We start from the raw sequence: 288,358 nt of genomic DNA, 5'->3' as shown, positions 1-288,358 counted from the left end.
TTTTCTCTCGGAAGTTTGCTCCTTCTGAACGGAATTATGATGTGGGGAACCGAGAATTATTGGCTATGAAGTGGGCATTTGAAGAGTGGAGGCATTGGTTGGAGGGGGCTTTCGCATCAAGTTGTGGTGCTTACGGACCACAAGAATCTCATCTATCTGGAATCGGCCAAGAGGTTGAATCCTCGGCAGGCCAGGTGGGCTTTGTTTTTTACCCGGTTTAATTTTTCTCTTTTTTGCCGGGCACCAAGAATGTTAAGGCCGATGCCCTTTCCAGGAGTTTCTGCGCTGACTCTTTGGAGGTTGTCGAACCGTCTACTATCCTGAATGATGGTGTAGTTTTCTCGGCTATTTCGCCTGATCTGCGGGTGGCACTGGTGGAATTTCTGGAGGATAAACCTGAGAGATGTCCTACAGGGAAACTGTTTGTCCCAGACCAATGGAGAGACCGAGTTGTCTCTGAGGTTCATTGCTCTGTTTTGGCGGGTCATCCTGGCATTTTTGGTACGCGGGATCTTGTGAGACGCTCTTTTTGGTGGCTTTCCCTATCCCGAGATGTCCGTCGTTTTGTGCAGTCGTGTGGAGTTTGTTCTAGGTCCAAGCCCTGTTGTTCACGTTCTAGTGGGCTATTATTGCCTTTGCCTGTACCTAAGAAACCTTGGACACACATCTCTATGGATTTTATTTCAGAGCTTCCCGTCCCTCAGAAAATGACTGTGATTTGGGTGATCTGTGACAGATTCTCCAAGATGGTCCACTTGGTTCCCCTATCTAAGTTGCCGTCTTCATCAGAGTTGGTGCCTTTGTTTTTCCAACATTTTGTTCGTATGCATGGTATTCCCGAAAACATTGTTTCTGACAGAGGGGTGCAGTGTGTATCCAGGTTTTGGAGGATTTTTTGCTCCAAATTGGGTGTTCAGCTGTCTTTCTCCTCGGCGTTTCATCCTCAGACCAACGGTCAGACTGAAAGGGCTAACCAGACTCTGGAGACCTATTTACGGTCTTTTGTTTCTGCGGATCAGGATGACTGGGTTGCGTTTTTGCCTTTGGCTGAATTTGCCCTTAACAATAGAGCTAGCTCTACCACGTTGGTGTCACCCTTTTTCTGCAATTTTGGGTATCACCCTAGGTTCCTCTCAGGGCAGCTTGAGGCGTCTGACTGTCCGGGGGTGGATTCGGTGGTCAACAGAATGCAGCAGATTTGGGGGCAGGTAGTGGATAAATTGTTTCAGTCCCAAGAAACTGCCCAAAAGTTTGCCAACCGGCGTCGGACTGTTGGTCCCCGGTTTAAAGTAGGGGACATGGTGTGGTTGTCCTCTAAAAATATTCCTATGAGAGTTCCGTCTCCTAAATTTAAGCCCAGATTTATTGGACCTTATAAGATTTCGGAGATTATTAACCCTGTATCTTTCCGTTTGACTCTGCCTGCGTCATTTAAGATTCACAATGTCTTCCATAAGTCCTTGTTGAAGAAACATGTGGAGCCAGCAGTTCCTGCAGCAGCACCTCCTGACCCTGTTTTGGTACAAGGGGATCTGGAGTATGAGGTTGAAAAAATTCTGGATTCCCGTCGCAGTAGGCGTCAGCTTCAGTACCTTGTGAAATGGAAGGGTTATGGGCAGGAGGATAACTCTTGGGTTGTGGATTCTGACATTCATGCGGACAGGTTGGTTCGCGCCTTCCATCATGCTCATCCCGAGCGACCCAGTGGCGTGGGTGAGGGTTCGGTGACCCCTCCTCAAGGGGGGGGTACTGTTGTGAATGTTAGTTATGTTTTGGCTGCTGGGAGGCTCCCTCTGGTGGCCAGGAATGGTTTGGACTTGGACCAGGTGTGTTGTGCAGTGGGTGTTTCCTTTGCTAACTCTCTGCTTATTTAAATCCTGGTCTGATTGCAGGCTGTTGCCGGATGTCAGTTGTTCTTTGTATATCCAGCCTGCTTAATCCTGCTCTACCCCACATCTTCCCCAGATAAGTGCTTGCTCTTTATTTATTGTCTGGTTCTTTTGTTTATCTGGGTTTGTCATTTGCTGTGGTTGGTTTCAGTTTATTTGCTTGCAGGGATTTTCCCCCTCAGTGGATTGTTGAGGAACTCCCTGCAGTTCTGTGTGGAGTATAGCTCCTTTGGGTCCATGTGTTTGTGGCTTGTTGACTTTGTTATGATTCTTGTTTTCTGTTCATTGGTATGACAAGGGCACCTGGTATAGGACGGAGTTCAGATCGTGCGATCTGAGGGCCTTTTTGTACTATCAGGAAGTTGGTATTTTGCAGGGTTTTTCTCTGGCCACCATCAGTCCCTCTCCTGTCCTTTCCTATTTTAGTCAGCGGGGGCCTCACCTTTTGCTAATCCTGTCATCTACCTGTGTATTGTGTTTTTCCTATATCACCGCAGTCTTTGAATGTGGGGGGCTTGCTATTCTTGTCTATTTTCTGAGGCAGAGAGTTAATCATCTTTCCTACCTTTAGGATAGTTAGTTCTCCGGCTGGGTTCGCGGTGCACAGGATGTTAGTTCACCCCTCGGCTACTTCTAGTTGTGATGGTTAGTAAGGGGATGGCGGCCAGATTAGTTGCCAATGCTCTTGTCACCTTTTGCCAATGATTTGTGGTGGTCTTCCATGGTTCCGGATCATAACAGGGGAGCCCACCACCCTAACAATATCAGCCAGCAGCCGCCCGGAATTGCCGCATCCATTAGAAGCGACAGTCCCGGGACTCTACCCGGCTCATCCCAAATTGCCCTGGTGCTTTGGCAATTGGGGTAATAAGGTTAGGTTAATCATGACAGGCGTCTCTCCGAGATACCTTCCATGATTAACCTGTAAGTGAAAGTAAATAAACACATACACCGGAAAAAATCCTTTATTTGGAATAAAAGACAAAAAAACCCCTCATTTACCACTTTATTAATCCCAAACACCCATCCAGGTCCGAAGTAATCCACACGACGCTGTCAGCTCTGCTACATGAAGCTGACAGGGAGCGCCGTAGAACACGACAGCTCTGTGTCAGCTCCACGCAGCAACTGAAGTGAGCCGCGCTGTCACCGGAGACTTCACCCAGGTAGTGCCTGCGTGTGATATCTCTCTCTCTCTGATATCTCTCTCTCTCTTTTTCTCTCTTTCTTTCTCTCTCTCTTTCTCTCTTTTTTTCTCTCTTTCTCTCTCTCTTTTTCTCTTTTTCTCTCTCTTTCTTTCTCTCTTTCTCTATCTTTTTCTCTATTTCTCTCTCTTTCTTTCTCTGTCTCTTTTTCTCTCTTCTCCCTCTCTCTCTCCTGTTTGTAGCTGTTTGTAGCTGAATTATCCACTTCTGGATTCTCTACTGCAATACAGAGGTCAAGATTACCAAACCTTCCTATGCTTTTCATTACAGGCAGTGGCTCAATGGGTAGAGCTGCTGCCTAAGGAGAATTAGTTAATGAGTTCGAGTCCTGGCTGTCCTGGTAAAGAATTTAATTTATTTATAATTTTAAATTAGAATTATTTTTTTTTATAATTATAATTTAATTTAATTTAATTATGCACTGAGGGGAGGAGCCGGACATCAGCTGTGAGCCGCAGGACACACCTCTAAAATCGTAGCAGTTCACGGAATGAGGCTGTATTGCTCTCTCCTCTCTCTCCTCTCTCTCTTCTCTCTCCTCTCTCTCTCTTCTCTCTCCTTTCTCTCTTCTCTCTCTTCTCTCTCTCTTCTCTCTCTCTCTTTTCTCTCTCTTTTCTCTCTCTCAGACCTGGCGATGATCAGGTGATGCGGTCACCTGACAGGATCAGCTGACACTATAAGTTGAGCGGTGAGGCCGGCTTTTTACCGCCCACAGCTGCTGTGTCATGTGATTCAGGCCCTTGAACCTGACATATCATCTGATCGCTTTGCCTTCCAGCAAACCGAACAGATGATATTGGATCCAGATTGGATGGCGCGGGACCCTTGACCCAGGATTACTGCTGAGGGAGGTTCTTTATTTCAATAAAGATGGAGTCACTAATTGTGTTGTGTTTTATTTCTAATAAAAATATTGTTCTCTGTGTTGTGGTTTTTTTTATATGTCTAATATTGGCTTGACACCATGAATTTCGGGCTTAGGGCCAGTTGATAATATACAGCTAGCCCTAACCCCATTATTACCCAGCGAGCAACCCGTCACCAGGGCAGCTGGAAGAGTTGGATACAGCGCCAGAAGATGGGGCGTCTATGAAAGCGCCATTTTCTAGGGCAGCTGCAGACTGCAATTCACAGCAGAAGTGCCCCAAACGCTTGGGCACCCTGCGCTGCGGATTCCAATCCCCAGCTGGATAGTTGTACCTGGCTGGACACAAAAATTGGGTGAAGCCAACGTCATTTTTTTTTGTAATTATTTCATGAAATTCATGAAATAATTAAAAAAAAAAAGGACTTCCCTATATTTTTAGTGCCCAGCTGCTGTCTGCTGTCTGTCTGTATGGAGGAGAGCAGACAGCAGCTGCAGAACTACAAGACTCAGCATCCTCCATCCAGGATTGTATGCTGGAGGGAGAGACAGGGGGAGCAGAACTGCAAGGCTCAGCAAACTTCATCCACTAGTGTATGCAGGAGAGCAGACAGCAGCTGCAGAACTACAAGGCTCAGCATGCTCCCAGGACTGTATGCTGGAGGGAAAGACAGGGGGAGCAGAACTACAAGTCTCAGCATGTTCCATTCACTAGTGTATGCAGGAGAGCAGACAGCAGCAGCAGAACTACAACTCTCAGCATACTCGATCCAGGACTGTATGCAGGAGTTTTTTGCCCACCAAAAAAATGACATGGGCTTCGCCATATTTTTGTATGCTAGCCAGCTACAGCAGGCAGGTATGGCTGCCCCCAACCCCCAGCTGCCTATTTGTACTCGGCTGGGAACTAAAAAAATAGGGAAGCCCTTTTTTTTAATTATTTCATGAATTTCATGAAATAATAATAAAACAAAAAATGACATGGGCTTCTCCCCATTTTTGTGTCCAGTCAGGTACAACTAGGCAGCTGGGGATTGGAATCCGCAGCACAGCTTGGCCTGAGCTTTCTGGACCCCTCTGCTGCGAATTGCAGTCTGCAGCCGCCCCAGAAAATGGCGTTTTCATAGAAGCGCCATCATCTGGCGCTGTATCCAACTCTTCCAGCAGCCCTGATGCTGGGTGGCTTGCTGGGTAATAAAGGGTTAATACTAGGTTTGTTTTACTAGCTAGTATTAAGCCAGAGATTCTTAATGTCAGGCAAGTTTGACCCGGCCATTAAGAATCTCCAATAAAGGGTTAAAAAAAAAACACACAGAGAAAAAATACTTTAATAGAAATAAATACACAGACACACTTAGAGACTCCATGTTTATTACTCCCTCTCACCCCTCCAAGATCCTGGTCCTCTGTCTTCTTTCTCCTTCAACCCATGCAGCTTTGCTACATCAGACAGCACTGCATGGGAGAAAGACACTGCTGCTCCCGTGCATTCTAATCACTCAGTGAGTGAGCAGAGGCTGCGGGTTGTAAGCGGTGATGTCACTACTGCCACCGTTGCTATAGTAATCTGACAGGTGGGTTACTATAGCAACAGTGATCTCCGATCACCTGATTCCCGGTGCGGCTATTCACCGGCTGTGGCATCCAGTCCCTGCATGTGGGCTGACTCTGTAAAGAGCGCCAACATGCAGAAACGGGGAGCCAAGCATGTGCCCAAGCATCTCGCCGGTACACGGAGATGCTCAAACGAGCACCGCGTACCGGAGAGATGCACTGACAGGACCTAGCATGATGTCTAGCCATGTGACTAGTCTGTAGCCAATGAGATAATAGACACATGACTGGTCACATGCTATGACGACGTCACGGAAGGTCCTATCATCAGTGCAGGTTACCGGGAGGGCGCAGCGATGATCAGAAGGAAAAGCGGCGGAAGACAGAGTGCAGGACGCATCGCAGGGACCTGTAAGAATAATGGCAATGTTTATTAACTGTTTGTGTATATGTATAATGTGTTTGTATGTGTTTGTGTTTGCCTGCCATTGTTTTCAATGGGGTTTGAAGGTGTTCATCGAACGTTCGCCGACTAACCCGCCGTTCGACGAACCGAACCGAACTCAAACACTAGGGGGGTGGCTCACGACTACTGCTGACTCCATGATTGACGAGTCCAAACCTCTTCTGACATTAATATCAGTACAAAAACTGTGCCCTTGCCTGGAGCTTGCTTCATGACATGGGTTTTCACAGCCAGGCAGTTGCATGCAAGCTTTACATCATGAAGCACAATGCCAGTGTACCGCCCCGCGGCCTCAGTTGCGACCGCCGAGCCGCTTGGGTCCGGGCTCGCGTGTCAGTGGCTCGAGCGCCTCCAGACCCGTGAGTCACGTCGCTCTGGAAGGGTGTAGTGGCGGTGTACGCAGGGGTTGTGGGGTGGTTGTTTTGTAAAGTTCGTGACACCACCCACGGGTTGTGGTGATGATGGACACCACCGCTGCGGTGAAGGTACGGGGACTCCCGGGAGCGGTGTAGTGGCGCAGCTAGGTGTTGACCCCTCCGTGGGTAGGGGATGTTGGTCCCAGGGCCCGGTTGGGAGGTTGCAGGGCGCAGGGTTACGGTGTGGTGCGTGCCGGATGGCACTGTTGTACTCACGATTAAACCACACAGAGTCACTGGTAAACTAGAAACTTCCGGTGTCCGCAGCCTTCGGTACGGAGGGTGTTTGGATCCCACACACGGTACAGCAGACCCATGATCTTGCCCTGCAGCCAGATGCCTCTTTCTCCTTCCTTGCTCTCCACTCTCTCTCTCTCTCTCTCTCTCCTCAGTCGGGAATGGGGAGCCCACTCCCCCTGCAGTGATCCGGGTCTTCCCTTGGTGCCAGTGGGCCGCTACCCTGCCCCGGTCACCTCAGGCCCCTTCCTCACACTTCCCTTCTCTTCAGCAGCCGGGAGCTATCTCTCCCACGGTCTGCTCTGTTCACCCTCCTCACACACTCTGCACCAGCCCCTCCCCTGCTGCTCAGTTTAGCTCTTAGACTGGGGGGGGGTTGTCTGCCTTGCTGCACCAGTGTGGGATCTGATTACCAAGGAGGATTAACGCTGTGACTCCCTGGTTTTGCCAGGGCGTCACACCAAGCATCAGTTGGAGTGGTGTAGAGCCGCCACCACTGGACCCCGGATCAGAGGAAACATGTTCAGTGTAGTGAAGGATCACAATTCTCTATCTTGCATCCGATGATGAGTCTGGGTTTGGTAAATGCCAGGAGAACATTACCTGCCTGCCTGCATTGTGACAAGTGATGGAGGAGGAGAGATAATGCTGAGGTTGTTTTTCAGCTTATGGCATAGGCCCCTTAGTTCCAGAGAAGTAAAATCTTAATGATTCAGCATAGTAAAACATTTTGGACAATTGTAGCTTCCATCTTTGTGGGAACAGTTTGGGGAAAGCCATTCTCTGTTTCCCATGACTGTTCCTAGTGCACAATGTCAATGAAGACATGGTTAGGTGAGTTTGGTGGGGAGGAGCATGATCGGCGACACAATTAACCAACACATTTGGATGAACAAGAACATACAGTTAGGTCCAGAAATATTTGGACAGTGACACAATTTTCGCGAGTTGGGCTCTGCATGCCACCACATTGGATTTGAAATGAAACCTCTACAACAGAATTCAAGTGCAGATTGTAACGTTTAATTTGAAGGTTTTTAACAAAAATATCTGATAGAAATTGTAGGAATTGTACACATTTCTTTACAAACACTCCACATTTTAGGAGGTCAAAAGTAATTGGACAAATAAACCAAACCCAAACAAAATATTTTTATTTTCAATATTTTGTTGCGAATCCTTTGGAGGCAATCACTGCCTTAAGTCTGGAACCCATGGACATCACCAAACGCTGGGTTTCCTCCTTCTCAATGCTTTGCCAGGCCTTTACAGCCGCAGCCTTCATGTCTTGCTTGTTTGTGGGTCTTTCCGTCTTAAGTCTGGATTTGAGCAAGTGAAATGCATGCTCAATTGGGTTAAGATCTGGTGATTGACTTGGCCATTGCAGAATGTTCCACTTTTTTGCACTCATGAACTCCAGGGTAGCTTTGGCTGTATGTTTGGGGTCATTGTCCACCTGTACTATGAAGCGCCGTCCGATCAACTTTGCGGCATTTGGCTAAATCTGGGCTGAAAGTATATCCCGGTACACTTCAGAATTCATCCGGCTACTCTTGTCTGCTGCTATGTCATCAATAAACACAAGTGACCCAGTGCCATTGAAAGCCATGCATGCCCATGCCATCACGTTGCCTCCACCATGTTTTACAGAGGATGTGGTGTGCCTTGGATCATGTGCCGTTCCCTTGCTTCTCCAAACTTTTTTCTTCCCATCATTCTGGTACAGGTTGATCTTTGTCTCATCTGTCCATAGAATACTTTTCCAGAACTGAGCTGGCTTCATGAGGTGTTTTTCAGCAAATTTAACTCTGGCCTGTCTATTTTTGGAATTGATGAATGGTTTGCATCTAGATGTGAACCCTTTGTATTTACTTTCATGGAGTCTTCTCTTTACAGTTAACTTAGAGACAGATACACCTACTTCACTGAGAGTGTTCTGGACTTCAGTTGATGTTGTGAACAGGTTCTTCTTCACCAAAGAAAGTATGCGGCGATAATCCACCACTGTTGTCATTCGTGGACGCCCAGGCCTTTTTGAGTTCCCAAGCTCACCAGTCAATTCCTTTTTTCTCAAAATGTACCCGACTGTTGATTTTGCTACTCCAAGCATGTCTGCTATCTCTCTGATGGATTTTTTCTTTTTTTTCAGCCTCAGGATGTTCTGCTTCACCTCAATTGAGAGTTCCTTAGACCGCATGTTGTCTGGTCACAGCAACAGCTTCCAAATGCAAAACCACACACCTGTAATCAACCCCAGACCTTTTAACTACATCATTGATTACAGGTTAACGAGGGAGACGCCTTCAGAGTGAATTGCAGCCCTTAGAGTCCCTTGTCCAATTACTTTTGGTCCCTTGAAAAAGAGGAGGCTATGCATTACAGAGCTATGATTCCTAAACCCTTTCTCCGATTTGGATGTGAAAACTTTCATATTGCAGCTGGGAGTGTGCACTTTCAGCCCATATTATATATATATAATTGTATTTCTGAACATGTTTTTGTAAACAGCTAAAATAACAAAACTTGTGTCACTGTCCAAATATTTCTGGCCCTGACTGTAGATTATGAGCATCTTCCTCTCTCTACCTCATCAACTGACTGTACCAGGTATCATTCAACAAGTGAAAAATCAAAGTTCACCACCCGATATAATTAATTTAACACAAGAAGAAGTATGCCTACGTCTGAGTAAATTAAACATTGACAAATCACCAGGGCCAGATGGCATTCATCCACGAATATTGAGGGAATTGAGCTCCGTAATCGACAGACCGCTGTATCTTATCTTTTTAGACTCGCTTGTAACAGGGTTGGTGCCTCAGGATTGGAGGATTGCTGATGTGGTACCGATATTTAAGAAAGGTAAGAGGGTAGATCCAAGCAACTACCGTCCAGTAAGCCTGACATCAGTAGTATGCAAAGTTTTTGAGGGCATTTTAAGGGATGACATGCAAAAATATGTTGCAGAAAATAATATAATAACTGACAGACAGCATGGATTCATGAAAGATAAATCGTGTCTAACCAACCTGTTGGGGTTCTATGAGGGGGTAAGTGCAAACCTGGATATTGGTAATGCAGCTGATGAGATTTATTTGGACTTTGCAAAGGCATTTGATACTGTACCACATAATAGCCTTATACTAAAGCTCCAGAAGCAAGGACTAGGGGAAACTATATGCAACTGGGTAAGGAATTGGCTAAAAGATAGGAAACAAAGAGTAGTCATAAATGGAACATTCTCTAAATGGGCTATAGTCAGCAGTGGGGTGCCGCAGGGATCTGTGCTAGGACCAATTCTTTTTAATCTCTTTATTAATGACCTGGTGGATGGGATTGATAGTAAAGTGTCAGTCTTTGCTGATGACACCAAACTATGTAGGATATTAAAAACTGACCTTGATAGTACAATATTACAAAAAGATCTGGATAAGATGTCAGAATGGGCAGATACTTGGCAAATGAGATTTAATGTTGATAAATGTAAAGTAATGCACCTAGGACGGAGTAATCCTATAACTGCGTATACATTAAATGGAAGTAAACTCGGGACTACAGAACAGGAGAAGGACTTGGGTATTCTCATTACAAATAAGCTGAGCAGCAGCACTCAATGTCAAGCAGCAGCTGCAAAAGCAAACAAGATGCTAGGGTGTATAAAAAGAGAGATTAGATCCCGTGATCCCAACGTATTGTTACCCCTCTATAAATCACTTGTAAGGCCACATCTGGAATATGGGATTCAGTTTTGGGCTCCACATTTTAGTCAAAGGCGCACAACTAGACTACTACAAGGAATGGAGGCCTCCCATATGATGACAGGTTGAAAAAGTTAGATATGTTTAGCTTAGAAAAAAGACGTCTCAGAGGAGATCTCATTTATATGTATAAACATATGTGTGGTCAATATAAAGGACTGGCACATGACTTATTTCTTCCGAAGACAATACTAAGGACCAGGGGGGGCATTCACTGCGAGTGGAAGAAAAGCGATTCCGACAGCTAAATAGGAAAGGGTTCTTTACAGTTAGAGCGGTCAGACTGTGGAATGCCGACCACAAGAGGTAGTAATGGCAGATACTATAACAGCTTTCAAAAAAGGGCTGGATGATTTCCTCAGTGCACACAACATTGTTGGTTATAAATGACTTTGTGACCAAATGTAGAACTGGTGGAGGAAGGTTGAACTAGATGGACCTAGGTCTTTTTTCAACCTTAGTAACTATGTAACTATGTAACTAAGTGTTTGACTTCACAAATGCTCTTCTGGGTAAGTGGGCAAAAATTTCCACAGACACTTCCAAAAACTAACTCACTATTATTGTCTGTTAATTTAGAATGGGAGGTCATAAAAGCTCTTCATTGATGAAAATGTATAGGTAGCCCAGTACGTTTTATCCATCTATTGTATCGTTGATGTTACCTGCTTTCCTTCTGCATGTAAATGAAGTAATGCACAAATTAGGAGCATGTAAATGAATTGCTGTGATGATAATTAATTAAGACCAAGACACTACATAGATTTTCCCCACGCATATGAAAAAAAAATATAATAGATGCCGGTTGTACCTCTAGGACCTAAACATGTCTCCAAAATGAAGGTTCCCCCCCATAGTTCTGTTGTAGATGTGACCTTTAGCATGTGTCTCTTTTTTCACCTCTGTGTGTGTTATGGACATTCGGTAGTTGGAAATTCAGTCTCTGATCAAGCTGTGGTGGCTGGAGACTGAATCACGGGATGAGGTGTTAGATCCCATTCCCACGGTATTGTCATAAGCCTGAATTCCGATATGGTGCTGGATTTGTACCCTCTTGGATCTATTAAAGAAATCATATGACTGCGGTACAACTGCTCTAAACTGACTATGCATCGACCATAATAAAAGGGTATAAAGCCTTAGTGGGGACCTAGCCTATCACAAGAAGGTTTTCACAAACATCGCCGACTGTCATGGTGGCATTAGGATATATGGAGACTACACATTCTGACACTCTAGAAAAAAGGAGGATATCCAGCAACAGCATCCAGATAAATAAAAATCCAAATTTATTCAATCCATTAAAATCCTAAAACAGTGTGTATCATTGGATACGCGTTTCGGACTGTTCGTCCTTAGTTCTAGTTCATTCTGGCACTCTACCTGCTAACTTCTCTGATGTCTGTGATGAGCACAGGCAGACTGGGCATCAACCTACAGACTAGTAGTTCGTAGGCAGGTTAGCAAGAGTTAATCTCTGCTGGCCTTCATGTTAGTCTCCTTTTATCACGTGTTGTGGGTGAACCAGTCACATTCGCTTCCATCCTATATAGGCTGGCTGGACACTTGCTTTAATGCCAGCTATAGCTTCTCTATACTGGTCTAGTGAGGTGTTGTGATCCAGACTAACTGGTGGTTGTAGTGCTTTATTGCTGTGATGTTAACCCTTGTTGTCCTTTTATTACTGTCTTTCTTCTCTTGCTTTTCGCCTTAGTTTCTTATTGTTTGTTCCTGTGAGTTTGCAGTGTGTCTGAGTTTTGCTTTTGCCCTGTCTTAATCTGTGTTTCCATCACATTCCTGCCCCTTCCTTCCCTGGGGGGGGACAGTTTAGTTCTGGTCAGGAGAATAGTAAGGCATGGGACTCCGGCATCTCCACCATCATGGGTAATCCGGATATGAGGGATAGTCCAGGGTTCCCTAGCGTGAGGGACAGTATAGTAGCCCCCTGTCTTTCGCTATGCTGTAGTCACATGGTGACACAGTCCTTCTCTAAAACAGGCCCAAATTTATTAATTTATGTTAAAATATATAAATTGTGACTGTCTTGTATTAATGGGCTTTTAAAGATCTATTTTGGTTTTGAATCAATTTCTTTCCCGGGTGATCTTTCTCCCCTAATTATCCTGTGTATTCAGGTTGATGACGTATAGACTATGAATTTCTGTAAGGAACTAGTGACTTATGTCATTATGAGCCATGTTACCATTATTGAGGGAATGTTGCTAGGAAATCATCTGCATGTTGGCAACTTTCCTTTCTTTTCTTTTGAAAGTGGCATAAATAATATAAAATGATGTTTTCCCCATGTTACAGATCAGGCTTTTTCAGCCCCCCTCCCCCGACGTCTCCATCTCCAAAGATAAAATTAATGCTCCGAAAAATGTTTTCCAGAAACACAATGCAATGTTTGTTGCTGTGCTTCATGAAATTAATGGTGACTTTTAACCGCAGCTTTTTCACAGCTGTATGCATTGTCTTGGGTTACAATACATCAAAAATAATTGCCTCGAAATCCCATCCCTGGCCCACACCCAAAAGAAGAAGCTGGAAAAGGCTTCTTTGTAAAATTAATCTGCTCTGCCAAATCAGGTTTATTTCCCTGACTAGATAAGAGGCAATCGTCAAAAGAGCAGGAGCAGTTAAACCCTGGACATTGGTGCCATAGAAGGTCCAAAGCAAAGTGTGAAGAGGGACCAAAGAAGACTTCAGTGATATAAATGGTACAATTATCGCGCCTCATTTATTGGAAATCTCTTAGAGTAACTAACGGAAAAAATCAGCGCTCGGCGAAAAGTAGTGTCCATGGTTTGATGGGAATTTGGTAACCCAAGGTTGAAGCCTGATGCGACAAAATAAGACAATCCTGAGTTCGGACAGCCGTCCTTCTTACAGACATCCAGGAGAGGATTATGAGAAGCCTGAGAAGATCATTACGAAAATAATCTCAGTTGACAAATGTCAGGAGAACAGAATGTCGTGCGCTGAAATCCCAACACTTAAGGCTGCTTTACACCAGACAATCTATCGTGCGATAGATCGTCGGGGTCACGGTTTTTGTGACGCACATCCAGCATCGCTGGCGATGCCGGCCTGTGTGACACCTCCTAGCGACGCAGTATCGCTCACAAATCGTGAGTCGTGTACTGCTCGCTAGGTTCCATAATATCGTTTAATTTAGTTGTTCATCGTTTCCGGGGTAGCACACGTCGCTCCGTGTGACACCCCGGGAACGATGAACAGCAGCTCACCTGCGTCACGCGGCCGCCGCCGGCTATGTGGAGGAAGGAGGTGGGCGGGATATTTACATCCCGCTGATCTCCGCCCCTCCGCTTCCATTGGCCGGCGGCCGTGTGACGTCGCTGTGACGCCGAACGTCGCTCCCACTCCAGGAAGTGGACGTTCGCCGCCCACAGCGAGGTCGCACGAGAGGTAAGTATGTGTGACGGGGGTTACTGACTTTGTGCGACACAGGCAGCGATTTGCCCGTGACGCAAAAAGGACGGGAGCGGGTACGATCGATTGTGAAATCGCGCAATCGGTCGTACCATGTAAAGCAGCCTTTAGAGACATACTGAGTGTAAGCTGTGCACGAATTAAAAAAGGAAAGAAATGGACGCATGAGGTGTATTGCAATTACCCATTGTATATGTGTAGCACCCGATTCTGGTGCAGCACCCCCCGCACCCAGGCTGCAGCTGGAACACCGCTCTCCTCACCTGTCTGCCAGTTCCAAACATCCTGTTCCTTCTCTGGGGCTTGCCACAGCCTCCTCTTGCCTCCTTTCTTAAAGGGTCGGCGTCCCATTAACCGGAAGTGATACTTGAGGTCAGCTATTACCCTGAAGGTATTTAAACTTAGGGGAAGCACCTGAGCAACATTGCCTATCATTTCCTATCATTAGTGCGTTGCCAGTTTTCAGATCCCTTGCGTGTTAAGGCCGCTTTACATGCAGCGACATCGCTAACGCGATGTCGTTGGGGTCACGGAATTTGTGACATACATCCGGCCTCGTTAGCGACGTCTTTGCATGTGGAACGTACGAGCGACCGCTAACGAGTAAAAATACTCACCTTATCGTTGCTCGTTGACACTGTGCTCTATTCCCGATTATCGTTGCTGTTGCAGGACGCAGGTTGTTCGTCGTTCCTGCGGCAGCACACACCGCTACGTGTGACACCGCAGGAACGAGGAACCTCACCTTACCTGGCTAACTGTGGGAGATTGCTCTCAAGGTTCACGCTAGGGATTTTCTGGACCGTCTGAGTGGAAAGTCCTATCCCCCTCGTTGCACTAATACCCCGATTTTGGAGCGGGTGGAGAGCGGATCTTGAAGGCTCCGTTCTCGTCGGGTAAATTGTCAGGTTGTCTTAAGCTACTCACTGACCTAGGGTCCTCGTACCCCGTTGTGTCCTGGTTCCAGCCCGGTGATGGTACAAGGCCGCTGGCTGTCCTCCTCGACAGTTCCGTGCCCCTTGTCACGATCCCCTGAAACCGGGGGTCCAGCTCCTACTAGGCCCAGGCCACCTAGTTGCTTCCAAGGAGCCCAGCTCCTGACCTCCTCTCCCCTTCACCTCCAAACTACTTTTCTCTACTCCTGACTTCAACTCACTGAAACTCCTGACCTCCCCTTAACCAACGCCCCAAGTGGTCGACCCTATTCCACTCAGGCCGTCCATTGGTGTCTGGTGGGTGTGGTGCAGAGTGTACCTAGGACTTTGATTGACTGTTGTTGGCAACACCATACAGTTGGGGACCCATAACCAAGGAGGAGGTGGATATTGCACAGAAGGGCAGATTGCACAATACCCTGTGACGACCTGATAGTCCAGAGCATCACAAGTCCACTCCGGGATGCTCGCTGCCCCTCGGCGACCATAACAATATGATCTCAGATGTCCATTTGGACCCATTGCAATACATCATGTCTAATGAAGTGTGGGTTCATCCAACACTGGATGTGTTAATTCGCAGAAGAAAAGGGACTGGAACACAGAAAATTCACATGAGCTGCATCAACAAGCACTGCATGATCCTAAAATCAGCATTTGGTGATTGTACAGTATATGGGTACACAGGGGGTACGGATTCGTTTGGTGAAATTGTGAACACAGTCATGTAATTGGATGTCTTTCAGTATCTTTATGCACAGATTATAATACTTGACTTAACCTCGAGGCTCCTTACCTTAGCTAAATGCATCATACAGTTAGGTCCAGAAATATTTGGACAGTGACACAAGTTTTGTTATTTTAGCTGTTTACAAAAACATGTTCAGAAATACAATTATATATATATAATATGGGCTGAAAGTGCACACTCCTAGCTGCAATATGAGAGTTTTCACATCCAAATCGGAGAAAGGGTTTAGGAATCATAGCTCTGTAATGCATAGCCTCCTCTTTTTCAAGGGACCAAAAGTAATTGGACAAGGGACTCTAAGGGCTGCAATTAACTCTGAAGGCGTCTCCCTTGTTAACCTATAATCAATGAAGTAGTTAAAAGGTCTGGGATTGATTACAGGTGTGTGGTTTTGCATTTGGAAGCTGTTGATGTGACCAGACAACATGCGGTCTAAGGAACTCTCAATTGAGGTGAAGCAGAACATCCTGAGGCTGGAAAAAATCCATCAGAGAGATAGCAGACATGCTTGGAGTAGCAAAATCAACAGTCGGGTACATTCTGAGAAAAAAGGAAGTGACTGGTGAGCTTGGGAACTCAAAAAGGCCTGGGCGTCCACGGATGACAACAGTGGTGGATGATCGCCGCATACTTTCTTTGGTGAAGAAGAACCCGTTCACAACATCAACTGAAGTCCAGAACACTCTCAGTGAAGTAGGTGTATCTGTCTCTAAGTCAACAGTAAAGAGAAGACTCCATGAAAGTAAATACAAAGGGTTCACATCTAGATGCAAACCATTCATCAATTCCAAAAATAGACAGGCCAGAGTTAAATTTGCTGAAAAACACCTCATGAAGCCAGCTCAGTTCTGGAAAAGTATTCTATGGACAGATGAGACAAAGATCAACCTGTACCAGAATGATGGGAAGAAAAAAGTTTGGAGAAGAAAGGGAACGGCACATGATCCAAGGCACACCACATCCTCTGTAAAACATGGTGGAGGCAACGTGATGGCATGGGCATGCATGGCTTTCAATGGCATTGGGTCACTTGTGTTTATTGATGACATAACAGCAGACAAGAGTAGCCGGATGAATTCTGAAGTGTACCGGGATATACTTTCAGCCCAAATTCAGCCAAATGCCGCAAAGTTGATCGGACGGCGCTTCATAGTACAGATGGACAATGACCCCAAGCATACAGCCAAAGCTACTCAGGAGTTCATGAGTGCAAAAAAGTGGAACATTCTGCAATGGCCAAGTCAATCACCAGATCTTAACCCAATTGAGCATGCATTTCACTTGCTCAAATCCAGACTTAAGATGGAAAGACCCACAAACAAGCAATATAGAGGAAGCTCTGCTCCACTGATATATAGGTGCTCAGAGGTAAATAATAGATACTAGCAAAAGATAGCCTCGGCACACTAAAACTCCCCAAATTGAGTCAAAAAGTCACAAATGTATGGTGATAAAAAACACTCTTTATTCCATTCCAAGCCCTCACATTTATCCAAACAGAGGTTTTTGGCCACATGTGGGGTATCCCTGTCCTCATACGACATTGGATAACAAGCTGTGGGGTCCACGGTTTGTTGTTGCCTCTTGAAAAAGTAACAAATATGATGCTAAAGCAACATTTTTGTGAAAAAAATGAAAATTTTCAATATGGCAACCTAAGCTTATCAAATTCTGTGAAGTACTCTTGGATTCAAACTGCTCACTATACACCTAGATAAAAGCCTTGAGGTGTCTTGTTTCCAGAATGGAGTCACTTGTGGGGGACCGCCACTGTTTAGGCACCTTAGGGGCTTTCCAAATGCAACATAGCGTCCGCCAATGATTCCAGCCAATTGTGCAGTCAAATGGCGCTCCTTCCCTCCCGAGCCCTGCTGTGCACCCAAACAGTTGATTTTCATCACACATAAGGTATCAGCATACTCAGGAGAAATTGCACAATAAATCTTATGCTAAATTTTTTCCTTTTACACTTGTGAAAAAAAAGCTACCTGCTTGAAGTAACAATTTTGTGGTAAAAATGTATTATTTTATTTTCACAGCTGAACATTATAAACTTCTGTGAAGCACCTGAGGGTTCAGGGTACTCACCAAACATCTAGATAAATTCCTTCAGGGGTCTATTTTCCAAAATGGGGCCACTTGTGGGGGACCTCCACTGTTTAGGTACCTCAGGGGCTCTCCTAATGCAACATAGCGTACGCTATTGATTCCAGACAATTTTGCAGTCAAATGGCACTCCTTCCCTTCCGAGCCCTGTCATGCGCCCAAACAGTTGATTTCCACCACATATAAGGTATCGCCAAACTCAGGTGAAATTGCACAATAAATTTCATGGTGATTTTTTTCCTGTTACCCTTGTGAAAAAAAAGCTACCTGGTTGAAATAACAATTTTGTGGTAAAATTTTATTTTTTTATTTTCATGGCTCAACGTTATAAAATTCTGTGAAGCACCTGGGGGTTCAGGGTACTCACCAAACATCTAGATAAATTCCTTGAGGGGCCTAGTTTCCAAAATGGGGTCACTTGTGCGGAGTTTCTGCTGTTTAGGTACCTTAGGGGACCTCCAAATGTGACATGGTGCCCGCAATCTTTTTCAGCCAAATTTCCTTTCCAAAATTCAAATATTGCTCCTTTCGTTCCAAGCCCTCCCATTTGTCCAAACAAAGGTTTCAGACCACATGTGAGGTATCACCGCGCTCATAAAAAAGTGGTTAACAAACCTTGAGGTCAAATTTTTGGAATTACCTCTTGAAAAAGTGAGAAAATTGATGCTAAAGCAACATTTTTGAGAAAATTTATTAAAATTTTCAATATGACAACGTAACGTTAACAAAATCTGTGAAGTACCTGTGGGTCCAAAATGCTCACTATACCCCTCGATAGAAGCCTTAAGGGGTCTAGTTTCCAAAATGGTGTCACTTGAGAGGGGTTTCTTCTGTTTAGGTACCTTAGCGGACCTGTAAATGCAACATGGTGCCCGCAATCTATTTCAGCCAAATTTGCTTTCCAAAATTCAAATATTGCTCCTTCTGTTCCGAGCCCTCCCATTTGTCCAAACAGAGGTTTCTGACCACATGTGGGGTATCGGCGCGCTCATAAGAAAGTGGGGAACAAGTTTTGGGGTCCATTTTGTTGTGTTATTTCCTCTAAAAGTGAATAAATTTGGGTTAGAGCAACATTTTTAGGTAAAATTTTTAATTTTTGCTTTTTTTCATTCCACATTGCTTTTGTTCATGTGAAGCACCTGAAGGGTTAATAAACTTCTTGAATATGGTTTTGAGTACTTTGGGGGGGTGCAGTTTTTATAATGGTGTCACTTTTGGGTATTTTCTGTCATCTAGGCCTCTCAAAGTCACTTCAAATGTGATGTGGTCCCTAAAAAAATGGTTTTGTAAATCTTGATGTAAAAATGAGAAATCACTGATAAACTTTGAACCCCTCTAACTTCCTAACAAAAAAAAAAATTGTTTCCAAAATTGTGCTGATGTAAAGTAGACATGTGGGAAATGTTATTTATTAACTATTTTGTGTCACAGAAATCTCTGGTTAACGGTATAAAAATTCAAAAGTTGAAAATTGCTAAATTTTCAAAATTTTTGCCAAAATTCAATTTTTTTCATAAATAAACGCAAAAAATATTGTCCTAAATTTGGTACTAACATGAAGTCCAATATGTGACGAAAAAACAATCTCAAAATTACCAGGATCCGTTGAAGCGTTCCAGAGTTATAACCTCATGAAGTGACACTGGTCAGAATTGCAAAATTTGGTCTGGTCATTAAGGTGAAAATTAGCTCCGTCACTAAGGGGTTAAAATTTAATAAAGTATACAAACCTTCAAATTAAACGTTACAATCTGCACTTGAATTCTGTTGTAGAGGTTTCATTTCAAATCCAATGTGGTGGCATGCAGAGCCCAACTCGCGAAAATTGTGTCACTGTCCAAATATTTCTGGACCTAACTGTATATGCCTATAAGGCATATGAAAGTGGCCTATTAAATAGAAAACAAGGTTCTGTTTTTAGTGGCAGCTGTTGGACCCCATTACTGATTTCCTTTAACACCTCTAGAACCTATCGATTTATTGTTTTGCCAATATTTAGAGATTAACTACTTGTGGACCGTCCAATGTCTTGTCTCTGAAAGGATGATTCAGCAAATCATTGCAAGGTAAGCAACTGCATGAAGATATTGCAGCTGCAAGAATGGGAAGTCAGCTGTCAGAGATATCCGGACCCCATAGAGAAGGCAGAGGTGGTTTACTACCATCTCTGTCTGCCTGTTAACTGTCTACACAGCATGGAACGAGTGCTGTTTCCACCGTTCAGGGAGCAGAAACAAATTGTGGTCGTGTGAGCATGTGATGGCTTGGTAGCGGAGTGAACAGGACCCATTAGGTCTTAACAGAACCAGATTACATATTCGGTGTAAGCAAAAGCCTGAATGTAACCAATTTAAATATTCAAATAACCCCAAATGTATTTTATAACTGTATGGGGGAACAGTGTGTGAAATAACAAAAGAAATAAAGAAAAAGCAAGATAATAAATAATAAAAGAAAATAAAAACAGATAGCTTATGCAGTTCCAAAATGTGTCCATTTTTTTATAAAAATAATTCTTATGGAAAGGGAATATACGTAAAATGTATTTTCGTGATCTATTGTGGTCTTAGAACAACAGACACATATTTCCTTTTTTTTTTTTTTGAAGAAAAACCTTTTTATATTAGAACTCCATTCATTGTAAAAAAGAGTGCCATGCCTTAAGGTTGCATTTTGCATATGTGGCAGCGACATGGTAGAAAATAAAAAAGCCTTTGTAAAATATGTCAAAAGATCCATTGAGATGTGTACTGAGCGCATCTTCTGCATCACCACCATGGGAAATATTCATTACACAGAGCTCTGTTTCTCATATCAGTGCATGGAAATTCACAGCGATCTGTGAATTCTTCATTTAAAGCGATTTTCACTGATGAGGTTTGATTATTATGTCACCACCTAGAATATGTTTTTATGAGGATGGAGTTGAACCAAAAATGCTTCGATTGCAGAATCTATGCCGTGAAACACCCTATTTTTTAACTATATGGGGCTTTTTGTTCAAGGCCTTGTGGCATACAGGGGCTGCTCTACATAAAAACTATAAAATTTAAAGGAGTAAATTTTACTAGAATTCACCAAATTCCTGTGTCATGCACTATCCGGATCTGCAGTCGCGGATTACAGCAACAGCCTCGGCCCTGTTCACATTGCAGACGCAGGCAACCTGCTTCTCTTTAATGCTCACCTCTGCTGGGCATCAGCTGAGTTGTGTCCACTTCTCCCAGCCATGTAGGAGTTAATCCTTCTCTGAGAGTCAGATTGTTGATTACCATCCACAGCTCATCTCTCCCTATTTAAGGCTGGTGAGTTTGAAACACCCCATGGGGCCAGGGTTTCTTTACTTCTCACCAGGCCAGTGAGGGAGGGGTCTTTGGGGATGTCTTTCGGCTTCGTGGCCCCGAGGTGTCCACGAAAGGGAGATGCGAAGGAAGAGGAGATGGTGGGGGTAGTTGTCTCATGATGCCACCTGTTGTATGTGGCTATGAGGGAAGCCGCTGCTGTGGGATGTCGTGCTTTTCCGGGGCGGATGGTAACACAGCTCTGGTGTTTCAGGTCTCCACAGGTAGAGCTGGGCTTCGGGGAGGATAATGAGGGTGATAGTAGTGGCCGGTGGCGCCGGAGCGCGGGACATCGGCGCCGGCAATGACAGGGACGACACTGGGGCTGCGGTTCAAAGTTCTCTTTACTCACTTTATCTGTCGTCATTTTTGGAGTGCCGGTCTCCACTATGATGGGCTCCAGCCGATCCTGAATAGTTCAGTGGTCACCACCGGTGTTCCCACTGTATGTTCTTCCTGGTAGGGGGGTCCCTCCCGTGTCTGGTATATGGAATGGGCCGCGGGTGCTTCCTGCATGCTCTGCGGACCCTGGGATTCCCCTGCACTGTGGAGAGCTCGGGCTGAGCTTCCTGCTCCAAGCCTCGGGCCCCGCTGAGCTCCCAGAAGTTAAAAGGTAGTTGCTTTGGACCAAGGTCCCAACTTGTCTCCCTACCCCAAGCTGTGCCCGGGGTTGACCAACTATGTGAGAAGATGCTCCTTCATTTTCCCCCAGTGGTGCCCGCCCCTCAGGTGGTTGTCCTAGTGACCGGAAAGTCCCATGCCTCGTGATGGCCACTCCCTGTCCACCCTAGGCCAAGTCCAGTGGGAAAGCACCTAACTGTATGTTGTAAGTGAATGTGGTAAACACCAGCGGTTAAACACGCACCCCCCCTGCGGTTTTTACAATTTTTAATTGCATAGTCTGTGTTTCTACCTGCCCTTTTTGTACCCCCAGATAAATTTTGTATGAATTGAAAAATAAAAAATATATATATATTGCATTGAATTATCATGGTCTTTAGAATATTTATATCCTTGAGTATGAAGGTCTTTTTAGGAATATAATTCATTTTTGGTGATTCTTCATGAGATTATTATATTGATATGGACTTAGTTATTCATGTTTTTTTGCTTTTTTTACCAGCGGTTAACCCCCTCCTGAGTACTGCACCTAAAGTGAGATGCAATACCCTGTGGCGACTGAAGCCTCAGGGGCGCCTCAAGTTTGTTAGGAGATCGCCGAAGATAGCATCTGCTCATGGTCTTGCGAATATCCAGTAACCTTGGCGATCCTCTTTGGTGACCTGTGATTTGTTAGTAGTGTGGTTTGGAAGTGTCCCTTGGTGTGCGTTGCTTCCTCCCTTATATTTTATTTCCCCCTCATCCTTTGTTATCTTCCCTTTGTGGTTCTTTGCAGAGTGAACGAGTTTCAGTTCTTCCCCCTGTCCATGTCTTTTTGGGATTGGAGTTATCTCAGTGTGTCTTGCCCACCCCAGGGATGGGGGAGGTGCGGAGGGTTAGATCAGGGTATGAATAGGAGACAGGGACATGCTGGGGGCCAAGTCCTCACTACCTTTAACTATACCTCTCGGCTGAGGGTCTGCGAGGGGATCCCAGTCTTAGAGCCAGTTTAGATCTCACAGCTAACCTAGCTCACCCGTGACACCTTGCACTCCTTCAGACAACCAAGAAAATGTAATTATTATCGAATGGGGGAGGGTAATAATGGTCTGGAATTTCTTCAGTTTATATACAATTTGTCTGACTGTGAGTAGGTGGAGTCAAAACGTTTGAGTGATGGTTTATACGTTTTTTTCCAGCCGATGGGTATCATCAACTCTTCTTCTGAGGTCTACAGAAAACTCCACAAACATGTTTTACAGATCAGAGTTGAATAAATCCGTTCTGTAAATAAAACATGTCGCTCACTCAGACCTAATTGTCATCCCATTGACTGCAAATAAATACTAGACTTTGATTTCATATTATCTGCTAATCCTAAAGATTTACATTCTTTCGACACTCACATACAATGTGATATTGGGCATTTTTCTGCAATGAAAAATGACAAAGTCTAATTTATTTTTACTTTTTTATTTGCTTTGGTTCTCTTTTTCTACTTTTAGGACTGGTGTGAAAATCAATTGTAGTTTTAGGTAACATTTTTGCTGAAATATGGAGAATTCTGAAGGTTTTACAAACTTTCAAGCATCACTGTACACATTTCCATATACCATAAATGGCTATCATCCAAACAATACGTTGGCCAATCATTTGGCCAACATCCATCTCAGCCGCCTCTGCCATACACAGGTGCTCACTTGGCAGAGAGCTCCTGTGTTCTCTATAAGAAAGCAACCAGCTAATATGTCAATTGTTGAGCATTGTTTTAGTGGGGTATTCTGTAGGGTTGAAGGCCACTTACCCAAACTGATCCACCTACAAGTCGGTGTCATGCCCGTGGTACCGAACGGGGAGGAAGTGGGTCCCCTGGACCAAGGTACTGTCCTTGAGGAGTGGACCTAGGTGGCAACTGAGTCTTCACTACTACCACCAGAGGTGGCAGCAGGTACACACACTGGTAAGTGTTCACCAGGAGGCAGCCCCAGGGGATCCAGATACCTCAGCAGCTGGTACCACAGGACATAGACCAGGAACAGGGACAGATGAGGCAGAGGCTGGTGCGGCCCAGGACTGGCTGGCACTGATGGTAACAGGCAGGCTGCAGATGCTTGCAGGAACTGGAGGTAACCAGACAGACACAAGCGGGAACACAGGCATTATTGGGCGTAAATAGAGACAGAGTCACAGATATACAGTATATACAGTGCAGAATAGCACAAGGTACCTGACAACTAGCACGGGCAGACTAACTATGAGGACACATTCAACAGGCACCTCCCAAGGAGGGAGGATGCCATATAAGCACTGAGCCTAAAGGTGGGGGCTGAGAGGTGCTTCCGGGTAAGGTTGCGCTGGCCCTTTAAGAAAAGGGAGAACAGCGCGGCTGGGCCCTAAGCGCATTCCTAAGATCCATACTGCACATGCGTGGGCCTCAACAACCAGAGGATGGAGCAGGCAGTGAGGAGCAGGCAGGGACAGGTGGGAAATGGCGGTGCCCCTGACGTACAGGGAGTGGGGGCACCGACAGGACAAGAAAGCCCCGAGGGCCATGGGGTTGGGCAGGGGCAGCAGGAAGTGACTGTTTCTGCGGTTTACAGCTGTATAGGTGTGATCAGCAGATAGATAAGAGCGATCGGATTGCTGATCGCTATAGCCCCCTAGGGGGACTAGTAAAATAAAATTAAAAAAGTAAAAAAAAGTTTTAAAAAATTAAAAAAAAAACAAAAAACTCAAATCACCCATTGAAAATTAAAGGGTTAAAAAATAAATAAATATACACATATTTGGTATTGCCGCGTTCAGAAATCCCCGATCTATCAAAATATAAAATCAATTAATCTGATTGGTAAACGGCGTAGTGGCAAAAAAATGCCAAACGCCAAAATTATGTTTTTTGGTCGTTGCAAGTTTTACGCAAAATGCAATAACAGGCAATCAAAACGTAGCATCTGCGCAAAAATGATACCATTAGAAACGTCAGCTCGAGACACAAAACATAAGCCATCACTGAGCCATAGATACCAAAAAATGAGAACTCTAAGGGTTTCGGAAACTGGCGCAAAACATACGCCACTTTTATTGGACAAGCTTGTGAATTTTTTTTAACCCCTTAGATACAAGTAAACCTATACATATTTGGTGTCTACAAACTCGCACCGACCTCAGGCATCATACCCACATATCAGTTGTACCATATAGCGAACACCGTGAATAAAACATCCCAAAAACTATTGTGCCATCACACTTATTTTGCAGTTTTTCCACACTTGGAATTTTTTTGCTGTTTTCCAGTACACCATATGGTAAAACATATGGTTTCATTTAAAAGTACAACTTGTCCCGCAAAAAACAAGCCCTCATATGGCAAGATTGACGGAAAAATAAAAAAGTTACGGCTCTCGGAAGAAAGGGAGCAAAAAACAAAAACGGAAAGTGCCCCGGGGCTGAAGGGGTTAATGTTTCTCATGTAAAACTATAAAGAGTTATTGTAATTGCTCATGTTGCCCTTTACATGGAACTGCTCAATGGGCACCGCTACAAAACGTGATAGTGTCATAGTAACACGAACAAATACTTAGCTCTTGAGGCATACTATGCATGCTAGCCAGTCAGATAATAGAAATAAAAATAAAAAACAGCTATATTAATGTATAACCTTGTAAAGACAAATACACTTGTTTAGAGTTCTAGAGGATGAAAACTGACTGCAATAAATAGATATAAGTTTGTTGCTTCAAACAATATAAATGTTGCAATGTGTCATTAGAGTGCCTGACTTTTCCATCTCCATAGATAAAAGAATATGAGCTAGGCTTTAAAAAAAAAAAAGTCTGGTTCGGGACCAGACTTGAACCTGAACTTGAGCCTGGACCCTGAACCCCATAGAAGTGTGTGGGAATCCTTTACTTTTGTGCTGTAAACCAGTCTTACTAAGGGCTAGGGGGCTGCAAAAGGAAGCAAAATGGGGATTAACCCCTTCACTCACGGCCACTAAAACACCCTAATGACCAGACCATTTTTTGCAATTCTGAGCAGTGACACTTTGGCAGGTTATAACTCTGCAACGCTTCAACTGATCGCGGTGATTGTGATATTAGTTTTTTGTGACATATTGTACTTCATGATAGTGGCAAATTTATTTTTTGCGTTTATATGTGAAGATTTCAGAAATTTGGCGAAAAGTTTGCAATATCAAACTTTGAAATTTTATGCCCATAAATCTGAGAGATGTCACACAAAATAGTTACTAAATAACATTTCCCACATGTTTACTTTTCAGACATGTGGGAAAATGAAAATGTTACTTTTTTACACAAAAATGTTACTTTAGCCATAACATTTTGCATTTTCCCACAGACATCAGGAAAAAATGCACACTAAAATTTATTGTGCAATTTTTCCTGAGTACACTGATACCTCATATGTTATATGTTGTGGAAATCAATTGTTTGGGCACATGTCAGGGCCGCCAATCTAATTTTTGAAAGCAAAATTAGCTGGAATCATTAGCGGATGCCATGTCGCGTTTGGAGACCCCTTGAGGTGCCTAAAAAATGGAAACCTCCCACAAGTGACCACAATTTGGAACGTAGAGCCCCCCAAGGAACCTATGTAGATGTGTGTTGAGCACTTTGAACCCCAGGTGCTTCAGTGAATTTTATAATGTTGCGCCGTGAAAATGAAAAAATAAATTTTTAACACAATAATGTTCACTTAGTCTCTATTTTTTCATTTTCACAAGGGCAACAGGATAACATGGACTTCAAAATGTATTGGACAATTTCTCCTGAGTATTTTGATACCCCATATGTGGGTGTAAACCACTGTTTAGTAATCGTTAGCGGACACCATGTTGCATTTGAAGAGCCCCTGATGTGCCTAAACAGTGGAAACCCCCCACATATGAAAACCCCAAGGATCCAAACTGTGGGACATTGTGTAGGGTGTGTGGGGCATGTGTAAAAAAACAAAAAAAATAAACTTGTCTGTGTGTGCATGTGTGTGTGTGTGTATGTGTGTATGTTTTTCTGTGAATCTAATTTCTTTTTTGGTAACATAAAAAAGAAACATACTAAACAGATGTCAGTAAAAAAAAAAGTCCTGCCCAAAATGAAGCACGGATGCCGATCTGTGATATGTGTACCGCCCCGGGGCTCAGCCGGCTGCCGAGCCGCTCGGATCCGTGCTTGTCGGTGGGTGGCTCGAGCGCCTCCCGGACCTGGGGGTCACGTCGCTCTGAAGGGAAGCTAGCGCTACGTGTAGGGATTTCGGTGGGGGAAGGTTCACTGCCGAGGCTGTGGAGTTTATAGGTGTAAGTTCGTGACGCCACCCAAGGGTTGTGGTGAATGGATGGACACCACTGCTGCCGTTGACTAGGCTCCCGGGGACGGAATTGAGCAGCTTGGTGTTGACCCCTCCGTGGGTAGGGGGATGATGGTCCTGGGGGCCCGAGGGAGGCGCTGAGGCGGCGGAATGGATGCGTGCTGGTTTGTCGGTACGGTGCGGCGCGCTGCGCGGCCCGAAGGCACTGATGTACTCACTATTACAGACACGCTGGAGTCTCTGGTAAACCAAACAAGATGGTGGACGGTGCCCGCAGCCGGCTGTGCTTTTCCCCTTTTCAGGTTGGTGGTTTCCGCCTTTCTCCTGTACCTCACTTTTGGTAGAAATGATGACTCCTATGCCTGAGCAACGGTAGTCCGCTCCCCAGCCTTGTATGTGCCGGTAGAGCCCGTTTGCCCGCAGACGCTGGCCCGTCGGATCTCGATGCCTGGGCGGTGGCTTTCTATACCTATGGTTGGGCTGTTGTCTTCAGTCGGGTCTTAGGTGGGAAAGGGCCTAAAGTCCAGTCCTCAATCAGTTGATTCGACTCGGTCCAGTCATTTCTGGGCCTCGTAATGGGTCTGAGTACCCCTCCTGGTGCTCCGGTTTCCAATCGGTTCCCCGGTTCGCTACCGGCGGGCCAATACCCGGTCCCGGTCCCTTACGGTTCCACCAGCTGTAATCCCAGCTCTTGCAGGCGGCCACCACCGTCTGCCTCCTTGCCAGAGGTGACTGGGCTCCAACCCAGACACTTGGTGTTAGACTGTGGCAGACCTGGACACAGGTCTGTACTTGAACTCCAATCCAATTCACTGTCAAAACTAATCTACTCAGTTTTTCCTGCCTCAGGGCCTGTGAACTCCTCGGTGGGCGCGGCGAACCACCTAGCTCCGCCCCCTGGTGTGTACATCAAACCCTGAGGGAGGTGACAAGGTTTTTGTGGGTTGGCTGCTGTCACCTTATTAAGGGGAGAGGTGTTTGTGTAAGGGCCTACCTGTGACTACCTGGCTAGTCCAGGGCGTCACATTCCCCCTTGGTTTAATGCAGACCGTCCGCAGGCTGCCCGTCCACCACTGGTTTATTTTTGTTGCTTTTAGGCCCCTTTCACACGTCAGTGATTCTGGTACGTTTGTGCTTTTTTTTAAACGTACCAGAATCACTGACATACGCAGACCCATTATAATGAATGGGTCTGCTCACACGTCAGTGATTTTTCACTGCACGTGTCTCCGTGCGGCGTACCCGCGTGTGCGTGATTGCCGCACGGAGACATGTCCATTTTTTTCTGGCATCACTGATGTCCCACGGACCACGCAGTGGTGTGGTCCGTGAAACACATGCCAGAAAAAAACGTGCATTTAAAATAATAAACATTTTAACTCACCCGGCTTCAGCGACGCACTGTGCAGCCTGTCCTCCCTGCTGCTTCTAAGCCGGCTGATTACTGTCGCGCATCTTAATGATGCACGACACAGCCGACCCGGAAGCAGCTGCTGCAGGGGTCAGTGCCGGCCGGATGCTGCACCGCGGGAGGATTCAGCACCACGGAGAGCGGGAGCGGGCACAGGTGAGTTGATTTCTAAGTGCAATCACGGGCCACGGAGAACGGAGCCCGGATTGCACTTAGACAACCCACGTGTGCCGTGATTCACGGCACACGCAGGGACATGTGCGTGTTTTACACGCCAGTGAAAAACGTCACTGTTTTTCACTGACGTGTGAAACGGGCCTTAAACTGAAAAAGATTAAAACAGGTTACAAGTATAATAACTTTTGTACAAACTTCAAGCAGGCTTTTTCAATCTTCCCTTACGGGAGGCACATTCTTAAACTGTTGCAAACGTAAAACATTTTTATTAATAACGGGAACGGGACCAGGTCCTTCAGTCACCCACCCAAACAAACCTAGCCTTGATGCTGCCCCTAAGAAACGGTTAGCACCCCTTTCCCCAGTCCAGGAACAGGAACGGGTCCAGGTGTTGCCCAAACGGGCCGGGTACAAAGTTCCAGTCCCTCAGAGGCGCCACGTCCAGGGGACCCTCGACCCGGAGGGTCGTCACCGGTTGCAGTGGTGACAGGGCTTCGGCCATCACATTCCCGCAGGCCCTTCCTCCAGTCTGCCTCTCCGGAGGCTGTGGGACCTGAAGGGTGGTCCGGGACATATTTACAAGCCCAAAAGTTATTGGGTGGCCTGCAAGTTCACGGCCTTGTCCTTTATTTTAAAACGGGGCAAAACAAAGGGGACTTTTCAACTTGGTAGCCGGGATCCGCTACCTTTAATTTTCATCTTCATATTCTTCCTCCACCGTGACTCCAGGGCTGTACGGTGGGGAAGAGGACTGGGAGCGCCTCGGGCCTTCTTGGTGTGCCCTCCTCTGGACGCTAAGGGCAAACCAGCCCCTCTCCCCGCAATGGCGGGTGTAAGTGACCAGTTCACCGGGTGTCAGGTCACGGTCCGGGTGACCCATGGGTAGGTGCGGGTACACATCCTGACGGGAAACGAAAACTTCAGCCTCCAGGCCGAGCTCATAGATAAATCCCCATCCACGATCGGGGTCAAACTGCCGGACTTGGCCCTCGTACCTCGGGCCCCGCACCCGGTAGGTGGCGCGCCTTAAGTTTTCTTTCTCCTGGATGGTACGGGCTAAAATCTCTGCTCTCCGCTTCTCCCGGGCCTCGATCTCCCAGCCCAGCTGGTTTGGCGGCTGCTCCCAGTACGGGGCGTCTGCTTGCCCAGGGTCTCTCGGTGCGGGGTTCTGGCCCAGCCGGAGCTCCCCGGTGTCGGCCACGACCGACACTTTCAGCGTTGGGGAACCCCGCTGTGTCACGTCCGGCTCTGCTGCTTGGCAGCGGCAACCCCGCGGGACCTAAGCCGAGGCCTGAGACCCGGGAACGACCAGCCTCACCTGCTGGGCCTTCTTCCGGGTAGCGCCCGCCTCCTTCTTGGCCGGGCAGACTGCCGGGGCCTGGACTTTCTGCAGCACGGTCACTTCCGGGACCGGCGGGACCACATCGGGCGCTGGCATCCTCCGGGAACTGTCCTTCCACGGGAGCGGGGGTGGTGCAGGCCGAGCGTACGGCCATCCGCGTGCTGCCTCCACAGGCGGATCCTCACTGGCGTCAGGGACGGGCTCCGCCACCGGTGACAGGGGTGGAGAACCGGGCGGAGAGGCAGCGGCAACCGCTACGGGCAGTGAGGGAGGCAGTATGGAGGGCAGGAGCAGACCGGGTCCCTCAGCCGCAGAGGCCGATCCCTCCAGGACACAGGGGCTTGGGTCGCATACCCTTTCCTCCAAAACTGCTGCCATCTCACATGCCCGCACGGCGGCGGCTATCCCCTCCATTTCGGCCGCCCATTGCTCCATGAGGAAGCGCAGCTGTGCTTGGAGACGGCAGCACATCAGGGTCGTCTGGGCTTCCACCCACGCCGCTATTCCAGGCACGGGCTCCAGGAATTCTGGCTTCCCTGACAAGGTGGACATGGTGCACTGTCGGGGTCCAGGAACACAACGGGTGGCAGAGTCCTGGAGTCCCTGCTCTTTATGCCTTCGGTCACATGAGACAGGGTCCTCACCCGCCCCCTTGGTCTTTTCGGAGCACTCTGCTTTCTTTCTGCACACTCTGTTTTCAGGAGGCGGGACTTCACTTTCGCGCCCTTTTCCTTGGAGGAGACGGCTTGGGCAGGAAACTTCGTGCCACAGGACAGTGACAACATGGCGGATTCTGCAATTTTTCAACGGGGACATCACTAACGATAACTTCAAGGTGCACTTCCACAGGTAAGTGGATGGGTTCAATCCTGTTCGTGACGCCAGAAGAGTTGATGTGTACCGCCCCGGGGCTCTGCTGGCTGCCGAGCCGCTCGAATCCGTGCTCGTCGGTGGGTGGCTCGAGCTCCTCCCGGACCCGGGGGTCACGTCGCTTTGAAGGGAAGCTGGCGCTACGTGTAGGGATTTCGGTGGGGGAAGGTTCACGGCCGAGGCCGTGGGGTTTATAGGTGTAAGTTCGTGACGCCACCCACGGGTTGTGGTGAATGGATGGACACCACCGCTGCCGTTGACTAGGCTCCCGGGGACAGTGTTGCACAGCTTGGTGTTGACCCCTCCGTGGGTAGGGGGATGATGGTCTCGGGGGCCCGAGGGAGGCGCTGAGGTGGGGGAATGGATGCGTGCTAGCGTGTCGGTACGGTGCGGCGCACTGCGCGGCCCGAAGGCAGTGATGTACTCACTACTACAGACACGCTGGACTCTCTGGTAAACCAAACAAGATGGTGGACGGTGCCCGCAGCCGGCTGCGCTTTTCCCCTTTTCAGGTTGGTGGTTTCCGCCTTTCTCCTGCACCTCACTTTTGGTAGAAATGATGACTCCTATGCCTGAGCAATGGTAGTCCGCTCCCCAGCCTTGTATGTGCCGGTAGAGCCCGTTTGCCCGCAGACGCTGGTCCGTGGGATCTCGATGCCTGGGCGGTTGCTTTCTATCCCTATGGTTGGGCTGTTGTCTTCAGTCGGGTCTTAGGTGGGAATGGGCCTACAGTCCAGTCCTCAATCAGTTGATTCAACTCGGTCCAGTCGTTTCTGGGCCTTGTACTGGGTCTGTGTACCCCTCCTGGTGCTCCGGTTTCCAATCGGTTCCCCGGTTTGGTACCGGCGGGCCAATACCCGGTCCCGATCCCTTACGGTTCCACCGGATGTAATCCCAGCTCCTGAAGCAGCCACCACCGTCTGCCTTCTTGCCAGAGGTGACTGGGCTCCAACCCAGACACCTGGTGTTAGACTGTGGCATACCTGGACACAGGTCTGCACTTGAACTCCACTCCACTTCACTGTCAAAACTAATCTACTCCGTTTTTCCTGCCTCAGGGCCTGTGAACTTCTCGGTGGGCGTGGCCAACCGCCTGGCCCCACCCCCTGGTGTGTACATTAAACCCTGAGGGAGGTGACAAGGTTTTTGTGGGTTGGCTGCTGTCGCCTTATTAAGGGGAGAGGTATTTGTGTAGGGGCCTACCTGTGACTACCTGGCTAGTCCAGGGCGTCACATATGCATCACAGATCAGCGCTCAGTGGCTTGCAGGATGCATGGATGGATGGGGTGCAAAAAGCAACAGGGGTTGACGAACAAAACAAAAAGTCCTAACCAAAATGGAGCACGGATGCCGATCTGTGATGTGCATCAAGGATCGGCCATCGGCGGCTGCAGGACACATGGACGGATGGGGTGGAAAAAGCAACATGGGATGACAGACAAAAAAATGTGCTGCCCAAAATTAAGCACAAATAGCGGCTGAAGGACGCACGGAAGGATGAGCTGCATATAGGGATGGGGGATGACAGATAAAAAAAAAATATTATACTCACAGGTCCAGGAAGATTAATGACCAGAGAAACTCTACTGCAGGCAGCTAGATGACTGGACCCAGAAAGGACCCAGCGATGGAGGCACTCACTAGAAGATGAGTTCAGATGGATGAAGGCCTTGGACGACCCAGCAGGAGGAACCGGACAACGGCGGCAGCAGGCAAGGGGACGTCAGAGGGGGACAGGAGAAGCCGAGGGAGGGAGAGGAGGAGGGGCAGGGACAGGAGAAACCATGGGGAAAGGGGTGGGGCGGACAGAGAGATCGGAGGGCTGGAGAGATCGAAGGGCTGGAGAGATCGGAGGAGGGGCAGTACTTACAGGCATGGAGGCGAACATTGGGCAGCCCAGAGAAGATCGGGCCGCGTTGGCATGGAACTACAAGTCCTAGTAGGAGCATGGCAAAGACTGGCTGGGGGAGGGGTCTCCAGGTCAAACAAGCCTTGGGAGAGATCATAGCTTGATCGCACTATTTTAGGCTTTTATTTTGTGTGAAACAGTGCAATTGCTGTGATTGGCGGTTCAGATTTGAACCGCCAATCACAACGATCGTGGATGGGGGGTGGCAATGCCACCTCCCCTGTGGTCAAGCAAAGGTCCCCTGCTGTAAGAAACAGCAGGGGCATCATTTGAAAGCTGTTGCTATGGTCACGGCAAGCAAATACATTTTAGGCAGTAAAGTTACGTCCCTGGTCGTTAAGTCACGTACAAATAGGACGTAACTTTACTGCCCGCAGTCGTGAAGGGGTAAATAAATAATTTTTAAAAATGGCATGAAGTCCCCCCAATTTTGATACCCAGCCAAAATACAGCAGAGAGCTGGGGGTTGTCTTTCTCACGCTGGGGAGGTCATTGGTTACTAGGCCCTCCCAAACCTTAAAATAGCAGCTCGCAGCCATCGGGATGAGCCGGGTAAGTGCTAGGATTGGCATATCTAATGGATGTGTCAACTCTGGGGCGGCTGCAGGCTGCTTTTTTTAAGGCTGTGGAGAGGGTCCAATAACCATGGGAATCCCCATCCTGAAAATACCAGCCCCCAGCTGTCTGATTTATCTTGGCTGGGTATCAAAATTGGGGGGGACAGCACAACATTTTTAAAATTATTTATTTAAATAATTTAAAAAAAGCTGAGTGGGGTCCCTCATACTTTGATACACAGCCAAGATAATGCACACAGCTCGAAGCTTTAGCCTCTAGCTGTTTTCTTTTTCTGCACTGGGAATTAAAATACGGGGGACCCCTACACCATTTTTTCCAATTTTTTATTTATTTTTACACTTCACTTCAGGGGCTCAGACAGCAAGTGTGATGGCAACCAATCACAGATGCTGGCACGCCGGCAGTCTGATTGCACCCAATCACAGACACTGTCAGAGAAGGTGGGCTGGAGAAGCAGTGAATATTCATAATATTTGGTGGGAAGACCCGAAAAACAGTGTGACAGCCATGCGGAAACTCGGTATTGTCCTGATTTAAATAATTTTAAAAGAGCTATATGGATTCCCTCGTATTTTGATACAAAGCTAAGATAACATACGCAGCTGGGGGCTGCAGCTGTCTGCTTTATTTCTGCTGGGAATGAAAATACGGAGGACCCCATACCATTTTTTACAGTTGTTTATTTATTTTTCCACTGCACTAAGGGGACCCAGACAGCTTTACACATTGCGACATGGGTAACGATATATTGTCGGGGTCACGTCGTTAGTGACGCACATCCAGCGCCGTTACCGACATCGCAGCGTGTAAACCCTAGGAGCGCCAATCAACGATCACAAAAACGTCAAAAATCGCTGATCGGTGACACATCGTTCCTTTTCATAATATCGTTGCTGCTACTGGTACGATGTTGTTTGTCGTTCCTGCAGCACCACACATCGCTGTGTGTGACACCTCAGGAACGACAAACATTGCCTTACCTGCCTCCACCGACAATGCAGAAGGAAGGAGGTGGGCGGGATGTTATGTCACGCTCATCTCCGCCCCTCCGCTTCTATTGGCCGGCCGCTTAGTGAAGTTGCGGTGATGTCGCTGTGACGTCAAACGCATCTCCCCCTTGAAGGAGATATTGTTCGGCGGTCACAGCAACGTCGCCGACCAGGTATGTGCATGTGAAGCTGCCGTAGCGATAATGATTGCTACGGCAGCAATCACCACATATCGCATGTGCGTCGGGGGCGGGTGCTATCGCACTCGACATTGCTAGCAACCGCTAGTGTACCGCCCCGGGCTCGGCTGCAACCGAGCCGCTCGGATCCGGGCTCGCTGGTGGGTGGCTCGAGCGTCTCCGGACCCAGGGGCCCTGTGGTCACTCCGATCTGAAAGGGGCTGGCGTTTTGGGGGACGTAGATTTACGGCCGGAGCTGTGGTTACGTTTGTGACGCCACCCACGGGTTGTGGTGAAGGTGGACACCACCGCTGCGGTTACGGGGCACCCGGGGGAGATGTTGCGCAGCAAGATGTTAACCCCTCCATGGGTAGGCATGGTGGCCCCGGGACCCGTTGCGGAGAGTAGCTGGGTGGTGCAGGGAGGTGCGTGGCCGGAGGGCACTGGTGTACTCATAATTAGAAACACACACAAGTCTCTGGCGAACCAAGATGATGGTGGTCGGTGCCCGGCAGCCGGCTGCAGTCTGGTCCTCCACCCGGTTAGTGGTCTCTGCCTTTCTTCTGCACCTTTTTGAGTGTTGATGGACTATCTGAACTTGCAATACAGGAGTCCGCTACCCGGCTTGTGTATGTCGGAGGAGCCCTTTGCTCGCAGACGCCTGCCCATGGGATCTCTATGCCTGAGCGGTGGCTTTCTATTCCCCTCGTTGGGCTGTTGTCTTCAGTCGGGACTTTGGGTGGGAAAGGACCTATAGTCCTGACCGCAATCAGTTAATTAACTCAGTCCAGTAGCTTCTGGACCTTGTTTCAGGGTCTGAGTACCCCACTCGGTGCTCCGGTTTCCGAGTCGGTTGCCCGGGTCGGTACCGGCGGGCCACTACCCTGTCCCGGTCCACCACGGTTCCACCGTCTCCCACCTCAGACTCTCTGAACTCCTCGGTGGGCGTGGCCCCCTGGTGTGCCCATCAAGCCCTGAGGGGGATGACTAGGATTTTAGTGGTTTGCTGATGACACCCTATTAGGGGACAGGTGTTATGCGGGGCACTAACTGTGATACCTGGCTAGTCCAGGGCGTCACACTAGCGATGTTGCAGAGTGTAAAGCCCGCCTTAGTGTGATGGCAACCAATCACAGACGCTGGCACGCTGGCAATCTGACTGCAACGAAACACAGAAACTGTCAGAGAGGGTGGGCAGGAAAAGCAGTGAAGATTTATAAATTTTTATGAGCGGACCCGGAAGCAGTGTGAGAGCCGCGTGGACACTTGGTAGGTATAATACTCCTGCTTTGATCCTCATTTTTCTCCCTTTTTACTTTTTTTACATTTTTATCCAGGTGGCCAAACCATAACAGTAAACTGGACTTCCTTCAGAAGTCCATCTTCGGGGTCAAATTGAAAGTGACGCACATCCGGCGCCGGTAACGACGTTGCAACGTGTAAAGCCTAGATGCGCCGATAAACGATCGCAAAAGCGTTGTAAATCGGTGATCTGTGTAGTGTCGGACATTTCCATAATGTCGCACCAATAGGAGATACGATGTTATTCCTCGTTCCTGCGGCAGCACACATCGCTGTGTGGGAATCCGCAGGAGCGAGGAACATCTCCTTAGCTGCCTCCATCGTCAATGCGGAAGGAAGGAGGTAGGCGGGATGTTTACGTCCCGCTCATCTCCGCCCCTCCGCTTCTATTGGCCGCCTGCCGTGTGACGTCGCTGTGACGCCGCACGACCCGCCCCCTTAGGAAGGAGGTGGGTCGCCGGCCAGAGCGACGTCGCAGGGCAGGTAAGTGCGTGTGAAGCTGCCGTAGCGATAATGTTCGCTACGGCAGCTATCACAAGATATCGCATGTGCGATGGGGCGGGTACTATCGCGCTTGGCATCGCTATCATCGGCTAGCGATGTCGCAGCGTGCAAAGTACCCCTAAATGTCTGGTACAGACCCCAAACCTTACAGTTCGGGTTTGCCCATCATTAATAAGGACGATTATGTCAACAGCAGTGGTTAAAACAAAATGTGGAGTAGTAGAAGGATGATCTGGATTTGGGTGGTAATGGTTGTTATACTCCTGTCCCAGATCTGGGCTTTTTTTTCCTTCTTCATGGTCTGCTGAACTTTGTTGAATTCCATGTTGGGCTTTGCAGGTGGCCAATGTGCCACCATGTGATTGTGTGCTTGGGCCTATCTGTAAGATTCACCAATTCATATACCTGTATCTTGGTAGTGGGACTTTTAGTTTTTTTTGTTTCTTGTCTGCCTACGGCCGTCAGTGCTTCTGCTATCTGCTTTCCGGTCTCCTGTCTGCCTGTTGCCTCTAGTGTTTCTGCTACCTGTTACCTGGTTTCCTTTCTGCGGCCTGTAGTGGTTCTGCTACCTGTTTCCTGGTCTCTTGTCAGCCTGCAGCCTCCAGTGCTTCTACTACCTGCTTCCTAGTCTCCTATCTTCTTGCGGCCTCCAGTGCTTCTACTACTTGCTTCCTAGTCTTCTATCTGTTTGTGGCCTCCAGTGCTTCTGCTACCAGTTTCCCAGCCTCCTGTATGCCTGTGGCCTCCAGTGCTTCTGCTACCTGTTTCCTGGTCTCTTGTCAGCCTGCACCCTCCAGTGCTTCTACTACCTGCTTCCTAGTCTCCTGTCTGCTTGCGGCATCCAGTGCTTCTACTACCTGTTTCCTAGTCTCCTATCTTCTTGCGGCCTCCAGTGCTTCTACTACTTGCTTCCTAGTCTTCTATCTGTTTGTGGCCTCCTCCAGTGGTTCTGCTACCAGTTTCCCGGCCTCCTGTATACCTGTGGCCTCCAGTGCTTCTGCTACCTGTTACCTGGTTTCCTGTCTGCCTGCGGCCTCTAGTACTAACCATTTCCTGCATGCCTTACCTGCCTGCTACACTGACACCCGTGGCCCATGTGCCTACGTTGGCCTGGGGGTTAGAAGAGCCCCCTCACTAGGTGAGCCAAAACAATGGTGTTGGCCCCATGGCTGGCTGCTTCCTTCATGCTAAGCATGTGTACCGCCCCATGCTCGGCAGCCGAGCCGCTTGGATCCGGACCTTCAGTGGGTGGCTCGAGGGTCTCCGGACCCGGGGGTCCTGCGGTCACTTCAATCAAAAGGGGGTTTGAGGTTTGGGGACGTAGGGGTATGGCCAGAGCCGTGTTAAGTTCGTGACGCCACCCATGGGATGTGGTGAAGGTGGACACCACCGCTGTGGTTTCGGGGCACCCGGGGGAGATGTTGCGCAGCAAGTTATTAACCTCTCAGTGGGCAGGGATGGTGGCCACGGGCCTCTTTGGGGGTGTTTAGCAGTGCAGAGAGATGGGCGGCCGGAGGGCACTGATGTACTCACTATACTGTACTGTACTGTACTGTATACTGTATACTGTACTCGTTAGTAAACACACGAGTCTCTGGTAAACCAAGGTGATGGTGGTCGGTGCCCGCAGACGGCTGCAGTCTGGTCCCCCACCCGGTTGGTGGTCTCTGTATTTCTCCCGCACCTGTTTGTGGTGGTGAACTACCTGCGCTTGCAACGTCAGGAGTCCGCTCCCGGCTTGTGGTTGCCTGAGGAGCCCTTTGCCCGCAGACGCTGGCTCGTGGGATCTCTGAGCCATGGGGGTGGTGTTCTATCCCCCTCGTTGGGCTGTTGTCTTTAGTCGGGACTTTGGGTGGGACAGGACCTCTAGTCCTGGCCGCAATCAGTTAATTAGCTAGCCCCCAGTAGCTTCTGGACCTAGCTTCAGGGTCTGAGTACCCCCTTTGTGCTCCGGTTTCCGAGTCGGTTCCCGGGGTCGGTACCGGCGGGCCACTACCCTGTCCCGGTCCACCACGGTTCCACCGAGCCGTCTTCCCGGCTCCGGCAGACCGCCATCTGCCTCCTAGCCAGCAGTACCAGGGCTCCTACCCTGGCACCGGTTCAGTTTGGGTCCTTCCTCTGCTAGAGCTGCACACACCTCTCCACTTGACCTCTAAACTTGAACTCTAGAACAGAACTAAACTTTCCCACCCCAGGCTGTCTGAGACTCCTCGGTGGGCGTCTTCCAACTGCCTGGTTCCGCCCCCTGGTGTGTCCATCAAGCACTGAAGGGGGTGACTAGGGTTTTATGTGTTTGGCTGCTGTCACCTGTTAGGAAACGGTGTAATGCGGGGCCCAATCTGTGACTACCTGGCTGGCCAGGGCGTCACACTCCCCCCTGGTTAACCACAGACCGTCCGCGGGCTGTCCGACCACCACCGGTTTATTTTTGCTTTAACTGAAAAAGATAAGAACATATGTACAATTATAATAACTTTGATACAATCAAGCATATTTATGGATTTCTTCCCTTACGGGAGGCAGGTTACTTAAACGTTGCATTTAAACATTTTATTAACCGGGAACGGGATGGGACCGGGTCCTTTCAATTTTGCCCACCCAAGCAAACCTAGCCCTGATGCTGCCTCTAAAAACCAGGTCAGCACCCCTTTTCCCCAGTCCAGGACACGGGTTCGGGTCCGGGTGCTGCCCACACGGGCTGGGTAATCAGTTCCTTACCCGGCAGTCTCTCTCAGAGGCCCCACGTCCAGGGGACCCCTGACCCAGAGGCTAGTCCCCGGTCCGCATGGTGACGGGACCTCGACCTACAATATCCCGCAGGCCCTTCCTCCAACCCAACCAGCCTCTCCAGATACTGCAGGACAATGAAAAGGGTGGTCAGGGACTATTTACAAGGCCCAATAGTTTTTGGGTGGCCTGCCAGTTCTCGGCCTTGTCTTTGTTTTAAATGGGGGTATAACAACGGGAAGTCAACATGGTCCCAACGGGGACTGGAAGGATGGTAGCCGGGAACCGCTACCTATTCAACAGTCCTCTTCATCATCAACGGGACTGTATGGCAGGGGAGGGGAATGGGCGTGCCTCCGGGCACTGCGGCTCACCCTCCTTTTGACATCGAGGGCGAACCATCCCCTCTCCCCGCAATGCCGGGTGTAAGTAACTAACTCACCGGGTTCCAGGTCCCAGTCTTGGTGGCCCATTGGAAGGTGGGGGTAGTCGTCCCTCCGGGACACAAAGATCTCCGCATCTGGGTTCGGGTCAAAGATGAACCCCCATCCGTGTCGGGGGTTGAAGTGCCGGACCTGGCCTTCGTGCATCGGGCCCCGCACCCGGAAGGTGGCGTTCCTCAGATTATCTTTTTCTTGGATGGTCCGGACCAGCATCTCCGTTTTCCTCTTCTCGCGGGCTGCTATCTCCCGGCCCAGCTGGCGCTACTGCCGCTCCCAGTACGGAGTGTCTGCCTGCTCCGGCTCACTCTGCGTGGGGGTCGGGCCCAGCCGGAGCTCCCCCGTGTCGGCTACGACCGACACCCTCCTTGGGGAACCCTGCTGTGTCAGGGCCGACTCTGCTGTTTGGCAGCGGCAACCCCGCAGTGACTCTGCCGAGGCCTGGTTTTTGGGAGCGGCCAGCTTTGCCCGCTGGGCCCACTTCCGGTCATCAGCCACCTGGATCAACTGGGGCGCGGTCACTTCTGGGAGCAGCGGGTCCACACCGGGACAGGGCATCCTCCGGAGGCTGATCTTCCTTGGGGCCGGTGTTGGGGCCTGGGTGGCGATGGGCTGACCGCCGGCGGCCTCTGCAGGCGGGTCCTCGCGGGCTGGTAGGACGGACTCCGCTGCCGGTGTTGGTGGCAGCGGACCGAGCGGGGAAGCAGCGGAAGCCGGGGAAGCAGTGGCAACCGGTATGGGCGGCGAGGGAGGCAATATAGAGGGCAGGGGCAGACCGGGTCCCTCAGCCTGATCGTCCGGTCCCTCGGGGACATAGGGGCATGGGTCATTTACCCGTAACTCTAAGGTTGCCTCCACTTCACATGCTCGCACGGCCGCAGCCACCTCCTCCATCTCGGCCATCCATCGCTCCATCAGGAAGCGGGCCTGGGCCTGTATGCGGCGGCACATCTGCGTTGTCCGGGCTTCTACCCATGCCGCTGTTCCGGGCGCGGGCTCCGGTGCTCCGGGCTTGCTGGACGGGTCAGCCATGTCGCTCTCTCGGGGTCCAGGAACCAGAAGGGTGGCATGGTCCTGGAGTCCCTGCCCTTTATCTGCTTGGTCACATGTCGCAGAATCTTCACCCGCTCCCCCTTGGTCTTTTTGTGGCACTCCTTTCTCTTTCTCCGGCCGGTAAGTTTCGTTTTCGGACTTCCGTCCTTGCTTTCCGGCCGTGTTCCCAGGGGGCGGGGCTTCGGCTTTCGCGCTCGCGGGGAAGAAGACTCTGGCAGGAATCTTTGCGCCAAACAATGGCGGCAAGATGGCGGATTTTGAAAATTGTGCAACGGATCACCGCTGACTTCACTTCAAGGCGCACTTGCACAAGGTAAGTTGATGGGTAAGTATCCTGTTCGTGACGCCAGAAATCGAGGTGTACCGCCCCGTGCTCGGCAGCCGAGCTGCTTGGATCCGGACCTTCAGTGGGTGGCTCGACGGTCTCCGGACCCGGGGGTCCTGTGGTCATTTCAATCAAAAGGGGGTTTGAGGTTTGGAGACATAGGGGTACGGCCAGAGCCGTGTTAAGTTCGTGACACCACCCACGGGATGTGGTGAAGGTGGACACCACCGCTGTACTTACGGGGCACCCGGGCGAGATGTTGCGCAGCAAATTGTTAACCCCTCCGTGGGCAGGGATGGTGGCCCCGGGACCCGTTGGGGGTGCTTGGCGGTGCAGGGAGATGGGCGGCCGGAGGGCGCTGATGTACTCACTATTAGTAAACACACGAGTCTCTGGTAAACCAAGGTGATGGTGGTCGGTGCCCGCAGCCAGCTGCAGTCTGGTCCCCCACCTGGTTGGTGGTCTCTGTCTTTCTCACGCACCTGTTTGTGATGGTGGACTACCTGCGCTTGCAACGTCAGGAGTCCGCTCCCGGCTTGTGGTTGCCTGAGGAGCCCTTTGCCCGCAGACGCTGGTCCGTGGGATCTCTGAGCTGTGGCGGTGGTGTCCTATCCCCCTCGTTGGGCTGTTGTCTTCAGTCGGGACTTTAAGTGGGACAGGACCTCTAGTCCTGGCCACAATCAGTTAATTAGCTAGCCCCCAGTAGCTTATGGACCTAGCTTCAGGGTCTGAGTACCCCCCTTTGTGCTTCGGTTTCCGAGTCGGTTCCCCGGGTCCGTACCGGCGGGCCACTACCCTGTCCCGGTCCACCACGGTTCCACCGAGCCGTCTTCCCGGCTCCTGCAGACGGAGATCGCCGTCTGCCTCCTAGCCAGCAGTACCAGAGCTCCTACCCTGGCACCGGTTCAGTTTGGGTCCTTTCTCTGCTGGTGCTGCAGCTCCAGCCCACACACCTCTCCACTTTACCTCTAGACTCTAGAACAGAACTAAACTTTCCCGCCCCAGGCTGTCTGAGACTCCTCGGTGGGCGTCTTTCAACCGCCTGGTTCCGCCACCTGGTCTGTCCATCAAGCCCTGAGGGGGGGTGACTAGGGTTTTATGTGTTTGGTTGCTGTCACCTGTTAGGGAACGGTGTAATGCGGGGCCCTATCTATGACTACCTGGCTGGCCATGGCGTCACACATGAATATAGTCCTTTCAGGCTAATAAATCAGCTTTTTATCCCTTTTTTTACTGTTTCTGGTACTGATCTATGACTTTTTTCCACATGATCATATTTAGGTCCCATATTGGGTGCTGTGTTATACATGTAATGTGTGGTTCAAACCATAATTATACACTTTTGATGCACTTATACAACTATCATTATTGGTCTTGTATGTCAGTTACCCATTTATATAATATCAGTCATGACTCATGAGCACTATGTAATCTTTACAGTTTCCAGCTGTGAAGCTTCATATAGTCTCAATAATAGATTAGGTTGTCCTATTTCTTCAGTGTTTTATTGTCGCGGGCGGGGAGGAGGGTGTCAGCACACCGCGCTCACCCCTTCTGCTCGGGTCCGGCTGCTCAGAGGTGGCTCGAGCCGTAGGCCGGATCCCGGGGGTTTTCCTTGAGCGGCACTCCTCGCCCGTGAGTGAAAGGGGGGTTTTGGGATGTTGGGATAATGTCCGTGACGCCACCCACGGTTGTGGTGATGTGTAGCACCACCGCTGCTCAATGCGGGGATCCCGGGGATGGTGATGGGGAGCAGCCAGGTGTTGTGTTGCCCCTCCGTGGGTAGGGGTTGGTGATCCCGGGGCCCGGTGATGGCTTGGGAGGTGCAGGGCCTGGTGGGCGCAGGGACGCGGGGGCAGCGCTGTGCCTTGCGGCACTGTGGTACTCACTCAGCCTGAGACTTGGACACAGTTTGTACGGTAAACCAAACGGCTGGTAGGACGGTCCCACAGACGGCTGCTTTGCTTTCCCGGTAGGTGACGGTGATGTCCCTCTTCCTTGCACCTGTATGTACGGATGGTTGCGATGGGTCCCCACCGGTAACCCGCTCCCCGGCTTCAAGCTGGGCCGGAGGAGCACTACACTTTGCCCGCAGTCGCTGGCCCTCAGAGACTGGTGCCCTGGCGGTGGCGGTGCCTCTGTTGTACAGGTTGGACTGTTGCCTTCAATCGGGACTTGGTTGTTGGGGGAATCTACGTCCCCTTCACTGACGGATTCGGCAAATTTGGCGACTCCTAGCCTTGCCGGGGTCCGAGAGGCCCCTGCCCTGGTGCTGACTGTCTTTCGGAACACTGCTCCAGACCACCGGGCACACAGCCAACGGGGTCCTTCCAGGAACTTCCAAACGGTCCCCCTCCGGACAGTCACCGCCGTCGCTGACCTTGCTGTTCTGGCCCTGCACAAAGCTGGACCTTCAGGCTTTCCTCTCTCTCTGTCACCACTCTTGCTTTCCTCCTTTACTCCTCTTTCTCTCCTCACTTTCACTTAGGTGTTTACACTTGCCCTCCCTGGGCTAATCTCGATGTTTACTCAAGCCCTGCCTGGGCTAATCTGCCTGGTAACTTCCTGCCTCCAGAGTTGTGAGCTCCTTGGTGGGCGGAGCCAACCGCCTGGCCCACCCCCTGGTGTGCATCATCAGACTCCTGGAGGAAGGCAACAAGGATTTCTGGTTCAGCTTAGGTGTGCCTACCTGGGATGTGGGGTGTGGTGGTGTATGACCTGTGACCCCTGGCTTGCCCAGGGCGACACATTCCCCCTTAGCAAAACGCAGACTGTCCGCGGGCTGCCGTCCTACACCGGTTTTATTTTTCTGTAAAAAGGGGATAACAGGGTTAAACAACATGCATAACATTTTTAAATAACTTCTTCCCAAGACGGGAGGCACATTTTACTTTTAACGTTTCAACGGTGTACGGTCACGGTTTCCGCTCTCTCCCACCCAAGTAACCTGGCCCTGATGCTGCCCCTAAAAACCAGGCAGCACCCCTTGACCCACAGTCCAGCACACGGTACCCGAGCGGGATCTGTCCTTCCCTCCAGAGGGTAGCCACCGGTTCCTTTGGTGGCTGGGCCCTGGCCTGCTCTGCTGAGGGCCCTCCCTCCAACCTGCCTCTCCGGAGGCGGCATTGCGGAAACGGTAACGGTACCCAACATATTTACAAGCCACTGACGTTTGTGGTTGCCCTGCAGAGTTCACGGGCTTGTCCATGGATAGTTCCCATGCATTTTTAAACTTTAAACGGTCCCCACGGGGACAACGGTGCCGGCTCCAGCCGGTTGCTAATCACAGCAGACAATCAGGTGAAAACTCGGATAATCATTTTTCATCATCTTTCAACTTTTGCAAACTTTCAAACTTTTCAAACAAGCAGGTGGTCCCAACGGGGACGGTGCTGCGGGCCTTCATTGCCCTACTCCGGTTCCTCTGCTAAGGCGGACCCACCCTCTGCCACCAGCACATCAAACATGCACTGACATGCCCGCTGTGACAGGGGTACCCGGTACCCATTTCCACCGGTACGCGAGGTATGGTAAACCACGGGGTCCCCCACATAGCGGGAACGCTCACTTGCTCCTTCAGCTGCAACAATGGACTCGGAGCTGGGGCAGGAGTCGTCATCTCTTGTTCCTGCGTCAGGCGGGTTGCCGCCAGCTGCCGCAGCCTCCTGGTCTCCAGCATCCAACACTTCAGCCCCTTCTGCGGTAGCGTGGAGCAGCATAGTAGGCGAGCCTATACTGAGGCGCCCCAGACGTGACGGCAAGGGCGATGCATAGGCCGAGACTAGGCCGGGCCCCTCAGCCGCAGCGGCCGGTCCAGATAGGACATAGGGACGTGGGTCACCAGTCGGTTCTGCTACATCTATTCCCCTCTCGCACCTCGGGGCAGTTGTAATCAGCTCCTCCACCACGTTGGTCCACTGCTCCAGCATCCGGAAGATCTGATCCTGCTGTCGTTGGTGGAATTGTATCACCCGGGCCTTCATCCAGGCCACGGTTCCAGGCTCCGGGTCCGGCACAGTCACTGCTGGGACTTCTGGCACTATGCTGTTAAGGGGCCGCGGTTCCAGCGGTTCCCCCTGGTGTACTTCAGGACCGTCTTGGACGTCTGCAGCCGGCTGGTCCGCCGGAGCGGCTGGGCAGGGTATCGCTACCGGTTGGGCTGGTAGCGGGCCTAATGGCGGGGCGGCAGCAACTATCGCGGGTAGCGGGGAGAGAGGCAGGGTGAGCGGAAGCCGGCCGGGCCCCTCAGCTCCAACGGCCGATCCCTCAGGAATACAGGGGCGTGGGTCGCTTACCCGCTCCTCCAAATCCTCTTCTGCCTCGCGTCTCCACATAGCAGCCACCACGTCCGCCATGTCGGTCTCCCACTCCTCCAGGAGGAGTTGCATATGAGCCTGCAGACGGTTACTCAGCGGGACGGTCCGGTCCCTCAACCACGTCGCCGTGCCGGGCGCGGGGGCTTCCTCGTTGGGAGTTGGGTCGTACATCTTGGCCAGCGTGCCTTCCAGGAACCCAATATTGCTGCAGAGTCCTGGCGTCTCTGCTTGTATTGCCGCAGCTACATGCGGCCGGCCGCCATCGCGTCCCCCTTCACTCTTTCCGGCCCCTCCTCTCTCGGGGCGGGGTTTTGGCCTTCGCGCCTCTACTGCTCGAGAAGACGCTCGAGCGGGAACTTTTCGCGCCAAAGATGGCGGCTTCTGAAATTTTTCTGCCGGATACCTCCGGCGGTAACAAGGCGCACCTCTACCAGACGGCAGAGCGGTAAGATCCTGTTCGTGACGCCAAGTTGTCACGAGCGGGGAGGAGGGTGTCAGCACACCGCGCTCACCCCTTCTGCTCGGGTCCGGCTGCTCAGAGGTGGCTCGAGCCGTAGGCCGGATCCCGGGGGTTTTCCTCGAGCGGCACTCCTCGCCCGTGAGTGAAAGGGGGGTTTTGGGATGTTGGGATAATGTCCGTGACGCCACCCACGGTTGTAGTGATGTGTAGCACCACCGCTGCTCAATGCGGGGATCCCGTGGATGGTGATGCGGAGCAGCCAGGTGTTGTGTTGCCCCTCCGTGGGTAGGGGTTGGTGATCCCGGGGCCCGGTGATGGCTTGGGAGGTGCAGGGCCTGGTGGGCGCAGGGACGCGGGGGCAGCGCTGTGCCTTGCGGCACTGTGGTACTCACTCAGCCTGAGACTTGGACACAGTTTGTACGGTAAACCAAACGGCTGGTAGGACGGTCCCACAGACGGCTGCTTTGCTTTCCCGGTAGGTGACGGTGATGTCCCTCTTCCTTGCACCTGTATGTACGGATGGTTGCGATGGGTCCCCACCGGTAACCCGCTCCCCGGCTTCAAGCTGGGCCGGAGGAGCACTACACTTTGCCCGCAGGCGCTGGCCCTCAGAGACTGGTGCCCTGGCGGTGGCGGTGCCTCTGTTGTACAGGTTGGACTGTTGCCTTCAATCGGGACTTGGTTGTTGGGGGAATCTACGTCCCCTTCACTGACGGATTCGGCAAATTTGGCGACTCCTAGCCTTGCCGGGGTCCGAGAGGCCCCTGCCCTGGTGCTGACTGTCTTTCGGAACACTGCTCCAGACCACCGGGCACACAGCCAACGGGGTCCTTCCAGGAACTTCCAAACGGTCCCCCTCCGGACAGTCACCGCCGTCGCTGACCTTGCTGTTCTGGCCCTGCACAAAGCTGGACCTTCAGGCTTTCCTCTCTCTCTGTCACCACTCTTGCTTTCCTCCTTTACTCCTCTTTCTCTCCTCACTTTCACTTAGGTGTTTACACTTGCCCTCCCTGGGCTAATCTCGATGTTTACTCAAGCCCTGCCTGGGCTAATCTGCCTGGTAACTTCCTGCCTCCAGAGTTGTGAGCTCCTTGGTGGGCGGAGCCAACCGCCTGGCCCACCCCCTGGTGTGCATCATCAGACTCCTGGAGGAAGGCAACAAGGATTTCTGGTTCAGCTTAGGTGTGCCTACCTGGGATGTGGGGTGTGGTGGTGTGTGACCTGTGACCCCTGGCTTGCCCAGGGCGACACATTATGACAAGTTAACACTTATTTGAAATCTCTCTGTTATTCTATGTTTTTTCTTACACCCTTTCTGGTGTCCACTCGCTGTCCTGCCCCCTCCTCTGCAGGGAAACCGACACACTCACCCTCCTGGCCGCTCAGCGGTGGCTGCTCTGTCCCTGGTCTCTGGCGCCGCCTTTTGGGGCCTGTGTACGTTGCACAAGCCTCCTGGAAGTGCATTAGGGCACGCATGCACACCTTTTCTTAAAGGGCCAGTATGCCCTACTCCGGAAGTAGTATTTAAGGCACGCTGCCCTTACAGGAGGTGCCTGGGCAACATATTTCATTCCTAGAGACACTTTGCTAGTTGTGTAGGCCCCTTTCTTATGTGCTGTTGCTGCTGTGTTAATTACAGTTGTCTGTTTCAGAGTTCCGGCTGTTTCTGTCTACCCTACCAGCCAAGCCTGCTGTACCAGACACCGCTGGATCATATCATATCGGCCAAGCCTGCCGCATTAGAGACTGTCAGTGTCCGTACCCCTGGGGTCTGCTGGTGCAGCACAGTCCCTGAGTGGCACCTGGTTTCTACCTGCAGCGCAACACCCCCACCATCAGAGCCTCTGGTGAAATCCTGGTGTGAGCCATAGTAATGGGTCCACTTCCTGCTCGCACACGCGAGCATTATATTTTTTTATAAAGTATTAATAATGGTTAGAATCTATTATTGATATGTCTAAATCACTTTGGATTGCCTATGAAAAAAGAAATTCTTTCTTGCAACCTCTATGAATTCCAAGTTTTTGTAAACCCATTGGATTGTATAGAATCCTACTTGTGCTCTACCTACTAAGTCTGGGGGAAATATTAGGGGAACAGGTGGGTAGAATGATAACATAACTGTTAGGATTGCTGTAAGACAATATATGACATTTAAGGGATTTACTTGTTTTTTTGGGTAGGGTGAGGAGACACCCGCTGCGCTTTTTGATATGTTGATTGGTCTTGAGGGGGGTATTTGCCATTGTACATGCATAAAGTTAAAATTTTGGAGACATTAAAAATAACCAAGATTTCGTATTAGTTTGTTTCTTCTGCTCAGCGCAGACAGGGGAATAAACATATGCAATACACAATTCATTATTAGCCCACATTCACACATTGAGTATTTGGTGTGGTTTTTTTACCTTAGTATTTGGAAGACAAAACCAGGAGTGGGTAATAAATACAGAAGTGGTGCCCATGTTTCTACTATACTTGTTGTCTGATTGTTCCTCTCCTGGTTTTGTCTTACAAAATAAATAAATACTAAACGTGTGAACGTGGCCTTATTAGCAAAACAAAGCCCAGCTCACTCCCCACCTAGTGCATGGAACATGTGTTCAATGTGCACCAACTGAGAAAAGAAGGTGTGTGATTATGAATAAGGCCTTGTGCACACGCAGCACTTTTTTTTCAAAATCTGCATCAAAATCTGCATGCCTCTTCAGCAGTGAAATCACTCAGGTTAGCTGGGGCCACAGCTGGAGGTTTCCATGTTCCTCCACCTTTGACCGCATGTAACCTGACCTCAGGGGACCTCAATGAACTCAGGTGAGGTCACTGAAATCACCTGAGGTCAAGTTACCTGTGGTCACAGGTGGAGGACCGTGGGAACCTCCAGCTGTGGCCACGGCTAACTTGAGTGACGTCACCTCTGATTGCTGCTCAGTTTCTGCCTGAATTTACGGCGTGCGGTCATTTCCATGATTCACACTGTGATTCAGATGTAGCAGAGCTGGAATCGTCATGGGACCTCGTGTGGATTACGTCAGACCTGCAAGGATGTTTTGGGGCTTAATAAAGTGGTGAATGAGGGTTTTTTTTTATTTTATTTCAAATAAAGGATTTTTTCAGTGTTTGTGTTTATTTATTTTCACTTACAGATTAGTGATGGGGCGGTCTCATAGATAACTCTCATTACTATTCTTGTGCTTAGAGGCAGCTGTGAGCTGTTGTTAACTCCTTATTACCCCAATTGCCACTACACTAGGGCAATTTGGAAGCGCCCGGTAAAGTGCTGGAATTGTCGCATCTAATGATGCGGCAATCCTGGGCGGCTGCAGGCTGCTATTTTTAGGCTGGGGGGCTCAATAAGCATGGGTCTCCCCAGCCTGAGAATACCAGCCCCCAGCTGTCGGGCTTTATCATGGCAGGGTTTCAAAATTGGGGATGACTGAATGCTGGTTTCTTAAATTATTTATTTAAATAATTAAAAAAAAAGAAGCAACATGCGGTTCCTCTTATTTTGATACAAACCCAAGATAGGCGCACGGCTGGGAGTTGCAGCCTGTAGCCGTTTGCTTTATCTGTGCTGGATATCATAACATGGGGGGACCCTACATTAATTTATTTATTTTTACTGTACACTATAGACTTTCAGACAGGGTCTGTGATTGGAAGCGTCAGACAGGCTGTCACACAGGCTGGAGGCGTTGTCTGACTGTAACCAATCACAGACGCCAGTGGGCAGGGGAAACAGTGAATATGCATGAGCCTAATGAGTGGCCACGGAAGAAGAATGAGCGGCTGCGAGAGCAATTACAGCTGCGCAGAAGTATTGGTAAGTATAGCACGCTCGCTATATTCTTTTTTTCTTTATTTTTACTTCATTTTTTTGTATATTTCCCGGGATCAATACCTGGAATAACCTGTGACAATAAAACTGCAGCGTGTGCATGTAGCCTTAAATGGCGTAATTCCTGTTGACATATAGCTCAGTTGGCCAGGATATTGCTATGGGAGATTATTGACATAAGTAAAAGGTTATCATGAGCATTGATAACTGGAGATGTCCGCCTGTACATAATTGTTTTTTTTTTTTTATAAAGGAGAAATTAGAGACATCTTAATAAAAAAAAGAGTTAAATCTTAAGGAAAAATCTGTAGAATTTCTTTATACAAATCTGTCCTTATTTCATACATTTATAGAACAAAGGGAAATGATTGTACAATTTTCTGCAAATGTATAGAGGGAGATACAGATCAATAAAAACCAAACACTGCAGAAAATTATGCGAGATGGACTAGTGGAAAATGTCCAGTAAAATGTTTCGCAATTTTAATGCCATATTATGGCTGCTATTTGCAGAATACGTTATGGATTGGTTGGTTTGAGAATCAGTCACAAAATGCCTCCAGAAATTCCAGAATTGTTCCAATAAAAAAAACCCTCATTCTAATCATACTCATATGTTGTAGATGGTTTTACTACAGAATTTGTCGTTAGTGGACTACAGAAATTGTCGTTAGTGGTTGCCCTGGGACATCAGTTACTTAAAAGGGGAGCATTAAACCATACCCATTCTTTCACACAAAACCTGAGTATTCTCATCCACAACAAGTTAGAACCGTTTTTGGTGTACATTAAGGTTTTCTTTCTCCATGAACTGTCTTCGATCTCATGCTCTTCAGCTTGCTTTTCACTGTTAATGACTGGGTGGTTTAGCATTCTGCCAGCACTATAGGTGTTGGAATTCCTTATAGTGCCTATGTTTTGTTTACCCCAACCTGAAAAACCACCTTATGCCTTTATGCAGGAGTAAATACAGGAGACCGCTTCCTATAATGTTTTGCTGCTATAGATGGATTACTCTTGACAACAGGCAGTAGACAGCAAATCATACTGAAGGGAAACACCTAGTAGATGGCACTATGGAAGGATTTTTTAAGTTTTCACAGGTAATACACAATAAAAGCGATTTGCAGATTATCTATTGAGATCATGTTATCTGAACGTATAGTGACCAATTCAAGGCCGGACTGGCCATCTGGTAATTCTGGCATTTGCCAAATGGACCCACCCTTGATGTGAGCCGCTCACTTTGGCGACTCACCTCTGATGTTTTGACTGCAACTATGCACTAGAGCTGAGGGGGTCTGTGGCTCACCAGCCGTTGGTCACTCCACTTGGTCTTATGCAGATTGTGACCTGCTGCATCACTCCAGTGATAGGTGAGCCGGAGGCCAATCCTCATTGTAAGTCTATGAGAGCCAGAACAAGGTTTTCATAGACTTAAGGGTGCTTTACTCGCTGCGACATCGCTAGCGATATCACCCACCCCCGTCGTTCATGCGATATTTGGTGATCGCTGCCGTAGCGAACATTATCGCTACGGCAGCGTCACACGCACATACCTTTTCAGCGACATCGCTGTGACTGCCGAACAATCCCTCCTTCAAGGGGGAGGTGCGTTCGGCATCATAGCGACATCACCGCGGTGTCATTAAGCGGCCACCCAATAGCAGAGGAGGGGCGGAGATGAGCGGCCAGAACATCCCGCCCACCTCCTTCCTTCCGCATTGCCGGTGGACGCAGGTGAGGAGATGTTCGTCGTTCCTGCGGCGTTACACATAGCGATGTGTGACGCCGCAGGAACGACAAACAACGAGCGGCATGCACCACCAACGATATTATGAAAAGGAGCGACATATCAATGATCAACAATTTTTGACGTTTTTGCGATCGTTGATCGTCGCTCCTTGGTGTCACACGCTGCGATGTTGCTAACGACGCCGGATGTGCGACACTAACGACGTGACCCCAACGATATATCGTTAGCAATGTCGCAGCGTGTAAAGTACTCTTTAGGCCTCATTCACATGTCATATTTAAACATGTAAGTGAAAAAATGGTATGAGTGTTTTGGATCAGTGTCTCATCTGTGTTTGGTCCATGTGTCTGTTTTTACCATCAGTGTTTTATAGCTAAGAAATAAATAAATGACAAAGCTTCTCCTATACTCTGCAATGTCACTCGGTCACTGAATCATAACACACAAGGCTATGTGCACACATGGCGTTTTTTTGCATTTTTGCATGCATTTTTCCTTGCTTATTTTAATCATTAAAAGCAAGGCAAAAGCATCACAGCAAAGTCTATGAGAATCCTGACTTGCTGTGCACACGCTGCTTCTTTTTTCCTTGTAGATTTTATTGCTGAAAAAAGAAGCAGCAGGTCAATTGTTTCTGCGTTTTTTTTTTCTGTGTTTCTATAATCTTCTGCATACAGCATGGTATGTGAGGATCTCCGTAGCTCAGGAACCCGGGGTCGTCATGGTGACGACTCAGGGTTAATATGGTAGCGATCGGGTCCCTGTGATGGCATTACAAGGGCCCGATCACCAGGGAGAGGTAAGTTATCCCTCTCCCTGCTTCTGAATGCTGATCGCAGCATTCAGGGGGTTAAACTGCCAGGAGCGGCATGGGGACCGCTCTGGGCAGTGAGAGCCGGGTCCGGGCTGTAACATCAGCCGGAAACGTGGTGGCGATTGCGGGGGTACAGTGCCTGAATCCCCTTGATTGCCATGACTAAAGAAAAAAAGCACAAAGAGAAGCAGGAAAAAACGCAAATGAAAAAATGTGTGTTTTTTCAGCTGTTTTTTCCTACCAAACATGCTATTTTGTGTGTAGAAAAGAAGCACATAAAAAGCAATGTGTGCACATAGCCTAATGGTGAGCTGGACGTCTTTTGTATATGACTCATGCAGCAATCTCTTATATTTCTTTAGACCCCTCCACTACATAGATGATTAGTATGGGATGTATCCGCAGATGGCGGCTGCATAGACGGTCAGTCAGGTGCCAGGATAGTTTCTAAATCAGAGACTGATTTGTTCACACACTTCGGTCAGTTCAAGAATTCTGGTTTAATAGTTTCTGAATTAATAACATTTTCGCTCTTTTACGCAAATAATTTAAACATTTTTATTTAATAAATATTTATCACAATAATGTAAAATATTTAAAAGCAATGAATTTAAATCTGTGTATAAGGAATAAAGTGGACAAAGTGAATATTATACAGGGTCGGATGGGCTCCAGTGCACCCTGGCTCAGAAACAATGAATGGACCCTTAAAGGGGTTGGCCACTACAAGGACAAGCCCTTCTGATTCTACATATTTTCCCCAAGTAAAATAAAATAGCCTATACTCACCTCCCATGGCGGCACTGTTTCTGCGGTGTCAGGGTTCGCGTTCCTGGGGCTCACATGGTGTTGTGACGTCATGTGAGTCCCCCGACCAATCAGCTCTGGCTTCTGTCTCCATCTTCAGACCAATTGAGTTAATCAACAGGAAGTGAGTGTTGTTGTCGCCGCTCACTTCCTGTTGATTGCTTCTGTGTCTGAAGGAGGAGATAGACGCCGCTGCTGATTGGATGCGATACTCACATGATGTCACAACCCCACGTGAGCCCCAGGAACGCAAACCCTGACACCGCTGAAACAGTGCCGCCATGGGAGGTGAGTATAGGCTATTTTATTTTACTTGATGGAAACGTGGAATCAAAAGGAATTGTGTTAGTAGTGGACAACCCCTTTAATACAACAGAGTCCTATAGGCAATAACAAGAAGCTCTTGGACCTGAAAGCAAAAATCTTCAACAGGGTCCACAACTATCATGGGTCGTTCATAGTACTGTTTTTTTCGTATAGCCCAAGGGCATCTTTTGAGACCCCGTAGAATCCAGGGCCCGGGTGTGACTGCAAACCCTGCACCCAGTATAGTTACATACCTATTTAAAGCGAACAATCCTATTTCAAAGAGTATGGTTGCATAAAAGATTTAGATATGTTTGACTGTAAGGAAAATTTCCTTAAGATTTGGAACATGGGACAGAAGGACAACATCTGCAAGGCGTTTGTATGTTTTCCATGTGTTTGCATGGGTTTCCTCCAGGTACATTGATTTTTTTTTCTTACACTCCAAAGACATATTGACTGTGAGCCCCGACGGGGACAGTCATGATGATGATCTTGCTGTGGAAATTATATAATCGAGTAAAATAAATACTGATGTCGTAGAATGGGAAAGGTTCCCGTAAATAAAATGAGAAAAAATAATAGCTAAAACCCCTGCATCCAGTTTACTGTCGGGGATCTGCCTTTAAATGGACAACACCTTTAAATCGGTGTTCCAAAAACAGACATTTATTTTATATCCCTGGGATATGTGGGGTAAAGGCGATTCTTTAACTGTTAGTAACCTTTCTCTTTTTACCCCTTCATGGACTTTTATATTTTAGGGTAAAATTATCTATCTATCTATCTATCTATCTATCTATCTATCTATCCCTCTATCTATCTATCTATCTATTATCTATCATCTATCTATCATCTATCTATCTATCGTCTAATTACATTGATGATATGTACTATAGTCTATTATATATGTAAATTCTGCTTTCTGTCTATGACACAGTAAAAAACAATTTTAGAAACAATTTCCCACGGCATTGTAAACAGTCATTTGCATTATATGACGAGGCATGCAAACAAATTCGATTTTCCTTTCAGTTGAACATGCACCGATAACTTTACTTAAAGCGTAACCGTCGTTTTAATTTTTATTTCATAAACCAATAGTACAGATGAAAATAAGCAACCTTGTAAAATATGTGTCACGCTGGGTACAGGGAAGTGCCAAGTGAATGGGAAGGGAAACCCTTTTTTAGGGAAGGGGGTCATGGTGACCCCTGACCAAACCTACTGTTGGTCCCTGGGGTCCCTCACTGCCCTAGATAGGTTCCGCACCTATGCACGAGCTGGATACCTGACCCAAGGAAGACCCTAATCTACTCTAGGTGGGGTAGTGGATGGGATGAGCACTTAGTCAACCTCACCAAGCTCTAAAAAAGACAAAGGGATAACAAACAAGGGAAGGAAACAACAACTTATCTCAAGATGCCTCAGTCAGAGGAACTGCAAACAACAAATAGGTTACACAATAAGAATTCGAGCCAACTGCTTGCACTGAAGACTTATTAAGGGTAGAGGGCTGACCCTAGGTATCCCTAGTGCTGGACTCTACTAAGGAACAGGTGGGATGAGCTCTTCCTCAACCTATCGAAACACTATAGAAGACACAAGGAGGACACACAGGGGGAAAATGCATGAACTACTTATCCACAGATGACACAAGTAGAAGTTCAGCAAACTTTCAGCAACGATACCACAGATGAGTACAAGCCACCTGCTTGCAACCAGAGCTTGTACGAACTGAATAATATCACCAGCACCAGTCCAAGAAAGATGGGAGTATTTAAGCACAAGGGGAATACTGATAATCAGCAGCTGGGTGTAAGGAGGACTCTGCTGGGTTCTAAAAGGGAAGAGATGAAAACCCAGCAGGAAAGCTACCTAGTACAATGACTACTAATAACAGGAACATTAGAAAGTCAGGGAGCATTTTGCGCAGCCAAACGCTGTGACCTTCTATTGCCAGAAACTATATGACTGTCACTTGTGACAATATCCTTTGTCTTTAGTGATGACAGTCTTTTTCATTACTGAGATAGTAGATGGCAGTTGGTGCTTATAAAATTCTATAAAAAGAGTGGGGGATTTAGTAGCAGACAGACATTCTGCTGCAATTACTATAGAACTTCATGAGCACCAACTGCCATCTCCTATTTCAGTAACGGGAAAGTCTTTATTCACTGAAGACACATTTTACGCGGGAACTGAGAATGAATGATCAGTTTAGGAGGAGAAGAAGCAGATTTCCCCGATAGGATCTTTTATTTTCACATGTACTATTGATTTACTAACCAAATTTACTCTTTAAAGAGGTAAATAAAGCAATTTTTTTTATAAAATAAAAGTAAATTAGTGCGGTGCCAACATTTCCAGTATACAACAAATAAGCTTTTTTTTTACATAAACCGGACCCCGCCATCCTACATAGAATAATCATATTTTATCTCATTTTTTACAATTGAACGCTCTATATTTAATCATTAAATCATGCACCCGGTTATAATGACTATTATATTGTTCTAGCAATATGTTATCTAAACGTCGCTAACTAGAACGCTATAAATGTGAAGAGACAAAAATACCATGGACGTAGTGCACCGTGCTGTATCCTATATACAATATCAACATTGATTCCATATTTCATTCCTCTATTAAGAAGCAATGGGACCAGTAAGTGCTGTTTTGGGCGTAACCAGTAGGTAAGGATACAGAGGCTACAGTATACAGATTGCACAAATACACACGTCTCAAGAGGGTTCACAGTACAAAGCCAAGGTAGAATACTGGGGGAGATGTACTGGGCTCCTTTTTGACAAGTTGACCCAGAGACTGGAGGAGCGCAGTACAGCTACGCCATATTATGTAAGGGACAATATATTTGGTAGTGCTGCTGTTCAGTAGGGTATATCCTGTGAATAAAATGTACTATTGCCCCTGTGCCTCGGCCATGTAGAAAGCTGCTGCGTGAAGATTCGTTTTGATGCTGGACGTTGGGTCTGTCATTAGGCAGAAATGTAAGGTGGAGGTGGTTCTTTAGCCGCTCCAGCCACATTGTCTTCATAGTGAGGTAGAAGGACCTGGAAAAAGAAATAGATTTTTGTTAATGGTGGAAATCTTATCAGAGGATATAAAATTCACCAAATATTGTAATAAACTAGTTTCTGGGGAACTGTTTGATAACCATGTTGTCACGTCCCCACCGGAGTCCACTCCTGCGACTTTTTCTTCGATCACCATGTGGTGCCGTGTTCCCGCTGTGGATAGTGCTGGTGATAGGGGAGGAGTCAGTGCCAGAGACTCTGGTTGGCGCAGGCTCCGATCATCCACTAAGCTGTGTTTTCCTGGGACCTGCAGTACCACTGCCTGACTGTGGTGGCGTGTGTCTTCCAGTTGGTTACCACCTTTCAGCTACAGCCAATGGGAAGATACCCCATCCTTCTAATTCCCCCTCCTTTCTGCTGATCCCTGCCAGATATAGTTTTGTATTCCTGCTTTTTTTCTGGTTCTCGCTCTGTTCTGAATATTGATCCCTGTGTTTTGACCTCTGTATCTGACTACTCTCCTGCCTGCTTTTTGGGTACATCGCTGCCAGATCGTTTTTTGACCTCAGCCTGATTTCCTGACTACACTCTTGTCTGCCGATTTTGTCCCTTTTCAGTATTTCCTGGTTTGACCCTGCCTGAAAACTGCTCTCCTCTGGACTCAGCCTTTCACAGGTAGCAATCTCCGTTGCCCTGTAGTAATTCCAAATCCCTGTGTACGAGTTAAAGGGTTTCGGGGTTCTTGAGTTCCTGCTTAGTGGGTGGCTTTCTTCTAGCCTGTCTGTGACAGCCATTCTGCGACTGGTTCCAGGAAGGCATTACACATATACAGTATAAGTGCCTGTGTTTGTTAGGCAGTGTATCCCTAGTACCTTTCACTACATTTTTCATGTTGAACTAGACACACAATGTAATAGTGGCTGCAGAACGGAATAAAACAATTTTTTAAATAATGTTGCCTTTCTGTTGCTGATATATAATCAATCAAATATTTGACACCACATGAGTTAACTTTAGTTAAGTCCAAGTGGGTGGTACTAGATAGTTTTCATTGGGGGTGTGTACTTCTGCCTCCTGTACGACGTTGACCAATCATAAACAAGCAGCAACGTATTGATGTGCTACCTGTTTTTGAAAAGCTAAAGACTGATACATAAAATGAAATGTTCATAGAACATCATTAGCTAACCAAATGACAGTATGTAATATTATTAGGAGTTAATGGCACATATTTGCTACTTTTAAGACAAATTCTTGCTTAAGGAATGTGTATAAAGAATGTGATTGTTGAAACATTTTGATCCCTCCCAAATGTAATTCCTAAATATGGTGAACTTAGCCCAACTGTAGGCACTTACAACACTTTTTGGCATTACCTTTAATTTTTAGATATGATTAATAATAATAATAATAATAATAATAATAATTATTATTATTATTTGATTTATAGCGCCAACTTTACAATTTAGGACATATACAATAAAGACAATACAATGTAACACATAGTTCAACAGTTACAGGAGTGAGGGTCCTGCTCACTAGCTTACAATCTATAATGTCTAGTGGTTTAGATAAAATAAAAACAATTGTGTTATTTCATTCATTTTTCAGAACTCATTTTCAAACTCATCTTTAGCAACCAATGCCAGGAAGCTGCTGCCAAGCCAAATAAAATCATGGGATGCATCAAAAGAGGATGCTCATGACAAGAACATAGTTTTGTCGTCATACTATTCACTATTTAGGACTGACTTAGAAGACTGGAATACAAGGCGGGCCTAGATACTTTTTTTGGAAAATATAATATTACAGTTTATGGGTACTAGATTTCTGGATGCTGGTCCTGGGAATTAATCTGTGGAATTGGGACATATTGGGAAATTTGCATTTACCTCATTGGGGTTTTTGCCTCCCTTTGGATAAGCTTGGTAGGTTATATTGTGAACTTCATGCACTTTTGTCTTTTTTTAACCTCAAAACTGCAAAACCACCTGATATGTAGTTTGTAACCTGCTCCTATTTTCACATTGTTCTCAGGTGCATGTGTCCCAAAAAACATTGTGCTGACAGACATTGATGATGATGACTTTGTAGCAATTTCCACCCAACCTGAAGAGTCAGCTATGGGTGCTTCCTTTCTCTGCCTTGTGTGTTCTTTCATTCCTATGTGGAGCTTGTTTGATCTGCCCCCCCCACTGAAAATTTCTGTGACTCTTCTCCAAAAAGAAGCTTGAAGTGGTTGTCTATTACTTGGACAACCCCTTCTGAGTCCATGTTTCCCTCAGGTAAAATAATAAAGCCTATACTAACCTCCTGACTGCCCGTAACAGTGCCGTTCCAGTGGTGTCGGGGCTCATGTGGGGTTGTGATGTCACATGTGATTTTTTTTGGTCCAAAAAAACAACTAGACCACCCACTTAGCCTATCAGCGTGGGTTTCTGCCTTCGGACCAAAAGAGTTACTCAACAAGAAGTGAGCGCTGTGGCTGCACTCATTTCCTGTTGATTACTTGTTTGGTCTGAAGGCTGGGAGAAGGAAGCCAATGCTGATTGGATGCTGGGTTCATGTGACATCACAACCCAACGTGAACCCCAACACCACTGGAAGACCACCAATAAAGAAGGTGAGTATGAAGGAAACATGGAATTAGAAGGGGCAGTCCTAGTAATGGGCAACCCCTTAAACCCCTTCACCCTCAGGCAATTTTCCATTTTTCATTTTTGTTTTTTTTCTCCTCTTCTTCCAAGCATTTTATTTTTCTGTCAATATAGCTTATATGTATAGTTTTACTTTTATCTAAGTGGTAAAAAAAAAATTCAAAAGTTTGTCAAAAATAAAAATTGCGCTTTTGGTGTCATTTTCTGAGACCCCTAGCGTTCTCATTTTTTGGGATCTGGGACTGAATGATGGCTACATTTTTTGGGTCTTGATCTGACATTTTTAATTATACCATATTTGCATAGATGGAATGTTTTGATCGCCTATTATTGCATTTTAATGCAATGTTGAGGCAACCAAAAAAAGTAATTCTGTTTTTGTGTTTTTTTTCTCACTATGCCCTTTACCGATGAGATTAATTGATTTTATGTTGTGATAGTTCAGGCATTTCTGAACACGATGTTACCAAGTACTTGTATTTTTTATATTCTTTTATATTCAATAGGGCAAATTTGGGGTGATTTGAACTTTTAGGGATTTTTTTTCATGTTTTTTAATTTTATTTTTTTACATTTTTTCTTAACTTTACTAGTCCCTCTATAGGACTTTATGTCTGCACTGTCTATTCGCTTCTGCTGATCAGAGGGATGCTCCAGCAACGCTCTGTTCAAGAGAAATGCTGATCTCCTGTGGGTGTCAGCGCTCTTCCTGCATTCACAGGAAGTGAGTAATCACAGCAACAGTGGTCATCAGCTGACCCCATGCTGTCATGGCAACCCATTAGGGCCCCGTGATTGCATTCCAAGAGCGCCAATGGCGGTGTGGGGAACTGTGCAATTCCTGCCGGCGTATGTCAGATGTTAGCGATTGACAGTGCGATGTAAGGGGTTAACAGGCATGGGTGGATCGGTGGTCCACCCGCTCCTGTGAGCTGCACATATCTGCTGATCAGATCAGCAGACATGTGCAGAGAATAATGCTCGAGCCTGCATTAAAGGGACAGACACAACGGCCAAGGATGTATATATACGTCCTTGGTTGTGAAGGTGTTAAAGTGAGGTTTTTTTATGATTTTACTATTGATGAGACCTGTTCTTAAAATAGGGTATCAATACGTGATTAAGAGACTTCTACAACACCACTAAAACATGACTTCCTTGTATTGCTTGCCACATCAAAACATTAAATTCCCTTACATTGGCTAAAACCCTCTTCCCCCCACCATCACTGAGTGAATCAATAAAGCTGAACAAATTTTCCACTTGAAAGAAATGTCTAGCTAAGAAACCTACACACACATGCACTTTCTTCAAATAACGTTCCCTTGACAAAATACACTGAACAAAAATAAAAACCAAACACTTTTGTTTTTGTTCCCATTTTTCATGAGCTGAACTCAAAGATCTAAGACTTTTTCTATGTGCACAAAAGGCCTTTTCCTCTCAAATATTCACAAATTTGTCTAAATCTGTGTTAGTGATCACTTCTCATTTGCTGAGATAATCCATCCACCTCACAGGTGTGGCATATCAAGATGCTGATTAGACGGCATGATTATTGCACAGGTGTGCCTTAAGGCCCAGTCACACTAAACAACTTACAAGCGATCCCAACAACGATCCAACCTGATAGGGATCGCTGGTAAGTTGCTAGGAGGTTGCTGGTGAGATGTCACACTGCGACGCTCCAGCGATCCCACCAGCAACCTGACCTGGCAGGGATCGCTGGAGCGTGGCTACACGAGTTGCTGGTGAGCTCACCAGCAACCAGTGACCAGCCCCCAGCCAGCAGCGACGCACTGAAGCGATGCTGCGCTTGGTAACTAAGGTAAATATCGGGTAACCAACCCGATATTTACCTTGGTTACCAGCGCACACCGCTTAGCGCTGGCTCCCTGCTCTCCTAGCTACAGTACACATGGGGTTAATTACCCGATGTGTACTGCAGCTACATGTGCAGAAAGCAGGAGCCGGCAGCACAGGCAGCGTGAGAGCGGCGGAGGCTGGTAACGAAGGTAAATATCGGGTAACCACCTTGGTTACCCGATGTTTACTGTGGTTACCAGCCTCCGCAGAAGGCGGCTCCTGCTGCCTGCACATTTAGTTGTTGCTCTGTCGCTGTCACACACAGCGATGTGTGCTTCACAGCGGGACAGCAACAACTAAAAAATGGCCCAGGACATTCAGCAACAACCAACGACCTCACAGCAGGGGCCGGGTTGTTGCTGGATGTCACACACAGCAACATCACTAGCAACATCGCTGTTACGTCACAATAGTTGTTCGTTAGCAGCGATGTTGCTAGCGATGTTGTTTAGTGTGACTGGGCCTTGAGGCTGGCCACAATAAAAGGCCACTCTAAAATATGAAGTTTTACAGTAAATAGTGAAGGGGTCCGGGGTTGGGTCCAGAAAACCAGTCAGTATCTGGTGTGACCATAATTTACCTCATGAAACACACCTACGCATAGAGTTGATCAGGTTGGTGATTGTGGCCTATGGAGTGTTGGTCGGCTCCTCTTCAATGGCTGTGGGAAGTCGCAGGATATTGACAGGAACTTGAACACGCTGTTTTTGTTGATCCATAGCATCCAGCACATGCTCAATGGGTGACATGTCCGGGGAGTATGCTGGCTGTTCAAGAACTGGGGTGTTTTCAGCTTCCAGGAATTGTGTACAGATCCTTGCACCGTGGGGTCATACATTATCAGCTGCTACATGAGGAGATGGTTGTAGATGTGGCACAACAATGGCCGCAGGATCTTGTCATGGTATCTCTGGGCATTCAAAATGGCATAAGTAAAATCCACCTGTCAGTACATTAAACCCACTGCCACCATGCTCCATTGAATACACTACGTTGACATGAGCAAACTGCTCATCCACACAATGCCATACATCTGCCATCTGCCCTGTACAGTGAAAACTGTGATTCATCCATGAAGAGAACACGTCTCTAACTTGCTAGTCACCATCGAATGTGAGCATTTCCCCACTCAAGTTGTTTACAAGGAGAAAGAGCAGTAAAGTGGAGACCCCAATGACGAGGACGAAGGGCAGCAGAGGAGCTTCCCTGAGATGGTTTCTGACAGTTTGTGCAGAAATTCTTTGGTCATGCCATATGATTGTTGCAGCAGCTGTCCGAGTGGCCGGTCTCAGACGATCTTGGAGGTGAAGATGCTGGATGTGGAGGTCTTGACCTGGTTACACGTGGTCTGCAGTTGTGACGCTGGTTGGCTTTAGTGCGAAATTATCTGAAACAACTTTGGAGACGGCTTATCTAGAGAAATTAAATTAACATTCAATTCAACAGCTCTGGGACATTTTTACAGTCAGCAGTCAATTGCACAGTACCTGAGAACTTATGACATTTGTGGCATTGTGCTGTGTGATAAAACTGCACATTTTAGAGTGGCCTTTTATTGTGGCCAGCCTAAAGGCCCCTTTACACGCTGAGACTTTCTAGCGATCCCACGAGCGATCTCGACCTGGCCGGGATCGCTGGAAAGTCTCTAACAGTCGCTGGTGAGCTGTCAAACAGGCAGATCTGGCCAACGACGCAGCAGCGATACGGACCTGCAGAACAACCTCGCTGGAAAGGGAACGCTAGCACATCTATGGGCTGGATCGATAACGATGTCGTTGTAACGGTGTCAAACACACCGATGCATGCTGCACAGCGGGAAACAAAGGACCAACGAATGGTCCTGATCGACTTGTAGCGATCAGCGACCTCACAGCGGGGGCCAGGTCGCTGATGGGTGTCACACACTGCAATGTCGCTGGGGAGGTCGCTATTACGTCACAAAACCGGTGACGTTACAGCGATATCGCTAGCGATGTTGCAGTGTGTAAAGGGGTCTTAAGGCACACCAGTGCAATAATCATGCTGTCTAATCAGCATCTTGATATGCCACATTTGTGAGGTGGATGGATTATCTCCGCAAAAGAGAAGCGCTCACTGACACAGATTTAGACAATTTTGTGAACAATATTTGAGAGAAAACGGCCTTTTGTTTACATAGAAAAAGTCTTAGATCCGTAAGTTCAGCTCATGAAAAATGGGAGCAAACACCAAAGTGTTGTGTTTATACTTGTGTCCAAAATATATATATATGTGTGTGTGTGTGTGTGTGTGTGTGTGTGTGTGTGTGTGTGTGTGTACAGAATGCAGATACTGTTGAATACATTGGTGGGATAGGATGGGGTTTAGATAGCTAGACCTCAATAAACCTCATCCTCATTCCCCCGGCACAGTACTGTTGTGTGTGCTGTGAGTGTGCAAATTGTCTCTTCAGGGAGGAATGAGATGAACTCTAGTGCCACCTATTGGAGCTAGCAATCCTAAAAGTCAAAAGTTACCCTTTATCGAGCTTTATTATATGACTTAGGATTTATTGCCAGATCAGAACCTCAATTTGCAGACACAGTGTTTTGGGATGGTTGTCCCTTGTCAGTGCAAAGCATGAGATCTGATCTGGCTATTTGAGAGGCTAAGATGGGGTCTAAAAGGGAAGCTAATCTCCTTGGAGACTTAAGCTGGGTTCACACATAGCGAAAGTGACGTCGCTGTTACGTCACCATTTTCTGTGACGCAACAGCGACCTTGTAAGTCGCTGTTATGATCGCTGCTTAGCTGTCAAACACAGCAGACGCAGCAGCGATTATAACGACACGCGTCGCTGTGCTACATGTGCAGAGAGCAGGGAGCCGGGCATACTGCTTAGCGCTGGCTCCTTGCACTCCTAGCTACAGTACACATCGGGTTAATCACCCGATGTGTACTGCAGCTACATGTGCAGAGAGCAGGGAGCCGGCACTGGCAGCGAGAGCGGCGGACGCTGGTAACGAAAGTAAATATCGGGTAACCAGGGAAAGGTCTTCCCTTGCTTACCCGATGTTTACCGTGGTTACAGCTTACTGCAGCTGCCAGACGCTCCTGCTCCCTGCTCGCTTCATTTCGTCGCTTTCTCGCTGTCCCACACAGCGATGTGTGCTTCACAGCGGGAGAGCGACGACCAAAAAATGAAGCAGGACATTCAGCAACGAGCGGCGACCTCACAGCAGGGGCCAGCTCGTTGCTGGATGTCACACACAGCGACAGCGACGGGACAGAAAATGGTGACGTAGCAGCGACGTCGTTGTCGTCGTCGCTGTGTGTGACACCACCTTTACACACCAATTCAGCATGCCAGTGGTGAGGAGACTTTAATCTGCATTGCTCCTCTGAGAAATATGCAAATAGTCTCTTCAGTGAGGACGAAGACGAACCCTAGTGCCACCTATTGGAGGCAGCAATCCTAAAAGTCAAAAGTGAGGACACAGCAGTCTCAATCTGGTGATAGCATCGTGCCTGCTGTTTTGAGTCTCAGGTGTACAGACTAGGCCAACGGCTCCCACTCAACTATATCTGCAATCTGCAGATAACACTGACATCAGAAGGGGATTGGGGTAGAGTTGTGCCGGTCGGCATTGGGTTTCCCCAGCCCGTGTAGCCAATAACTCCCTGCTTCATTAATTTGTATTTGTATCCAGGTAATTATATTGTGTTTTAATGCTTAGTGATGTGTAGAACTCTGTATGCTGCCGATTAAAGTCTGAAAATACATATACTGTATTTTATCATGTGCCCCTCTTTGACCATCTAAATTGTGGCCAGATATACAATTCTTTTCTATTACGTTTATTCCTCTTTGGGGAGCTGTTGGTTGCAGAGGGTGGAATATACTGTTGAACTATAGAAATATCCTTTCTAATGTGGAAAAGGAGGACACAGCTGCAAAACACCCTCACTTGTGCTGACATTTTCCAGAAATGTGTCTATATTAGCAATCTGTGTGGCAGCAGGTTCAGTGGATACGAGCCTGTCATGCATCAGGGACTACAAGTCAGATTTGGGTGGGTCGCCATTTGCATTAAATTATATTAGCTGTTGTCTTTAATCAGAAGGTTAGTTTTTTCCTGGATGACTTTAATGTGTTTGTGGAAGTAGGAAAACCAATGATGATGAGGTTTTCACCAAGGAAAATCCTGGGAGATGCTGATTCATTGAAAGTGAGATCCTGGAGTAAAATTATTCATAACGTCACAAGGACAGACTCTCAGCGGTCATACATTTTTACAATGTCTGGAGCAAGTCATCAGAGATAGTTTCCAGGACTCTATTTCTCTAATACAGTTGAATGGCTTATGATAAATCTCTTGCGTACTAAAGAAAGTTCATAGAGGGTTTTTCTACTTTGCATGTTTTCATTTTGTTATCACAGTCCCACAAAAATAAGCTGATCATCAGGTGTCCTGGGACCTCCAGCGATTATATACCAATCTAGGATACTTAAAGTAGATATTAGCATAACACCTTAGTCTTAACTACTTTTATATTACATAGTTACATAGTTACTTAGGTTGAAAAAAGACCTAGGTCCATCTAGTTCAACCTTCCTCCACCAGTTCTACATTTAGTCACTAAGTCATTTATAACCAACAATGTTGTGTGTAGTGAGGAAATCATCCAGCCCTTTTTTGAAAGCTGTTATAGTATCGGCCATCACTACCTCTTGTGGTAGGGTATTCCACAGTCTGACTGCTCTAACTGTAAAGAACCCTTTCCTATTTAGCTGCCGGAATCGCTTTTCTTCCACTCGCAGTGAGTGCCCCCTGGTCCTTAGTATTGTCTTTGGAAGAAATAAGTCATGTGCCAGTCCTTTATATTGACCACACATGTATTTATACATATAAATGAGATCTCCTCTGAGACGTCTTTTTTCTAAGCTAAACATATCTAACTTTTTCAACCTGTCATCATATGGGAGGCCTTCCATTCCTTGTAGTAGTCTAGTTGCCTGCCTTTGAACTGACTCTAACTTCTGAATGTCCTTTTTAAAATGTGGAGCCCAAAACTGGATCCCATATTCCAGACGTGGCCTTACAAGTGATTTATAGAGGGGTAACAATACGTTGGGATCACGGGATCTAATCTCTCTTTTTATACACCCTAAAATCTTGTTTGCTTTAGCAGCTGCTGCCTGACATTGAGTGCTGCTGCTCAGCTTATTTGTAATGAGAATACCCAAGTCCTTCTCCTGTTCTGTAGTCCCGAGTTTACTTCCATTTAATGTATACGCAGCTATAGGATTACTCCGTCCTAGGTGCATTACTTTACATTTATCAACATTAAATCTCATTTGCCAAGTATCTGCCCATTCTGACATCTTATCCAGATCTTTTTGTAATATTGTACTATCCAGGTCAGTTTTTAATATCCTACATAGTTTGGTGTCATCGGCAAAGACTGACACTGTACTATCAATCCCATCCACAAGGTCATTAATAAAGAGAGTAAAAAGAATCGGTCCAAGCACAGATCCCTGCGGCACCCCACTGCTGACTATAGCCCATTTAGAGAATGTACCATTTATGACTACTCTTTGTTTCCTATCTTTTAGCCAATTCCTTACCCAGTTGCATATTGTGTCCCCTAGTCCTTGCTTCTGGAGCTTTAGTATAAGGCTATTATGTGGTACAGTATCAAATGCCTTTGCAAAGTCCAAATAAATCACATCAGCTGCATTACCAATATCCAGGTTTGAACTTACCCCCTCATAGAACCCCAACAGGTTGGTTAGACACGACTTATCTTTCATGAATCCATGCTGTCTGTCAGTTATTATATTATTTTCTGCAATATATTTTTGCATGTCATCCCTTAAAATGCCCTCAAAAACTTTGCATACTACTGATGTCAGGCTTACTGGACGGTAGTTGCCTGGATCTAGGACGGTATATTATATTGATATCAAAATTACATACATACATAAAAAATTACTTAAAATAAAGGATAGGAAAGAAGAAGGGGAAGGGTACTTGCCCTATCCATTCCCTTCCTAAACCACAAGGGTCGGCGTCTTAGTCGTGATGACGCCCCCGTTCCACGACGACTCAGCTCCTATGTTGTACCCTCCATGGTTCCAAATGAGGTGCACTAACCCCAAAAGGGTGTGAAATCCCAAGGCGGTAACACCACAGTGAGAAAAAGTGCACGGTCCAAGATGACTAATTTGTCTGTATCATCACCTAGACTTATAAGGGATTGGGGCTTATGGGTCGTCAAATAATATTAACTCAGTCTGTGTGCTCAATAGCAGATAATAGATAGATATAGGCAAAAACAAAAAAGAGTTGCTATCCAAAAATCTACCAACGTGTTTCGCCCTTTCTGGTACTAATCCCAGGGCTCATCAGGGGCGTCTCAACTAGATTCTTCAACGGTTCTTTTAGTTCAATCCAAGCAATATTGGTAACATCCGTTTTTCATAATTGACTGCTATAGGGGCTCTTTTATATCCTATGCCTGAGCTGGTCATTCAATTATCATCCCCAGGTATAGTGCCACCTCAATTATTAGCAGCATTCAGGGCATTAATCATCATTGGTATCCAGGAGGTTGCCTTAGTAAGTCTTCATACATGTAGATATGTAAATAAAAAAAACGGTGCTTCAAATCACACACAGTGGTAGGTGATTTCGCTGTCACGGGGGCAGATAATTCGCCATCCGGGACCTTACTGGCACATGAAGGGTTATCAGTCAGTTATCACTCCGGTTTATATGGAGCTCTCCTTCAGAGGTACTATTCAGGCAGACTCCAATGTTTAAAAAACAGAATACATCCCGACGAGAATCCTGGTTGCTGTCCTTCACAATGGAGCGATAGGTAGGACATAAATGGTATCCACAGCAAACCCAGGTATCTTATTTCAGTCCATGTGGCTGGGGACGTGGATCCCAGGACTGGCGTCCAGCGGTCGGACCTCCAGCGATTACCTGTGGTTTGTAAATGGAACTCGGCAGCTAGTACACAATTTTGCTACAGCTCCCAAACAGGAAAGTGTCACGGCCATCTCTCTGCTACTAGAAACATGTGACAGGATCTGGGCCAGAGTTTCTCTTTGCCATTTGAGACTCCTCACATTAAACTTATTCCCTTTCCTTTGGTGCTGAAAGGGTTAATGTCAGTTTTGCTTTCCGGCAGCTTCTGACTGCTGGCCTCAGGTGCTTCCGGTTGGTGACCATTGCCGTCCCGTATATATGGTCACAACTCCCAGTAGAGGGCGCCGGTTATTCTGAATCCATTCTGCAGCTAGGCCTTAGGTGAAAGGGGCTGCTGGAGCCCTTGTTGTGGTGAAGTGGTGTAAACTGCGCTCCTGGTGTCTGACTGCAACCATGAAGATAGGTTTTATTCTTTTGTTGTATGTCGTACCTTCCTTTAATGTTACATTAGTGCAGCGGTGGGACTAGTATTCCTGATAAGCCAACTCACTAGCCAGGGTCTCTCAGGGCTTCAGGTATCCTGCTCGGCAGGCTGAAGGAGGTGTCCTATCATCCTTCTCCCGATCACAAGGACCCACCGTTGTTAAAGTGTCCCCGGTGTACCCATTGTTTGTTGTGGTGAAACCCTTATTTGTTGTGTGTCTTGCCCCATGCCAGACCTTCCCCAAGCCCGTGTGTGACAGAAAGTTATCCCACTGTTTGTGTGATGCTTCGGTGTATCAATGTCATGATTCATGCATGGCTCTGCCGTTCCTGAGCCAGTGCATGTATCCTGCCTCCGGTGGACGCCGCCAGTAATATTTCCTGCTCTGCTGCGTGTACTGTTACTGTGAGAAGTTCTCTGTTTCTTGTCCTGCTACCCGGTCCTGTTTGTCCTTACCTCCGTCCCTCCTGCCCGTCCTGACTTCTGTCCATCCTGCCCATCCTGACCTCCATTCCTCTTGCCTGACCCGTCCTCCGTACCTCCCTGTCCTCCGGACTCCGGTCCTGTTCCGTGTCCTCAACTCCCTCCCCTGTGCTTACTTGCACTCCTGGTATCCGACCCCGGCTCTGTTCTTTGACTTTGGCTTGTTTTCCCCTCGGTACAGACATGACATTCCAGTATTGACCCTGACTGATCACTATACTTGCTCTTGTATTAGCGACCTCTAGTGGGCTTCTGTCTAACTGCACCATTTTTGAGAATATTTTCTTACCATTTTTTCATCATTTACATATCACTAACATGTCTATCCATCCTATGATTTCCATAATTTCATGACTTTTCTTTCTTGGCGTTGCAATTCCAATATGAATGATAATATTTTCAAAGCAAAAAAAAGATATAATTTATAATAAATGAGCCCTTTAGATTGGGATTATAGCATCATAACATTTTGGTGACTGCTGCTTCTGTGTAGTGACCCAAAATAACTTTTGCATCGCAATTTTTGCATTTTGGGGTTTATGACAACATACTTTCCTGTATATAATTTTGCCTCCCGCCATGGAATATTCACAGCGCAGTATAAGCTCCACATGGGAATTTGGTCTTTTAACTGAGGTAATGAGTAATGTTCTCCTTGGCTGCCCTTGGATAGATCGTCTATGAATCTTGCTCTAATATCCGTCAGTGGTTAAACTGAGCACAGTATTCACTAAGAACAATGTGCACATGAGGTTTACATGTTGGTGTGTCTTAATTATCAGGACTACATGAAACTTCACAGGTAGTTTACAGACCCATTACCGCACATCACAATTGCTTGATAATTGGAATCTGAAAAAAACATTAGGGAACAGTTTACTGTTATTGCCCAATTCATCACAAAATATTCTGAGGTTCTCATTCTAATGACCATAATCTGGCGCATTTTAGTATCTATAAACAGCCGGAAAACTTGGCTCCCTACCTTACGGTAAAATACCGTTGAGTTCATGATGGGAGAGTGGGGAGTTAATGCAATAAAGCAAAGTTCTGTGATAATCACAAACATTAAATATATGCATTCTTTAAAGGGCATCTATCAGTAACATACCCAGTGTAGCAGAGGTGCTGCAGGATAGGGAAGTGTAACACCTTTTCCTAGTGTAGAAAGGACGGCGGGGTGCAGGGGCAGCCATGACAGGGACTACCTTCTTCCTGCAGCGCAGCATGAGATCAGCACTCTGCACCGCCACCTCCGTTCCACTGCAGGGGAAGGTGTGCTGGGACTTGTAGTGCGGGTCACACTTTTTCAGGCTATAAGCCAGGACAAGTTCTTCCTTCTGGGCCTTCTCACAGCTGCTGACTGCAGCAAGCCCCAGTGCTCCTAAACACCACACAGTCTGTATCCTGCATAACCATAAACCTCTCCTTACTGAACGGTTTCACCTACAACTTCTGATCACGCCAGCGGTAGGCACATCCTTTAACAGTTACAGGGGACAAAATCGCTATTACACATAACCTTCTCGATGTCCATTCTAACACTTTACTGCGGTCGTTGCCGTTAGTAACCAGAGTTCCATTAAATTTGCTGGCCAGCCACGTCCCTGGTACTCGGGCTTCCGAGCCCCTCATCCTCTTTCTCATCCTCATTCTGTCGGGCAGATTCATATAGTCCTTCGGGTGTCCGTCTCCCACCCACAGGGATTAGCTATCAGCCGTGACTGGGGTCCCTGAGGATGACTCTCTTCTATCCCAGTCTGTCAGGACCTACTCTTACTCCTGAGGAGCCCACTGACCTTCAGCCTGGAGAGGGGGTTCATTGGGTATACACCAGGGGGCAGCCACCATCCAGGCTGTCCAGACTTCACCCTCTTTGGACGTGGTTCGATCAGCCCACCTCTCACCAGGGCCCCACGTGTCTGGTGCCGGGATCTGACCCTGAGAGTCCTAATTACTCCTTCAAAGGGACTTCGCCTAACACCTCCCACAGGTGCAGCACCTTTCTGCTTCTCTGGGGGACTCTCCTGTCATATCTTGTCTTCCTAAGCTTTTTACGAACTAAGCTGCTCCCTGCCATTAGCTCTCCTGAGAGCACCAAGGGAAGTAGCTTACCCCATATGGCCATCTAGTGGCCGCACACAAAATATATCATAAACCAGATCTACAATACACACAGTATATCAACATTAAAGAGTACATTTACAGACAGGGGATTTGCAGGTCTGGGATGGCAGAGCCTTACATACCATTACACAATGATACCTTTTTTGTGCTACCTTGATGTTAATTTATCTTTTATTTCTATGCAAATTAGTTCTGCAAGTGCAGTGTATGGCACTTCTGTGCACTTGCAGCCCTTGACTCCTCTTTGCTTCTCCTCTCTGGTTCCTCCTTCTTCTCACGATTGAGAATGGCTAGCAGAAGCTCTCCTACATAACGTCACCTCTGTTCTCTGCTGTCATAAAGGAAGCAGATGGTGGCGCAAGCAGGGAAGTGTGAACAGGAGATGAGTAGAGATGAGCAAACCTGAAGTTTGGTGTTCGGTACGAACTCAGACTTTTCCATTAAAACAGGGTTCAGAGTTCGGGTGCTTTCCATATGCAGACAACTCACCTGAGCATCACTGTACTCGGTTATGCTTGGTCCTCAGTCCAGTGTGTGCCACTTGCAGTGTTTGATTGGCTCGCACTAGGGGTAAGAACCGCGTGATCGGATGTAGTGTGCACCAAACACACAAAAATCAAAAACCTCACCCAACCTTGCCGGGAAGTGATCTGTTTATGGCTGGCTGCATGTGGGTAGAGACACGAACTGCCCAATTAGTGACTTCCAATGACGTTCAGATCAAGTCCAGGTCCAAAGCTGAACTTTAAAAAAGTTCATCTGGACCAGAAGAACCCGAACTTCCACTGGTCCGATTATACCCAGAGGTGAGGACTGCAAGTGCACAGATCTACCCAATAGTGCACCAGAGAAGCTAATTTTGATACGAATAAAAGTCAAATTTTATAGCAAGCAAACACTAGATAGTGACGAAACTCGGATTCTTGTATAGGTTTTAAATTGCCATAGACTGCAGTACCTCTACTTGCCTATGTCAAATGTTATTGCCTGATTCTTTTAAATTAGCATTACTGATATATTTACTATGTCTATGAATGTGAAGTTCTTAATGCACATTTGTGTGAATCCATCTGCCAATGACTAGGTGACCTCAAACAGGTACGTAAGTCTCCTAAATTAAGCACTCACTTTTTAGCCTAAGCCTACAAAATGAAAGAGGTTGTCCACTACTTTTATCTGATAGCCAATCCTTATGATAGGTCATCAATGTCGACAGACACATTAGGACCGATGTTCTCTTTCGAGTGCTATCAATGCTTTTTATGGATAGCACTTTGACCGAAGATATTTTATGGAGATATGCACATATCCGATTTTTTTTGACTGAAAAAGCTCATACCACACTCGAATGACTCAGATTTTCATGGATTATAAGAATGGAGAAGGTGGGGAGCCATTTTTTTTCTCCATGTCCAAGAAAAACTCTTACCACTCTGATCAAACTCTGATGAGAATAATCGGATTGCTTTTTTCAGATGTGGAGAAAATTATTGTGTGAACCTACCATTAAGGTAAGGCTAGCCCCTTAACGACCGCAGGCCGTAAAATTACGTCCTAGCGGTCATAACGTTACTGCCCGCGGTCTGCCGGCGGCAGCATGCTGCGATCGGCGCTCATCTCAGCTGATTTTCGTTATCTGCTCGTGCGGTTTAACCCCTTAAATAGCGCTGTCAATATGTGACAGCGCCATTATAAGCGCGATCGCGGTAAACTTTTACTTACCGCCCGATACCAGAAGTCACGTGACGCGATCACGTGACTTCCGGTAGTTGTCATGGTAGCACAGGGTCATGTGATGACTCCTGTACTACACATGAATTGCTTTCACTTTCGCTGTGCCCGCGGCACAGTGAAAAAGAAAATGAGCGTATCTGCTGTTTACAGCTGTGTAGCTGTGATCAGCAGATACTGCAGAGCGATCGGATTGCTGATCGCAATAGCCCCCTAGGGGGACTAGTAAAATTAAAAAAAAAAGTTAAAAAAAAGTTTTAAAAAATTAAAAAAAAAAACAAAACCTAAAAGTTCAAATCACCCCCCATTCGCCCCATTGAAAATTAAAGGGTTAAAAAAATAAAAAATATACACACATTTGGTATCGCCGTGTTCAGAAACGGCCCGATCTATCAAAATATAAAATCAATTAATCTGATCAGTATACGGCGTAGCGGCAAAAAAATTCCAAACGCCAAAACGACGTTTTTTTGTTGCCACAACTTTTGCGCAAAATGCAATAAGAAGCGATCAAAACGTAGCATCTGCGCAAAAATGGTACCGTTAAAAACGTCAGCTCGAGACGCAAAAAATAAGCCATTACTGAGCCATAGATCCCGAAAAATGAGAACGCTACGGGTCACGGAATATGGCATAAAACGTGCGCCACTTTTTTCGGACAAACTTCCGATTTTTTTTAACCCCTTATATAAAAGTAAACCTATACATGTTTGGTGTCTACGAACTTGCACTGACCTGAGGCATCACACCCACACATCAGTTTTACCATATAGTGAACACAGTGAATAAAATATCTCAAAAACAATAGTTCTATCGCACTTTTTTTGCAATTTTTCTGCATTTGGAAGTTTTTTGCCGTTTTCCAGTACACTATATGGTAAAACTGATGGTTTCATTTAAAAGTACAGCTCGTTCCGCAAAAAATGAGCCCTCACATGACCATATTGACTGAAAAATAAAAAAGGTACGTCTCTCAGAAAAAGAATGGCGAAAAAAAAAACGGAAAGCGAAAAATCGTCCGGTTGTGAAGGGGCTAGACCATGGCCATGGTGTGGCTGGAAAGTGCAGCATTTCTTTCAGCATTTCAGTTTGTCAGGTAAGGCCAGATGGAGAGACCGGATTGTGGCTGCAGTGGCAACTAACCGATGTTTGGTGATTGTTTTACAATCAATTACTTGATTTAAAGGAGAAAAGCCATTTCTCCTACAAACCTGCATAGACAAATATAATTGGTGCATGGTTCTGTGGGAGAGATCAAGTGATCAAGGGATTGTGAAAAATAAACACCAAACACTAGAGGTTATTGCCTCTGTGGTTTCCAACAGAAACCTATCGGCTCGGTTTGGCCTTAAAGTGAACCTGTCAGGTGCAATATGCACCCAGAACCACGAGCAGTTATGGGTACATATTACTAATCCCTGCCTAACTGTCCCTGAATCTAGTAGCATAGATAAAGAGATCTTTAGAAAAAGTATTTCTAAAGGTCCTTTATGATATGCTAATGAGCGCAGTTTCTGCGCTCATTCCGCCCTCTTACCATAGTAGTGTGACGCCCTGGACCCCAGGGGTCACAGAATAACATCACATACACACACACCCCCTCCTCTGGTCAGGAACATCCGTCAAACAAAACCCTTGTTGCCTCCCTCCAGGGTCTGATGTCCACACCAGGTGGGGCGGAGCCAGGAGGTTGGCCCCACCCACCGAGGAGTTCACAGGCCTGGAGGCGGGAAAAGTAGAGGGTGAAGTTGAGGAGTTGAAGTGGAGAGGTGGTAGAGAGAGAGAGAGAGAAGGAGAGACTGTGTGTCTGGGTCGGAGCCCAGGCACCATCAGCAAGGTCGGCAGATGGTGGTGGCCATCTGCAAGAGTTGGTGGAGGTCTGCGGAACCGTAGGAACGGGGTCGGGCGGTGGCCCACCGGTACCGAACCGGGGAGCAGATTGAAGCCAAGCACCAAGGTAGGGTACTCAGACCCCGACTAGGCTCGGAAGCCGCCGTAACGGTCAAAGTCTCTGATTGTGGTCTGGACCTCAGGGGTTCATTCCCAACCAAGTCCCGTCAGAAGGCAACAGCCCACCCATCCGGATAAGAGCCACCGCCAACGGCCAGAGATCCAAGGGCCAGCGCCTAAGGGCAAAACGGGCTCTCCCGACACGTACAAGCCGGGGAGTGGACCACCCGTGAGAATCCATAGGGGTCAAACACTTACACATAGGTGCAGGGAACGACAGCCACCATCAAGCCGTCCGGGGAGAGTGAAGATACCGCAGCCGACTGCGGGCCCCGTCCATGTAGCCGTTTGGTTTACCAGAGACTCTGTTCTTAACTACCTGAGTGAATACACCAGTGCCATCCGGCACAGCGCTGCACCGTAACGCTGCCCCGCATCCACGCTGCCTCCCCGCATCGGCACCTGCACCTATCCCCTCCTCCCTACTCCCCAACCGGGGCCCCGGGACCAACAGCCCCTACCCACGGAGGGGTCAACACCTTAGCTGCTCTCCATCATCGCCATACTTTATACAGTATAAGAGCCTCAGAACCCAAACAAAGAAATGTTCAGTTAGTATATCACCTGAATGGCCACCAAATAATACTGCAATGTCTGACTGGCTACAACTTTCCTTAGCAAATTCAATGGTATGCCAGGGATGTCGGAAGCCAGACGTGCGGTGAACTTGAACGGTCTCTGGTGGGACAAAATCTCTCATTAATTGTTATTACTTAATTAACGAGACTGAATATAATTCTTATAGAAAGAAATAATAAAGGAGTCTCAGAAAACTGAAGAAGAGGAAAGCGATGGCAGGAATAATATGACACATGAAGACTGAGCCGAGATCTGTTATACAGCATCTACAGACAAAAGGCTAATGATTCCACAGAGGGCTTGTCTCTGAGGAACGCTCTGTCACATTAATGAAATTGAATCCACTTCTGAATAATGCATTTGTGCTTGATGGAAAATACACAGTGTTTAATTTGCAGGCAGAGCATTCAGTTGTGCCGAGCTCTGATTAGATGGAAGCCTTCCACTGAGAAGCTTCTCTATGATGTCATATTCCGCTAAAATTAGATCACTTTCTTGCACTTCACTTGTCATTTACAAGACAAGCAAAGATTGCAAATGCTGCAACAAATGGAATACAAATAGGGAATAGAAAAACATAACCTAGAAAAATCCAACCATGCCTCATGGACAAGGATGAAAAACACATCTTGGTCTCACTGAGGCCTCATGGACAATGGACAATGATGAAAAACACAACCTGGTCTCACTAGGGTCTCATGGACGTGGACGAAAAACACAACCTGGTCTCACAAAGGCCTCATAGACCTAGATGAAAAACACAACCTGTTCTCACTGAGGCCTCATGGACAATGATGAAAAACACAACCTTGTCTCACTAAGGCGGGCTTTGCACACTACGACATCGCAGGTGCGATGTCGGTGGGGTCAAATTCAAAATGACGTACTTCCGGCATCGCATGCGACATCGTAGTGTGTAAAGGTTCGATGATACGATTAACGAGCGCAAAAGCGTCGTAATTGTATCATCGGTGCAGCGTCGGCGTAATCCATAATTACGCTGACGCGACGGTCCGATGTTGTTCCTCGCTACTGCGGCAGCACACATCGCTATGTGTGAAGTCGCAGGAGCGAGGAACATCTCCTACCGGCGTCACCGCGGCTTCCGTAGGATATGCGGAAGGAAGGAGGTGGGCGGGATGTTTACATCCCGCTCATCTCCGCCCCTCCGCTCCTATTGGCCGCCTGCCGTGTGATGTCGCTGTGACGCCGCACGACCCGCCCCCTTAATAAGGAGGCGATTCGCCGGCCAGAGCGACGTCCCAGGACAGGTGAGTCCATGTGAAGCTGCCGTAGCGATAATGTTCGCTACGGCAGCTATCACAAGGATATCGCAGCTGCGACGGGGGCGGGGACTATCGCGCTCGGCATCGCAGTATTGGCTTGCGATGTCGCAGCGTGCAAAGTACCCCTAAGGCCTCATGGACAAGGATGAAAAACAATCTGGTCCCACTAAGGCCTCATGGACAAGGATGAAAAACACAACCTGATCTCACTAAGGCTTCATGGAGAAGAATGAAAAACACAATCTGATCTCACTAAGGCGGGCTTTACACGTTGCGACATCGCTACCGATATATCGTCGGGGTCACGTCGTTAGTGACGCACATCCGGCGCCGGTAGCGACATCGCAATGTGTAAATCCTAGGTGCGACGATGAATGAGCGCAAAAGCGTAAAAAAATTGCTGATCTGTGTCACGTCGTTCATTTCCATAATGTCATTACTGCTGCAGATACGATGTTGTTTGTCGTTCCTGCAGCAACACACATCGCTGTGTGTGAAACCGCAGGAACGACAAACCTCTCCTTACCTACGTCCACCGTAAATGCGGAAGGAAGAAGGTGGGCGAGATGTTATGTCCCGCTCATCTCCGCCCCTCCGCTTCTATTGGCCGGCCGCTTAGTGACGTCGCGGTGACGTCGCTGTGACGCCGAACGCACCTCCCCTAGCGATGTCACAGCGAGTAAAGCCCGCCTTAGACTCACGGACATGGATGAAAAACAAAACCTGATCTTACTGAGGCGTCATGGACATGGATGAAAAACAAAACCTGATCTTACTGAGTACTCATGGACATGGATGAAAAACAACCTGGTCTCACAAAGGACTCATAAACATGGATGGAAAACACAACCTTATCTCATTAAGGCCTCATGGACATAGATGGTTTTGGAGTCCCAACCTGAATGCTTCTCAATGGGGCTATGTGTACAGAGATTTGTAATGTTCAGTCTGAATAAGAAAAAGTTGCAAATTTTATTTAAAGGCTGTTTTTATTTTCAGCCAGGGCAATATATGGCACCCTACTAGATAATATATAGTGCACAATATGGGACACATTACTAAATGTTATGTAGCTTGTTTTACCGACTGGACTCCATGTGGTAATGTCCATGAGGTGTGAAAAGAAATTACAATTATGGCCATTTAACATGTCAATAAGAGTTATCGGAAGAGTAACATTGTAACATGTCTTGATAATGCAACCCCAATAAGGTTCTACTACTGCAATTACGGTAATCATATTTAGGTGTATACATGGCATAAAAAAACTCTTCTGTATGCTATTTTATAAAATCTGAGGCATACATACAAAGCATGAGGTTAGAAGGGTAATCAGTAGTTCCCCATCCCTGTTGTGAATAGGGTATCTGCCATATGCAATTTATAAATCGAACACAGGAGCCATTGGACCCATTGACCCTCTATGGCCCCGGTGTACACACCCTACAGCTACGACCATGACTTCAGGGTTTTCCTAGACATTGGCCCATCTCCCACCCTGTAATTATCACACTTGCATATGGTATTATTTTTGCTTTGTACAGCACCCGATTCTGAGCTATTTATTTTATTAATAAATTAGTGGAAGAAATAAAGGGCAGGTAACTTCATGTTTTCTATATTTCCCCTTTAAATGCTTGCAAAATTAACACTTTTTCCTTATGGTGCCCTGTTCCTGCTGTACAAGTAGTTGTGACGTGACCCCGGCTGTCAGCTTCCAGTGATACATTCACAGTATCACAATGGTGTCACTTAATAGGTAGTCTCAACATGGTGAGAAGCATTTATACCTCCCGCACGTGTCTGTGGAGACAGCATCTCAAGTGACATTACTGTGGGGCCTCCAGCATTGTGAAGATACGGTAGTTATTGAAAGTAGACAGGCGGGATCATGTGATCGCTATCTGCATAGAAGAAATGGTGTTTCATGTTCTTATAGCAGCTGGCACCTATTCACACTTGCTATGTTTTATTTGGAGATGTATTTTTTTGTATTATATATTGAGATGTAGACAGCCTCCTGATCTGACTATTCAGCCACTTTTGGTTTTAATGAGTGCCAAATCCTACCTCCCCATATATTTGTAGACTTTTAGTCCAGGAGAGGCATGACACTAGTGTAGGCTCCCATCAAACAAAGATCATCTTGTCGTAGTTGATGGGCAGGGCACACAAGTATTGGCCAATTTTTTGCGCTAAGAACCTTAATTTTTCTAAGTATATTCTATATAACATTAATGCACTTTAAATGTCATATATTCTATGTTTGCTTACGTCTTGGCGCTTACAGAGTGCTGCTGTGTTCTTTTGTTTGTGTTTCGTGTAGTTAGAGCAGTTTGCACCTGTTCACACTTGCTATGTTTTATTTGGACATGCAGTTTTTTGTTTCTTTTTTTATTAAAGAAGAAGCTGGGCAAAATAAGCAAATAAATGTTTTAGAAAAGTGTTCTTTTAACAAGCGAAGGGAAATGTGAAAAATTAATGGACAATTTCTTTAGATATGTCCAATAAATGCTCTGATCAGTGATTTTTTTTAATTGCTCATAATAGTGTACAAAAATAAAAAAATTGGTAAACTCACCTCTCTAATCCCTGACACTCATGCAGATTCACTGCAAGACTCTACTTTCTGCCACAGTAATGAAGTCTTGATGCAGGAGCATGTGACCACTGAAGCCAATCACTGGCTGCAGTGGTGGTGACTTGCAACAGTCAGTGATTGGCTGCAGTGGTCACATGTCTCTGTATTGGGACATCATCACTGCAGCAGGAAGCACATAGCTGCCTACATTTCTGGGGATGTTTAAAGGGGTAGTACACTACTTTTACATTGATGACCTACCCTTAGGTCATCTGACACCCTGCATCCCCGCCTATAAGCTGTGCTTGGTGCCGGCGGCAGCAGCAGACAGCCGGAAATGCTCAGTTCTGGAGCTGCTCCGTTTTTTGATAGTGGCCATGGCTGGGTACTGCACATCCGCCTCCTATTGATTTGGAATGGGGGAGGTGGATCTGCAGTTCCCGGCTGCGGCCACTATCAGAAGACGGAGCAGCTCCGGAACTGAGCATTTTTGGCTACCTGCTGGCACCGAGAACAGCTGATTGGCAGGGGTGCCAAGTGTCTCATCCCAGCCAATCAGACATTGATGACCTATCGTAAGGAGAGGCCATTAATGTAAAAGTAGTGGACAACTCCTTTAAGTCCCATGCCCAAAACATGCCCTTAGGCCCAAGTGGGGTTTGCATAAATCCTTTTCCCTTTCAGTCCAGGAATCCAGTACAGTTGGCAAAGTATGGAAGTATTGATCAGCAATATACTGTCAGAACAGAAGCAGCAGGGAGTCGGTGATAATTATTTTAGTATCGTAAACCATTTTTTGCATCCTGGCAATGCAGACATTTTGAATCCTAAAATCAGTTCTATATATCCGATTGGGAGTGTTTTGGCAGCTCATGGATTTCGGAGAACTCCATTTTGATCTGTGGCATATTTGCAAAACATTTTGTAACAAATTTGCTAATAGTAAATATTCCCGGAGAGGGCTCAAATAATCCGACCAGTACCATGAGAGGTATTCGAAGCTCAAGGGCCCCTATACAAAATCTGTAATATATACGTATACGTGTATGTGACACTATGAATATATCCAAAATGCCTGGGAACAATGTAGTCCAGCTTCTCAGTATATACTGTATATATTTTTCCTTTCCAAAATAATCGGTCTATGTCTGTCTCTTAAAAAGGTTTTTGGAGACTAGAAAACAGGCTCTGTGTTTTATTTCCCAACTCTTTCCATGGTTTTTTTTCCACTTCTTTACATATTATGTAAAACATTCAGACATGGAAATAAATCTCTATTGTTCAGTCTTTTTTAATTATACTTCAAATTACCCAGACGAGCTCCACTATGAGCCAAGAGCAGCTTTACTCTCAGACAGAATATGTTCTGAATGGGTCATGTACAGGCTGTGTGGGAAATACTCATTTAGGGTGTCAATATACAGTATATCACAAAAGTGAGTACACCCCTCACATTTCTGAAAATATTTTATTATATCTTTTCATGAGACAACACTGAAGATGTGTAAAGCAGTCAGTGTGCAGCTTGTATAACCGTGTAACTCGCGGGCAGGGACCTCTATCCTCCTGTACCTGTCTGTGTCTTGTATTGTTTATGATTATTGTACTTGTCCCTATTATGTACACCCCTTTCACATGTAAAGCGCCATGGAATTGATGGCGCTATAATAATAATAATAATAATAATACATTTGGTGTCCTCTAAATAACCCAACACAGTTATTAATGTCTAAACCACTGGCCTCAAAAGTGAGTGTACCCCTAAGTGAAAATGGCCAAATTGTGCCCAATTAGCCATGTTACCTCCCCAGTGCCATGTGACTCAGTGTTACAAAGTGTTAGGTGTGAATAGGGGCAGGTGTGTTACATTTGGTGTTATCGCTCACACACTCTCTCATACTGTCACTGGGAGTTCAACATGGCTCCTCATGCCAAAGAATTCTCTTTGGATCTGAAAAAAAAAAAGAATTGTTGCTCCACATAAAGATGGTCTAGGAGGTTATAGGAAGATTGACAGCACCCCGAAACTAAGCTGCAGCATGGTGGCCAAGACCATACAGTGGTTTAACAAGACAGGTTCCACTCAGAACAGGCCTCACCATGGTCGACCAAAAATGTTGACTGCATGTGCTCAGTGTCATATCCAGAGGTTGTCTTTTCAAAGTAGACATATGGATGCTGCCAGCATTGCTGTGGAGGTTACATGGGTGAGGGGTCTGCATGTCAGTGCTCAGACTATACGCTGCACTCTGCATCACATTGGTTTGCATGGCTGTCATCCCAGAAGGAAGCTTCTTCTAAAGATGATGCCCAAGAAAACCTGCAAACAGTTTTCTGAAGACAAGCAGTCTAAGGACAATGATTACTGGCACCATGTCCTGTGGTCTGATGAGACCAAAACTTATTTGGTTCAGATGGTCTCAGGTTTGTGTGGCAGCAACCAGGTGAGATGTACAAAGACAAGTGTGTCCTGCCTACAGTCAAGCATGGTGGTGGGAGTGTCATGGTTTGGGGCTGAATGAGTGCTGCTGGCTGTGGGAGTTCATTGAGGAAACCATGAATGCCCACTTGTACTGTGACATACTGAAGCAGAGCATGATCCTCTCCCTTTGTATTCCAACATGATAACGACCCCAAACACACCAACAAGATGACCACTGTCTTGCTAAAGAAACTGGGGGTAAAGTGCTGGACTGGTTAACAATGTCTCCAGACCTAAACCCTATTGAGCATCTATGGGGGCTCCTCATATGGAAGGTGGAGGAGTGCAAGGTCTCTATCATCCACCAGCTCCGTGATGTCGTCATAGAGGATGAAAGAGGATTCCGCAGGCTCCTGTGAAGCTCTAGTGACCTCCAAGGCTGTGTGTTGAGTTATTTAAAGGGCACACCAATTTTATACTGTTATACAAGCTGTACACTGGCTACGATACCTTGTATGAAAGTGTTAAATACAATTTGCCCAAAGACAACTAGAGGTACCCTAACTAAAGATCAATACAAATTAACTTTTATTATTAATCAAAATAAGTGACTAGATTTAAAACTGGTATATAGGGTGAGAAGTTAATCTCTAAAGAAGTGTAACAATCGGCCACAGACTGAAGCTCACTAACAAATGGACTAAAATCCTATTATGTTATATATTAATGATCGATTTCACCCTACACTGGTGAAATCATATAGCCTCAGTCATTATCAATTTCACACTATACTACCTATAAAAAACCATTTAGCTAATAGCCTACCCGACATGTTTCACCATGACTGGCTTCATCAGAGGACTGAGGCTATATGATTTCACCAATGTAGGGTGAAATTGATCACTAATATATAATATAAAAGGATTTTAGTCCATTTGTTAGTGAGCTTTAGTCTGCGGACGATTGTTACACTTCTTGAGAGATTATTTAATTTCTCCCCGTATATACCAGTTTTAAATTTGGTCACTAAATTTGATTAATAATAATAGTTAATTCTTATTGATCTTTAGTTAGGGTACCTCTAGTTACCTTTTGAGAAAATTGTGTTTAGCCTAAATTCCCCCTACGCTGATCGGAGCAATAGATTGAGGTTTTGTGTGTATTATATATCTTCACTGTTGTCCCATGAAAAGATATAATAAAATATTTACAACAATATCTTTAGTATACACCCTTATTTAAATTGTGTTTTCATTATAGAAAACTTTAAACAAATTTATAAAAACACATATACCGCCCATACAAAAAAAATCCCCGCTTGCAGAATGTATTTCTTAGAGTGAGCGGCTACGATACGTACAGTCCGGCATATACAACCCCTGGCACAAATTATGGAATCACCTGGTGTCACGAACCACCGGGGGGGTCACTCAGAAATCCCCCGCGCTGGCTACCAGTACGTCACAATCGGGGGGTAACAAGTGGGGGGGTCACTCCTCCTCTATACCTCCCGACCGACAGACAGAGCACGTGACGCGCTCTCTAGCGCCCCTCTTATAGTCAGGCCAATTATGGAATTGCCCAACAATAAGCAAGGAGGCCGCTATACTACTTATGCCGATTATTGAAGGGTCCCCGGTGAGAGTAGGGTATATATTCCCCCGACCTCCGCGGGCGGAATATATAATATCTTCCCGAATCTCACTGGCCTCCCCACAATAATCCTTGGCACAACTCGCTGCCACCAACCGCTTCACGGTAACTATTAGCCGAACACACAGACGTGGGATTCAAGATCGAGATAACAGAACAGCCCAAGATTAATTATATAATTTAATCGCCTAAAGCACACTAGAAACTACAATATATACAATAGGGAATCTACAGAATATACATATGTCAGAGTACAGTTACAATCAAAGCATGGGTTACAAACAGGTATACACAGTTCCAGCAGTTACCTTGTTGCGTCTGGCCACAGGGGGGCGCTGTAGACCAGGTTTCCAGGAACTCCCACAGATGTTTCCTACACATGCCCCCAGCGAGAAGAACCTTGGAAAATGGTCGACGTAGGGTTATCAACCTGGCCAAATCCAGGTCCCCTCCTACCTTAGTGACCTCACAGGGAGCACTGCTCCACCCCTGGCTTGAGTTATGGACAATATCCCAACATGGAATATGGGCCATAACTTTGCCTGGGAGCGTCGTAGGCGGACGCCAATGCTCTCATTGTGACAGTTATGAATTTAGCTACAGAACGAGGGGACTCATGACCTGTCTACGAGTTCCCATATGGCTGATATCACGCCTGGGGTATTTCCCAAGCTCCCCCTTCCATAAAAAAGGTGTGCCAGCATCGTCCGCCTGCGCAAACACCATTTTTATGGTTGCCATATTTATCGGAGATATGGCTTGCGAGATATGAACCATTTTTTACTGGAGTCGTTCTGTCTGGCTACTTCCAAGCCTTGCTAATGAGATACAACTCTTGTTACAGGGTGACGGCAGGGAGCCATCCTGTGTCCATTGTCCGCACAACATCTCATCTCCATATCAGAGGAGATGGCTGTTGGAGGTGTAAGTGGGATGTGACACCTTCACAGATGCTGGACATTTGGGAACAAGGAGGGAGGGGGGCACTGCCAGGGAGTGATGAGAGCAATTATGACTTCTAGTCATAATTCCTCTTCATATCCCAGGATTTACCTCACACCTCCCCCCTTTTGAGGGCGCTAGGGGGCAGCACACTCCGGTGTTCCCCCGTGCGCCCGCCCGCGACCTCTCCTTGTCGGGACAGCCCGTCTGCGTTACCGTGGTCACGGCCCCTTTTGTGGCGAATGGTGAAGTCGTATTGCTGGAGCGCAAGGCTCCATCGCAACAATCGCCCATTCGTCCCAGAGACGGTGTGCAACCAGCTGAGGGGATTGTGGTCCGTCTCCACGATGAAGTGGCGCCCGTATAGATAGGGTTGCAGACGCTGCAGGGCCCACACTATGGCCAGGCACTCCTTCTCCATTGTAGAATAGGCCACTTCCCTTGGTAACAGCTTCCTGCTCAGGTACAAGACTGGGTGCTCTTGGCTCGCAGAGTCCACCTGGCTGAGCACCGCACCGAGGCCGAAGTCACTGGCGTCGGTCTGTACTACAAACGGCCGCGTGAAGTCGGCTGCCTGTAGCACGGGCGGGCTGGACAGGGCGTCCTTTAGGGCCCGGAAGGCTGTCTCGCAGTCCACTGTCCAATCGACTGCAGAGGGCAGCTTCTTCTTGGTGAGGTCCGTCATGGGCTTTGCCAGGCTACTATAGCATGGAACAAACCTCCTATAGTACCCAGCGGTCCCCAAGAAGGACATCACCTGCTTCTTGGTCCTGGGGGTGGGCCAGGATGCGATGGCCTCCACTTTCTCAGGCTCGGGCTTCAGCGTTCCCCCACCTACCCGGTGACCGAGGTACTGGACCTCGCTCATGGCCAGCTGACACTTTCCCGGCTTGATGGTCAAACCTGCCCGGTGGATCCGCCTGAGCACCTGTGCTAGATGCTCTAGGTGGTCCTCCCAGGTGGGACTGAAGACGGCAATGTCATCCAGGTACGCGGCCGCGTACCCTTCAAGTCCCTTGAGCAGGGTGTTGACCATCCGCTGGAAAGTGGCAGGGGCATTCCTCATCCCGAATGGCATCACCGTGGACTCGTACAGTCCAAATGGGGTAATAAAGGCAGAGCGTTCCCTGGCCTTGCGAGTCAGGGGGATCTGCCAATATCCCCGGCTCAGGTCCATGATGGTCAGGTACTGAGCCCCGGCCAACTGATCGAGCAGGTCATCGATGCGTGGCATTGGGTACGCATCGGCGACCGTGACAGCATTGAGCCCCCTGTAGTCCACGCAGAACCGAGTGGTTCGGTCCTTCTTAGGGACGAGGACTACAGGCGAGGCCCAAGCGCTGTTGGATGCCTGGATCACCCCCAGCTCCAGCATCTCGTCAATCTCCTGGCGCATGTGTTGCTGCACCTCCAGGGAGACCCGATATGCTGAACGCCGGATCGGGGGATGATCCCCAGTGTCCACGTGATGGACAGCCAAGTCAGTCCTTCCGGGCTGGTTGGTAAACAACCCCCGGAAGGGGTGTAGGGTGGCCCACAGCTGGGACCGTTGGTCCTCCAAGAGCTGGTGGCCAACCTCCACATCCTCAATGGATCCGCCTGCCCTAACCTGGGCTAGCATATCCAAGAGGGTTTCCGCTTCTCCCTCCTCGGGCAGGTTGCACACGGGGAGCGCACATGCCTCCCGCTCATGATGTGCCTTCATCATGTTCACATGGAAGGGCTTCCGCCTTCCACGGGCAGGGTCCAGGGTGACCAGGTACGTCACAGGGTTGAGCTGCTGGTACACGAGGTATGGGCCTTCCCAGGCTGCCTGAAGCTTGTCCTGTGGTACGGGGACCAGTACCCACACCTTTTGACCCACTTGGTAGGTCCTCTCACAAGCGTTCTGGTCGTACCAACGCTTCTGATCGGCCTGGGCTTGAGCCATATTGTCGTGTACCAGTTGCGTCAAGGCCTGCATTTTGTCCCGGAAGCGCATGACATACTCGATAACCGACACTCCAGGGGTGGCCAAATCCCCTTCCCAAGCCTCTTTCACCAGAGCCAGGGGGCCCCGCACACGTCGCCCGTACAGGAGCTCAAACGGTGAGAATCCTGTTGAGGCCTGTGGAACCTCCCGGTAAGCAAATAACAGGTGTGGGAGATACCGCTCCCAGTCACGCCCATGGGAGTCGACCAACATCTTAAGCATCTGCTTTAAGGTGCCATTGAACCGCTCGCACAGGCCATTAGTCTGTGGATGGTACGGGCTGGCCACCAGATGTCGCACCTGGACTTGCTTACAGAGGGTCTCCATCAGCTGGGACATGAATTGGGTCCCCCGGTCGGTGAGCATTTCCTGGGGAAAACCCACTCGGGAGAAAATCTCCAGCAATGCGGTGGCCACCTTGTCAGCCCGAATGGACGACAAGGCCACTGCTTCTGGGTACCGGGTGGCATAGTCCACTACCGTCAGTATGAAGCGTTTCCCGGAGCTGCTGGGGATGGCCAGCGGGCCGACCAGATCCACAGCCACCCTCCTGAAAGGCTCATCGATGATGGGCAGAGATACCAGTGGGGCTTTGGGGCGTGGCCCCGCCTTCCCCACTCTCTGACAGGTTTCACACGAACGGCAGTAGGCAGCCACATCGGCCCCCATCTTTGGCCAGTAGAAATGCTGGTTTAACCTGGCCTTGGTCTTAGCGATCCCTAGATGTCCGGCCATCGGAATCTCATGTGCGATCCGCAACAACTCCGTCCGGAACGGATAGGGTACCACCAACTGTCGGTCCCTGGGCCACGCCTCCGGTGAACCCTGCTGGACCGTGGCCCGGTACAGCCGTCCTTGGTCCCAGACCACTCGCTCCGGGTCCGAGTCCGAGGGAGGCTGTGCCGCCTGCTCCTTTAGAGCTTTCAGGCTGTCGTCAGCTTCTAACGCTGCCTGAAACCCCTGACCAGATGTGGCCAGAATCGACGAGACTGTCACATCTTCGGTCAGTACCCCGGGACCTGTGTCCTGGCCTCCACCTGACTCGGCTGCCACTTGGTCAGAAGGGGAAGAGCTATCGGACCTCCGGGAGGCCCCCTGGCTTCCAGCACTCCCACTGCGGGTGACAGCGGCCACAGCCGCTGCGACCGTGGGTCGTGCCTGCTCCTCCTCCGTTCCTGACCAAGTCGCCGGTTCAGGCAGACCTACCTGGCTTCCTGACACCCCGGTTGTGGGGGAACCCTGCACCGAGATCTTACCTGGGAGCACTTCCGCTCCTGGACCGGCCCCAATCTCACCTGCCTGTTCCCCTCCTGCAGCAACAGAACCCCGGTGTGAAATCTCTGGGGACCCCACATTTGCTGTGGTAGCCCCCACCCCACACACTGGTCCTCCCCCTGCAGCACCCTGCTCTCTGCTTATCCCTGCAGAGGGCAACAGATCCCAGCTCACAGGCTGGTTACTTGTAGAGGCATTGTCACACCTTTCTCTGACCCCCTCCCCTGTCACAGCTGCAGCTGTGTGTGTGTCTATGGTGTCTGTGCAAGCAGAAATATCAGAGTTCACTCCCTCCTCCCTTACATCATTCATAGATAACACATTAACATTGTCAGGAGTCATGTCAGCACTAGCTGAAGGTTCAGCCTTTGGGGCGGGGCCAAACTGGGAGGTTATTTGCCCCAAATCTGTCCCAAGTAGCACGTTTGCAGGGATCCGATCAGTTACCCCCACCTCCCTCACCCCTCGCCCTGCGCCCCAGTCCACATAAATGTCAGCAACAGGCAGCGCCGGGTCAATGCCTCCAATCCCGGAGACAGCGAGGGTTTTTCCAGGGATCAAGTCTTGGGGGGACACCATCTCAGGCCGCACCAGAGTCACCTCCGAGGCGCTGTCTCGCAGTCCTATGGTCACAGACTGGCCGACGGTGACAGGTTGGAAGCTGTCCAGGGACCTACCACCACCCCCACCCACACAATACACCTTGGGCGGCCCTTGGGACGGGGACGGAGCCGGGGCCTTGGGACGCTGAGGGCACATGGCCTTGAAGTGTCCAGGTAGGTTGCACTGGTGGCACCGTCTTGGTTCTGCCACGGGCCTGGAGAGGGGAGTTGAGGGGGACACCCCCTGCAGTCTAGGGGCAGGTGGGGCAGTCGCAGAGTTCATCTTACCCCCTCTCCAGGTGCTGCTGGTGGCTGCTCTCCTGGCTTCAGGAGCCCGATTGTTGGTGTAGTCATCTGCCAGGGCAGCTGTAGCCGTGGATCCCTTTGGCTTCTGGTCTCGGATGAACTGGCGGAGATCCTCAGGGCAGTTCCACAAGAGTTGCTCCGTGATGAACAAGTCCAGGATCTCCGGTCCGGTGGAAAGCTGCAGGCCTTGGGTCCAGTGGTCGGCAGCTCGGGCAAGTGCCCGCCGGTGGTCAGCCCAGGAGTCCTTTGGTCCCTTCTGCAGCGTCCGGAACTTCTTGCGGTAGGACTCCGGGGTGAGGTTGTACTGTTGGATCAGGGCCCGCTTGATGGTGTCGTAGCCCTGATCCGCCTCAGCAGGCAAGTCCCCAAGGATATCCAGGGCCTTACCCCTTAAACGGGGGGTCAGGTATTTGGCCCACTGGTCCTTGTTCAGATGATGCTGCAAGCAAGTCCGTTCAAAAGCAGTCAAGAAAGAGTCCAAGTCTCCATCCTTCTCCAGCACTGGGAAGTCCTCAACACGGACCTTTGGAAGTTTGGTGTCTGGAAGGTCACGGGTGGCTGATGAGGGCCGGAGCTGAGCTAGCTGCAGCTGGTAGTTACGCTCTGCCTGGCGCTCTTCACGCGCTGCTTGCCGCTCACGCTCGGCCATGAGTTCCTTGTAGCCCTCCCGGTCTCCAGCCTGGCGTAGGGCCATAGCCATTTGAAGAAGGCTATCCGAGCCTCCCAGGCTCGGTGGAATGGCACGTGGTGATCCGCGGCCCGCTGCGGAGCCTGGTGCTTCACTGTCCATTGCAGAGCGGAGGGCTGGCGTCTGGCTCGTTGAGGACCCTTGGGCGAGCTGCTCCTCATCTGGTCCAGCAGTGCCCGGTTGTGCAATGTCCTCTGCAGAGCTGTTTTCTGGCGTCGAGCTCCTGGAGGACTCGTGGACAACCTCCTCATCGTCTCTGGCCTGAGCATCGGCCATTCCTTTGGCTTTGCTCCTGGTGCTCTCAGCCATTCTTGCAGACTTTTGGTCACTGACACAGAACTGACACCTGATGCCTCCACACACCTTACAGTATCTGCACTCTGACACTCTAGTGTTGAGCTAGTCTGAAGACCCCAGCAGCCACAGCTGCTGCAGGCAGTCTTTAGTGTCTGGGAGTATGGGTCTCACACTCACACACACTATTATCTCGATCCCACCGCTTGCCACCAATATGTCACGAACCACCGGGGGGGTCACTCAGAAATCCCCCGCGCTGGCTACCAGTACGTCACAATCGGGGGGTAACAAGTGGGGGGGTCACTCCTCCTCTATACCTCCCGACCGACAGACAGAGCACGTGACGCGCTCTCTAGCGCCCCTCTTATAGTCAGGCCAATTATGGAATTGCCCAACAATAAGCAAGGAGGCCGCTATACTACTTATGCCGATTATTGAAGGGTCCCCGGTGAGAGTAGGGTATATATTCCCCCGACCTCCGCGGGCGGAATATATAATATCTTCCCGAATCTCACTGGCCTCCCCACAATAATCCTTGGCACAACTCGCTGCCACCAACCGCTTCACGGTAACTATTAGCCGAACACACAGACGTGGGATTCAAGATCGAGATAACAGAACAGCCCAAGATTAATTATATAATTTAATCGCCTAAAGCACACTAGAAACTACAATATATACAATAGGGAATCTACAGAATATACATATGTCAGAGTACAGTTACAATCAAAGCATGGGTTACAAACAGGCATACACAGTTCCAGCAGTTACCTTGTTGCGTCTGGCCACAGGGGGGCGCTGTAGACCAGGTTTCCAGGAACTCCCACAGATGTTTCCTACACATGCCCCCAGCGAGAAGAACCTTGGAAAATGGTCGACGTAGGGTTATCAACCTGGCCAAATCCAGGTCCCCTCCTACCTTAGTGACCTCACAGGGAGCACTGCTCCACCCCTGGCTTGAGTTATGGACAATATCCCAACATGGAATATGGGCCATAACTTTGCCTGGGAGCGTCGTAGGCGGACGCCAATGCTCTCATTGTGACAGTTATGAATTTAGCTACAGAACGAGGGGACTCATGACCTGTCTACGAGTTCCCATATGGCTGATATCACGCCTGGGGTATTTCCCAAGCTCCCCCTTCCATAAAAAAGGTGTGCCAGCATCGTCCGCCTGCGCAAACACCATTTTTATGGTTGCCATATTTATCGGAGATATGGCTTGCGAGATATGAACCATTTTTTACTGGAGTCGTTCTGTCTGGCTACTTCCAAGCCTTGCTAATGAGATACAACTCTTGTTACAGGGTGACGGCAGGGAGCCATCCTGTGTCCATTGTCCGCACAACATCTCATCTCCATATCAGAGGAGATGGCTGTTGGAGGTGTAAGTGGGATGTGACACCTTCACAGATGCTGGACATTTGGGAACAAGGAGGGAGGGGGGCACTGCCAGGGAGTGATGAGAGCAATTATGACTTCTAGTCATAATTCCTCTTCATATCCCAGGATTTACCTCACACCTGGCCCTGAGGATGTTCATTCAGTTGTTTAGTTTTGTGCCATGTCTGTGATCTGCTTTTTTTTAAACAAAAGTAAAGTCATTTCAAATGTCAACTTTCTGGCTTTAAGAAACACTAAAAAAAATCATGAAAACATAATGTGCTAGCCAGTAACGATTACTTTTCAAAACCAAACAGGGGAAAAAAATTATGGAGTCACTCAATTCTGAGGTAAAAATAATGGAATCACCCTGTAAATTTTCATTCCCAAAACTAACACATGCATCAAATAAGATCTGCTCCTTAGTCTGCATCTAAAAAGGAGTGATCACACCTTGGAGAGCTGTTGCACCAAGTGGACTGACATGAATCATGGCTCCAACACGAGAGATGTCAATTGAAACAAAGGAGAGGATTATCAAACTCTTAAAAGAGAGTAAATCATCATGCAATGTTGCAAAAGATGTTGGTTGTTCACAGTCAGCTGCGTCTAAAATCTGGACCAAATACAAACAACATGGGAAGGTTGTTAAAGGCAAAAATACTGACCAAGGAAGACATCAAAGCGTCAAGACAGGAAACTTAAAGCAATATGTCTCCAAAACAGGAAATGCACAACAAAACAAATGAGGAACAAATGGAAGGAAACTGGAGTCAATGTCTGTGACAGAACTGTAAGAAACCGCCTAAAGGAAATGGGATTTACATACAGATAAGCTAAAAAAAAAGCCATCATTCACACCTAAACAGAATAAAACAATATTACAATGGGCTAAGGAAAAGCAATCGTGGAGTGTGGATGACTGGATGAAAGTCATATTCAGTGATGAATCGCAAACCTGAATTGGGCAATGTGATTGTTTGGAGTCGTTCCAATGAGATTTATAAAGATGACTGCCTTAAGAGAACATGTAAAATTTCCAGTCATTGATGATATGGGGCTGCATGTCAGGGAACTGGGGAGATGGCTGTCATTACATCTTCAATAAATGCCCACGTTTACTTTTCTTTTCAATATTCTTTTTATTATAGTGAAAAACAGCATATGAAACACAATGCACACCTTCCAAGTATTTTTCGGAGCAAAAAATTGATATATCGTAACATAAAACAATGAATAAATGTGAGAAAATATAAAGGCATTTGAATCCTGGAGGGAAGGATTTAGATCCAAAGTTCGGTCCACAGTTCTGGATAATTTTTCTTCCCTTGTCGGAAGTACCACAGTTAGGTGTGTTTACCATTGCAGTCCATGTGAAATCAACAATAAACTTTTGTGAATAATTAACATTAGTGAAATGAACATATGTAAAACATGTCAATAGTAGGATGGGGGGGTGTAAAGAAAGGTAAGGATGGTTTCAAGAAGATAGTGAGAGACAGGAGGTGTGAGTGGGGATTAATCTAGATGAGAAATATATCATGACTGGCTCAGGGGAGAATGGTGGGAGCAGGTCAAGACGCCACCAATTCAAAGTACTCAGAGGATTCTCGGAACTTCAACCAGGGGGCCCAGATGAGTCTAAATTTATCTTGAGAGTGATAAGCTAAAGCTGTCAGCTCTTCAATATGATATAACTGGTCGATTTTGAGCATCCAAGTTTGGATAGTAGGTATACTTGTCGAGCTCCAAAGGGGGGGATGAGCAGTTTGGCCGCCGCTAGTAGAAATAGGAGGAGAGTTTTGTTCGGAGTGTTTTGTGGGTTGCTGACCAAGTTCAGGAAGATTAGGCTGGGTTGGGAGTTAAAGGACAGTTTACAGATCCGCTTGGTGAAGGTAATCACATTTTCCCAGAAGGGCTGCAACTCGTCGCACTGCCACCAAATGTGGAAGTATGTACCTCGTTCTCTATTGCACCTCCAACATGACTCTGAAGAGGAAGGGAACCATGTGCTAGTTTGAGAAGGTGATACATACCATCTGGTAACTAATTTGTATGGGTTTTCCTGTACCTTCACGCAATGTGATGGGCCAAAGGATCTCTTATAAATTTGGATCAAATCTCCTTCTGTAAAATTCCTGCCTAGATCTTTTTCCCATAATGATATGAATGCCCGTTTCTGCGGTAGCTTATTTAAGACCAGTATTTGATATAATTTAGACATGACTTTCTGAGGGCATTTTGTTTGCGTAATCATAGATTCAAAAGTGAAAAGGTCCCTTCGGGGCAGCCCATTTGGTAAGTGATCCCGTACCGCTAACTTTAGTATTTCAAATTGAAGGAAGTTGAGTGAGTTTGGGGCTATGATCTTATTAAGCTGAGTCAGGGGTATTAATGTTCCATCTTCTAATACTAGTTCCACTGGCGTAGTGAGTGTATGAAGCTGATCAGGAGTGCGTGATTGTGTGCTATCTGAGTACAGCCCCGGCAAATCCATTATTCGGATTATTGGGGAAGGTGGGGGAATAAGATAATCTGCATGTTTTGTCCAAGTTTGAAGCGCGTTCTTAAAGATTAAAATTACCCGTCGTCGGGCCTCGAAGAAAATGTTTTGCCGAGTGAAGGATGGGTCTGAAGTTCATCGGACTGATGGAGTCTCCGATCAAGGTCCAAAGTTTGTTTGGAGATTTGTGAGTCCAATCTATTATCATTGATAGTATTGCTGCTGTGTGATATTTTTGTGGGTCTGGTGCCCCCATTCCTCCTTTGGACCTAGGTAGTACTAGAGTATTATAATTCAACATCGGGCGCCTACCCTTCCAAATATAGTTGATAAAGAGGGTTCTAGCTTTATGGAAAAAGGTCTGTGGTACCTGAATTTGTAACATCTGTGATACATAACTAAATTTTGGTAACACAAAGCTTTTTAATAGGTTTTTACTTCTCATCCATGAGACAAATGGGGCTGACCATGAGGCTATTACTTTTAATGAAGATTTTAATAACGGGAAAAAGTTTAAAGAGACTAAAGAAGGCCAATGTGAGCATATCTTTATTCCCAGGTAGGTAATAAACTTGGGGAACTTAAAGGGGTATTTATTTTTTAGGGTATCCATTGTTGCTTGAGGGAGCTGTATACCCAAAGCCTCCGATTTGTCAAAATTAATTTTGAAATTTGACAGTGAGCCAAAATGTTTGAAGATATCCAAGATACCCGGAAATTCTTTGAGGGGTTCCATCAACAGGAGAAGAAGCTCGTCGGCGAAGGCTGCCGCTTTATGTGTAGTTCCAGCTATGGAAGCCCCTTTTATGTCCGGATGCTGTCGGATTCGTTGAATGAGGGTCTCCATCACTAAGATGAACAGAGATGGAGAAAGCGGGCAGCCCTGCCGAGTTCCATTATTAATGTTGAATGGGCTAGAAAGATCCCCATTTATCCTAATACACGCTGTCGGGTGTGTATACATCTGAAAAATTGCCTCTATGAATGGGGTAGGAAAGGCGAAGTGCCGTAGTGTTTCTCTCATGAATATCCAATCGATCCTGTCAAAAGCCTTTTCCGCATCAAATGCCCAAGTTTACATTGAAATTTTGGACACTTTTCTTATCCCATCAATTGAAAGGATGTTTGGGGGTGATGAAATCATTTATCAAGATGATAATGCATCCTGCCATAGAGCAAAATCTGTGAAAACATTCCTTGAAAGAAAACATATAAGGTCAATGACATGGCCTGTAAATAGTCCCGGATCTCAATCCAATTGAAAATATTTGGTGGAAGTAGAAGAAAATGGTCCATAACAAGGCTCCAACCTGCAAAGCTGATCTGGCAACAGCAATCCAAGAAAGTTGGAGCCAGATTGATGAAGAGTCCTGTTTGTCACTCATTAAGTCCATGCCTCAGAGACTGAAAGCTGTTATAAAAGCCAGAGGTGGTGCAACAAAATGCTAGTGATGTATTGGAGTGTTTTTTTGGTTTGTTTTTCAAGATTCCATATTTTTTACCTCAAAATTGAGTGATTCCATTATTTTACCCCTCTTTCGTAACCCCTTCACAACCGCGGGTAGTAAAATTACGTCCTATTTTAACGTGACTTAACGACCAGAACGTAATTTTACGGCCTAAACTTCATTTGATTGCCGTGGCCATAGCAACGGCTTTCAAATGATGTCCCCTGCTGTTTCTTACAGCAGGGGACCTTTGCTTGACCCCAGGGGGGGTGGCATCGCCAACCCCCATCGACGATCGATGTGATTGGCTGTTCAAATCTGAACCGCCAACCACATCTTTCGCACTGATTTCGGCAAAAATAATGCCCAAATAAGTGCGATACTGTGAGATCCGGCTATGATGTACTGTAGCAGCTGCAGCATATCATAGGTGGACCTCAAACATGTCGCCCCCAGCCCCTGCAGCACTGATTGGAGTGATCGTGCTATGACGCGCAATCGCTCCAATCAGTGTGCAGTGGGGCGGTCTGATCTGGAGGTGGCCGCCCTCCCCAGGCCTGTGCTGGTCTGCGAGCCCTCCCCCAACATGTCTGCAGCGTGGACTGGCTGGTACTTGTGGTACCACGCCACCGCTGCTGCTGCCGCCGCTGATGTTACCGCTTCTGCTCCAATGGTAAGTATTCCGCTCCCCTTGCAGCCCGTTTGCGCTCCCCTTGTAGCCCGTGCGCGCTCCCGTGATGGCCCCTGCCCGTGCCCTCCCCGATCTGCCCCACAACGCCCTGATCTGCCCCCCGACATCCCAATCTGCTCCCCACGCGATCTGCCTGCCTCCTCTGTGATCTCTATTCTGCTTCCTTCCTTCTGCCTCTGCTCTCACCCCCCCTCTAGTCCCCCCCCCTCTACTGCCCCCCCTCTGCTTTCCCCCCTCCCCCCTGTGCTCCTCCACCCCCGACGTCCCCTACCTGCCTTCATCGGGTCATCCGAGGTTTTCACTGCCCGATCACATCTGCCTCCATCGCTGGGTCCTTCTGCTGATCTGTCCAACGCCCTGCCTGCTGCTCGTGTAAACCTGTCCATCTGGCTGCCTTCTGTTCCTCCTGTCCTCCTGCAGTTCCTCTGGTCAGTAATCCTCCTGCTAATCCTCCTGGGTACTGTGAGTATAACTTTTTTTTTTTTTCTCTTGTATCCCCTGTCCATTTTTACACCTCACCTGTCCATGCGTCCCGCCGAGCGCTGATCAGGGATGCAGATAACGGATCTGCATCCGTGGTCAGTTTTCGGCGGGACTTTTTTTTTCCCATATCCCCGACGCTTCTTGTATCGCATTTGTCCGTGCGTCCCGCCTAGCGCTGATCAGGGATGCACATAACGTATCTGCATCCATGCTCAATTTTTGGCGTGACTTTTTTTCGTATTCGCAATGCTTTTTGTATCGCATGCGTCCCGCCAAGCGCTGATCAGGGATGCACATAACGGATCGGCATCCCTGCTCAATTTTTGGTGTGACTTTTTTCCGTATCCCCAACATTTTTTGTATCTCATCCGACCGTGCGTCCTGCAGTGGCCGATCAGTGCACTGCGTCTGTGCGTTTGAAGAGTCAAATGGCGTTTCTTTTCTTCTGAGCCCCGCCATGCGCCTAAACAATTTATTTCCACCACATATGAGGTATCTGCGTACTCATGAAAAATTGCACAATATGTTTTATGGTGCAGTTTTTCCTGATACTATTGTAAAAAAAAAAGCTACCTGGTTGATGCAAAAATTTTGTGGTTAAAAAAAAATAATAATTTTCACGGTTCAACGTTATCAACTTCTGGGGAGCCCCTGGGGGTACAAGGGGCTCACCAAACATCTAGATAAATTCCTTGAGGGGTCTAGTTCCAAAATGGGGTAATTTGTGAAGGAGCTCCACTGTTTAGGCACCATAGGGGGTCTCCAAACGTGACATGGCGTCCGCTAATGATTCCAACCAATTTTGCTGTCAAATGGTGCTCCTTCTATTCTGAGCCCCGCCGTGCGCCCAAACAATTACTTTCCACCACATATGAGGTATCTCCGTACTCAGGAGAAATTGCACAATACGTTTTATGGTGAATTTTTTTCTTATACCCTTGTGAAAAAAAAAGCTACCTGGTTCAATTAACAGTTTTGTAGTAAAAAAAAAAAAAATTGTATTCATGGCTCAACATTATCAACTTCTGTGGAGCCCTTGGGGCTCGCTAAACATCTAGATAAATTCCTTGAGGGGGTCTAGTTTCCAAAATGGGGTCATTTGTGGGGGAGCTCCATTGTTTATGCACCTCAGGGGGTCTCCAAATGCAACATTACGTCAGCTAATGATGCCAACCAATTTTGCTGTCAAATGGCGCTCCTTGTCTTCTGAGCCCCGCCATGTGCCCAAACAATTACTTTCCACCACATATGAGGTATTGTCTTACTCAGGAAAAAATGCACTATAAATTTCATGGTGAATTTTTTCCTGATACCCTTGTGAAAAAAAAAGCTACCTAGTTGAAGCAACAGTTTTGTGGTAAAAAACAATTTTTTTTCTTTTCACGGCTCAACGTTATAAACTTCTGTGAAGCCCCCAGGTGTTCAAAGTGCTCACCAAACATCTAGAAAAATTATTTGAGGGCTCTAGTTTCCAAAATGGGGTCACTTGTGGGGGAGCTCCATTGTTTAGGCACCTCAGGGGGTCTTCAAACCCGACATGGCGTCCGCTAATGAGTGCAGCTAATTTTGCACTCAAAAATTCAAATGGCGCTCCTTGCCTTCCGAGCCCTGCCGTGTGTCCAAACATTTGATTTCCACCACATATGAGGTATCTGCGTACTCAGGAGAAAATTCACAAAACATTTTAAGTGCATTTTTTCCTGATACCCTTGTGAAAAAAAAAGCTACCTAGTTGAAGCAACAGTTTTGTGGTAAAATAAAAAAAAATTATTTTCACGGCTCAACGTTATAAACTTCTGTAAAGCCTCCAGAGGTTCAAAGTGCTCACTAAACATCTAGAAAAATTATTCGAGGGCTCTAGTTTCCAAAATGGGGTCACTTGTGGGGGAGCTCCATTGTTTAGGCACCTCAGGGGGTTTTCAAACCTGACATGGCGTCCGCTAATGAGTGCAGCTAATTTTGCACTCAAAAATTCAAATGGCGCTCCTTGCCTTCCGAGCCCTGCTGTGTGTCCAAACATTTGATTTCCACCACATATGAGGTATCTGCGTGCTCAGGAGATAATGCACAATACATTTTATGGTGCATTTTTTCCTGATACCCTTGTGAAAAAAGGTACCTAGTTGAAGCAACAGTTTTGTGGTAAAAAAAAAAAAATTTCTTTTCACGGCTCAACGTTATAAACTTCTGTAAAGCCTCCAGGGGTTCAAAGTGCTCACCAAACATCTAGAAAAATTATTTGAGGACTCTAGTTTCCAAAATGGGGTCACTTGTGGTGGAGCTCCATTGTTTAGGCACCTCAGGGGGTCTTCAAACCCGACATGGCGTCCACTAATGAGTGCAGCTAATTTTGCGTTCAAAAATTCAAATGGCGCTCTTTCCCTTTCGACCTCTGCCGTGCGCCCAAACAATTGATTTTTACCCCACATGGGGTATCAGCGTACTCAGGAGAAAATGCACAATAAATTGTATTCTGCACTTTCCCTTTTCTCCCTTGTGAAAATAAAAATTTTATGGCTAAACTAACATTTTTGTGTTAAAAAGTAAAATTTTCATTTTTTCCTTCCACATTGCTTTGGTTCCTGTGAAGCACCTAAAGGGTTAATAAACTTCTTGGATGTGGTTTTGAGCAGTGTGAGGGGTGCAGTTTTTAGAATGGGGTCACTTTTGGGTATTGCCTGTCATCTAGGCCTCTCAAAGTCACCTCAATTGTGATGTGGTCCCTAAAAAAATTATTTTGTAAATTTTGTTGGAAAAATGAGAAATCGCTGATGAACTTTGACCCCTTCTAATTTCCTAACGAAAAAAAAATTTGTTTCGAAAATTGCGCTGATGTAAAGTAGACAAGTGGGAAATTTTATGTAGTAACTATTTTGTGTGACATATCTCTCAGATTTATGGGCATAAATTTTCAAAATTTGAAAATTGCGAAATTTTCAAAATTTTCGCAAAATTTCCTAAATTTTCACAAATAACGCAAAAAATATCGTCCTAAATTTACCACTGACATGAAGTACAATATGTCACGAAAAAACAATCTCAGAGTCGCCAAGATCCGTTGAAGAGTTCCAGAGTTATAACCTGTCAAAGTGACACTGGTCAGAATTGCAAAAAATGGCCTGGTCATTAGGGTGTTTTAGTGGCCGGGGGTGAAGGGGTTAAAGCCATAAAGTTGCCATTTGAAATGACGTTAGTTTTGTGCCATGTCTGTGATCTGCTATTTTAAAAAAAAAAGTAAACAACTGAATGAACATCCTCAGAGCCAGGTAAGTCCATAATTTTTGCCAGGGGTTGTAGCAGAAAAACAAAGGCTATGTAATACATACAGGATAAAGAGCAATAATAAAGAGCAATAATACAAATGATAAATCTGTACTCAATCTCACACCATTCCCTTCTTTATATTCCAGAATACTTTAAATATTTAAAAAACAAGAATGACAGCGAGGACAGGAATCCTGCCTCAAAAATTCCTCTCCCAACAGTGGAAAGTCAACATGGACTATTAACATACCCCCTATCCTTGTTCATCAGCTACAACAAACAAGGAATCTAATTAACTTCTGGAAGCAATTCTGGATGTATCGATCCATAACGTCCTAGCACAAAATTTTTTAATGAAACTGAGATAGGAGTATAAGATTGATAAGGTCTCTAGGGTGGAAAACTGGTGATCACTAGGGCTATATAGAAGTGAATGAGGTAGCCACTTTTCCACTCACAATTTGTGGGACCTGTATCTATCAGACATTTATAGAATATTATGCGATATGCCATCAGTGTCAAACATGGGAATATCTGTTTAAATCAATAATAATGAATTTTGGGGTCTGGTAAGTATGATTCTCTTGTGGGGTGTTTCTGCCTTTTTAGGGGGGTAAACTTACCCCCAACGTATGTTTCCCCGGAAATAAGCCCTACCCCAAAAATAAGCCCTACCCCGAAAATAAGCCCTTGCACATTTTTCGGTCCAAAAAATAATGTAAGACGTCTTATTTTCGGGGAAACACTGTAAGCCCTTCCTGATAGTCGCTGCAGGCAGATAGAATGTTATCATTTACCTCTGTCTTAAATGTGTGCATGTAGAATAATATATGACAGTAGACTAAGGAAGAAAACCTATTTTATGCAGGTTCTATCCAGTGTCTGCAAATTCCCTATTAAGCTGCACCACAGGATAAATTAAACATTACACTGTATGCAATTAAATCAATGGACAGTCCATTTAATGCATGAATGTTTCAGGTCCCCATAGGCTTTTGCAAATCAAAGAAGGTTCTAAATTTTGGACCCCATCAATTAATTTGGAACTCCCTATTAAGTTATTTAAAAGTAGATTTGTTTTTAAACTTAGACACCCTCTCTAAGACGCATGACGACCTCTACACCATCTTGCAAAAAAAGTAAGTGAAAATGAAACCATGGACTCACTGTAGTATCGTTGGTGGTTACATAGACGAGGACATCTGACGAGTTCCGGTTGTTGATGTACCGATAGCAGTTCCAGACGCAGCTAATCAGGTAAGCCTAGGAAGAAACACAAGTCTCATATCAGTTGGGTGATGCAATTAATAGCAACAAGTGACATCATTATAATACTGGTCATGAATTGTATAAATCCTCTGTTTTCTGTATATATGTATAAACTGGCATCCTGATGTCATATAGCATCTGCACCAGGCATCAGCTGTCATTAATCCCTTACCTCTAACCGTATTAGTTCTATGAAGCAACGTAGATACAAAGTTATGGAGAACACTGTAACAATTAGTAGAAACAGCACAAACAGAGGATCTGTGACTATTAATATAGTGTCCATTTTTTATATGTCATGACATTTTCCTTATCTATTCTTACTTTGTTTAATTATTTCATAGGCACAGACGTATCCCAAGGACAATATCATCAAATGCCAATGACTTTGTGTTTTGAGCATTTGTGAGTATGAATAAACTGGAATTTATGGAGAAAGATACTTAAATAAAGATTCTTTCTGACCCAGACTTATTTAATTTAATTCAGATCTAATGTAACATATACACTTTTTTTGCATTTCTTGTATAATATTGTACTGCAGAATAGGTTTGCCTTATGGCAAGTGCAACGAATGGGAGTTAATTGACAATGATTTCAACAGACAAATATAGTGTCCAGGAAGTAATGGAGTACAGTTAATTTCTTTAGAGATCAGGCAAGAAGTCTTCAAACCCTCATCATGACCCTTGTATAGGTATCGAGCAGTACAAAAGAGCAGTCATTAGCTCACTCAAAGTTATATAAGATGTTTCTGATCAATCTGTCCCATTCTACACAGCAAAGCTGACAAGTGAGCTGCAGAAAACAAAGGATATTTGAACTTGAATGTTCCTTCTTTTTATGTGGAAAGTTATATAAGAATATAAACTACAAAAAAACAGGTAAATATCTTTTTTCAATATTGTTTTATTTGTAGATTATACATTTTGACCCAAATGAACTTCTTCCTGTCTCGATCTATACTGCAAAGCTAACAAGTGAGCTGTAGAAAACAAAAAATATCAGAACAGAATGTGCCTTCTTTTTTTTAATAAGAGCTGCGTAAAAAAAAATGAATTAATTAAGAAAATTAAAACTATAGATTCAAGTCATCAAAATCAGTGATTTTCTCATAAGTCTTGGTGAGGGGGCATGTTGGAGTCAGACACTCCTGATCCCCTTAATGAATCATGAATATCTGACAAGTAGCGTACAATTCTGTGTGCCGTGCCACAAATCTAACTTCAGACTCATCTGGAGTAAGATCTCTTCTACAAGGAGTGCCACAGTTCATCATGAATTAGATGAACTGTGGCATCAAGTGCACAGCACACCATGTCCCGCGTCAGCTCAACCCATTTTAGCGGAGCTAGAAGAAATTAGTGTAGGTGCGCAAATTTTGATACTTTTCAAAGCAAATTAAAGGGAAGCTCTCACCAGATTTTTTATGTATGAGCTAACACTACCACCCTGAAGCAGCGCCTGTGCTACATTCCATAAAGGTGCATATTATCCCCTGACTCCCCTGGTATACCTCCTAAATACCTTTTGAAAATCTCCCGTGTGGTATGTAAATCTTTTGGTCCGGTCTGATGAGTGTCCTTGGTGCGGTTTAAGTCCCTCCTCTCCTCACTGATCGCTGTCCTCTTATGATTGACGTAGATGATGCCTCTTGCGTCATCCACATGCCTGGGCAAAATCTTGCGTCTACGTAGAGTCATCGCCGGCTCCCACAGGAGCACTTTTCTCTGCTCTACTGCAGGCAGAGCCTTATACATAAGTGCACATGCGCAAAACGGTGAGGTCTCTGCGCAGGTGCAAGATTTTCCAGTTTTGCTCTTGCATACTTATGTATTAGGCTCTGTCTGCAGTAGAACAGAGCAAAGCACGCCTGCTTGAGCCAGCAATGGCTCTGCACAGGGGCAAAATTTCACCCAGCTATGTGGATGACGCAGGAGGCGTCATCCATGTCAACCATAACAAGAGGAAGGCAATCAGTGCAGAGAGGAGGGACAGGAGCACTCTGGACTGGACCAAAAGATTTACATACCGCGGGGGAGATTTTCCAAAGGCATTTGGGGGATATAGAGGGGAGAGTAATGCGGGCGTCACTATTGTGCGATGCATCGTCGGGGTCACGGTTTTCGTGACGCATATCCGGCATCGCTTGCGACGTCGTCTCGTGTGACACCTCCGAGCGACGCTGACTTGTTCACAAATCGTAAGTCGTGTACTCGTCGTTTAATTTAAAAAAATCTTTTATTTTTAATGGCGCCGGTTGTTCATCATACCCAGGGCAGCACACATCGCTCCGTGTGACACCCCAGGAACAATGAACACAGCTTACCTGCGTCCCGCGGCACCCGCCGGCAATGCGGAAGGAAGGAGGTGGGCGGGATGTTTACGTCCCGCTCATCTCCGCCCCTCCGCTTCTATTGGCCGGCCGCTGTGTGATGTTGCTGTGACGCCGAACGTCCCTTTCCCTTCAGGAAGTGGATGTTCGCCGCCCACAGCGAGGTCGCTCAGCAGGTAAGTACGTGTGACGGCAGTTTAACGACTTTGTGCGACACGGGCAGCGATTTGCCCGTGACGCACAAATGACGGGGGCGGGTACGATCGATCGTGCGATTGCACGATAGATCGTACCGTGTGACGCCCGCATAAGGGGATAATATACACATTTATTGAATGCAGCACAGGCGCTGCTTAAGGAGGTAGTTTTAGTTTATACATGAAAAATCTGGTGACAGGTTCCCTTTAAGCTAGAATTCTAACAAAATTGCTTTGATGAATTGAGACCTATGTTGTTTGATTAATATTTTGTTTTTAAATTATACAATCTGACTCAAATTAATTTTTTTCTGTCTCAGTCTATACAGCAAAACTAATTAGTAAGCTGTAGAAAACAAAAAATATTAGAATGTTTTCTTTTTATGTGCAAAGTTGCAAAAATAAAAATAAATATAAATATATATACAGTACAGACCAAAAGTTTGGACACACCTTCTCATTCAAAGAGTTTTCTTTATTTTCATGACTCTAAAAATTGTAGATTCACATTGAAGACATCAAAATTTGAATGAAAACATGTGGAATGAAATACTTAAAAAAGTGTGAAACAACTGAAAATATGTCTTATATTCTAGGTTCTTCAAAGTAGCCACCTTTTGCTTTCATTACTGCTTTGCACACTCTTGGCATTCTCTTGATGAGCTTCAAGAGGTATTCACCGGAAATGGTTTTCCAACAGTCTTGAAGGAGTTCCCAGAAATGCTTAGCACTTGTTCGCCCTTTTGCCTTCACTCTGCGGTCCAGCTCACCCCAAACCATCACAATTGGGTTCAGGTCTGGTGACTGTGGAGGCCAGCTAATCTGGCGTAGCACCCCATCACTCTTCTTCTTGGTCAAATAGCCCTTACACAGCCTGGAGGTGTGTTTGGGGTCATTGTCCTGTTGAAAAATAAATGATGGTCCAACTAAACGCAAACCGGATGGAATAACATGCCGCTGCAAGATGCTGTGTTAGGCATGCTGGTTCTGTATGCCTTCAATTCTGAATAAATCCCCAACAGTGTCACCAGAAAAGCACCCCCACACCATCACACCTCCTCCTCCATGCTTCATGGTGGGAACCAGCCATGTACAGTCCATCCGTTCACCTTTTCTACAAAGACACGGTGGTTGGATCCAAAGATCTAAAATTTGGACTCATCAGACCAAAGCACAGATTTCCACTGGTCTAATGTCCATTCCTTGTATTCTTTAGTCCAAACAGGTCTCTTCTGCTTGTTGCCTGTCCTTAGCAGTGGTTTCCTAGCAGCTATTTTACCATGAAGGCCTGCTGCACAAAGTCTCCTCTTAACAGTTATTCTAGAGATGAGGTGTGTCCAAACATTTGGTCTGTACTATATACAGTGCCTACAAGTAGTATTCAACCCCCTGCAGATTTAGCAGGTTTGATAAGATGCAAATAAGTTAGAGCCTGCAAACTTCAAACAAGAGCAGGATTTATTAACAGATGCATAAATCTTACAAACCAACAAGTTATGTTGCTCAGTTAAATTTTAATAAATTTTCAACATAAAAGTGTGGGTTAATTATTATTCAACCCCTAGGTTTAATATTTTGTGGAATAACCCTTGTTTGCAATTACAGCTAATAATCGTCTTTTATAAGACCTGATCAGGCCGGCACAGGTCTCTGGAGTTATCTTGGCCCAATCCTCCATGCAGATCTTCTCCAAGTTATCTAGGTTCTTTGGGTGTCTCATGTGGACTTTAATCTTGAGCTCCTTCCACAAGTTTTCAATTGGGTTAAGGTCAGGAGACTGACTAGGCCACTGCAACACCTTGATTTTTTCCCTCTTGAACCAGGCCTTGGTTTTCTTGGCTGTGTGCTTTGGGTCGTTGTCTTGTTGGAAGATTAAATGACGACCCATCTTAAGATCCTTGATGGAGGAGCGGAGGTTCTTGGCCAAAATCTCCAGGTAGGCCGTGCTATCCATCTTCCCATGGATGCGGACCAGATGGCCAGGCCCCTTGGCTGAGAAACAGCCCCACAGCATGATGCTGCCACCACCATGCTTGACTGTAGAGATGGTATTCTTGGGGTCGTATGCAGTGCCATCCAGTCTCCAAACGTCACGTGTGTGGTTGGCACCAAAGATCTTGATCTTGGTCTCATCCGACCAGAGAACCTTGAGCCAGTCTGTCTCAGAGTCCTCCAAGTGATCATGAGCAAACTGTAGACGAGCCTTGACATGACGCTTTGAAAGTAAAGGTACCTTACGGGTAGAGTTGAGCGCGGTTCGCGGTTCGTGGTTCTCCAGTTCGAGGCTCGAGTGATTTTTGGGGGTGTTCTAGATCGAACTAGAACTCGAGCTTTTTTGCAAAAGCTCGATAGTTCTAGAAACGTTCGAGAACGGTTCTAGCAGCAAAAAGCAGGGCTTTTTACAGCTACAGTGTGCAGGAGCCATCGCTGGCAGCCTGCCACAAGCTGGTAACCAAGATAAACATCGGGTATCCAAGCAAAGCGCTTTGGTTAGTAACCCGATGTTTATCCTAGTTACGTGCAGGAAGCCCACACTTCCCCGCTCAGCTCACTCCTCCCCCTCCTGCCCGCGGCATGTATTGTACACATACATACATACACACACACACACACACACACACTCTGCACACATGGTCCCGCTCGGCTTACCTGCGGTGATGAAGTCCCGCCATCCCGACCTCAGCGCTGTCACTGTCCTCCATGGCCGCCGCTTGTCACACCACCTCTCGCTTCCGACCCGAGACTGACTAGCGGTGACGTCACGGGCCTCTCGCGATACTTGGTGTGAAGGCGCCGGTCATTGAACTCAGTGACAGGGGCTCTCAGTGTGCTGGAGATCAGTGCAGGTAATGTACCTCGCTGACAGCAGCACTTGTCATCCCCCTGCAGTGACCTGGGCTGACCCATTGATGTTAGCTCAGGTCACTGCACTGCTCTCCCAGCCAATGGGGAACATCCTGCTCTTCATTGACTGGGACAGTGTGGATCGTCATGGCAACCCCTTGGATTACACCAGACCTGGATTTGTTTTTTTTTCTAATAAATTGGTTAAAGAGGGAATGTTTTGGGGAGTGTTTTTTCAAATAAAAATGTGTTTGTCGTCTATTTTTTTTTATTACTGACTGGGTTGGTGATGTCGGGTATCTGATAGACGCCTGACCTCACCAACACCAGGGCTTGATGCCAGGTGACTTACACATCTGGTATTAACCCCATATATTACCCCGTTTGCCACCGCACCAGGGCGCGGGATGAGCTGGGGCGAAGCACCAGGATTGGCGCATCTAATGGATGCGCCACTTCTGGGGCGGCTGCGGCCTGCTATTTTTAGGCTGGGGAGAGTCCAATAACCATGGACCTCCCTAGTCTGAGAATATCAGGCCCCAGCTGTCTGCTTTACCTTGGCTGGTGATCCAATTTTGGGGGGACCCCTACGTGTTTTTTTTTTAAATTATTTATTTAATTTAAAATAACAGCGTGGGGTGCCCTCAGTTTTGGATTACCAGCCAAGGTGAGGTTGCCAGCTGTGGTCTGCAGGCTGCAGCCGTCTGCTTTACCCTAGCTGGCTACAAAACTAGGGGGAATCCTACGTCATTTTTTTTTTCATTTTTTTTTGGCTAAATACAAAGCTAAGCACCCCTTAGTGTCACATGAAAGGCACCAAAGGATGCTCCACTTTTTCTCCATTTTTTTCTCCACTTTTTCTCCACTTATTCTCCACTTATTCTCCACTTTTTCTCCATTTTTTTCTCCATTTTTTCTCCACTTATTCTCCACTTATTCTCCACTTTTTCTCCACTTTTTCTCCACTTTTTCTCCACTTATTCTCCAATTATTCTCCAATTATTCTCCACTTATTCTCCACTTATTCTCCACTTATTCTCCACTTTTTCTCCATTTTTTTCTCCATTTTTTCTCCACTTATTCTCCACTTATTCTCCACTTATTCTCCACTTATTCTCCACTTTTTCTCCATTTATTTCTCCATTTTTTCTCCACTTATTCTCCACTTATTCTCCACTTATTCTCCACTTTTTCTCCATTTTTTTCTCCATTTTTTCTCCACTTATTCTCCACTTTTTCTCCATTTTTTTCTCCATTTTTTCTCCACTTATTCTCCACTTATTCTCCACTTATTCTCCACTTATTCTCCACTTATTCTCCACTTTTTCTCCATTTTTTTCTCCATGTTTTCTCCACTTATTCTCCACTTTTTCTCCACTTTTTCTCCACTTTTTCTCCACTTTTTCTCCACTTTTTCTCCACTTTTTCTCCACTTTTTCTACATTTTTACTCCACTTTTTCTCCACTTTTTCTCCACTTTTTCTCCACTTTTTCTCCATTTTTTTCTCCATTTTTTCTCCATTTTTTCTCCACTTCTTCTCCACTTTTTCTCCACTTTTTCTCCACTTTTTTCTCCATTTTTTCTCCACTTATTCTCCACTTTTTCTCCACTTTTTCTCCACTTTTTCTCCACTTTTTCTCCATTTTTTTCTCCATTTTTTCTCCACTTATGCTCCACTTTTTCTCCACTTTTTCTCCACTTATTCTCCACTTTTTCTCCACTTATTCTCCACTTTTTCTCCACTTATTCTCCACTTTTTCCTCCACTTTTTCTCCACTTTTTCTCCATTTTTTTCTCCATTTTTTCTCCACTTATTCTCCACTTTTTCTCCACTTTTTCTCCATTTTTTTCTCCATTTTTTCTCCACTTCTTCTCCACTTTTTCTCCACTTTTTCTCCACTTTTTCTCCACTTTTTCTCCACTTTTTCTCCATTTTTTTCTCCATTTTTTCTCCACTTATGCTCCACTTTTTCTCCACTTTTTCTCCACTTATTCTCCACTTTTTCTCCACTTATTCTCCACTTTTTCTCCACTTATTCTCCACTTTTTCCTCCACTTTTTCTCCACTTTTTCTCCATTTTTTTCTCCATTTTTTCTCCACTTATTCTCCACTTTTTCTCCACTTTTTCTCCACTTTTTCTCCACTTATTCTCCACTTTTTCTCCACTTATTCTCCACTTTTTCCTCCACTTTTTCTCCACTTTTTCTCCACTTTTTCTCCATTTTTTTCTCCATTTTTTCTCCACTTATTCTCCACTTTTTCCTCCACTTTTTCTCCACTTTTTCTCCACTTTTTCTCCATTTTTTTCTCCATTTTTTCTCCACTTATTCTCCACTTTTTCTCCACTTTTTCTCCACTTATTCTCCACTTTTTCTCCACTTATTCTCCACTTTTTCCTCCACTTTTTCTCCACTTTTTCTCCATTTTTTTCTCCATTTTTTCTCCACTTATTCTCCACTTTTTCTCCACTTTTTCTCCACTTATTCTCCACTTTTTCCTCCACTTTTTCTCCACTTTTTCTCCACTTTTTCTCCATTTTTTTCTCCATTTTTTTCTCCACTTATTCTCCACTTTTTCTCCACTTTTTCTCCACTTTTTCTCCACTTATTCTCCACTTATTCTCCACTTTTTCCTCCACTTTTTCTCCACTTTTTCTCCATTTTTTTCTCCATTTTTTCTCCACTTTTTCTCCATTTTTTTCTCCATTTTTTCTCCACTTTTTCTCCACTTTTTCTACATTTTTACTCCACTTTTTCTCCACTTTTTCTCCACTTTTTCTCCACTTTTTCTACATTTTTTCTCCACTTTTTCTACATTTTTACTCCACTTTTTCTCCACTTTTTCTCCACTTTTTCTCCACTTTTTCTCCACTTTTTCTCCATTTTTTTCTCCATTTTTTCTCCACTTCTTCTCCACTTTTTCTCCACTTTTTCTCCATTTTTTTCTCCACTTATTCTCCACTTATTCTCCACTTTTTCTCCACTTATTCTCCACTTATTCTCCACTTTTTCTCCACTTATTCTCCATTTTTTCTCCACTTTTTCTCCACTTTTTCTACATTTTTACTCCACTTTTTCTCCACTTTTTCTCCACTTTTTCTCCACTTTTTCTACATTTTTTCTCCACTTTTTCTACATTTTTACTCCACTTTTTCTCCACTTTTTCTCCACTTTTTCTCCACTTTTTCTCCACTTTTTCTCCATTTTTTTCTCCATTTTTTCTCCACTTCTTCTCCACTTTTTCTCCACTTTTTCTCCACTTTTTCTCCATTTTTTCTCCACTTATTCTCCACTTTTTCTCCACTTATTCTCCACTTATTCTCCACTTATTCTCCACTTTTTCTCCACTTATTCTCCACTTTTTCTCCACTTATTCTCCACTTTTTCTCCACTTATTCTCCACTTATTCTCCACTTTTTCTCCACTTTTTCTCCACTTTTTCTCCACTTATTCTCCACTTATTCTCCATTTTTTCTCCACTTTTTCTCCACTTTTTCTCCATTTTTTTCTCCATTTTTTCTCCACTTTTTCTCCACTTTTTCTCCACTTTTTCTCCACTTTTTTCTCCATTTTTTCTCCACTTTTTCTCCACTTTTTCTCCACTTTTTCTCCATTTTTTTCTCCACTTTTTCTCCACTTTTTCTCCACTTTTTCTCCACTTATTCTCCACTTTTTCCTCCACTTTTTCTCCACTTTTTCTCCATTTTTTTCTCCATTTTTTCTCCACTTTTTCTCCACTTTTTCTCCATTTTTTCTCCATTTTTTTCTCCACTTTTTCTCCACTTTTTCTACATTTTTACTCCACTTTTTCTCCACTTTTTCTCCACTTTTTCTCCACTTTTTCTCCATTTTTTTCTCCATTTTTTCTCCACTTCTTCTCCACTTCTTCTCCACTTCTTCTCCACTTTTTCTCCACTTTTTCTCCATTTTTTTCTCCATTTTTTCTCCACTTATTCTCCACTTTTTCTCCACTTTTTCTCCACTTATTCTCCACTTTTTCTCCACTTTTTCTCCACTTATTCTCCACTTTTTCTCCACTTATTCTCCACTTTTTCCTCCACTTTTTCTCCACTTTTTCTCCATTTTTTTCTCCATTTTTTCTCCACTTATTCTCCACTTTTTCTCCACTTTTTCTCCACTTTTTCTCCACTTTTTCTCCACTTTTTCTCCACTTTTTCTCCACTTTTTCTCCACTTTTTCTCCATTTATTCTCCACTTTTTCTCCACTTTTTCCCCATTTATTCTCCACTTTTTCTCCACTTTTTCTCCATTTTTTTCTCCACTTTTTCTCCACTTTTTCTCCACTTTTTCTCCACTTTTTCTCCACTTTTTCTCCACTTTTTCTCCACTTATTCTCCACTTTTTCTCCACTTTTTCTCCACTTTTTCTCCACTTTTTCTCCATTTATTCTCCACTTTTTCTCCATTTATTCTCCACTTTTTCTCCACTTTTTCTCCATTTTTTTCTCCACTTTTTCTCCACTTTTTCTCCACTTTTTCTCCACTTTTTCTCCACTTATTCTCCACTTTTTCTCCACTTTTTCTCCATTTTTTTCTCCACTTTTTCTCCACTTTTTCTACATTTTTTTCTCCACTTTTTCTCCACTTTTTCTCCATTTTTTTCTCCATTTTTTCTCCACTTCTTCTCCACTTTTTCTCCACTTTTTCTCCACTTTTTCTCCATTTTTTTCTCCATTTTTTCTCCACTTTTTCTCCACTTTTTCTCCACTTTTTCTCCACTTTTTCTCCACTTATTCTCCACTTTTTCTCCACTTATTCTCCACTTTTTCTCCACTTATTCTCCACTTTTTCCTCCACTTTTTCTCCACTTTTTCTCCATTTTTTTCTCCATTTTTTCTCCACTTATTCTCCACTTTTTCTCCACTTTTTCTCCACTTATTCTCCACTTATTCTCCACTTTTTCTCCACTTATTCTCCACTTTTTCTCCACTTTTTCCTCCACTTTTTCTCCATTTTTTTCTCCATTTTTTCTCCACTTATTCTCCACTTTTTCTCCACTTTTTCTCCACTTTTTCTCCACTTTTTCTACATTTTTTCTCCACTTTTTCTCCACTTTTTCTACATTTTTTCTCCACTTTTTCTCCACTTTTTCTACATTTTTTCTCCACTTTTTCTCCACTTTTTCTCCATTTTTTTCTCCATTTTTTTCTCCACTTATTCTCCACTTTTTCCTCCACTTTTTCTCCACTTTTTCTCCATTTTTTTCTCCATTTTTTCTCCACTTATTCTCCACTTTTTCTCCACTTATTCTCCACTTTTTCTCCACTTATTCTCCACTTTTTCCTCCACTTTTTCTCCACTTTTTCTCCATTTTTTTCTCCATTTTTTCTCCACTTATTCTCCACTTTTTCTCCACTTTTTCTCCACTTTTTCTACATTTTTTCTCCACTTTTTCTCCACTTTTTCTACATTTTTTCTCCACTTTTTCTACATTTTTTCTCCACTTTTTCTCCACTTTTTCTACATTTTTTCTCCAGTTTTTCTCCACTTTTTCTCCACTTTTTCTACATTTTTTCTCCACTTTTTCTCTACTTTTTCTATGGTCGGTCTACCCATTAGCTCTGCCATGCATACTGTAGCTCTACACCTACTGCACATGTTACTTTATGATTGACATCTCTTTCGTACCAGAGCTGTCTAAGCCTACTCTGACCCCATATTTGTCATTACTATATTTTCCTTGTACTGTATTATGACATTTGTATCATGTGTTTCATTCCTTGCTGTGTTGCAATTTTTTTGCTGCATCCCAATTGTACCTCTACATTGTTCGAGTTTATGTTATTGTTCTCTCACTCTTATGTGATACTGATTATTGTCATTTTTCATGATTACATGCAGATAAGTCCAATCTGACGAAGGCTCAGGCCGAAACGTCATTTGTAACTTGTTTTGGACAAAAACATATATGCTTATGAAAATTTTTTTTTCTTAATACCGACCAATAAAGAGTGATTTTGCATTACTATCCGTTGTGACTTACTGACTTAGTCTGGGAGATTTAGAGTGCCGAGGTTAATCACTAATTTTATCTATTATTTCCTCTGAGCACCTATATACCAGTGAGCAGAGCTTCCTCTACAGTAGTTCTCCTGATTAGGCATGCCCTTACCTCATGAGCAGGGCATTGCAGCTTTGGTAGCAACCATTACGACATGGACTCTGCTGCTGTGGACCCGAGAAGAGTGAGTGCAGATTCATTGCACCCACACTCCTCACATGAAGGGTCCGCACTCCTAGAAAATGGGGGATACGTTCCCTGAGTGTCTCCCCCCCATATTCTAGACGGTCCAGAGTCGTCGTGGGACCCCTTTATTTTTTTTCTTACAATAAATTGGTCAAAGAGGAAATGTTTTGGGGACTGTTTTTTCAAATAAATTTCTTTTGTCGATTTTTTTTTTTTTTTGTTAGTACTGACAGTTTATGATGTTGGGTATCTAATAGACGCCATGACATCACAAACTGCTGGGCTTGATCTCAGGTGACTTTACAGCTAGTATCAACCCGATTTATTACCCCGTTTGCCACTGCACCAGGGCACGGGATGAGCTGGGGTGAAGCGCCAGGATTGGCGCATCTAGTGGATGCGCCACGTCTGGGGTGCCTGCGGCCTGCTATTTTTAGGCTGTGAAGGCCCAATAACTATGGACCTTCCCACCCTGAGAATACCAGACCACAGCTGTCCGCTTTACCTTGGCTGGTGATCCAATTTGGGGGGGACCCTACTTTTATTGTGTAATTATTAATATTTATAAAATAATTATAAAAAAGAGCCTGAGGGGACCTCCACATTGGATCCCCAACCACGGTAAAGCTGCCAGCTGTGGTTTTCAGGCTACAGCCGTCTGCTTTACCCTAGCTGGCTATCAAAAATGGGGGGACCCAACGTCATTTTTTTTTTAACTATTTTTTAAATAGAAAAAATTAATGGGCTTCCCTGTATTTTGATTGCCAACCAAGGTAACGGCAGGCAGATGGGGGTGGCAACCCATAGCTGTCTGCTTTATCTGCGCTGAGAATCAAAAATACCGCGGAGCGCTACGTCATTTTTTTAAAGATTTATTTTTACAGCACTGTGATGTCCAGCAATCAAAATACAGGGAAGCCCATTTTGTTTTTAGTTATTTAAATAAATAATTAAAAAAAATATATATGGGCTACTGCTGCATTTTTTGTATTGCTAGCTAAGGGTAATCCAAGCAGCTACTGGCTGCTAACCCCCACTGCTTGATGTTACCTTCAATGGCAATGGAAAATCCAGGGAAGCATTTTTTATTTTTTTTGCCAAAAAACTACAAAAAAAGGATGTGAGCTTCGCCATATTTTTGTATGCTAGCCAGGTATAGCAGGCAGGTGCTGGAAGAGTTGGATACAGTGCCAGAAGATGGCGCTTCTATGAAAATGCCATTTTCTGAGGCGGCTGCAGACTGCAATTCGCAGCAGTGGGGCCCAGAAAGCTCAGGCCAACCTGTGCTGCGGATTCCAATCCCCAGCTGCCTAGTTGTGAAATTCATGAAATAATAAAAAAAGGGCTTCCCTTTATTTTTGGTTCTCAGCCGGGTACAAATAGGCAACTGGGGGTTGGGGGCAGCCGTACCTGCCTGCTGTACCTGGCTAGCATACAAAAATATGGCGAAGCCCACATAATTTTTTCAGGGGGCAAAAAACTTCTGCATACAGTCCTGGATGGAGTACGCTGAGCCTTGTAGTTCTGCAGCTGCTGTCTGTCTGGAGAAGAGCAGACAGCAGCTGCAGAACGACAAGGCTCAGCATACTCCATCCAGGACTGTATGCAGAATTTTTTTGCCCACCAAAAAAATGACGTGGGCTTCGCCATATTTTTGTATGCTAGCCAGGTACAGCAGGCAGCCACGGGCTGCCTCCAACCCCCAGTTGCCTATTTGTACCCGGCTGGGAACCAAAAATATAGGGAAACCCGTTTTTTTTTTTAATTATTTCACTTATTTCATGAAATAATTAAAAAACAAATGACGTGGGCTTCGCCCCATTTTTGTGTCCAGCCGGGTACAACTAGGCAGCTGGGGATTGGAATCCGCAGCACAGGCTAACCCGAGGTTTCTGGGCGCCTCTGCTGCGGATTTCAGTCCGCAGCCGTCCCAGAAAATGGCGCTCTCATAGAAGCGCCATCATCTGGCGCTGTATCCAACTCTTCCAACAGCCCTGGAGCCGGGTGGCTTGTTGGGTAATCATGAGTTAATACTGGCTTTGTTTTACTAGCTAGTATTAAGCCAGAGTTTCTTAATGTCAGGCACGTTTGACCCGGCCATTAAGAATCTCCAATAAAGGGTTAAAAAAAAACACCACACAGAGAAAAAATACTTTAATAGAAATAAATACACAGACACACTTAGAGACGCCATCTTTATTACCCCCTGTCAGCCCTCCACGATCCTGCTCTTCTGTCTTCTTTCTAGTGTAGTAGTAGTGACGATTGTAGTGAGGAAGGATGAGGTTCACCAGCTCATCACTTGGGGCTGGGGAACCTCCATCCTCACTACAATCCTCACTACAATCCTCACTAGTGTAGTAGTAGTGACGATTGTAGTGAGGAAGGATGAGGTTCACCAGCTCATCACTTGGGGCTGGGGAACCTCATCCTCACTACAATGCTCACTACAATCGTGCAGCCTTCACTCCGTGAGTGAACAGTGCTGGCTGTCAGCGGTAACAGCGGTAACGCTGACAGACGCGTTACCATAGCAATGGTGCTCTCGGAGCCGCGGTTAGCGGTGACGTCACCGCTAACTGCGTTGCTATGGCAACGGTGATCTCCGTTAATGACCGGCTGTGTCAGCCGGTCCCTAACGGAACGGGGAGTCGACCGTGTGGTAGAGCATGTCGCCGGTACACGGCGATACACATATGTGCACCGTGTACCGGAGAGATGCACTCGCAGGTCCTACATGACGTGTCATAGTCATGTGACCAGTCTGTAGCCAATGAGATAATAGCCACGTGACTGGTCACATGGCTATTTTGACGTCACGATAGGTCCTGCATCTCTGCTGGCAGTGCCGGTCGCCGGGAGGATTCAGCGATCATCGGATGGAATAGCGGCAGGAGACAGAGTGCAGAAGGGATCGCGGGGACCGGTAAGTGTTATGGCAATGTTTATTAACTGTTTGTGTACATTTATCATGCATTTTTATGTGTTTGTTATTGCCTCCCATTATAGCCTATACGTTCGAGTTCGGTTCGTCGAACGTTCGACGAACTGAACTCGAACGGGACCTCCGTTCGGCGAACCGCCTCGAGACGAACCGGGACCAGTTCGCTCATCTCTACTTACGGGCTCATCTTAAACGGAGACCATTGCGGTGGAGTACGTTACTTATGGTATTGACTGAAACCAATGTCCCCACTGCCATGAGATCTTCCCGGAGCTCCTTCCTTGTTGTCCTTGGGTTAGCCTTGACTCTTCGGACAAGCCTGGCCTCGGCACGGGTGGAAACTTTCAAAGGCTGTCCATGCCGTGGAAGGCTAACAGTAGTTCCATAAGCTTTCCACTTCCGGATGATGCTCCCAACAGTGGAGACAGGTAGGCCCAACTCCTTGGAAAGGGTTTTGTACCCCTTGCCAGCCTTGTGACCCTCCACGATCTTGTCTCTGATGGCCTTGGAATGCTCCTTTGTCTTTCCCATGTTGACCAAGTATGAGTGCTGTTCACAAGTTTGGGGAGGGTCTTAATTAGTCAGAAAAAGCTGGAAAAAGAGATAATTAATCCAAACATGTGAAGCTCATTGTTCTTTGTGCCTGAAATACTTCTTAATACTTTAGGGGAACCAAACAGAATTCTGGTGGATTGAGGGGTTGAATAATAAATGACACTCTGAATAAACGTTTCACAATTTTAAAAAAAAAAAAAAGAAATCACATTCTTTTTTGCTGCAGTGCATTTCACACTTCCAGGCTGATCTACAGTCCAAATGTCACAATGCCAAGTTAATTCCGAATGTGTATGACACTTAGATCACTGATATGCAACCAAAAGAAATGTCTCCCAAGAAAAGAGTCAAAAAAAGCGATTCATGCTAAAATTAAGTATACTTTACTAGAAATTGTTTAAAACTATTTAAATACATACGAAAAATTAAACATTTTTAAACAAATTTAAAAACATAAAAAACAATTAAAAAAATGTATATATTTTTTTCCCGTTTAGTCTGATTTAATTAATGTCATTTGTTTATTTTACATTTTGACCCAAAATGCTTCTTTTTGCAATGTAGATAGATATAGACGAGCTGTGCATACTCATTCCTAGGATTCCAGCCCACACTGACCCAACATTTTTGGTACATCACAAGGGATAGGGTTAAAAATGGACCATTGAGAACTAATATACAAAGCCTCACTTGGTCATAAATTGCATTCACAAGTACAAATACATTACTTCTTTAGTCTTATAGAGAGAGGCCAGGCCCAGATTTATCATGGGAATTATATTCTGAATGCATGCGATAGAAAATGTAATAGAGCCATAACGCATAGAGATTGGTGTGAGTTCCTCATAGAGCAGGGGTCTCAAACACGCGGCCCGCGGGCCGCATGCGGCCCCTGAGGCTGTTTGTTGCGGCCCGCAGACCCCGTGACAAATCGCGGCTCTATGCTGAGGGAACTTTACTGCATTTGAATCCATCTGCAGTGCCGCGCAAGGAGCTGTCAGTTCTATCCCAGTTGCTGCTGCTGTCTGCCAATCAGATGCAAGGAGGTGACGTCATACAGCGACGTCACTTCCTTGCATCTGATTGGCAGGCAGCAGCCATTGGTCCAGGCACAGCTCCTCTGCGCTGCACCGCAAATGGATTCAAATGCAGTGAAGTTCCTGCCGGCGCCGACCCTCAGCACAGAGCCGCGATCATCACGGGCCGCGACAAGCAGGTAAGGTACGTGCTCAAGTTCAGGACCCGCTGCGTGCTGGACACAGCGCGTCCTGATCGGCGGGGCCGCAAGTCTACTCCTTAGGAGACCGCAGCTGCCCGTGCCTGCGATCAGGGGTTCGGGCCGCTGCGGTCTCCTCGCTGTGCTCTGCCTAGGGAGGACGCTTCAGACGCCGCAGCATAAATTCACATGCTGCGGCCTCTGGAAGCCACACCGCAGTTCCGTTTTCACTGCGGGCCGTACATGCACAGTGGGCATGGGATTTTTAGAAATCCCATGCCCACTGTGCTTTTACCATACATAGCAGGGTTTTGGACGCAGCTGAAGCATGCTGCATCCAAAACTCTGCAAGTACTGATCGTGGGCACACAGGGAACGGAGGAAAGGTGAGGAGATTTTTTTTGTTTGCGTATTACTAAAGGATGGGCAGAATACTACAGGGATGGCCACAATACTACAAGGGTGGGCAGAATACTACAGGGATGGCCACAATACTACAGGGATGGGCAGAATACTACAAGGGTGGGCAGAATACTACAGGGATGGCCACAATACTACAGGGATTGGCAGAATACTACAGGGATGGGCAGAATACTACAGGGATGGGCAGAATACTACAGGGATGGCCACAATACTACAGGGATGGCCACAATACTACAGGGATGGCCACAATACTACAGGGATGGCCACAATACTACAAGGATGGGCAGAATATTACAGGGATGGCCACAATACTACAAGGGTGGGCAGAATACTACAGGGATGGCCACAATAGGACAGGGATGGGCTGAATACTACAGGGATGGGCTGAATACTACAGGGGTGGCCACAATACTACGGGAATTGGCAGAATACTACAGAGCACAATACTACAAGGATGAGCACAATACTACAAGGATTGGAACAATATTACTGGGCACAATACTACAGGGCACAAGGATGGGCACTATACTACTGGGCACAATACCACAAGGATGAGCACCTTACTACAGGGCACACGGATGGGCACATTACTACAAGATTTTGGCTAAGATTACTATATGATGCTGCTAATTGTAAAACAATTACAAGAAGGTGATAAAATGTAAAAAAATCCTAAAGCATGACTTTTTTTATTTACATTAAAAATGCTTTTCTGTATATAAACTTAACAAAAAAAGTGCACGTTTGTTATAATAAACAAGCGAAAAATGTTTACAAAAGTGATCCAAGATGTATAGAAAAAAAAACATGGATTCATTAAAAATGTTCACTTTGTCCTGCAAATAATGCGGCCCCCCTCATTTTTTTTTTCTATATGCGGCCCATACACCCAGCTGAGTTTGAGACCCCTGTCATAGAGAGAGCGCAAGGCAAAAATTGTGCCATAAGAGTGTTTATACAAGTGTTGCCTGCACAGATGTATAACCCCAGGACGGCATCCAAACTTCCATGGAATTAATGAAATAATAGTTCTAATAGGAGCCAATAAAAGGGATTGAGAGGGAAATTAGTGTTTTGTTAAGACTATTTGTGCAAAATAAAAGGAACATTATCACAATGTACTTAAAGAGGTTTTCCAGTTTTATATAAATAAAATTTAATCTTTGAACAAATTTAATGTTCTACAAGTTCCTAATAATATTTAGGTTTCACTTCCTTATTATTTTCAAGATCTTTGCCAGTGAATGAGAACATTTACAGTCACAGGCCTCAAACGTGTACAGGGTCATACAGGAAGGGGAGGTTCTGAAGCCAAACCTTTTCCTTTACATGTGATAGTGATGGCCACTTAAAGTGTTCTTTTATTTTCAGGTCATTTTTCAAAATGAGCTTTCAAGTATGTTTACATGAAGATAAATACTATTTCTGGCCATTTTATGACATGTATTCTCCTTTTTTTCCACCAGTTTTCCCATCTGCAGGCTCCATTTCTAATTTTTAGCTGTTTCTGAACTAGTGGGAAAAGGTTAGATGCTAAATGTCTTCCTTACACCATACACAGAGGCATGAAGGGTTCCTGTTCTTTTGTGTTTATGTAAAAGATGTCCACAAGCAGCAGCACAGAGGACCACTGAGTGCTATAAACTTTAAAAGAATCATGGAATGGTAGAGTTGGAAGGGACCTAAAGGGCCATCGGGTCCAACCCCCTGCGAGTGCAGGTTTTTTTTAAATCATCCCAGCTATATGTTTATCTAGTTTTCGCTTGAAGATTTCCATTAGGTACGATGATAATAGGTACGAGTGCTATCCGTGAAAAACACAGATTGCACTCTTACCAGGAAAACTCAAGTGTGAATGAGGCCAAACTCTCCATTATCCATAGACGGGGGTTCCCACTCACAGGACCCTCACTATCAACAATGTTGAAAAAAACATAAACAACTTCTTTAAAGGGGTTTTAAAATATCCCAAATTTCAAGTCGTCAATGCATCTTAACATAAGTTAATATACAATATACTAACATTCTTTTGCCGTTGTTAACTTGAGTCTGTCATGCCTCAGTTTCGGGACTCAATCCAGTGACCTTGGGGTGTGTGGTGAGTTTCCTTTGACAGAGCACTCTGTGAACAGCCAGTTTCTTTAGCAATGACCTTTTGTGGCTAAGGCTGCTTTCACACATCCGATTTTTGCTGTGCGGCACAATCCGGCTCTTTGCAGAAAAAGCGCAACCGTTTTTTTTGGCGCCGGTTGCATTTTTTCCGCATAGACTTTCATTAGCGCCGGATTGTGCCACATGGCCTTGCATTCGGTCCGGTTTTTGCCGGATGCGGCATATTTAGCCTATGCGGCGGCCGGATGGAACGTTGCCTGGCACGTTTTTTTGTCCGGCGAAAAAAAACACATCGCACCGCATCCAGCCGATGCGGCGCTTTTTCCAATGCATGCCTATAGACGCCGGATGCGGCGCGATGCGGAAAAAAATGCATCCGGCCGCCGCATGCGGTTTTTTGCACTGCGCATGCTCAGTAGCGTGCCGCAACAGGCAAAAAACGGACGGGCCGCATGTAAAAACTTATGCAAAGGATGCGTTTTTTTTGCCGCATCCGTTGCATAGGTTTTAGAGCCGGATTTAGCCGCACTGCTACAACCGGATGTGTGAAAGCAGCCTTACCCTCCTTGTGGAGTGTGTCATTGACTACCTTCTGGACATCTGTCAAGTCAGCAGTTTTCCCCATGATTGTGTACCTACTGAACCAGACTAATGGACCATTTTAAATGCTTAGGAAGCCTTTGCAGGTGTTTTGTGGCAATTATTCTAATTTTCTGAGATAATGACTTTTGGGTTTTCATTGGCTGTAAGGAAAAATCATCAATATTACCATAAATAAACACTTGAAATACTGTAGATCCCTCTGTGTATAATGACTCTATAATATATGTTTCCCTTTTTGTATTGTAACGCCCCTGTAGAATGGTCGTTACAGGGTATTGAATAATATCCTTTCCCGGGCAGGAGTAGGTAAGTTTACACACACACACACATCACATCACCAGGAAAGGGTTAATAGATTTTCAGCAGGTAGCCCAGGTTTGCATGACTCATCCTGTCTCCTAAATGAGCAGGAAGCAGGTGGCTTCACACAGACAGGTCACCATGACGACGTCCTGGTAAGGTGGGGGCCTGATCTAGGAGTGAGCTGCAGAGAAGGCAGGAAGTCTAACCAGTAGTGATGGGCAGTCCGGCTCTTTTTGGTGATCCGGTTCCCATGGCTCCGCTCACCAAAAAGAGCCGGATCTGTCAGCTCGTTCTCGGCTCCTTTTTAAATATGTGTTCACCCCAGGTGAACAGATATTTGAGATTATAGTAATGCCGCCAAATCCCCGCCCACCCGCAGGTAAACCCTGCCCACTTACAAGCGACCAATTAGATTGCTGAGTAGGCGAAGTTTAGCTGCGGGTGGGCGGGTTTTTGACTGCAAAAAGAGCCGTTTTGAGATTTTATTGGCTCACACTAGTGATCCGGCTCCTGTCGTTCACAGCAGGGAGCCGGATCTTTGTGTCGGATCGTTTGCGACTGACACATCACTACTAACCAGAACCGTCTGGAATGTGAATGAAGACAGACCTCTGCAGGGGTAGCTCCCGCAGGGGGAACCAGCCAGACCAGGGGGCTAGGAACACCTGGAGGAAGGGAATGGGGATAGGTACTGGGGATCGTGGAGAATGTCCTGGTGGTGTCCTAGAGAAAGGGGGCGCTACCAGAGTAGGGAGAAAGAGAGACAGAGGCGGCGAGTCCCCAAGAAGCGTCACACCACGGGGACGGCAACCAAATGCACATGACAGAGAGACCCTCAGATAACCTTACCGGACCCTGCCTCCGACCTGCCCGGGATCGACTGGAGGCTACAACGGCAAGGACAGGCATCCGGGTGCAATTTTGGAACAAGCCAGCGAATAAAAAGGAACTGGAACCCGCACTCAGAGACTTTTGGGAGTAAATGCCGCCGCCCTGTGCCCCGATGCTCCTGAGGACTGCCGCCCCCGGTTCTCACCAACCTTCCGGGGCTTCCCCGCTCCACTCATGGGGAGCGATTCCATCTTAGCTGCCCGTAACACCTGCCCCAGAGAGAGACACTGCAGCGGCAGCTAAACACTTGGCCGCATACCACGGGTGGCGTTGCTTGAAACCCCCGTTCCCGACCCATACCATTCCTAGGGGAGAGAAGAGTTGCAGGGAGAGGGGGTCCACAGCGGAGGAGACCAAGGCCCGAGTCACTGCTGCAACTGGTAATGTGCTCCCAGGAACCCCGTTACCCTCTTCCTGTTACCCCTCTCTTGTGGACTGTCGAACTCTTTAATGAAAGCCGCTGGGGTCACGGAAGCCAGGTCGGGCCACTCACAGCTTGACCCCGAACACCACCAGCTCGGTGACCGTGCGAGCCCTGCAAGCGCCGGCGTGGGCGTTTCAACTTGGCGCTGTGAGCAGGGTCCAGACTAGACCCAGTACCACCAGGTGATGCATGCCTTGTGAATAACATTAGTAAAACTGGACTGGGATTGTACCAATGGCGTCCATTGAGAATGGGATGGGCGCCACGTGTACCAACATGGACTGGACTTTCCCGCATTTTGTGGGAGGAGCTGCAGTGGGGCGCAAAAACCCATGCCCACCTCTAAAATGACATTATCTGCTAGGAGCCAGGAGCCCCGCCTCCCCAGAAAGCAGAAAGAACCGGATGATGTGATGGCCCGGAACCCTGGATGTCTGGAGGGCCCTGGAGCGTCATAGGAGGCTTATTCCAGAACTGTTTTGCTTTCATTGTTCAACCAGACAGATTTCTGCGCCACTGGTGGTGCGTGGCCAGGACTGCCGTTCGGAGTAGCAGGAGCCGGTGTGGATGGACTGTCGGACGCTACCGGTTGAAAGTGTTTATTGCAATGCAAATGTTTCTTTTTCCTCTCTTTTCTTTTTCAACTTCATCTTCTTTTTCTCCCTTTTTCTTCCTTTCCCTTTTTGAAAATTGAGTCTCTATAAAAGTGGAAATGTTACCTTGTTTATATATATGAAAATTTTTGTGGTGTACTTTGTTGTTACAGCTCCGGAGTGCTGCGTTTCGCTCTGGGGGAGGGTAACGCCCCTGTAGCATGGTCGTTACAGGTTATTGTGTAATATCCTTTCCCGGGCAGGAGGAGGTAAGTTTACACACACATCACATCACCAGGAAAGGGTTAATAGATTTTCAGTACGTAGCTCAGGTTTGCATGACTCATTCTGTCTCCTAAATGAGCAGGAAGCAAGTGGCTTCACACAAACAGGTCACCATGACGATGTCCTGGTAAGGTGGGGGCCTGAGCTAGGAGTGAGCTGCAGAGAAGGCAGGAAGTCTAACCAGAACCGTCTGCAATGCAAACAGACCTCTGCAGGGGGAACCAGCCAGACCAGGGGCTTGTAACACCTGGAGGAAGGGAATGGGGATAGGTACTGGGGATCGTGGAGAATGTCCTGGTGGTGTCCTAAAGAATGGGGGCGCTACCAGAGTAGGGAGAAAGAGAGACAGAGAGGAGGCGAGTCCCCCCAAGAAGCTTCACAACACGGGGACGGCAACCAAATGCACATGACAGAAAGACCCTCAGATAACCTCACCGGACCCTGCTTCCGACCTGCCCGGGACCGACCAGAGGCTACAACGGCGAGGACAAGCATCCAGGTGCAATGTTGGAACAAACCAGCGAATAAAAGGAACTGGAACCAGTACTCAAAGACTTTTGGGAGTAAATGCCGCTGCCCTGTGCCCCGGTGCTCCTGATGACTGCCACCCCCGGTCCCGGGGCTTCCCCGCTCCACTCATGGGGAGCAATTCCATCTTAGCTGCCTGTAACACCTGCCCTGGAGAGAGACTGTGCAGCGGCGTCTAAACACCTGGCCGCATACCACGGGTGGCGCTGCTTGCAACTCCCGTTCCTGTCCCATACCGTTCCTGGGGGAGAGAAGAGTTGAAGGGAGAGTGGGTCTACGGTGGAGGAGACCGAGGCCCAGTCACTGCTGCAACTGGTGATGTGCTCCCAGGAACCTCGTTACCCTCTTTCCGTTACCCCCCTTTTGTGAACTGTCGAAGTCTTTAATGAAAACTGCCGGAGTCACGGAAGCCGGGTCGGGCCACTCACAGTTCAAGCCCGAACACCACTGGCCCAGTGACCGTGCGAGCCCTGCAAGCCCCGGCGTGGGCGTTTCAGTATTGAATTACAGAAATAAATTAACTTTTTCAGGATATTCTAATTTATTGAGATGCACCTGAATAACAGCATGGGGGGCATATATACCAGGATGGGGGACATATTTACCAGGAAGGAGCCTAGGATGGGGTACAGTAGAACAGGATAAGGAACATTACTACATAATGGGTGGGGGTCAACTCATATGTCTTTTTAGGATTTAGAACGCTACAAGGGCTCATACATCTAACCAACATATGGGGGGATGCCCAAGTCCAAATTTTGCAATGGGCCCCATCGAACTCTAGTTACGCCAATCGCTGTACTATTGACTTGTGCAAATATTTGTTAAAAGTACGGTACATTTCCTACTCAGATTCTAAGCATAACATGAAGAGTATGTAAGAAAAGTTAATAGTATTTATTTTTAATAATACAAATACCGGCACAGGCCTCTTTATTACAGCACTTACCTTAAAAGCCAGGATGACACTAATAAAGAAGAGAATGATCACAACGAGGCATGTGGGATTCACCGAAAGGATCTCCTCTTTGTATGGAAAATTGGATGGCTGGAAGATAAACAGAAAATACACGGTAATAAATTGCGTGTGTCAAGCATCCTTGCCTAGAAAAGTGTTCCCAGCTGTGATCCTTCACAATGTGAGACATTAATGCTGTAAAGGTCTGTTAGAGGCCGGAATTACATAAGGAAAAGCAGAGGCATGGGACATGTTCAGTCCTATTACATTTATGTGAAGTAAAAGCTTTCAGGCCTCATGAATTGTGCTCTATAGAGACATTCCGGGCTCACGTCTTATAGCGGACCTGACAGAATTAGGCAACAACGATGCTGGTATAGAAATACAACAGGGGGCATAATAAGGCCGCTTTCACACATCCGGTTTTTACCGTCAGGCACAATCCGGCGACATACAGATAAAATGGATCTGGCGCTTGATCCGTTTTATTCCCCATTGACTTGTATTAGCTTGGATTTTGTTGGATGGCCTTGCGTTCCATGCGGCGTCCACTGGATCCGGGGAAATTTCTTCATCCGGCTGCCGGAAAGGATGCAGCATGCAACGTTTTTTGTCTCCGGCAAAAATACGGACCACGTCGGATCCGGCGCCGTCCAGCATGTTGTAGAATGGAAGCCTATGGGTGCCGGATCCGTCGTCATCCGGCATATGTCGGAATCCAACGACGGATCCGGTTTTTTGAACTGACAATGCTCAGTATCACAACGGATCCGTCCAAAAATGGAAGAAACGCATGGACAAAACTGCTGCGATGGATCCGTTTTTTCACTGGATCCGTCGCATTAGTTTCTTTGCCGGATCGTGCCTGATGACAAAAACGGAATGTGTGAAAGCAGCCTTAGGCTATGTTCACACTAGAAAAATGATTTTTCTTAAGAAATTTCTTAAGAAATTTCTTAAGAGTGCACCTGTGTTAAAAAACGCACCAAAAACGCACCTGCGTTTTTCCTGCGTTTTCGGTGCGTTTTTGGTGCGTTTTCGGTCCGTTTTTGGTGCGTTTTTACCGCTGGTTGCTCCCTGCGTTATTGTGCCAATTATCTATGGCAAAAAACGCAGTTAGCTGCAGAAAAGAAGTGACATGCTCATTCTTTTTCTTAAGAAAATCTACTGAAAGAATTTTCTTAAGAAAAAAACGCAGTGTGTGCACAGCTAATTTTTTTTGCCATAGGTTTTGCTGGGGAATGTCTGCAGAAAGGTTACAAGAATTTCTCAAGAAATTTCTGCAGCAAAAACGGACCCAAAACGGACCCAAAACGCAGGTAAAAAACGCAGTGTGTGAACATAGCCTTAGGGGTACTTTGCACACTATGACATCGCAGGTGCGATGTCGGTGGGGACAAATCGAAAGTGATGCACATCCAGCCTCGCTGTCGACATCGGAGTGTGTAAATCGTTTTTGATACGATTAACGAGCGCAAAAGCGTCAAAATCGTATCATTGGTGTAGCGTCGGTCATTTACATAATTTCGGAAGGACCGATGTTACGATGTTGTTCCTCGTTCCTGCGGCAGCACACATCGCTGTGTATGAAGCCGCAGGAGCGAGGAACATCACCTTACCTGCGTCCCGGCTGCAATGAGGAAGCAAGGAGGTGGGCAGGATGTTTACGGTTTATCTCCGCCCCTCTGCTTCTATTGGCCGCCTGCCGTGTGACGTCGCTGTGACGCCGCACGACCCGCCCCCTTAGGAAGGAGGCGGGTCGCCGGCCAGAGCGACGTCGCAGGGCAGGTATGTCCATGTGAAGCTGCCGTAGTGATAATTTTCGCTACGGCAGCTATCACAAGATATCGCAGCTGCGACGGGGGCGGGGACTATCGCGCTCGGCATCGCAGCAATCAGCTTGCAATGTCGTAGTGTGCAAAGGGCCCCTTAGTAAATGGCAATCAAGGTTGGTGCCCCCTTATGCTTGATGTTAGAAGGGGCACCAGTAACCACTATGCCATGGACATTAGCAAATAACAACTAACCCATTCATAGATATTGTTAGCTTATTCATTTAAATGGCTGCATGTGACTATAATTCTTCTGCAGGTGCAGAATACTCTTTTCATCATGGAAAGAAAAACGGTCTTCATGGCCCCAAAATGTGCCACCGCCACTTCTCAAGCAGCAGGTGGATGTAAATTGTGCCTCCTAGCAAGCACTCATTTAAAGGATTATTTCCATTTTCATAAACAGGTACTAATGGACAGTGCTTGTAATAACAATCACTTTTGCAATTTACTGCTTATTAAAATTTGCAGCCATTTTTGAGTTATTAACACTTTTCTTTTGTTTACAGCTCATTGCCTAGGAGACCGACCACTGCTGCTGTATAGCTTGTAAACGCTCTGCTGAATCTGGCCAGGATTAATAGATAACACCACACTAAAACTATTCTGGCCAGCTTTAAAACAGTGTTTACAAGTTGTAAAGAAAAGGGCTTGTAAATAAAGTGCATGTTCTGCTATTTAGCAGTGGTGGTCGGTCTCCAAGGCAACAAGCTGTAAATAAAAGTGTTAATACCACCTGAAAATTTTAACAAGAAGTAAATTGCTAAATTGCTTGTATTTGCAAGCACTATCTGAAAACAATATTATATATGAAGATGGGACTAACCCTTTGACTGTTTAGTGCTGTTTACAGTGCACTAATATCAATATAGGTATAATTTCAACAATTAAGAACACACTTTTGTATCATTTGTCCTATGCAAGTAATTACAATTTAGTTAAAGTACCCAAAGGAAATGATGTCAGGTTTTTGGCCTGTACACAAGAGAGACTCAGCCAAGTAGACAATGAATGAGTGATTATAAAATACATTGGTTATTATATATGCGGAGCCTTGTTCTATGATATCATCTGACATTTAGCTGATGGACAAAAACCTTGAACTTGGGAAATGACATAAAGAAGAAGGAAACAAACAGTATAAAAAAATGACAAAGAATCCATGAGAAAATAATAATAATAATAATAATAAAAAAAATAAAAAATAATCTAATATATGAAGGTGTATGTGTGTGTGTGTATGTCCGCTAAAGGAATCCGCACCGTCGCATTTACAATCACAAAGTTTTGCACAGCCGCCTCATGTGACTCAGGGAACATCATAGACTATGTTTTGAGGGGAAAATTTAACCCCGCGGTTTACAGTTATTTGCCAAAAAAACCTGCTTACATTAAAGTCAATGGAGTTGGGAGCTACAGGTCATTAATAGGAGCTGTGATTGGTTGCAATAGGCAACCAAGGACATTCTAAAGGGGGCTTTACACGCTACGACATCGCTAATGTGAACTCGTTGGGGTCACGGAATTTGTGACGCACATCCGGCCGCATTAGCAATGCCGTTGCGTGTGACACCGATGAGCGATTTTGCATCGTCCATTCTCAAAAATCGTTACTGCTGCAGTAACGAGGTTGTTCCTCGTTCCTGCGGCAGCACACATCGCTCCGTGTGACACTGCAGGAACGAGGAACCTCTCCTTACCTGCCTCCCGGCCGCTATGCGGAAGGAAGGAGGTGGGCGGGATGTTACGTCCCGCTCAGCTCCGCCCCTCCGCTGCTATTGGGCGGCCGCTCAGTGACGTCGCTGTGACGCCGCACGGACCGCCCCCTTAGAAAGGAGGCGGTTCGCCGGTCACAGCGACGTCGCCGGGCAGATAAGTATGTGTGACGGGTCCGGGCGATGTTGTGCGGCACGGGCAGCGATTTGCCCATGTCGCGCAACAGATGGGGGTGGGTACCCACACTAGCGATATCGGGACCGATATCGCAGGGTGTAAAGCCCGCTTTAGTATAAGAAGCTTATGAGTGAGGTAATAAGATGTCGGTGGAGAGAGACAGACAGAGAGATAGACAGAAAAAAAGAAAAAACAAGGATAAAAAGAGGAAAAACATCCGCGCTGCTGTGCCAATAAAGAGTTAATTCCAAATGAGAGCAATTCAGGGTGGTTTATTCTACGCTTTTTGGAGATACCCCTCTCCTTCATCAGGAAATCCACCAAGAATTATTTGATTCTTGGTGTTTTCCTGATGAAGGAGAGGGGCTATCTCTGGTCATCATCACAATACAGGACTGTCCAATATGTGTTAACTTATAAGTGTGAATGAAACCTGATGAAAATCTGGGGATACTTCTGAAGCTAGACCAAATGAAGAAAGTCTGGAGATTACTGAGGAGGATTTGTGAGTGAACGATACTCACAAAATACAAGCTAGCCTAAAATATTTTTTGACTTTGGAGTAGTACGAGTCAGACCGAAAGAGGTAAAAAGCCACAATATGATTCACTTTTATTGGGTCTGTGGAGTTTCCTGTAAAACTCTGCAAGCAAAGCAGTAATATTCCGTTACTGCTGCACAGATCCGTGCCAGCATACTACAGAGGAATTGGAAGAACAGCCAAGAGGATCACATTACTTTACGGCACAGGACTATCTACTGCAATTATGAGCGGTTACTGGCCAGCACAATTCGCAGATGCTCTTTCGAAGACTTGAGAGAACAATTCATTAGCAAAACAGGAACATCATCAAAAAGGAACAGCTGGCGAGGAAAACACTTTCACAGTCTCTGCTTTTTTTCTCCCCCTCATCCTTTCTAAGGACGTCTACTGTAATACCTTAGAGGTTTTTTGGTCAATTAAACCAAAATATAGGTCTGGATCTGCTATTTTATTCGGCCAAAGTACAGTATGTCTCAGCCACACCCTGAGGCTCGTAGAGTGGTCGATGATGATGTCATCTCAACCCAATGATGTCATCCAAACAAAAACTGTTGCGCTAAGACAATGTTAGTGTTGGATAAAGCACAATATTTTAGGCGAGGTTTGGCTGAGAAAATGTACATTTTAGCAAGTTTAACAACTGCCTGCCACATTCAAATTTAATTTTTCTATTGCGTTCTACCATATCTACTAAATAACACAGCTGGAGCCCAGTATGTATGGAGTGGGCACAGTTCATTCATTGGGTCAGAACTAAAGGAATGTATTTTGGCTCTTCTCTAATTAATGCATTGAAGACTACATTTTTTTAAAAAAGGGGGTTGCCCTAAAGTTCTGTAGATTTGTGTTTTTGATGTATGTGAAGCGCTGCGGAATATGTTAGCTCTATATAAAAAATAAAGATTTGTAAAAACTGACATCACTTGAGGCGAGGAATCTTCAGTGCTGGTGGTGGGACCAAACATCATTTGCTTACATATCGCGCCGTCACATTTTGTCCTGTCCTCATTGAGGTTCACAATTTAAAGAGAACCAACCATCAGGATTTTCCTATATAAACTAAAGCCAGTGCTATACTGGTGCCATCATGCTGATTCTAAACATACCTTTAGTTGTGAGATCGGATGTATAGTTTCTGAAATACGGGCAAGTAAAGTTTGTGAAATACACTATTACTTGATTGATAGGTGCTGCAGAATATCTAATAGGTGGGTTAGGTGTTGCTAGTTATTCTCGCCCCTGTCTGCCTGCCTGTCCTTCCTCCCCCCTGTCCTTACTCCCTCCTTCCTCCCCTTGTAATAATAGAGACAGGGGTGGGAATAACTAGCAAAATGCGACCCACCTATTGGATATTTTATAGCTGCTATCAATCAAATAACAGTGCATTTCACAAACTTTACTTGCCTGTATTTCAGAAACTATACATCCAATCTCACAACTGAATCAGCATGATAGTGCCAGTATAGCACTCGCTTTAGTTTATATAGGGAAATCCTGGTGGTTGGTCCTCTTTAAACTCCATATTAGTATGTCTTTCGAGTGTGGGGGGAAACTGGAGAACCCGGAGGAAACCCACAAAAACACGTGAAGAAGATATAAAGTCCTTGCAGATGTTGGTGAGATTTTAACCGAGAACCCCAACACTGCAAAGCAACCATTATAACCCAGCAAGGCTGCGCATGTCTAGTCTGAATGTGGCTGGAAATATGCACATTGTATACTTGCAGTTACATGACCGCTCGGTCTCACCACCAGCACTGGAGAATCCTCACGGCAAATTCATGAAAAAACTTTACAACCCCTTTAAAATCTGTAATTCACTGCTTGTTGTTATAGTCTGGACCATCTGTGTGCTCCTACCAGTGGCCAATACCAGGGAATTATTGAGTCTCTTTAACATTGATGGCCTGATGTTACTTCGACATCTGCACTCACTAACTGCACCCCTGGATCAAGACTTTAGTTATACTTACTAAATCTCCTACAATATTTGGGATGCCCCTCTCAGATTCCCTTAAAAGTTAGCAAGCCTCTAACAAACTTGGAGGCCTCAGCAGAATACAGACACATTTAGCGTACATAGCAGATATACAAATGGTGCATGGTCTGCAAAGGAAGAATGCTTATAAGAAAAATTATTTTTCAGGAATGTCACTATGAAAAGTTGGCCTTTATTTTTAGCTGTGATTCCTGAGAAAAAGGACCTCTGTAGTACCGGAGTCCCTGTAAGGACACCAACTTACTTAATGCCCCATCCTGGTCGTCTCCTCCCCCACAGTCCTCTGGCCATCCACGTATGCTGCTGCCTTCCTCTCCCCCTGGGGCCTGTGCACGCCGCATAGGCTCCCCAAGAAGACACTTAAGGTGTGCATGCACACAACGACCCTCCTCTTAAAGGGCCGGTGTGCCATTTCTCAGAAATGCCTCTTAGATTATAGCTGAGAGGCACTATATATTTTAGGCACCCTCCCATTAGGGGAGGTGCCTGCACAATGCATTTAGTTAGACCTCCTGTCCTGTTATCCCTGTGCCCGTCACCCTGTACCTGACTTCCCATACCTATCTGGCCCTGCCTACCCTCCATGTCTGTCTGTACCTGCCTGCCTGTCTGTCTGTCTAAGTCATCCCACCTGTAACTGCCTGCAGCTGTGTCTATACCTGAATCCATCCCCTGTCCTGGGGGTCACTGCCCTGGGAGTAGTGATAACTGGTGTCCGCCTCGGGGTAGGCGCTTAGTTAAGCCCCTCCCACTAAAAGGTAAGCCCGGGTCACACCTGTGGTCCAGAGGGTCCACTAACCCCGCTCGCTGCCCCTACACCGGTTGTGAGCATTACAATCACTCTTGTTTGAGGGTTTTTTCAAGTAAAATGGCTTTGTGCTACAATACTAGACATGGCCGATGGAAATGAAGCAAGTACAGGACCTTTCTTCTACTCTCATATACCTCCTTGAAGTAATCAGTATTTACCCATTTCTTTAAGCGCATATATATATATATATTGTGAGGTAGCACGGTCGGCTGCGCAGCAGAAGACACGGGATCCAGGCATTAAGTTTCACAGCACACGGTTTAATGTCCAAAACAAAAGTCCACACCAATATACATGTGCCTCTCCAGCAGAGAACTCAGGGAGTTGTGTTCACTCCCTCACACCCGGCACACCTGCCCTTGTTCCTGATTCTATTTAACCCTTCCTTCAGCCTGTAGGGAAACAGCATTAACCCTAGGGTGGATTTACTTTCTATCATGGAGTGAGCACAACCGGGGCGAGACATACCGGCCGTCATAGATAACCCCGGTCACAGTCTCACATACCCCCCCCCTCAGTTCAAGCGAGCGGGGTTGAACTCCCGCCATCAAACACGGGCCGCGGGACAAGGCATCGGCGTTGCCCTGCAACCTACCGGCCCTATGTTCAACCGTAAACCGGAAGTTCTGCAGAGAAAGGAACCACCGGGTAACCCGGGCATTCCGTTCCTTGGCGGACCTCATCCAGACCAGTGGAGAGTGATCCGTCACCAAGCGAAACTGCCGTCCCAGCAGGTAATAGCGTAGGGACTCCAAGGCCCACTTGATCGCCAGGCACTCCTTCTCCACTACGCTATAATTCCGCTCGGGAGGGGTGAGCTTCCTACTTAAGAAGGTGACGGGGTGTTCCTCCCCCTGAACCACCTGAGACAGCACTGCCCCCAGGCCGACCTCTGAGGCGTCAGTCTGTACTATGAACTCCTTCCGGAAATCAGGGTGTACAAGAACGGGCTGTCCGCACAGGACCCCCTTCAGGGCCCGGAAGGAGTCCTCGGCTTGGGGAGTCCAGCGCACCATGACGGACTTCTTGCCTTTGAGAAGGTCCGTCAAGGGGGCTGATAGTCCCGCAAAATCCTTTACAAGCCTCCTGTAGTACCCCACGATACCCAGGAAGGCCCTAACCTGCTTCGTGGTCAGGGGTCTAGGCCACTTCTGGATCGCCTCAAACTTGTTAATTTGGGGCTTAATCACTCCTTGGCCTATCACGTAGCCCAAGTAGCGGGCTTCCGTGAGTCCCAACGCACATTTCTTGGGATTGGCTGTCAATCCGGCTGTCCGAAGCGCGTCCACCACCGCTTGTACCTGTTCCAAGTGGGTCTGCAAATCGGAGCTGTAAATAATGATGTCATCCAGGTACGCTGATGCATACGCCTGGTGGGGTTCCAGCACTAAGTCCATCAACCTCTGGAACGTGGCTGGAGCGCCATGTAACCCAAAAGGCAAGACAACATAGTGGAAGAGACCCTCTGGCGTAACAAAAGCGGTTTTCTCCTTGGCGGACTCCGTTAGTGGCACCTGCCAGTACCCCTTGGTCAGGTCGAGCGTGGTAAAATATCGCGCCTGTCCCAGCCTATCAATCAGCTCATCCACCCGGGGCATGGGGTAGAGATCGAACTTGGATATTTCGTTCAATCTCCTAAAGTCATTGCAGAACCTTAAGGAGCCATCGGGTTTTGGTATTAGGACAATCGGACTAGCCCATTCACTCTGGGATTTTTCGATGACCCCCAGGCGTAACATTGTCTTTACTTCCTCCGATATGGCTTGTCGTCGAGCCTCCGGTACCCGGTATGACTTCAGGCGTACCTTCAGGTGGGGCTCGGTGACAATATCATGTCGTATCAGACTGGTCCTACCGGGCAGCTCGGAGAAGACATCGGGGTTCTGCTGAACCAACCGTCTGGCCTCTCGCCTCTGAGTCTTGGTGAGGGCTTCTCCAATCCTTACTTCCGGTTCGTCCTCTCCGGAGGTCGCTGGAGCCGGAGGTGAACGACCCGAAGAGGAGGGAGATGGGGAAAAAACAGCCATCAGGCTTTCCCGTTCCTGCCAAGGTTTTAATAGGTTGACATGGTATATTTGTTCAGGTTTCCGCCTACCGGGCTGCAATACTTTATAGTTGACCACCCCGACTCTTTCCTTTATCTCGTAGGGGCCTTGCCACTGAGCCAGGAATTTACTCTCCGCCGTGGGGATTAATACCAACACCCGATCCCCGGGTTTAAAGGTCCGCACGGTGGCTTGTCTATTGTAGCGGCCGCTTTGCGCGGCCTGAGCCTCCTGTAAATGCTCCTTCACAATTGGCATGACCGCGCTTATGTGGTTCTGCATACCCAAAATGTGTTCAATCACACTTTTATGGGGGGTGGGCTCTTGCTCCCATGTTTCCTTTGCCAGGTCCAACAATCCCCGGGGATGTCGCCCGTATAACAATTCAAAAGGCGAAAACCCCGTGGATGCCTGTGGCACCTCACGGATGGCAAACATCAAATAGGGAAGCATCATATCCCAGTCTTTCCCGTCTTTTGAAATTACCCTTTTGAGCATGGTTTTCAGGGTTTTATTGAAACGCTCGACTAAACCGTCCGTTTGAGGATGATACACAGACGTACGCAACTGCTTGATCTGGAGTAGCCGGCATAGCTCTTTGGTCACTTTAGACATGAATGGGGTCCCCTGATCCGTAAGGATCTCCTTGGGCAACCCCACCCGGCAGAACACAGCAAACAACTCCCGAGCTATAAGCTTTGCTGCAGTATGTCTGAGAGGTATCGCCTCGGGATACCGGGTGGCATAGTCAACGATCACTAGGATGTGTTGGTGCCCTCGAGCGGACTTTACGAGGGGCCCCACCAGATCCATCCCTATCCGTTCAAAAGGGACTTCTATAATGGGTAACGGTACCAACAGACTGCGAAAATGGGTCAGGGGTGCGGTAAGCTGACACTCCGGGCAGGTTTCGCAGAACCGTTTTACCTCCCCAAAGACTTCGGGCCAATAGAACCTTTGCAATATTCGCTCCTGCGTTTTCTTGACCCCTAGGTGGCCACTCATCAGGTGTTTATGAGCCAAGTATAGGACCCGCCGACGATGCGGCTGGGGCACCACCAACTGCTCTACCCCCACGCCCCGTATTTCATCTACCCGGTAGAGTAAATCCTGCTTAAGAGCGAAATGGGGGTACCTTACCTGGGCACCGGGCAGCTGTGCCACCCCGTCAATTACTGTCACCCGACTCCGGGCATGTATTAATGTAGGGTCCTGGAGTTGGGCAGTCCCAAACGTATCCGGGGACGCCTCCAACTCCGGGATGGGTTCGACCGTCTCAGCCTCTCCTGCCAATACCTCTAGGGGCGACCTATCGGGTTCACATTCTGTCCCTATCATGGGGACCCCTGCAGCAGGTGTCCCGGATTCAGGATTGTAGGGCTCAGGTCCCGGACTGACCAATATCTGAGGAGACTTAGGGGGTCCCTTCCATAAAGTCCAAAAATAGGGCAGATCCCTTCCTAGGATCACGTCATAGGGAAGAGTGTTAAGAAGTCCCACCTCATGTTGCACCTGACCGCAAGGTGCTGTGATGGTGACAATCCCTGTGGGATAGTCTCGGCGGTCCCCATGTATGCAAACCACCCCCACGGTACGTCCTGTGGCCTTTACTTTAGCCCTCAAGGTGGATCGCACAAGGGTCACTAAGCTTCCGGAATCCAACAATCCTGTAACCGGACATCCATTCACCTGTATTTGGCACAAGTGGGGCTCCGTCTCTGGGGAGACCAGGTCAGCGGTACACACCACCTGAGCATACATTGAACCCCGCCGGGTAACCCCACAATCCATGGGCTCCGTGGTGAGTGGACACTGGGCTTCCATATGTCCCACCCGCTGGCACCGCCAACATCTAATGGGGACGGAAACCCCCTTAACGGGTTGTCGTTTAGGGTACAGAACCTTCCGGACCTCAGGATTGGCGGCCGCGGCCTCAGACGGGACGGTAGGGGACTCCTGCACCGTTGTCAGCGGTGGGTCCTTGGCCCTAGGCTTGGAGGGGCCGGACCGACGGGCGGTACGCAAAGTCTCAGTGTCCCGTATCAAGTCCTGCGTAGCCACATACCGCTCTACCAGGGACACTAATTGGTCCAGGGTACTCGGGTCACCCTGTCCTACCCACCGTTGAACGGTGACGGGTAAAGTGCGCACAAAACGATCCACTACTACCCTTTCCACCATCTGCGCCGGGCTCAGAGTGTCAGGCTGCAACCACTTTTTTACAAGATGCAATAAGTCATAGGCCTGGGAGCGTACGGGTTTAGCTTCCTCATAGAACCACTGATTTACCCGCTGAGCCCGTACATAGCTATTCACCCCCAACCGTGCCAGTATTTCGGCTTTTAGGGTCACATAGTCAATGGCGTCCTCGGTACAGAGGTCCAGGTACGCTTTTTGGGGTTCCCCCGTCAGATAGGGCGACAATACCTCAGCCCACTGGGGGGTCGGCAGCTTTTCTCGCTCGGCCACCCGCTCAAACACCGCCAGGAACGCTTCCACATCATCCCCCGGGTCATCTTTTGCAACGCTTGTCTCACCGCTTTCCGGACGCTGCCGTCATCACCCGGTCCCGGGGTTGTTGCTGCCGGTCTGGCACGGATCGACTTGGCCAGGAGAACCATCTGTTCTTGATGTCTTTGTTCCTGCAATTGTAAGGCTTGCTGCTGACGTGCATTGGCCTGAACCAGCTGTTCTTGGTGTCTTTGGTCCTGCGATTTCAAGGATTGGAGCAGGTGTGCATTGGTCTGTTGCTGCTGTGCATTAGCCTGAGCCAAATGCTTTAGTATGTCCTCCATGGCGTCGCTGGGTTTGGGCCGTAGTATAGCCGCTTGAATCCAGGACATGTGCTACCGGGTCACCAGAAAAGGAAGCTACACCTCACCGGCTGGGATGCCCGCCGATTCTCCACCATATGTGAGGTAGCACGGTCGGCTGCACAGCAGAAGACACGGGATCCAGGCATTAAGTTTCACAGCACACGGTTTAATGTCCAAAACAAAAGTCCACACCAATATACATGTGCCTCTCCAGCAGAGAACTCAGGGAGTTGTGTTCACTCCCTCACACCCGGCACACCTGCCCTTGTTCCTGATTCTATTTAACCCTTCCTTCAGCCTGTAGGGAAACAGCATTAACCCTAGGGTGGATTTACTTTCTATCATGGAGTGAGCACAACCGGGGCGAGACATACCGGCCGTCATAGATAACCCCGGTCACAGTCTCACATAATATATATATATATATATATATATATATATATATATATATAATAATGGCGGGAGAATACCTGGTGACACGTGGGACTACTCCAGTGACATAATAGTCATTATTTGTTACCATCTCTACATAAAGTGCAAAGAAACTGGGTGATTTCAAGGAGATATTAAAATCCCTGCTTGGCAAGACATCTAAACTTCATCCAACACAATTTATGTCACCCAGACACTGCAGAAGAAAATGTTGGCCGAGATCCATGTTTAAATGAATTAAACAAAAACTCATTACAAAAATAGCAATAAAATCAGATTCTTGCAGCTTTGTAAAACCGCAATGCTTTCACATTTGTCATGGTCATTGAGACAGAGAACCGCTTTTAACCTGCGAGTCATGTCATGGAGACATGTTTCAAGGTTAAGTGACTGTCTAGTGATCTGTAAATCTGACCACACTTGGTCAAAAAGGTCACCGACGCTAAAAGAATTCACTGTGTCACATTTATAGAGAAGGATTTGAGCTACAAACAAAATTAACCGCTACAATGAAGTGTCCAGCTAAAATATATTGCTATATGCGCTTAACTTAGAAATCTAGTCCCAGGAGGACCCAGCAGATCCTCTTCCACTTTGTGTCCAACACATTGCCATATTGCCAAACCTTGTAAAATTACAGGGCGGATTCCTCAACTGAGTAGCATAACTGCTTGTTCAAATATTCAATAGCATTAACATGAGTAGAAAAACTGTGTGTGGGAGCTACATAGCATCGGTTTCTAAAACTAAGGGCGGCTTTGCACGTTGCAACATCGCACATGCGATGTCGGTGGGGTCAAATCGAAAGTGCGCACATCCGGCGTCACTTTCGAGATCGTAGTGTGTAAAGCCTAGATGATACGATTAACAAGCGCAAAAGCGTCGTTATCGTATCATCGGTACAGGCTCCGACTTTTTCATAATTACGCTGCCGCGACAGGTACGATGTTGTTCCTCGTTCCTGCGGCAGCACACATCGCTGTGTGTGAAGCCGCAGGAGCAAGGAACATCACCTTACCTGCCTCCCGGCTGCAATGAGAAGGAAGAAGGTGGACGGGATGTTTACATCCTGCTCATCTCCGCCCCTCCGCTCCTATTGGCTGCCTGCCGTGTGACGTCGCTATGACGCCACATGACCCGCCCCCTTAGGAAGGAGGCGGGTCGCCGGCCAGAGCGACGGTCGCAGGGCAGGTGAGTGCATGTGAAGCTGGCGTAGCGATAATTTTCGCTACACCAGCTATCACACGATATCGTACCTGTGACGGGGGCGGGGACTATCGCGTGCGACATCGCAGCATCGGGTTGCGATGTCGCAAGGTGCAAAGCCCGCCTTACATCACCAAGCACAATGTCAAGTGTTGGATGGAGTGGTGTAAAGCAGCGGTCACTAGACTCTGGAGCAGTGGAAAAGGGTTCTGTGAATTGATGGTTCATGCTTCTTGTCATGAACAGCACTTTATTGCCCCCAATTGTCAGGACAACTACGCAATTGACTAATGATTAATAGATGACGCTACGGGTGTTTCCACTACTAGGTCGATATTGGGGAGCTGACAGTGAGGGTATAGTATTCATACGATCGATTCCAACTAAAGGTATATAGATATATATATATATTTTTTTATATATATATATATATATATATATATATATATATATATTTATTAGCGAGGAAAATAATTATTTGATTCACTGTCAATTTTGCAAGTTTTCCCACCTATAAAGAATAGAGAGGTCTGTGATTTTTATCGTAGGTACACTTCAACTGTGACAGACAGCATAAATGAAAAATCCAGAAAATTACATTGTATGCAAAATAGTCAGTGTATCAAATACTTATTGTCTACACTCAGCACAAAGGAAAAACTCCAGCAACCATGTCTTTGTAAAAATAAAACTTCGCCTTTATTTTAATGAAATTTAAAATTCCATAAAAAAGTCCATTAATGAACAAGAAAGACACGTTTCGAACGCTGGAGCGTTCTTAATCATCTCATATCAGATGATTAAGAACGCTCCAGCATTCGAAACGCGTTTTTCTTGTTCATTGATGGACTTTTTTATGGAATTTTAAATTTTATTAAAATAAAGGCGAAGTTTTATTTTTACAAAGACATGGATGCTAGAGTTTTTCCTTTGTGCTGAATTTGGACTTGCCTATCCTCCCTGCACCGTCACTTCAATATCTCCATGTGGTGACAGGAATTCTCTTTTTTCCTTATTGTATACACTGTATACCTTAGTACCTTCACTGCGAACCCCCACAATAACCCATTAAAAAAACTAGATGCCACCACCAATCGTTTAAACAGGCCGATTGGACATCCATTAAAGGTAGCGTAAGGCTTCAGGGATACGATTTATAGAGCAAGAGGAACAATGCTATTAATTTTTAGATATTTAATCCAGAAAATAGGCAATGTTTATAAAGATATACAAAAGTTGTAACAAAGGGGAACAAAACAATATACTATATACAGATATATATCTGTATATAGATTCATATTGTAATACAGATTCAATTGATTCAGAGCTTAGAAGAGGGAGGTACTCCTTAGAAAAAAATGGACAGAACGCACAGCAAAATGTAATTTCCAAGGACTGGCAAAGGACCAAACCCAATTTCTGCTTTTTATTGGTTCAAAGTTATGCCCACATACCTCCCTTTGATGAGCTCATGTATGGCCTGTTTGTTGGATGTGCTCAGCCCTTCAAACTTTTAGAAGATCTCCAAGTTACAGGATATGTAGGGGATCCCAGGGCGGATCCCAGGAGGAAGATATCATGGTCACGTTTCGATTTTATCTTTCTACAGAGTTGAAACAGCATGTATTGCATCATCCATGTGAGCGATATTAATTTGGAACTAATAGGCAGGCCTCATAATTAAAAAAAAGTATGCCTATTCTTCATCTCGGGATTGTGATGCTGAAAATTTACCTGCCATTTTAGATTATTGGGTCATACCTTTTTATCTCTTGTCATATATTTTTGACCTGGTTACTGACTTAGGAGTATTGCAAACCATGCAGCAATAAAGGGTAAGGTGATCTTTCTACTTCTGTTTTGTCTTTTGCTTTGCAACAATTTTTTTTATCTCTTTAATGAATCTAAAATTTAAAAATGATGTCTTTCTGCTAATGATTCTGTTTAAAAAAAAATTCTACTGTTTTGTGATCACAGCTCCCATATGACTACAAGCAAATCCTGTGTGCAGCCTTAACCTTGCAGTCCTGAAATATTGGAATGGGTGTATGGAAGATGAGGAAATCATGCTTCAGCCTAAAGCTTAAAATATTCACGTACTATGATGATATGTATGCATTAGGGTGAGTGCACATGATCAGTGTTTGCAGCGTTTTGGATGTGGTGTGTTTTTGTTACTCCCAAATTGCTACGTTGTACAGTATAAGCACAGTGGACGGGATTTATAGAAATCTCACGCTCACTATGATTCTTTAAGACACTCTGTAAACTGACATGTGGTGCGGGTTTCCAAGGCTCAGCATGTCAGTTTATTCTTGCGGAAACACGTGCGTTTTGAGTGGGAAAACACAGCAAAAATACGCTGTATTAGTAATCCTGATCGTGGGCACAGACCACGCATTCTCCCGCATAGGACACCAGCATCTCTACAAAGGAAAACGTGTTGTATCCAAAACGCTGGCACTCCAGATCGTGCGCACATATCCTTAAGGGTGCTTTACACGCTGCGTCATCGCTAGCGATGTCGAACGCGATAGCACCCGCCCCCGTCGTTAGTGCGACATTTGGTGCTCGCTGCCGTAGCGAATATTATCGCCACGGCAGCGTCACACGCACATACCTTGTCAGCGATGTCGCTGTGACCGCCGAACAATCCCTCCTTCGAGGGGGAGGTGCGTTCGGCGTCATAGCGACGTCACTGTGGCGTCACTAAGTGGCCAGCCAATAGCAGAGGAGAGGCGGAGATGAGCGGCCGGAACATGCCGCCCACCTCCTTCCTTCCGCATTGCCGGTGGACGCAGGTAAGGAGATGTTCGTTGTTCCTGCGGTGTCACACATAGCGATGTGTGATGCTGCAGGAACAACGAACAACATCGTACCTGTGGCAGCAGCGATATTAATGAAAGAAGCAACGTGTCAACGATCACCGTTTTGGAACGATTTTGTGATCGTTGATCGTCGCTCATTGGTGTCACACGCTGAGATGTCGCTACCGGCGCCGGATGTGCGTTACTAACGACGTGACCCCAACGATATATCATTAGTGATGTCGCAGCGTGTAAAGCGCCCTTTAGAGTTTACCAAAATAATTTGCAGAAGCCTGGTCCAGCAACCACGATGGAAGTCTGTGGCTACAATTCCAAAGCCCTGCAAACCTCGTTTTGCATGATGGTATTTTGGCACCTACTGATCAGGCCCAACGCAACGTCATATGTGTGTAGCAACAAAATGATGAGGATGCGTTGGTCCTACTAATCAGAAAAGACACAGGGATAGCAGCTAGGAGGAAGTTCAAAACACCAACATGGCTGAAGCACCAGGGTCCTGTAAATCATTTTACTCAATCTGATATACATCCAATTGTAATGCTATAACTTTCCGATTAGAGCCCAGTGGTTTTATGTGTACACTACAGCTGTACAAAATATAAATCTAATATCATTACCAGTTGTCGCAGGTAGTCTTGAATTGTGTTCGGGTAGACGAGCACGCTGACAGCAACCAGAGAATTGAGAGCAAAGTCAAAGATTTGGTAGCAGAAGAATGGAATAATCCAAGCTGCATGTTGCTAGAAGGCAATAAAAGAACAAGCAATTACAACTTCACAGGCGCAAAAATGTGCTGATACTACTTGTGAAAAAAAGGCCTAAAGGTCAAAACTTGGCCTAGGAGTGGATTCACATACGTTGCTGAAATTTCTGCGACAATATCCATTAGACTGGAGTCACACTTGCAAGTACCTTGCGCGTATCTCGCACGAGTCTCACATCACATCACCCGGCACGGCCGCACACTCTCCTGACAGGAGCGGGTCGGCTGCATGTATTTCTATGCAGCTGAGACGCTCGTGTACAGAGAGTGTGCAGCCGTGCCGGGTGATGTGATGTATGTGAGACTCACGTGAGTCACTCACAAGTATGACTCTGGCCTTAAAGTGACTTTATCAGTAGGATTTCATACACCAAACTACTTATATGCACATGTAGCTCTTTCAAAGATAAGTCCAGCAATACCTTTACATGGCTAGTCTGATCCTCCATTACTGAAAAATCAGCGTTTGGATTTCTATGCAAATGATAATGGTAGATCTGAAGCCTCTGTCACTCCAGCTCTATTCCCCATCCAATGCCTCCTCCTGCTTTACTGACACACTCTGTACTATGTGAGTTCAAGCAAATGAGTTGTCCGTCAAGCAGAAGGAGGCACTGGGTAGGGAATATAGTTAATTTTATAGTTCCCTTTAATCAATAGCTCTTGGAATACACAAACAAACAAAGGATGTGTTTTAAAAAAAATTGATCCTGGACTGAGATAATGTTATATATGTGCCCCTGCTGTGTACTTTGTAATGGCCATGTCTGACCGTACAGGGACATGGTCTGATCATATCACATCTCCTGGGCTGGGAAGAAAACAAAAGAGAGAATACAGACAGGATAGCATGGGATCACAGATTTTTGTTCTTGTGAGGTAAAACATTTCCATGCCTGCTTTTAAAATATTTTACCTCAAAGAAATAATTATTTGCAATGCTCTGCTGTAAAGTCTGTATACTTTTTGTTTCCTCCCTGGCCTTGGAGCTGTGGTATGATCAGACCATGTCCCTGCACGGTCAGAAACGACCATGACTTAGGAAAGTCTGACTGACGACCCTATCTTGCCGTACTGACCCAAACCAGTAATCCACCTATTACCGCTTCTCAACCCAAAATAAGACACAGACTGCGTGACATTGGATGTAAAAAGCCACAGCAGCCTTGTTTATTATCACCAAAATAATCAATAACATTTTATTCATAAATATAGTAATAACTCCATAAAACATAACCACCAGCAAAGGAGGGGGGGGTAATTGAAGAGTCCCGTTGTACATGATTGCAACACCAGCTCCACCATGTGCCCTCAGCCGCACCACACCGGCTCGAAGATACCCAGCACATTAACATGCCCTGCTGTGACCGAGCACAGCAGGGGCCCACCAACCATACCACTGCACCACCAAGGGTAACCCTTTCCTCCACTGGGTTCGCAACCGCTCTTTGTGCAATCCACCGACTTCAAATACCCACCTCCTTTACGCCGACTGCTGCGACAAGGTCAATCCTCTTCGTCTCTCCATGTCGATCTCCAGAAATCTTGAAAAGGACGGGTGGGCGGGACAATTCCGGACGTCTTCCAGGTAGTGAATGAACCTCCCACCTCATAATTCGGCCCTATATATACTATCCTACAACTGACAACTCCACCTCCCATTTTTCCCGCACAAAATGCCCTACACCTTAACCCCTTGCTAACCCTCAGGCCTAGCATCCCTCCTCAGTCATGTTGCCCTCCCTTGAGCCCCTTCAGGGCAGGCGTCCGGGCTTTTCTCTACACAGTACACAGCAGAGACACATAGGAACATTTTTTTTTTTAAACACATCCAATTGTGGAAACTATTATTATTAGGATATCAATAGATTAAAATGAACTTTGTGGGACTGCAAATGTCCACAGAAAGGTCTGGTAGATGCTAATAGCCCCTATCTATACAGAGAATGATATCCAGGCAGAACTGCAGTAAAATGCATGACTAATGCACATGTATCTCAGATGCGGATTTTTCTATGGATGATTTGAAGATTTTTCTGCTCAATTTATGTGCCCTGAGGATGCCTAAGGTAATGGTCAAAAGTAGGAGACTTGGGGTAGGTTCATACAGAGGGGTTTTTAAGAGGACTTTGAAGCACATTCACTTTAAAATCCACATTAAAAAACTGTGTCAATCCTCTTTGATGTGGATTTTGAAGTGAATATGCTACAAAATCTATGTCAAAAAGCTCAGTGTGAATATATACTTTGTGGTGGTAAATAGGTAAATGAAGACTAAACCTTAAATTTACCTTGTAGGCACCATATGTGGCCATTGCACAGATAAGAATCATCAGGAGGGAAATTGAAGTAGCAATGCACATATCTAGAAGAAAAAGCAGAACAGGTAAAGTCACCACAAATCTACATGTTATATAATATAAGAAAAAACTATTTAACAGGAAATACCTTAATATATATATATATAGATATATACTGTATATACAGTACAGACCAAAAGTTTGGACACACCTTCTCATCTCTAGAACAACTGTTAAGAGGAGACTTTGAGCAGCAGGCCTTCATGGTAGAATTGCTGCTAGGAAACCACTGCTAAGGACAGGCAACAAGCAGAAGAGACTTGTTTGGGCTAAAGAACACAAGGAATGGACATTAGACCAGTGGAAATCTGTGCTTTGGTCTGATGAGTCCAAATTTAAGATCTTTGGATCCAACCATTGTGTCTTTGTAGAAAAGGTGAACGGATGGACTCTACATGCCTGGTTCCCACCGTGAAGCATGGAGGAGGAGGTGTGATGGTGTGGGGGTGCTTTGCTGGTGACACTGTTGGGGATTTATTCAAAATTGAAGGCATACTGAACCAGCATGGCTACCGCAGCCTCTTGCAGCGGCGTGCTATTCCATCCGGTTTACGTTTAGTTGGACCATGATTTATTTTTCAACAGGACAATGACCCCAAACACACCTCCAGGCTGTGTAAGGGCTATTTGACTAAGAAGGAGAGTGATGGGATGCTACGCCTGATGACCTGGTCTCAACAGTCACCAGACCTGAACCCAATTGAGATGGTTTGGGGTGAGCTGGACCTCAGAGTGAAGGCAAAAGTTTTTCAAAAGTTTTTAATAATCGCTAATAAAGAATCAAGTTGTGTTAGCTTCTTAAATTTTTGAATATACATAGGTTTATGAAAACAGAGCAATAGAAACAATTATATTATTAAACACTTTATGAAGAGATGGGTGTGGGAAAAATCAGGGAGGATTAATATTGGGTCAGGATATAATTTTATTGAGGATAAAAAGGGAACAAAAGTTGTAAAATGGTGAGGGAAGGAAGGATGGGGATAGGGGAAGACATTGAGTGAAGGCAAAAAGGCCAACAAGTGCTAAGCATCTCTGGGAAATCCTTCAAGACTGTTGCAAAACCATTTCCAGTGACTACCTCTTGAAGCTCATCAAGAGAATGCCAAGAGTGTGCAAAGCAGTAATCAAAGCAAAAGGTGGCTACTTTGAAGAACCTAGAATATAAGACATATATTCAGTTGTTTCACACTTTAAGTATTTCATTCTATATGTTTTAATTCATAGTTTTGATGCCTTCAATGTGAATCTACTGTACAATTTTCAGAGTCCTGAAAATAAAGAAAACTTTTGAATGAGAAGATGTGTGGAAACGTTTGGTCTGTACTGTATATATATAACAGTAACTGAGCAAATGATAAACTAATACAAATCCCCATAAAAAAGGCAACAAACAGAATGTCAAAATGAATCATCAATTACATTTAGCCAATCAAAACAATTATTAGCAATGTGAAGTGGGCTGAAGAGATGCAAAACAATAAATAAAGATGGAATTAGTAAGTAATGGTGCCATTACACTCCCTGATGAAGCTTAAGCGAAACGCACATAAAGTAGTGGGAGAATAGATGCAACCAGGTCTAATTTTTGTTTATATTTTATTTAGTCATTACTTTTATCTCTTTTTTCTCAAATAACTTTTATGTATATATAAATACGTGCAAAAGAAGCCCAATAAAACATTAATAAAATGATAAAATGTGCACATATCTATCATCTATATCTCACTTTATACAGTATATACTAATCTATATTACTAATAATGCTCATTACATAAAACTGAACTTTTTCAAATTTATAATCATAGCTTAGGCTATGTTCACAAGTCCAGTAATCATCCATAAGAACGGATTTGTTGTCAAAAAAGTTCTGAACACACAACTTTTTTGCCCTTTTTGAAAAAAAATATTTTTGCAGAATCGTTTTTTTTTAACATTGCAGTCTATGGAAAACGGATTTGTTAAGTGCTATTTATCTTCCATTTGAAACTTATCAAGGAAGAAAAAAATGGATCCTAATATCCTTTACTAATGAAAGAAAAAGGATGAATAAATAGCAATCCGTGAACAGATCCAAAGACTCACATGTTAAAAAATAAACAAAACCTACAAAACTACATTTTTTTCAAACACACAAAAAAGGTTTTGTTTGCACTACTTTTTGCCAACAGATTGCTGCTGAATGGATGATTATTGGACATGTAAATATAGTCTTAAGGGTACTTTACATACTAAGACATCGCTAGCGATCTCATTAGCGATGCGTAAAATAACCTATGTGCGATCTCAAAAGATCGCACTTGCGATCTAGAATTTCACATTGCTAATGAGATCGCTAGCAATGTCGCAGCATGTAAAGTAGCCTTTAGGCTATGTGCGCACGTTGCGTCCTGTACCTTGTAGAAATGAATGCATCCTCTGGCAGAATTTGACAATGTCAAAATTCTGTGTGTCAAAAAAACCTGCTGAAAATACGCATGCGTTTTGAGTGCATTTTGAGTGCGCTTTAAGCGCTTTTTCCATGCATTCTCCATGGTTAAATTTTGATGCGTTTATAAAACTTTGTCAATGGAAAGTAAAGTTTCTACAATCAATCAACTTGAAAAAAAAAACTACTGATGTTATTTCCTGCTTCTACTCATTCACTATAATGTGAATATTCAGAAAAAGTATATTAAATAATATTTATTGATTTAAATTAATATTAAATATAGTACGACTCTAATTTTATTTAGGGATGGCTGTGAGGTCAACAGTAAACCTCTTGACCTCACTTACAGGCCAAAACGCATGCTTTTTTTATGTAAAAAAAGCATGCGGATTGCAACATAAATGCAGGGAAAATGCAATATTTTTTTTTTGATGCATTTTCTAAAATCTCATTGATTTCAATGATAACAAAACGCTACCAAAACGGACAAAAGAATTGACATGCTGCTTTTTTTAAACGCAGAGATTTTGTCAAATTTTTTACACTAAAAATGCTGTGTTTAAAAAAAAAAGCATTGTGCGCACGACTTTTGTCAAAATCCCATAGATTTGGCTTGAAAACCAAAACAAATGCATTTTGACAATGAGACGCTGCTGCTTAAAACGCTGCGGAAACGCAACGTGCGCATGAGCCCTTAAGGCTGCTTTACAAGTATCGACATCGCTAGCGATGTCACTCGTGAAAGCACCCGCCCCTGTCGTTTGTGCGTCACGGGCAAATCGCTGCCCAATATCGCTAGGACGCGTCACACATACTTACCTTCCTAGCGACGTCGCTGTGGGCGGGGAACAACCTCTTTTTTAAGGGGGAGGTTCGTGCGCCGTCACAACGACGTCACACAGCGGGCCACCAATAGAAGCAGAGGGGCGGAGACCAGCCGCATTAACGACATGCCCACCTCGTTGCCGGAGGACACAGGAACGCTGTTGTTCGTCGTTCCCAGGGTGTCACACGTAGCAATGTGTGCTGCCTCAGGAACGACGAACAACCTGCGTCCAACACCAGCAGCGATATTTGGGAAATGAACGACGTGTCAACGATCAACGATTAGGTGAGTATTTTTGATCATTAGTGGTCGTTCGTAGGTGTCACACGCAACGACATCGCTAACGAGGCCGGATGTGCATCACGAATTCCGTGACCCCAGCGATATCTCGTTAGCGATGTCGTTGTGTGTAAAGCGGCCTTTAGTCTGTTCCCCTGCACTTCATATTTTAACTCGTCTTGTATGATTCGTGTTCCTTAATTATGCTTTGTTTTTTTTATAAAGTAATTGTTTTAATGACTACTTTAGTCATTCTGTTTGTTGCCGCTTTTATACTATTTTTTGTGATATGTTATAAAATATTATTCTGTATCTTATGTAAAAAAAAAAGAAATAAGATTAACATCCCAAGGTTTGGAAAACAAATATGAACAAGTAACATAGCAATCTATATCATAGATCCGTCCTTTGTACAGACTTTTAGGCCTCATTCACACATCTGTATTTTTGATCAGTATTTGCCAAGACTGGGAGTGTCTCCAAAACAGAGAACAGGCATCAATCTTTCAATTTCAGTTTTTCTCTATAAGTTTTGGTTCCGGTTTTGGCATACAAATTGGATGCAAAATACTGACATGTGAATAAGCATCCAGTTCCGATTAATATTAAAAGTTATATTTTATTCAAAAAACATTAAAGAATTCCATAGTTCCTTATTTATAAAAAACGCATCATAGCAGTGTCTGTTTGAAGACGCGTTTCGGACGAATAGGTCCTTAGTCTGAAGCAACACCATACAAAATAACATACCACTATAAAGAGAGGAACAGGAAGTGATGAAACAATCAAAATTCGTAACATTCACATGTTTCAGGTAGGGTGGGATAATTAAAGGACGTTTGCAATCTCGTTTCTAACATTCATGCCTGTTGGCATTCTAGTCTTAAGTAAAAACATCCATTTAGCCTCTCGGCGAAGTAACATTTCCCCCATGTCACCTCCCCGTTTTGGTAAAACAATTTTTTCGGCTGCATTAACCTTCAAAAATTCAAGATTGCCTCCATGTTGGTTCTGAAAATGTTTGGACACGGCTGATAAACTGCGTGTAGTAGTGTGACTGACATCATAAACGTGTTCGGATATACGGCGTCTCAGTGTGCGCGATGTACTACCCACATATTGAATTTGACATTCAGTGCAGGTTACAACATAAATCACACCACTGGATCCGCAATTTATTAATGTTTGAATTTTAAATTCTTGTTTAGACACACATGAAACAGTCTTGCTTGTGGCTGCTTTACACCTTACAATTTCTTGTGTGATTGCATTTGCGATCGCACCCGCCCCCATCGTTTGTGCGGCACGGGCGATTTCTTGCCCGTGTCACACAATGTTGTAACCCCCCCTGTCACACGTACTTACCTTCCATACGACCTCGCTGTGGGCGGTGAACATCCACTTCCTGAAGGGAATCAGCGACATCACACAGCGGCCGGCCAATAGAAGCGGAGGGGCGGAGATGGGCCCACCTCCTTCCTAAACATCCCGCCCACCTCCTTCCTTCAGCATTGCCGGCAGCCGCAGGTAAGCTGCAGTTCATCATTCCCGGGGTGTCACACGGAGCGATGTGTGCTGCCCCGGGCACGATGAACAACAGGACGTGCGATTTTTAGAAAATGAGTGACGTGTCAGCGATGAACGAGAAGGTGAATATTTCTGCTCGTTCATAGCTGTCACACCCTACGATATCACTAACGAGGCCGGATGTGCGTCACTTACGACGTGACCCCGCCGACATCTCGTTAGATATATCGTAGCGTGTAAAGCCCGCTTTAATCATAAATTTACAGAGTCCACAGTTTTTTTGTCCACATTTGAAGGAACCAACAGAAGGCAACCAATTTTGTGGGTTTTTTTTATTACTTCTGTTTTTAATGCTTTTGTTTTGGTGGTCGCTAGGGGCAACCATATTAGCAATATTTTTATTTCATTTGGAAACGAACTTGACCCCATCTTTTAGAATATTCCTAAGTGTGTCATCTACATACAGAATTGGGAGATATTTTTCAATGACATTAACGATTTTATAGTAATCACTACTAAAATCAGTTGAAAAAATCATGGGTGAACGAATTTTTAGTCCAGTTTGAATATTTTTTTTTCTTTTGTAAATATTGTTCTCTGGTTTTCTCATCTGTTTTTTCTTTTGCTTCAGCAATAATTTTTGGCAAATAGCCCTTTCTTTTAAAACGTCCATCTATGGTTTTACATTGATTTTCATATGCGTTTTGCAATGTACATGTTCTTTTAGCTCTAATAAATTCTCCCGTCGGGATATTATTTATGACGTGACGTGGATGGCAGCTTGTCGCATAAAATAAAGCATTCCCTGCTGTAGATTTTCTATAGATGTCACAATCCACTACTCCATTTGTTAAATCAGCGTTCAGATTGACATTCAAGAAAGGAATGGTTAATGCGTTATATTGATACGTGAATTGTATGTTGCAAGGATTGTTATTTAAATATGCAACAAAATTTTTTATATTCTCAGCTTTTCCATCCCAGATTACTATCATGTCATCAATATATCTAAGGCCCCTTTCACACGTCAGTGATTCTGGTACGTTTGTGCTTTTTTTTAAACGTACCAGAATCACTGACATACGCAGACCCATTATAATGAATGGGTCTGCTCACACGTCAGTGATTTTTCACTGCACGTGTCTCCGTGCGGCGTACCTGCGTGTGCGTGATTGCCGCACGGAGACATGTCCATTTTTTTCTGGCATCACTGATGTTCCACGGACCACGCAGTGGTGTGGTCCGTGAAACACGTGCCAGAAAAAAACGTGCTTTTAAAATAAAAAAACATTTTAACTCACCCGGCGTCCAGCGATGTCCTCTGCAGCCCGTGCAGCTTGCTGCTTCTGAGCCGGCTCATTATTGTCGCGCATATTCATGATACACGACACAGCCGACCCGGAAGCAGCTGCTGGAGGGGTCAGCGCCGGCCGGATGCTGCACCGCGGGAGCAATCAGCACCATGGAGAGCGGGAGCGGGCGCAGGTGAGTTGATTACTAAGTGCAATCACGGGCCACGGAGAACGGAGCCCGCATTGCACTTAGACAACCCACGTGTGCCGTGATTCACGGCACACGCAGGGACATGTGCGTGTTTTACACGCCAGTGAAAAACGTCACTGTTTTTCACTTACGTGTGAAACGGGCCTAAGGAAAAGAAAAATACTAGACATAAAAGGGTTCTTTTCAGAAAAAATATACTCCTCCTCCCACCAAGACATAAAAATGTTGGTGAGAGAAGGAGAAAACTTTGAGCTTATCGAACAACCCTGCAATTGTAGGAAAAAATCGTCCAAAAAAGAAAAAAGTTATTTTTTAGAAGAAAAAATGTCACATCCACAATATAAGTTTGAAACTCGATGGAATAAGTACTATATTTTTGGAGGTAAATTTTCAAATGCCTTTTAATATATTGAATACATGTTTCGTATCGTGTACATAGCTAGGTGATAATTTAGCTAAGGGGCTTATGCGGGCGTCACACGGGACGATATATCGTGCGATCGCTGAAGCGATCGCACCCGCCCCGGTCGTTTGTGCGTCACAGGCAATTAGTTGCCTGTGGCGCACAAAGTCGTTAACTCCCCGTCACACGTACTTACCTCCCGGGCGACGTCTCTGTGGGCGGCGAATATCCTCTTCCTGAAGGGGGAGGGACGATCGGCGTCACAGCGACGTCACACGGCAGCCGGCCAATAGAAGTGGATTGGCGGAGATGAGCGGAACGTAAACATCCCGAACACCTCCTTACTTCTGCATTGGCGGCGGGACGCAGGTAAGCTATGTTCGTCGCTCCCGGAGTGTCACACGGAGCGATGTGTGCTGCCACGGGAGCGACGAACAACCGGGGAACAGAAGGAGGGTCGATATTATGAAAATGAACGACGTGTCAACGATGAACGAGAAGGTGAGTATTTCTGCTCATTCATAGGTGTCACACGGTACGATATCTCTGATGATGCCGGATGTGCGTCACTCACGACGTGACCCCGACGACATGTCGCCAGATATATCGTACCGTGTGACGCCTGGATTAGTCTGGTGTCCAGCCATTCCGATAGATTTTCAGTTACAGACCCAATGCCCGAAATAATGTGTCTAAAGGGGGGAGGGAACACCTGTTTGTGAACTTTAGGTAAAGCATGTAATAAAGGGATTCTCGGATATTGGGGATTAAGAAATTCATATTGTTTTTGATTTTTAATTCCCACATCTAAACCTTGTTTTAATATTTCTCCCAATTCTGTTCTTATATTATTTGTAGGATCCTGATTAATTTTCATATAGATGTTGCTGTCTTTTAACATATTTTTTAATTCCCTCTCATATAAGCCAACACCAAGAATTGTAACCGAACCCCTCTTATCCGAATTTTGTATTACAATACGATCATTTTCTGCTAATGTCCGTAATGCTTGTTTTTCAGAGACAGTGATATTGGAACGTTTTTTTTTGGTTATGTCATCATTTATTTTCATAAGATCTTCCTCTACCAGGTACTGAAAATCATCCATTATTTGTAATTTAGATTGTTCTGGGTAGAATCTTGGGTTGGGTACTCTTGTTGAAAAATTTTTATCCATCAAATACGGAATTCTGGAGGCAGTGTCAGATAAATCCCTTAAGAATTTTAACAAAACTTGTTTCATGTGTGTCTAAACAATAATTTAAAATTCAAACATTAATAAATTGCGGATCCAGTGGTGTGATTTATGTTGTAACCTGCACTGAATGTCAAATTCAATATGTGGGTAGTACATCGCGAGACGCCGTATATCCGAACACGTTTATGATGTCAGTCACACTACTACACGCAGTTTATCAGCCGTGTCCAAACATTTTCAGAACCAACATGGAGGCAATCTTGAATTTTTGAAGGTTAATGCAGCTGAAAAAATTGTTTTACCAAAACGGGGTGGTGACATGGGGGAAATGTTACTTCGCTGAGAGGCTAAATGGATGTTTTTACTTAAGACTAGAATGCCGACAGGCATATAACTTTTAATATTAATCGGAACTGGATGCTGGATACCTTCCTTTTTCCTAAAACTTCTGTAGTGAGGTCTAACTACAAAAAATTCCGTGCCCTGTTCTGGCTAAAGGAATCTCCAAAAGGATGAGCTGGTTTATTTTTCTTTTTCCATTATTGACGTGTGAATAAGGCCTTAGGCAATATCCGCACACTGCAGTTTTGTTTCTTCAGCAAAAACCGCACCCTCTGGCAGAAAAACGCATAGAAAAAACACATGCATTTTTTACCCATTTTTGATGCGTTTTGGCGTGTTTCGGTGCATTTTTGCCCATGCGTTTTTTCACTATATTCAATGCAAAAACGTAGAAAAAAACGGAAAAATAATTGACATGCTGCTTCTTTTTTTTGCACCCAGAACTGCAGGCAAAAAAGAAGCAACGTGCGCACAGCTTTTCTGAATTCTCATAGACTTTGCTGAGGAAGGAAATGCATGCAGTTTAGGGCAAGAAACTGCACGCGAAACTGCATAAAAAAACGCAACAAAAATTGCACTGTGCGCACAGGGCCTTATATGGTGGCTTTGGATAAGACTGGTTTCATACATTAATGTATCATGGTCCAAGTACGGACCATAATGTACGCACTGGCCGCAGGACTCCTGACTCTACCTCAACAGCCTTGTAGGAATATATGAAGTTTGGGTTCGGAGACCTTGTGCCCGTCCAGTATCACAATGCACACTTGGATCATAATATAATACATAATTATATTAAACCTAAGGCTATGTCCGCACTTTGCGTTGTCCTAGTTGCAGTTCAAAACACATGTTTTGGCACAAATTGCTTTTGCCAAAGTTGCTTTTTACCATCAAAACACGATAAATACGCGTGCGTATTTACCGTGTTTTAGCCGCGTTTTAGCGCTTTTTACATGTTTTTCCATTGCTCAAACATAGATGCGTTTTGATTACAAAGACACTACTAAAATAAATTTATATTTTTCTTAAATTTAATTGTCAGACTATGTGTGTGTGTAAAGGGACATATTCTATAATTTTGATGTCAGAAAAGCATGCGTTTTGGTATTCCAAAACACATCGTTTCTGCAGCAAAAAAGCATGTAAAACCCTGGAATTTTGAAGTTTGTTGCTTTTTGCAACTTCTCATTGACTTAGGCTGGAAACACATCTATGCGAGTAAAATCGGTCCGACTGGGCTGAAAAAAACTCGGCTGATTTTAGTTCACGTTAGGTCCGAGTGCAACGCAAGTGCGATGCTTTTTCTGAATAAATTAATGATTTTACTAGCGTGTGTAATGCGTGTGTAATGCGTATTTTTTACTATGTCATCTGCCATTCAGCTCTGCTACATGGCCGCTGACAGCAGGCACAGACAGACATGTAGCAGAGCTGAATGGCAGATGACAGCAGACACAGACAAAACCGCACAATCAGAATGAACTCGGGTTAACTTCACCCCACTTCATTGTCATGCTGCGGCTCTGTCTGTGGCACATCCTGATTAGCGGTCACCTGTGAAGGGCTCACCGGTGACCGCTAATCCCCTGAGTGACTGAAGTTAGCAGCCCTCTCTCATACTCACCGTTCCCCGATCCCCGGCGCGGCGCTGCACGACGTTCATACTGCTGCGGCGGCTTTTACTATTTTGAAAAAGCCGGCCGCTCATTAAACAATCTCGTGTTCCCTGCTTTACCCGCCCACAGGCGCCTATGATTGGTTGCAGTGAGACACGCCCCCACGCTGAGTGACAGGTGTCTCACTGCACCCAATCACAGCAGCCGGTGGGTGGGTCTATACTGTGCAGTGAAATAAATAATTAAATAATTAAAAAAAAACGCCGTGCGGTCCCCCCAATTTTAATACCAGCCAGATAAAGCCATACGGCTGAAGGCTGGTATTCTCAGGATGGGGAGCTCCACGTTATGGGGAGCCCCCCAGCCTAACAATATCAGTCAGCAGCCGCCCAGAATTGCCGCATATGACTCGCCCACCCCAGGGCTATGGGACACCCGGTGCCGGGCCGGACTAGTCCGGGGGTCGTCAGTGGTGGCGGGGCCCGACTCCGTGGCCCTGGTGGGTGTCAATTAAATATGGCTGGTGAATAAAGTTTATGGATGTCGTGACGCCACCTGTGGTTTGCGGCTATTAAGCCGCCGCTGCTGTAGGAGGCCTCCGGGGCTGATGGAATGGCAGCTTGGATGGTCCTGCTCCCCACAGGTGGAGCGGTACCCTGGGGCAACAGTTGGTGCTCGTGAGAGTCTATGGTGTGATGTTATGTGAATAATACGGTGCAGGGCCGACAGGCAGTGAAACAGGCACAAACAGTAGTCTCTTTACCTTCTCCTCTTTTACTTGGCAACAGTGTAGTCCAGGGACACCGTCACAGGTGGTAAAGGTGATCCGGCCGGCCTGGAAGTGCCTGGGGGTGATCTCCTTGGCCAGTTGAGTATGAGGCCTACTCCCTGTTCTTTCATTTCTTCTACAGGACCCTGCACTCTGAATTTAGCAATGGCCCTCTTGCTGCTGGGACCGGTGGTTCGTCCCTTTTTCTGTGTGGTAGGCTGCGCAGGCCCTCTCTGGTGCTTCTCTGCTGGAGTCCACACCGGGCCCTTGGACTGCAGCTGTACCTCCAGATTGCTGATGGGCCAGGGGGCTTGCAGCTCTCCTGCCCTCTGGATTCGGCCACCAGGGAAGGATTTTATACCCTGGCAACCACAGACTCCGATGTCTGAGTCTTTTCTGTGCCTCTCTGCAAATCTTGTTTCACTGGGCCAAGCTACTCCAGCTCCAGGCCCCAGTTCCACAAGACAGCACACTCTGCGTCTGCACTCTCTGCTCTCTCTCTCTACAGACTGACTCTAACTCCTCCCTCAGGTCAGACTTAAGGAATGCTCCCTGGAACTCCAGGTTCAGAGCTCCCCCTGCTGGCCTGAGGGAGAAACTACGTTGGATGTTGAACTTACTGGCCAAAGATTCCCCCAATTACCTCCAGGCTCAGCATTACCCCTTTGGAGGGGCAATGCTGTTGTGGCGACCAGGTCCTGGGGCGCCACACATACATTAGATGCGACAGTTCTGGGACTGTACCCGGCTCTTCCCAATTTGCCCTGGTGCGTTGGCAAATCGGGGTAATAAGGAGTTAATGGCAGCCCATAGCTGCCACTAAATCCTAGATTAATCATGTCAGGCATCTCCACGAGATACCTTCCATGATTAATCTTTAAGTTACAGTAAATAAACACACACACCCGAAAAAATCCTTTATTAGAAATAAAAAACACTAACAAATTCCCTGGTTCACCAATTTAATAAGCCCCAAAAAGCCCTCCATGTCCGGCGTAATCCAGGATGGTCCAGCGTCGCTTCCAGCTCTGCTCTGCTCTGCTCAGCTCTGCTCTGCATGAAGGTGACCAGAGCTGCAGAAAACACCGCCGCTCCTGTCAGCTCCATGCAGCAACTGAGGTGAGTAGCGCGATCAGCTGAGCTGTCACTGAGGTTACCCGCTGTCACTGTTGGAGGATCCAGCGGTGGCCGCGGGTAACCTCAGTGACAGCTCAGCTGATCGCGCTACTCACCTCAGTTGCTGCATGGAGCTGACAGGAGCGGCGGTGTCTTCTGCAGCTCCGGTCACCTTCATGCAGCAGAGCTGGAAGCGACCCTGAACCATCCTGGATTACGCCGGACATGGAGGGCATTTTGGGGCTTATTAAATTGGTGAACCAGGGAATTTGTTAGTGTTTTTTATTTCTAATAAAGGATTTTTTCGGGTGTGTGTGTTTATTTACTGTAACTTAAAGATTAATCATGGAAGGTATCTCGTGGAGACGCCTGACATGATTAATCTAGGATTTAGTGGCAGCTATGGGCTGCCATTAACTCCTTATTACCCCGATTTGCCAACGCACCAGGGCAAATCGGGAAGAGCCGGGTACAGTCCCAGAACTGTCGCATCTAATGTATGTGTCAATTCTGAGCGGCTGCTGACTGATATTGTTAGGCTGGGGGGCTCCCCATAACGTGGAGCTTCCCATCCTGAGAATACCAGCCTTCAGCCGTATGGCTTTATCTGGCTGGTATTAAAATTGGGGGGGACTGCACGCCGTTTTTTTTAATTATTTGATTATTTATTACACTGCACAGTATAGACCCGCCCACCGGCTGCTGTGATTGGGTGCAGTGAGACAGCTGTCACTCAGCGTGGGGGCGTGTCTCACTGCAACCAATCATAGGCGCCTGTGGGTGGGTAAAGCAGGGAATACGAGATTGTTTAATGAGCGGCCGGCTTTTTCAACATAGTAAAAGCCGCCGCAGCAGTGTGAACGCCGTGCAGCGCCACGCTGGGGATCGGGGAACGGTGAGTATGAGAGAGGAGGGGAAAATGACCGACAGACTGTGAGAGAGGGACAGAGATAGTGACGGACCGACAGAGAGAGAATAGAGACCGAGAGGGAGAGACCGACTGACAGAGAATAGTGATTGACAGACATTGTGAGACATCACTCGTTTCCAGTGTTTTAGGAAATATGCGAGAAATGTATTTAGAAAATCGGATGTCACTAGGATGGTGTGAGTGCCGTCCCGTGACATCCGATTTTTTACACGCTCCCATAGACTTGCATTGTAGAGACTTGCAGTAGAAACTCGCAAAAAAGCAGCATGCTGCGATTTGTTTCTCAGTCCGATTTGGACTGAGAAAAAAATCGCAAATGCGAGCTGAATCATTCACTAACATGTGTCCGATTCCAATGCGAGATTTTCTCACATTGCTCTACTGCGAGAAACTCGCAAGTGAGAAGCAGCCCTTAAGTGTTAGCAAAACGCTGCAGAAATGGCAAAAACAATTGACTTGCTGCTTCTCTGAACGCAGAGTTTTTGCCCAAAATTATGCAAATTAAATGTTGCGTTTGGAAACGCAAAGTGCGGAGAAGAAATCCCCATTTTCCATAGACTTTGCTGGAAAATCAAAACGCATGCATTTTGGCATGAAAATGCTGCAGTTCAAAACGGACCTAAAAAGCAGCTGAAACGCAGGTGGAAACGGAAAGTGCGGACACAGCCTAAGGCCTGTGCCACACTCACGTAAAAATCACGCACGTGCGTCGAGACACGTATTTTCCTTGCGTGTTGCGTGAGGTAAGTACATGTCTCCGGTACGTGCGGTCCATGTGTGTTCTCCGTGTGCTATCCGCGATAACACACAGAGAACCGGTAATTAAATACTCACGTGGTCGTTGCTGCTGTCCAGGGTACTGATCTTCGACTCCAGCCCCGCCCACTCCCAGCTGATGCTGCTACCGGCCGAGCGGAGGGGCGGAGATCAGCGCCTGTGACAGCACGCCCACCTCCTTAACACGCTCATAACGAGCGGCAGCCGGCAGCAACTGTTTGGAGCGGAAGAATCTGCAGGGCTGGTGGAGGTGAGTATGTGTTTTTTAAATTTTAAAATAATGACACGTGTTTCTCCGGCGCGTGTCACACGGGACCGCATCCACTCTACATCCGTGTGGTACGGGTGCGGGCCGTGTGACACCCGTGCTGCCGGAGAATACGTGGACATGTCAGCGTGCGAAACACACAGACGCACGTAAGTACGGAACGGACACACGTTCCGCTCCAAAATACTTACGTGTGTCCAAACAGTTATGAAATCATATGTCCATGTGTGTACGTGCCTCCGGTACGTGAAAAAAATGCCAAACACGTACCGGAGGCAAGTGAGTGTGGCACAGGCGTAAGTCAGATTTTAGAGAATAGTGTAAGGGCGCATGGCTGATTAGTCTATATGGTAGTGCACAGAAGCAGATGGACTCCCTAGTATAGAGTGGCACAGCCTCCACGAGCTGTCAGACAGGCATTATTTGGTGATGTACATACAAGGATAATCTCCACTAGAAGCTGTGCTTCCTTATACCAGTCCAATAGAGCATGCCAAGGTTTCAAATAGAAAAAAGTGTGGCACCTATAAAGGGAATCTGTCAGCAGGTTTTCGCTATGTAAGCAGAGGACAGCATGCTGTAAGAGTTAAAAAACAAAAAGCAACTGTGCTTCTGTTATCAGTGTGTGAGCTATTACTTATGTAAACTACAAGGCTTATTACCCTGTAATTACCATTGCAGGACTAGAAACTCACATGCACACCAGTCCGACACGCCTCCTGCTGTGATTGACACCTCACAGTAAACGCACAATCTCTATTGGGAGTCTGGTGTGGGTGGGACAGCAATGTCAGCCTTGCTGTGTTCCTGAATCTAAATTCTTAGATTACTGGCTGAAGCTGTCCTGAAACAATCAGTGTGATACACAGTTGGATTCAGAATCTCCTTGCCTAGATGATGTTGCAGTAAGATGAGGTAACAAAAACCTGCTGACAGATTCTCTTTAATTAAATGGCATAATATGTTGCCATAAACCAGCAGAATTTCTGTTCCAGCTTATAGATGTTTACATACATCAAAATAAATGAGTACAAAGTCATCCCACTGAGTTTGGATCATGGTTTAGTCAGGTGTACAGAAAATCTTCAGGAGATCCTTTGGGAGAATGAGAATTAATTAATCTGCTTGCCTTAAAGGGAATCTGGCAGCAGGTTTTTGCTATGTAATCTAAGGACATCATGTAGTAGGGGTTAAAAAAAATCAACTATGCCTCTCTTATCAGGCTGTGTGCTCTTGTTTACTTAAACTAAAGGCTTTATCACCTAGTGATTGCTGGACTACAAAGTCATGTGCATGGCATTCCATCACACCCTCTCCTGTGATTGACACCTCACTGTCAATGTACAATCTCTATAAAGAGCCTGTTGTCCCTGGGGAATAAATCTAAAAATATTGATGTTGTCAGAACGGCTACAGCAAGTAATCTAAGAGATACATCATTGGATTCAGGATCTCTTCACCTACAACATGCTGCTCTCAGATGAGGTAGCAAAAACCTGCTGACAGATACCCTTTAATTCTCATTGTCCTTCTTCAAAATTCAACCCCAAATTCTGTTACATTTAGGGATATCACCACTGAGGGCCCGTTCCCATGATTCGTAGACTCTGCGTTCTAGACACAGTGTCTTTCCTACTGCGGAGACACGAGCAGGAGACCTCAGCTGCCTGTGCCCACAATCAGGGTTGGGCCGCTGCCGACTTTTGCTGTGTTCTGCCGCTGAGAACACTTGCATCTCCGCAATCGTAAATTGACATACTGCGGCTTGGAAAGCCGTGAGGCATTTCACTTTAAGCTGTGGAAAAAAGAAGCACAGTGGGCAGGAGATTTCTATAAATCCCTTCCACTGTGCTTGTACTGCACAATGCAGAGTTTTGGATGCAGAGAAGACACTGCAAACCTGATCATGGGAATGTGCCCTTACAAATACTCACCTAGCAGACATCATACATGGATTTTTTGCCCAGCCTTGGTGATATATGGGGAAGATGTTGGTATGTAGGAAAGGGGTGCGGTCTAGAGGGCATGCTCTGTGTCATGTGCAGAGGGCACTTTGCTGGGAGGGATGGAGCAGTTTAGCTACTCTGCTCAACTAATGTCAATGGTGTACTCTTTTGTTCCTAGAGGTGTTACCTGCCGCTGTAATTCCACCGAGGATAATAAGATGACTATAGATCTTGAGAAGAAGCTGAGATGTAAGACCTGTCAATGTAATGCTGATGGGAAGACATTTACAAGCAGATAGCACAAAAAGAACCCTTGACTGAGCATTAAAAGCTGAAACGGTCCTTAGCAGCCAACAGATTATGGTCATTTACTTACTGGCATCATCCATGAAGTCAAAGTCATTCCTCAGTTCGTTGTTTGGAAGGTGGTACAGGTCTGGATTAGCAAGTGCACTCAACAATATAAGAAGGACCACAGAATTTATTATCTGTAAAGGAAAAAACAAGAATTATAATTTACAGCCATGATGTATAATCAGATTTCCTATCATTTAGATCTATTAAAGGAACTCTGTCTCAGGTTTCTGCAATATAACCTGAAGACAGCATGCTGCAAGAGTTAAGACAGAGATTTTAGCCCTGCAACTGTTATCTCACAGTCTTCTTTTGTTTACCTATATTGTTAGCTTAAACCTGTTATCTTTATTATTAGTGGTTCTCAGCAGTGCATGGGCTGTAGTCTAACTCCGCCCCCTTTTATGATTAGCAGTTTCTGTCTATGGAAATGTGCACTAAAAGCCTGGTGTGGTCGCTGACAGCTCTCCTACCATTGGTACATACAAAATCTAAATCTTTCACTGGGTCAGAACAGCTACACACATAAATATAAGTGATACATCGTTGGATTCAGGATCTCTTTGCCTACATCTTGCTACTCTCAAATGAAATAGCAAAAACCTGCTGACAGATTCCCTTTAAAGGAGTTTTCCACTTGACGAAAATTGTTACCCAAATGTAATGCATATAAAACAACAAACACAGATAGTTCTCACCTTCTCTGGGAGCAAGGCCAGCTCTCCACCGCTGCTGTGGTCTGCTATGGCTGCAGCAACACCGAAAGTCCATATTAGCGCTGCAGCCAATCACTGAGGTTGGCTGTTTTTGCCATCTAAATCATCATAGCTGTTGAACTCATTGATTGGCTTCAGCAGTAAGTGAGCTGTAGTTGTGACACCATCACTGCAGCCAATAGACCAGCACAGCGGAGAGCCAGCATTGGACCAGGGGAGGGTGAGTACAATCTATGTTTGTTGTTCTACAAGTATGCAGTCATTTGGCATTATTTTTGCGATAGTGGGAATCCCCTTTAGGTTTCTGTGTTCTCAGCCAATTACATAGAGTCAGATGCTTGTGTCAAATAAAAAAGAAAGAAAAGGAAATGGTCAGGAGCACAGGAGAAATATATGTGACGCCCTGGCCTATCAGGTCGTCACAGGGTATTATGCAATTTGCTCTTCTGCATGATATCCACCTCCTCCTTGGTTACGGGTCCCTGACCTTTGGTGTTGCTAAGAACGAGCTAATCAAAACCCTAGGAACACTCTGCACCACACCCACCAGACACACCAGTGGACAGCCTGAAGGGAATAGGGTTGGCCACTTGGTGGGTTGGTTTAGGGGAGGTCAGGAGTGTCAGGAGACAGGAGAGTAGTGTTGGAGGTGAAAGAGAGAGGAGGTCAGGAGCTGGGCTCATTGGTGTACTAGGTGGCAGACGTTGGTCTGGGCCTGGTAGGAGCTGGACCCCGGTCGCAGGGGATCATGACAAGGGGCACGGACTGTCGAGGAGCACAGCCGGTGGCCTTGTGCCAGGGGCCAGGGCAAGATGGAGTACGAGGACCCTAGGCTGGGAAGTAGCTTCAGACGTCCTGGTAATTTACCCGACGAGGATGGAGACTTCAAGATCCGTTCTCGACCCGCTCCAAAATCGGGGTACTAGCGCAACGAGGGGGATAGGACTTTCCCACTGCATAGTCCAGAAAATCCCAAGTGTGAACCCTGAGAGCAAGCTCACTCCGTTAGCCATACTGGTGAGCGGGACCCATTTAGTTTTAAGCTAAAAGGGACCAACTACAGAAAAGAGGTGCCAAGGTCAAGGTCACAGGCTAACAAGCAACACCAACAGGCACTTGGTACTTCACCCTTACCACACATCACGGGTGGCGTCACAAACTTTCCACACCATCCCATGTACATAGCCCCGCTTTATTTGAGTGGCCACCCGACCCCCGGGTCCGGATGCCCCTCGAGCCACCGCGGATCCGGATCCGAGCAGCTCGGCTGCTGACGCGGGGGAGGCACATATATATGAACGTTGTGATCACCATTTAATTTCTACAATATTGCAGAAATGCATTTTTGTAATGTTTTCACATCACAATCTGTGTTAACAAAACAAAACAATAGAATTCCTACAATTTCCACACTAGCCACTTTTAGACTCATACTTCCTGTACTTTACAGAAGAATTTTCAGAAATCTCATTATCATCAAAGGCAGGATTACAATGACAGGTAACATTTCTATATGCAGCTGATGATCCAGGATCCAGCAGTCATGATGGACGATGTCACAGTTCACCTTGCTACCCCTCCCTTCACAATGACATTTGCACACACTCATTAGACACTTTACAATAAAACATAGAGTCTCTGTCTATTGCTGCTAATGTTCATGTAGATTTCTTGAAAGAACAAAAAGTATCAGTGACCAATGTGAAAATTGCAAGATTTCAACATTTTTATTTGTAATTCAGATTATGAGATGATTGTGGTAAAATAAAATTATTTATATCTATATTTCACATAAAAGCCTGATTTAAACAACAGGTAATTTTCTGATTACACATTCCCTTTAAATGTGCATCAGCAAATTGAAGCTTACCACAAAACTGAGAATTGTCCAAGAGGTCCCTCCTTTTTCTGGGAGAGTTGTTAATGGTGTTGTCCCAAGAGCAAAGTTAACTTTTAAGTTGATTTTAATCAATAGATCTTGGAATAATAATAATTTCCACAATTGGATGTGTTTAAAAAAAATGTTCCTGTTCTAAGATAATCTCATAAACATGCCCCTGCTGTGTACTGTGTAATGGCTGTGTCTGACCATACACAGACATGGTCTGATCATACTACAGCTCCTGGGCAGGGGAGGAAGTAAAAAATTATACAGACCTTACAGCATGGGAACGCAAATTATTCTTTCTTTGAGGTAAAACATTTTTTAAAAACAGGTAGATACATGTTTTATCACAAAAATAATCATCTGTGATCCCATGCTGTCCTATCTGTATACTTTTTTGCACCCTCCCGTACGATCAGACCATGTCCCTGTACGGTCAGACACGGCCATTACACAGCACATAGCAGAGACACACATACCAGTATATAAGATTATCTCAGTACAGGAACATTTTTTTTTAAAACCCATCCAATTATGGAACTTATTATTATTATAAGATTTAATGATAAAAATCAACTTTAAAATTAACTTTGTTCATGGGGAAAACCATTTAAGTATGTTTAAAAGGATTGTCCAGTTAAAGCAATTGATCATCTAGCCAAAGTGATACATTTTTGATTAGTAGGGTTCTTTCTACTGGGACCTGCACCGGTCAGCAGAATGGGTAACCCTTTTCCCTGTAAAAATGGACTGGCAGTGCACACGTGTAACCTGCTCCCATTCATCTCTGTGGGGCTGCTGTCACACGGAGTTTTGCACAAACTTCTCCGACTGTCATTGCGGCGTCAGGCTCTGTTTACATGGCAGATTCTGACACTCCACCCAATGGTTTCTCTGGTGTCTGGGATCAACACAGGCAGTCTCAGACATTAACCTGCTGTGTGCTGATTCATAGGCAGGCTGTCAAGAGTTAATCTCTGCTGGTCTGCTTGCTCCTTTGGTTACATGTTGTAAGGAGGCATATCGCATATGCTCCCCTCCTATTTATACTGGTTGAATCCTTCCACCTATGCCAGCTATAGTTTGTTCTATGTTGGTCTGTGAGGTATGGTGTCCCATACTGTCTAATGAAAGTGCTTATGGCTTGGTGCGGTTGTGGAGTTTACCCCTGTTTATTTGTAGATTCCTTCCTGCTCTTGTTTTCCTCCTGAGTCTCTTATTGTCTTATCCTGTTTGTGCGTGCAGTGTGACAGAGTTTTAGTTTCCCCTTGTCTGTCTTTATCTATAGGTTTCATCACACTCCTGTCCTGTCCATCCCTGGGAGGAAAGGGGAAACCAGATCAGGACTGGTCATAAGCAGGGCTAGGAAGGAGACTCGGGCATCTCCACCATCAGGAGTATCCCTGAGATTAGGGATAGCATAGAGCCCCCCTAGGGACAGATTAGTAACCTTGGTTCCTCGCTATCCCATAGTCATCGTGACAGCTGCTGAGGGCTGCTCTCAACTTTTTCTAGAACCTTGAGGGATTGAATGAAGCTATGTTTGGTTGTCCGACCTTCCACGCCATCTTGATAAGGAAATAAAAGTTCCCACTCCTTGTAAAAGTGCACTGATCTGCCAATTGTTGAGAGCCCCAACAGTCTGATACCCACCGATCAGCAAGTTCTCACCTACCGTTTGAATAGTGGATAACTTGTTTTACTGGACAACCCCCTAGAATCTAACAGGCCTCATAGGATGCTTTGAGGGAGAAACAGTGCAACGGGTTTTATCTGAGAAAAAAGGAAAGAGGATAATCATATATGGTTCCCTCTGTGGATGAAATGGGGCATGTAAATGGCTGGTGCTGCAAATCCACAGGCTCAAAAAGCCAATGAGTAGGAAAGCATGGTTAGTGGTTGTTCTGCGCTGCCGGTCAAAGTTGATGCTGTGTTATTTCCAAAAAATGTAGTCTACGTTAATGCGTTTCGAAGCTGCTTCAGGAAAAAAGAACCCCACAATACAACAATACACTACCAACATGCTGATAAAGGTTTGATTTTTGCATTTGAGCGACAAAAGGGCACATGACGTGTCAAAGCTCAAAGAGGAACATGTTACTCAGCCAAAAGAAAAAAACATATTGTTGTATAGAAAAATGGGTTAAAAAAAGAATGAAAAAAGGCTGAAAAATAAAAAGTAAAACATAGAAAGAAGAAAGTAATAAAAACTATTTTTTGGTGCTCAAACTCAAACGTCAAACCTTTATCAGCATGTTGGTATTGTATTGTTGTATTGTGGTGTTCTGCTCTCCTGAAGAAGGGAGGCAGCTTCAAAACGTGTTGCGTTGAAATAAACCAATATTTGGGAGGAATGATGCACAGCATCACCTTTGACCAACGGCGCAGAACAACCGCTAGCCGTCTGTGATGCTAGTCACTACTTACGGGTAGAGTAGTCAGGAAAGTTGGGGTCTGGTAACAGGAGGACACTTATGGACACAGGGAGTACACACAAGTGTAGTCAGTCACGATTCGAGGGTCAGAATTCTGGGAAGGCTAGTAATGGATTCAGGGGGAAAACTGAGACGTGGTCAGGTAACGGTCTGAGGTCAGAAGCCAGGAGGTCACAATTGGAACAGGGAGTGGGCAGAGAAAAGTCAAACAAAAGTCTGAGGTCAGGAACAAAGATCAGAGCACAGGCAGGAACACAGGCGAACAGCACAACAACAGAACCAGAATGCATGACTGGCAAGGTTCTGGGAGAGCATGGTCAGTAAAGAAGCAGAAGATGGAACACCTGAGCAATCAACACCTGCCAGAACCAGCATGGAAGCCTGCACTGTCAATCTGTAGCCAAGGAAAACACAGCAGAGCATCTCCTAATGTGCAAGATGCTCTGCACACAGGAATCGTGACAGGAAAGAGGATAATCATATATGGTTCCCTCTGTGGATGAAATGGGGCATGTAAATGGCTGGTGCTGCAAATCCACAGGCTCAAAAAGCCAATGAGTAGGAAAGCATGGTTAGTGGTTGTTCTGCGCTGCCGGTCAAAGTTGATGCTGTGTTATTTCCAAAAAATGTAGTCTACGTTAATGCGTTTCGAAGCTGCTTCAGGAAAAAAGAACCCCACAATACAACAATACACTACCAACATGCTGATAAAGGTTTGATTTTTGCATTTGAGCGACAAAAGGGCACATGACGTGTCAAAGCTCAAAGAGGAACATGTTACTCAGCCAAAAGAAAAAAACATATTGTTGTATAGAAAAATGGGTTAAAAAAAGAATGAAAAAAGGCTGAAAAATAAAAAGTAAAACATAGAAAGAAGAAAGTAATAAAAACTATTTTTTGGTGCTCAAACTCAAACGTCAAACCTTTATCAGCATGTTGGTATTGTATTGTTGTATTGTGGTGTTCTGCTCTCCTGAAGAAGGGAGGCAGCTTCAAAACGTGTTGCGTTGAAATAAACCAATATTTGGGAGGAATGATGCACAGCATCACCTTTGACCAACGGCGCAGAACAACCGCTAGCCGTCTGTGATGCTAGTCACTACTTACGGGTAGAGTAGTCAGGAAAGTTGGGGTCTGGTAACAGGAGGACACTTATGGACACAGGGAGTACACACAAGTGTAGTCAGTCACGATTCGAGGGTCAGAATTCTGGGAAGGCTAGTAATGGATTCAGGGGGAAAACTGAGACGTGGTCAGGTAACGGTCTGAGGTCAGAAGCCAGGAGGTCACAATTGGAACAGGGAGTGGGCAGAGAAGAGTCAAACAAAAGTCTGAGGTCAGGAACAAAGATCAGAGCACAGGCAGGAACACAGGCGAACAGCACAACAACAGAACCAGAATGCATGACTGGCAAGGTTCTGGGAGAGCATGGTCAGTAAAGAAGCAGAAGATGGAACACCTGAGCAATCAACACCTGCCAGAACCAGCATGGAAGCCTGCACTGTCAATCTGTAGCCAAGGAAAACACAGCAGAGCATCTCCTAATGTGCAAGATGCTCTGCACACAGGAATCGTGACACTGTCGTTTTTTCCATAGTCTTTATAGGAGGCAGAGGGATCCTGTGGACCTCATTAGGACTTGAGTGCAGCTCCTTAATACACCTTTCTGCAGAGACTGAGCTGAAGGGACTACATGAGACACAAAATGCTTCAAAGAGTGAGAGCGGTATCTGTTTACAATATAGTTGTATTAGAGCCTGTGCATTAGATCTAAGTGTCAGTCTTCACTGTTTTTCTAGCATTATATGCATGAATCAGGAGGCTCAGTGCTATAATGTCTACTCAAGTGTCAGGCATCATAAAGGGGTATAGGAAAATACCTAAAAAAAATTCCAGTGATTTGCAAATGCCATATATTCATGTTCAATAGACCCGAATGTAATAAAGCACTCCATTATATCCCTACTGTATAAAGTGTACCATACCGATTAATGATAAACCTGGCCCTCTTCCAGAGCAATACATGTACCCAGCCCCACAGAGGTCACCTTCCCAATCCAGGTTATTAATCCTCTTTCAGATTATAAAACAAGATAAACATCTTCACGGTTGGGACATTTCAGAGAATTAAGCTCTAAATAATTTCGGAGGTTGGAAATCCAGCAGGATGATGTAGATTTAGTGGGGCAGTAATATAGTTGACTCAACTCATTTTTTAGCACCTTCGAAGCAAGTGTATAAAATATTTCATTGTTCTTGTTATTTTTAATTTCAGCGAGTCAGCAGCTCGTCCAAGGAGAAAAGACGCCGACGCTGGAACAAAAGTATTCACTTCTCGAATGCAGAGAAGTTTCCCAAAAAGTTATTCATCTTTAGAACATACCCAAGTACAAGGGGGATTAAACTGAAATCATTAAAAAACAGGTAAAATGTCAATTAAAAGTAAATAATTTTGGCTCCAAACGTAGCGGCATTCCCGTCCACAGTTTGAAAGCGGTAATACAGCTCAACCCATTCACTTAAGGCCTCTTTCACATGTCCGTGAAAATCATGCACGTTTTTCACGGACATGTCAATGGTGTGTTTTGCCCTCCGTGAGCCATGTTTATGGCCTACATGTGTTCTCCGTGTGTTATCCGTTAGAACACATGAACAACGGGAACTTTCTACTCTCCTGTCCCTGGCGTTGCTGTCCGTGGTGCTGATCTTCGGTCTCCGGTCCTGCCGACTCCCCGCTGCTGCTGCTTCCGGCCGCAGTGAAGTGAATATTCAATGAGCATAATGAGTGGCGGTCGGAAGCAAGTGACAGCAGCGGCAGAGACTGCAGGGCTGGAGAAGGTGAGTAAAGGTTTTTTTTATGTACTCAAACACGTGTGTTTTCTCCGGCGCGTGTCACACGGAACACCTCTGTGTGGTCCGTTTGCGTTCTGTGTGACACCCGTGATGCTGGAGACAAAATGGACATGTCTACGTGTGGAGCAGACGGGCACACGTATGCTCCACATGTACACACGGTCCATGGCAGAACACGCATGTGAGCGCAGACTCATTGATTTTAATGGGTCTACGTGTGCCCGTGTCTCCGGTATGTGAGGAAAAGGACCAAACACGTACCGGAGACAAGGACATGTGAAAGAGGCCTAAAGGGAATCTTTCAGCAGGTTTTTGTTACCTTATCTGAGAGTAAAAACAAAAACAGATTCCAGGGATGTGTCACTTCCTGCGCTGCTGTAGTTTTGATAAAATCACTATTTTATCAGCAGAAGATTATCACTAGAGGACTAGTAAACTTTCTGCTTTCTGTAGTCCTCCATATGCATAAGTTTTGTATAACCCCGCCCCCACCACTGAATGACAGTTTTCTGCCTATGCACAGTGTACACAGAAAGCATTTAGGTTTCTGATAGGTGATAGGTGAATTCATAGGTGGAACTGAATGTCTAATAGATGGGTTTTGCTAGTTATTTCCATCCCTGTCTACCTGCCTGTCCTTCCTCCCCCCTATCCTCTCTCCCTCCTTGCTCCCCCTGTAATAATAGAGACAAGTGATAAAGGACAGGCAGACAGGGGCGGAAATAACTAAAAAACAACCCGACCCACCTATTAGATATTCTGTTGCACCTATCATCAAGTACTGTAACAGGGAATTTCACAACCTTTACTTGCCTTTATTTCAGAAAGTATACATCCGATCTCACAATTAAAGGTATGTATAGAATCAGCATGATAGCGCCAGTATAGCACGGGCTTTAGTTTATATAGGAAAATCCTGGTGGTTAGTCCTCTTTAAACCCCAAGGAGTTGATTTATCAATAGGGATGATCGAATACCTCAAATATTCGGCTTCACGAATATTTGCCGAATAGGTCGCCGCTATTCGACTATTCGCAAATATTCCATGCGCAATGTAAGTCTATGGGAAACCCGAATAACAACTATTCAGAACTATTCGGGCTTCCCATTGACTTACATTGTGCATTGAATTTTCGCATAGAGACGACCTATTCGTCGGATATTCGTGAAGCCGAATATTTGAGGTATTCGATCATCCCTATTTATCAAACAATTTTACCAGAAATCTGAAGTAAAGCCATATAATGTAAAATGGCACAAAATGTTTGCGAGTTTTGGTGTTTTTATACCAGCTCTGCCCACTTTTTGAAAAGGGGGCAAAGCTTAGTAAAATGCTGTTGCCAAGCTACACTCATCAATGTGCATGCCACTAAATAAGCTCTGACACACATTATATAGCTTTTAAAAGGGTTATCCACTACTTGGATAACCCTTTTTCATTTTCCCATGTTTGGCCCCATTAAAATAAGAAAAGCTTATACTCACCTCCCGTGCCAGCACAGTTCCAGCGATTCCAGGGCCTCATGTGAAGTTGTGACGTCACTCAAGCCCTATACTGGCTTCGCTCTCCCTGCCTTTGGACATATAAGTAATCAACAGGAAGTGACAGTTGCGGTTACCACTCACATCCTGTTACTTACTCATACGTCTGAAGGCGGAGAGAGAGAAGTCGGCAGTGATTGGCTGTGGGGCTCATCTGACTTAACCTCCCATGAGTCCGGGGTACTACAGGAACCACGCCAGCATGGGAGATGAGTATAGGCTTTTTTATTTTAATGGGACCGAACATGGGAAATGATAAGGGGTTGTCCTAGTAGAGGACATCCTCTTTAAAGAAGCCCTTGAAGCATTAAACAAAGTGGCACATGATTTTTGGAGGTGTGGATTTATGAGTATTGCAATCTTCTTTGTATAGCTATGTAGACTTTAAAGAGGATGTCCACTACTTGGACAACCCTTACTCGTTCCCCTTGTTTGCCCTGGTAAAAATAAATAAGCCTATACTCACCTCTGGTACGGCTGCAGTTCCAGCGATGTCTGAAGTCATGCTCTTGGGGCCCATGTGACATTTTATAACACACAAGTCCCGTGACCAATCAGTGCCGCCTTCCATGATCCTGCCTTTCTACGTTTAAGAAGGATGTGAACGGTGCACTGACTTCCTGCTCAAATATCCAAAGGGAGGGAGAAGGAATCCGGTACTGATTGGTCACTTAGCTCATGAGTCATACTAATACATTGCTGGAACTGCAGTTGCACCGGAGGTGAGTACAGGCTTAAATATTTTTATGGCGGTGAATGAGTATGGGTTGTCCAAATAGTGAACAACCCCTTTAAGAAAGAGTGATTCTATTTAAGAGGAAGGAGCACAGTATGTCTGTGGCTGGTGTCTTACTGTGAGGAGTTCTTTACAGTTAGAGCAGTCAGACTGTGGAATGCCCTACCACAAGAGGTAGTAATGGCAGATACTATAACAGCTTTCAAAAAAGGGCTGGATGATTTCCTCAGTGCACACAACATTGTTGGTTATAAATGATTCAATGACAAAATATATGATTGGAGGAGGAAGGTTGAACTAGATGGACCTTGGTCTTTTTTGCAACCTATGCAACTATGTAAATTTTGTTTAAGTAGCTTAAAGATGGAGTGAGGGTCTATCCCATATCCAAAAGGCATGAGTTTGACACATCTTACTCTGGCAGACTCCGGCGTATTAAACACCAGTCTTCGTAAATCGCCCCCTATCTTTATTCATGCAAAAATTGGAGTGTTGCCTCCCTTTGGAATTTGTATGTTGTGGTTCGGTGTGTCGGGGTCCTGAAGGCGTGCACTTGCATGGTTTTCTACTTGGATCAATGCTGTTTTCACTTTCTTTATTCTTTTTTTATATATAGACAGATGTGAAATAACCATCTATTGTTATAAAGATACATTTATAAACATAAAGCCTCAATGAGGGCCTCATAGATGTGTGCACATGCCATCTCCACAGTATATTGTCTTGTTTCTGTCAGCATCAGGAAGAAAAATCACGCCATTAGCTGTATTTAATTAAGCCCAAAATGTGTTTACAAGCAGGTGAGACAAGACCATCTAGAGAGGCTAAGAAAAGCTGAACTGTCACCTTCTGCATGAGTCAGTCGCATTAATCTCACTCACCGAGCTCGTAAACAAATTGCTCATCCCATAGATGACTATAACGGTAAGATTCCTGCCTGGTTAAGGACAAATATAATGCAACACTCAGGCATGGTGCTGAAATCTATTGTATAGGCTTATGGTACACATACGTGTGGTTGCACTGCCATCCAAAATATAGGAATCCCCAAGGGATCTGATACGTTTCCTCTGATTATGCAGTTCAAAGGCTTAAAGGGAACCAGCCAGAAGGATTTTCATATATAAAGTAAAGCCAGTGCTATACTGGTGCTAGGATGCTGAATGTAAGCATAGCTTTTGTTCTAAGATTGGATGTTTTATTTCAGAAATATGTGGAAGTAAAGTTCCAGCAATGCACTGCTATTTGATTGACTGGTGCAACAGGAAGGGAATATGTGGGTCGGGTCTTGCTATCTATTCCCGCGCCCTGTCTGCTGCCTGACCTTCCTCCCCCTGTCACCATCATAGACGTTAATTCCGGTGCAAGCAAGCAGACAGGGGCGGGAATAGATAGCAAGACCCAACACACATATTCCCTACCTGTTACACCTGTCAATCAAATAGCAGTGCATTGCTAGAACTTTACTTGCACATATTCCTGAAATAAAACATCCAATCTCAGAAAAAAAGCTATGCTTACATTCAGCATCCTAGCACCAGTATAGCACTGGCTTTGCTTTATATATAAAAATCCTCCTGGTGTTCCCTTAAAAGAACAAATTCTACATATTGACAATAAAAATGAGGCCATTTTAAGAAGCTGATTGACACCATCACAGGAACTAGGTCTCCTGTTTCCACATTTAGCAGCTACATGAGCTGCCTTTATTATATATGAGCCTTAGATAAGGGGCTCACAAACGAGTGATTATTGGTATCGTAAGCAGTTCCACTGATTTCCCATTAGTAAATGTCAGAGACCATTATTTGCAGCAGCCTTTATTCCAGGGCTGAGCAGCGAACCATCACCATAATGAGTAGCTGACAACCACGAACCTCAATATTGGATTTCTCCATCAGCAGTGTAGCTACAGAGGGAGTAGAGGCAACATTCGTTCAAAGGACCCTTGGGAAGCTAAGTGGGAATCTAGATTATGAATTTCCACCATAAGATCCCCACACTAACCCTGTCCATGGCTATCTTGGCCTTGCCTCTGTGTCATCCAGGGAAGGGGGTACTCGGTCCTGGGCGGTTGCAAACAGGAATGTCACTCTGGTGGCCATTGCGCAGTCCCGTGCCCTGGGGACGCTTAATAAAATTGGGTATTTACAGGGGATAATAGAGTTAATGTTCCTGACGCCACCTGCGGGTTGCGGTTAGGAATTGAGAACCGCCGCTGCTCAGCGTGGGTACTCCAAGGGATGGTGATAGTGGCAGCTATGGTGGTAGGCCCTCTGCAGGTAGGGCTGTGCCTGGGAGATGTATGGTGTATAATGATGGAGACACATCGGGTTACTAAGCAAAGCGCTTTGCTTAGTTACCCGATATTTACCCTGGTTACCAGCGTAGGCTGCTTACACAGAGTCGGCGCTCGTTGGTCTCCCGCCGTCAAACACGCCGATGTGTGCTGCACAGCGGGAGATCAAAGAGCAAAAAATGAACCAGAACAGTGTGTAACGATCAGCGATTTAACAGCAGGGGTCAGGTCGCTGCTTAGTGTCACACACAGCAACATCACTGATGAGGTCACTGGTACATCACAAAACCTGTGACTCAGCAGCAATCTCGCTAGCGATCTCGCTATGTAAGAAGTACCCCTTACCCTAAGCAACCCTGAGCTCCCTGAAGTCCCTAGACAGGTTCTTTCACCTCATGCAGTGATAACCTTCCTATCCCTGTCTTTCCCTGAATACAACCCTGTCTAGTGCGCAGAGCTGAGGGCACACTATTCCTGCTCTAGGTTAAAGAAACAGAGACAGGGGTAAAAGAAACAGCAATTGCACAAAGCACACCAAACTACAGGAAAGAGTAGAGGGAACGGATAAGTCAGGCAAACTGAGAAGGCATAAAAGGAAGGGAAAACACCACACAAACTTCCACACAGCAATCTCTGGCTACAGCTTAAAAACGACTTTTTAGAACACAGCTCACAAGTCGACTCCAAGGGCTAGGTATTGCTGGGCTTTCACTGGCAACTCACTGAGCAGAGGTGAGTGGGAAAATCAGAACAGCTGAGCTAAGCCTTTTCATCCTGAGTTAGGAGACCAAACAAAGTGATTAACCCTTGCAGCACTGGAGCAAGAAGACTGCACAACAAGCAGATTTAACCCATGCAAGTGTGCGTCTAGCCCTGCGCTGCAAATTCCTGACACCTGAAATAGAGGGGACCACTCTTCGTTGTGGCACCTTTGTGACACATATGCTGTTTGGGGGGTTGATCTTGCTGACAGATTCCCTTTAAATCATGTTTTAATTTCAAGTTTATTTTTTAAACAATTTTATATTTTTATTTTTTATATCATGATCTGTATTAAAAAAATTAGAAATCACAATTTACACATTGGTTATTGGGGTTATCTTAGACTCATGCTCCCTATTATTTCAGGCAATTTACATAGACATTATTGGCAATAGATGGAGTCAGACCTGAGCATGTGCAAAAGTCATTTTGAGGGGAGGGGGAAGAGATGAGCTGTGACATCATTTATTGTAATTAGTGGATCCTATGTATCATTTGTATATAGAAATGTTACATGTAGTTGTAATCCTGCCACTGAGGATAATGAGACTGGATAAGTCTAAAATAGCCAGAGTAGCCAGTGTGAAAATTGCAAGATTTCAATTTATTTTTTTTTAACAGATTGTGATATAAAATATAAAACATTGCCAAACTTAATAAAAAAAAGTTTAACACAAAAAACTTATTTAAATAGGTTATTTACTGATAATACGATCCCTTTAGTAACCCAAAGCGCCAGAATTAAGGTGTAAAACATCTTAAAAAGTTGGAAAAATGTTGTGCATATATTTGCAAATTTTGGAGTTTTCATGACAGTCCCTGTGAGCGGAGAATGGATGGGACAAGGTGTGACTATGCTCGTCTGTCTAATACATGAAATCACGAAATGTATTCCAGTCCCACACTGGAGTGTATATCTGGAGGAGGCACACAGCACTATTGGGCCTCGTTCACACTGTGGTATAATACGGAGGAGTGCAATGTGAGAAAACAACACATTACGCTCTGACCAATGTTTTCAATGGGGCAGAGCACATGGTGTGATTGGCAGCGTATCTCAGATGGCGCGTACCCATTCAAGTCAATGGGTGAGTACAAAATATCAGACTGCACTGATGTCATCCGAGTCCGATATACACAGAGACAGGCAATGGAGAAGATGGAGAAATTATGTTCTCCCTCTTCTCCTCACCTGTGATCTGATTCTCACATGTGGCTCTAATGAGTGTGCAGTTAATGCACGTGTGTGACAGTCCGTGGGCAGGTCAGTATGTTTGTCCATGTGCGTGTTCTCCATGTGCTATCCGTGTGACATCCGGATAGCGCACTGACAGCATGAAGTTTTATACTTACCTGTTTCCAGCGCTGCTGTTAATTCATGGTCCACGGTGAGTGCAGTGAATATTCATCACAGCATAGGCTAGTTTCACACTTGCGTTGAGCGGCATCCGTTGCATTGTGTTGTGTGACGGATGCAACGGATGCGTTGCATATAGTGGCACAACGGATGCAACGAATCGTACAAAACAACGGAAACTGCTTTTTTTTTTTCCTTTACAGTTTTATCGGCGGAAGACTATTGTGAACGATCAGCTGATCGCTCACAGCAGCCGGGTGATCAGCTGATCGTTCGGCCACTGAGAATGTGTGCGGGAGGTGGAGTGCGGGGTGGGTGGAGCCGAGCGGGGCCATGGCGCCGAGGGCGTCAGTGCCGGGGACTGCATGGGTGGGGACAGGTGAGTGTGTGTGCGCGTGTGTGCGTGTGTGTGCGCGTGTGTGCGTGTGTGTGCGCGTGTGGGCACGAGTGTGCATGTGTACATGCAGAGTGGAGTGCGGGAGGGGACAGAGCTTAGCGGGGAAGTGTCGGGCTCCCTGCACACGTAGCCAGGGTAAATATCGGGTAACTAAGCAAAGCACTTTGCTTGGTTACCCGATATTTACCTTTTACCTTGGTTACCAGCGTACGCTACTTAGCACTGGCTCCTTGCACACGTAGCCAGGGTAAATATCGGGTAACCAAGCAAAGCGCTTTGCTTAGTAACCCGATATGTACCCTGGTTACGTGTGCAGCTAGAGAGAGCATGCGCAGCGAAATCCTACGGACTCCGCTGCTCAAAAAAACGTTACATGCTGCGTTCCTGCTGCCTGACGCAGGGTCAAAATAATGACGCTGCGTCGTCCAGCGGATGCAACGCTGACACTTGCGTTACAGTGCGTGTCCATACAAGTCTATGGAGTGTGTTAATGGACTGCGCTATTCTCCATAGTGACGGACTGCGCTGAACACAAGTGTGAAAGTAGCCATAATGAGCGAGCCAGGAAGCAACAGCAGAGGCAGAGACAGGTAAGTATAATAATTATTTTTTTAACGGACAGTTGTTTTCTCTGGTACATGTCACACTGATATCACACGGATCACATCAGTGTGTGGTCCGTGTGACAACCCTGCTGCTGACAGAAAAAGGACATATCGCCACGTGGAGCACACGGTCACACGAATGCTCTTCGTGGACACAAGGTCCGTGTGAAGACACGGATGTATGACCAAGCCCATTGATTTTAATGGGTCTACATGAGTCCGTGTCTCTGGTACATATAAAAATAGACAACAAACGTACCGGAGACACGGATGTGTGAAGGAGGCCTACAGATAGTCGAGAGGCCTCCATACACATTGGACTGCTGTCCAGGTCCCCTGAAATCAGCAGGTTCAGCCGAGTTTAATGTAATGTGTATAGAGGCCTTAAGCCACACACTAATATAATCCAATGACCCATCGCCAATAAAGAACATATTGACTTTATTAGATGTATAGTGTCTCTATTCAATAAAAAGAGAGCTTGAAGCTTTTTATAGCGTGGATCCTATTCTTATTCACGCTCGCAGAAATTTATCACCTTCATCCTTCCTTCTAGATGCAGGTTTCAGGAACTTGCAGTAAATAAGATTTACGATTTCCCAGCTTTGTTAATGAGGAGTGTGCATTAAATTGTGTTCAGCAGCACTAATGGAACCGCACCGGCGGCCAATAGGTACTTAATGCTAATGAATAACTGTCTAGAACATGTGAATAGAACAAGGACAGCACAAAATGATATTTACCAGTGATATATCACTCCATCCCCAAGGGATTTACCTGCAAAGTGATAGGAATTTTACAATCTGTGTAATACAGAGCATTAGCATGAAGGAATAGCTAGATTTGAGGCATGGATACTGCAACTGCATTCACCTAAAGCTCTGTTCACACTGGCGTTATGGCTTCTTTTTGTATCAGAATCCATAATGATGTTCTGGATATATTGTATCAGATCTGAATAATGATTGACAAGCCACACTGACTAATGCAAGGGTATGTTGGATACCCAAATTAAGGTATAAAGACTTGGGGCATCCAGTTTTGTATCAGTATTGTACATATCATAAACAGCCCCTATTACAACCATAGACTGTATAAAATATAGGAAATCCAGTCTGATCACTGGCACTCCTGTCCCATAGTGTGACCTGATAACTAATATCTATGCAGATCTGTTACCTCCATCAGCCCTCCATTATTGGCTGAATTAAATATGTCCCCTGATGAACCCTAATGGGCGAAACACATCAGAATAAGGATACTATTTAACACTCTATAGAACAAGAGCATCATTATTCAATCATGGACTAAAAAAAAGCATGATTCTCCAAGGAAAATCAAACGGAAGCCACTTTTAGGATAGGCTCATTTGCTTATTTAGGAAGGGACTGTTCTCAAGAAAGAGAAATGTGACCAATTATACATAACCAGCACTGACACATATGATATAGTATACAGTTTTAATAGGAGCTTGATATGATATCTGCAGTAAAAGAGGAGCTGTTGGAGCACCATAAAATGATTTGTCACTTGGATGTCAAGAACTTTGCTGCTTTTCCTCTTCAGAACAAGTCTAACAATCTGTTCATCCTCACTGTTCTGGTTCATGAATAGAATGACAGTTATAGATAAGTTGAGCAGGTATGATTGTGTAGCAAAGTGTCATTGAAGGCCTGTAAAAAATGTAATGTTTCCACATATGGACAAAAATATTGGGACATCTACACATTACATCTACAGGAACGTTTATGACCTCCCATTTTATGTCCATACACATTAATATGGAGTTGGTTCACCATTTGCAGCTTTAACAGCTTTGACTCTTCTGATAAAGCTAAAGCTTTCTACAAGATTTTGGGTTGTGTTTATAGGAATTTTCATCCATTCATCCAGATGAGCATTTGTGAGGTCTGTTACACTGAGTTTGTCACATGGAGTTTGGTTCAAAACTCACTGAGTGTCATGGTGGCATCAGACGCTGTTCACACTACAGATTCTGACACTCCACACAATGGGTTCTCTGGTGCTTCTGAGTTGCACAGGCAGGGTCGGACGTTGACCAGCTATGTGCCAATTAATGATCTGGCTATTCATGGAAGTGGACATTATTGATTTTTGTCCTGAACAAGGAGTTATACAGCTCCGAAACACGTAGAACAATAAAATTAGATGTTTTAATCTCCATCAATCTTCAGTGATCTTATGGCAGAGTGGATTAACCCTTTTCTTCCATCTACTTCATCAATAATGGTCGGGCTAGCAAGGGTTAATCTCTACTAGCCTGATGGTTACCTCTAAGATGACATGTTGTAGGAAATCTATCATAGATACCCCTGCCTTTTTAAGATGGTGAAATCTGTCTTCCCATGCTGACTACAGCTTTTGTTAAACCGGTCTTTTTGCTGTTGTTTGTAGTGATTATATTGCACTAGAAGGTGGCCCGATTCTACGCATCGGGTATTCTAGAATTTACGTATTGTGTAGTTCATGTATGATTTTTGTTATATATATATATATATATATATATATAGATGTTGTTTTGTGTAGTTACCAAGTGTTTGTGTAGGGGCTGTACATGTTCTGGGTGTTGTCTGGGTGTGACGGGGGGTGAGAGCGGTGTTGTATGTGTGCTGCGTGTGTTGCGTTGTTTGTGGAGCGCTGTGTGTCTGTAGCGTTGTGTGTGTGTGTTGCGCGGGTTGTGTTTGTGTGTGGTGTGTTTTGGGGGAGGTATGTTTTGTGCAATGTGTGTGTTGTGCGGTATGTGCGTATATTTGTGTGTGCCGCGGTGTTTGTGTGTTGGGTGTTGTGTGTGTGCAGCGTTGTCTGTGTGTGTGGGTGTCTGTGTAGGGCAGTTGTTTGTGGTTCCCAGTGTGTGTGTGTGTGGTGTGTGGTGTGTTGTGCAGTGCGCGCGCGTGTGTGTGTGTGTGTGTGTGTTGGGGGGAGGTGCGCACTCCCAAATGTGCTCCATCCCCCATGCAGCGCACTCCCCATCGTGCTCCATCCCCCATGCAGCGCACTCCCCATCGTGCTCCATCCCCTATGCTGCGCACCCCCCATCGTGCTCCATCTCCCATGCTGCGCACTCCCAAACGTGCTCCATCCGCCATGCTGCGCACTCCCAAACGTGCTCCATCCGCCATGCTGCGCACTCCCAAACGTGCTCCATCCGCCATACTCCGCACTCCCCATCGTGTTCCATCCCCGATGCTGCGCACCCCCCCCATCATGCTCCATCCCCGATGCTGCGCACCCCCCCATCATGCTCCATCCCCGATGCTGCGCACCCCCCCATCGTGCTCCATCCCCCATGCTGCACCAGCATCAGCCTCTCTTCCCCCAGCATCAGCTTCTCTGCCCCCAGCATCAGCCTCTCTCCTCCCAGCATCAGCCTCTCTCCTCCCAGCATCAGCCTCTCTCATCCTAGCATCAGCCTCTCTCCTCCCAGCATCAGCCTCTCCTCTCTGTCCCCAGCATCAGCCTCTCTCCTCCCAGCCTTCCCCAGCATCAGCCTCTCTCCTCCCAGCCTCCCTCCTCCCACCCTCCCCCAGCATCAGCCTCCCTCTCCCAGCCTCCCCCAGCATCAGCCTCCCCCAGCATCAGCCTCTCTTCTCTCAGCCTACCTCTCCCAGCCTCCCTCCTCCCAGCCTCCCTCAGCATCAGCCTCCCTCTCCCAGCCTCCCCAAGCATCAGCCTCCACCAGCATCAGCCTCTCTCCTTCCAGCCTCCCCCAGCATCAGCCTCCGCCAGCATCAGCCTCTCTCCTTCCAGCCTCCTCCAGCATCAGCCTCCCTCTCCCAGCCTTCCCCAGGATCAGCCTCTCTCCTCCCAGCCTCCGTCCTCCCAGCCTTCCCCAGCATCAGCTTTCCCCTCCCAGCCTCCCTCAGCATCAGCCTTCCCCAGCATCAGCCTCTCTCCTCCCAGCCTCAGCCTCTCTCCTTCCAGCCTTCCCCAGGATCAGCCTCTCTCCTCCCAGCCTCCTTCCTCCCAGCCTCCCCCTCCCAGCCTCCCTCAGCATCAGCCTTCCGCTCCCAGTCTCCCCCAGCATCAGCCTCCCCAAGCATCAGCCTCCACCAGCATCAGCCTCTCTCCTTCCAGCCTCCCCCAGCATCAGCCTCTCTCCTTCCAGCCTCCCTCAGCATCAGCCTCCCGTTCCCAGCCTTCCCCAGGATCAGCCTCTCTGATCCCAGCCTCCTTCCTCCCAGCCTCTCCCTCCCAGCCTCCCTCAGCATCAGCCTTCCCCTCCCAGTCTCCCCCAGCATCAGCCTCCCCAAGCATCAGCCTCCACCAGCATCAGCCTCTCTCCTTCCAGCCTCCCCCAGCATCAGCCTCCCCAAGCATCAGCCTCCACCAGCATCAGCCTCCCTCGTCCCAGCCTCCCCCAGCATCAGCCTCCCCCTCCCAGCCTCCCCCAGCATCAGCCTCTCTCCTCCCAGCATCAGCCTCTCTCATCCCAGCATCAGCCTCTCTCCTCCCAGCATCAGCCTCTCCTCTCTGTCCCCAGCATCAGCCTCTCTCCTCCCAGCCTTCCCCAGCATCAGCCTCTCTCCTCCCAGCCTCCCCCAGCATCAGCCTCCCCCAGCATCAGCCTCTCTTCTTCCAGCCTCCCCCAGCATCAGCCTCTCTCCTTCCAGCCTCCCCCAGCATCAGCCTCCCTCTCCCAGCCTTCCCCAGGATCAGCCTCTCTCCTCCCAGCCTCCGTCATTCCAGCCTTCCCCAGCATCAGCTTTCCCCTCCCAGCCTCCCTCAGCATCAGCCTTCCCCAGCATCAGCCTCTCTCCTCCCAGCCTCAGCCTCTCTCCTTTCAGCCTCCCCCAGGATCAGCCTCTCTCCTCCCAGCCTCCTTCCTCCCAGCCTCCCCCTCCCAGCCTCCTTCAGCATCAGCCTTCCCCTCCCAGTCTCCCCCAGCATCAGCCTCCCTCTCCCAGCCTTCCCCAGGATCAGCCTCTCTCCTCCCAGCCTCCGTCATCCCAGCCTTCCCCAGCATCAGCTTTCCCCTCCCAGCCTCCCTCAGCATCAGCCTTCCCCAGCATCAGCCTCTCTCCTCCCAGCCTCAGCCTCTCTCCTTTCAGCCTCCCCCAGCATCAGCCTCTCTCCTTCCAGCCTCCCTCAGCATCAGCCTCCCCTTCCCAGCCTTCCCCAGGATCAGCCTCTCTCCTCCCAGCCTCCTTCCTCCCAGCCTCCCCCTCCCAGCCTCCTTCAGCATCAGCCTTCCCCTCCCAGTCTCCCCCAGCATCAGCCTCCCCCTCCCAGCCTTCCCCATGATCAGCCTCTCTGCTCCCAGCCTCCTCCAGCACGCCGTGCTCCTCTGCCGACACTCACACACCCGGTCGCATCCACTCACACACACCCGATCGCATCCACTCACACACAACCGATCGCATCCACTCACACACACCCGATCGCATCCACTCACACACACCCGATCGCATCCACTCACACACACCCGATCGCATCCACTCACAAACACCCGATCGCATCCACTCACACACACCCGATCGCATACACTCACACACACAGACACTGACGATATCGCACATACGCGCTCACAGTCACAACATCCGGAGATACCACATGCTTCAGGCCATGTGATCCTCCGTCAGGTCCTGGAAGGTCACATCGAGGCCGAGAAGCAAGCGATATCGCCGGATGCTGTGAGTGTGTGGATGCGATGTGAGGTGTGTGTGAGGTGTGTGTGAGGTGTGTGTGAGGTGTGTGTGAGGTGTGTGTGAGAGTGAGTGTGATCTGATGTGTGTGTATGTTTGTGTGTGTGCTGTTATGTGCGCAGGACCTTGATGCGCTTGTAACCATGCGAGCATGTTTACCAACGTATCCACACCACTCCCGTGCGAGCGGGGGCCGGTGGGGGGGGGGTAGGGGAGTACAGTACTCACCTCCGTGACAGCCGTGTCAGTTCGGGGAATGCGCGGGGGGGGGGGAGAGTACAGTACTCACCTCCGTGACAGCCATGTCAGTTCGGGGAATGCGCGGGGGGGAGGGAGGGGGCGGGGCCAGAGCTAGCGTGCATTGCGTGAGGGGGGCGGGGCGTGGCGTGGCCGAATTGCCAATGCCTGCAGGGTGCCGGGGCGAGAGGCCAATCTGTGGGGGGGGCGGAGCCTGGGCGAGCGGCTGGCCAATCCGTGTGGGGGCGCAGCCTGGGCGAGCAGCCAATCCGTGTGGGGGGGCGGGGCCATGGCGAGCCCAGCGGCCAATCAGCTTTGTGTCACCGTAAGGACACAATTTTGGAGCATGACAGACAGACAGATAGACAGACAGATAGACAGACAGACAGACAGACAGACAGACAGACAGACAGAATAAGGCAATTATATATATAGATACTGCTTGGTGTGTTGTGGAATTCTCTCTTCGTCTTGTTGTTTCCTCCCTGCTTTTAATTTCTTCCTTATCACTTGTTGTGTAATACCTCTGTGTGAGAATGCTGTGTGATAAAGTTTTGGTTTCCCCTGTTTATCTATTTCTGTGGGTTTAACCTCTACTGTCCCAGCCCTCTCCTGGGGAGGGGGAGAGGGTGTATTATCAGGGATGGCCAGTAGCTGGGCCAGGAAGGCAGCCCAGATGTCCTCACCTTCAGAGGTATCTCTGGGAACATGGATAGTTAGGGCCCCCCTTGCCTGAGGGCCGGTCTAGGAGCCCATACCACCCATTACAGAGTATAGATGAAGGGATGGGCTCACAATCTCTGTTTCTTGTTCATCCCAAAGGATTTGGATGTGTATTGAGGTAAGGGCTCTGTATAGTCAGTCAAGTTCTTCCACATCAACCTCACCCAAGCATGTCTTTATGGACTTTGCTTTTTGCACTGTTTCATCGGAAACAAAAATGGCCCTCACCACATTGTTCCCACCAAGTTGGAAGGAAACAGGTGTCCCAAATGTCTTGGTATGCTGAATAAGATATGCATTTACAGGACCTAAGGAGGCCAAAGACAACTCCTGAAAAACAACCTCATAGCATTTTCTCTCCTCCACCAAACTTTACAGGCAGGTAATGTTCTCCTGACAATGACCAAACCCAGACTCGGCCATCAGACGCCCTATAGAGAAGAGTGATCCGAGACTCCACAGAACACGTTTCTACTGCTCCAGGGTCCAGGGGAGTACTTTACAACAAGTCACTTTACACTAAATAATCTCACAAACAAGTTAGCAAAATGTGAGTAGTCATTTGTCCGGTTTATCAATGTCAAAAAAAGTCAGATGACAAGGAGAGACAATATTGGCAACTCTAAGCAAAATAGTCTGACGATATGGTGCTGCGAGAGTTTAGGAGGCAGAGGGTAATGCTAAGAATATCCAAATACTAAGGAACTCGACAATAAATGGGGTCAGAATTTCAATATGAAATGTTCTGTGGTCAGGAACATAGACAGGTAGCTGTAACAAACCATCAGCTCAAAATGGACTTCCATGGTCAGGCTTTGCACAGGCCACTCTTTAGCAGGTTTTATGAGCTCCGTGGTTTTCATCCTTTAAACCCTCTACAGGAATCTGGTCTTTGTTGATACCCATTGAAAAGAAATTGCTGATGAGTGGCGGGAACTGAGGGGACTTCAAATTAGAGAATAAATATTAATAGCAGAATTGAAACCAAAAATGGTGTCAAGATCTCAGTCCAGGAGGGTAAGTCACAATAAGCGGACAATAGTCAGGCAGTTCAACGCCAAACCACAATGGTAATTCAGTAGTTAATTAAGAGGAATGGGGAGAAATCTATTCCCCTGTTGCAGTAGGTCAACCTTCCTGACATTTGAAACATTTTGATTTTTGTCAGAAGTGGCCCCTGTCGGCTTAGCTGGGCAGCCAGGTGCGTTGTGCATGCACCGCTCAGCATCTTTGTTGACAGACTAAAGCAGCAGTGCCCGGAAGATGATTGGTGCTTGATGTACGTTTTATGACAATTGCTAGCTAGTTACATGATGATGGCACAGCACTATCTGAAAGTCTTCTTTAAATTAGAGCGTAAAAAATACCCCTTGGCAGAGTGATCAGGGGCACAGGCATTTACTCCATACTAAAGGGGTGGTCTGGAGGCTAAAATAATTTTCAACTAAATCCCTATCAATTTAATGTCATAGGCTAAACTAATTTCTAATATGATTGCATTAAAAATTCTCTGTCCTTCACTAACTACATTATCTAACTGCTATTCAATTTTTTTCCTTCCTTCCTGTGTGATGATGCTTTGTTTGAGTATCCCATTACATCCTGGGATTCCCTTGAGATGCTGGGAGACAACAGCCTGATAACACTTCACTTGAGAATTCAAACAAAACATCATCAGGGCAGAGGCTGTGGTCACTGCCTCAGCCTCTGCCCCCTCCCTGAATCTAAGGGTCATCAGTGACTGTTGTTTCAGGGCCTGGGCTAGTCCCTGCGAGCTCTGCACTGTGCACAATACCAGTGCACTCTCTGTTGTCAGATCAGATGAGTAGTAACGAGCGGGCAACAAAGCGCACTGTCACTGTACATTGGCAGAATACCCATCGTGCAGAGATCAGCACTGCCCCTGCAAGTGACATCACTGGTCTCTGTAAAACAGATATTCTGACACCTCTGTATTGCCGGCTCATTGCTGCTAATCTGAGTCATCAACACAGAGCGTACTGACATTGTGCACAATGCCTAATTTGTGAAACACTGTCATTGTGAAATGCTGGGTTCACTATCACAGCCTCTACCCCCTTCCTAAAATGAAGCATTTCACAATGACAGATTTTCATAAATGAAGCGATGTGCACAATAACATTGTACTCTCTGTTGTCAGTTAAGCAACGAGCCAGCAATAGAGCAGAGTCAGAATACCTGGCATGTAGAGACCAGCAACTTTACTTCCGTGGGCGGCGCTGGTGTCTACACGCCTGGTATTCTGCCACTGAGCACTGACAGTGAACTCTGCTCTGTTTCTGGCTTTTTACTACTGATCTAAGTTAACAACAGAGGGTGTGCAGTCATCTCAACAGAGAACATGCTGAGAGTGTACACAGCATACAATGACTTGCCCAGCTTCTAAAATGAGCATCTCACTGATGATGGTTCATTTCAAGGAATGGATAGAGGATGCACCAATGACTGCAGCTTCTGCCCTCTGATGATGCTTCATTTGCGTATCCCAGCATGCACTGGGATTCTCTAACGAAGCGTCATCAGTGAGGAAGTAGTGAATAACAATAAAATTGCAATTATATAGTTTAGTTAGGGAAGAATAAAGAATATTTTATGCGATCAGATTAGAAATTAGTTTAGATTGTGGCCCTAAATAGATAGGGATTTAGAGGAAAACTACTTTGGCCGTTGGACCACCCATTTAAGATAACATGAAAGTATGAACATACTATTGTTCTTTACGTGCTCCTTTTTTTCTTATGTTCTGTCTCTGTTCTATTTTAATATTTCCTAATTCTGAGATTTGCGACTCATGATCCTCAATCATATCTGCAAATGTCACTGAGATAAGCAGAATAAGATCAGCAATAAGTTTTCAGGGAGCAGTTTTGGGCATCAAATAAATCATAAGGCTTCATTTCATACATAATCAACAAGGTAGCCCTAACTTAAACTGGCTTTTAGAGGAACAGAGGAATCCCCTGGGGGACCCCTGTGCAGGAGTAAGCACCCCACATGAGTAGTGCATGACACGATATACAAAGAATGATGGCATTTAATTAACAAAGAATTTTATGGAAGCATAGGCTGAAATTACATAGAACAACAGCTACAATCCACTTAGTATCCTCCATCCCTGGTCAATAATATTTACATGTAACTGAAGAGTGATCCCCCAGACTCAATGTTACTTGGGGGCCCTTGGTACCCCAATCTGACAGTACCGTAAGTACATTTATCGAATGATGTATTTTGATTGGAGCATTTTTAATGGTTGCCGACTCTTAATTAATTGGTGTTAACTGGAAAATTTGTTGTGTTTTTGTCAAAGCTCAGAACTGGTATGTTTTTTTGATCCCAACAAAACCAATCACAAAAGAAACGCAGCAAATATATCCAGATAATATCATCACCCCAACCAAAGACATGGAAGAGATCGTTTTATTAAACATACAAACAATAAACTGTAAGCAGACATTTTCCCTGTGGGAATGTATAGTAAAAACATGAGTTTGCACTTTTATCGAATGTCACATTGATAGTGAATCCATGGTGAGATGTTCTTCCACTGTGCCACACTTAATGATATAGTTAGAACAGGGGAATAAAAAAACAAAAAAGACAAGGGCTCTCTCGGGGGAGTTTGCTTTTTTTTATAGGTTATTTCTTTGATGTAAGGAAATAATGTAATAATGTAAATGAAAAGGTACAAGAGACATCTAGAGGACAAACCAAGCCCTGGAGCTGACGACGCAGCACTACATTAGGCAGTGTATGAATAGTAATATAGAAGGTGAATCAGAAGCAATTAAATGCAGAATACATAAAGCTAACAGTTCTCTTAGCAAAATGCTTTATGTGATACAATGGTTTGTGGTGTTTTGTTGGGGGCACTAAGGAGCAGAGCGCAAGGTGTAAAGTCACCACTATTGGGAGCCAGAACTCTGCTGTGTGTAATAGGACTATAAATCCACAAGGTGTCACGAAAGGAAATAACCAATAGATTCAACAGAGAAGTAGAACAAGCAGGGTCAGAGCCAGGAAGTCCCCGAATACAAGGGAGTAGGTGGAGTCAGTGTCAGGGGCGAGCCGGAGGTCGGGAACCGGGAGAGCAAACAGTAGGATGGGGTGCAGGGACTGAACAACAAACAGGGAGCAGGAGAGGAAGACCGGAAGGTAAGACAAGATGGAGGTGACAGGAGTCAGGGAGACCGGACGAAACGGGAAGGACGGGAATCAGGGGGGGGTTGCACGAGGTAGCGGGCAGAATCAAGAGAACTTGCAAGAACCAGGCGCGCATGCTGCAAAGCAGGGCTATAACTTTTACCGAACTGATGAAGGAGACATCCTAATAAAGCGGCATGATCCTGGCAACGAGGCACAGAAGGATAGGCACAAACCTCTTTACACAGAAGATCTGGGGTTAGTTCTCTAAGATGTTTGGGACAACCTCCCTGCCAAGTTCCTTCAAAAACTGCATGCAAGGGTATCTAGAAGAAATTACGCTGTTTTTAAGGCAAAGGGCAGTCACGCTTTACTTTGCTTTTTGTTCATGGACAAAAATAAACTTTTAACAATTCTGTTTTGAAAGAATTATTACTTTGAAGGATTATTTCCACATCTGCTTAAAATTTTTGCACAGCGCTGCATACAAATCTATACAGTGACTTGAAAAACTATTCATACCCCACAAACGTTTCCACATTTTTTTAACGGTACACCTACAAATTTAAATTTATTTTATTGAGATTTTATGTGATATACCAACACAAAGTAAAAAGTATTTGTAAAGTGTAAAATAAATGATACATGGTTTTCCAAATATTTTAAGAATATAAATTTGAAAATTGTGATGCGCATTTCTGTATAGCCCCCTGTAGTTGGATATCCATAAAAAGCTTCTGTGTGACTAATTGCCTCCAGAAATCACCTAATTAGTAAATTGAGTCCACCTGTGTGTAATTTATTCTCAGTAGAACTGCAGCTGTTCCGTGAAGGCCTCAGAGGTTTGCTTAAGAATATTAGGGATCAAAGACCATTATGCAAAGCAAGGAACACACCAGACAGGTCAGGGATAAAGTTGTGAAGAAGAGTAAAGCAGGGTTAGGTTATAAAAAAAAAATAGCCCAAGCTCTGAACATCTTACGGAGCACTGTTCAATCCATCATCCAAAAATAGAAGGAGTATGGCACAACTGCAAATCTATCATGACATGGCCCAGAACTGACAGTCCAACAAAGAAGAGTACTAATTAGAGAAGCAGCCAAGTGGCCCATGGTAATTCTGGAGGAGCTGCAGAGATCCACAGCTCAGGGTGGAGAATCTACTCACAGGACAACTATCAGTCGAATACACTACAAATCTGGCATTTATGTAAGAGTGGAAACAAGAAAGACATTTTTGAAAGCAAGTCATAAGAAGTGCTGTTTGCAGATTGCAAAAAGTAATGTAGGAGAAACATCAAACATATGAGAGTCTGAGCTCTGGTTACATAAGACCAAATTAGAACTTTGGGCTAAATTCAAAATGCTATGTGTGGTACAAAACTAACACGCACATCACCCTGAAAACATCCCCACCGTCAACCATGCTGGTGGCAATATCATGCTGTGGGGTGGCTTTTCTTGAAAATTGCTGTTCACAGACATATATCCATGCAATCTCACTGAGCTGGGACTATTTTTCAAAGAATGGGCATAAATTTTAGTCACTGGATATGTGACGCTGGTAGAGACATACCCCAAAAGACTTGTAGCAGTAATTGCAGAAAAAGGTGGTCCTATAAGTTATTGAATCACGTCATAATTTTTAGATTCATATTTTCAAAATAATTAGAAAACAATGGAAAAGGCCAATTCTTTGCATCTAACATTGCCTGGAGTGCTGCTTACACTTTGTGATACATATACAATGGAGAGCAAAATTAGAAAACAATGTATGATCACTTGCTTTTTTCAGAAACAATGTAATATACATTCATTAACATTTGAAGGTTTTTTTGTAAGGCATACACCATGCCACTAGAACAGTATTTTACAAAAGATCCAAAGTTTATCAACATTAAACTTTTATTTTGCTCAAAATGTGATGATCATAATTAGAGAACAGCAATGAAAGTAGCACAGAGAAATGCGGGTGGCACATGATACGATCTATCGTGCGATCGCATGAGCGATCGTACCCGCCCCCGTCGTTTGTGCGTCATGGGCAATTAGTTGCCCGTGGCGCACAAAGTCGTTAAACCCCCGTCACACGTACTTACCTGCTGAGCGATGTCGCTGTGGGCGGCGAACATCCACTTCCTGAAGGGGGAGGGACGTTCGGCGTCACACAGCGGCCGGCCAATAGAAGCGGAGGGGCGGAGATGAGCGGGACGTAACATCCCGCCCACCTCCTTCCTTCAGCATTGCCGGCAGGACTCAGGTAAGCTGTGTTCATCGTTCCCGGGGTGTCACACGGAGCGACATGTGCTGCCCCAGGAACGATGAACAACAGGATGTGCGATTTTTACAAAAATGAGCGACGTGTCAGTGATGAACGAGAAGGTGAGTATTTCTGCTCGTTCATAGCTGTCACACGCTACGATATATCAAGCGATGCCGGATGTGCGTCACTTACGACGTGACCCCGCCGACATATCGCACGATATATCGTCTCGTGTGACGCCCGCAAAAGATTATAAGTACATTTTCTGAAGGTAACAGCAGTCACCAATCAGTAGGAAGTGTAGCGGCCTTTGCTGGGAATGACTTCAGTACATATGCGGCCACAGAACAGCACTAGTCTCTCACACTGCTCTGGTGTGATTTTGGTCCACTCTTCTTCCAGTCTCTTCCACAGTTCAGTGACTGTTGTGGGTTTCTTGGCCATAACTTTGTCACCAAGTATTTTCCAGAGGTTTTCTATTGGGTTTAGATCAGGACTCTGGGCTGGCCATTTCATTGTTTCAATGTTTTCTGTTTCAAGGAACTGCTTTCCCCATTTTGCTGTGTGACAGGGGGCATTGTCCTACATCAAAAAAGTCTCCAAAAGGAGCCAAGACAGATGATGTATGCACACAAAAAATGTGGTGAGCCTTCCTCATAAAGATGGCTGCAGCACAGGAGCAAGATGCTGATGAACAGCCACTCAAACCTCCACACTAGAGGGGAGGGGCGGCTGCTTAGCATAAGACATGTACACTCATAAGGCTTGCACTGGGAGCCCATCATATAATGAGTAAAATGCACAGTGTCTGAACTGTAACCTATAAATGACGCCAAAAAACCTAGGTCAGGCGGGCCCATCAGCACTATATATAAGTGCATCTCACACGGATACGCAAGATGCACAGTGTCTGAATTTCTGGCCTATAAATGACACACAACACTAAGTTAAGCAAGTCAGTTAGCACTATATGAGTGCATAACACATGACGGACTCACCATTTTACCACCTGAATTCAAAAGGTCCACACACATCCTGCAAAAATCGATAAAATGTGCCATACCTCATGAGTGTGCATGTCTTATGCTAAGCAGCCGCCCCTCCCCTTTAGTGTGGAGGTTTGTGTGGCTGTGACATCAGCATCATGCACCTCGGCTGCAGCCATCTTTATGAGGAAGGCTCACCACATTCTGAGTGTGTGCATACATCATCTGTCTTGGCTCCTTTTAGTGGGCATTGTCCTACATGAAAATTGCTGGCTGATTGAGTGATGAACGCAAGTAAGGAACCACGTGTTGTTGGAGAAGGTGCTGATACACACTTGTATTCACTCTGCCATGTAGCTGTATGAGAGGTCCAACTCCTTCTGCAGAAAACATTCCCCAAACCATGACACTTCTTCCACCACATCTCACAGACTTCTTAACACACTTTGGGTTCAGTCTTTCCCAAGTTTGTCGACAAACAAAATATTTCCCATCAGACCCAAATAAATTAAACTTGCTTTCATCACTAAAATGAACTGTGGACCACTTCTCCTCTGTCCACACAACATGTTCCTCACCAAAGATGAGTCTAGCCTTTTGATTCTTTCTGCTAGTGAGAGGTTTGGTCACTGCAGAGTGGGCTTTCAGTCCAAATGCTCTTAAACGTCGTGACACTATATGACGAGACAGATCCTTACCCTGTTCAGTGCTGAACTGGCGAGCAATTCAAGCTGCAGTGCTGAAACGATTACCCATGGAGATTCTCCACATTATCCTGTCCTCTCTTGCATTTGTCTTTTGAAGGTGACCAGTCTTCTTGGGGGACTTAAAGAGTATATGATGTTGTAAAGATGCAATATTCTCAAAATCACAGACTTGGAATGACCAATTCTTTAAGGTGTACTTTGCACGTTGCGACATCGCAGGTGCGATGTCGGTGGGGTCAAATCGAAAGTGACGCACATCCGGCGTCGCTGTCGACATCGCAGTATGTGAATTCTTTTACATACGATTAACGAGCGCAAAAGTGTCGTTATCGTATGATCGGTGTAGGGTCCGACATTTCCATAATTTTGCAGCAGCGACGGTACGATGTTGTTCCTTGTTCCAGCAGGCAGCACACATCGCTGTGTGAGAAGCCGCAGGAGCGAGGAAGATCTCCTTATCTGCGTCCCGGCTGCAATGAGGAAGGAAGGAGGTGGGTGGGATGTTTACGTCCCGCTACATCTCCGCCCCTCTGCTTCTATTGGCCGCCTGCCGTGTCACGTCGCTGTGACGCCGCACGACCCGCACCATTAGGAAGGAGGCGGGTCGCCGGCCAGAGCGACGTCGCAGGACAGGTGAGTGCGTGTGAAGCTGCCATAGCGATAATGTTCGCTACGGCAGCTATCACAAGATATCGCAGCTGCGACGAGGGCGGGGACTATCGCGCTCGACATCGCAGCATCGGCTTGCGATGTCGTAGTGTGCAAAGTACCCCTTACTTTGGCTGATAGGGTCACCTCTTTATGCGGGCTTCACACGGTACGATCTATCGTGCGAATGCACGAGCGATCGTACCCGCCCCCGTCGTTTGTGCGTCACAGGCAAAATGTTCAACCCCCATCACACGTACTTACCTGCTGAGCGACCTCGCTGTGGGCGGCGAACATCCACTTCCTGAAGGGGGAGGGACGTTCGGGGTCACAGCGACGTCACACAGCGGCCGGCCAATAGAAGCGGAGGGGCGGAGATGAGTGGGACGTAAACATCCCACCCACCTCTTTCCTTCCGCATTGCCGGCGGGTGCCGCAGGACGCAGGTAAGCTGTGTTCGTCGTCCCAGGGGTGTCACACGGAGCAATGTGTGCTGCCCCGGGTACGATGAACAACCGGCGCCATTAAAAATAAACAATTTTTAAAAAATAAGCGACGAGTACACGACTCACGATTTGTGAGCGATTCTGCGTCGCTCGGAGGGGTCACACGAAACGACGTCGCAAGCGATGCTGGATGTGCGTCACGAAAACCGTGACCCCGACGATGCCTCGCGTAATAGCTCGTCTCGTCTGACGCCCGCATTAGCCTTCATCTGGACAACCTGCTGCCAGAGGGTTTCAGTCACTTTAAAACAGCACACCATTTTTGCAAAGTCACTGCAAATTGGAAAGTTAGGAAACCAGTTACATACGGTTTGTCAGATAATTAAGAAAATTAGCACCAGGTGCCAGATTAACACCAATAACTTGCAGGTATCTGAAAGTGTTCTGTAATTTTGATCAGAGTTCTTTTACATTTATCTCATTTATATTTTTATTATGTGCTTTACAATAAAGCGGGCTTTACACGCAACGACATTGCTAACAAGATGTCGTTGGGGTCACGGAATTCATGACGCACATCCAGCCTCGATAGCGACGTCGTTACGTGTAACACCGCAAGAATGACCATTAACGATCAAAAATACTCACCATATCGTTGATCGTTGTCCAGTTGTTCCATTCCCGATTATCGTTCCTATTGCAGGACGCAGGTTGTTAGTCGTTCCTGCGGCAGCACACATCGCTACATGTGACACCGCAGGAACATGGAACAACATCGTACCTGCGGCCGCACGCAATGAGGAAGGAAGGAGGTGGGCGGGATGTTCGTCCCGCTCATCTCCGCCCCTCCGCTTCTATTAGAAAGGAGGCAGTTCTCGGGCCACAGCGACGTCGCTAGGCAGGTAATTATAGTGTGACGGGTGTTAGCGATGTTGTGCGGCACGGGCAGCGATTTGCCTGTGACGCACAGCCGACGGGGCGGGTACGCTCGCTAGTGATACCGCTTGCGATATCGCTGTGTGTAAAACCCGCTTAAATTAAATTTATGACATAAGCTTAAAATACTGCGAGTTTCCTCATGTTAGGATATAATCACATAGGACGACACAATGACCGCAACATTTAGGAAATTGTGTGCTGTTCTCTAATTTTGATCTCGAGTATACAGTATGTACGGTATATATACACGTACAGTACATGTCCTTAGATCTCCATTGTATCTAATGTTTCTCTCTTTATCATGTTGCCATGGACTGATGGCCTAATATACACAGACCTCTACAGTTAGCACAGTAATCTCCTTAGGGGATTTATCACCTCACTCACTACTCACACAAGAACAAGCCAAAAGGTCATTTCATGGCGTTTAGAAGAATTACATCACATTTTATGGTCAGCTCTTTGCTCATTAATTATGTTGCTTTTTATGTTAGTGATTAATTTCCCTCTACAATAATTGATCTAATAAAAAAAAAATATATCCACACTTATTTGTAGGCAGTTCATTCACATTCCACATTAATACAATAGTTTTAATTATGTATTTTGGTGAAAAACAATACCATGTTTTTATTGTTTATTTAGGGATCTAGTTGTGAGTGTTTTTTATCTTTTTATAGTTAAAGTTATAAAGAAATTAAAGATCACCTGTCTGCTGACGTGTCTGTTTTGGCAAATTCTTCTATTCCTCATAAAATCGATTGGAGGAATTCTGCATTGTGCCGTTCTTCTGTTATTCCTCATCAACTTACATAATCACCAGTTTTGTCTGTTCTCCTATTCAGTCATGCACCGCAGCATTGTCCGTTACGCAGTCGCAGTTCGAACTGCACCTGTGCAAGTTACACACATTACCCGCAGCTCCAGACGCGGCTCCGCCCCCCGCACATTACACACGCGGCTCCCCTCCCCGCACATTATACCCACGGCTTCGCCCCCCGCACATTACACATGCGGCTTTCCTCCCCCACATTACACACGCGGTTCTGACCCCCCACACAATATACCCGCGGTTCCGCCCCCTGCATATGTGACGCCCCAGGGGTGCTGATCCTTTTCGGGGACGTCACAGGGCTTATTCAAGATGGCAAACAGGTAATGTTAGTTTTTATATCTGTCGTGACGCCACTCACGGCTTGCGGTCAGGGATGTGGATGACTGCCGCTGCAGGTTTTACGAGCGTCTGGAGCTGATGGAGTCTGCAGCCAGATGATGTAGCCTCCCGTGAGTGAAGCAGGCCCTAGGGCTCGGTTGAGTAGGATAGCGGGTCCCGGAATAACAAGATTGAGTCCAAAAGTCTTTCAACTGGTTTTATCTCACTTCAGATGTTGTTGTGAGCTGACCCGGGCGTGGCTGTGATTAACCAGGTAAGACCAGGGTTCCTTCGGGCCAGTCTGAGGGTAACCTGTTAGCTCGCCTTCCTAGCACTCTGTGTTTGGATAACCCCCTGACGTGGAGTACCATAAGGGTCTATCCAGGGAGTTGCTACTGCCTTTTCTCTCCTGTGTTCGGCCCGTTTTTTGGCAGTGTGGACCAAGTGAGATGGCTCCAGGCTCTGTCCCCTTATGGGTCCCTGCGCTGCTGCTGAGGCTCGGACTCTGTGGGGTTGGTGAGGTACTTGTAGTTCCCGTCACCGGCAGGTTTAGCCGGTAGTTAAACTGGAGTCTGCTCAGGGGACCTGTACCTCGTACGTGCTTAGTCACCAGGAACACCCTTCTATCTTTCCCAGGTGACTGTTCTCCCCCGCTAACCGTTACTACCCCGTGCAGGGTTTGACTAGTGGCCGCGCGCGTATCTACCTCGCGACCGCCACTCAGCACCACCAGACTGGCTCTCCTCTCTTCCTGACAACCTCTGCACTTTAGCTCCCAGCCCATCCGCTTCACCCCTTGACTAGATTTGAAAGCCAGCCCCCACCGGAGACTGCCCAAGGGTCCTATCTACTGGTGTGGGAGTACTGGTTGCTATGTGTCTGTGCGTACACACCTCGTTCTGGCCCTTAGGATTACCTGGAAGTACTGTCCCAGCATGGTTGTAGTACTCAGTGGCGCCTGACTGGGTCAGGGGCGCCACACACATTATACCCGCGGCTCCGTCCCCCCTTCATTATACCCGCGGCTCCGCCCCCCGCATATTACAACCTCAGCTCCGCACCCCGGACAATATACCCGCGGCTCCGCCCCCCCACAATATACCCGCGGTTCCACCCCCCGCACATTATACCCGCGGCTCCGCCCCCCCGCACATTATACCCGCGGACCCGCTTCATACTCCCACATAGCACAGTCCGGCAGACACAGAGGACACAGAGAAGAATCCCCTGGATCAGCAGCTTCTGATCATGTGACTGATCACATGACGGTGACATCACACAGGTTGCATCAAGATTGGAGTGGATTTTTGATGATCTCCCTGCAGCCTCCATTTTACACAGTTCAGTGCTGGAGTGAGGACCACAAAAAAACTCCAATCTAGACAGCTCTTCATACATACACATATATATATATATATATACACACACACAGATATCTACATACATAATCTCCAGTTTTGTCCGTTGTCCTATTCCGGCATGCACCGCGGCATTGTAAGTTGCGCAGGTGCAGTTCGGACAATGCTCCAGCTTCCATGCCCTCACTGCACGCACGCACACACATGAGCACATATACACACATAGCAGACACACGTTACATCGAGCACATACACACACATACTGTATGTCTTCACTCACTCACACACACACACACACTGCTGTAATCTCACCTGTCCGGGGCCGCCGCTTCCACTGTCAGCGCTTTAATGCAGTTGAATGCTTTGTGGTGCCGTAAAGCATTCAAATGCAGTAAATCAATGACAACATCCTGCAGCGGCCGCTCCGTACACCGGACGCTATTAGGGAGCGGTCTGTGTGACTGCGGACTGCTAAAGCAGCTGGAGGCACCGCGGGAATGGAGGAGAGGTGAGAATAGCTTTTATTGTGTATAAACAATGGCATAATAGGGGACAGAAGGGAACCAGCAGGAGCACATTATTAAACAATGGGCTCATTACACCAGGGCATTACTGCAGGGCACCCTACTATACAATGGGGACATTACAGCAGGGGACATCAGCCCCCCCCCCACCAGATCTGTATGCCCCCGGCCCCGCCACCAAGATCTGTATGCCCCCCAGCAGATCTGTATGCCCCCAGCACCCCCCACCAGATCTGTATGCCCCCAGCCCCCCCACCAGATCTGTATGTCACAATAACTGTATGCCTCCAGCCCCCCCTCACCATATCTGTATGCCTCCAGCACCCCCTCACCAAAGCTGTATGCCTCTAGCCCCCCCATCACCAGATCTGTATGCCTCCAGCCCCCCCCTCACCAGATCTGTAAGCCCCCTGCCCCCCTCGCCAGAACTGTATGCCAACAGCCCCCCTCACCATATCTGTATACCTACAGCCCCCACCAAATCTGTATGCCCCCATGGGAGTAGCAGCCACGCCTCGCGGTGGTACTGATGATCACAGATGTGCGATGTCACGGAAAAGTATGGAAGCGTGGCCGGGTATGTCTGCAATTGCCTGTCGCAGCAACATCGCTGAAGGCATGGCGATGTCAGGGAAGCATGGACATATCCAGCCACACCTCCTTACTGCTCCATGTGCGATATCACGGGAGAGAGAGAGATGTGTGTGTGTTAGAGCTGAGTGTATACCAGAGCTGTGTATGTGTGTTATCTGAGTGTATAGCAGAGCTGTGTGTGTTGGAGCTGAGTGTACAGCAGAGCTGTGTGTGTTAGCTGAGGGTATAGCAGAGCTGTGTGTGTGTTATAGCTGAGTGTATAGCACAGTTGTGTGTGTATAGCTGAGTGCATAGCAGAGCTGTGTGTGTGATAGAGCTGAGTGTATAGCAGAGCTGTGTGTGTGTTAGAGCTGGGTGTATAGCAGAGCTGTGTGTGAGCTCCGTGTATAGCAGAGCTGTGTGTGTGTGTGTGTGTGTGTGTGTGTGTTAGAGCTGAGTGTATAGAAGAGCTATGTGTGTGTGTGTTAGAGCTCAGTGTATAACAGAGCTGTGTGTGTGATAGAGCTGAGTGTATAGCAGAGCTGTGTGCGTAATAGAGCTGAGTGTATAGCAGAGCTGTGTGCGTAATAGAGCTGAGTGTATAGCAGAGCTGTGTGTGTGTGTGTGTTAGAGCTGAGTGTATAGAAGATCTGTGTGTGTGTGTGTGTATATATTAGAGCTGAGTGTATAGCAGAGCTGTGTGTGTTAGAACTGACTTTATAGCAGAGCTGTGTGTATGTGTGTCTTACAGCTGAGTGTATAGCAGAGCTGTATGTGTGTTAGAGAGAGAGAGAGAGAGAGAGAAAAAAAAAATATATATATATATACACACACACACTCACACATTGTTTATTTAAAATAAAAATACACACAGTCTTTAACACATTTAATTAGCCCCAAAAAAATTTCCATGGATAATCAGCTTACAAGAGACCACATAGTGTAAACACACACACACAACACATAGGGGAGACACCACATAGTGAACACAGCTCAAGAAACACAACACCATATACCAATATACAGAACAACAAGAAGAAAAAGACAGTGAACAGGGCTGAAAGAGGTCAAATGATGCAACACACAATACACAAATCGAAGTGATGACATACAACAGATATGTTGGAAAGCGGAAACAGTGTGACATATGTCCACTGCTCCTGTCAGCACCACTAAGCATAGAGAGAAATTAATTTCACCGCACTCCTGATGCGATAGCATCGGGCCTATTTCTAGTAGAAATATATAAACAGCGGCGCATAATTTTCAGCGGCTTTCTCAGGACAGATGCATGATGGAGTATCTTTAGACTTTTTTTGTATTTGTGCATTTCTATACATTTAACTTAAAGGGGTTATTCAGGACTTTTTGTTTCTTTGGGGCAAATAACTTGTTAGGAAGGTGTTAAGGAGAGCTATTGGATCAAATATTTAATTAACCTTGAGACCTAGGGGATTGTGGGAAATCACCGATGAAACGTATTATTTCACCTTAGTTTCTTCAGATACATATACGCGACACAGATCTAGTGGTTGTTCCTTCCTGGTGAAAGACCTGGCTAGTTTTCTGCAAGCGTTGAGAAACATGTGATGGTGTCTCCGCAGGCCTTCTTGTTTTGAATATTTCCCAGGGGGCATTGCTATAGAATCACTGTGTTGAGAAACACGTGATTGTGTCTCCGCGGTGTTGGATGTTGATCTCCCTAAGGTCAACCATCCTTGCTTATGTAGTCTTCTAGTAGGCATTGCTCCCACTAGCCAGTTTCCTACTCCACACTGATGAGGGGCAAATACCCCGAAACAGCTGTCTGTGGATGGATACCATGTTTGGCATAGGTGGTCTCCTTGACTGGAGACTGCCCTTCCCGTGGTTGTTCCTTCCTGGTGAAAGACCTGGCTAGTTTTCTGCAAGCATTGAGAAACATGTGATGGTGTCTCCGCAGGCTTTCTTGTTTTGAATATTTCCCAGGGGGCATTGCTCTAGAATCACTGTGTTAATAAACACGTGATGGTGTCTTCGCGGTGTTGGATGTTGATCATCCTAAGGTCAACCATCCTTGCTTATGTAGTCTTCTACTAGGCAATGCTCCCACTAGCTAGTTTCCTACTCCACACTGATGAGGGGCAAATACTGTGGATGGATACCATGTTTTGCATAGGTGGTCTCCTTGACTGGAGACTGCCCTTCCCGTGGTTGTTCCTTCCCGGTGAAAGATCTGGCTAGTTTTCTGCCAGCGTTGAGAAACATGTAATGGTGTCTCCGCAGACTTTCTTGTTTTGAATATTTTCCAGGGGGCATTGCTCTAGAATCACTGCATTGAGAAACACGTGATGGTGTCTCCGCGGTGTTGGATGTTATCTCCCTAAGGTCAACCATCCTTGCTTATACAGATCTAAAGATGGCTGCCATTTCCTGTTCTTCACACCCTGCCCTAGTATGCAAGGAATGCAGGGAATATCCAGATGTAAGAAGATCACCATATAAGGAGAAGACCCACTAGCCAACCCAAAGGACCAACCCACTGATGACCTCATGGACCCACCAACTGATGACCTCATATACCCACCCACTGATGACCTCATGGACCCACCCACTGATGACCTCATGGACCCACCCACTGATGACCTCATGGACCAACCCATTGATGGCCTTATTGACTAATCTACTGACCACCAATGGACACATTTGAGCATGCCCACTGTAGAGCCAACTACGCCCCTTTTTCTTGTTTATATAAATCAATGCTTTGTTAAAATAAAATCTCTTTGAGCTGTGCCATACTCTCATCAAGGAGAGATTCACATCCGATTATTTGTCTGGTGACAATTATTTCACGCATACACTTGATCCATATCCATTAGGCCAGAAGCAGGCAACTAGTGAACATTTCAAAGTGTTAACCTTAACAAAGGTAGTTGCCACCTGCTTGTTCTGCCACTGAGTTAGTGCATTTATGAAGCACAGCATAGGCGCTGGAAATTTAAGTCACGTGCAGAGTTCTGTGCAATGCTCTTGTGCTAGTTCATGAAATATAAATCACACTAATTCAACGTTCCTGAGCTGCAGTTTTCAATTATCAGGATAACCCATCGACAGAGCAGAAGAGAAGGAGCTGCTTTGTCAACATGATATCACAGGAACTGGAAGAATCATAGCCAGGAGTGGTTCTGTGACCACTCTGAGCCAGGAGAGCTCTTGCATGGCAGAATGTAGGTGGAAAAAAGTTCTGGATAACGCCTTTATATTTTCATAAAACAGAGTTGTCCTTTCTTCTCCATATTGTTTTCTTCATTATGATTTCTGAAGCCACTGAGAGAACTCCTCTTGCTGTACTGCCCATAAATAGTGCTCCTTCTTGTGGTCACGTGCCTCTTCACATTATGGCCTGGTTGGGTAAGGGGGTCAGATGTTATATCAACTGATCCACACCTCCATAGCTCTATCCATGCTTTACTCTTTTCTGGTCTGTGTGCATGCCTTGAATACACCATCAGGAACATGTGTGCTAGAAACTGTCACAGTCCATTGCATCCCAGTCTTTTGCTTGAATTGTGCAGGAGGTTGTTCCAAACATCTTGGAGAAGTAACCACCATGATAGTCTTCGAGAGCAGTGTTGTGAGGTCATTGGAACAACTGCAGCTGGACATCTGGCCCATAGCTCAATATCGTCCAAATAGTTAGTGTAGACACTGTTTGATGTCTAAAAGCTTGGTGTGTAATGTCCAATTTCACTTGTACTGAATAGATCAATCGTAGAACCAAGGATTCGGCCATTCTTATGGAATGTGCCAGGAGGCATAAGCCTATTTGACAAAAGCAGGCCGCGTTTTGCTTGTGCTACTGTAAGCAGCCTGTTTACCTTAAAGTGTTATCATGGTCTTCAACATTTCCGGAATTGTCTCCAGCAAACACACCTGGGACATCACTGGTTGGCAAATTCAAAAGTAGCTGCCAGCAGTGGACCTTGATGATTTGTATTCCCAAGTGCATTCAGTGTGGCAGAAAAGTCCTCAGAAATCAATTGAAAGCCTCATTGATAGCAGCCAAAGCGTACAGGGATTTATAGCGTGTCATGCTCATAGTCAATACTCAATAAACCAAGATATTTTAAAAAATTAGTAGCATTTTTTCATTATTTGCATATCAGTAATAAGTCATCTTGTTCCTGTTATTTCCATAGGTCCAAGACTTTTCCTTTATAGTATTGCATTTTCAATGTTGATGAGTGTATATCACAAAGGATTAATAAATCTGCCCTGATGTTTGTACAATGACTTATTACATTGTGCAAGTTCTTCGAAATCACTTCCAGTAACTTCCAGAAAGGTTTGAGCTGCCAAAAAAAAATTTCAATTCCAGTATCTACAAAGATAATTACCTTAATTGAGTTCAGGATGACTTCATATTACTCCGCTGAACATGTCATTCCGTCAAATACAGAGGCAACGAATTCCTAGAAATCAGCAGGTTTGTAGTGGGATGGAACACAAGTCGTAGCAAAATGGCGTGATAATATAGACTAATAATCAATTATATTGCACGAGTAGTGTGACACCGGTGGAGCTCAGGCACAGAACAAATCTGTACAATGGAATCTAAATCGTAAGAAAAGTCATAAAACTCGAGTAGATGATCTCATAACTAAAATGGGGCTTAATTTAATATGGAATAGCAAAAAAAGAGGAAAAAATTCTGCTCCAACAGTTTTACATTTTCATAGTTCATGAGATCCACTTCTCCCATGATAGGGCTTTCCTATTTTGGGGGAAGTACTTCCAGTCTTGCCTCCTTTGCCAGCATTTTAGAATATTATCATCCTTTTCTTCTAAAGGATTCTTCATGTTTTTGTAAATGTGTATCTGGATAGTCTTTGTACCATTTTGTTACCAAAAATTATAAAATGCTGTCAAAGACTTGTCTTGAATAGTAGAACAGTGCACTGAGTTGCAGTACCATAACCAGCCAGGGACAAGAGGGGCAGTATTTTTGGTATGAAAATAAACAGCTGTAACATGAATGTAAAAGGATCTGTAATGACAACTAACCAGAGTTTAATCTTATTCAACTTTCTAAATGTTCTGACTGAATATTTGTTGAAGGAAATTGACAACACCATGGCTCTATATCAAAGCTTACCAAAACCAATAGTAAGCAGCAGTCCCACTGTATATATGTCACAGGGGATCGTTATAGGGGTGTGACACTAAAAAGGTCTTATACCTGAATTTATAAGCAAGGATGGTTGACCTTAGGGAGGTCAACCATCCTTGCTTATGTGGTCTTCTACTAGGCATTGCTCCCACTAGCCAGTTTCCTACTCCACACTGATGAGGGGCAAATACCCCGAAACAGCTGTCTGTGGATGGATACTATGTTTGGCATAGGTGGTCTCCTTGACTGGAGACTGCCCTTCCTGTGGTTGTTCCTTCCCGGTGAAAGACCTGGCTTGTTTCCTGCCAGCGTTGAGAAACATGTGATAGTGTCTCCGCAGGCTTTCTTGTTTTTTATACCTGAATTTAGACTCCCATAGCCTTACTATGCAAATATCATTCTGTAGGACTCTGTAGCTAAAAGAAAAAAAGTTTTGGTACCGTGTTAGCCAGTTGAAAAATGATTGATTGCTCTCAGTGAGAGAAACAAAATTAAAATCTTGTAGTTGTTATACTTTTTAATGGCTAACATAAAATAAGATGATGTTATAAAGCAAGCTTTCGAGACATCTCAGCACTCTTCACTGTGTTTCTTCAGATATTTTATTAAACCATGCCTGATGGAGACATGAGAAGTCTTGAAAGCTTGCTTTGTAACATCATCTTATTTTATGTTAGTTAGCCATTAAAAAGTATCACAACTACAAGATTTTAATTTTGTTTCTCTCACTGAGAGCAATCGCACTGCGCTTGGATGACACCAGAGTGCACTGCAATAATCACATCAGGTGATAATGGAGGAGATAGGGAGATTAACCAATCCCTCTCCTCCGCAGCTGTGATCCGATCGCATGATTAACTTGTGAAGGCTTGTGCCGCTGGGGCAGAGGAGCTCTAATCCGTTCCCTATCCCGGCGTCTAGCAGCTTGTTAAGTGATGTAGCAGCATGATGAGGTCATGTCATCATGCTACTGGAGTTGTGCTGCTTGGGCCTGAAGAAGCACAAAAGTAGTTGGTGAGCTGCAAAGGTGAGTGTTCCTTTTTGGATAGCTCCATTTTCATTCCTATTTGGTTCTCTTTGTGCAGACGGGGCAGAATGGAAAGGGCTTAATTGGCAGGGACATTGTGGAGAGGGGACAGTGTTGGGGAGGATGACAGTTTGAAGGTTGATCAGCGTTGAGGGTAACACTGAGGAGGTGGGACTGCATGGAATTGGGGTCGTCTGGAGAGGCATTGGATGGACAGAGTGGAGAGGCGTTAGCAAAGGTAGGAACAATCAGAAGTGCGTATTCTGTGCAGGCTAAACTTAAAAGGGGAACATCATAGAGACCATATTTAAAAGGGGGTAATGTGTAGAGGTCATAGTTCATAAGAGAGGACAGTATTGAGGTTGTAGTTTATAAGGTAGTGAAGTATGGAAGCAATATTTTACAAGTGAGGACAGTAAATATGGCATGTATCATAAGAGGGCCAGTAGGAAAGTCATATTTTGTACATGAAACACAGTAAAGGGCAAATATTTATTTAGTGATACAACATGAGTTTATATTTTTATTCAAAGGGTACCATAATGACTTTTATTTTTAATAGCACAGTAATGATCTTTTGCATGCTGTATTTGTGTACTAATGGTTATTCCGGTCCTGTATTCATGTACTAATGATGGTTTTGGTGCTGTATCCATGAACTAATGGGCTTTCAGGTGTTGTGGTATGTACTGATGATAGTTCTCATGCTGTTTTTGTGTACTGATGGTTCTGGTGGATTGTACTGATGGAGTTTCTAGTGCTATGTTTCTGTTCTGATGCATCTGGTGCTGTAGTCATGTTTTGATGATAATTCTGGTGTTATATTAATGTACCGATGGTTGTTTTGTCATTGTATTCATATACATTTGGTGGCCCACATGTTGCACTCATGTACTGATTATGGTTCTGGTGCTGTATTCATATACTAATAATGGTTCTGGTGATGTATTTAAGTATAGATGGTAGTTTCCATGCTGTAATCATGTATTGATGATGGTTCTGGTGCTGTATTCCAGTATTGATGGTGGTTCATTTAGTACATTTGGTAACCTTTATTTTTAGGTTATTGGTGAGTGAGTGACACATAACTGCATGTGGACGCATAGTTTGAAAATGTGGTTGCCATCAGGAAAAAAGGGAATTTGTTGTTAAATTATTATTAAACACTAGAAGGTGGCCCGATTCTACGCATCGGGTATTCTAGAATTTACGTATTGTGTAGTTCATGTATGATTTTTGTTATATATATATATATATATATATATAGATGTTGTTGTGTGTAGTTACCAAGTGTTTGTGTAGGGCGCTGTACATGTTCTGGGTGGTGTCTGGGTGTGATGGGGGGTGAGAGCGGTGTTGTATGTGTGTTGCGTGTGTTGCGTTGTTTGTGGAGCGCTGTGTGTCTGTAGCGTTGTGTGTGTGTGTGTTGCGCGGTTTGTGTGGGTGTGGTGTGTTTTGGGGGGAGGTATGTTTTGTGCAATGTGTGTGTTGTGCGGTATGTGCGTATATTTATGTATGCCGCGGTGTTTGTGTGTTGGGTGTTGTGTGTGTGCGGCGTTGTCTGTGTGTGTGGGTGTCTGTGTAGGGCGGTGTTTGTGGTTCCCAGTGTGTGTGTGGTGTGTTGTGTGTGTGTGTTGGGGGGAGGTGTGCACCTCCCATCTTGCTCCATCCCCCATGCTGCGCACCCCCCATCGTGCCCCATCCCCCATGCTGCGCACCCCCATCGTGCTCCATCCCCCATGCTGCCCACCCCCATCATCCTCCATCCCCTATGCTGCGCATTCCCCATCGTGCTCCATCCCTGATGCTGCGCACCCCCCATCGTGCTCCATCCCCCATGCTGCGCACTCCCCATCGTGCTCCATCCTCCATGCTGCGCACTCCCCATCATGCTCCATCCCCCATGCTGCGCACCCCCCATCGTGCTCCATCCCCCATGCTGCGCACCCCCATCGTGCTCCATCCTCCATGCTGCGCACCCCCCATCGTGCTCCATCCCCCATGCTGCACACTCCCCATCGTGCTCCATCCCCCATGCTGCGCACTCCCCATCGTGCTACATCCCCCATGCTGCGCACCCCCATCATGCTCCATCCCCCATGCTGCGCACCCCCATCGTGCTCCATCCCCCATGCTGCACACTCCCCATCGTGCTCCATCCCCATGCTGTGCACTCCCCATTGTGCTCCATCCTCCATGCTGCGCACTCCCCATCGTGCTCCATTCCCCATGCTGTGCACTCCCCATTGTGCTCCATCCCCCATGCTGCGCACTCCCCATCGTGCTCCATCCCCCATGCTGCGCACTCCCCATCGTGCTACATCCCCCATGCTGCGCACCCCCCATCGTGCTACATCCCCAGTGCTGCGCACCCCATCGTGCTCCATCCCCCATGCTATAATAGTTCTCCTATTATACTCAGAGAGGAGTATAATAGGAGGACTATAATAGGAGGAGTAGTCCTGGGGGGAGAGGAGTATAATGCCGGCTCCCTGCACATGTGTACCGGGAGCCAGTGTACACTGGTAACTATGATACACATCGGGTAACTAAGGGACCTTAGTTACCCGATGTGTATAATGGTTACCAGCGTTCACCGGCTCCGTCAAGATCCCAGCATCGCAAGGTTATGTCTGGCGCTGCTGGGATCGTGACGGAGCCGGTGTACACTGGTAACTATGATACACATCGGGTAACTAAGGGACCTTAGTTACCCGATGTGTATAATGGTTACCAGCGTTTACCGGCTCCGTCAAGATCCCAGCATCGCAAGGTTATGTCTGGCACTGCTGGGATCGTCACGGAGCCGGTGTACACTGGTAACTATGATACACATCGGGTAACTAAGGGACCTTAGTTACCCGATGTGTATAATGGTTACCAGCGTACACCAGCTCCGTCACGATCCCAGCAGCGTAAGGTTATGTCTGGCGATGCGTGCGGAGGGCCGGGGCGAGCGGCCAATCCATGCGGAGGGCGGGGCCAGGCCGAGGCGAGCGGCCAATCCGTGGGGGGGCGGAGGCGAGGCGAGCGGCCAATCCGTGCAGGGGGCCGGGGCCATGGCGAGCCCAGCGGCCAATCAGCTTTGTGTCACCGTAAGGACACAATTTTGGAGCAAGACAGACAGACAGACAGACAGACAGACAGACAGAATAAGGCAATTATATATATAGATTTAAATCCCACCCCTGCTTGTAAGCTCCAGCAAATCATGTCCCAACACATTTATTAAGATAAAGAAAAAAATTGACAACCCCTTTAAGACCCTGGCAACTAAAAATAGGATCTAAAATTAATGATCAACATGTAAAATGTTCTCGTCAGGCCTATAAAAGGGCTGATTCTCATTATTTTCCTTCTACAAGTGAATACTTTCTGTGCGCAATAACCTTGTGACAAATCTATATAAAACTGAAAATGTGACAAGGTCAAGTGTAATGTCATACCCTGCAGCCAATGACAATGAATAAACAATGGTTGTAATTCAAGAAGCTCCGTACAAAACCCGATCCACTAATGATAGCAAGAGGTCAAAACAATAGAGTAATACTTGCCGAGTGCCAACTAACTTGACCCCTATTTTGGAGCCGCAGGTGTTCTTAGCTTGACCAAACATATTGCTAATTGGCAAAACTATGTAGTTATATGGCAAATTTATGGCAGATCAATTATTGGCCCCTTAGGCAATGCTCACACACAGTGTTTTTAGGCTTCTGGAGTAGATCCACTCCTAAATCCTCCCCAAAAATGGCTTCAAAAACTCTGAGAAAACTCTTTCTATTAATTTCTAAGGGAAATCCACTTTGCTGTTTATTTGAAAAGCTTTATGAGCATTTTTTTCTGCTGAAAATGTGACGCCCCTGACTATCAGGGTGTCACAGGGAACTGCACCCCTGTCTCTTATGGTGCAGAACCCACCCTCCATGGTTATGGGTTCCTACACACTGGTATTGCTTCCATCAGCACTCAAATCCTAACCACACCTCACACCACATCCTGTCAGGCACACCAGTGGGTGGTCTAGCTGGAAAAGGTCCACCTTCCTAGGGGTCAGGCAGACTGGTGTGAGGGACTGAGTCAGAACAGTGAGAGCTCCTAAAGAGTGAGGAGCTGGGAGTAGCAGCTCCCTGAAGTTCAGTAGTAGCCCTCAGAGAGTGAGGAGCAGAGGGAGTTGTAGCTCCCTGTGTGACCTTGGTTGGGTCGCAGACGGTGGTCTGGGACCAGAGGAGTCGGAGACCTGGTCGTAGGGTATTGAAAAAGGGTGTACTGACTTAGTTTTGCAGAACGGTCAGCACCAGAAGTCCAATAGCCAGATCAGTACCGAGTACGGCGGGGTACAGGACCCTAGATCAGGGAGTAGGTTCACGCAACCTGATAATTCACCTGTGGAGGATAGTCTCTTTATGAACTTTCCCCAAGAGCTCAGAGATCGAAGACATCAACACAACGAGGGGGATAGGGCTTTCCACTGAAATCGCAAGTGTCAGCCATCGAGAGTACAGCTCCACTATTTCAACATAGGGAGCAGGACTCTGACAGCTTCAGGCCGACGGGTAACTTAGGAACTTTTACAGTTCTGCAAGGAGGCAGGCTCCGGACTAAGCAATACCAGTGGGGATGTACACCCGGACGGGCTCCCCCAAGTGGCAGCGGTACCCAGAGATTTAATTTACTCCTGTGTCAGAGTCTGCTTAACGATTGCACCAACATCTTCACAACCTGCGTGAGTACACTGCCCTCCCTGCGTCCTGCCTGCCCACATAGGTGGCGGATAGTGTTGTGCAGGCTATCTCTGGAGTCCCGGGGTCTCCCCTACCCATGGAGGGATCACCATCTGGCTGCCTCACTCCATCTCCCCAAGTACTCCCATTGGCAGCGGCAGTACTCCCCTTACCACGAACCAAGGGTGACGTCACGAACTCTCCCTTGTAAATATTTCCTCTTTTCATTGAGTGGCCGCTGAGCCCCGGGTCCGGGGACCCTCGAGCCACAGCAAACCCCGGATCAGAGCAGTTCGCCTCATCCAGGGGGCGGCACAAATACATTTTGAAAAACTCTGGGTGAACCTCCCCCTCTTATATGAAGCAAAACTCCCAAACTAGGCACTGTTCAATATAAAGACTGCAAAAATGATTCAGAAAAAAACCTCTTCCAAAATTCTTCAAAACCTATTCAGGAGGAGAAAAGTTTCTCCAAAAACATCTCAAAAACACTCTGTGAATGCTGTGTAAGGCAGTATGATGGATGTTAAACCACACCCCCACCACTGATTGGCTGCTTTCTGCCTACCCACTGTGTACACAGAAAGTGACCAATAAGAGGTGTGGGCAGGGTTATTCAGAGCTCAGCATTCAGAGAACTGGTAGATCAGTAGCACACAGTTTTAATCAAAACTGCATCATCCAGTAAAGTAAGTGATGTATCACTGAAATCAGGATCTCTGCCCCTACATCATGCTGCTCTCAGATGGGGTAGCAAAAATCTAGTGACAGATTCCCTTAAGGGATATGTAAGAGTAATATCTATAGCAGTTTACAATACCAAAATTTTCTGCATATGAATGTTGGTTTGTAAAATGTCTGCTTTACCTTGCTCAATTGTATTATGAAGTGGAAGGGGTACTTTGCACGTTGCGACGTTGCTAGCATCGGCTAGCGATGCCGAGCACGATAGTACCCGCCCCGTCGCACATGCGATATCTTGTGATATCTGCCGTAGCGAACATTATTTTTTCGGCAGCTTCACACGCACTTACCTGCCCTGCGACGTCGCTCTGGCCGGCGACCCACCTCCTTCCTAAGGGGGCGGGTCGTGCGGCGTCACAGCGATGTCACATGGCATCCGTCCAATAGCAGAGGAGGGGCGGAGATGAGCGGGACGTAAACATCCCGCCCACCTCCTTCCTTCCGCATAGCTGGTGGAGGCAGGTAAGGAGATGTTCCTCGCTCCTGCGGCTTCATACACAGCGATGTGTGCTGCCGCAGGAACGAGGAACAACATCGTATCTCCTATTGGTGCGACATTATGAAAATGACCGACACTACACAGATCACCGATTTTCGGCTTTTGCGATCGTTTATCGGCGCATCTAGGCTTTACACGTTGCGACGTCGTTACCGGCGCCGGATGTGCGTCACTTTTGACTTTTTTGACCCCGACAATATCGCAGTAGCGATGTCGCAACATGCAAAGTACCCCGAAGAGTCTAAAACTGACAGCATATACCTAGTTATTTGATAAAATTTACATTTTATTGATATGTATTAAAAGCTCAACTCAAAACACACACAAAAATTTGTTCCACAAAGTGAGGGTTGAAACTCGTACAAATTTTATGGAGTCACCAACAAGGTGAGGGAGAAGAGGGTTTATCCGTCAAGTATTTTAAACAAATACTACAATAAAAGGGGGATTTCTTTAATCTTTTTCACCCTATTGGGATCTATTCCTATCAGTGGAGTACATCCTTATTTTATCGATGCCCCCATTTCTCGGCGGCTTTCCCTTTTCCTCGCCCTCTCTTTCCTTCCTCAATTTTATTAATATTGTAAGCCTAATAGAATTTTTTTTATAATCTTATAAACAACCCATCACCAATTGTCTCAATGGACACTAATAGGTATTTTTTTTATATAAACATACAGATATGGGATGTATACACAAGGATAATTCACACCTAAATTAATAGGAGCTGTACGTCTTTAAATGAGGTTTACCATCTACTAAACTGTCCCTCAATTCACTTGCCCTTACCTATGGTAGATAGTATAAACTCACACCGTGGGGCCCAGCAAATTGCACCAACTATTTTATGCTGCGATTGTCATTTTTAAATTAGCCATAATTGTATTTTTTGCATAAATTAATGCATTCTGCATATTTACCAGAATATCCTGTGGCAGCATTTGTGCCTTAAAGGGTCATTCCCATCTCAAAGATCCTATCCCAAGATGTAGTAGGTGTAGTGATAATATTATATTATTATTATTTGCAAATAACTCCAATTAGAAACGTAGTATAGTTCACCTGATATGGCCATGTCTCTTTCCTCATGTCCAGGGCATTGCAGGACCTTAGGTATCCATAGCAAGTAATTAATTAACTGTGACTATATGTGTTGTTGTAACTATGGATACCTAAGGTCCTGCAAATCCCTGAACATCGTGAATCAGAAGAATTATTATTATGGAGGGGACAATTGAATATGAATAATATGATATCAATTGTCGCTTCAAGTCCGCCGGGCAGGTATTAAAGCCACTAAGGACAGGAGGCCAAAATACAGTAACTCAGAAGACCACAAAGGAAATAAAGGAGATGTTGTAAGGGCACACTCCTACGTGTAGAGTGTCCCTGTTAACCTCACAGGTGCACAAGTAATGGTCTCGTGTGTAGGGACACGTAAAAACCAAAGGAAACGCAACAGATAATGGTCGCGTGTGTAGGGACACGACAAACCGAAAGGTAACCCAGTTAGCGTCACTGAGAAACCTGGAACGTAACCAGTGAGCCGGTCACGTGTGTACAGGGGCACATCAGACCGTGAAGGCCACCCAGTTAGCGGCACTGGGTACCCAGGGCTGGCACACACACACAAGTCTGTCACTGACACTGCAGACTGGTCACGTGCGTAGGGGGCACGTCTGTCCAGAAGGACCCTAATCCCTCACCATACCGAGACACAGCTTGTACCCAGATACGAATATCTGGTACCGGCGCTTGCCCTAAATTCACACTGGCACATATTTACAAGTCTACCACAGGCACTGCAGACTAAAATGGCTCTGGAACCCACTCACTCTTGACAGCCGGAAAAGCAACCTTTGCTGTCAGCATGCACAATGACGCTCGCGCCCCCCTGATGGGCAGAGCTACAGACCTTTTATAGCCGCCACTCTGGCCCAGGCCACATGTCATGTGGTAATGGCGTCGGCTGCAGCCATACAGGGGCTGCCACGTCATTGCTGAAGTCATGATGACCAATCAGCGGCTGCCACTTCATCGCTGATGTAACTGATGACCAATCAGTGGCCACCTTGTCATCAATGACATCACGCACATGCTCAGTGTGGCTGCATGAGCACTTAGGCTCAGGATAGTACAAAACTCTAGCCACCTGATGCCTCAAGCAATGGCCAGGTGGCGCTACAGAGTTAACCAACCCCAATGTGGGAATCAATGACGGTACTAGAGCAGTTTGCGGCACAAGAGAACCCTGCACCGTATCAATTATATTACATTTATAATTGGAGGTATTTGCTAATATTATTATTATTATTATTACACCTACAACATATTGGGATATGGTCTTGGAGATGAGTGTAACCCTTTAACCTTGGCTAATTAATAAACTGCCACAAACTCATGACTAGTGTATTGTAAAGTGTCCCAAGCACAATAACCACACAACGCTGAGTGGCGATGGAAGTATATGGCCACTGCAGCCTCTATTAATTACAATTAAGAGCATACACAAACTGATAACCATCATGTCATGACTCATGACCATAACCTTTACTCTGAGGAGATCCTGGATGGCCCGAACCACTGAAAACCAACCCCAGTTGCACCGCTCTGACTCGGGGCTGACAAATGTCTCAGTGCTGTCCCTTCTCAAAATTTTAACCTGTTCCCCGGGAACCATCCCAGCCGGAACGTAACCATAACCAAGTATCAAGGGTCAGCATACCTCCAATGTCACCCCTTACGGCCGCTTTACACACTGCGATATCGGTACCGATATCGCCAGTGTGCGTACCTGCCCCCATCGGTTGTGTGACACGGGCCAATCGCTGCCCGTGTTGCACAACATCGCCCGGACCCGTCACATGGACTTACCTTCCCTGCAACGTCGCTGTGACCGGCGAACTGCCTCCTTTCTAAGGGGGCGGTTCGCTCAGCGTCAGAGCGGCGTCACAGCAGCGTCACTGAACCGCCGCCCAATAGAAGCGGAGGGGTGGAGATGAGCAGGACGAATGTGGCGCCCTGGACTAGCCAGGTCGTCACAGGTACTAAGAGCAAGGTTGGCAGACGGTGGTGGCCGTCTGCAGGAGAGGCAGATAAACGCGGAACCGTAGGACCGGGGACGGGCGGTGGCTTGGAGTCGTTGGAGGGTTTCCTAACAGCCAAGACCCGATAGAAGGCAACCGTCCGACCAGTAGAAGGAAATACAGCTACCGCCACAGCTAGAGTTCCAAGGGCCAGAGCCTGCGGGCAAAAGGGCTCCTCCAGCACATATACACGCTGGGGACCGGGTTACCATTGGGAAGCCATCGGGACCGAACATACACAAAGGTGCAGGGAAAGGCAGCCACCGCCAACTGTCCGGGAGAAGCCACAGCAGCCGGCTGCGGGCCCCGTCCATCCAGCCGTTTGGTTTACCAGAGACTTTGCGTGCATCTGTTGCTGAGTGAGTACACCAGTGCCATCCGGCACCGCGCTGCGCTGTCCCCGCGACCCTGCACCTCACCAACCCTGCCTCCCCATCACCTCACCGGGCCCCGGGACCACCAACCCCTACCCACGGAGGGGGAAAACAACATCCCAGCTGCTCCCTGCCATCGCTCCCGGGATCCCCGTCACCAGCAGCGGTGGTGCTCAACCTCACCACAACCCGTGGGTGGCATCACGGACTAAATCCCCAAACCAAACCACCCCTTTCACTCATTGGTGAGGAGCGCCGCTCGAGTCCCCGGATCCGGCCCACCGCTCGAGCCACCGAGCAGCAGCAGCGCCGGACCCGAGCGTTAGCGAGCGCAGCGCCCCGCCACCCGCGACACGAACATCCCGCCCTCCTCCTTCCTTCCGCATTGTGGCTGGGACGCAGGTAAGGTGAGGTTCCTCGTTCCTGCAGTGTCACACGGAGCGATGTGTGCTGCCGCAGGAACGAGGAACAACTTCGTTACTGCTGCAGTAACAATATTTGAAAATGGACCCCCATGTCACCGATGAGCGTTTTTTTGACGATGCAAAATCGCTCATAGGTGTCACACGCAACGGCATCGCTAAAGCGACCAGATGTGCGTCACAAATTCTGTGACCCCAATGAGATCACTTGAGCGATGTCGTAGCGTGTAAAGCCCGCTTTACTCCATTAACTAAGGCCATCCCTGACCTTCTCACCTCAGCTGCCGTGACATTACTGCAACATATCAATAAAAAAAAACACCACCACCTTACAGCCATATTATTTTTAGGTATAATTTTACAATTTTTTATTAATATTTCTTTAACAACATTAAATAAGGACGGGTGAGTGGATCGTTCACTGGTCCTGGATCCACGAGACAGGATGACCCAACGGCTGTTATAAAGGTAATCCTTCTTCCTTTCCACACCCCTTCCTACAAACTTCCCACCAATCCTATAGCAGTCCCCAAACCATGTGACCCACTCAAATCCTTATAACTCCCCCCATACCCCGCCAAAATCATTGTTAACCCTTTCCTGTTCAAACTCCCTATTAACCCCATATGTCCCTGTTCTTACAAACCCCTGTCATGTCCGGTTTTCCACTATGGCTGCGCCGCGCTCCAGCCCTTCTCTTTCCAGTAATTCATATGTGACGCCCCTGGACTACTCAGGTCATCACAGGGTACTGCACAAACTGCCCTCCCTGTGCAGTATTCCAAATCCCTCATGGTTCTGGGTCCCTATCTTGCAGTACTGCCTCCAACAACAAATCAAATCCTAGCTACACCCTGCACCACACGTCCACCAAGCACACCAGTGGACGGCTTAAGCGGAATAGGGTCGCCCACCTAGGGGTCAGGATGGGAGGTGGAAGGTGTTAGAGCAGTCGAGTAGAGAGTGTGAAGTGGACCTCGAGCTGAGAGGAGGTCACAGGAAGCTGGGAGTAGTGGCTCCCAGGGGAAGCAGACTGGGTTGCAGACGGTGGTCTGGGCCTAGAGGAGTCAGACCCCCGGTCGCAGGGAATTGAGGCTAGATGCCTGGGACCTGTCAGAGAAGACGGTCGGCAGCCTGGCACTATCACCGGTCTGGGACCAAAGGCACGACGGGGTACACGGACCCTAGGTCAGGGAGAAGCTTCAGGCAACCCGGCAATTAACTTGCAGAGAATAGAGCCTTTGTGGACTGTTCCCACCAGCTCCAGAATCGGGGCACAAGCACAACGAGGGGGATAGGGCTTTCCGAAAGCGGCCCACTGAAAGCCCGAGCGTGAGCCCTGAAAGCAGGCTCTCTCACTTAGCCACAGTTGGGAGCGGGACCCGGCCAGTTTCAAACTACTGGGCCACAACGAAGAATCTACACTTTGTGCCAGGAGGAAGGTCATGGATCACCAGTCACTACTGCAGGGGACGGGACCCGGACGAGCTCCCCTCAAGCGGCAGCGATACCCAGAGACTTGGTTTACCCGGTTGTCAGCGTCTGCTTATTGACTGAGTGAGTACCCGAGTGACCCCCTGCATCTCACGGCAACCCACAGAGTCCCGGGGGATTCCCCTACCCGTGGAGAGCAACGACACCTTGCTGCCCAACTCCATCAACCCGGGTTCTCCCAATGGCAGCGGCGGTATCCCCTAATTACCATACACCACGGGTGTCATCACGAACTACAACTCCCCTGTAAATATCCCCTTTTTACTTTAGAGTGTGGCCCCTAAGCCCCCGGGTCCGGAGACCCTCGAGCCACGAACGAACACTGCCCACGGATCCGAGCGGTTCGATCCGCTGCTGGGGCAGCACACATATACTTCCATAGTCAGACACTGAATCTTAATTGGATTTCTTTCCATCTTTATGTTTTGCAATTTTTTTTATTAATTATCAATCTGATAGCAACCAACAAACCAGCGATAAACCACCAGTGTTTATGAATGTCATTATCCGGACAGCATTGCACAAATGGATTAAGGAAATGAAATCAGCGGGAGGTCAAATGTGCAGAAACGGCATGAAAGCAAATGTCCCGGATTTGTTTTACTTTTGTCTGACCGGTGCAATTAATACGAGCTATGTATTGTAATCCGCTCTCTGTGGATTCCTAACAGAAAAGGCAAAGGAAGCCTGGTCTCTTTATTAATATATTCATATTCTATGACATAGACGTTTTGTGATTTTTCCATTATCTGCTCGCGAAGTGCAGTGAATAGGTGTCATACCAGACAGGAGCACATGGAGAACCTAAAGGATTACCACTGGGAGTCCATGCATCCCTTAACAGGCTCCATCAGGGTACAATGAAGATCTATAGCTATAGAACCTACAGTAGGCAATATTCCCTGGGAAAATATGTATGCAAATGATCTCTCCTCCAGGAGGAACACAGGTTCTTTACTTCCACCTACAGTCTTGCTACATGACTAAAGCCTGCTTTGCACGGTACAATTACGCATACGATATCGTATGCGATCGTACCCGCCCCCATCGTATGTGCGGCACGTTCAATTTGTTGACCGTGTCGCACAAACAATTATTTCCCATCACACGTACTTAGCTACCATACGACCTCGCTGTGGACGGCGAACATCCACTTCCTGGAGCGGGAGGGACGTTCGGCATCACAGCGACGTCATGCGGCAGCCGGCCAATAGAAGCTGAGGGGCGGAGATGAGCGGGACATAAACATCCCGCCCACCTCCTTCCTTCCGCATTGCCGGCGGGACGCAGGTAAGATCTGTTCATTGTTCCCAGGGTGTCACACACTGCGATGTGTGCTACCTCGGGAACATTGAACAACCCGACGTGCAATTTTTAGCTTTTGAACGACGTGCGTGCGATGAACGGTTTTTCGTTCAATCGCAATCGCACGTAGCTGTCACGCGCTACAATATTACTTACAATGCCGGATATGCGTCACTTACGACGTGACCCTGCCGACACATCGTAAGATTTATTGTAGCGTGTAAAGCCCGCTAAGGATATTTAGCGAAACCAAACTTTTCTCTATAAAGAAAAGACACTATCCACAGACAGCTGTTCCAGGTTTCTTGCCTCTTCAAAGGGAACCTGTCACCAGATATGGCCCCTATGAGCTGCGGCCACCACCAGTGAGCTTTTATATACAGCATTCTAGAATACCGTATGTAAGAGCACAGGCTGCTGTGTATAACGAAAAAACACTATTATAATACTCACCTAGGGGGGTGGTCCGGTCCAATGGGTGTTGCTGCTCTCCGGTCTGGGGCCTCCTCTCTGCTGCGTTCTCTGTCATCCATCTACCCAGCCCAATGTGGATGATGTGTGACGCCCTGGGCAAGCCAGGGGTCACAGGTCACAACAACACACACACACACCCCACATTCCCTGCAGGTACACCAGCTAACCTACAAATCCTTGTTGCCTTCCTCCAGAGGCTGATGATTCACACCAGGGGGTGGGCCAGGCGGTTGGCTCCGCCCACCAAGGAGATCACAGCTCTGGAGGCGGGAAGTCCAGAGAGTCCAGGGAGGGACAGGGAGCAGGTAGCTCAGGAGGGAGCTGGAGTGAAGTGAAACAGTAGTGAAGTGACAGAAAGCCTGAAGTTGGTCTGTGGCTGTGTGCCCAGACGGAGTCAGCAAGGTCAGCAGACGGCGGTGAAGGTCTGCAGTGGGACTGTCTGGAGGTTACTGGAAGGACCCCGTTGGCTGTGTGCCCGGTGGTCTGGAGCGGATACAAAGGGCAGTCAGCACCAGAGCAGGGGCTTTTCGGATCCCAGCAAGGCTTGGAGTCGCTGTAAATTGCTAAATCCGTTAGTGAAGGGGACGTAGATCTCCCAACAAGCAAGTCCTGATTGACGGCAAAGGTCCAACCACAACGGGGAAACACCGCCACCGCCAAGGCACCAGTTTCCCAGGGCCGGCGCCTGCGGGCAAAGTGTGGAGCTCCTCCGGCCCAGATTGCAGTCGGGGAGCGGGTAACCGGTGGGAATCCATCGCTACCAAACAAACATTTCAAAGGTGCAGGGAAGAGACCGTCACCGCTAACTGCAGGGAACCGCAGCACCGTGAACCGTCCGAGGGACCCGTCCAACCAGCCGTTTGTTTACCGAGAACTGTGTCGTGTTTACTGGCTGAGTGAGTACCTTCGTGCCGCAAGGCACAGCGCTGCCCCTGCGCCCCTGCACCCCACTGGGCCCCGGGATCACCAACCCCTACCCACGGAGGGACAACACAACAACTGGCTGCTCCGCCTCACCATCCCCGGGACCTCCACATAGAGCAGCGGTGGTGTACACTCAATCACCACAACCGTGGGTGGCGTCACGGACATTATCCCAACACCCCAAACCCCCCTTTCACTCACGGGCGAGGAGCGCCGCTAGAGAAACCCCCGGGATCTGGCCAACGGCTCGAGCCACCACTGAGCAGCCGCCGGACCCGAGCAGAAGGGGTGAGCGCGGTGTGCTGACACCCTCCTCCCCGCCCGCGACAACTTGGCGTCACGAACAGGATCCTACCGCTCTGCCATTTGGTAGAGATGCGCCTTGTTACCGCCGGAGGTATCCGGCAGAAAAATTGCAGAAGCCGCCATCTTTGGCGCGAAAAGTTCCCGCTCGAGCGTCTTCTCGAGCAGTAGAGGCGCGAAGGCCAAGACCCCGCCCCGAAAGAGGAGGGGCCGGAAAGAGCTAAGGGGGACGCGATGGCGGCTGGCCGCATGTAGCTGCGGCTATAAAAGCAGGGATGCCAGGACTCTGCAAACATACCGTTCCTGGAAGCAAAAAGAGAAGCCATCATGTGGATGCCGTCCCGCGACACCGTAGCCCCCGCGCCTGGAACCGCGGCGTGGGTGGAAATCCGAACCGCGCAGCTCTACCAAAGGCTGCAGGTCAGGATGCAGCTCCTCCTGGAGGAGTGGGAGGCCGACATGGCGGACGTTGTAGCCACCGTGCGGAGACGCGAGGAGGAAGCGGAGAAAGGGAGGGTGAGTGACCCACGTCCCGATGCCCTTGAGGGGCCGGTCATCGCGGCTGTGGGGCCCGGTCCAAGCCCTCTCCCCCCGTTACCTCCCTCGCCACCCGTCCCGGAGGCCGTGACCCCGCCACTAGGCCTTCTACCACGGCAACCGGTAGCAGTACCCAGCGTCCCCGCCCAAGCGGGCCGACCTGTAGCCGGAGCCCGCGGCACACCGGAGGTGTTACCGTGGAAGACGCCGAAAGTGGAACCGGAGGCATCCCATGAAACATCCCCCGAGCCGGAGCAGATGACCCGTTCTGAGCGGAAGGCCCGGCAGCGGAAAGCCCCTATGCCCATCCCCCACACCTCGGCTGAGGCAGCGCCGGGTTGTTGCTGCAAGGCAGCGCCTAAGGCCATGACACCGCGGGATACGCCGCCCACCTTCCTGACGGTGGGTAACGTTCTGGATGTCCCGCGGGGCCCGACCCGTGCGCCGGCGCCGGCAGCAGCGCCGTATTGGGATAGGGCGCCGGTACCGCTGGGCCTGGAGATCGCCGAAAAGGAGCGGAAGAAGGCCGAACTGGTGGCCAGAGCGATCCAGGAGAAAGAACACCTCCGACAGGCAACTTCCCGTGCCCGAGGACCGTTGTACGTGGGGCAGGTGAGGCGGTTTGATGTCCGCCGGGGCTACGGATTCATATACGAACCGGGCCTGGAGGCCGAAGTTTTTGTAGCCCGGCGGGATGTGAATGCCCACCTGCCTGAGGAGCATCCTGGCCGTAATCTGATGCCGGGAGATATTGTCCAGTACACGCGGTTCTTTGGGGAGCGGGGGTGGTTTGCGCTGGACGCTACATTGAAGGGCAGCCCGAGGACGGTCTGCGTTTTGCTATTTGCTAAGGGGGAATGTGACACCCTGGGCAAGCCAGGGGTCACAGGTCACAACAACACACACACACACCCCACATTCCCTGCAGGTACACCAGCTAACCTACAAATCCTTGTTGCCTTCCTCCAGAGGCTGATGATTCACACCAGGGGGTGGGCCAGGCAGTTGGCTCCGCCCACCAAGGAGATCACAGATCTGGAGGCGGGAAGTCCAGAGAGTCCAGGGAGGGACAGGGAGCAGGTAGCTCAGGAGGGAGCTGGAGTGAAGTGAAACAGTAGTGAAGTGACAGAAAGCCTGAAGTTGGTCTGTGGCTGTGTGCCCAGACGGAGTCAGCAAGGTCAGCAGACGGCGGTGAAGGTCTGTAGTGGGACTGTCTGGAGGTTACTGGAAGGACCCCGTTGGCTGTGTGCTCGGTGGTCTGGAGCGGATACAAAGGGCAGTCAGCACCAGAGCAGGGGCTTTTCGGATCCCAGCAAGGCTTGGAGTCGCTGTAAATTGCTAAATCCGTTAGTGAAGGGGACGTAGATCTCCCAACAAGCAAGTCCTGATTGACGGCAAAGGTCCAACCACAACGGGGAAACACCGCCACCGCCAAGGCACCAGTTTCCCAGGGCCGGCGCCTGCGGGCAAAGTGTGGAGCTCCTCCGGCCCAGATTGCAGTCGGGGAGCGGGTAACCGGTGGGAATCCATCGCTACCAAACAAACATTTCAAAGGTGCAGGGAAGAGACCGTCACCGCTAACTGCAGGGAACCGCAGCACCGTGAACCGTCCGAGGGACCCGTCCAACCAGCCGTTTGTTTACCGAGAACTGTGTCGTGTTTACTGGCTGAGTGAGTACCTTCGTACCGCAAGGCACAGCGCTGCCCCTGCGCCCCTGCACCCCACTGGGCCCCGGGATCACCAACCCCTACCCACGGAGGGACAACACAACAACTGGCTGCTCCGCCTCACCATCCCCGGGACCTCCACATAGAGCAGCGGTGGTGTACACTCAATCACCACAACCGTGGGTGGCGTCACGGACATTATCCCAACACCCCAAACCCCCCTTTCACTCACGGGCGAGGAGCGCCGCTAGAGAAACCCCCGGGATCCGGCCCACGGCTCGAGCCACCACTGAGCAGCCGCCGGACCCGAGCAGAAGGGGTGAGCGCGGTGTGCTGACACCCTCCTCCCCGCCCGCGACAGATGCATCTACGTCATCCACACAGGCTGACAATTCAGTCCTGCTGAGGGCAGATCAAAGTACTGTAATGCGCAAGAGCAAGGAAAGGTCACAGACCGCCAGCGCATGCGTACTACAATACTTTGATCTGCTCTGAGCAGAACGTCAATGCCGGCCTGTGTTGATGAAGTAGGATGCATCATGCACATGGGCCCCAGAAGAAGGAGGACGGAGATCGCCTCAGAGAGGAGGTGCTGGATCGGATAATAATAATAATAATTTTATTCATTTATATAGCGCTGTTAATTCCACAGCGCTTTACATACATTGGTATGGATGCAGCGACACCCATCAGACTGGACTGCCCCCTAGGTGAGTATTGTAAAAGTGATTTTTATATTCGCCAGAGTGACCTGGGCTCTTATATACAGTATTCTAGAATGAGGTATATAAGGCTATGTGCGCACTTACCGGGTTTTGCCGCAAATTTTTTGCGGTTTTGCTGCATGTTTCGCTGTATAAAATGTTCATAACATCTCTGCAGTGAATCGCCAGCAAAACCTATGGGCAAAAAAAAGTCCTGTGCGCACTAGGCGGAATTTGACAGCTGCATGTTTTGCTGCGGGATTCCCGCAGCAAAAACAATTGCATGTCAATTCTTTCCGCACGTCGCTGCGGGATTTCACTACATTGACTCCAATATTAATCGTGAAATCCCGCAGGGAATAACGCAGGAAGCAAATTCTGTGCGGTTCACTGAGTTTTCCTGCGTTATTCCCTGCGGTATTTCGCGGTTTACCTCCGGTAATGTACATCGCTTGTCTGCGGTTTGCAGGGAACTGATGTCATTACAGGAAGAGGAAGCAGAGCAGAGAGTAAACACACACACATCACAGACACACACAGACATCACAGACATAGAACACAGACACAGACACATAGAACACACATAGAAAGAAAACGGAAATATAGAAAAAAAAGAACGTGGGCTCCGCTGCATATTTACCGTCCAGCCGAGGTAAGCACACAGCGGCGGCCCGGTATTCTCAGGCTGGGGAGGGAGAGGGGCAGGGGTAATGTCCCCCGCCTCACTCCCCCTCCCGCAGCCGAGAATATCAGCCGCAGCTGCCCCGGGACTGTCGCATGCATTATGCGGCAGCACCGGAGTGTCCTCGGCTCTTCTTGCTGCCGTGTAGCAGTGGCAGCAAGGTAATACAAGGGGTTAATGGTGGTGGATCACCGCCATTAACTCCAGGCTTGATCATGGCAGCGTCTATGAGACAGCTGACATGATCAACCCGTAAGTAAAGTGAATAAAACACACCGAAAAATCCTTTATTTTAAATAAAACAAACAAGCCTCGTTCACCATTTTATTAACCCCTCCCGCACCAAAGCACCGCCGTAATCCACAGCTCCGACGTCCTGCGCTGCTTACATCCAGCCGCGACTGTCACAGACACAGCGCTGAATGAATGCAGCAGACAGCAGAGGTAATTACCGGTCATTTCCCACGGTCGGCAGTGAGTTCACATTACCGGCCGTGGGAAATGACCGGTAATTACCTCTGCTGAAATGCAGCGATCTGTCCTCTATCTATCTATCCCTCTATCTATCTGTCTATCTATCTATCCCTCTATCTATCTGTCTATCCCTCTATCTATTCTTCTGTCTATCTATCTACTATCTCAGAATTAAATGACTTTTTTTTTTTTTTCAATGTGCTTTATTGCATTGAATGCAATAAAGCACATCCCAACCCGCACGCGGCAAAACCGCGGCAATACCGCGAACAATACCGCGGTGAAACCGCAGCAAACCGCCGCAAACCGCATGCGGTTTTCAGGTGCGGTTTGCCGCGTTTTTTTACCGCGGGTGCGGTAATCTTTGAGAGCATGCGGAATTTTCTCAAGAAAATTCCATTTCCCAGTGCGCACATAGCCTAAGAGCTCAGTGGTGGTGGCCACAGCTTATAGTCGCTAAATCTGGTGACAGGTTCCCTTTATGTGCAGAGCTGGACACTGGTTGATTGAATTTAAGAACTTTGATGGTGTAATAACCTGCAGGTAACGGGATACGCAAGGACTGCACGGAACCACGGGGGTTAATCAATGCAAATTTAATAATGTATTGCACAACACAGGTGGAGGGATAGTGCGGGAAAGGAGGGAGAGAAAAGCGGGAATGTGCCCAGCAGTAGATATAATGTAATATACATACAACCACTTTGAATAGCTTGTCAAGGGTGGGAAGCCTCAGATTGTACTCCCAAAAGCAAAACACAAAAATCCTTATTAAGCAAAAAAACCGCAGGGTCCTTGTTACCTTACTTGCATAACACAGTGCAGAGTCTTTTCCTATCTGTCCCTAACTAAAAGTAGTGTGCACATTTAACTGCAGGTTTCAGCGTGGGGTACCTCGTCACCGTTGGGGCCCGTATTCCGCCGACAGACACCTCTAAAGTTCAGTCTTTGTCCCGTCTCTGTAATTTGCCCGTGCTGTCTGGCTCCTCGCTCCACATCCAGCCTTTCTTGGATCTGTGTCTTTGGGAGATGTCATGCAACACTCAGGTACTTGGACCTTGTTCAGCAGGGCAGAATGCGGCCTTGCCTTCTTCAGCACGTCCGAACACACACACCTCAGCATAAACAGCTACCAAACAAAAACTAGCTCCTCTTCACATCCTGTTCAGGACTGTACCAAGTAAATCAAGCAGCAGGGGTTTGTGCCCGCTGTTCTTTGTTTTGACAGCAGGTGGCAGCATAACAAGGAAAAGTCCACAGTCTTCTAACCTATATATGTAAATGTTAACAGGTCTTACATTTCCCCCCCTCTTTAACCTCGGCCGCCCCGGCCGATACTCTCCTGAGGCGCTCTGCACGGGGGCACACGGTGGCAACTCCTGCCCTGCTTCACAACCTGTTGCTTGGGAGCCAATGTCTTAAAACAGGATCCAGTGACAGAACACACAAATTCATCTGCCAAGTACCGATCAGGGGGAATACCAGCATTAGCCCGCTCAGTCCGGCGTGGTACTACGGCTAAGTCACCAGACGTCGGCGCCGTATCAGGGAGTACAGTATTCTCGTCCCCATCTCTGGCGATTGGTGACTCCTGCTCTGCAGGGGTGGCACCTGTGTCTTGAACGGATGGGGGCGTGGATCTCTCCCAGTCTGCTGGGTTGGTCGGGGCCTGCCACCATTCTTCATCGTCAGAGCCCTCTTCGAGGGTAACAGGAACGGGCACGGGCACCGTCTCCGAGGTACTTTGTCTGGTCCTGTCTTCTGAATAGCAGGGCCTCAGCATATTGCGATGCAGGATGAGGGTGCTGCCTCTTTGCTCGCCTCTCACTTCGTATACTGATCCGTGGGGCGAGATTCTTCTGATCACAATGTAAGGCTCTGTTTTCCAGCGCTCGCTCAACTTGTATCTCGGGTGCTTCTCTGCAACTAGTACTCGGTCCCCTGGCAAGAACGGGGTTTCACACACAGGTTTCCGCTGTGGATGTGTCTTTTCTTGCAGCCGCTTGGTGTCAATTCTATGGATAGTCTCCAGCCGTCGACGGTGACAGTCAACCCAGGAACCCACACTCTGACCTTCACTGATCTCGGGGGGAGCCAGGTTTAGCTCTTCAATGCCTCTTCCAGCTCTTCCAAACAGTAGCACGTACGGGGTGTACCCAGTGGTGGAGTGGACACGATTATTGTACGCCCACACGAGTTCTGCGAGATAGCCGGGCCAGTGATTCTTACGATCATCCTCTAACGTGCGTAGCATTTGTAGGAGGGTCCGGTTAAATCTCTCGCAGGCTTCGTTGCCCTGTGGATGATAAGGTGTAGTCCTTGACTTCTGCATTCCGTAAATCCTTTGCAGCTCTCTCATGACACCGCCCTGAAAGCAAGCCCCTTGATCGGAATGTAATCTTTTGGGGCAGCCGTACACCCGGATAAAGTCATCACTGATGGCTTGAGCAGCTGATTCAGCCGTCTGATCTCTGGTGGGCGTCACCACCGCAAATTTGGAGAAGTGATCTGTCATCACAAGGCAGAACTGATAGCCCCGGTGGGAGTGACCAATCTTCAGATAATCGATCATGAGTACTTCCAATGGCTCTTTGGTTGCAATAGTCTGTACTGGTGCTCGCTGTGGGGGAGCTTTACTTAACTCACAGGAACGGCACAGTTTACAGGCCTTCTCTACTGCCTGAAGCATCTGAGGACAGTATACTATTCTTTGCAACCACTGGTAAGTCTTGTCCGGTCCGAAATGGGCTCCCTTCTCATGCGCCTCTCGGGCCAATGGTACTGCCATCTTCTGGGGTATCACTACTTGCCACCGCACTTCCAACTCTGTAGCTAGGTGCACCTTCCGATACAGCATCCCTTCCTGCACCGATAGCTTATCCCACTGGCTGAGAATCTGGAGGGCCACGTGCGACAGCGTGGCCCGTATTTCCTTTCTAGGCTTGCACTGCTGGATCACCCACTCTTTCACTTGAAGCAGTTCTGGGTCAGATGACTGAATTTTCACCCATTCCTCTCTGGTTTGGCCAAGCAGGCGTGATGTCGTGCCCGATGTAATTTCCAGCATACGAGCCTCTACCACTTGAGCGGTGAATTTACTGAAGTCCGGAATTTCGTCTTCCTCCAACTGTTCATCTCTCTCCCCCACTGGGATTTCGGTGGTAACACGAGAAAGGGCATCCGCATTCTGATTTTCATGCTTGGAGCGGTACTGCACATGATAATTGTATCTGGAGAGTCGTGCCAGCCACCTCTGTTCCATTGCTCCCAGTTTGGCGGTGGAGATGTGAGCCAGGGGATTATTATCCGTATAGACTTCAATTTGGGCTCCCGTGAGATATTCCGAGAACCTTTCGGTTATTGCCCATACTAGTGCCAGTAACTGCAGCCGAAATGAACTGTAATTCTCGGGGTTGCGCTCGGCTTCCCGTAATGTCCGACTTCCATATGCAATCACCCGTTCAGTACCATTCTGTACCTGGGCCAGTACTGCACCCAGGCCGTAGAGGCTTGCGTCTGTATACAACCGAAAAGGAAGGTTATTGTCTGCATAGGCAAGCACAGGGGCGCTAACCAAGGCCTCTTTCAATCGGTGTAAGGCTTCTGCTTGTCTTGGTCCCCAGCAAATTTTCTGTGCTTTTGGTCCTTTCGCAGTCCCTCGGAGCAATTCGTGCAAAGGTTCTGCCTCCTTCGCGAAATCTTTGATAAAGCGACGGTAATATCCGGCTAGCCCCAGGAAAGCTCGAACCTCCCGCACTGTGCTGGGTGTGGGCCATTGTAGCACTGCTCTCACTTTCCCATCGGAGGGCTGTACGCCGGCTTCCGACACCTTGTGTCCGAGATATTCAATCTCTTCCTGAAAGATCCGGCATTTTTTTGGTTTCAGTTTAAGCCCATGGGCCCGTAACCGCTGAAACACTTGACCCAGGTTTTCTAGATGTTTTTCGAAGGTTGCAGAATACACTACTATGTCATCCAGGTAAATCAACGTGGCCTCGAAGTTCTTGTCTCCAAGGCAACTTTCCATGAGGCGCTGAAAAGTTCCTGGGGCATTATTTAGTCCAAACGGCATGCGATTGGACTCGAAGAGTCCCATGGGTACAATAAATGCGGTCTTGGCCTTGTCTTTCTCTGCCACAGGGACCTGCCAATATCCGCTGGCCAGATCAAGGGAGGAGAAGTAACGTGCCTTTCCCAGCGCCGACAGGGACTCCTCTATCCGGGGCAGAGGGTAGGAATCACGAACCGTGCATCCATTAAGCTTGCAGTAGTCAACACAGAAGCGGGTAGACCCATCCTTTTTCTTGACCAGCACGATTGGGGCAGCCCATGGACTCTGACTTTCTCTTACCACCCCGCTCTTCAGCATCTGCGCCAAGAGCTCTTTCACCTCTTGGTAGTACTTTGGGGGTATTTGTCTGTACCTTTCCCTGATCGGTGGGGCATCTCCAGTGGGTATTTCGTGCTGAATCTTGTCAGTACAGCCAAAATCTTCTGCGTGATGGGAGAACGTGGCTTGATTCTCCCAAATAAAGTCTTCTATGGCTTGGGCTTGCTCCAAAGCGAAGGGGCTCAGGTCCACTCCCATCTGCCCTAAGATGACGCGACTGTTCCACTGATCAGTGGGTTTCTCTTTTCTTTCCATAGAAACAGCCCAAGTCCAGGCTTCCCCTGCCATGGGCTGCAATTCAATCGATTCTGCGGTCGCCACCTCTTCAGGCGCCAAGTAGACATGGGCCAGAACAACTCCCGAGGTCAAGGTGTAGGCCTGTTCACCGGTGTTCATGCAACGGAAAGGGACTCTTCCATTTCTTACTGTTGCTAAAGTGCGAGCCACCAACGGTTCATCTCCGTTCTCTTCACCGCGGTAAGGCTCCACCAACACCTCCATCCCCTCGAGTGTACGGTGGGCTCCAACTGGCAAGGTGAGGACTGTCTCACGATTTGGAGGTAGAGTAATTGTTGTCTGTCTTGGGACTCGAACCCTCCCCACCGGGTAGCGGCTCCCACCATTCCTCCACAGTCCTCGGGCACGGATAAGGTGTTGGAAGACCTTTTGGGCGGGCCTGTTAGCAACTGTCGTCTTCCAGTAATCACAGCCCCCCTTGTTGAAGAGCAACTGGTCTAATTCTTTCAGGACGTTCATACCCACGATAGCCGGCACCTCTCTGTCGTACCGGCCCTCCGTTAACACAATCCCTTTTTTGCCTAAGTTCTGGCCACATGCACGTATGTTCATCCACACGACCCCTACAACCGGAATGGGAAGATTGTTTGCAGCCCTCAGTTTGATATGTGCCCCTTTGTCAATGGATACAGTTTGTCCAAAATGTTGGTAGAAGAACTGTTCTGGCATGGTGGTCACTTGGGACCCACTATCCATCAAGCATCTTACTTCTTTCCCTTCAAATTCGGCCATGATCGTCGGCGTGCTGGCTGCTATATCTTCAGGGCGTTGGTTTTCTCTAAGCTCAGTTGGTCTCCCCGCCAAGTGCCCATCCATGGAGGGAGGCACTAGTTTAACGGCGGTCTTTCTTGAGACGTCTTCCTCTCCGGACAGTGTCGGAATAAATGGTTCTGATTTCCACAGTTCCAACACTGGTACTCTCCAGCGGGTCTCGATCGTCTCTGCTCGATCTGTCCCCTCTCTTCTTGATAGGTATGCGTGCGGGTATTTGGCCGCGGTGCTGTCGTTCTTACTTCTGACGCCGGGGCTTGCATATTCTTCAGCAACTCTTGTAGAGCAGTAACCGTCTCTTGTAACTGATCGACTTTAGCCTCAAGTTGGCTCGGTTCTCGGTTTTTCTCACCCGGGACTATCTTATGCATACAAACTTCTCCCCAGGCGTTCTGCGGGTCGCAATTTTCAGTTTGTGTGCGGGAGACTGCTTCTTCCAATATCTCCTGGAAAGTTAGTTTTTTTCTACCCTGAGCCGTTCACGGAGGGCACCTTTGATCTTGGGGTTATGTAATCCGCGGAGGAATTGATCTCGCAGGGTACGGTCAGCGTAACCAGGGGTTTGTGCTAGCTCTGGCTCTGCTGTAAGCATTTGTCTCATTATTCTCTGGAGTGCATTTGCATACTGTGGCAGACCTTCTTCTTCACCCTGCAGCCTGTAGAACAGTTGTGCCTGTAAATCTCCTGCTTCTGGTTTCCCGCCATACACTCTCTCAAGAATCTTCACCACCTGCTCTAACGTCTTTCGTTCACTCTCAGGGCGCAATAAAATAGTCTCTTGAGCATGGCCTTCAAGGGCAATCAGCAATATCTCCCCTTGATTTTCTGCAGTCACTCCTGCTACTCTCAACATGCCCCTCACTCTCTGCGCCCAGTCATGGAGAGGTACATTGTTGCCAGTAAATTTTGGTATATGGGTCAGCATAGCCCCCAGGGACAGCTGTCCTGCTGGTATTCCCCCATCAGGTTGTATTAGAACACCTCCATCAGCGACACCCCCCTGTCCGTCCATTGTTCCGTACCAGCCTGCATATCCTGCCGACTACGCCAAATGTAATAACCTGCAGGTAACGGGATACGCAAGGACTGCACGGAACCACGGGGGTTAATCAATGCAAATTTAATAATGTATTGCACAACACAGGTGGAGGGATAGTGCGGGAAAGGAGGGAGAGAAAAGCGGGAATGTGCCCAGCAGTAGATATAATGTAATATACATACAACCACTTTGAATAGCTTGTCAAGGGTGGGAAGCCTCAGATTGTACTCCCAAAAGCAAAACACAAAAATCCTTATTAAGCAAAAAAACCGCAGGGTCCTTGTTACCTTACTTGCATAACACAGTGCAGAGTCTTTTCCTATCTGTCCCTAACTAAAAGTAGTGTGCACACTTAACTGCAGGTTTCAGCGTGGGGTACCTCGTCACCGTTGGGGCCCGTATTCCGCTGACGGACACCTCTAAAGTTCAGTCTTTGTCCCGTCTCTGTAATTTGCCCGTGCTGTCTGGCTCCTCGCTCCACATCCAGCCTTTCTTGGATCTGTGTCTTGGGGAGATGTCATGCAACACTCAGGTACTTGGACCTTGTTCAGCAGGGCAGAATGCGGCCTTGCCTTCTTCAGCACGTCTGAACACACACACCTCAGCATAAACAGCTACCAAACAAAAACTAGCTCCTCTTCACATCCTGTTCAGGACTGTACCAAGTAAATCAAGCAGCAGGGGTTTGTGCCCGCTGTTCTTTGTTTTGACAGCAGGTGGCAGCATAACAAGGAAAAGTCCACAGTCTTCTAACCTATATATGTAAATGTTAACAGGTCTTACAATGGTCTTGTATGAAAAGCGATATTTCATGGACAAAGGGTATGCAAATGAGCTCTCTTCTAGGAGAAAAAATGCTGTCTCTCATGTGTCACCTGTAGGAGCCCCCCATGCACCATAAATTGTGGTCTTAGTGAAATCATTAGATCGAGTGACTTTAAAGGGACACCTATTCTGAGAGCAGCACATTGTAGGGGCAGAGACCCTGATTCCAACGGTGTGTCAGTTACTGGGCTGCTTAGTGTAGTTTTAAAAAAATCACTGATTAATCAGCAGTAGATTATTATTACAGGACTACTTGTCCTACTGTCAAGAAGTCCAGCATATTCATGAGCTCTGTTTAACTGCTATATCTGCAGCAGAGAAAGCATTGATTTTATCAAAATGACAACAAACAGCTCAGTAAGTGACACACCACTGGAATCAGGGTCTCTGTCTCTACATTATTCTGCTCTCAGATGAGGGAGCAAAAATCTGGTGACAGCTTCCCTTTAAAAGGAATCTGTCAGCAAGATTTCATCTCCCAGACTATTTATATGTGCATGTAGCTCTTTCAAAGACAAGTCCAGCAATACCTTTACATGGTTCCTCCCATACTGAGAAATCAGTGTTGGTATTGATATGCAAATGATTCTGAAGAACTATGGTAGATCTGAAGCTTTCGCCACTCCAGCTCTATTCCCCGTCCAGTACCGCCTCCTCCTGCTTGACTGATAGCTTCTATGCATTGTGTACTTCAAGCAAAGGAGCAGTCTGTCAAGCAGGAAGGCAGCAGCACCAGGTGGTGGATAGAGCTGGAGTGACAGAGGCTTCCGATCTGCAGCCTCATTTGCAAATCAGTTCAGATTCCCTTTAATCCAATGTGTATGGGTAAGGGGTACTAGGAAGCTGCCCACTCTGCCACTACAACAGGGGCTGCCCCTACGATGTCAATGTACAGTTTCAGAAGAAAACTCTTAACAGGATGCCAACAAATTCTGCAAAATCCAAAAATGTCCTAAATATAGAACATTTGATATTGAATGTGACAAATATTTGCTTTGTGAACATCAATTTTAGTTTTCATTTCTTATCCATTGGTAAATGTTCCTAACTTATCAGCAGACGTTTTAGCTTTTCCTCCATGGAAACACCGCACAGCGTATTGAGGACCAAGAAGAAGATTTCTACATTTTATAGGGGACGAAGCTTAAACAGCCGGTCGCAGGTACAGATTACAGCCGGCAAAAAGCAACGCCTGTGATGTAAACCTATAGAAATACAGAAGTATAAATGGAGGATGTGTTAATCATGTCCACTGCAATTTTTGCACTTCAGACTTTAAATCTTCCTTTTTTAGATTGCCCAGTGAGTCTGAGAGTCCGAGAGGTGAGTATATATTTTTTTATTTTATATGCCATACTTAATGGCAATCTTTCAGTAGGTTTTTGCTATGGAAGCTGAATCCAGCATGTTGCAAGGCCTAATACAGAAAATTCAGGGATGCCTGTCTTGTCACAGTCCAAACTGTTGTTTATTTGCTGTTTCTTTAAGCAGCAGGATCCTTATCATTGCTCGGACTACAATGTCACATGCACAGCAGTGTGGCACACTCCCTCATCTGATTGACACCATCTCTATAGAAAGCCTTGTGTGGGGGGAATTAGTTTTCTCAGCGCTGCTACATGGCTAAATCTAAAAGTTCTGATTGTCTCAGAACGGCTGCTCCCACTAATGTGATACATCATTGGATTCAGAATTCAGAATTGCCTACTGCATGCTGCTCTCAGATGAGATAGCAAAAACCTGCTGACAGATAAGAGACAGCGCAGGGTCCCCATGACAAGACTTTGTATATAGAGAGCCTGGTGTGGGTGGAGGCAGCTTTCTCAGCTCTGCTGTATGCTAAATCTAAAAACTCTGATTGTGCAGAACAGCTGCACCCAGTAATCTAAGTGATACACTGTTGAAGTCATGATCTCTTTGCCTACATCATGCTGCTCGCAGATAAGGAAGCAAAAAACAAACCCGCAGTGCTGACAGATTCCCTTTAAGCAATTCAGAAGTGGTGGACAACCCTGTTAACCTATAGGTATCATTTACTGTAAATACACCACAAATGTAGGGAAAAAGGATCTGGTGCCCATCCTTCACAGGACAAAGTCACTGCTGGGTACCTGGGAACCGGCCCCTTGTGTGTGCAGTGGTGTGCCATGGGTGATTACGCACTTAATAAAGTAGGTAACCATCCAACAAGCCTTTCCATCAAACTTGATGGTTGCTCACTCTCCCCAGTCTCACAAGCTCGTTGCCTTGGAGTAACCCTTGACTCTGCTCTATCCTTCAAGCCACACATCCAAGCCCTCTTCACCTCATGCCGACCACAACTCAAAAATATCTCCCGAATCCGTGCTTTACTTAACCAAGAATCAGCAAAAACATTAGTGCATGCCCTCATCATCTACCACCTTGACTACTGCAACCTCCTGCTCTCTTGCTCTCCTGCTCTACTGCCTCCCTTCCAACACTCTTTCACCCCTCCAATCCAATCCTAAACTCTGCGGCCCGATTAATCCACCTCTCCCCTCACTATTCCCCAGCGTCGCCACTCTGCAAATCCCTTCACTGGCTTCCCATCGCCCAACGACTCCAGTTCAAAACATTAACCATGACATACAAAGCCATCCACAACCTATCTCCTTACATCTGTGACCTAGTCTCCCAGTACCTACCTGCACGCAACCTCAGATCCTCACAAGATCTCCTTCTCTGCTCCTCTCTTATCTCCTCTTCCCACAATCGCGTACAAGATTTCTCTCGTGCCTCCCCCATACTCCGGAACGTTCTACCTCAGCATATCAGACTCTCCCCTACCATGGAAAGTTTCAAGAGGAACCTACAGACCCATCTCTTCCAACAAGCCTACAACCTACAATAATCCTCAGTCCAGTACACCACTGCGCAACCAGCTCTGTCCTCACCTATTGTACCATCACCCATTCCCTGTAGACTGTGAGCCCTCGCGGGCAGGGTCCTCTCTCCTCCTATACCAGTCTGTTTTGTACTGTTAATTATTGTTGTACGTATTCCCTCTTTCACTTGTAAAGCGTCATGGAATAAATGGCGCTATAATAATAAATAATAATAATACTAACCATGTAAAGAGGCCAACATGACCCAGCAGGCAGTGAGCTCATACACTTTGATCAAAATATTAACTAAGCACCTCATGTTTTATATATATACAGTGCCTACAAGTAGTATTCAACCCCGTGCAGATTTAGCAGGTTTACACATTCGGAATTAACTTGGCATTGTGACATTTGGACTGTAGATCAGCCTGGAAGTGTGAAATGCACTGCAGCAAAAAGAATGTTATTTCTTTTTTTATTTATTTTTTTTTAAATTGTGAAAAGTTTATTCAGAGGGTCATTTATTATTCAACCCCTCAAACCACAAGAATTCTGTTTGGTTCCCCTAAAGTATTAAGAAGTATTTCAGGCACAAAGAACAATGAGCTTCACATGTTTGGATTAATTATCTCTTTTTCCAGCCTTTTCTGACTAATTAAGACCCTCCCCAAACTTGTGAACATCACTCATACTTGGTCAACATGGGAAAGACAAAGGAGCATTCCAAGGCCATCAGAGACAAGATCGTGGAGGGTCACAAGGCTGGCAAGGGGTACAAAACCCTTTCCAAGGAGTTGGGCCTACCTGTCTCCACTGTTGTGAGCATCATCCGGAAGAGGAAGGCTTATGGAACTACTGTTAGCCTTCCACGGCCTAGACAGCCTTTGAAAGTTTCCACCCGTGCCGAGCCCAGACTTGTCCGAAGAGTCAACGCTAACCCAAGGACAACAAGGAAGGAGCTCCGGGAAGATCTCATGGCAGTGGGGACATTGGTTTCAGTCAATACCATAAGTAACATACTCCACCGCAATGGTCTCCGTTCCAGACGAGCCCGTAAGGTACCTTTACTTTCAAAGCATCATGTCAAGGCTCGTCTACAGTTTGCTCATGATCACTTGGAGGACTCTGAGACAGACTGGTTCAAGGTTCTCTGGTCTGATGAGACCAAGATCGAGATCGTTGGTGCCAACCACACATGTGACGTTTGGAGACTGGATGGCACTGCATACGACCCCAAGAATACCATCCCTACAGTCAAGCATGGTGGTGGCAGCATCATGCTGTGGGGCTGTTTCTCAGCCAAGGGGCCTGGCCATCTGGTCCGCATCCATGGGAAGATGGATAGCACGACCTACCTGGAGATTTTGGCCAAGAACCTCCGCTCCTCCATCAAGGATCTTAAGATGGGTCGTCATTTCATCTTCCAAAAAGACAACGACCCAAAGCACACAGCCAAGAAAACCAAGGCCTGGTTCAAGATGGAAAAAATCAAGGTGTTGCAGTGGCCTAGTCAGTCTCCTGACCTTCACCCAATTGAAAACTTGTGGAAGGAGCTCAAGATTAAAGTCCACATGAGACACCCAAAGAACCTAGATAACTTGGAGAAGATCTGCATGGAGAAGTGGGCCAAGATAACTCCAGATACCTGTGCCGGCCTGATCAGGTCTTATAAAAGACGATTATTAGCTGTAATTGCAAACAAGGGTTATTCCACAAAATATTATACCTAGGGGTTGAATAATAATTGACCCACACTTTTATGTTGAAAATTTATTAAAATTTAACTGAGCAACATAACTTGTTGGTTTGTAAGATTTATGCATCTGTTAATAAATCCTGCTCTTGTTTGAAGTTTGCAGGCTCTAACTTATTTGCATCTTATCAAAGCTGCTAAATCTGCAGGGGGTTGAATACTACTTGTAGGCACTGTATATATATATATATATATATATATATATATATATATAGCTTTTCTGCAGTAGATAAATATATATTATTTGGATATCCACTCCAGGCCCTTTTTTTCTACATTGTGGATTATAATTTGCTGTATATTTACAAGAAAGGCACCGCGGAGTGTATGTTGCGGGATCAAGATCTGAGCTTGCACATACCCAGGGGGGGTCACCTGCTCCACTCTGCTGCGATGGCCTAATCTTTCATCTTATGGTCCACTTATTCTACTAAGCCTAAGGGGTACTTTGCACGCTGCGACATCGCTACTGCGATATCGTCGGGGTCAAATCGAAAGTGACGCAACGTGTAAAGCCTAGATGCGAAGATAAACGATCACAAAAGCGTCGAAAATCGGTGATCTGTGTAGCATCGGTCATTTTCATAATGTTGCACCAATAGGAGATACGATGTTGTTCGTCGGTCCTGCGGCAGCACACATCGCTGTGTGACACCGCAGGAGCGAGGAACATCTCCTTACCTGCCTCCACCGGTTATGCGGAAGGAAAGAGGTGGGCGGGATGTTTACGTCCCACCCATCTCCGCCCCTCCGCTTCTATTGGCCGCCTGCCGTGTGACGTCGCTGTGACGCCGCATGACCCACCCCCTTAGGAAGGAGGCGGGTCGCCGGCCAGAGCGATGTCGCAGAGCAGGTAAGTGCGTGTGAATCTGCCGTAGCGATAATGTTCGCTACGGCAGTTATCACAAGATATCGCATGTGTGACGGGGGCGGGTTACTATCGCGCTCGGCATCGGTAGCCGATGCTAGCGATGTTGCAGCGTGCAAAGTACCCCTAATAGTAGTACTAAGATAACAGACTTGGCGATCTTCAGTAGGCCCCCGGGTTACAACACAATCAAGAGATGTCCATGGGTTACCATGACACCCAGGGGCCTAAAGAAGGTCAACAAGTCTGCTATCTCAGTACTACTATTAGGCTCAGAGGAATAAGGTCAGTAATATACCGGTAATTGCTGGACTACAAGTCACTTACGCAGGATAAACCTGCTCCACAGAAATCTATCCTTTGTAAGGATCAACTGAGGTTGCACTGGGAATGGGTTTAGTTCGGGGCTGACGTAGGACAGGCCAAGTGTCAAAAGATAGAAAGAGGAAAGTCAAAGGCGACTTGACCGGATGACCTCTAAATAAAACAGAAAGAGGGCCTTATTGGCACTGCCTGTGTAACCAGCTGCACCAATGATCCCTGGTACAAGTGAAATGTGTATAAAATGAAGCTGTATATACTGTAATATGTACTGGTATATAGAATAATGGATTATTACTCCTTGTAAATCAGGTATTAACTGAGCGTCCTTCTATATCAGGACGAAAGCCGATTTACTAGTTCACTTTAAAGGACGTCACCTGAGGTTACAGTTAGTGAGTCCTTGAGTCGGTTTCTTCTGTACGTGTTATTTCAGCATTTTTACAAAGGGTGGCTTTTGTGGCTGCAGCTGCTCCTTATGGGGCCCAACAGACCAATTCAGCAATGCTAAATTCGGAGAGAGCTTTCTGTATCACCCAATGTATCATCGATCATATGGGGTGTCACGAAAACAGATCACAGGAGCAGGTGAATTGACTGTTTAAACTTTTTCGATTGCAATGACAATTTAAGAATTTATATATCCTATTGTTTTGATTTTTATGATTATTGTCTGTAGCTGGTTCACAACTTTTATAATAGAGTTGTCTTCTTATGTGGCAGAAGAGCTATTGGGGCCCATGTAAAATGGCTACCTTAGCACCATCTATAGCAATGGCCCTAAGCTGTAGAAGTTACAAATGGTGCATCTGAAAATTGAAGCCCAAGAAGTGTTATTTACAGCCATTCTGAACCTATTAAGATGGTGTGAGGACTAGAGATGAGTGAACCCGAGGTTCGGTTTTTGAACCAAACACCAACTTAAAAAAACAGTGTTTGGGTTCGGAGTTCGGATGCTTTACGTGCGAACTTAACTCGCACGAGCAACGCTGTGCTCAGGTACACTCGGTACTGTGCGAACCGCTTGCAATGTTTGAACGCTCACACTCAGAGTAACAACCTCATAATCATATGTGGTGTGTAACAAAAAAAATAAATTGAAAAAACCTGCCACCCTCCCCCGGAAGTATTCTGCTTATGGCTGGCTGTATGTGGGTGGAGACTGAAACTGCCAATCAGTGTTTCCGAACCTCCGCGGGCCAAGTTCGGACACGTGGTGGTTTGTTTGCTGTCAGCAAACCAAACTCCCAAAGGTTTGCACTTCTTTAGAGAGGACCACAGAGTTTGTGTCTGGACCAATAAAATGGTTTCAGAATGAAGGAATGGGGTCTGGGACCAAGACAATGATATTAGGGTCACTGTGATGTTGTCAGGCCTCGAAAAAGTCTCAAATTACTATGCAGTTGTACCACTACCATGGTGTCAGGACTATGGTGTTCGTTTCAGGACGATGGTTTTGGTGTCCGGATTAATAAAATGGAGTCAGGTTGTTCTCAGTTGGAAATTGGCACCAATCTCACACATCAAAACCACTAACATGTGTCACGCTCCCGGTGTCCCAGCAGCGCTCCTTACCTACTGAGCCGGTTTCACCATCCAGGCACCGCTCCATACCCACTGATCCGGTCGCACCTGCATTGCACTGCTCCGTGCTCACTGATCCAGTCTCACCATCACACCACCGCTCCTTGCTCACTGGTCCAGTCTATGCGTCCACTGGTCACGCCTGCCGCTCCCGCTCTTGCTCCCCTGAGTCCTGTTCCAGGTCTCAGGAGTCTGACTTTGACTGATGCCTCTGTATAGGACCGGGCCTCGCCCCCTCACCTGGTCTTATGGGCCCAGCACTGCTGCAACAGGAAATGACCTGGGGCTGTGCTGGGTATATAAGACTGGCCTTTCCATGTAGGCGGGGCCTGATCATCGCTTGTGTTTCTTTGCTTTGTCTTGTGAGCTAGGTGCTCAGGTCCTTTTGTTCCTGTTTCCTGTATTACTGCCTTAAAGTACGCTGTGACCCTAGTGACCTGGTCCTGTCTTTGCTTCCTGATACCTGCACCTGTTCCTGTACTGTCCTATGGGACTCCATGACCCTGGTGACCTGGTTCTTCACGTTCCTGCCACACTAGTGCTCCAGCTACTGTGTACCCTGCCCTCCAGGTGGGGTGCTCGGTCCAGTGGATCCACCTCCTGGGCCTACCAGTCCTCCCTGGCCCTCACAACATGGAGTCAGGACCACTGTGTTGGTGTCAGTATAAAAAATTTGGTGTAGTATCAGGCCTTAAACATGTAGCAAACAGGTTCTTGGTTGGAAACAGTCCATATACTGACTTGGTTAATCATAAACTAATAATTTGGTGTAGGGTCAGGTCTTAACATGTAGCGGACAGGTTTTTGGTTGGAAACAGTTCATAATCTGACTTGGTTAATCATATACTAATAATATGGTGTAGGGTCAGGTCTTAACGTGTAGTGACCTGGTACTCGGTTGGAAACAGTCCATAATCTGACATGGAAAATCATATAATAATAATTTGGTGTAGTGTCAGGTCTTAACGTGTAACGGACAAGTTCTCGGTTTTAAACAGTCCATAATTTGACATGGTCAATCATATAATAAGAATTTGCTGTAGTGTCAGGCATTAACATATAGCGGGCAGGATCTTGATTGGAAACAGTCCATATGACTTGGTTAATCATATAATAATAATTTGGTGTAGGGTCATGTCTTAACATGTAGCAGACAGGTTCTCGGATGGAAATGTGACGCCCAGGCCTATCAGGTCGTCATAGGGTATTGTGCAATCTGCCCTTCTGCCGGTATTCATATCCTCCTTGGCTACGGGTCCCTGACCTTTGGTGTTGCTAAGCACAAGCTAATCAAAATCCTAGAAACACTCTGCACCACACCCACCAGACACATCAGTGGACGGCCTGAAGGGAATAGGGCTGGCCACTAGGGGGTTGGTTGGGGAGAGTCAGGAGTGTTAGGAGCAGTCAGTTGTGTGGTGACTCTTGTGAGGAGAGGTCACAAGGTCGTGGAGGGGTGACTCTCAAAGTAAGGTGTCACAAGTTTGGGAGCAGGGCTCCTGGAAGCTACTAGGTGGCAGACGTTGGTCTGGGCCTGGAAGAAGCTGGAACCCCGGTCGCAGGGGATCGTGTCAAGGGGCACGGAACTGCCGATGAGGGCAGCCGGTGGCCTTGAGCCATCTCCGGGCAGGGGCCTGGGCACGATGGGATACGTGGACCCTAGGCCAGGAAGTAGCTTCACGCGTCCTGGTAATTCACCTGACGAGGACGGAGTCTTCAAGATCCATTCTCCACCCACTCCAAAATCGGGGTACTAGCGCAACGAGGGGGATAGGACTTTCCCAATACACAGTCCAGAAAATCCCAAGCGTGAACCCTGAGAGCAAGCTCACTCCGTTAGCCATACGGGTGAGCAGGACCCAACTAGTCCTACACTATAGGGTCCAACCAGTAAAGAAGGTGCCAAGGGAAAGGTCACAGGCTAACAAGCAACACCATCGGGCATGGATCCAAGTGTGCTCCCTCCCTGCTGCAGCAGTGCTCAGAACTTTGGTTTACAAGTTGTCGGTGTCAGCGTTATTGGACTGAGTGAGTATGCAGTGACCCTTTCCTCCCCAACGACATCCTCTTATTGCGGTCACCGAGACCCGGGGCATTCCCCTACCCATGGAGGCGTTAAACACCTAGCTGCCATCCTATCGCCACCGGGCGCTCTCAACAGCAGCGGTGGTACTCTACCTTACCACACACCGTGGGTGGCGTCACGAACTTTCAACGCACAGTCCCCTGTAAATACCCCCCTTTTTGTTTTTGGGTGGCCGCACGACCCCCGGGTACGGAGGTCCCCTCAAGCCACCGCGGATCCGGACACGAGCAGCGCCCGGCTGCTGACACAGGGGCGGCACAGAAACAGTCCATAATCTCACATGGTCAATCATATAATAATAATTTTATGTAGTGTCAGGTCTTAACGTGTAAAGGACAGGTTTTCGATTGGAAACAATCATAATCTGACTTGGTTAATCATGTGATAATAATTTGGTGTAGTGTTAGGTCTTAAAGGGAACCTGTCATCAGGAATTTGGCTTTCAACCTAAACGTTTCCCCCTCTGCAGCTCCTGGGCTGCATTCTAGGAAGGTTTTTGTACTTTTTGTGCCCCTTTTTAAACTAAAATAAACACTTTATAAACTTGTACCTTTCTGTTTGAAAATCTTGTTAATTTTCCATGGGGGCGGGCCGTGTGGCGTCCGTTGCTGTAGCTTACGCCGTCCCCCATGCTCCAAATCATGCCTCATAACGCCGCCCACTGCGCCGAGGTCCCGTGCACGCCGGGACACCTAGTGACGTGATCGCACGCACGAGAGTATGGGCGGCGCTGTGATTGCATCGCAAGTGCGCGCCCATACTCTCGTGTGCGCGCTCTCCCCTCTGTACGTCGCTCAGATCCTCTGCTTCTCCTGTGCTCCGCTCCTCCCATCTATTTCCTGCTGCAGGGTACGATGGGAAGGAGGTGACGTCGGGCCGGCGCAGAACGCTGGAGGCAGTGGGGGAAAGGGCGGGCACGAGAGTATGGGAGGGCACTTGCGATGCAATCACAGCGCCGCCCATACTCTCGTGCCTGCGACCACGTCACTAGGTGTCCCGGCGTGCACGGGACCTCGGCGCAGTGGGCGGCGTTATGAGGCATGATTTGGAGCATGGGGGACGGCGTAAGCTACAGCAACGGACGCCACACGGCCCGCCCCCATGGAAAATTAACAAGATTTTCAAACAGAAAGGTACAAGTTTATAAAGTGTTTATTTTGGTTTAAAAAGGGGCACAAAAAGTACAGAAACCTTGCTAGAATGCAGCCCACGAGCTGCAGAGGGGGAAACGTTTAGGTTGAAAGCCAAATTCCTGATGACAGGTTCCCTTTAACATGTAACGGACAGGATCTCAGTTGGAAACAGTCCATAATCTGACAAGGTTAATCACATAATAATAATTTGGTGTAGTCTCAGGTCTTAACGTGTTGTGGACAGGTTCTCGGTTGAAACAGTCCGTAATCTGACATGGTCAATGACATAATAATAAATTGGTGTAGTGTCAGATCCTAACACATAGCGGACAGGTTCTCGGTTGGAAATAGTCCATAATCTGACATGGTCAATGACATAATAATAAATTGGTGTAGTGTCATATCCTAACACATAGCGGACAGGTTCTCAGTTGGAAATAGTCCATAATCTGACTTGGTTAATCATAAACTAATAATTTGGTGTAGTGTCAGGTCTTAACGTGTAGCGGACAGGTTCTTGTTTGGAAACAGTCCGTAATCTCATATGCTTAATTATACAATAATTGTATGACTTTCCTGATTTAGAAGCCTTTACAGCAATTATGCTCAACTTTTGTTTTTACCATACTAGACCCCAAAACAATACAGCCTTCCTGGGGGTACCCTAACAACGACCCTATATCTAAAATGACAGCAACTATAGAACATTGTGTAACCACTTTGCAAGGCCTTCAATAAGACAATAGAACAGGAAACCAATATACGAGGCAGCTTTTCAACGAGCCATCCTAAGCTTTCATATGACAGAAGTGACTAATAATAACCTAAAATAAGGTGCGACATGCATGTGCACATCTAATAACAAATCTACATTGATCCCAGCTTGGATCAACCAAGCTGGGACCACTATTAAGTTCTCAGGCATGCCTAATATTAAATTAAAGTACAATCCACCATAGACATGGACAGACATCGGAATGGATATCGATCAAATATAAAATACAAGAGATGCCAAAAGTCAAAATAAGCAACATAGACCTGTAGAGAAGTCGTGTGAAATATTAAGGGTGCAACAAGCTGAGTAATACTAGACCGGATGAAGAAATTTTGTCTCGTCACCTTACAGGTATTTCCAAAATCTGCCTCTAGTACATGACGTGGACCAAGATCTAGAAAAATGAGATGCGGCTTACCAGGTTCCACACGCCAAGGATTATTGTTCCGGTGCGGACATGGCAACACAAGCAACAGCTGTTCGAGTAAAATCGAGCCCATGGTGAATGCATCTTCATGTCTTGAGATTTTATCATATGAACTCAATGCCAGGAATCAGTGTCTTCAGTATCGCAGAGGAAAGTCTAGAGCTATGTCTTCCTGAGTAGCAGAGATCCAGGCAGCTTCAGTGCATGGGAATGATCAGCAAAGCTTCAGCACCACAGACAAGGATAACACAGGCAGCATCACTAGTCAGAACTGCAGGCTTTTCCCATCCAGACTGCCAACACAGTCTATAAAAAGAGATTAGCAGATCAGAGGGCTTCCCTGAAAGCGGTGTCCCAGTACCCCCTAGTGGAGAGGAGGCTATATGATTGCGGAGGCGGACAGATAGGTCCAGAGGAGCAGGATGTACGTACAGACATCAGAGCTGCTGTACCTTAGGGCTGGAAACTGGAACCGGATACAAAAAGAACCTTTAATTTAGGCCATGCGCACACGATTCTGAGTGCATTTTGGATGCATTTTTGTGGTTTTTTTCCTAGTCACTTGAATGGGTTAAAAATACTGCAAAATCCCTGAATTTCCCCCACTGCAAAACTGAGGATTCAAATCTACAAGAAAAATAAATAAATATATAAGCAGCGCATGCATGATATTTCAGAAATGTCATCATAATCCAGACAAAAACTGTGGAGAAAAGAAGCGCATGTAGGGTCTTACCCGGTAGGGAGATCGATAATTTCCAAGTAGTTTCAGGGTTGTGAAAGTCACCCCTTGATGCACTTGTAATGGTGGTGATCAGCTGCAGCCCCAAGATGTGCACATAAGTATCCAAGGAAGAAGTCGGGTTAAATGCCGCGCTACACCACAGGATCCAATTATTGATGAAATCCCTTTCTTATTTATACAGGTGTACACGTTTCAGAGATATATCCATCTCCTTCATCAGGACATTCAAAAGGAATCGCATCTTCCTTTTGAATGTCCTGATGAAGTAGATGGATATATCTCTGAAACGCGTACACCTGTATAAATAATAAAGGGATTTCATCAATATTTGGATCCTGTGGTGTAGCGCGGCATTTAACCCAACTTCTTCCTTGAATAGAAATGTCATCATGGAAGAGGATCCAGTAGCTCCTGTGGAGATCTGGTGACCTCCATGCCCAAGAGAGTTAAGGGAGCAGTTGAAAATAATGGTGGCTGCACAAAATATTGACACTTCGAGTACAATTTGACTTTTTTCATTTAGGGGTGTACTCACTTTTGTTGCCATCGATTTAGACACTAATGACTGTGTGTTGAGTTATTTAGAGGATACCAAATTTACACTGTTATACAAGCTGTACACTGACTACTGTACATTGTATCTGTCATATCTTCAGTGCTGTCCCATGAAAAGATATAATAAAATATTTACAAAAATGTGAGGGGTGTACTCAGTTTTACAATATAAGGTATGAACAAACCTTTATACTTTTTATCTGCTTAAAGAAGCACTCCCATCAAAATCGTTATCCTCTTAATATATTGCAGTCTTTTTATATAGCACTGTGTACTTATAATCGCTCATTTTGCCGTTCTATCCAGTTAAAAGAAATCCATCCATCAGCAGGATTTTGCTATGTAATCTGAACACAACATGCTGCAAGGCTTAACACACAGATTGCAGAGATGCGTCTCTTATCACATTGTGTGCTGTGTTCACCTGCAACGTTTGTTTCAACTTCAGAAGATTATCATTACTGAACTAGGTCAGCAAGAAGTCACCTAGTCCAGCACACACCCTGCTGTGACTAGCAGATCACTGTCTACAGACTTGTCATGCGATGTTCGGTTCCAAACTCATTAGGTGCCAGCATTAGGCTCTGATCACACTGCAGAGTCTGACAGGCAACCTGATGTCTCCTAGTTGTTCAGCCAGAGCTGGGCATCGGCTGTTTCACGTCCTCTATTCCTCAGTCTTGCAGGAGTTAATTCCTACTGACCTGGGGAACTCTGCTAGAAGCTCAGGTTCCTAATTATCAATCACAGCCGTCTCCTTCCTATATAAGGTACTGGATCCTGGTGCTCAGTGCCGATAATAGCACCAACTTGTGCAGTGATTCTGGTCTTATTGTGGTGATCTAATCTGTTGGTGATCTGTGGTCTGCTTACTGTGCAGTGTGGACGTTTTCCGGTTGTCTGTTTACTGCCTCTCTTTTATGTTATTTTTCCCTGTCTGCATATTGTCGCTCCTTTGGGTTTGATTGCAGTGTGTACGAGTTTTGGTTTTTCCTCTGTCTGTGTTTAGTTGTGGGGTTTTTGACTACTGTCTCGTCTCACCCTTTGAGTGGGGGAGGGGGAGAGGAGTAACATCAGAGCTTGGACGGAAGTTAGGGTCAAGCTCAGACCTCGCTACTATCAAGCGTACCTCTGAGATAAGGGACAGCGTAGGGTCCCCAGTCTGAGGGCCAGCCTAGTGTCCCTGTCTATTCATCTCATCCCTGTGACAAGACTTTGTATATAGAGAGCCTGGTGTGGGTGGAGGCAGCTTTCTCAGCTCTGCTGCATGCTAAATCTAAAAGCTCTGATTGTGTCAGTGTAGTGGGTGAGCATACCCCCTACAAAGGGAGCATAGTTTACCGGAAATGCCATTAATAAAAATGTTTTACTTTTTTTTTATGTGTATTGTGTTAGGGCACCCCTAGTGGCCGGGTGGGACGGCTGTCACCACAGTGGAAGGAGGAGCCGGCAGAAACCAAGGGGAATGAGTGTGTGTGTGAGAGGCAGTTGGATCCGGGACGTGAGAGAGTGAAGATCAAGGGGCAGAGTGTGGGGGCTGACTTAAGAGGGGACGCCGGAGAGAACGGGAGTGGACGGAACCTCGGAGAGTGAAGCAACCGCTGTGGGTCTGGTGTGTGTGTAACCGCCAGTGGGAGCCCGGTGAAGCGGATTAACCAGGGCACATCCCCACGCGAGGGTACGTTAGGGCAGGTTGTCCCCCAGCCCCAGGAAGTGTTTTTTTCTGCAACAGCCGGATTGTGACTTCGTGTGTAAATAAAGATGTCTTTTGTTTTCACCACATCCTGCCTGAAGACTGTTTGTACAACGACCGACAACATCACCACACTCTGCCCCACCAAGTTAGTCCCCGACCTTGAGGTAGTGATGGAGTCAGGGGAGAGCCTTGAATCTACAAAGGCCACGACTACAAGGCCGGAGGCCCCCCTGCCACCTCATTACATCAGAAACGCTGCACCCAGTAAACAAAGGGATACACTCTTGGATTCATGATCTCTTTGTCTACATCATGCTGCTTTCAGATGAGATAGGAAAAACCTACTGAAATATTCACTTTACTTCTTCCCTTTTCCATTTGGTTTATGAAATCATGTGATTAAAAACAAACTAGCTCAATCCTTGTAAGCTCTATGAATAAAAATGAAGTCTATTTTCCCTGCATGAGTCCCTATCATGGGAAGGAGCGCAGCAGCTGGTTCAGGAGTTGAAGGAAGGGAATGACTCATGCACGCAGAAGAGACTTCCTGTTTCAACACAGAGCATAGAAAGGAGAAAAATTAACTGGGCAGAAGGGCAAAATGAGCAAAAGTGCACAGTACTATATAATATGATGATTGCAATATATTAAAAGGATACAAACTTTGATGGGAGTGCTTCTTTAACATTTTCTGGTTGAAGCAAAAAAAAAAAAAAAAAAAAAAAAAAAAGGGGCAAAAAACGGTGGCTCCATGGTTAGCACTACAGACTTGCAGTGCTGGGGTCCTGGGTTCAAATCCCACCAAGGACACAATTTACAAGAAGTGTGTATGTTCTCCCCGTGTTTGTGTGGGTTTCCTCTGGGTTCTCTGGTTTCCTCCCACACTCCAGAGACATACGGATAGGGGATTTAGTTTATGAGCCCCAGTGGGGACAGTGATGATGATGTATGTAAAGCACTGCAGAATAAGTTGGCGCTATATAACAATAAAAATTATTATAACTGCTTTGTGTATCATATGATGGTAGAAAGAGGCGTATCAGGAAATTCCGCAATAGTACTCGCCACTTACAGTGTGCTATTTATATAACTGGGGTCTTCGTATGCAGTAGAGCAGCCTTTGAGGTAGCTAAACCTGAGTATGACTGCTGTTCCTGCACCTGTTAGGCTACTTTCACATATCAGTTTTTTGGCATCAGGCACAATCCGGCGCAGAATATGTAAAAACGGATGCACCTGACCCTTTTCTTTGACGGACCTGGTATACCTGATCCGTCAAAAAACGGATCGGGGCATCCGTTTTTGCATCCTCTTCGTCCTTTTTTTGCTGGATCCATTTTTTTTTCAATAAATTGGAGCATGCTCAGTTTACAAAAACGGATCCGGCGGCCGCATCTGTTTTTTGCCACATTACGCCGGATCCGGCGTCCATAGGCTTCCATTGTAAATCACGCCGTATCAGAGACAAAAAACGTTAAAAGAGACATTCCATCCAGCCAATTACGACGGATCCAGCAAAAGCCGGATGCAACGCAAGGCCATCCAGCACAATCCGGCGCTAATACAAATCAATGGGGATAAACCGGATCCGGAGCCGGATCTGTTTTTTTCCGGATTGTGCCTGATGGGAAAAAACTAATATGTGAAAGTAGCCTTAGACTAGGGCAACAAAATAACAAAGGCCATCCAACCGAGGATCGCTGTATGCCACTATGCAGAGCACAACAAGGAAAATGACTTTGTCATCAGCTAATGGGCTCTGCATAGGCAATGTTGGAAATGTTTAGCATAAAGAAGTGAGTTTTGTCATCTCAATTGCTGCATATGCAGAGCACAACAGCCGATGACAAAGCTATCTTGACTGCTGTGCTTTGCATAAGCAGCAAACCAAGATGACAGAAGATCAGCAGCTCGTTAATTCAGAGCACATGATTCAATACAGTCTTCATTCATTACCAAGAGTAACTTTTATAATTTTACACATTTTCTAATCTTAACTATGGTAAAGGCATAGGGATTGGTTTAGGATTTTGTTCAGGGTTAGACCTAAGCTTAGATTTAGAGCTAGGATTAATTATGGTTAGGTTTAGGGTTAGAGTAATAAAATTGTTACATAAAAAAGTAAATAATACATTGGGCGAGAAGGTGTTCAATACTTGACTGGTAGGAATGTTAATGGTTTACAAGCGTGAAGGCGCAAAATACTTGCCTTTCCCCGGCCACTGGACACCAACACTGTGCCAGGGCAATGGCACCCCATTCACTTTGCATTATCTTGCAATGTAGCCATGCAATGTGTTTGCTGCCTCCTTAATCTTCAGTTAGTCACGCGGAGTCACTGTGGCACAGTGTTGTCTCATGAAGCCCTGAGGATGGGCTATCCCCCGTGCTAGGAATCAACCGATACAGAATGTTACCTACCTGTCATACTTGCGGAAATATGACGAAAACAAACTTGCTTGGTGTCCAATGGATACCATGCGACTAATTAAAGATTAAAGCGAACATGTCACCGGGTTTTCCCCCTTATAAGCTGCAGCCACCACCAGTGAGCTCTTATATAAGCCATTCTAGAATAGAGTATATAAGAGCCCAGACCACTCTGTAGAACATAAAAAACACCTTTATTATACTCACCTAGGGGACGGTCGGGTCTGATGGGTGTCGCTGCTCTCGTATCAGGCCACTCCTCCACCTTGTGCAGTTGTCTTCCTCCTGCCCAGACCCATGTGGATGATGCGTCATACGTCATTCACACAAAGGCTCCTGCGCATGTCAAGGGCAGATCAAAGTATTGTAGTGCGCATGTGCGGGTGGTCTTTGACCTTCCTTCACGCCTGCGCATTACAGTACTTTGATCTACCTTCAGCAGGGCAGAGAAAAGTGCACATGCGCAGGAGTGCAATGACGGCCTCTGTGTTGATGACGTAGGATGTATCATCCACGTGAAGCAGGGAATGAGGACTGCTCAAGATAAAGGAGGCGCCGGACCAAGAGCAGCTTCACTTATCGGACCGGATCGCCCCTTATGTGAGTATAATAAAGGTCTTCTTTTAAATTATACAGAGCGGCCTGGGCTCTTATAGTATTCTAGAATGCTGTATATAAGGGCTCACTGGTGGTGGTCGCAGCTCAGAAGGGAAAATCTGGTGACCGGCTCCCTTGAAGGGATCACAATATACAGCCTGGTATTGAAGGTTAGGACTCAACAAATCAAGGTCACCTTGTCAACTAGAAAAGTCAGCTTTGGCTACCAAGATTTCTTATGTGACCGTCAAGTATTTGTCAGCAGTGTTTCTACTTGGTACTAAATGCATTGAGTGTGGCTGATATTGATTCTAGCAATACTCACTTTCTGCCAGCAGAGGGTGCAATATATGGGCCGATTGGAAGAGAGGTAGGCTTTCTGTTACTGTGGCAGGAGGGAGTAGGTGACCCTGCTGTGCACCTTTATTGACCTCTCTGACAAGTAAGGGGAGATTGTAGAACACGTAGAAAACAATTTTCACTACTAAAGAGATGCTGTGTATTGCAATCAATATGAGCTGTAGAGACTCCCGTCCTCTATGTGTAAGGGCGGCGTCACACGAGACGCATGAGCACCCGACCCCGTCGTTTGTGCGTCACGGGCAATTAGTTGCCCGTGGCGCACAGTCATTAACCCCCTGTCACACGCACTTACCTCCCAGACGACGTCGCTGTGGGCGGCGAACATCCTCTTCCTGAAGGGGGAGGGACGTTCCGATCCGGAATCCGTGGCCATAGAGAGAGAGAGAGAGAATGGAGAGAGAGAGAGAAAAAAGAAAAAAAAACGGATACGGATCGTGCACCCCGAATCCCGGGTACTGGTCGGACTCGGATCGGGCGCTGAAACTGTGCGGATCCGGATTTTGCGGATCCGGGTCCGCTCAACTCTAATTTTCGTACATTTTCTTCTGTATTTCTTTAACTCAATTAATTTCCCACTTCCCAAACAGGACTGAACAAGAAATGCAAAAACTCGGTACAATTGCATGCAACACACACTCTTTGTCTGATAGACTTTTAAGAAATATTGTGTTAGCTTGCTGCTTTCTTGTGCAGGATGAAAATAAGATATGTATTTAAAAAGCAGCAGGATGTCTGCCAGATGCACTGTATTACTGGCACTGCTGCTGGTGTGAATCGATTGGCAGGACCTAGTCCATTGACCAGGTCAGTAGTCTGTGGTCGCTGGACAGGAGCTTTGTGAATCACCTGTCACTTGACGGCATCCCCGGCTCCTCTATTGATTAGCAATGTCATCATTGTAACACAACACACATATGACACCACAGCAAGCTGACTAATAAAAAGAATAGCCGTGGATGCCAGTAGGTAAGAAGAGGTTTTCAGGATTCCTGCGGAACAGTTATAGCTTACAAGTGGTGTAACTAGAGTTTGATAGGCCTCCGATGCAAAATTTGGACCTGGGCCCCCACGGTACACCAACACATGGGATACGGGATAATTACACCAATATTCAGAGTACAGGATAATAACGCTGACACTCGGCTCTTTTCCTCAGCACCTAGCTTTCCCATGCTCTGAAATCCCTCTTTCTCTCGGCATCCAGATTTCCTATGTTCTGATATCCATCTTGTCGGCACTGTGCTTTCCCATGCTTTGCTCTACATCTTTCCCTTAGCACCCAGCTTCCCCATGCTCCCCTGTACATCTTTCCTTCAGCACGCAGTTTTTCCATGCTCTGCTATACACCTTTACATCAGCATTTAGCTTTCCTTTGGTATCAGAGGATGGAAAAGCTGGGTGCTGAGGGAAATATGTTTAGCAGAGCAGGGAAAAGCTGGATGCTGACACACATTCAGCTGAAGCAGGAGAAGCTGAAGCAGATTCATGGGCTCACTGAACCCCCAGGCCCACTTGCGGTCGCGACCTCTGTGACCATGATCGTTCCACCCCTCTAGATTACTTAAAGCCTGCTGGACTGAATCCTACAAATAAACCAACTCTAGCTGGCACCTCTCCTATCTCTCATCTTCTTCACTTCTCTATTTGTACAACACATTGTCTGTATTATTTGTCCAGCGTTTTATGGTGCTTTCTCACTCTGTCTATTGCTGACCTATGATATAATCTCAATATCCAGAATTACCCTAATATGGGCACTGCATTCCCTGCCTCGGCTTCCGTACAGGCTATGATAGTCCCTACTGATTTGCTTGTACTATATTATGTGATGTAATAAATAAAAGGCTTTACAGGAAAGTCCAAGAGGTCATGCTTGAAGTTCTGCTCAGGCTGATGCAATTTTTTGCTTTGCATATAATGCTGGTGGGAATTTTTTTGACAATTCGCGGGAGTTGAATCACAAATTGGTCAAATTCGCGGGACCTAGCCCTTACCAAAATTGTAGAAAAAAAAATTACATCACTATAACTTAAAGTTTATCTCCTGAACCTAGTGTAGCATTAAAATAATCACAAAAGTAGTGAATGACATTCCAACCCGAGGTCACGGAAGTCTGAGCATGCCATATGTAGCTGCCTGGGATTTCTGTACCGGCTTTTGCCAGGGGAGATTGCATTTGATGCATTCAGCACAAAGTGGAAACGCTTCGCTAGCAAATACATGAAGGGCAGAGAGAAAAGCCTGATGGCCAAGGCTGACTTTTCTAGTCTTCATGGTGACCCGATTTTGTCCAACCCTGACCTACAATGCCAGGCTGTATATTGTGATCTTGTCTATAAACAACACAGTAATCCAATAATATACCATGACCGATTCTAAACTGTCTGGAGATTAAAGGACTAATCTGCTTTAGTGTTGTCCTGGTTTCCTGGTAGTCAATTGCAAATTCTTATTGTGTGTCTCTGTATATATCTATTATACAGTGCCCTGAAAAGTATTCATACCCTGTGAACATTTCCAAATTTTTACATGATACACCCACAAACTCAAATAAATAAATATATATATATTTTTTTTTAATTGGTATTTAATGGGATATACTAACAATGAAGGGAATTTTGTTTACTTACCGTAAATTCCTTTTCTTCTAGCTCCAATTGGGAGACCCAGACAATTGGGTGTATAGCTACTGCCTCCGGAGGCCGCACAAAGTACTACACTTAAAAGTGTAAGGCCCCTCCCCTTCTGGCTATACACCCCCCGTGGGAGCACGGGTCCCTCAGTTTTAGTGCAAAAGCAAGAAGGAGGAAAGCCAATAACTGTTTCAAAAACAAATTCAATCCGATAAACAATATCGGAGAACGTAACTTATCAACATGAACAACATGTGCACCCGAAAAACAAATACCCTAAGAAAAAACAGGGCGGGTGCTGGGTCTCCCAATTGGAGCTAGAAGAAAAGGAATTTACGGTAAGTAAACAAAATTCCCTTCTTCTTTTTCGCTCCTAATTGGGAGACCCAGACAATTGGGACGTCCAAAAGCAGTCCCTGGGTGGGTAAAAGAATACCTCGTGATCGGGCTGTCAGGCAGCCCTTTCTTACAGGTGGGCCACCGCCGCCTGCAGGACTTGTCTACCTAGGCTGGCATCCGCCGAAGCGTAGGTATGCACCTGATAATGCTTGGTAAAAGTGTGCAGACTCGACCAGGTAGCCGCCTGGCACACCTGCTGAGCCGTAGCCTGATGCCGTAATGCCCAGGACGCACCCACGGCTCTGGTAGAATGGGCCTTCAGTCCAGAAGGAGTCGGAAGCCCAGCAGAACGGTAGGCGTGAAGAATTGGTTCCTTGATCCACCGCGCAAGGGTGGATTTGGAAGCTTGCGACCCTTTATGCTGACCAGCGACCAGGATAAAGAGTGCATCTGAACGGCGCAGAGGCGCCGTGCGGGAAATGTAGATCCTGAGAGCTCTCACCAGGTCCAACAGATGCAAACCCTTTTCAAATTGGTGAACTGGATGCGGACACAAAGATGGTAAAGTGATATCCTGATTGAGATGAAAGGAAGATACCACCTTGGGAAGAAACTCTGGAATTGGACGCAGTACTACCTTGTCTTGGTGAAACACCAGGAAGGGAGATTTGCAAGATAACGCCGCCAGCTCTGACACTCTCCGAAGAGACGTGACCGCCACCAGAAAAACCACTTTCTGTGAAAGCCGAGAAAAGGAAATCTCCTTCATAGGCTCGAAAGGTGGCTTCTGGAGAGCAATTAGAACCTTGTTCAGATCCCAGGCTTCCAATGGCCGCTTGTAAGGGGGAATGATATGACAAACCCCTTGCAGGAACGTGCGTACCTTAGGAAGTCGCGCCAGGCGCTTCTGAAAGAATACGGATAGCGCAGAGACTTGTCCTTTAAGGGAGCTAAGCGACAAACCTTTTTCCAACCCAGACTGCAGGAAGGAAAGAAAAATAGGCAATGCAAATGGCCAGGGAGAAACTCCCTGAGCAGAGCACCAAGATAAGAATATCTTCCACGTTCTGTGGTAGATCTTGGCGGAGGATGGTTTCCTAGCCTGTCTCATGGTGGCAACAACATCATGAGATAAACCTGAGGTCCCTAGGATCCAGGACTCAATGGCCACACAGTCAGGTTCAGGGCCGCAGAATTCAGATGGAAAAACGGCCCTTGAGACAGCAAGTCTGGACGGCCTGGCAGCGCCCACGGTTGTCCTACCGTGAGATGCCACAGATCCGGGTACCACGACCTCCTTGGCCAGTCTGGAGCGACGAGAATGGCGCAACGGCAGTCGGACCTGATTTTGCGGAGCACTCTGGGCAACAATGCCAGAGGTGGGAACACATAAGGTAGTCGGAACTGCGACCAATCCTGAACTAAGGCGTCTGCCGCCAGAGCTCGGTGATCGTGAGACCGTGCCATGAAAACCGGGACCTTGTTGTTGTGCCGTGACGCCATCAGGTCGACGTCCGGCATCCCCCAGCGGCGACAGATCTCCTCAAACACGTCCGGGTGAAGGGACCATTCCCCTGCGTCCATGCCCTGGCGACTGAGATAATCTGCTTCCCAGTTTTCCACGCCTGGGATGTGAACTGCGGATATGGTGGATGCTGCTCTGATTTCCAGAACATTGATCTGAAGGGTGGACTCTCTCTGAGTCCACGTACCCTGAGCCCTGTGGTGAAGAAACACTGCTCCCCACCCTGATAGGCTCGCATCTTTCGTGACCACCGCCCAGGATGGGGGTAGGAACGACTTTCCTTTTGACAATGAGGTGGGAAGAAGCCACCATCGGAGAGAGTCCTTGGCTGCCTGAGAGAGGGAGACATCCCTGTCGAGGGACGTCGACTTCCCGTCCCATTGGCGGAGAATGTCCCATTGTAGAGGGCGCAGATGAAACTGCGCGAAAGGGACTGCTTCCATTGCTGCCACCATCTTCCCTAGGAAATGCATGAGGCGCCTCAAGGAGTGGGACTGGTTCTGCAGGAGAGATTGCACCCCTGTCTGCAGCGAGCACTGCTTGTCCAGTGGAAGTTTCACTATCGCTGAAAGAGTATGAAACTCCATGCCAAGATATGTTAGTGATTGGGTCGGGGTTAGATTTGACTTTGAAAAGTTGATAATCCACCCGAAACTCTGGAGAGTCTTCAGTGCCACGTCCAGACTGTGTTGGCATGCCTCTTGAGAGGGTGCCTTTATAAGTAGATCGTCCAAATACGGGATCACGGAGTGACCCTGCGAGTGCAGGACAGCTACTACTGCTGCCATGACCTTGGTGAAGACCCGAGGGGCTGTTGCCAGCCCGAAAGGTAACGCTACGAACTGCAGGTGTTCGCTTTCTATAACGAAGCGTAGAAAACGCTGATGCTCTGGCGCAATCGGCATGTGAAGATAAGCATCTTTGATGTCTATTGATGCTAAGAAATCTCCTTGAGACATTGAGGCTATGACGGAGCGTAGGGATTCCATCCGGAACCTCCTGGTTTTTACGTGTTTGTTGAGCAACTTTAGATCCAGGACGGGCCGAAAGGACCCGTCCTTCTTTGGCACCACAAACAGATTGGAGTAAAAACCGTGACCTTGTTCCTGAAGAGGAACGGAAGTCACCACTCCTTCCGCTTTTAGAGCGGCCACCGCCTGCAGCAGAGCATCGGCTCGGTCGGGCGGTGGGGAAGTTCTGAAGAAACGAGTTGGAGGACGAGAGCTGAACTCTATCCTGTACCCGTGAGACAGAATGTCCCTCACCCAACGGTCTTTGACCTGTGACAGCCAAATGTCGCCAAAGCGGGAGAGCCTGCCACCGACCGAGGATGCGGAGAGAGGAGGCTGAAAGTCATGAGGAAGCCGTCTTGGTAACGGTTCTTCCTGCTGTCTTTTTTGGGCGTGACTGAGTCCGCCAAGAATCTGAGCCTCTCTGATCCTTTTGAGTCCTTTTGGACGAGGAGAATTGGGACCTGCCTGAGCCTCGAAAGGACCGAAATCCAGACTGACCCCTCCTTTGTTGGGGCTTGTTTTGTCTGTGTTGAGGTAAGGATGAGTCCTTACCCTTGGAGTGTTTAATGATTTCATCCAAACGCTCCCCAAACAATCGGTCACGAGAAATAGGCAAACTGGTTAAGCACTTCTTGGAAGCAGAATCTGCCTTCCATTCTCTCAACCACAGGGCTCTGCGCAAAACCACGGAGTTGGCTGACGCCACCGCCGTACGGCTCGTAGAGTCCAGGACAGCATTAATCGCGTAAGACGCGAATGCAGACATTTGAGAGGTCAATGGTGCCACCTGCGGGGCAGATGTACGTGTGACCGAGTCGACTTGTATAAGCCCAGCTGAAATGGCTTGGAGTGCCCATACGGCTGCAAAAGCTGGCGCCAACGACGCTCCAATAGCTTCATAGATGGATTTCAGCCAGAGCTCCATCTGCCTGTCAGTGGCATCTTTAAGTGCCGCTCCATCTTCCACTGCAACTAAGGATCTAGCTGCAAGCCTGGAGATTGGAGGGTCCACCTTGGGACACTGGGTCCAACCCTTGACCACGTCAGGGGGAAAAGGATAGCGTGTATCTTTAAGCCGTTTAGAAAACCGCTTCTCAGGATAAGCGTGGTGTTTCTGGATTGCATCTCTAAAGTCAGAGTGGTCCAGAAAAGTGCTTAATTTACGCTTGGGATATCTGAAATGGAATTTCTCCTGCTGTGAAGCTGCCTCCTCCGCAGGAGGAGCTGGCGGGGAAATATCTAACATCCTATTGATGGACGCTATAAGATCATTCACTATGGCGTCACCATCCGGTGTATCCAGATTGAGAGCGGTCCCAGGATCAGAATCTTGATCAGTTACATCCGCCTCATCACCCATAGATTCGTCCCGCTGGGATCCTGACCAGTGAGACGAAGTTGAGGGCCCCTCATAACGAGCCCGCTTAGGTTGTCTGGGACTGTTGTCTGAGTCAGAATCGTCACCCTGGGGTGCATGTGACACCCCCGGAGCTTGGAAGTGTTCCAGCTGAGGGGGACCAGGGAGCAATGATGCCACAGTGTCCATGGTCTGAGTTACTGGTCTAGACTGCAATGTTTCAAGAATCTTTGACATGGTCATAGACAATCTGTCAGCAAAAGCTGCAAACTCCGTTCCTGTCACCTGGACAGCATTCACAGGTGGTACACTCTGGGTCACGTCCAGCAGAGGCCCCGGCTGTGCAAGTTGCACAGGGGCCGAGCACTGCACACAATGGGGGTCAGTGGAACCTGCCGGTAGAGCAGCCCCACATGCGGAACAGGCAGCATATAATGTCTGTGCCTTGGCACCCTTGCGTTTTGCGGACGACATGCTGTTGCCTCCTTGTAATCTAGGAGGGTATATAGCCGAGAATCACCAGCGACCGTACAGTACAAAGTATTTGCAAACACAAAATACTCAGTATACAAACGGCACAAGTGGGGGTGAGCCCTTGAGGGCTGCTTACCGCCCGCTGAACAGTGGGTATGAGGCCGTAGAATCCCGTGTCTGGGTCTCCCCGTCTCCCCTCTGCAGCTCAGCGTGCAGGCAGGAATGGCTGCCGGCGTTCTGTGAAGAGGGGCGGACCGTGGGCGTGCCACAAACAAAGTGCGGGAAACTGCGTCCTACTGTGCCTGGTGTGAGGGCTGGAGTATGTAAAAAAGACTCCAGCCCTCAGCGCTGATGCTCTGTACAGCGTCCCGCCCTCCTCCTGACTGGCAGGTGCGGAGGCGGGAACGAACGAACTAGGCCGCAAAAGCCGGGGACTGTAGAAATAAGCGCGGCCGTGATATATGCACGGTCAGCGCGGAAGTCCCCGGCGCACCACAAGTCCCAGCCGCGTCGCAGTCCCAGCGGCCGGCGCGACCGTTCTCCCTGAGTCTACCCACTCAGCTAAGCTGAAGTGAGGAAATGGCACAAGCGCAGCAGCGCTGCTGTCCCCGGCGCACTAACACACCCAGCAATGCTGCGGTGTGCGCGCGTATGCACGGGGACACAGAGTACCTTGACGGAGCAGGGCCATGTCCCTGACGATACTCAGCTCCATATCCAGCGGCTTCTCCAGGGGCTGCGGATGGAGCACGGTCTCAGTGCCTGGAGACCGGTAAAATCCCACTTCGCCCAGAACCCTAATGGGGATGGGGAAGGAATCAGCATGTGGGCTCCAGCCTCCGTACCCGCTGCTGCTGACTAAATAGTGGAGCTATGTGTGCGTGTCTGACCTCCTTCGCACAAAGCAAAAACTGAGGGACCCGTGCTCCCACGGGGGGGTGTATAGCCAGAAGGGGAGGGGCCTTACACTTTTAAGTGTAGTACTTTGTGCGGCCTCCGGAAGCAGTAGCTATACACCCAATTGTCTGGGTCTCCCAATTAGGAGCGAAAAAGAAAAGTAGCAAGTATCTGTGAAGTGTAAAGGAAATAATTCATAGTTTTCTAAATATTTAAATCTGAAAATTGTGATGTGCATTTGTATTCATCCCCCTGAATTTTCACGGACATGTGAAAGAGGCCTTATATAGACTAAGTATACCCTTTTATGATTATGGTATTCCCGAATAGCAGTGGTCCCTTTAAACCAGATACTGTCCACAGCCCCACTGTAGAACCTGTTCAGTAGATGAACAACCTATGAAGAACAAGGTGTTGAATTGGCCTTCAAATCAGAGTCAACATCAGTATGTTATCTGGATAAAATTCTTTAAGCAAAAGCCCTGTCATTTCAGGTTAGATTCCAGAATAAGCTGCTCAGTATGTGTTCAGGACAGGGGGAGAACACTATATTGGGCCATCATATGACGTGCACGCTGCATTGTCCACCTTTACAGTATGCAGACTAATTTTCAGTTGATACTTAAATAGGTTGTGCACTATGCACTACATTTACATTGATGGCTAATCGTTAGAATATGTCATCAATGTCTGATCGGCAGAGGTCCAACACCCGCAACCCCCCGCCGATCAGCTGTTGTTGGTGGCGGCAGCAGGTGGGCGGATATGCTGAGTTCTGGAGCTGCTCCGTCTTCTGATAGTGGCCACAGCCAGGTACTGCACATGCACCTCATTAAAATCACTAGGAGGTGGATGTGCAGTACGCAGCCATGGCTGGTATCAGAAGACGGAGTAGCTCTACCTGCCTCTTGCTGCTGTCACCAAGTACAACTGATCAAAGGAGGGGGAAGGGGGGGGGGGGGGGAAGGACATGGGGGTGCCTGGTGTCAGACCGCAGCCAATCAGACATTGATGACCTATCATAAGATAAGCCATCAATGTAAAAGTAGTGGACAACCTCTTTAAATATAAACTGTACTATCAACAAACTTTATAAAATCAATAGTACAGGTGAATATAGTACATTGTGTAACATGCATTTATCAGTGAAATTTGCTACTTTCCCCTTCTCCCACCAGGCCTCAAACTTGTCATCTACTCTAATTCTCCCCCTCAAATCTATCAAGATGGATAGGAGGGGTGAAAAGCAGGGAGAGAAAACAGGCAGAGGGAGACAGACCGATCGTGCTGAGCTTTCTAACAAGTCTTTTATCCCATTCCAGACCCATTCATATATACAATGATCAATACTGTTGTATAGTTTCCTTCATTCCTTACTGAGGAATTAAAGGGAACCTGTCATATCCCCATATGCTATTAACCTGCAGATATTAAGTTAATCTGCAGGTCTATAGCATTCCAAATCTGTCCAACCACTGTACAGGAAGTCAGATTACTGACAGTAAATGGAACTTTATTCTTCCTGGAAGCCTTCGGCTTTCAGTGTTGGATTCACAGTCCGTATGGCTTCAGTCTCCAGTCAGTACAGTGCGCGGCAGCTGTAAGTGCGCCCTGACATGGACTGACAGCTGTCTCTCCACTGATGCAATGCTGGTCTGGCTGTCAGTGCTGGCACATGGTTACAGCTGTTATTCACTATATACTGAGTGGTGATTGAAGTGGCTCTGGCTACCCCTCTATGAATGACAGCTGGAGGCCAGGTTTTTGGTATGGCGGCTGGGCAGCTTTGAAGCACTAAACCTTGTGATCACCCCCATATCTGCAGGTCAATAGTGTTTGGTGACATGACCTGTTCCCTTGAAGAGCAGAAATCACTGTGTGCTGTGCTACAATTGTGCTCATATAGTAACTAGCCTTCCACCACCGGGTCAGAGTGGATTGCAAATTGCAGATGGATCCTGCAGAGGTGAAAAATGGTGAAAATACAGGATACAAGTCATATATGGGCGGCACAGTGGCTCAGTGGTTAGCACTGCAGTCTTGCGGCGCTGGGGTCATGTGTTCAAATGCCACCAAGGATAACATCTGCAAGGAGTTTGTATGCTCTCCCCATGTTTGTTTGGGTTTCCTCCGGGTACTCCAAAAACATACCAATAGGGAACCTAGATTATGAGCCCCAATGGGGACAGTGTTGCCAATGTATGTAAAGCGCTGTGGAATTAACAGCGCTATATAAATGATTATATTATGGCCACAAATATTGTAATGCCATTTCTCATGTACTCTCACAGGGAAGTTCACTTTGAAATGTTAGTTGCCTAAAGTATGGTTACCCTTTAACTAATGGGTAGACACTAGCCGTTATATCTTCAGTGCAGAGAACCAGAACTAATGGAAGTCCGGCTCACCTGTGTTGTGTAGCCATTCTTAGCAATAGCATGGAGATCATCATACAGCAGTATTGTAAATCACACTCCGGGGAACAGGAAAAGGATTACAAGACCGCAGCATCTCTGCATCTCCCGCTATTCTCTCCATAGTCTTATTTGGGCAGCATGTAAACTAATCCCTCGGGATACATTTTGAGCTTACAAGTTCTCAAAATTAATTTCCACAATGAATTTAGCGGCTGGAAGGTGAAGTGTTTCATATGTGGAGAAAGGAGTATATTCTCTATTAAAGGGAACCTGTCAGGTGCAATATGCACCAGAAGCACGAGCAGCTCTGGGTGTTTATTGCTAATCCCTGCCTATCCGTCCCTGTATCTAGTGGCATATATAAAGAGATCTTTAGAAACAGTAATTCTAAAAATCTTATATGCTAATTAGGCCAGGGACTAGTCACAAGGGCAATCATTCCACCCTCTTAGCACGCAAACAGAGGCATACTAACATGCTAATGAATGCACAGCGTAAGGAGGAATGGTCCATCTCACCGCTCTCTGCTACCACTGCCCCCAACGCTGGATTTCCACTCAGTGCACATGATCAGAAGTCCCAGACTTCCAGTCATGCGCACTATGAAGCAGTGTGTACGCGTCCCGGGTTCACACTGGTGTAGTGCGCATGACCGGAAGTTACAGGGACGTTCTGATTGTGTGCACTGAGCCGAAAACCAGTGGTGGCAGCAGAGGTGAGAGCGACCAGGCCTCTGAGGCTATGTGTCCACGTTGCTTTTTACCTGCTTTTTTGCTGCTTTTTCAACTGCAGCGTTTAATGCCAAAATAGATGTGTTCTGCTTTTCAAGCAAAGTCTATGGGAATTTGGGTTTCTTGTGCACACTATGCAGTTCAAACTGCAGCCTTTTTGTGGCAGAACTTTGGACAAAAGAAGGGAATTTTGTTACTTACCGTAAATTCCTTTTCTTCTAGCTCCTATTGGGAGACCCAGACGATTGGTGTATAGCTACTGCCTCCGGAGGCCACACAAAGCATTACACTAAAAAGTGTAAGGCCCCTCCCCTTCTGGCTATACACCCCCAGTGGGATCACTGGCTCACCAGTTTTAGTGCAAAAGCAAGAAGGAGGAAAGCCAATAACTGGTTTAAACAAATTCACTCCGAAGTAACATCGGAGAACTGAAAACCATTCAACATGAACAACATGTGGACCCGAAAAACCAACCCAAAAATCCCGAAGGACAACAGGGCGGGTGCTGGGTCTCCCAATAGGAGCTAGAAGAAAAGGAATTTACGGTAAGTAACAAAATTCCCTTCTTCGGCGCTCCATTGGGAGACCCAGACGATTGGGACGTCCAAAAGCTGTCCCTGGGTGGGTAAAGAAATACCTCATGTTAGAGCTGCAAAAACATCCCTCCCCTACGGGGAGGCAACTGCCGCCTGCAGGACTCTTCTACCTAGGCTGGCGTCCGCCGAAGCATAGGTATGCACCTGATAATGTTTGGTGAAAGTGTGCAGACTCGACCAGGTAACTGCCTGGCACACCTGTTGAGCCGTAGCCTGGTGTCGTAATGCCCAGGACGCACCCACGGCTCTGGTAGAATGGGCCTTCAGCCCTGATGGAACCGGAAGCCCAGCAGAACGGCAGGCTTCAAGAATTGGTTCCTTGATCCATCGAGCCAGGGTGGCTTTGGAAGCCTGCGACCCTTTGCGCTGACCAGCGACAAGTATAAAGAGTGCATCCGAGCGGCGCAGGGGCGCCGTGCGGGAAAAGTAGATTCTGAGCGCTCTCATCAGATTCAACAAATGCCAAGTCCAATTCATATCGATGAACTGGATGAGGACAAAAGGAAGGTAAGGAGATATCCTGACTGAGATGAAAGGGGGATACCACCTTAGGGAGAAACCCCGGAATCAGGCGCAGCACCACCTTGTCTTGGTGAAACACCAGGAAAGGAACTTTGGATGACCGCGCTGCTAGCTCGGACGCTCTCTGAAGAGACGTGACCGTTACCCAAAAGGCCACTTTCTGTGATCGAGAAAGTGAAAAAACATCCCTCAGAGGCCCCAAGAGCGGCTCCTGGAGAGCAATTAGTACCCTGTGCAGATCCCATGGGTCTAACGGCCTCTTGTACGGAGGGACAATGCGACCAACCCCCTGCAGGAACGTGCGTACCTGAGGAAGTCGTACTATGCGATTCTGAAAGAATATAGACAGCGCTGGGACTCTTCCGTTAAGGGAGCCGAGCGACAAACCTTTTCCCAAACCAGATTGCAGGAAGGAAGGAAAAGTAGGCAATGCAAATGTCCAGGGAGATACTCCCTGAGCAGAGCGCTAAGAGAAGAATATCTTCCACGGCTTGTGGTAGATCTTGGCAGACGTCAGCTTCCTAGCCCGTCTCATGGTGGCAATGACGACTTGAGATAATCCTGAAGACGCTAGGATCTCGGACTCGATGGCCACACAGTCAGGATCAGGGCCGTAGAATTCAGTGGAAAAAACGGCCCTTGGGACAGTAAGTCTGGCCGGTCTGAGGGTGCCCACGGTTGGCCGTCCGTGAGATGCCACAGATCTGGGAACCACGACCTCCTCGGCCAGTCTGGGACGACGAGGATGGCGCGGCGGCAAGCGGAGCTAAGCTTGCGTCGCACTCTGGGCAACAGTGCCAGAGGTAGAACACTGTGAACTGCGGATATGGTGGATGCTCTGTCCCCCACCCACATCAGAATCCGCCGGATTGCCTGGTAGGCTTGGCGATGCGTGTTCCGCCTTGGTGGGCGATGTCTGCCACCGCTGTGGGATTGTCCGACTGAATTCGGATCTGTTTTCCTTCCAGCCGCTGCTGGAAGGCTTGCAGGGCAAGATACACTGCCCAGATTTCCAGAACATTGATCTGAAGGATGGACTCCTTGACCGTCTGAGAGGGGAAACGTTCCTGTCTAGGGACGTCGACTCCCCAACCCATTGTCAAAGCATGTCCCATTGAAGTGTACGCAGGTGAAACTGCGCGAAAGTGACTGCCTCTGCATGAGACGTCTTAAGGGGTGTGACTGGCCTTGAAGGAGAGACTGCACCCCCGTCTGTAGTGAACGCTGCTTGTCCAGCGGAAGCTTCACTATCGCTGAGAGAGTGTGAAACTCCATGCCCAGATATGTCGGCGATTGGGTCGGTGCCCGATGTAACCCTGAAAAGTTGATGATTCACCCGAAACTCTGGAGAGTCTCCAGCGCCACGTTCAGGCTGCGTTGGCATGCCTCTTGAGAGGGTGCCTTGACAAGTGGATCGTCCCAGTAAGGATCACAGAGTGACCCTGAGAGTGCAGGACTGCTCCCACTGCTGCCCTGAACTTGGTGAAAACCCGTAGGGCTGTTGCCAGACCGAAGGGCAGGGCTACTCACTGAAGATGCTCGTCTTCAATAACGAAAAACGTAGCAAACGCTGGTGCTCTGGAGCAATCGGCACGTGGAGATAAGCATCCTGATGACTATTGATGCTAGGAAATCTCCTTGCGACATTGAGGCAATGACGGAGCGGAGGGTTACATCCGGAACCGCCTGGCCTTCACGTGCCTGGTGAGCAGTGTTAGGTCCAGAACGGAACGGAAAGAGCCACCCCTTTTTTGGCACCCCAATCAGGTTGGAGGAAAAAACCGTGTCTTGATCCTGAAGAGGAACAGGGATTACCACTTCTTCTGCCTGCAGAAGAGCATCGGCTCGGTGGGGGGAGGGGGGGAAAGTGCTGAAGAATCGCGTCGGAGGACGAGAACAGAGCTCTATCCTGTACACGTGAGACAAAATGTCTGTCACCCACCGGTCTGTGACCTGTGGCAGTAAATGTCCCCAAGCGAGAGATTCTGCCACCAACCGCGGATGCGGAGAGAGAGAGCTGACAGTCATGAGGAGACCGCCTTGGTAGCGGTTCCTCCTGCTGCCTTCCTTGGGCGTGATTGAGCCCGGCCGGAATCTGAGCCCCTCTGAGCCTTTTGACAATTGGGACCTGCCCGAGCCTGGGAAGGACCAACCTCGACTGTCCCTCCAGGACAGCATTACTAGGGTAAGTCGCCCATGCAGACATTGCGAGGTTAAGGACACCACCTGCGGCACAGTGTACATGTGCTCAGGACCAGCTGCGCAAGCCCAGCTGAAATAGGTTAGAGTGCCCATACGGCTGCGAATGCCGGAGCAACCGACACGCTGATAGCTTCACAGACAGATTTCAACCAGAGGTCCATCTGTCTGTCAATGGCATCTTTAAGTGAAGTCCCATCTTCACTGCAACTATGGATCTAGCCGCAAGCCTGACGATTAGGGGATCCACCTTTGGACCCTGGGTCTAGCGCTTTACCACGTCAGGTGAAAGATAACGTGTATCCTTAAAACGTTTGGAGAAAACGCTTATCTGGTAAGCGTGGTATTTCTGAACTGCTTCTCTGAAGTCAGCGCCAGAAAAAAACGCAATATACGCATGAGTACTGAAAAAGGATCTCTCCTGCTGTGAAGCTGACTCCTCCAATGGGGGAGCTGAGGGAGAAATATCCAACATTCCATTGATGGACGCTATAAGATCATTCACTATGGCGTCACCATCCGGTGTATCCGGATTGAGAGCGGTGTCAGGACCAAAGCCCTGATCAGCTACGTCTGCCTTATCATACAGAGAGTCCTCCTGCTGGGACCTTGACCAGTGATGAAGCCGAGCGCCGCACCCAGCGAGCTAGCTTAGGCTGTCTGGGACTGCCGTCCGTGTCAGAGCCTTCACCCTGGAATGCCTGGGACCCCCCCGGAGCACTGATTACGTTCCAAATGAGGGTGGCCAGGGAGCATTAATCAAGATTGCCCATGGCCTGTCTGGACTGCAAAGTCTCTATCCCATGACAATCCATCAGCCGAAACTGCAACTCCGTCCCTGTCCCTGGACAGGGTTCACGGATGGTTCCTTTGGCCACCTCTAGTAGAGACCCCGGCTGACCAAGTGCTACAGGGGAGCTTGCACACAATGGGGGTCAGTGGAACCTGCCGGTGGAACAGTATCACATGCAGGAAAAACAGCATAGGAAGCCTTGTTGCTTTTTTGCTGCTGTATTCAATCCATCTATGCAATGTATAGCATACAAGCATAAACACTTCAGCACATGCAATACAAGCAGCATAGAAAGCCTGTGCCTTGGCACTCTTGCTTTTTTGCTGCTGCTGTCCAGCCATCTAGGAGAATATAGCCCAGAGTAGCGACCGTACAGTGCAATGTATAGCATACAAGCATAAGTACAAATGAACACTTCAGCACATGCAATACAAGCAGCATAGAAAGCCTGTGCCTTGGCACCCTTGCTTTTTTGCTGCTGTTGTCCAGCCATCTAGGAGAATATTGCCAAGAGTAGCGACCGTACAGTGCAATGTATAACATACAAGCATAAGTACAAATGAACACTGCAGCACATGCAATACAAGCAGCCTAGAAAACCTGTGCCTTAGCACCCTTGCTTTTTTGCTGCTGTTATCTCGCCATCTAGGAGGGCATATAGCCAAGAATAGCGACAGTACAGTGCAATGTATAACATACAAGCATAAGTACAAATGAACACTTCAGCACATGCAATACAAGCAGCCTAGAAAGAAGGGAATTTTGTTACTTACCGTAAATTCCTTTTCTTCTAGCTCTTATTGGGAGACCCAGACGATTGGGGTATAGCTACTGCCCTCTGGAGGCCACACAAAGCACTACATCAAAAGTGCAAGGCCCCTCCTCCTCTGGCTATACCCCCCCCGTGGTATCACGGGTTCTCCAGTTTTAGTGCCAAAGCAAGAAGGAGGAAGCCAATAACTGGTTTAAACAAATTAACTCCGAATAACATCGGAGAACTGAAAAACCGTTCAACATGAACAACATGTGTACCCGCAATCAACAAAAAAACATCCCGAAGGACAACAGGGCGGGTGCTGGGTCTCCCAATAAGAGCTAGAAGAAAAGGAATTTACGGTAAGTAACAAAATTCCCTTCTTCTTCAGCGCTCTATTGGGAGACCCAGACGATTGGGACGTCCAAAAGCTGTCCCTGGGTGGGTAAAGAAATACCTCATGTTAGAGCTGCAAAAACAGCCCTCCCCTACGGGGGTGTCACTGCCTCCTGCAGGACTCTTCCACCTAAGCTGGCATCCGCCAAAGCATAGGTATGCACCTGATAATGCTTGGTGCAAGTGTGCAGGCTGGACCAGGTGGCTGCCTGGCACACTTGTTGAGCCGAAGCCTGGTGTCGCAATGCCCAGGACGCACCCACGGCTCTGGTAGGATGGGCCTTCAGCCTTGATGGAACCGGAAGCTCAGCAGAACGGTAGGCTTCAAGAATTGGTTCTTTGATCCATCGAGCCAGGGTGACCTTAGAAGCCTGCGACCCTTTGGGCTTACCAGCGACAAGGACAAAGAGTGCATCCGAACGGCGCAAGGGCGCCGTGCGGGAAATGTAGATTCTGAGTGCTCTCACCAGATCTAACAAAAGTAAATCCTTCTCATACCGATGAACTGCATGAGGACAAAACGAAGGCAAAGAGATATCCTGATTAAGATGAAAAAAAGGATACCACCTTCGGGAGAAACTCCTGAATGGGGCGCAGCACTACCTTGTCCTGGTGGAAGACCAGGAAGGGAGCCTTGGATGACAGCGCTGCCAGCTCAGACACTCTCCGAAGAGATGTGATCGCTACCAGAAAAGCCACTTTCTGTGATAGTCTAGAAAGTGAAACCTCCCTCAGAAGCTCGAAGGGCGGCTTCTGGAGGACAACTAGTACCCTGTTCAGATCCCATGGATCTAACGGCCGCTTGTACGGGGGTACGATATGGCAAACCCCCTGTAGGAACGTGCGCACCTTAGGAAGGCGCGCCAAACGCCTCTGAAAAAAGACGGATAGCACCGAGACCTGACCTTTAAGGGGGCCGAGCGACAAACCTTTTTTTTTTTCTAACCCAGATTGCAGGAAAGATAGAAAGGTAGGCAATGCAAATGGCCAGGGAGACACTCCCTGAGCAGAGCACCAGGATAAGAATATCCTCCACGTTCTGTGGTAGATCTTAGCAGACGTGGGCTTCCTAGCCTGTCTCATGGTGGCAACGACCCCTTGGGATAATCCTGAAGACGCTAGGATCCAGGACTCAATGGCCACACAGTCAGGTTCAGGGCCGCAGAATTCCGATGGAAAAACGGCCCTTGGAACAGTAAGTCTGGTCGGTCTGGTAGTGCCCACGGTTGGCCGACCGTGAGATGCCACAGATCCGGATACCACGCCCTCCTCGGCCAGTCTGGGGCGACGAGTATGACGCGGCTGCAATCGGATCTGATCTTGCGTAGCACTCTGGGCAAGAGTGCCAGAGGTGGAAACACATAAGGGAGCCGGAACTGCGACCAATCTTGCACTAAGGCGTCTGCCGCCAGAGCTCTTTGATCGCGAGACCGTGCCATGAAGGTTGGGACCTTGTTGTTGTGCCGGGACGCCATTAGGTCGACGTCCGGCCTTCTCCATCGGCGACAGATTTCCTGAAACACGTCCGGGTGAAGGGACCATTCCCCTGCGTCCATGCCCTGGCCACTGAGGAAGTCTGCTTCCCAATTTTCTACGCCGGGGATGTGAACTGCGGATATGGTGGAGGCCGTGGCGTCCACCCACATCAGAATCCGCCGGACTTCCTGGAAGGCTTGCCGACTGCGTGTCCCCCCTTGGTGGTTGACGTATGCCACCGCTGTGGAGTTGTCCGACTGAATTCGGATCTGCCTTCCTTCCAGCCACTGCTGGAAGGCTATAAGGGCAAGATACACTGCTCTGATTTCCAGAACATTGATCTGAAGGGTGGACTCCTGCTGAGTCCACGTACCCTGAGCCCTGTGGTGGAGAAAAAACTGCTCCCCACCCTAACAGACTCGCATCTGTCGTGACCACCGCCCAAGACGGTGGTAGGAAGGATCTTCCCTGTGATAATGAGGTGGGAAGAAGCCACCATTACAGAGAGTCCTTGGCCGTCTGTGAAAGGGATACTTTCCTGTTCAGGGATGTTGACTTCCCGTCCCATTGGCGGAGAATGTCCCATTGAAGTGGACGCAGATGAAACTGCGTAAACGGAACCGCCTCCATTGCTCATCTTCCCGAGGAAGTGCATGAGGCGTCTTAAGGAGTGCGACTGACCTTGAAGGAGAGTCTGCACCCCAGTCTGTAGTGACCGCTGCTTGTCCAGCGGAAGCTTCACTAGCGCTGAGAGGGTATGAAAATCCTGCCAAGATACGTTAGTGATTGGGTCGGTGACAGGTTTGGCTTTGAGAAGTTGATGAGCCACCCAAACGTCTGGAGAGTCTCCAGCGCAACATTCAGGCTGAGTTGGCATGCCTCTTGAGAGGGTGCCTTGCCAAGTAGATCATCCAAGTAAGGGATCACAGAGTGTCCCTGTGAGTGCAAGACTGCTACCCCTGCCGCCATGACCTTGGTGAACACCCGTGGGGCTGTCGCCAGACCGAATGGCAGAGCTACGCACTGAAGATGGTCGTCACCTATCACGAAACGTAGAAAAACATTGGTGCTCTGTAGCAATCGGCACGTGGAGATAAGCATCTTTGATGTCTATTGATGCTAGGAAATTTCCTTGAGACATTGAGGCAATGGCGGAGCGGAGGGTTTCATCCGGAACCGCCTGGCCTCCACGTGCTTGTTGAGCAGTTTTAGGTCCAGAACGGAACGGAAAGAGCCATCCTTTTTTGGCACCACAACCAGATTGGAGAAAAACCGTGTCTTGTTCCTGAAGAGGAACAGGGATTACCACTCCTTCTGCCTGCAGAAGAGCATCGGCTCGGTGGGGAGGTGGGGACGGTCTGAAGAATCGAGTCGGAGGACGAGAACCGAACTCTGTCCTGTGCACGTGGGCACAATGTCCCTCACCCACCGGTCTGTGACCTGTGGCAGCTAAATGTCGCCAAAGGCGAGCGAGTCTGCCATCAACCGTGGATGCGGAGAGATGAGAGAGCTGAGAGTCATGAGGAGACCGCCTTGGTAGCGGTTCCTCCGCTGCCTTCCTTGGGCGTGATTGAGCCCGGCCGGAAGCTGAGCCCCTCTGAGGCTTTTCAGCCCTTTTGGACGAGGACAAGTGGGACCTGCCCGAGCTTGGGAAGGACCGAAACCTCGACTGTCCTTCCAGGACAGCATCAATAGGGTAAGTCGCAATGCAGACATTGCGAGGTTACGGACGCCCCTGCGGCATAGATGTACATATGCTCAAGACCAGCTGCGTCAAGAACAGCTGAAAGCTTAGGGTGCCCCTACGGCTGTGAATGCCGGAGCAACCGACACGCCGATAGCCTCATAGACAGATTTCAATCAGAGTCCATCTGTCAGTCAATGGCATCTTTAAGTGAAGTCCCATCTCCACTGCAACTATGGCTTTAGCCGCAAGCCTGGAGATTGGAGAATCCACCTTTGGACCCTGGGTCCAGCGCTTGACCACGTCAGGGGGAAGGGGATAACGTGTATCCTTAATACGTTTGGAGAAAACGCTTATCTGGTAAGCGTGGTGTTCCTGGACTGCTTCTCTGAATTCAGCGTGGCCAGAAAAATACTCAATATACGTTTGAGCTACTGGAATGGGACTTCTCCTGCTGTGAAGCTGACTCCTCCGCTGGGGGAGCTGAGGGAGAAAGATCCAACATTCCATTGATGGACGCTATAGGATCATTCCTTATGGCGTCACCATCCGGTGTATCCGGATTGAGAGCGGTGTCAGGATCAAAGTCCTGATGAGCTACGTCTGCCTCACCATACAGAGAGTCCTCCTGGGACCCCCCCGGAGCACCGATTTTATTCCAAATGAGGGTGGCCAGGGAGCAATGAACCAGATTGCGCATGGCCTGTCTGATGACAATATATCAGCCAAAACTGCAACTCTGTCCCTGTCCTTGGACAGGGTTGACAGGTGGTTCCTTTGGCCACGTCTAGGAGAGACCCCGGCTGACCAAGTGCTACAGGAGAGCATTGCAGACAATGGGGGTCAGTGCCGTGGAACAGTATCACATGCAGTAAAAACAGCATTGAAAGCCTGTGTTGCTTATATGCTGCTGCCGACTAGCCATCTAGGATTATAGCGCCAAGAATGGCGACCGTACAGTGCAATGTATAGCATACCAGCACAAGTACAAATGACCACTGCAGCACATGCAATACAAGCAGCGTAGCAGCCTGTGCCGTGGCACCCCAGCTCTACTGCTGCTGTAGACTAGTCATCTAGGGGAATATGGCCCAGAAGAGTGACCATACAGTGCAATGTATAGCATACAAGCACCAGTACAAATGCACACTGCAGCCCATGCAATACAAGCAGCATAGAAAAAAAAAAAAAAACCTGTGCCCCAGCACCCTTGGTTTTCTGCTGCTGTAGTCTAGCCCTTCCAGGAGAATATAGCTAAGACTAGCGACTGTACAGTGGAATGTACAACACAAAAACACAAATGAGCATCTCAGTCTGCGATACAAGTAGCCTAGAAAGCCTGTGCCTTAGCACACCTGCTTTCCTGCTGCTAATGTGTCGCTCCCCAAGCGGGCATATAGCGACCTGTGCAGTTAAAAACAACACATGTACACACTGCATTTATCTGTGTTCAGCACTATGTGTGCCGCTTACCGCCCGCCTATCAGCGGGTGTATGATCGCCACCGTCCTGCCTGGTTGCTGAAAATCCGAGCTCGGACTTCAGTAATGGCTGCCGGCTTCTTCCCCAGCTCATGTGAGGAGGGGCGGGCCGTGGGCGTGCCCCCAAGGCAGAGCGGGAATCCGGCGCCCGACAGTGTGCAGTGAGAGGGCTGGAGCATGTAAAAAGGCTCCAGCCCTCGGCGCTGCTGATTGCTCAGCGCCTGTCCCCTTCCCTGAGTGACAGGGAGGGGGCGGGAACGAAGCGGCCCTAGGCCGCAGAAGCCGGGGACTGTATTTATAAGCGCCGCCGCCGTAAAAGCGCGGTCGGCGCCCAGTCCCCGGCGAACTACAAGTCCCAGCCGCGCCGCCGCTCCCGGAGCGTCCGGCGCGGTAGTTCCCAAAACACAAAGTCACTCAGCAAAGCTGCAGTGACTGTAACCCATTACTGTCCCCGGCGCACTAGCACACCCAGCAAGCCTGGAGTGTGCTGTGCCTGTGTGTACGGGGACACAGAGTACCTGTAATGGTGCAGGGCCATGTCCCTGAACGGTACTCCAGCTCCGAATCCAGCAGGTTCAAATGGGTCTGTGGATGGAGCCCGGCGTCAGAGCTTTGAGGCCGGCAGGATCCCACTTCCACAGAGCCCCTCAGGGGGATGTGGAAGGAAAGCAGCATGTCAGGCTCCAGCCCTGTACCAGCAATAGGTACCTCAACCTTACAACACCATCCAGGGGTGAGAAGGGAGCATGCTGGGGACACTATATGTGTCCTCTTTTCTTCCATCCGACATAGTCAGCAGCTACTGCTGACTAAAATCTGTGGAGCTATGCGTGGATGTCTGACCTCCTTCGCACACAAAGCTAAAACTGGAGAACCCGTGATACCACGGGGGGGGTATAGCCAGAGGAGGAGGGGCCTTGCACTTTTGATGTAGTGCTTTGTGTGGCCTCCAGAGGGCAGTAGCTATACCCCAATCGTCTGGGTCTCCCAATAGAGCGCTGAAGAAACCTGTGCCTTAGCACCCTTGCTTTTCTGCTGCTGTTATCTCGCCATCTAGGAGGGCATATAGCCACAGATAGCGACCTACAGTGCAGAGTATAGTATACAAGCATCAAATACAAATGGACACTGCGGTATTTAGTGGGGTCAGCACTTCAGGTGCTGCTTACCGCCCGCCTATAACGCGGGTATGTGGTCGCCAGAGCCCTGTGTTGTTGCCCAGAGCATGTCTCCGTTCCCCAGCTCGGACTGCGTGCAGGAATGGCTGCCGGCGTCCTTCTCCAGCTCGTGTGACGAGGGGCGGGCCGTGGGCGTGCCCCAGACAAGAGCGGGAAACTGGCGTCCCACTGTGTCCAGTGAAGGGGGGCTGGAGAATGCAAAGCAGACTCCAGCCCTCTGTGCTGACTGTCTGTACAGCGTCCCGCCTCTCCCCTGACTGGCAAGGCTGGAGGCGGGAACGAAACGAAAACTAGGCCGCAAAGCCGGGGACTCGAGTAATAAGCGCGGCCGTCCATGTGCACGGCCAGCGCGGAAGTCCCCGGCGCACCACAAGTCCCAGCCGCGCCACAATGTAAAAAACACCCAGCAGCGGCCGGCGCGGCAGTTCCCAATACATAAATCCACTCAGCTAAGCTGCAGTGAATATAGCACGAGCGCACCGCGCTGTTACCCCCGGCGCACTAACACTCCCAGCAATGCTGGTGTGTGTGTGCGCGCTTGCCCGGGGACACAGAGTACCTTAATGTAGCAGGGCCCTGTCCCTGACGATACTCAGCTCCATATCCAGCAGGTTCTCTGGGTCTGTGGATGGAGCCCGGTCTCAGTGCTTGGAGACCTGTAAGATCCCACTTCACCAGAGCCCTCAGGGGGATGGGGAAGGAAAGCAGCATGTGGGCTCCAGCCTCCGTACCCGCAATGGGTACCTCAACCTTACAAACCACAAGTGGGGTGAGAAGGGAGCATGCTGGGGGCCCCATATGGGCCCACTTTTCTTCCAACCGACATAGTCAGCAGCTGCTGCTGACTAAAAACAGTGGAGCTATGCGTGGATGTCTGACCTCCTTCGCACAAAGCAGAAAACTGGTGAGCCAGTGATCCCACTGAAGGTGTATAGCCAGAAGGGGAGGGGCCTTACACTTTTTAGTGTAATGCTTTGTGTGGCCTCCGGAGGCAGTAGCTATACACCAATCGTCTGGGTCTCCCAATGGAGCGCCGAAGAAACTCAGCTTTGCAGGGCAAAACCCAAATGGCAAAAACAATTGACATGTCAATTGTTTTTGCCATTTGCGTTTTGAACTGCAAAGCATAGTTTTTGACCAAATTTCTGCCAGAAAAAGGCTGCAGTTTGAACTGCATAGTGCGCACAAGAAACCCAAATTCCCATAGACTTTGCTTGAAAAGCAGAACACATCTATTTTGGCATTAAACGCTGCAGTTGAAAAAGCAGCAAAAAAGCAGGTAAAAAGTAGGTAAAAAGCAACGTGGACACATAGCCTCACGCTGCACATCATTAGCATGTTAGCACACCGACAGGGGCATACTAACGTGCTAAGAGGGCGGAATGAGCGCATGACGTAACGCCCTTGTGACTAGTCCCTGCTCTCATTACCATATCATAAAGGATCTTTAGAAACACTTTCTAAAGGTCTCTATCTATGCTACTAGATACAGGGACAGTTAGGTAGGGATTAGTAATATGTACCCACAACTGCTTGCGATTCTGGGTGCATATTGCACCTGACAGGTTCCCTTTAATTATACTTTTTTCCCCTCAAGTAAAATCCACACACACAGTATAATGTACAGTACTTGAATGATGAAAGCCACGGAGAACAATGGTGCAGTTTTTATGAGAATTTTTTTACTAATCTTCTACTGCCCAATTTTAAAGTGAACCTGTCAGGTGCAATATGCACCGAGGACCACGAGCAGTTCTGGGTGTATATTGCTAATCCCTGCCTAACTGTCCCTGTATCTAGTAGCATAGACAAAGGATGTTTAGAAAGTGTTTCTAAAGATCTTTTATCATATGCTAATGAGCGCAGGGACTAGTCCCCTGGGCATTAGTGTCACTGGCTAGTCGGCCCCTTAGCATGTTAGTACTCCCCTGTGGGTGTGCTACATGCTAATGAATGTGCAGCGTCACAGGATGATCTTGTTGGGGAAGACCTCTAGCACGAGCAGACCACGAGCAGTTCTGGGTGTATATTGCTACTCCCTGGCTAACTGTCCCTGTATATAGTAGCATAGACAAAGGATCTTTAGAAAAAGTATTTCTAAATATCCTTTATGATATGCTAATGAGTGCAGGGACTAGTAACAAGGGTGTTGTCACCCCCTTAGACACTGAGCAGTGCGCATGATCAGAAGTCCCAACACTTCCGGTCATGTGCACTATGAAGCCGGGTATATGCGTTATGACCGGATGTGCCGGGACTTCTGATCACGCGCACTGCCCGGTGTCTGAGTGGGTGACCATGGACAAAGGTACACGTGTCACCACCCATGACACTGTGCAACGGGCATTGGGTGGAATGAGTGCAGGAAGTAACGCCCCCTTGCGACCAGTCACTGGCCTCATTAGCATATCAAAGCGTCTGTAGAAATACTTTTTCTATAGAACTCCTTATCTATGCTATTATAGCCTGGGACAGTTAGGCAGGGATTATCAATATGCACCCAGAACTGCTCGTGGACCATTGCAGGTTCCCTTTATGCCTCTCTCATTATCAATGTAAAATGCATATTTATATATAATAAAAAAAAAGTTAGACCCACCACCACAGATGAGACACGCTGGATTTGCAAGATTTATTTAAACAAAATCAACTTAGAAATATCACTGAATTAAACAAAACGTTCTGAACATGTAAACGTCTGACATGTTCCTGCAACTGGAATTTTATCTATATTTAATACATTTGTGTAAAAATTTAGGAATAGTTTTCCGGGGATTAACCCCCTCCCCCCTCCTCCCTCCACACCCAAAAAAAAAAAAAAAAAAAAAAAAAAAAAGATATTAAAGTTGAATCGTTGCCAATGATCAGTAAAGGCATTCATACCGCCTGTCCATTTACTGGGTACTAGTGGCATCAATGTGGCACTAAGCACGTCTGGCCTCAGGCCAGAGAAAAGGCAGACGACAAGCTCAAATTTTTACTAGAGGGGTCGTTCAGGATCAGGGGAAAGAAAAAAAAAAAATAGACTAATTCTGTTCCAGGAGTCATCACAGATTGTTTATGGTATTAAAGGGAGTTTGTCAGTACAAAGTGACTGTTCAAACCAAGCGCAGGAACTTGGCGCGGACTTTGTGTGGCAGTGTAGTTCAGTGCACATTCCCACCTACTTGTTTTACGTCTACATCCACCCTCCTCTGCCTTGATTGACATTGCTGGCTTTACTGGAAGCAGAGAAAAGCGACGATCGACAGAAAACAAGGCGGTGGAAAGGTGCACTGAACTGCTCAGACATGGCATAGGTGCAGAGTGCCTGTGCTTGGTTTGCATGGTCATTTTGTGCAGACAAGATTCCCTTGCTGTGGTGCATTCAAGTCATTGTCTCTGGTATTGGAAGCTCCGACCCAATCTATGAATAAAAATGGCGCCTCTAAAAATCGGATCCTTTAATGTAATCCTGTCCTCCTCCACCATTTCTAGTTTCACATTTTCTCACCTTTGTGCAAAACCTGTACTGAAACTACTCAGAATCAGAAAGGCCCATAGATGAGAGATCTTAAAGGGAGCCCGTCGGAACAGAATGACTGTTCAAACCAAGCATAGGTGCTTGGTGTCGCCAAACATTTAAGTACACCTTCCCATCTGCTTGTTTTTCTATGTCTGCTCTTCTCTAGTTCTATAGACCAAAGTTGACAAGAAAGGAGTGGGAAGAGTGGAAATAGATGGGGGAAAAAAAATATTGGTGGTAAGGTTTAGTTAAATCTTTGGCCACACTAAAGGGTGCTTTACACGCTACGACATTGCTAGCGATCTCATTAGCGATGTAACACGCCAGATCGTACATATGATTTGCCGAGATCGCACATGTGACTGGCGCTAAAAAAATGACCTATGTGCGATCTCGGCAAATCTTATCTGCGATCTGGCGTGTCACATCGCTAATGAGATCGCTAGCGATGTCGCAGCGTGTAAAGCACCCTTAAGGGTGCACCGGGCGCCTGTGCTTGGTTTGAACAGTCACTCGGTGCTGCCAGAGTCCATTTAAAGAAGCCATGGAGGCTTATGCTGACCAGTGAAGACAGGATTAGGATTGATCAGTAGCATTGGTTTCCACTGTATGATCAGGCGTTATAAATATTACATGGCTCTTGTCTTGTAGTCTCGGGTTCGGCATTTGGTAAGGCTATTTACAACGTCCGTCTTACCATGCGCAATGTAAAGATACAAGATAGCGGTAAGTTGTAAGAAATGGTGATGAAACCTACAGACGTCAATACGATTTGACAGGTTGTAAGCGGAGGGTGGGGCGGGGGGCGCTACTCTCAGAAATAGGCAGGTGTCTTTTATTTTCTATAATTATTATCGGATTATAAAAACACTAATTCTGTTCATGAATCCTAAACGCTAGGGGTTAAGGCAGTAAAAAACATTCCTGATTATTGGAGGTCTGACAACGTCAATTAAAGCTGTCTGAAGCCACTATGCCCACACACAGAATCCAGGATAGCTCACGATACTTATTGGACATAAATGGCTGCCTCGTCAATTACCAATGGTAGCCCTCGAAAGGATACTGCGTTGTTATCAACAGTGGCGTCCTTGAAAACACGATTAGCCACGCTATGGCTAGAGTGCAAGTATTATGTTGTATGGGACATGACAGTATGATGAGAGAAAAAAAAAAAGGGACACGCAAAAAGAAAAAACAAACTAAACCTAATAGAAAAAGGACGAATCTAGTAAAGCTAAGAGGAAAGAAAAATAAAGGAATAGGAACTGGTCATACATTCACTAGATCACAAATCAGTCTCCTATTCACTGACGGCTCACACCCCGTGATACTCTTGAACGATTCATAACACTACAGGCTGGCACAAGGCTACCATAAAACAATAGCCACCGATATAAAAAAAAAAAAAGGACGATGGGGGAAGAGTGACGACAATGAGGATATTTCACAGAATGGCCCTGCATACGTTCCGCTCTCAGACTCGACAGGGCGCAGTATGAGTGTAAACAGGTCACCATTTAGGAAATTCAGGAATACAAGTCCCTTCAGTATCAAATTAAAAAGTTCTCAGTTGGCAAATGCATGATCTTCCGCACGCTTCCATCGCTGCTGTGTGGTTTTGATCTCTCATCCATGAATATTGAGTTCCTTTCTTGTTTTTTTTTTCCCGCCCCCTGCTGCCTGTAGGGAGGTCACGTTGTCAGCAGTTACTTTTAAAAATGTGGATTTTAAAAAATTCTGTACATGTTCACAAATTATTGCATAAACAGCATAATCTCCAAGAGTGTCTGAACATGTTTTCCAGTGATGAAAGAAAATCACGTCTCTCTTCTGGCCTTTTTCTTCTTCTTCACTTGTTTCGGGGATTCCCAACTTTCTTCGGACTTAGCTGCAAAGATAAAATTCATATCAATTAGTATCAGGTTCGATTAATTCAACGAAATGAGCAGATCCACAAAGTAATCTTAGAAGTAGTAAGTGTATGTGCACACGATCAGGAGCTGCTGTGTCACGGACGCAGCGGGGCAGTGAGTCTCCTCCGCAGGAGACCTGCTAGTGCCCAAGGGTTTGGGGTACTGCGGCCTCTCTGTTCTCGCTGCGGAGAACGCTTGAGGCTCCACAGCAAAGAATTGACATGCTGTGGCTCAGGAAGCCGCGCCGCAGGTCAGTTTACGTTGCTAGCAGTACACGCACAGTGGGCATGGGATTTCTATAAGTCCTGTCCACTGTGCAATGCAGCGTTTTGGAAGCAGCAGAAACATACTGCATCCAAAACCCTGTGAACCCTGATCGTGTGCGCAGAGCCTTAGACTTTACAGTGTGTACTCAACGTGAATTTTGTGCAATTAAATTCTGCAGCATTTTACAGTCCCAGCAAAGTGGATAATTTTAAGTATCAAATCAATGTGATGTGTATTTTATTTTTAACCCCTTGAGGACTTATGACATATATGTACATCATATCTTGAGTCCCTGCCTTTGATGCGGTGCTGCATGCCGAACCCACATCTAATCCTCTGTGTCAACTGATTTAATCAGATCGGAGATCCAACCGAGACTGTTAACCAGTTAAAATCCCACTGTCAATCTGACGGTGGGATTTAATGCATCGGCAGATGGTGCGTCATTCCGCATTCCCATCAGAGGCCCTGTGGGGTCATCACAGGGCAACAATGGGTTGTAATGACAGACAGGGGTCATCAGATGATCTCTAGCTGTCATGAAGACCATCCTAGGAATGCAGGCTGCGAGCAACATTCATAGGAAATTGTGATTTCGGTTGTACAGGGTAGAGCGGATCGCAGCTTCAACGTTCCCTATGGGGGGACCAATAAACAATAAAAAAAAGTGTGGGGGGTGGGGGGGGGGAGGGGGAGTTCAACTCACTCCCTATTTGCCCCATTGAAAATAAAAATAATAAAAATCATGCATTTGGTATAGCTGCGTTCACAAATGACTGATCAAAACCTAAAATAAATGAATTTGATCAGTAAACAGCGTGACGGGGAAAAAATAAAAAAGCCAGAATTTCATTTTTTGGTTGCCGCAACATTGCAATAAAATACAATAAATAAGAGATCAAAACATTGTATCTACCCATAAATGATATGATAGCAGTGAAAGTGTCGGCACAGTGTGCAAAAAAAAAAAAAAGACATTACAAAGAACCAGAGCCCAAAAAAACGGATTTTTGTGTACTCACCGTAAAATCGTTTTCTCTTAGCCATCATTGGGGGACACAGGACCATGGGTGTTATGCTGCCTATCCATAGGAGGACACTAAGTAGATGCAAAAGCATAGCCCCTCCTCTGCAGTATACACCCCCTGGCCGGGCCAGGCAACCTCAGTTTTAGTACACAAGCAGTAGGAGAAAAAAAAAAAATAGTAAAAACTTCTCAGAGGAACATGAGAAAAAAAAAGTCATAACCAAATAAGGTACTGCGAGAACCAAGGCCCAACAGGGCAACAGGGTGGGTGCTGTGTCCCCCAATGATGGCTAAGAGAAAACGATTTTACGGTGGGTACACAAAAATCCGTTTTTCTCTGACGCCTCATTGGGGGACACAGGACCATGGGACGTCCTAAAGCAGTCCATGGGTGGGAAAAATAAAAACAAGACAACGCAACCCAGAAACTAGGAACCAGTCCCAGACAGCCTGGAGCGCCTACTGAGAGAGGTGCTCTACTGCCGTTTGCAGAATTGTCCTACCCAGATTTGCCTCAGCTGAAAACCTGGGTATGGACTCTGTAATGCTTTGAAAACGTATGTAGGCTAGACCTGGTCGCAGCCTTACACACCTGTTCCACTGAAGCCTGATGCCGAATGGCCCAGGAAGCGCCAACTGCTCGCGTGGAATGAGCCCGCAGCCCACTAGGAATGGGCTTGAGTTGCAAGCGGTAGACTTCCTGGATCACAGAGCGAATCCAGCGAGCCAGAGTCGCCTTTGAAGCTGCCTGTCCCTTCTTAGGCCCCTCAGGAATGACGAACAAAGAGTCCGTTTTCCTAAAGGGGGCTGTCCTGGATATGTAATATCTGAAAGCTCTGACGAGGTCTAACGAATACAGAGACCTTTCCACCCTATGAACTGGGTGTGCACAAAAGGAAGGCAGAACAATGTCCTCGTTCAAATGAAACAAGGTAGGAACATTTGGAAGAAAATCCGGAAGGGGGCGCAGAACCACCTTGTCCTGGTGAAAAGTCAGAAAAAAACTCGCGGCAAGAGAGTGCTGCTAGCTCCGAAATCCGTCTGATGGACGTAATTGCCACCAGGAACGTTACCTTCCAGGACAGAAAAGTAAGGGAGGATTCCTTGAGAGGTTCAAAGGGGGACCTCTGGAGACCGTCCAGAACGAGATTGAGGTCCCATGGGTCCAGCGGCCGTTTGTACGGGGGAACTAGATGGGAAAACGCCCTGGAGCAAGGTCTTGACCTGCGGTTTTTGAGCCAGGCGGCATTGGTAGAAGATTGAGAGCGCTGAGACCTGCCCTTTAAGGGAACTGAGAGCCGACCATCAGAAAATCGAGAATTCTGGGGATGGCCAGAGGCAGAGGCTGGACGTTAGTTTCCCTGCACCATGAAAGGAAGATTTTCCACGTACGGTGGTAAATGCGGGATGAAGCAGGTTTTCGGGCACTGATCATGGTGGAGATAACCGCGAGGGAGAATCCTGCTCTTGTTAATACCCAGGTCTCCATGGCCATGCCGTCAGCTTCAGGGCTCTGGAGTTCTGATGGGAAATGGGCCCTTAAGTCAGCAAGTCTGGGATGTCTGGAAGGCGACATGGTACGTCTACGAGCATTTGTACTAATTCGGCGTACCAGGCGCGCCTGGGCCAGTCCGGTGCTATCAGTATCACCGGGACTCCCTCTGCCTTGATTTTCCTGATTACCCGCAGCAGCAGAGGTAGAGGTGGAAATATGTAAGGCAGGCGGAAGTGGTGCCAGGAGCAGACTAGAGCATCCGCGGCGATGGACTGCGGATCGCGTGATTTGGCTATGAACGCGGGTACCTTTGCATTCAACCTTGAGGCCATTAGATCCACGTCTGGTGTACCCCAGCGAGTGCAGATGTGTAGGAAAACTGGGTGGAGAGACCACTATCCGGCGGCCAGGCTTTGGCGACTTAGAAAGTCTGCTGCCCAGTTCTCTACTCCCGGTAGGTGTACCGCTGATATCACTGACCCTGTCGATTCGGCCCAGCTGAGGATCCTGTGGGCCTCGAGATAAGCTGCCTTGCTGCAGGTGTCCCCCTGCCGATTGATGTAGGCTACAGCTGTCGCATTGTCCGATTGGACTCGAATCTGAAGACCCACTAGCAGAGGGCAGAACGCCCTGAGCGTGAGGAAGATCGCGCAGATTTCCAGGATGTTTATGGGTAGGGAAGACTCCTGGGGCGTCCAACATCCTTGAGCAGTGTGGTGTCGGTACACTGCTCCCCAGCCTAGGAGGCTGGCGTCCGTGGTCAGGACCAGCCAGTTCACTGGGAGAAAAGATCTCCCCTTCGATAGGGATGAGGACCGAAGCCACCAGCGGAGTGCGTACCTGACTGAAGGCGTCAGGTGAAGATGTCTGTCTGGGGAGAAGGGGCTCTTGTCCCAGGCCGCTAGAAGGGCTAGCTGCAGTGGGCGGAGGTGCAGTTGAGCAAAGGGTACTGCTTCCATAGCCGCCACCATCCTGCCGAGCACCTTCATGCTGAATCGAATGGAGCGAGACGGAGGACGTAGAAGGCAGCGTACCGCTCGTTGAAGAACGATCGCCTTGTCCAGGGGGAGATAGATCAAGCCCCGACGGGTGTCCAGGGACATGCCCAGGAAGGTGATGGATCGTGATGGGATCAGGGATGATTTGTCTAGATTCACTAGCCACCCTAAGCGGGATAGGGTGTCCACAGTAATCTGTACGCTGGTTGAGCAGTCGCGGAAGGAGGGGGCCTTGATGAGGAGGTCGTCCAAGTAAGGGAGAACGACTACTCCCCTGGCGTGAAGGACGCTCATGGCGGCCGCCATGACTTTGGTGAAGACCCTTGGTGCGGTGGCAAGGCCGAAGGGTAGAGCTACGAATTGAAAGTGGGAGTCCTGAACTGCGAAGCGGAGGAACTTTTGGTGATGTGGGGCGATGGGTATGTGCAGGTACGCATCCTTGATGTCTAAGGCGAGGAATTCCCCTTCAACCATGGATGCAATAATGGACCTTAGGGACTCCCTTCTGAAACTCTGTACGTGCACATGTTTGTTTAGGTGTTTGAGGCCCAGGATGGGTCGAACTGACCCATCCTTTTTGGGGTCCACAAAGAGGTTGGAATAAAAACCCCTGAACTTCTCGTCGTCCGGGACAGGTATTATCACTCCTGCTGTTTGGAGCGAGTGGATTGCTGAGAAAAAAGCTTTGCGTCGTTTTCGAGTCTTTGGGGGGTTTGAGAGAAAGAACCGACTCGGGGGTCGGGTCCTGGTAGCTGGAAGACACAAGGTCTCGCACCCATTTGTCGTCTGTGGCGGCAGCCCAGATGTGTTGAAGGAGCCGCAGTCGACCTCCTACAATGAGTGTGTCTTCTGGGGCGCCAAAGGAGTCATGAGGGGGGAAAAAACGTCGTGGATGAGTCTCCCTAGTCCTGGACTGTTTCGGTCTAGGCTGCCATGACGAAGTGTGTTTCTGGGAGAGCTGAGAAGGTCAGTCCCTGCGTAGTCCGCGGCTGGTGGCGGGGACAGCACGGGATGTCGACCAACCAATGAGTTCCGAAGGAGCGGAACGAGGACTGTGGACGTCTGGTGAAGATCGACCTGGACTTCAGCTGGGGGAGGGAGTTACTCTTTCCTACCGTGGCGTCAGAAATGAGCTTGTCCAGACGTTCGCCAAACCATCGGTCTGGAAAAAAGGGAAGGCCCGTGAGAGACTTCTTGGAGGCAGAGTCCGCTCGCCATTGTCGGAGCCAGAGAGCTCTGCGGATGGCTATGGTATTTGAGGCGGCAAACGCTGCGCAGGTAGCAGCGTCCATGGAGGCCTGCATGAGGTACTCCGCCGCAGCGGCAATTTGAGCTGTTACCTCTGTGAAGGTATGAGTGAACTGGGATTCCTCAAGCGAAATGTTAAGGGATTCTGCCCAGACAGAGATCGCCTTTGCGACCCACACAGAGGCAAAGGAGGGCGAGAGGGAGGAACCCGCAGCCTCAAAAACAGAGCGGGCGAGGTGCTCCACCTGTCTGTCTGTCGGGTCCTTGATGGAGGAACCATCGGGTAAAGACAGGAGGGTCTTTGTAGTAAGGCGGGAGACCGGGGGGGGGGGGGTCGACCGAGGGCGGATCGGCCCAGACCTTAGAGGCAGGTGAGGCAAAAGGGTACCGGGACTCCATGAGTTTTCGGTTACCGAAGCGCCTGTCAGGCTTCTCCCTTTGCTTTGTGAGGATAACCTGAAACTCTGGGTTATCAGCGAGAACCTTTGAGGGTTTCCTTGCCCATTTAAAGGAGACTGCATGGTCAGTGGTAGTGGATGGGGGATCCTCCACATGCAGAGTTTGGTTGACTGCTGCTATAAGGGAGTCTATTGCAGTTTGATCATCTGGAGAGGATGAAACCAAGGAATGCTCCTGGTACAAACCGCATTCTCCCTCCTCCAGCTCTTCAGAAGCCGTGGAGCGTGTGGGAGAGCCTGTCCTGTGTGCTCCCGAGGGAGAGTCATGGGGGCCATGAGAGAGTGCTGGAGACACCCGGCCGTGTGCTCTTTTCCTGATCCCTGCAACCGGTGAAGAATGTGCCCGGATTACCTCAGAAGGATCCTCCATAGGGGTATCCTCAGGCTGCGTTCCGTCCAGGGGCCCAGAAGGGTGTGGAGGACGACATTGTATAGCCAGAACCAGGTTCTGTGACAGTTTTTCCATGGATTGGGACAGAAACTGTGCCCATTCCGGTGGGCTGGGAGCCCTAGGCTCTGGGCTGACGGTTGCGGCGGCGGTGGTGGCGGGGGGGGGGGGTCTTGGGGGGCTATAGGGGCACAGGACTCACAGAGAGAAGAGGTGTGTTTACGTGGTAGCTCAGCATGGCAGGCAGTGCAGGCTGAATAATCTCTAAGTACCCTTAGAATTCTGCATGTTCCTAATAGGAGTATGCCAGGAGGGGGAGCAATGCTCAGCAGAGCTACAAGTGAAGCAAGTACCTCACCAGAATCAGCCGATGGCCCTGCGTCCTCAGGAAGGAGTAAGCTCTGTGGAGAACTTCGCACGCTTTCCTGGGGGGGTGGGGCTTAGTGCTGAAAGAGCGCCAAGAAGAAGTCAGTGTGCCCCCCTGCTGTCGGTAGCAAAAAGAAGGGAATTTTGTTTACTTACCGTAAATTCCTTTTCTTCTAGCTCCTATTGGGAGACCCAGACAATTGGGTGTATAGCTTCTGCCTCCGGAGGCCACACAAAGTATTACACTTTAAAAAGTGTAACCCCTCCCCTCTGCTATACACCCTCCCGTGCATCACGGGCCCATCAGTTTTGGTGCCAAAGCAGGAAGGAGGAAACTTATAAATTGGTCTAAGGTAAATTCAATCCGAAGGATGTTCGGAGAACTGAACCATGAACCAAAGAACAATGAACATGAACAACATGTGTACACAAAAGAACAACAGCCCGAAGGGAACAGGGGCGGGTGCTGGGTCTCCCAATAGGAGCTAGAAGAAAAGGAATTTACGGTAAGTAAACAAAATTCCCTTCTTCTTTGTCGCTCCATTGGGAGACCCAGACAATTGGGATGTCCAAAAGCAATCCCTGGGTGGGTAAAAGAATACCTCGATAAAAAGAGCCGAAAAAACGGCCTCTTCTTACAGGTGTGCAACTGCCGCCTGAGGGACTCGCCTACCTAGGGCGGCATCTGCCGAAGCATATGCATGCACCTGATAGTGTTTTGTAAAAGTGTGCAGACTCGACCAGGTAGCCGCCTGACACACCTGCTGAGCCGTAGCCTGGTGCCGCAATGCCCAGGACGCACCTACGGCTCTGGTAGAATGGGCTTTCAGCCCTGAAGGAATCGGAAGCCCAGAGGAACGGTAGGCTTCAAGAATCGGTTCCTTGATCCATCTAGCCAAGGTTGACTTGGAAGCCTGCGACCCCTTACGCTGGCCAGAGACAAGGACAAAGAGTGCATCAGAACGGCGCAGGGGCGCCGTGCGTGAAATGTAGAGCCTGAGTGCTCTCACGAGATCTAACAAGTGCAAATCCTTTTCACATTGGTGAACTGGATGAGGGCAAAAAGAAGGTAAGGAGATATCCTGATTAAGATGAAAAGGGGATACCACCTTAGGGAGAAATTCCGGAACCGGACGCAGAACCACCTTGTCCTGGTGGAACACCAGGAAGGGGGCTTTGCATGACAGTGCAGCCAGCTCCGACACTCTCTGAAGTGATGTGACTGCCACTAGGAAGACCACCTTTTGCGAAAGGCGTGAAAGAGAAATCTCTCTCATTGGCTCGAAAGGTGGTTTCTGAAGAGCCGTTAGCACCCTGTTCAGATCCCAAGGTTCTAGCGGACGCTTGTAAGGAGGGACTATGTGACAAACTCCCTGCAGGAATGTGCGGACCTGCGGAAGCCTGGCTAGACGCTTTTGAAAAAACACAGATAGCGCCGATACTTGTCCCTTAAGGGAGCCGAGAGACAAACCCTTTTCCAGTCTGGATTGAAGGAAGGACAGAAAAGTGGGCAAGGCAAATGGCCAGGGAGAAAAACCCTGATCAGAGCACCAGGATAAGAAGATTCTCCACGTCCTGTGGTAGATCTTGGCGGACGTTGGTTTCCTGGCCTGTCTCATAGTGGCAATGACCTCTTGAGATAACCCTGAAGACGCTAGGATCCAGGACTCAATGGCCACACAGTCAGGTTGAGGGCCGCAGAATTCAGATGGAAAAATGGCCCTTGAGACAGTAAGTCTGGACGGTCTGGCAGTGCCCACGGTTGACCCACCGTGAGATGCCACAGATCTGGGTACCACGACCTCCTCGGCCAGTCTGGGGTGATGAGGATGGCGCGGCTGCAGTCGGACCTGATCTTGCGTAATACTCTGGGAAGTAGGGCCAGAGGAGGAAATACATAAGGCAGTCGAAACTGCGACCAATCCTGAACTAAGGCGTCTGCTGCCAGAGCTTTGTGATCTTGAGACCGTGCCATGAATGCCGGGACCTTGTTGTTGTGCCGGGACGCCATTAGGTCGACGTCCGGCTTCCCCCAGCGGCAACCGATCTCTTGAAACACTTCTGGGTGAAGAGACCATTCCCCTGCATCCATGCCCTGGCGACTGAGAAAGTCTACTTCCCAGTTTTCTACGCCCGGGATGTGAACTGCGGAGATGGTGGAGGCTGTGGCTTCCACCCACAGCAGAATCCGCCGAACTTCCTGGAAGGCTTGCCGACTGCGTGTGCCGCCTTGGTGGTTGATGTATGCCACTGCCGTGGCGTTGTCCGACTGAATTCGGATCTGCCTGCCCTCCAGCCACGGCTGGAACGCCTTTAGGGCTAGATACACTGCCCTTATCTCCAGAACATTGATCTGCAGGGAGGACTCTGGCTGAGTCCAGGTACCCTGAGCCCTGTGGTGGAGGAAGACCGCTCCCCACCCTGACAGACTCGCATCCGTCGTGACCACCGCCCAGGATGGGGGCAGAAATGATTTCCCCTTCGACAAAGACGTGGGAAGAAGCCACCACTGAAGAGAGGCCTTGGCTGTCCGAGACAGGGAGACGTTCCTGTCGAGAGACGTCGACTTCCTGTCCCATTTTCGGAGAATGTCCCATTGAAGTGGACGCAGATGAAACTGCGCAAATGGGACTGCCTCCATTGCCGCCACCATCTTCCCTAGGAAGTGCATGAGGCGTCTCAAGGGGTGCGATTGGGCTCGAAGGAGAGATTGCACCCCTGTCCGTAGTGAACGTTGTTTGTCCAGCGGAAGTTTCACTATCGCTGAGAGAGTGTGAAACTCCATCCAGAGATATGTCAGCGATTGGGTCTGAGTCAATTTTGACTTTGGGAAATTGATGATCCACCCGAATCTCTGGAAAGTCTCCAGAGCAATGTTCAGGCTGTGTTGGCATGCCACCTGAGAGGGGGCCTTGACCAGGAGATCGTCTAAGTAAGGGATCACCGAGTGTCCCTGCGAGTGCAGGACCGCTACCACTGTTGCCATGACCTTGGTGAAGACCCGAGGGGCTGTCGCCAGGCCAAAGGGCAGCGCCACGAACTGAAAGTGTTCGTCCCCGATGGCGAAACGCAGGAAGCGCTGATGCTCTGGTGCAATCGGCACGTGGAGATAAGCATCTCTGATGTCGATTGATGCTAGGAAGTCTCCTTGGGACATCGAGGCGATGACGGAGCGGAGGGATTCCATCCGGAACCGCCTGGCGTTCACATGTTTGTTGAGCAGCTTGAGGTCCAGGACGGGACGGAAAGATCCGTCCTTTTTTGGCACTACAAACAAGTTGGAGTAGAAACCTTGACCCCATTGCTGAAGGGGAACCGGGATCACCACTCCTTCTGTTTTCAGAGTGCTCACCGCCTGAAGAAGAGCATCGGCTCGCTCGGGGGGCGGAGATGTTCTGAAGAAACGAGTCGGAGGACGAGAGCGGAATTCTATCCTGTAACCGTGAGACAGAATGTCTCTCACCCATCGGTCTTGGACATGTGGCAACCAGGCGTCGCAAAAGCGGGAGAGCCTGCCACCGACCGAGGATGCGGTTTGGGGAGGCCGAAAGTCATGAGGAGGCCGCTTTGGGAGCGGTTCCTCCGGCGGTCTTTTTAGGACGTGACTTAGACCGCCATGAGTCAGAGTTCCTCTGACCCTTCTGTGGCCTGTTGGACGAGGAGAATTGAGACTTGGCTGAGGTCCGAAAGGACCGAAATCTCGATTGTACCTTCCTTTGTGGAGGTCTGTTGGGTTTGGACTGGGGCAAGGACGATTCCTTTCCCTTGGATTGTTTAATGATTTCATCCAATTGCTCGCCAAACAGGCGGTCGCCAGAAAATGGCAAACCGGTTAAGAACTTCTTGGAAGCAGAGTCTGCCTTCCATTCACGTAGCCACATAGCCCTGCGGACTGCCACCGAATTGGCGGATGCTACCGCCGTACGGCTCGCAGAGTCCAGGACAGCATTCATGGCGTAGGACGCAAATGCTGACGCCTGAGAGGTTAAGGACACAACCTGTGGAGTAGAGGCACGTGTAACTGCATTAATCTCAGACTGACAAGCTGAGATAGCTTGGAGTGCCCATACGGCTGCAAATGCCGGAGCAAAAGACGCGCCTATAGCCTCATAGATGGATTTCATCAGGAGCTCTATCTGCCTGTCAGTGGCATCCTTGAGTGATGCACCATCTGCCACTGGAACTATGGATCTAGCCGCCAGTTTGGAGATTGGAGGATCCACCTTGGGACACTGAGCCCAACCCTTGACTACGTCAGGGGGAAAGGGATAACGTGTGTCATTAAGGCGCTTAGTAAAGCGCTTATCTGGAAAAGCTCGGTGTTTCTGGACTGTATCTCTGAAGTCGGAGTGATCAAGAAATGCACTCCGTGCTCGTTTAGGAAACCTAAAATGGAATTTCTCCTGCTGAGAAGCTGACTCCTCAATCTGAGGAGTTGGAGGAGAAAGATCTAACACCTGATTGATGGACGCTATAAGGTCATTTACTATGGCGTCCCCTTCAGGTGTATCAAGGTTGAGAGCGGCGTCAGAATCAGAGCCCTGATCTGCCACCTCCGCTTCATCTTCCAGAGATTCCTCATGCTGAGACCCTGAACACTGTGATGAAGTCGAGGGAAGCTCCCGGCGAGCCCGCTTAGCTGGCCTGGGACTGCGGTCCGTGTCATAGTCCTCACCGTGGGAGCTATGAGTCGCCCCAGGAGCACTTTGCTGCTCCAACCTAGGGGGGCCTGGGGACAATGATTCAACAGTGCCCGGGATCTGTGTTACTAGTCTGGACTGCAAAGCCTCTAGAATCTTAGCAGACCATCTATCCATAGACTCAAAGTTTGTCAGCAAATACTGCAAACTCTGTCCCTGTCACCTGGACGGTGGCAGCCGATTGTTCCACCTGGGCCGAGGGTCCCACTAGTGGCAAAGGCTCCGGCTGAGTGAGTGTCACAGGGGCCGAGCATTGCGCACAATGAGGATAGGTGGAACCTGCAGGTAGCATAGCCGCACATGAGGTACAGGTTGCAAAGTAAACCTGTGCCCTGGCACCCTTGCTTTTTTCGGACGACATGCTGTTGTCTCCTTTTAGAGCAATCAGAGAGGGTATATAGCCAAGGCAACAGTGCGGCCGTACAGAGTAAATGTATACAAAATATGGATATAAATATACACTTCTGCACCCAGGGGAGCAAGCACCTCGTAACAGGTGCTGCTTACCGACCGCCCTCAGTGTTTGTGTGACCACCAGATTCCCTGCCTGGGCTCCCAGCGCTGTTGGAGCTCGTCTCTGAAGATCCCCAGCGTCAGCCGTGCTGCTAGTAATGGCTGCTAGCGTTCTGTGAGGAAGAGGGAGCCGTGGGCATGCACTAAAAAGTGCGGGAATCTGGTGCCCCACTGTGCACAGTGAGGGGGGAGGAGGATACAAAGTATGCTCCTGCCCTCAGCGCTGATGTTCCGTGCAGCGTCCCGCCCTTACTCCTGACTGGCAGGCCTGGGGGCGGGAATATGCGGCACTAGGCCGCAAAAGCCGGGGACTCGAGTTATAAGCGCGGCCGGCAAACAAGCGCGGCCAGCGCGGTAGTCCCGGCGCACCAACACACCCAGCAGCTGCTGCAGCGTGTATCAAACAGGCGCTCTATGCGCCGTCCCCAAGGGGACACAGAGTACCTCAGAGTAGCAGGGCCATGTCCCTGACGATACCCGGGCTCCTGTCCAGCAGATTCCCCCAGGGGCTGCGGAGGGAGCGCGGTCCCAGTGCCTGGAGACCGTTTAGGATCCCACTTCACCCAGAGCCCTGTAAGGGATGGGGAAGGAAAACGGCATGTGGCTCCTGCCTGTGTACCCGCAATGGGTACCTCAACCTTAACAGCACCGCCGACTCAGAGTGGGGTGAGAAGGGAGCATGCCGGGAGCCCTGTAATGGGCCCTCTTTTCTTCCATCCGATATAGTCAGCAGCTGCTGCCGACTAACTTGTGGAGCTTGCGTGCATGTGTGCCTCCTTCAACACAAAGCATAAAAACTGATGGGCCCGTGATGCACGGGAGGGTGTATAGCAGAGGGGAGGGGTTACACTTTTTAAAGTGTAATACTTTGTGTGGCCTCCGGAGGCAGAAGCTATACACCCAATTGTCTGGGTCTCCCAATGGAGCGACAAAGAAACGGCGGAAAGGGAGTTTTTCTCCCCCTCCCTCCAGTCAGCACACAGGTTGGTGGATTATCTCTGCCGGCTAATCAGAGCACGCAGCTAGAGCAAATAAGCAGAGCAAATAAACAGTGAGTTCCTGAGCTCTGGGCCCTCCCACCACCACCGGTAAATTATCTGTGCAGTATTTTCTGCAAACAGGGAGGGACTCCCCTCCCCTCCCCTCCCCCCCCCCCCCCTCCTCCAGCCAGCACGCAGCTAGAGAAAAATTAACACTGTGTTCAGGATCCCTGGGGCTCTCCTCCTTGCAATCAGCAAGGGACTTTCTCATAATAAAGACTGTAAATTCAGCAGTCCTGGGAGCCTTCCCTGCACCGTCTTTTCTCCCTTTCTCTGGGAAACCAGTAAGGGGGGATCTCACCTTAACGCTGCCTCAGTCCAGGCAGTGGAAAAAAAGAGTCAGCTTGCTGTGTCCGGCCACACAGGTGCCATGTTCAACTCAGAGCCTGCAAAGACGGGCTGAGGAATTGTGCCTCTGCCCTGGGCTCTGGAAAATCGGTGTCTGTGGGACCCGTCGTCCAGTAAAAGGCAGCCCAGGATCCAGCGTCGCAGGAGGGGGTACGTGGAGACGACACTCCGCGTTCCCGCCCGTTGATGGTATTGGGAGATCGGTCCCAAAAGGGAAACCGTCGCCCTCAAAAAATAACAAAACCTTTAAAGGATGTGCCTCCTACAGACATCTGTCACTGTAACGACCTATTGATCTGTCCACTAACTTTAAAAATTCACTGGCTGTGTGGACAGTATATAAAATTTAACCTTTATTAATAATTACTTAAAACCCAATTCACCAATTCCACACTTATACTCGAAGCCTATCTGAACCACACAGTCATAAATAACTGGGTTCAGATACTAAATTGGCAGTAAGACTGGCATCTACCACTTCAGTCCAAACTGCTATATTTATAAAATCAAAGGGTGTCCGGACATACATGAGTAATTAACCTCATATAGACTCACATAGGCCACTATAATCTAATCAGGACACAAAATCAAAACTGTTATTCCGATATCAAAAGGAAAAACAGATTATTTTACATGAGATGGATATTCAAACCTTCATCTCAATACCACACCCAGTTATCCAGGCTAAATCAATGTTTGCTGCTGGGATATATATAGTGATGTCATCACCTATAATATTGTGTTTCACTCCCAGCTACATAGATAGAACTCTATAGGATAATACTAACAGTTCAATTTTTAGCATTAATCCTATTAATGGCCTCAGTACCTCAGTACCTCAACGCGTTTCGTCTCCCCTATAACGGAGAGACACATCAGGAGGTATTTTAAACACTCAGATCAATGATATCAGACCAGGTGTTATACTGTGCCTGGGTCACTCAGTCTAACAGCACCATATGACTGATCGATCTCATAGGTGGAGATCCCAGGCAACAGTTTCTTATATAGAGTGTCAGCAACACATTAGATTCATTTATTTGATCACAGCCCTGCCTGGTACATATTAGCACAGAGCGCTGCTTAGTATGGTTCAGATATGCCCAAATATAACCCCTATATCAGTAGCACGCGCCGCGCCCGACGCTGCCACTGAAATAGGGAAGTGCCCGCCCCTCACCTTCCTGACGCGCGCTCCAGGTTAGCCACTCACACTGGCCGTCTCAGCGGACCAATAGTAGCTGGCCACGTCACCCGGAAACGCTGCAGCGTCATCAGAAGAGCCTCACAGCGTTACCAAGACACAGAAAGAAAACAACGTCACGTGACCTAGCGTCGTCACGTGACTCACAGAGATATAACAAAAGCAACACTAATATTAGAAGAGGCTTTCATTTATTCAAATCAGAAGATTAGCGCCTTTACAGGAGTTTATATAAACTACAAGGAGGGCCGAAGTACAGACAAATGAATTATGACCAAATATACTATATTGTGAACAAAGAGTGTTCACAGCCATTCCATCAAGGAGGCTTGTGGTATAAGTAAACTTAAGACCGATGTTATTACTGCTTAGAACAGTCATGAAAGACTTCCATTGTTCCTCAGTACCCGTCCAGATGATCAGGACATCATCGATGAACCTAAGCCACATCGATATGTACGAGGTCCATTCACTGGTGTCTTCACTAAATACCAGGGTCTCCTCCCACCAACCCAGGAACATATTTGCATACGTGGGGGCATCAATAACTTACAGGAGAGGACGAAATTTGAAGGACCGACTTGTTCATAGCCATTTAGGCAAATCAGCTGAGAGTACAACATGGCTGAATAAAAGCCCGGTTGTGGGCACCTTTAAATGTGGCTCATGCAAGGCCTGCACGTACATAAATAAAAGTAACAGCTTTTGTAGTGAAGTGACAGGCGTAACCTATAGCAATCGGGAGTTCATTAATTGTAACACCATGGGTATAGTATACTTGGCTAAGTGCACATGCCCGAAGATGTATGTAGGGAAAACAATCCGCCAGTTCAAACAAAGGATATTGGAACATATTGGGAATACAAGAAGGAAAGAGGATACTCCGGTTTCAAAGCATATGTGGGAGTTTCATGGAGGAAATTGTGGCGAGATTTCCTTCCAGGGAATTGAAAAAGTAAGGGAGTCTGGTAGGAGGGGAGATATAGACAATAGGGTGCAGAGGAAGGAGACACAGTGGATATACAGGCTAAAGACTGTGTCCCCTAATGGCCTGAATGAGTCTATCTCCTTTACTCCCTTCATTTAATTGGCCCTTTCCCAATGTGTCCCATTTATTCCCTATTATTTGATTTGTTTTCATCCTATCCTGTGAAAATAGAATAAAGTATTGATG

General features: G+C 47.3%; 2 protein-coding genes across 2 annotated transcripts in view; both read right to left on the bottom strand.

Moving 5' to 3' along the window:
- Positions 1-52,736: 52,736 nt before the first annotated feature.
- Positions 52,737-239,179, bottom strand: LAPTM4B (lysosomal protein transmembrane 4 beta). The gene is made up of 7 exons (XM_075353066.1): positions 238,852-239,179; positions 159,208-159,319; positions 142,828-142,901; positions 140,391-140,513; positions 123,359-123,457; positions 99,847-99,942; positions 52,737-56,080 (listed from the first exon to the last, which is right to left on the bottom strand). Exons 1-7 carry the CDS (start codon positions 238,966-238,968, stop codon positions 56,006-56,008), a joined length of 696 nt encoding a protein of 231 aa, XP_075209181.1. The 5' UTR covers positions 238,969-239,179; the 3' UTR covers positions 52,737-56,005.
- A 31,150-nt stretch (positions 239,180-270,329) lies between these two features.
- Positions 270,330-288,358, bottom strand: part of MTDH (metadherin) — a 161,209-nt gene continuing 143,180 nt past the window's right edge. Inside the window, exon 12 of the mRNA XM_075353065.1 lies at positions 270,330-273,107. Coding sequence (XP_075209180.1) covers positions 273,037-273,107 — 71 coding nt within the window. The 3' untranslated portion in view covers positions 270,330-273,036. The remainder of the gene's footprint in view (positions 273,108-288,358) is intronic.

The sequence above is a fragment of the Anomaloglossus baeobatrachus genome, chromosome 6 (genome assembly GCF_048569485.1).
Source record: "Anomaloglossus baeobatrachus isolate aAnoBae1 chromosome 6, aAnoBae1.hap1, whole genome shotgun sequence".
Lineage (NCBI taxonomy): Eukaryota > Metazoa > Chordata > Amphibia > Anura > Aromobatidae > Anomaloglossus > Anomaloglossus baeobatrachus.
This window is presented reverse-complemented; position numbering and strand designations above follow the sequence as displayed.

Excerpts from the sequence above, each read along its gene's own strand:
- LAPTM4B (XM_075353066.1), bottom strand. The coding sequence starts at position 238,968 with ATGATAAAATCTCAAGACATGAAGATGCATTCACCATGGGCTCGATTT. Across the intron at positions 142,902-159,207 it reads TGACTTCATGGATGATGCCA|ATATGTGCATTGCTACTTCA; the intron begins GTAAGTAAATGA and ends TTTTTCTTCTAG. Across the intron at positions 99,943-123,358 it reads GTGTCATCCTGGCTTTTAAG|GCTTACCTGATTAGCTGCGT; the intron begins GTAAGTGCTGTA and ends GTTTCTTCCTAG.